General features: G+C 45.0%; 15 protein-coding genes and 2 long non-coding RNA genes across 39 annotated transcripts in view; 5 read left to right on the top strand and 12 right to left on the bottom strand.

Moving 5' to 3' along the window:
- Positions 1 to 11,316, top strand: part of LOC308580545 (uncharacterized protein) — a 16,455-nt gene extending 5,139 nt beyond the window's left edge. For both annotated transcript variants that reach the window (XM_081182356.1, XM_081182357.1), the window contains exons 3-4: positions 4,569 to 4,755; positions 8,766 to 11,316. In XM_081182356.1, the coding sequence (XP_081038482.1) occupies positions 4,569 to 4,755; positions 8,766 to 10,066 (1,488 nt within the window). In that variant the 3' untranslated portion in view covers positions 10,067 to 11,316. The remainder of the gene's footprint in view (positions 1 to 4,568; positions 4,756 to 8,765) is intronic.
- A 17,487-nt stretch (positions 11,317 to 28,803) lies between these two features.
- LOC308580791 (uncharacterized protein) lies at positions 28,804 to 42,031 on the top strand. Of its 3 annotated transcripts, XM_081182965.1 has the most exons (5): positions 28,920 to 28,980; positions 30,419 to 30,582; positions 35,783 to 35,852; positions 36,644 to 36,830; positions 38,713 to 42,031. In XM_081182965.1, exons 4-5 carry the CDS (start codon positions 36,731 to 36,733, stop codon positions 39,846 to 39,848), a joined length of 1,236 nt encoding a protein of 411 aa, XP_081039091.1. In that variant the 5' UTR covers positions 28,920 to 28,980; positions 30,419 to 30,582; positions 35,783 to 35,852; positions 36,644 to 36,730; the 3' UTR covers positions 39,849 to 42,031. The 3 variants fall into 3 exon arrangements, with proteins under 3 accessions (XP_081039089.1, XP_081039090.1, XP_081039091.1); XM_081182964.1 differs by lacking the exon at positions 30,419 to 30,582 and having other exon boundaries at positions 28,882 to 28,980; XM_081182963.1 differs by lacking the exons at positions 30,419 to 30,582; positions 35,783 to 35,852 and having other exon boundaries at positions 28,804 to 28,980.
- A 474-nt stretch (positions 42,032 to 42,505) lies between these two features.
- On the top strand, positions 42,506 to 54,280 carry LOC308580457 (uncharacterized protein). 2 transcript variants are annotated; one of them, XM_081182133.1, is made up of 4 exons: positions 42,506 to 43,139; positions 45,943 to 46,689; positions 47,633 to 47,756; positions 50,154 to 54,280. In XM_081182133.1, exons 1-4 carry the CDS (start codon positions 42,978 to 42,980, stop codon positions 51,428 to 51,430), a joined length of 2,310 nt encoding a protein of 769 aa, XP_081038259.1. In that variant the 5' UTR covers positions 42,506 to 42,977; the 3' UTR covers positions 51,431 to 54,280. The 2 variants fall into 2 exon arrangements, with proteins under 2 accessions (XP_081038259.1, XP_081038258.1); XM_081182132.1 differs by having other exon boundaries at positions 42,507 to 43,139; positions 45,940 to 46,689.
- A 1,493-nt stretch (positions 54,281 to 55,773) lies between these two features.
- On the bottom strand, positions 55,774 to 60,533 carry LOC308580578 (uncharacterized protein). 3 transcript variants are annotated; one of them, XM_081182431.1, is made up of 4 exons: positions 60,421 to 60,533; positions 59,550 to 60,025; positions 59,192 to 59,312; positions 55,774 to 58,848 (listed from the first exon to the last, which is right to left on the bottom strand). In XM_081182431.1, exons 2-4 carry the CDS (start codon positions 59,997 to 59,999, stop codon positions 57,476 to 57,478), a joined length of 1,944 nt encoding a protein of 647 aa, XP_081038557.1. In that variant the 5' UTR covers positions 60,000 to 60,025; positions 60,421 to 60,533; the 3' UTR covers positions 55,774 to 57,475. The 3 variants fall into 3 exon arrangements, with proteins under 3 accessions (XP_081038557.1, XP_081038559.1, XP_081038558.1); XM_081182433.1 differs by having other exon boundaries at positions 55,774 to 58,845; XM_081182432.1 differs by having other exon boundaries at positions 59,550 to 60,020; positions 60,421 to 60,523.
- A 1,144-nt stretch (positions 60,534 to 61,677) lies between these two features.
- Positions 61,678 to 73,303, top strand: LOC308580655 (uncharacterized protein). Of its 2 annotated transcripts, XM_081182620.1 has the most exons (4): positions 61,678 to 61,859; positions 64,166 to 64,707; positions 67,852 to 67,981; positions 69,026 to 73,303. In XM_081182620.1, the coding sequence occupies exons 1-4, from the start codon at positions 61,838 to 61,840 to the stop codon at positions 69,868 to 69,870; spliced, it is 1,539 nt and encodes a 512-aa protein (XP_081038746.1). In that variant the 5' UTR covers positions 61,678 to 61,837; the 3' UTR covers positions 69,871 to 73,303. The 2 variants fall into 2 exon arrangements, with proteins under 2 accessions (XP_081038746.1, XP_081038745.1); XM_081182619.1 differs by lacking the exon at positions 61,678 to 61,859 and having other exon boundaries at positions 64,025 to 64,707; positions 69,029 to 73,303.
- On the bottom strand, positions 72,508 to 83,315 carry LOC308580833 (tripartite motif-containing protein 10-like). 2 transcript variants are annotated; one of them, XM_081183048.1, is made up of 8 exons: positions 83,002 to 83,315; positions 82,164 to 82,606; positions 80,629 to 80,724; positions 78,781 to 79,011; positions 78,251 to 78,273; positions 76,932 to 77,050; positions 74,650 to 74,679; positions 72,508 to 74,025 (listed from the first exon to the last, which is right to left on the bottom strand). In XM_081183048.1, the coding sequence occupies exons 2-8, from the start codon at positions 82,563 to 82,565 to the stop codon at positions 73,508 to 73,510; spliced, it is 1,419 nt and encodes a 472-aa protein (XP_081039174.1). In that variant the 5' UTR covers positions 82,566 to 82,606; positions 83,002 to 83,315; the 3' UTR covers positions 72,508 to 73,507. The 2 variants fall into 2 exon arrangements, with proteins under 2 accessions (XP_081039174.1, XP_081039175.1); XM_081183049.1 differs by having other exon boundaries at positions 82,164 to 82,579.
- A 4,403-nt stretch (positions 83,316 to 87,718) lies between these two features.
- LOC308579624 (uncharacterized protein) lies at positions 87,719 to 108,164 on the bottom strand (the record flags this gene model as incomplete). Its single annotated transcript, XM_081180587.1, has 4 exons — positions 105,896 to 108,164; positions 102,977 to 103,163; positions 89,202 to 90,113; positions 87,719 to 87,783 (listed from the first exon to the last, which is right to left on the bottom strand). The coding sequence occupies exons 2-4, from the start codon at positions 103,074 to 103,076 to the stop codon at positions 87,719 to 87,721; spliced, it is 1,077 nt and encodes a 358-aa protein (XP_081036713.1). The 5' UTR covers positions 103,077 to 103,163; positions 105,896 to 108,164.
- Positions 108,165 to 112,531: 4,367 nt separating this feature from the next.
- On the top strand, positions 112,532 to 170,251 carry LOC308581344. The gene is made up of 2 exons (XR_014004992.1): positions 112,532 to 116,111; positions 170,203 to 170,251. It is a non-coding gene; the product is annotated as an uncharacterized lncRNA (long non-coding RNA).
- Positions 122,974 to 163,899, bottom strand: LOC308580376 (uncharacterized protein). Of its 6 annotated transcripts, none has more exons than XM_081181855.1 (4): positions 163,261 to 163,899; positions 131,642 to 132,022; positions 128,088 to 128,274; positions 122,974 to 125,282 (listed from the first exon to the last, which is right to left on the bottom strand). In XM_081181855.1, the coding sequence occupies exons 1-4, from the start codon at positions 163,264 to 163,266 to the stop codon at positions 123,064 to 123,066; spliced, it is 2,793 nt and encodes a 930-aa protein (XP_081037981.1). In that variant the 5' UTR covers positions 163,267 to 163,899; the 3' UTR covers positions 122,974 to 123,063. The 6 variants fall into 6 exon arrangements, with proteins under 6 accessions (XP_081037981.1, XP_081037980.1, XP_081037979.1 ...); XM_081181854.1 differs by lacking the exon at positions 163,261 to 163,899 and adding an exon at positions 135,718 to 136,407 and having other exon boundaries at positions 131,642 to 132,019; XM_081181853.1 differs by lacking the exon at positions 163,261 to 163,899 and adding an exon at positions 135,718 to 136,406.
- LOC308581131 (EPM2A-interacting protein 1-like) lies at positions 140,239 to 145,976 on the bottom strand. Of its 2 annotated transcripts, none has more exons than XM_081183629.1 (2): positions 145,937 to 145,976; positions 140,239 to 142,603 (listed from the first exon to the last, which is right to left on the bottom strand). In XM_081183629.1, exons 1-2 carry the CDS (start codon positions 145,953 to 145,955, stop codon positions 141,975 to 141,977), a joined length of 648 nt encoding a protein of 215 aa, XP_081039755.1. In that variant the 5' UTR covers positions 145,956 to 145,976; the 3' UTR covers positions 140,239 to 141,974. The 2 variants fall into 2 exon arrangements, with proteins under 2 accessions (XP_081039755.1, XP_081039754.1); XM_081183628.1 differs by lacking the exon at positions 145,937 to 145,976 and adding an exon at positions 143,152 to 144,795.
- LOC308580469 (uncharacterized protein) lies at positions 156,681 to 164,056 on the bottom strand. Its single transcript, XM_081182159.1, has 4 exons — positions 163,912 to 164,056; positions 161,678 to 162,058; positions 161,100 to 161,286; positions 156,681 to 159,459 (listed from the first exon to the last, which is right to left on the bottom strand). Exons 2-4 carry the CDS (start codon positions 162,041 to 162,043, stop codon positions 157,754 to 157,756), a joined length of 2,259 nt encoding a protein of 752 aa, XP_081038285.1. The 5' UTR covers positions 162,044 to 162,058; positions 163,912 to 164,056; the 3' UTR covers positions 156,681 to 157,753.
- On the bottom strand, positions 165,096 to 166,863 carry LOC308581285. Its single transcript, XR_014004928.1, has 2 exons — positions 166,610 to 166,863; positions 165,096 to 165,351 (listed from the first exon to the last, which is right to left on the bottom strand). It is a non-coding gene; the product is annotated as an uncharacterized lncRNA (long non-coding RNA).
- Positions 168,882 to 249,571, bottom strand: LOC308580430 (uncharacterized protein). Of its 8 annotated transcripts, none has more exons than XM_081182039.1 (4): positions 249,550 to 249,571; positions 205,778 to 206,158; positions 177,658 to 177,844; positions 168,882 to 171,955 (listed from the first exon to the last, which is right to left on the bottom strand). In XM_081182039.1, the coding sequence occupies exons 2-4, from the start codon at positions 206,141 to 206,143 to the stop codon at positions 170,232 to 170,234; spliced, it is 2,277 nt and encodes a 758-aa protein (XP_081038165.1). In that variant the 5' UTR covers positions 206,144 to 206,158; positions 249,550 to 249,571; the 3' UTR covers positions 168,882 to 170,231. The 8 variants fall into 8 exon arrangements, with proteins under 8 accessions (XP_081038165.1, XP_081038164.1, XP_081038163.1 ...); XM_081182038.1 differs by lacking the exon at positions 249,550 to 249,571 and adding an exon at positions 249,307 to 249,395; XM_081182037.1 differs by lacking the exon at positions 249,550 to 249,571 and adding an exon at positions 211,899 to 212,112 and having other exon boundaries at positions 205,778 to 206,155.
- LOC308581171 (uncharacterized protein) lies at positions 192,799 to 195,115 on the bottom strand. The gene has a single exon (XM_081183690.1). It carries the CDS (start codon positions 194,230 to 194,232, stop codon positions 193,705 to 193,707), a length of 528 nt encoding a protein of 175 aa, XP_081039816.1. The 5' UTR covers positions 194,233 to 195,115; the 3' UTR covers positions 192,799 to 193,704.
- LOC308580664 (uncharacterized protein) lies at positions 235,611 to 249,406 on the bottom strand. Its single transcript, XM_081182643.1, has 3 exons — positions 249,334 to 249,406; positions 243,806 to 243,992; positions 235,611 to 242,165 (listed from the first exon to the last, which is right to left on the bottom strand). Exons 2-3 carry the CDS (start codon positions 243,903 to 243,905, stop codon positions 240,544 to 240,546), a joined length of 1,722 nt encoding a protein of 573 aa, XP_081038769.1. The 5' UTR covers positions 243,906 to 243,992; positions 249,334 to 249,406; the 3' UTR covers positions 235,611 to 240,543.
- Positions 249,572 to 254,137: 4,566 nt separating the features above from the next.
- LOC308581025 (uncharacterized protein) lies at positions 254,138 to 256,649 on the bottom strand. The gene is made up of 2 exons (XM_081183461.1): positions 256,233 to 256,649; positions 254,138 to 255,710 (listed from the first exon to the last, which is right to left on the bottom strand). Exons 1-2 carry the CDS (start codon positions 256,549 to 256,551, stop codon positions 255,073 to 255,075), a joined length of 957 nt encoding a protein of 318 aa, XP_081039587.1. The 5' UTR covers positions 256,552 to 256,649; the 3' UTR covers positions 254,138 to 255,072.
- LOC308581015 (zinc finger and SCAN domain-containing protein 22-like) lies at positions 256,647 to 263,130 on the bottom strand (the record flags this gene model as incomplete). 2 transcript variants are annotated; one of them, XM_081183443.1, is made up of 4 exons in its annotated part: positions 262,997 to 263,130; positions 258,993 to 259,711; positions 258,619 to 258,745; positions 256,647 to 256,789 (listed from the first exon to the last, which is right to left on the bottom strand). In XM_081183443.1, exons 2-4 carry the CDS (start codon positions 259,698 to 259,700, stop codon positions 256,647 to 256,649), a joined length of 978 nt encoding a protein of 325 aa, XP_081039569.1. In that variant the 5' UTR covers positions 259,701 to 259,711; positions 262,997 to 263,130. The 2 variants fall into 2 exon arrangements, with proteins under 2 accessions (XP_081039569.1, XP_081039570.1); XM_081183444.1 differs by having other exon boundaries at positions 256,649 to 256,817.
- Between the last annotated feature and the right edge of the window lie 204 nt (positions 263,131 to 263,334).

Raw genomic sequence — 263,334 nt, 5'->3', positions numbered from 1 at the left:
AAAACAGACAATTAAAACAATGTTCAATGCTAAATTTAGAAACAATGTACAACAATAAACTGTCCCAGGGAGTTGTCTCAGAGTCACCCATGGAACCGTGTTTGGGGCTTTTCATGTCGGACTATTTTGAGTTGGGCGATGGTCTGCGCCTACAGAAATGTACACAGAATCTGGCGACCATCCAGGTCATCTTCTGATCTTTGCCTAACAGCAAAAGGTCAAATTTTTGCTTTTGCGGGAGTTCAGCTAGCCTCACCAGTAGGGGATCCTACTGTTTGATTGTTGTTAGCCGCCCTGAGCCCGGCTTCGGCTGGGGAGGGCGGGATATAAATAAAATTTATTATTATTATTATTATTATTATTATTATTATTATTATTATTATCCATGCTCTTACTACGTGCCTCTTCATAAAAGGGACATTTAAAGAATAAGTATTCTGTTTTGTTTTTTTTATAAATATTTTATTGCAAATTTTAAACAGAAAAAGAAATCACCAAACATATACACATACAATACTTTCACCAAAAAGAAACAGACAAAAGAAACATAAGTAAGCAAAAGCATATACATAGAATAAAAGAGGGGGGGGGAAATCACAGCCGTTAATACTTCATTTTTTCATAACTATTTGGACTTCCTCACATCTTCCTTTCCTGCGTTCTCCATAATAAAATTACAAACAGCAATTTATTACCTTATTTCAGTTCTTATTTTATAGTTCTCATATATTATGCCTCGAACTTTAAATATTTTTATCAAATACTTAACTGCTTAGTTTAAGCATAACATTACTTCAAATTTCATCTTTATCATTAAATTCCACTTATTCTCATATATCTTTCAACTAAATTGCTGATGCCATGTTACTTCCTTTCGTGCATTTTCTTAGCATTCATACAGCTTATAATGTTTTTGTAAATAGTCTTTAAACTTTTTCCAGTCCTCTTCCACTGTCTCTTCTCCCAGATCTCGGATTCTGCCAGTCATTTCAGCCAGCTCCATGTAATCTATCAGTTGCATCTGCCATTCTTCCAGTGTGGGCAAATCTTGTGTCTTCCAATATTTTGCGATGAGTATTCTTGCTGCTGTTGTTGCATACAAAAAGAAAGTTCTATCCTTCTTTAACACCTTCTGGCCAACAATGCCTAAGAGGAAGGCCTCTGGTTTCTTAGGGAAGGTATACCTAAATACCATTTTTAACTCATTATAGATCATTTCCCAGAAGGCCTTCACTCTCGGACAAGTCCACCAGAGGTGAAAGAATGTTCCTTCAGTCTCCTTACATTTCCAACATTTATTATCATGCAAATGATATATTTTTGCAAGCTTGAGTGGGGTCATGTACCACCTGTATATCATTTTCATAATATTTTCTTTCAAGGCATTACAAGCCGTGAACTTCACACCGGTGGTCCATAACCTTTCCCAGTCAGCAAACATAATGTTGTACCCAATGTTCTGCGCCCATTTTATCATGGCTGATTTAACCGTTTCATCTTGAGTATTCCATTTTAACAGCAAGTTGTACATTTTTGAAAGTACCTTAGTTTCTGTTTCTAATTTCGATTTTTCCACCTGGAAACCTCTTTTTTTATCCAAATTAAAAGTCTCCCTAATCTGAGCATAATGTAACCAATCTCGTACTTTGTCCTTTAATTTCTCCAAACTCTGCAACCTCCAAGTATCTCCAATTTTTTCTATTATTTCCCAATATTTCGGCCATTCGGCCTCCATATTGAGTCTTTTCCGAGCCTTGGCTTCCATTGGTGACAACCACCGTGGGGTCTTGTTTTCTAATAAGTCTTTGTATTTTATCCAGACATTAAATATTGCTTTCCTGACAATATGATTCCTGAAAGCTTTGTGAACTTTTACCTTGTCGTACCACAAATAAGCATGCCATCCAAAAGCATTGTTAAACCCTTCCAGATCCAGGACATCAGTGTTCTCAAGAAGTAACCAATCTTTCAGCCAGCAGAAAGCTGCAGCTTCATAATACAGCCTTAAGTCCGACAGGGCAAACCCCCCTCTTTCCTTTGCATCAGTTAATATTTTAAATTTTATTCTGGGCTTTTTGCCCTGCCAGACAAACTTAGAAATGTCTCTCTGCCACCTTCCAAAACATTCCACCCTGTCCACAATCTGTAGGGTTTGAAACAAAAACAACATCTTTGGCAACACATTCATCTTTATAGCAGCAATTCGGCCCAACAAGGAAATTTTCACTCTTGACCAAGTTTCCAAATCCTTTTTAATTTCTGACCAACATTTTTCATAATTGTCCTTAAATAAATTCAGATTTTTGGCAGTCATATTAACCCCTAGGTATTTCACCTTTTTAACGACATTTAGATCTGTCTCTTTCTGAAACCTTTCTGATTCCAAAGGTGTCAATTTTTTTCCCAAAACCTTGGTTTTTTGCTTGTTTAATTTAAATCCCGCCACCCGACCAAACTCATGAATCAATTCTAGAACTCTTTTCGTACTAGATTCTGGCTCCTGTAATGTCAAAACTAGGTCATCTGCAAAAGCTTTAAGTTTGTACTGTTTGGCTCCGACCTGAATCCCTTCAACCAACCGGTCCCCTCTAATCATATTCAAAAGCACCTCCAGGACCGAGATGAATAGCAAAGGGGAAATAGGGCAACCTTGTCGTGTTCCTTTTTCAATATTAAACTCTTCTGTCACCACATTGTTAACTATCAATTTAGCTTTTTGTTCTGAATAAATTGCATCTATACCATTTTCAAACCCCCGTCCCACTCCCATCCCTTCAAGATTTTTCTTCATGAACTTCCATGAGATGTTGTCAAAGGCCTTCTCCGCATCTATAAAAATTAACACTGCTTTTGTATTGATGTTTGTTTGCAAAAGTTCCAAAATATCAATAATATTCCTAGTGTTATCAAACAAGTGTCTGCCTGGGAGAAAACCTGCCTGGTCTTTATGAATTACTTCATTTAACACTTTTTTAAGTCTACTTGCCAAAATATCTGCAAAAATTTTGTAATCCACATTCAGGAGCGAGATGGGACGGTAGTTCTTAAGTTGTGTCTTTTCAGTTTCCAATTTAGGTATCAGTGTGATGAAAGCTTCTTTCCACGATTCCGGTGCCTTCTTCCCCTCCATAATCTCATTACATACCTCCATTAATGGTTGTGTCAAATAGTCTTTCAATGTCCTATAATACTTGGAGGTAAGTCCATCTGGCCCTGGAGACTTGCCTGGTTGCATATTCTGAATGGCACCTTCAATTTCTTGTTGTGTTATTTTATAGTTCAAAATTGTCCTCTTTTCCTGAGATAGTTTTGGTAGTCCATTTCTTTTTAAAAATTGGTCTATCTCAGTCTCTTTTTGCGGCCCTTGCGTATATAGTTGTTTAAAGTATCTCTGGAAGCACTTTCTGATTTCCTCGGGGTTCTGGATATTTCTCCCTTCAATCTCTAGGTTTGTGACCGTATTCAATTTTTGTCTCTTTTTCAACTGCCATGCTAGCAGTTTCCCACATTTATTTGCTGATTCAAATGTCCTTTGTTTCATTAACTTAATTTTCCACTCAACTTCTTGATTTATCAGTTTGACATATTGTGCTTGGTGAAATTTAATTTCTCTCAGAATCTCCTGTGACTTTGGTTTCAGTCTTAATTTTTTCTCACCTTCTCTTATTTTCTCCAAAATCTTGTCCTTTTTCTCATTCTGTGTTCTTTTCTTTATCATATTCTGTTGTATCAAAAAACCCCTCATTAAAGAATAAGTATGCTGGGCTTCCTATCTCTCCCAATGGACAGGTGCAAAGTCTCTGAGCATACGGGACCCTTCTAAAGGCTTCATCCAGGACCGGCGAGGGAAGAGCCGAGCTTCTGGCGAGTGTAAAGGCCCTTCTTGCATCCCTAGATACGAGAAAGAAGAGATATGCTGCTGGTGCGGCTATATATCTCTCGATTTCTCCAATTCTATAGTCGGGGCACCTTGCACAGTCCTGCTGTCTCTCAGTGTCTAATATTATTTGCCTGAACGTAGCTTTTGCCTGGCCCAAGCCCAGACTTAGAAGGGCTTGAGGGGCAAAACCCAGTTTCTGGAGGGTGTTCAGGACTGCAGTCTGCCAGCCCGACTGGAATTGGTCACAGAGGATCAATGGGGCTATCCCTCGGGGGAGCAGGTTCAATGTCAGCCATTTGTAGATTGCTATTACGCAGATGCTAGTCTCCACTCTCATCATCCCCGTTTCCAATCTAACCCATGTGTTTGAGACACATCTGGGGACTTGGAGGAGAGCTCTAAGAAGTCTAGATTGAACTCTCTCAAGGGGGGAGAAAGCAGAGGAAGGTGGGCCCAAAAAGGAACCATAGAGGAGTTGTGTCAAAGTTTTGGCCTTGTATAATTTTAGAGCTGCGGGAATGAAGAAACCCCCTTGTGCTCTGAAGAATTTAAGGATACAATTAGCAGTTTTTTCCGCTAGGGGGTGCCCAATTGGGGCTTCTCCAGGGGCAGCAGAATGTCTTGGGCAGGAGAATCCCTGCAGGGGCTCTCAGACTCCCTTGGCTTCTTCTTCTTCCCTCCCTCCCAGGAAGCTGCAACTTGCTCTGGATTCTGTGCTCCTCAGGAAGCTGAACCTGCAAACCTAGCTGAGACTGAACCTGCAACCCTGGCCAGGATGGAAGGAGGAAGATGGATGGTTGACCTGGTCAGGCTCTCTCCCGCATCCCTCCCCACAACCTCTGAGCATTCCCTCCCAGGACCCTTGGAGAAATCTGGTGAGTTCCAGGGGAGAGGAGATGGGGACAGGGACAGATGGATGGTGGAGGGAGAAAGAGGAAAAGATGGAGAGGAGACAAATGGAAGGAAGTTCCTGACAGGAAGAAGGAAGGGGAGAGGCCTTCTCCGAAGCAGCTCTTTGTTTCTTGAATCCTTTTCCTAAAGTAGTGGGGGCAGATTTTCTTCCTCCAGGCTTTGAAATCTTAGGTGTTATTTCCATGGCAAGAATAATTGATGGTAATGATGTTGCACACCAATCCTGAAAAATGGGTGAAGGGGAATGGAAATGCTTCCCATAACTATTTATAATTAATAATTAATTGATTGCATGGAGCCCGGAAGGCCCCGTGGTTTTCCACGGATCTGAGGGCAATGAAACAATCGTTGAGACGGCTAGAGCGCCGGTGGCGGATAACTCATTCCGAATCTGACCGGACACAGGTTAGAGCTCAACGTCGAGCCTACCAAGTGGCGATAGCGACGGCGAAGAAGAATTTCTTCACCGCCTCTATTGCATCTGCAGAAAATAGCAGCAGGAGACTTTTTCAGGTGGTTCACAATTTAGCGGAACCACCTGCAACATCGGGGCCCAGTACGGGCCACATGTTCTCCTGCAATGATTTTGCAAAGTTTTTTGCAGATAAAATCGCTCAGATTCGGGAAGAAGTAGACTCCACCGTGGGAGCAGGGCCGGGGCGGGAGAGTGCTAGAGTTCTGTCTAGTCAAGTTGAGTGGGATCAATTCCAATCTGTTACCTCCAAGGATGTGGACAGGCTGCTTGGGCGAGTGAAACCAACCACCTGTCTCCTGGATCCTTGCCCATCCTGGCTTATAAAAGCTAGCCGGGAAGGACTGGGCGATGGGCTTCATGGGGTGGTGAATGCTTCCCTCCGTGAGGGAGCCTTCCCAGACCCGCTGAAAGAGGCGGTTATTAAACCGCTTCTTAAAAAACCATCTTTAGATGCGGCCACGATGGCCAACTATCGCCCAGTCTCAAATCTTCCATTCCTGGGCAAGGTGATTGAGCGAGTGGTTGCCGAACAACTCCAGGCACGCCTGGAAGAAGCGGACCATTTGGATCCCTTCCAGTCGGGATTCAGGCCTCATCATGGGACTGAAACTGCCTTGGTCGCACTGGTTGATGATCTCCGGCGGGCTAGGGACAAAGGTGAGAGCTGTTTCCTAGTTCTGCTGGATCTCTCAGCGGCGTTTGATACCATCGACCATAGCATCCTTCTGGACCGTCTTGAGGGGCTGGGAGCTGGGGGCACTGTTATACAGTGGTTCCGCTCCTTCCTCCTGGGCCGTGTTCAGAAAGTGGTGGGGGGGGGATGAGTGTTCAGACCCCTGGGCTCTCACTTGTGGGGTGCCTCAGGGTTCTGTCCTCTCCCCCATGCTTTTCAACATTTACATGCGGCCGCTGGGAGAGATCATCAGGAGGTTTGGGCTGGGTGTTCATCAGTATGCAGATGATACCCAGCTCTACCTCTCTTTCAAATCAGAACCAGTGAAGGCGGTGAAGGTCCTGTGTGAGTGTCTGGAGGCGGTTGGAGGATGGATGGCGGCTAACAGATTGAGGTTGAATCCTGACAAGACAGAAGTACTGTTTTTGGGGGACAGGAGGCGGGCAGGTGTGGAGGATTCCCTGGTCCTGAATGGGGTAACTGTGCCCCTGAAGGACCAGGTGCGCAGCCTGGGAGTCATTCTGGACTCACAGCTGTCCATGGAGGCACAGGTTAAATCTGTGTCCAGGGCAGCTGTTTACCAGCTCCATCTGGTACGTAGGCTGAGACCCTATCTGCCTGCGGACTGTCTCGCCAGAGTGGTGCATGCTCTGGTTATCTCCCGCTTGGACTACTGCAATGCACTCTACGTGGGGCTACCTTTGAAGGTGACTCGGAAACTACAACTAATCCAGAATGCGGCAGCTAGACTGGTGACTGGGAGCGGCCGCCGAGACCATATAACACCGGTCTTGAAAGATCTGCATTGGCTCCCAGTACGTTTCCGAGCACAATTCAAAGTGTTGGTGCTGACCTTTAAAGCCCTAAACGACCTCGGTCCAGTATACCTGAAGGAGCGTCTCCACCCCCATCATTCTGCCCGGACGCTGAGGTCCAGCGCCCAGGGCCTTCTGGCAGTTCCCTCATTGCGAGAAGCAAAGCTACAGGGAACCAGGCAGAGGGCCTTCTCAGTAGTGGCGCCCGCCCTGTGGAACGCCCTTCCAGCAGATGTCAAAGCGATAAACAACTACCTGACATTCAGGAGACATCTTAAGGCAGCCCTGTTTAGGGAAGTTTTTAACGTTTGATATTTTATTGTATTTTTGTTTTCTGTGGAAGCCGCCCAGAGTGGCTGGGGAGGCCCAGCCAGATGGGCGGGGTATAAATAAATTATTATTATTATTATTATTATTATTATGCATTTAAATTGTTTCTGTTACTCTTATTTTTTATAGACAGGGTCAGAATGATACATTCCACCAGCACCAAAACACAATAAATGCATGCACCTTCCCAGTCTGGTGGGGTTCAGGGACAAAGGACCAGTTATCATGATACACGATTCCTGTGGCTGGAGGCTCTACACTTAGGATTGGGCATATAAAGTCAAAGAGCGGATGGTATTATAAGCAAATTGTGTAAACTTGCCAATCTTACAGACTGGGGTTGTGTGTGAGAGGGAGGGAGGGAGAGAGTGGGATTATAATTTATAGCGCCCCTGTGTAATGGCTTAGTTCTCCTGCACAGACGCGAGACAACTCCAGTAGTAATTATCTCACGTTTATTCCTCAAACTCACAAATCACTGTGGAGCTCAGTCTTCAGCCTGTTCATCCCAGCTTGCAGTTGCCGAGTCCTCCAGCAAAGAAGCCCCCACTTTCGCTTTCTTTTCCCCTCTTCTCGCAGATTCTCTTGAGCCTACAATTTTTTGGACACGCTATTTCCAGGGTCTCTGTGTCAGAGCTCAAACCGGAGATAACAGTCTGTGCCCCCCCCCGACACACCCTCTTCCTGCTCTTTGTTCTTTGCTCCTGCTGCAGCTTGGCTGCTCCTCCCCTGCTTCACATTCCAACTGAATCACATCTCTTGCGTTCTCAGGCTCTGTCAGCGGAGGCACGAGAGGCTTGAGATTCACGGAGCTGACACCCTGTAATTTTGTCCGTTCCTAAGCTTCCATGGAGATACTGTGGTACAACCTAGGTGCAAATTTCAACATAAGTACACAAAGCCAACAAAGAGACTCAGAGGTTTATAGTGGCACCAGCTTTCCTGGTCAAGAGTCCACTTTGTCAGACTGCAGCCCACACAAGCGTAGCCCATAATACATTTATCAGCCTTTACTTTAAGGGCTGCAAAAGATGAATAAACAGAAGCGTAGTTCATCTATGGAATCCATCCTACAGGAGACAGTGACGGCCAGCAACTTGGATAGCTTGAAGAAAAGGATAAGACTGACGTCTCTTCTCTGCCCTCGCTGTCCTAGGCAATAACGCTTCTTGATACTAGTTTCTGGAAAGCACAGGAAGGCAGAGAAGACTCTTGTGCTCCAATCCTGCTTGCCGGTTTCCCACAGGCATCTGGTTGGCCTCTGTGAGAAGAGGATGCTGGACTAGGTGGGCCTTTGCCTGATCCAGAAGGCTCTTCTTAGGTTCCAACATATTGCAATATTTTTACAGTTACATGTATCACTTAAGTTTTACTTATTTCACAAGGGAAATACTGTTACTTGAGCCTGAGATCATTTCCTCACTTCAGAAAGAAAAAATAGATGTGTCTAATTCCACCATAGATCTGTATTATAAAACGATGGTGCTTTATTAAGTTTGAATGGAGTGATCATGTGTTGCTCTTGCCACTATCTCTTCAGCTTTTCTAAAATTTGGAACATAGAGAGGATAGTGGAGAATGAAGGTGTTAAAATGAGAGAAGGTACAGATTGGGATTGACATGTGTTCAGTTCCCTTTTTGTCTTTCTTTAAAGTCTAACAGGATTCTCTTTCCTCCCAGACTCCCAAACAGGTGAGGAAGATGAAATTCAGAATTCTATGGAGCCACATGTGAATTTATGGGGTAAAGTAAAGAAATTGAGGATACAACAAAAAAGTCACAGAGAGAAACTATTTGAATGTACGGAATGTGGAAAGAGCTTCAGTCAAAATGATACACTTAGAAGACACCAACGAACTCACACAGGGGAGAAACCATTTAAATGTATTGAATGTGGAAAGAGCTTCTGTCAAAGTGGAGCACTTAGAAGACACCAACAAACTCATACAGGGGAGAAACTATTTGACTGTACGGCATGTGGAAAGAGCTTCAGTAAAAGTGTAGCACTTAGAATCCACCAAAGAACTCACACAGGGGAGAAACCATTTGAATGTTTTGAGTGTGGAAAGAGCTTCAGTGAAAGTGGAGCACTTAGGAGACACCAACAAACTCACACAGGGGAGAAACCATTTGAATGTTTTGAGTGTGGAAAGAGCTTCAGTGTTAGTGGATCACTTAGAATACACCAAAGAATTCACACAGGGGAGAAACCATTTAAATGTATGGAGTGTAGTAAGAGCTTCTGTGATAGTGGAAGTCTTAGAATACACAAAAGAATTCACACAGGGGAGAAACCATTTGAATGTTTTGAGTGTGGAAAGAGCTTCAGTCGAAATGATACACTTAGAAAACACCAACAAACTCATACAGGGGAGAAACAATTTAAATGTATTGAATGTGGAAAGAGCTTCAGTCGATATGAACACCTTAAAATACATCAACGAACTCACACAGGTGAGAAACCATTTAAATGTGTTGAATGTGGAAAGAGCTTCAGTGAAAGTGGAGACCTTAGAAAACACCAACGAACTCACACAGGGGAGAAACCATTTAGATGTATTGAATGTGGAAAGAGTTTTAGCATAAGCGGAGCACTTAGAATGCACCAACGAACTCATACAGGGGAGAAACCATTTAGATGTATTGAATGTGGAAAGAGTTTTAGCATAAGCGGAGCACTTAGAGTGCACCAACGAACTCATACAGGGGAGAAACCATTGAAATGTGTTGAATGTGGAAAGAGCTTCAGTCAAAGTGGATCACTTAGAAGACATCAACGATCTCACACGGGGGAGAAACCATTTAAATGTGTTGAATGTGGAAAGAGCTTCAGTGATAGTGGAAAACTTAGAGTACACCAACGAAATCACACGGGGGAGAAACCATTTAAATGTATTGAATGTGGAAAGAGCTTCAGTGAAAGTGGAGCACTTAGAAGACATCAACGAACTCACACAGAGGAAAAATCACAGATACTTTAATAAACCGTATAGGTGTTCTTTACCTTTCCTTCTATGCTTCCCTGCAATACTGATAAAATCAAACCACGCCAATGCTTTCAGCCCCAGAAGAGGAGCTCCCCTTGGTGTCAAGGGAGGGGTCCAAGGGAGCATCTGGAGCCCTGCCATTCCTTCTGTCCCTGGCCCCTTCCCCTCCTCTCTCTGCCATCCCAGGGCCACTCTTGACTGCACAGCAGGAGATTGGATCTGTCTGTGATGGTGAGATGTCCTGGCTGGTTGAAGGACCACTTCCTGTTTCCTGGAGCTCCATCCTGCCTTCTCATGCAAGGTGGAGTCATGAAGCAGGTGAAGGCTGAGTACACCTAAGGGTGGCGCGGGGGATGGGTGGGATTCAGCTTAACCATTCCCTGTCTGCTCCTTTTTTGGATCCAAATCCCCACACAAAAAGGGGCAGTGTGAGGGCGCAATCAGTGTTATGGAGCTGCACTGAAAATCATTTCTTTGTGACTGTAAGAGGCCCTTCTCAAAAAAAACAAGCATCAAGAGAATTTAAGCTATAGAATTTAAAACAAACAGATAATTACAAAAAAAGAAAGCAGTCTGGTGCCACAATGCGTAGGAGTTACTTTAGCACACTGTACCTGCGGCTTGCTTTGAAAAGAGCTCAGAAACTTCAATGGCTCAAAGAGCTGCAGACACTTTGCTGACCAGGGCTGGCTATAGGCAGCATAGGACTCCCATATTAGAACAGCTCCGTCTGCCTAATTGTCTGTTTCTGGACACAATCAATGTGTCCACAAGAAGAGGAAGATAGATTTGAGGAAGGCCAACCTGCAGAGGCACCACAGGACAAAAGCACATCCAGTACCAGGAGTTCCAAGGGCAGCTGCACCAGGAGAAGGTCAAGGCGCTGAAAACGGACCTGTTGGGTAACCTGTGGCCCCTCCAGATGATGTGAAATTGCAACTCACGTCTTCTTTAGCCATTGGCCACGCTGGCTGGGGCTCATGGGAGCTGGAGTCCAAGCATCTAGGTCCACAAATGCCAGGGACATTTCAAATCCCTCCTCAGTCGTGAAGCCGATTGGGCAACTTAAAGCTGGTCACCATCTTTATGTGAAACCTCCCTCGCAGGGTTGCTGTGTGCGTGAAAGCAATATATCTTGTGGTGGGCTTGATGAGGGGAGTGTGGAACAGAAATGTAATTCATAGGTAAGAAGACAGGAAATAGTTCTGAATCTGACTGAAAATAAAGGATTCTTTGTCTCCAAATTGCATATAGCAAGCACCTGTGTTGTTGAACTCCAGCTGAAGTTTCAGCATCTGGTTCCTCAGCACTCTGCACTCTCTCTCTGGAAACCTCCAGCTGTCAGGTGACAGGAACCAGCCAATGCCTCCCAGTTCAGAAACAGTCTACCAAGAGCTGAGATTGGAAGTGGACAACCAAGGAAACTTAGGGGAGCATTTTCATTTCCATGCTTATGAATATTGATTTGAATCAATTCATCTGGTGTGTTCAAAATAGTTGAGAAAAATTATGGTTGACACCACCTTGGGATAGTTTTGACAGGAATTCGGGGAACTAGGAATATTTTTAGTTCCATCAGGGTTGATGGATCAGCAAATAGCTAGAGAGGATTAAGGGGTGGGGGCGGGAATCAGGCCTTGTTTCTCATGTGACAGATAACCGATTCCACAGTTCTTAAATGTGACCATTTGCGACACAAGATCTGCCCACCAGGGAAGAATGGCAGATGAAGGTGATGGACTATATGGAACTGGCGGAAATGACTGGCAGGATCCGAGACCAGGGAGAAGAGTCGGTGGAAGAAGATTGGAAGAAATTTAAAGACTATTTACAGAAACATTGTAAAATTAATGAATGTTAGAAAGATATTGGAATGAACATATGTGGTTTTAGCAGAAATGTTATAAAGGATTAGGAAAAAATAGACTGTTAATTGGTGAAACGAGGGAAAGTAAAGTTATATCATATTAAGATAAATTACAGGACAAAAATTGTAAAAAGATGGAAAGGATTTGCTGAAATAGTTAACCGAACTAGAATACAAAAAAGGGAGGTGTGAGGAGGTCAAGAAAACAAGCTAACAAATGATAAGTTATGGGAAGATTCGATGTTTTATTTTTTTAATGGACTTTTTTCTGTTTTTGTATTTTCTTTTTTTTCTTTTCCTATTATGAGGTGTTGTTTTTGATGTTGTTTAATATGATATTATTATTTTTTCTTTTTGTAACCTTTAAAACCTTAATAAATATTATTAAAAATAAATAAATAAATGTGACCATTTGCTGCCTCCCAAAATTATGCTTAAGCCTTTCCCCTCCCCCCCAAAAAACAACAACAACTCAAACATGGTAGCTGGTCTTGTCAAACAGGCCAATATAAGGTTCATTTGGCAAGTTTGTTGTTGTTTAGTCGTTTATTTGTGTCCGACTCTTCATGACCCCATGGACCAGAGCACACCAGGCCCTCCTGTCTTCTACTGCCTCCTGCAGCTTGGTCAAACTCATGTTCGTAGCTTTGAGGACACTGTCCAACCATCTCGTCCTCTGTCGTCCCCTTCTCCGTGTGCCCTCCATCTTTCCCAACATCAGGGGGGTCTTTTCCAGGGAGCCTTCTCTTCTCATGAGGTGGGCAAAGTATTGAAACCTCAGCTTCAGTATGTGTCTTTCCAGTGAGCACTCAGGGCTGATCTCCTTCAGAATGGATAGGTTTGATCTTCTTGCAGTCCATGGGACTCTCAAGAGTCTCCTCCAGCACCATAATTCTTTTTTTTAAAAAATAAATAATATTTATTAAAGTTTCAAAGAATTACAAAAATAAAAAGAAAACAGAAAAAAACAAAGTACAGAAAAATAAAAACAATTAAAAACAAATCAATCTTTACATGTCTTGTCTTTCATTTACTTGTTTCCCTGACCTCCTCACACCTCCCTTTTTTGTATTCTAGTTCAATTAGTTACTTCAGCAAATCCTTTCCATTTTTGCTTTTATCTTAATGATTTATCTTAATATATTGTAACTTTACATTCTCACCTATTCATGATCTGTTGTCTTTTAAATGATATTTTATTAAGTTTTAAGAATAACAACAAACAGAAAAAAGAAAAAACACATACACAAAAATATAAAATTATAAAATACAAAAAATACAAAAGTTTAACTTAGAGAAGAAAAAAGAAAAAGAAAGAAAAAAGCACATTAAAAAACCCCCACAAAAATCCCTCTTTTTAATTCCTCATCTTTGATTCACTTATTTTCCTGACTTCCTCACGTCTCCCTTTTTTGTATCCCTTTTGAAAATTAGTTCAGCAAATTCATATCCAATTAATTTATCTATTATCAATCCAATCTTATTTTTTACCTTGTTGCTAGAACCCCTTCAGTTCATTTCAATGCCATTAACATTCAAAAATTTTACAATGTTTCTGTAAATAAATTTTAATTTTCCTCCAACTCTTCTCCCTGGTCTCGGATTCTGCCAGTCATTTCCGCCATTTCCATGTAGTCCATTACTTGCATCTGAATTTTACCTAATTCTATAACATTACTGCTAAAACTGCATAACTTCATTCCAGCATCCTTCTAACATTCCTTAATTTTACAATGTTTCTGTAGATAGTCTTTAAATTTCTTTCAATCTTCTTCTGCCGACTCTTCTCCCTGGTCTCGGATTCTGCCAGTCATTTCCGCCAGTTCCATGTACTCCATCACCTTCATCTGCCATTCTTCCCGGGTGGGTAGATCTTGTGTCTTCCAATACTTTGTGATAAGTATTCTTGCTGCTGTTGTAGCATACATTAAAAAATTTCTATCCTTCTTTAACACCAACTGGCCGACCATGCCCAGGAGAAAGGCCTCTGGTTTCTTCAGAAAGGTATATTTAAATACCTTTTTCATTTCATTATAGATCATCTCCCAGAAAGCCTTAATCCTTGGGCACGTCCACCAAAGGTGAAAGAATGTACCTTCAGTCTCATTACATTTCCAACATTTATTGTCAGGCAAATGATATATTTTTGCGTGCCTAACTGGTGTCATGTACCACCTGTATGTCATTTTCATAATATTCTCTCTTAAAGCATTAATTGAGCAACTATTACACGTGGATTTGGAGAAACCACTGAGGTTGGAGACAGACGCATCAGACAGAGCCATCGGGGCTGTTCTTTTGCAGTCAGGATTGGGCAAGCAAGAATGGAAACCGTGTGCCTTTTTCTCGAGGAAGCTGAGCAAGTCGGAACAAAACTACACCGTGTACGACCGAGAACTGCTCGCAATCTACGCTGCCTTTCGTCGGTGGCGCCATCTGCTGATAGGGCCCAGCGCAAGATCCAGGTTTGTACAGATCACAAGAACTTGGAATACTGGAGGACAGCACAAGTGCTCAGCCAGAGACAGATTCGCTGGGCGCAGGAATTCTCCAAGTTTTCTTTTGAAATCCGGTATGTGCCAGGAAAGCAAAACGTGAGAGCAGATGCTCTTTCGTGAAAACCAGAGTACTTCGAAGGAGAGGGGCCGCCGGAGACACGACACATCATACCTGAGGACCAATGGGTGTGTGGGGGAACTCTAGTGGGCACGAGGGAACTGGCAGGGCTCACTAGGAACGATGAATTCGCCCGAACAAAAATCAGGGAACTCCAAAATGGGAGGGGAGCACCAGAGGGGTTTGAAGAGAAGGAAGGGGTGTTGTACTATAGGGGGGCGATGTACGTACCGGGGGAAGTTCTAAGAAGAAGGGTACTCAAACAACTACATGACACCCCCACAGCGGGACACTTTGGACAACACAAAACTATGATGTTGGTGACCAGACAATTCTGGTGGCCAAGGGTGAGGGAAGATGTACGAGAATATGTACGAGGGTGCGACCGCTGCCAAAGGGCCAAAGGGGAACGCATGGTACCAGCGGGTTTACTGGAACCCTTACCCACACCAAACAAACCCTGGGAGGTGGTGTCTATTGATTTTATGATGGATTTGCCCAAATCAAGGGGAAAAACAGCAGTAATGGTAGTAGTCGACTTGCTAACCAAAATGTGCCTTTTCATAGCCTGCTCACACGTGGTGACGGCAGAAGAAACGGCACGGTTGTTTGTAGTGCACATTTTTAGGTTGCATGGCGCCCCCTTGAGGGTTCTTTCCGACCACGGAAAACAATTTACTTCCCGGTTCTGGAGGAAGCTCATGAGTCTGCTGCAAGTCGAGGTGAGTTTCTCGACAGTGAGACACCCAGAAACCAATGGGCAAGCGGAAAGGGCAAACAGCATACTCCAGCAATACGTGCGCTGCTACGTAAGCGAGAGGCAGAATGATTGGGTAGAGAAACTAGCGTTAGCGGAATTTGCGTACAATAACGCTGAACATGTGTCCACGGGAATGAGTCCGTTTATGGCCAACTATGGGTGTCATCCCAGGGCATTTCCGGGTAGCGAGGAACAAAGCTGGAGTGTGCCCGCTGCTGAACAGTTTGTGGAAGAAATGGAAGCTCTACACCAACAACTTAAGATGAACCTAGAGAGGGCCAAGGCGAATTACAAGAAGCAAGCAGATAAGCACCGCAGGGAAGGGGAAACCATACGGGTGGGGGATCGAGTGTGGCTATCCACTCAAGGGTTACCCTTTAAAGGAGGGTGCAAGAAGTTGCAGCCTAGATGGCTGGGGCCATTTGAAGTTACACAACAGATAAACCCCGTGGCATTCAAGCTCAGGTTGCCCGACAGTATGAAAATACATCCTGTGTTCCACAGATCCTTGCTCTCACCACACAGAGAGGGGCGGGAGTTCGTGGGGCGGGAAGTAGAAGTCATGCCACAACCACAGGTAGAAGAAAGGGAACACCAGAGCTCGGCCGCGGAAATAGTTGATTCAAGGTGGAGAGGTCGGCAAGTGGAGTACTTGGTGGCGTGGGAAGGAGAGCCCTTGTCGGAAAACACATGGGTGCCAGCGGAAGCAATTGGTGACGAGCATATGGTGGAAGTGTTCCACCGCCGGTTCCCGGATAAGCCCCAGCCCTTAGAGAGATTCTGGGAGGAACAATTTGGCACCACAGATGACGAAGAGAGTTTCGAAGGGTTTTCAGAATCCGAGGAAGAATCGGACTGGGAGGGTCACCCCATGGGTGGGAACCTTGGCAGGTGGGAAGAGGTTTCCGCACCCACGGAGGAGGAGGACAGCTCCTTCCGGGGTTTTCCTGTCTCACCGACCAGAGAAGAGGAAGAGATAGAGCCCACAGGTCGATCGGGGAGTGAAGGGGGCCCTGGGGGGGAGGTGGATGTCAGGGAACTGACATCAGAGACACGGGAGAAGGAGAGGGTCTCCGATTCTGCAGGTGAAGGTCCTAGCACTAGGGGGAGACTCAGCTTGGTGGAAGAGGAAGGAAATACGCATAACACCAAGAGTCCAGGAGAGCAATGGAAAGAGGAGGTGGAAGGGCTCCGGGATTCTTCCCTGGAAGTCAGTGAAGAGAGCCCAGGCACTCCGCTACCCACGCCCACCCTGCGCAGGAGACTCCCGCGCAATGAGAGGTGGAGACGATTGGGTGTCAAACAGCTTTTATGCTGGCAGAGGTTTAAGAAACGCCCACAGACAGATTCTGCCAGTGACTGAGGCAGCCACGCGGAGATGGGCTGTGCAGTCCGAAGGGTTTAACCAGGCAACCAAGCGCCCAAACGGGGTCGGCTTACGCACGAGTAACTCCAAACCATTACATTATCATACCACAAATATGCATGCCACCCAAATACATTATTGAAACCTTCTAAATCCAAAATGTCTGAGTTTTCAAGAGGAAGCCATTCTTTCAGCCAGCAAAAAGCAGCTGATTCATAGTAAAGTTTAAGGTCTGGCAGGGCAAATCCACCTCTTTCTTTTGCATCAGTTAGTATTTTAAATTTTATTCTGGGCTTCTTGCCCTGCCAGACAAATCTAGAAATATCTCTTTGCCACTTCTTGAAACAGTCAATTTTATCCAAAATTTGCAGTGTTTGAAACAAAAACAACATTCTTGGCAATACATTCATTTTTATCACAGCAATACGGCCTAGCAATGAAAGCTTCAGATTTGACCATATTTCTAAATCCTTTTTCACTTCCGTCCAGCATTTTTCATAATTATCTTTGAATAAATTCACATTCTTGGCAGTCATATTAACCCCCAGGTATTTCACTTTCTTAACCAATGTTAAACCTGTCTCCTTCTGAAACCTCTCCCTCTCAGTCACTGTTATTCTCTAAAACCTTAGTTTTTAACTTACTCAACTTGAATCCTGCAACCTGACCAAATTCTTGAATCAGTTCCAATACTCTTTTAGTACTAGATTCTGGCTCCTGTAATGTCAATACTAGATCACCAGCAAATGCTTTCAATTTGTACTGTTTGGCTCCGACTTGTATACCTTTAACCAATTGGTCCCTTCTAATCATATTTAAGAGAACCTCCAGGTCCGATCTAAAAAGCAATAGGGAAATTGGGCAACCTTGTCGCACTTTTTAATTTTGTGACTGCTGTCACCATCTGCAGTGATCATGGAGCCCAAGAAAGTAAAATCTCTCATTGCCTCCATTTCATCCCCTTCTATTTGCCAGGAGGTGATGGGACCAGTGGCCATCATCTTCGGTTTTTTGATGTTGAGCTTCAGACCATATTTTGTGGTCTCCTCTTTCACCCTCATTAATCATGGAACTTTGAAGTGTCAGGCATAGCCTAATGGCTTTAGCCCAAACGTAGCAGAGTTTTCCTGCACAGCGAAGAAGCTAGTTGAGGTGCTAATGACTAGTCAGCTAGACTCAGAATAACTATTTACAGGATTTATTAAAAGGAAAAAATAAAACCAGCAGAGTTTCTGCATACAAAACAAAGCAAAATAAATCCTTTCTTTCTCTCTCTCTCTCTCTCTCTCTCTCTCTAAACCATACACAGCACTTCTACTCCTTCAACACACCTAACACCAAACTGTGCTAGCATTTCTAGATAACAGAGTTGAGTGCTGGTCGTTAACCAATCAGAGTAAGTAGTTTCTAGGTCAAGCAGACCTTGGCTTTCTGCCAAGAGTAAATTGACACTGCCTTGAGTTAATTGTGTGAAGCCAGAATATGTAAGTTCCCATGAGAATCAATTAACAGAAACTGAACACCCCCTCACAGATTCTGCTGGACAATTAACATCAAATAACACCTATGTAGGAGATTATTTTTCCAGCAAACCTAAACCCTTGCACATTTGCTTGTTCTTTATCTTTGCCAATGGTTTAGTTAATACATCTGCTACATTTTCTTCACTTGATACATGAGTACATGTGATTATATTGTCTTGTACACAGCAACGTACATTTTGGTATTTTACAGAAATATGTTTGGAACTTGATTTGAAACCCTCTGTTTTACTTAAGGTTGTACAGGCTTGATTATCAATGTAAACTCGTACTGAAGGAATGGGTTTCCAAAACCCAAAACTGACTGTGCAGGCAGTTTTTAAACTGCACCAAAATCCCCATTTCTCCTTAGCTAAAATGCATAAACTTTAGCCGTTGAGCAAATGCAAAACAAGAACACAGCTCTCTCCCTTATCAGTTTGACGGCAAGACTGGCCTTGACTTTACCAGCAGAACAGACACAGACATATCTTATGTCCTGACCACAAATGACGCAGAGACCCAAGTCTGGGACTAACGCCAGAGCATGTTCTCGGAAGTAGTGACCTCTTGCTCCAAGATAGGAGTAGGAACAGGAATATCCTTTTATGGTCAGGAGTGCAGGAAGGAAATCCCTCTTATGGTTAAGAGTGCCGGAGCAGGAACATATGTGATGTCAACCTACGTATACAAGCTGACGTGGTTGGAAGGAGGGAGAGGGTGCCTGGAGGGTATATATACTGCATGAAACTTGTCATTTCTTTGGACTTGCTGTGGACTCACCACACAAGTGCCTTCTGCTATCCGGAGAGCAGAATAAACTCTTTCTTTGAACCAACTCGGTGTCATTTTGACTTCCTTCCTCCTGTCACGGAGCAACGCAGACCCAATCGGTGAACTCCAATAAGGCTACAGTACTGGTTCTCCACAATTTACATTTAAATCTGCTAACAAATGCTTGAAATAAATCACCTCGTTGCACAATTCATTTAATGCGGCATACTCAGATTCCGTTGATGACACACTTACAACGTCTTGCTTGCGTGACCGCCAGCTGATTAAAGCTCCACCAACCATTATGACTAGTCCTGTGACAGATTTTCTATCTGGCAAATTTCCCCAGTCACTATCACAGTAGCAACTCAACATTTCGTCCTCGGAAGAATTTAATTGCAACATATAGCCAATTGTCTGTTTGAGGTATCTCAGAACTTGTTTTACCCCTTTCCAGGCATTTAGTGTGGGTTTTGAGACCAATCTACTTAATATGCCTACTGCGTAGCTAATATCAGGTCTGGACCACTGTGCTAGATACAATAAACTTCCAATTACAGAGTGATATACATCAGGATGTTCAAATTCAGGACTCTCATCTATATGAAGTGTTTTTATGAAACCTGGATCCATAGGCACTGCTGCCCCTTTGCAATCCTGCATCCTGCATGTAGTCAGTAGTTGTTTAACTTTGTTCTGCTGACTAATTAGGCAGCTGCCATCTTGGGCCCAGCACACTTCCAACCCTAAATATGTCCTAACCGGGCCTAAGTCTTTCATTTTGAACTTACTGGACAATTGCTTGGCAAACCTTTTAGTTTGTTTATCTGTTTTACAGGCATACAATACATCATCTACATAAATCAGACAAAACTCTTGATCACTGCCTGTACCACGTACATAAACACAATTGTCAGCTGTACTCTGCTTGAAACCAAATGACACTAAGGCCTCATGGAAACATTTGTTCCAAGATCTTGCAGCCTGTTTGAGACCATATAGAGCTTTGTTTAATTTCAACACTCTATTGGAACCTGTCTCATAACCAGGCGGTTCGGCTAGATACAGGTCTTCTGATATTGATGCATGTAAATATGCAGTCTGGATATCAAAATGGTTTAACAGGAGTTTTCTCTTTGCTCCAAGCGTTAAAATCAGCCTTACACTGTCCCCCTTAGCAGTAGGGGAAAAAGTTTCGTCATAATCTTTTCCAGGCCTCTGAGAATATCCTTGAGCCACTAAACGAGCTTTGTATTTGTACTTTCTGGTCACCAGAGGTTTAAGTTTGTACACCCACCTGCAGCCTACAATCTTTGCCCCCTGAGGTGCTGCTACTGGTGTAAAGACCTTGTGCTCATTCAGAGAGGACATCTCTTCCTCCATTACCTGTTTCCAGAGCTCTGCCTCCTCTTTTAGTAACTTTAACACCTCCTGAAAACTCTTGGGTTCTGCAATTACACCAAACACATTTGCAGTATCTGTAGAAAAACGCACGGGAGGCACTCCTTTGTTTTGTCGTTTAGATCTTCTGGGAGAAATTTTTTCTTCTGACCCACTTTCCTCCTCAGAACTATGACCTCTCTTTTGTTGCTTAGCAACTGGTCTCTGGCTAATTCCACTTTCTTGAGAGCTCTTATCTGAACTTTCCTCCCCCTCAGACTCTGATTCTCTATGTTTACCTTCAGAGTCATGAAGCTCCTGGGAAGGTTCAAACCAAACCTCAGTATTGGCATGTAGTCTCTCCCAGCCACTATGTTCACAAAAACTGGCATTCCTGGAGATCACAATGCCATTTGTCCCTTCAGCAAAGCGAAAACCTTTTCCCAGCTCCTGGTAACCCACAAACACTAACTGTTTGGTCTTAGGATCTCCCTTCTTCCTCATTTGTTTTGGAATTAAAACCCAGTCTTTTGATCCAAACACATGCAAATGGTCAATTTTAGGTTTTTTCTGAAACAATTTAAAGTACGGGGTTGTACCTATTGTTTGATGAAAGAGCCTATTTTGGAGATAACACGCGGTGAGCATGCTCTCCCCCCAATAAGACATGGGCAAATCAGCATCATCAAGCATGGCAAACATCATATCTTGTAAAGATCTGTTTTTTCGCTCTGCAACGCCATTCTCCTCTGGGGGAAAAACGTTCGTTTTCCTATGCCCAATGCCACGCTTTAGTAACCAATCTCTAAAAGCATTTGACATAAATTCGCCACCTCTGTCCGTCTGAATCCTTTTGAGTTTAATAGACAGAAATATTTCCACAGATGCCACCCAGCCTTTAAACTTAGTGAACACGTCACCCTTATTTTTCATGGGAAAAACCCAAGAGTAACGCGTGGCGTCATCCACAATTGTTAGTGAAAAGCACGCTCCACCCCTGCTTACAGCAAATGGACCAATTACGTCCATGTGAACCAGCTGTAGCGGTGACTCACTAACTCTGTCACTTCTGGGGTAAGAGACTCTGTGGGTTTTAACCTTTTTACAAACATTACAATCAAGTTACAGATGGGTAGCCGTGTTGGTCTGCCATAGTCAAAATAAAAAAAATCCTTCCTGTAGCACCTTAAAGACCAACTAAGTTAGTTCTTGGTATAAGCTTTCGTGTGCATGCACACTTCTTCAGATACACTGAAACAGAAGTTGCCAGATCCTTCTATATATCAGCGGCACAGCAATGGGCACCCGCATGGCCCCACAGTATGCCAACATCTTCATGGCAGATTTAGAACAACGTTTCCTAAACTCCTACCCACTCAAACCTCTCTTGTACCTGCGATACATTGACGATATTTTTATCATCTGGACACATGGTCAACAGACCCTGGACACCTTTCACCAGAAATTCAATGATTTTCACCCCACAATCAACCTTACAATGAATCAATCTATGCAAGAAATACATTTTTTGGACACTACTATAAAAATACAGGATGGACGCATAGACACCACCTTATACCGTAAACCAACTGACCGACAAACATATCTACATGCCTCTAGCTACCATCCCAAACATACCAAACAGTCCATTGTATATAGCCAGGCACTACGTTACAGCCGCATCTGTTCCAACTCTACAGACAGAGACTCTCACCTAAGAGATCTACAGCAAACCTTTTCAGAACTAAAATACCCAGCAGATGAAGTTAGACAACAGATCAACAGAGCCAGACTGATACCCAGAGAGAACTTGCTGCAAGACAGACCCAAAAAAGAAAATAACAGAACACCACTAGTCATCACATACAGCTCCCAAGTTAAAACAGTTCAACGCATCATCAGAGATCTACAACCTCTCCTGGACAATGACAGTTCTCTTTCTCAAGCTCTGGGAGGAAGACCTTTCATTGCCTACAGACAGCCACCCAATCTTAAACAACTCCTAACCCACAATAATACTACAACCAGACTTAACACGGACACTGGCACCAGAGCCTGCAATAAACCCAGATGCCAACTTTGCTGCCACATACACCCGGACAACACCATTACTGGCCCCAACAACATCACACATACCATCTCGGGACTATTTAATTGCTCATCGTCTAACATTGTGTATGCCATCAAATGCCAACAGTGTCCTTCAGCTCTCTATATTGGACAAACAGGCCAAACCTTACGCCAAAGAATAAACGGACATAAATCTGACATCAAGAATCACAAAACAGAGAAACCAGTAGGAGAACACTTCAATCTCCCAGGACATTCTATACAAGATCTCAAAGTAGCTGTTTTACTACAAAGGAATTTCAGAAATAGACTGGAAAGAGAAGCTGCTGAATTGCAACTCATTACCAAACTTAAAACAATGGAGACACCTGGTCTGAACAGAGACATTGGATTCTTATCTCATTATACATGACTAAGCCACTTCTCACCTTCTCACCCCTTGCCTTTTCCTGTAAGACCTACTACAGTCGTTAAGAGTCGTCAACAGGCTCATCAGGCTCATCTCAGCTATCTGCCAATCTCCGATTCCCACCACCCTTCTGAGTAATACCCCTCCCCACCTTCTCTATATATAGAAGGATCTGGCAACTTCTGTTTCAGTGTATCTGAAGAAGTGTGCATGCACACGAAAGCTTATACCAAGAACTAACTTAGTTGGTCTTTAAGGTGCTACAGGAAGGATTTTTTTTATTATTACAATCAAGGTATTTGTTACAACTCTTTAAATCACCCCCATCAGCCAATTCAGACATTTTTAGTACACTTTTCCAGCAAGCACGCCCCATTTTCCTATGCAATAAGTGCACACAGTTGTCATGTATAGCTTTGTTATTCACTGCAGCCTGAGATTTACTGACTACTACTGCAACTTGAGATCCCGCTTTAAGCCAAAACAAGCCTCCCTCTGACTTAGCAGTGCCTAAAATCTCACCAGCCTTCTTAATAATGCAACTGTCTCCTTCAAAATACTCTTTAAACCCAGCTTTTAGCAAACAATCTACAGACATCAGATTGCTCCTTAATGAAGGCACACAAAGTACATTTTGCAGGCATTCACGAAGACAAGGAACAAAAACTGCACCCCCCGAAATCACTTCGGAAGTACTTCCGTCTGCTAGAGCCACCTGGCTGCGCTGTGCTGAGTTCTTGGAAACAAACAATTCATCTGAATTTACGATGTGCCGAGACGCTCCCGAATCAACCACCCAGACAGCTTGTTTCTCATCAGCAATCTTGACCTCGGCGGTCACCAGCTGAGCCGACTGTTTTTGTTTGAAGAATTTCTTTTTACGCTGCTGCTGATGATGATCTCGTCTCTGCTCCTGCACCAGCAACTGAGACTTGACCAACTCCGGACATTGTCGTTTTAGATGCGCCGAAGACCCACATCGGAAACAACGCCTAACAGCAAACGCTGACTCCTCACCAGTACGCTGCTTTTGCTTCACCTCTGGCACGGCATGAGAACTCCTTCCAAACCGCCCGCCAGTAGAAGTCTCTGCAGCCAACGACCTTTCTTGCCTCTTCTGCCATTCTTCAATCAAACACCTAGTAACGTAACTGACTGATAAATCATTCTCCTGTATGCCTTCTAGAGACAAAACTAAATTATCCCAGCTTTCCGGGAGAGAACTCAAATTAATAGCCACCTTCTCCTGCTGGTCTAATGCACAGTCTCTTTCCTGTAGCGCAGCAAACTTTAACTGTAAACTGTGTAGGTGTTCCTGCATTGTAACCCCAGGCTGTAACATTGCCTTGTACAATGCCTTGCGAATGAACAGCTTGGAAACCGCTGTCTCACGCACATGGAGTTCTTTAAGTGCTTGCCACACACCTCTAGCTGTCTTGATTCCCCTCACATATGGCAACTGGGAATCTTCCAGCCCCAAGACAATTGTGGCCCTTGCTCTTTGGTCTTTATCGAGGTCTTCATCATCAGGCTTCGTAGGAAACTTACTCACCACTTGCCAGAGACGATCCCTCTGCAGCACTGCCTGCATGCGTTCCGACCACAGCAAGTAATTGGAGTCATTCAGACGCTCAAAAGCCATCTGAACTTGTTGTGAGGCCATCTTGAGAGCGATGTCCCTGGAACCTGGAACCAGCTACTCACGACCACCGAGAGAGAAAACAGGAACCACAGCACCCAGCACACACACGCTGCAGCTGTTGTCCTTGTGTCCACTGCGTCACCAGCTCACAACAGTCAGGAACCAGCCAGTGTCCATCTGCTGCACCAACAGGAACAACAACTTCTGGAACTACTGGAACCAACACTGTTGATGCTGACACCACCACAACTCAGGCTGGCAGCACAATGCCCATAACCTCATGGAACTTTGAAGTGTCAGGCATAGCCCTAATGGCTTTAGCCCAAACGTAGCAGAGTTTTCCTGCACAGCGAAGAAGCTAGCTGAGGTGGTAATGACTAGTCAGCTAGACTCAGAATAACTATTTACAGGATTTATTAAAAGGAAAAAATAAAACCAGCAGAGTTTCTGCATACAAAACAAAGCAAAATAAATCCTTTCTTTCTCTAGATCAAGGGAAGTAACAGTGCCACTGTATTCTGCTCTGGTCAGACCACACCTGGAGTACTGTGTCCAGTTCTGGGCACCACAATTCAAGAAGGACACTGACAAACTGGAACGTGTCCAGAGGAGGGCAACCAAAATGGTCAAAGGCCTGGAAACGATGCCTTATGAGGAACGGCTAAGGGAGCTTGGCATGTTTAGCCTGGAGAAGAGGAGGTTAAGGGGTGATATGATAGCCATGTTCAAATATATAAAAGGATGTCACATAGAGGAGGGAGAAAGGTTGTTTTCTGCTGCTCCAGAGAAGCGGACACGGAGCAATGGATCCAAACTACAAGAAAGAAGATTCCACCTAAACATTAGGAAGAACTTCCTGACAGTAAGAGCTGTTCGACAGTGGAATTTGCTGCCAAGGAGTGTGGTGGAGTCTCCTACTTTGGAGGTCTTTAAGCAGAGGCTTGACAACCATATGTCAGGAGTGCTCTGATGGTGTTTCCTGCTTGGCAGGGGGTTGGACTCGATGGCCCTTGTGGTCTCTTCCAACTCTATGATTCTATGATTCTATTCTATGATTCTCTCTCTCTCTCTAAACCATACACAGCACTTCTACTCCTTCAACACACCTAACACCAAACTGTGCTAGCATTTCTAGATAACAGAGTTGAGTGCTGGTCGTTAACCAATCAGAGTAAGTAGTTTCTAGGTCAAGCAGACCTTGGCTTTCTGCCAAGAGTAAATTGACACTGCCTTGAGTTAATTGTGTGAAGCCAGAATCTGTAAGTTCCCATGAGAATCAATTAACAGAAACTGAACAATTAAGAGGTTAATTCCTCCTCGCTTTCTGCCATCAAGGTTGTGTCATCTGCATAACTGAGGTTGTTGATATTTCTTCCGGCAATCTTAATTCTGGCTTGGGATTCATCCACTCCAGCCTTTCGCATGTTGAATTCCGCATATAAGTTAAATAAGCGGGGAGCAATATACAGCCTTGTTGTACTCTTTCCCAATTTTGAACCAATCAGTTGTTCCATATCCTGTTCTAACTGTAGCTTCTTGTCCCACATATAGATTTGTTATGTTAAGGAAATTAGGGGGGGCACATCTTTAAAGTTATTAAATGTTACAGATATTATGCCTGAATGTATCCTTTCAACTTGACAGCTCAGGGAAGTTACCATATTTTTTGCTCTATAAGACTCATTTTTTTCCTCCTAAAAAGTAAGGGGAAATGTGTGTCGGTCTTATGGAGTGAATGCAGGCTGCACAGCTATCACAGAAGCAAGAACAGCAAGAGGGATTACTACTTTCACTGCGCAGTGATCCCTCTTGCTGTTCTGGCTTCTGAGATTCAGAATACTTTTTTTCTTGTTTTCCTCCTCCAAAAACTAGATGCGTCTTGTGGTCTGGTGCGTCTTATAGAGCGAAAAATACGGTACCTAGCTTTAAAAATAATATAAAATCAACACCTTTGCCAGTTTCCTCCATTCCAAAGCTATTTTCCCCTTGAAAAAGGACTCCAGGAAGTGTCCAGGGGTGACAATTGCTGAGCTGGACCAAGGAAAGCCTAATTCTATCACCAAACGTGCCAAGGGGCCAGACATGCAAAGGAAGTTCTATTGTACTTTGGGTGATGCGACTTAAGAGGTGTTTGCCTATGCTAATCTGATACCTGAGTCTTGCCCTGACATGGGCATGCTTATGCTAATCTTTTATCAAGGACTTGTCTGGACATGTTTGCCAAGGTTAGACTAGTGTAACCCCTGTCTACCCCTCTGCTATTGTGACATGTCAGTGATGTAACAATCATATAGCAATGATGCTCTACGAACTGTATTCTGGGATATGGTGGGAAAGTTTTAAAAGTCTTTGTCACCTCATGCTTGGGGTCCAAAATTCCTCTTTGAACCTGTTGCGCAATAAACTTTGGTCTACAGCTATTTGCTCCAGTTGGTGACTCGATTCCTTCCTTTATTACACAAGGGACCCGCGGGCTCTTCCCAACGAGCTGGTTTGCCTGAACAGCCTCACACCTAGATTTTATGTAGTCAGTGAAGTCTTTATGGAACTTTATGGAACCAAGAATTACAACAATCTCTTCCTCAAAATGGTTCAGCCTCCACCACCTTTACTGCAGTCAACTGAAGGCAACCAACTATGCCCTGCCCCCCCCCCCGATCTTTCTCACTGCCAATGAAAACTAATAAATGAAAAGGAAGAGAACCTAGCCATGTCACACTGACACAAACACCTTGCATATGAACTTTGTAAAATAATGAAAGTGTACTACCCCTCCCCCCCTCTTGCTCTCCCCACCTCTCAATTCCCCAACCTTACACTGTATACAACATTAAAGTCTGTCTGTCTGTGGGGTATAAATAATAAAGTATTATTATTATTATTATTATTATTATTATTATTATTATTATGTAATGATCTTCCTCTGTTTCACTTCAGATAATTCAGTGGGGCCTCTTCTCAGTTCATTCTCTTCTGGATCAGTGCCTTAATCCTTTGAAGATTTTGTATATCACAAAATAGTCATTGAGATGTCCGCAGATGTTGTTGTCAAGTTCCCATGAGCTTCAGCCAGCAGGGCAGACAGTCAAGGATGATAGAAACTCTAATCTGGACCCCAGCACCTTGGCTCTGCTGCCCTATATCCTTCCCATTGAAAGAAATGTGAAAATTAATTTTGTACGCTATAGATTTATCCTGGTCTGGTGCATGCAATGTCTTTTGTTTTGCAGCTGTGTGATTTGTGCTCATGTTGTATTGTGGTGGCCATTGGCTATAAACAATAAAATTTATAGATACAGTCGATTGAACTGCAAAAATAAGTAATAAAATAATAAAAAGATTTTTATATTTTTTTGGTCCTCCCTCCCAAATGGTGTGTGTGTTTTTGGTTATACTGGGGGTGGGGTGGGGGGTGGAGAAGTATGAAGGCCAAAACCGTTCCCCTCCTCTGCTAAATGGATGCAGGAGACCAGAGGCAGCGAAAGAAAAAGCAGGGAAATAGAAACCCTCCAAATGCCACTATTTTCCAGGGATGTCCCTGATTTAGAGAAGCTGTCCTGGTTTCTGATTTGATCCCAGAATATTCCGCTTTTCCTTAGGGTCTCCCTATTTTCATTGAAGAAATGCTGGAGGGAATGGAGTTATCCCACCCCCGGGCATCTGACAAGGCAGTCCTGTATAGGGACATTTGAAAATGTTTAATTATGTTTTATTATGTTTTTTATATATGTTGGAAATTTCCCAGAGTGGCTGGGGCAACGTAATAAGATGTGTGGTGTATAAATAGTAAAATTATAGTTATGGAATGGGATGTTCCTATTTTCATCAGAGAAATGTTGGAGGGTTTGGAAAGGTCGGTTGCTGGAGCTAAGTGACTGCATAATCCCAACCAGCAGAGCTGGGAACTGGACTGCCTCCTCCAGCTACCCATTCAGGGCTGCAGGCATAGCTGTCAACCTTCCCTTTTTTTGCGGGAAATTCCCTTATTCCAGTACCATTTCCCGCTGCTATCCTGGATTGTTAGATATCCTGTAGACTGTCCCTGGGACAGATGAGGCTGCTGATCCCTTATTTTCGAGTCTGCTGATCCCTTATTTTGAAATCTGAACATTGACAGCTATGGCTGCAGGGTGGCATCGTCCCAGCTTTCTGAAAATATTTAGTGATGAGGAAACCAGTGACTGCACATCTGATCACAAGGAGACTTATTTGTGCAACATTCTGGATATCTTATAAGATGCCAGGTAGATTCCAATGATACAATAAATTTTGAGGGACAGCGCAAGGGGGCGCATCCAGCCTCGCAGCCTCACAGGGCCCAACCCACAGCCAGCGAGCTCCGATGCTCAGAGAGGCAGGAAACGGGGCCAGCCAGGGGGACTCGAGAGCGGCTGCACTTTCCTGTCCCCCGCCGAGGAGAGCGGAGGAGCAGCGGCCCGTGGCCGGGCGAGTTTCCCCGGAGAGGAGCCGGATTCCGCTGCAGGGACGGAGCGAGGAGTCCGAGGTGCAGGAGGCGGGGGGGGGCAGGAGGGGGAGGAGAGCACGTGCGCCTGGCAGGATCAGGCCCCGAGCCCAGCCAGAGGCTGCAGGGCGCCCCCCCCCAACCGGGCAGGAAGGGGAAGGGGCGCAGCTGAGGGGCAGGGCATCTGCAGGAGGGCGCAGGGGCAAACATCTCTGGCTCAGGCTGGCACGGACCCTGCCGGAGACCCTGGGGAGCTGCTCCCTTCAGGCCTGAGCTCAAGGGGCAGAATGAGGGGTCCAAGGCAGCTGCTGCTTCGCGGTGGACGATGCATATAGTCGTCCGATGATCAGCGGCGTAGCTGGGGCTTTTGCCGCCCCTCTCCCTGTCCCTCATCAGGGAGCCCCGTCCTCTTCCACGGTCCTCCCCACGGCGGAGAGGGAAGGGGAGGCGGGGGGGGGGAGGAAGAGCAGTGCAGTTTGCCTGCCGCAAATCAAGGTACACTGTGCCTACACATGGAGGCTCTGTTGTTCTGTCACGGCTAATAAAACAGCTGATAGATCTTTTCCCCGGAGAATGCATCTGTTAGTGACCTCTTGTGTCTGCATGTGAATAAGTGAGACAAGCTTAAGCCTGTTTCATTAATTGTTTTATTTCCACCTTCCTCAGAGTTTACAGATGAAGGCTGAGGGTTGAAGTGGGTGACAGTTTTGAGAATGCAGAGAAAAGGAGGTTTCTTAAGAAGTGTGGCATATGGAAATGAATTAATGATGATAAAAACATTGAAGACAGTTTTGTTAAAGACTGAGGAAGGCGAAATTGAAATTAGCTATTCATGTTCAGATTATTACTCCTTTCATTTCAATACTGCTTCATATTTTTAAGAAAAAAATCTAATTAATAATTAGAAAGAGATCTCATTGCAATTTGTGTCCATAGGATGTTGAGAATATTAACTCTGTAGATCCAGGAGTTCTCTCCTCCTGATAGTCTCAGATTTGATTTTTCTTTCTGATAGAGCAGGAGGAACGAAACATTTATGGGCTTAAAGCTGCATTGATTCTGGAGGCCACATTCAAGTGAGCTTTGTGGCCAATGTATGTGCATGCATGTACACACTGAAAAGAGATGCAGACCATAAAGTCACGATCACACATGCCATAGGTGCTGCACACACTCACCAGAGATGCCATCTAGCATACATACAAGTCTTGCAAACACAAACAACATGTTTAGACCTTCCAACCCCAGTGCTGGGGTGGAGGAGAAATAAGAGCACAAGAAGACTCTGCTGAATTAGCAGTGAGATCTGTGGAAAAAAGACCCTTCAGATTGTTCTTTAGAAATCCTCTTTAAAGAGCAGCCAGAGGGATCATTTATTTACAGAGCAGGGCTTTTACCCCATTTCAGCACTGTGCTTGTTTGTGGTGAAATAGGAGATTAAAATATCTCTCTAAGGGCCCTTAGGCATCTTTCTCTCCAGGACAGACAGAGATCTTCATCCGATGATCAGATCAGGAGATGGAAACGGCAGGGACTAGCAGGACACACCCCGAGGCTTGGCAAGCCATATGCAGTAAATGGACTGCAAGTTAGAGTGTCTTCAGTCAAGAGAGCTTGTGACCATCAAATTTAAAATATTTTGGAGTGAGTTCTTTGATTTTGTTGGTCAATATTCCTTTTGTCAGTTTCTTAGGCTGTGCAGATACCATACATTTAAAGCACGTGGCTTCCCCCAGAGAACCACGGGACCTGTAGTTTATTGCTAGAGTTCTCAACACCCCTAACAAACTGCAGCTTGCAGGATTTCTTGGGTGAAGCCATGTACTTTCAATGTTAGGTGGGTCTGTCGCAGCCTTAATCATATACAAAGATCTGTTGCTGCCTTTCCAACATGCTAGAAGTTGCAGCCACGATCAGCATTCCCTGTCCACTGAACATGCTCAGTCCTCTCACTGGGTTATAGAATCATAGAATCATAGAGTTGGAAGAGATCACAAGGACCATCAGGTCCAACCCCATGCCAAGCAGGAAACACCATCAGAGCACTCCTGACATATGGTTGTCAAGCCTCTGCTTAAAGACCTCCAAAGAAGGAGACTCCACCACACTCCTTGGCAGCAAATTCCACTGTCGAACAGCTCTTACTGTCAGGAAGTTCTTCCTAATGTTTAGGTGGAATCTTCTTTCTTGTAGTATGGATCCAGTGCTCCGTGTCCGCTTCTCTGGAGCAGCAGAAAACAACCTTTCTCCCTCCTCTATGTGACATCCTTTTATATATTTGAACATGGCTATCATATCACCCCTTAACCTCCTCTTCTCCAGGCTAAACATGCCCAGCTCCCTTAGCCGTTCCTCATAAGGCATCGTTTCCAGGCCTTTGACCATTTTGGTTGCCCTCCTCTGGACACGTTCCAGTTTGTCAGTGTCCTTCTTGAACTGTGGTGCCCAGAACTGAACACAGTACTCCAGGTGAGGTCTGACCAGAGCAGAATACAGTGGCACTATTACTTCCCTTGGTCTAGATGCTATACTCCTATTGATGCAGCCCAGAATTGCATTGGCTTTTTTAGCTGCCGCGTCACACTGTTGGCTCATGTCAAGTTTGTGGTCAACCAAGACTCCTAGATCCTTTTCACATGTACTGCTCTCAAGCCAGGTGTCACCCATCTTGTATTTGTGCCTCTCATTTTTTTTGCTCAAGTGCAATACTTTACATTTCTCCCTGTTAAAATTCATCTTGTTTGTTTTGGCCCAGTTCTCTAATCTGTCAAAGTCGTTTTGAAGTGTGATCCTGTCCTCTGGGGTGTTAGCCACCCCTCCCAGTTTGGTGTCATCTGCAAATTTGATCAGGATGCCCTTGAGTCCATCATCCAAGTCGTTGATAAAGATGTTGAATAAGACCGGGCCCAAGACAGAACCCTGTGGCACCCCACTAGTCACTCTTCTCCAGGATGAAGAGGAACCATTGATGAGCACCCTTTGAGTTCGGTCAGTCAGCCAGTTACAAATCCACTGAGTGGTAGCATAGTGAAGACTGCATTTTACCAGCTTCTTTACAAGAATATCATGGGGCACCTTGTCAAATGCCTTGCTGAAATCAAGGTAGGCTACATCCACTGCGTTCCCGTCATCTACCAGGCTTGTAATTCTGTCAAAAAACGAGATCAGGTTAGTCTGACATGACTTATTTTTCAGAAATCCATGCTGACTATTGGTGATCACAGCATTCCTTTCTAGGTGCTCACAGACTGTTTGCTTAATGATCTGCTCCAGAATCTTCCCTGGTATTGATGTCAGACTGACTGGGCAGTAATTATTTGGGTCCTCTCTTTTCCCCTTTTTGAAAATAGGGACAACATTTGCCCTCCTCCAGTCTGCTGGGACTTTGCCTGTTCTCCAGGAATTTTCAAAGATGACTGCCAGTGGTTCTGAGATCACATCTGCCAGTTCTTTTAATAATAATAATAATAATAATAAATTTTATTTATATCCCGCCCTCCCCAGCCGAAGCCGGGCTCAGGGCGGCTAACAACAATAAAACAGTACAAAAGTACAACATAAACAACATTCTAAAATCATTCATTATAAAAATTAATTAATTAATTAATTAATTAATACTCTCGGATGCAGTTCATCTGGCCCTGGAGACTTGAATACATCTAAACTAGCCAAGTATTCTTGTACTATCTCCTTAGTTATTCTGGGCGGTGTTTCCTCTGCTGAATCATTTGCTCCAAATTCTTCAGGTCGGGCATTGTTTTCTTTATCGGAGAAGACTGAGGCAAAGAAGGCATTGAGGAGTTCAGCCCTTTCTGTGTCCCCTGTTTGCATTTCACCATCTTCTCCTCTGAGTGACCCCACTGTTTCTTTGTTCTTCCTTTTGCTACGGACATACCCATAAAAGCCTTTTTTGTTGCTTTTAACCTCTCTAGCAAGCCTGAGTTCATTCTGTGCTTTAGCTTTTCTGACTTTGTGCCTACATGTGCTGGCTATTTGTTTGAATTCCTCTTTGGTGGTTTCCCCCCTTTTCCATTTTTTGTACACATCTTTTTTTTAATCTTAATTCAGTTGTAAAAGTTCTTTAGATAGCCACCATGGCTTTCTTAGGCACCTTCCATTTTTCCGTCTCATTGGTATTGCCTGAAGTTGTGCTTTTACTATCTCCCTCTTAACAAACTCCCAGCCATCATGAACTCCCTTTCCTTTTAGTATTACTGTCCATGGGATCTCACCCAGCACTTCCCTAAGTTTTATGAAGTCGGCTTTCTTAAAGTCAAGAAATTGAGTCCTAGTATGCTTGGCTGCTCCTTTCCGCTGTATACTAAACTTCAGAAGAGCATGATCACTCACGCCTAATGATCCTTCCACTTCTACCCCACTAACCAGGCCATCAACATTGGTTAGGACCAGATCTAAAATGGCTGTTCCTCTTGTTGCTTCTCCCACTTTCTGGACAATGAAGTTGTCTGCAAGGCCAGTGGGGAATCTGTTTGACCTTATGCTCTTGGCTGAGTTTGACATCCAACAAATATCCGGGTAATTGAAGTCCCCCATTACTACTATCTCCCTTCCTTTTGCATGCTTGGCCATCTGTTCCAGGAAGCTATCATCTATGTCCTCCGTTTGGCTTGGGGATCTATAGTAAACTCCCACAATGAGGTCTCTGTTATTCTTCTCTCCCTTAATTTTGACCCAAATGCTCTCACTTTGGCTTTGAGGTTCTAAATCTTGGATCTCTTCACAGGTATACACATCCCTGACATATAACGCCACTCCTCCTCCTTTCTTGTCTGGTCTGTTTCTCTGAAATAGATTGTATCCCTCCATTATTACATTCCAATCGTGGGACTTATTCCACCAGGCTTGCTAGACCAAACTTTCTTATACATGGGAGTTTTGTGATCATATCTCCTTCTTTTCTTACTTTACCTAAACAGCTGCAGGGGACTCTGAATTTCATCAGAGCCGAAGCTACGTCAGAAGAGATGTCCTTCCACCAACCCCTGTTTTCCTCCTCTAAATTGCCTCCATTTCCAAAATGCTCTTTTCTCCCCACTGAGATAAAAATCTTGGCACGTCTTGCAGCCTCACCACTGCCATGTGCAGTGCAAATAGAATAACACTGGCCTACCTTGCAAGATTGTTCCAAGATTTATTAAGATAATGTCCATGTTCAGATGACTGAATCACAGCCTGAAAAGTTGGGTTACAAATAGGAACAGTTTTTAGTACATTGCTGTACTAATGTACATTTGGTACATTACGATAAAACCTAAGTTGACCCAAGTTCAAAACAAAAAACTCTAGCTGCCGCCACCACAGTCTCCTGGCCCCCACAAACAGAATGCATCACTCCAGGAAGGACCCCCACCCAACCTTTAGTGAGAGAGGGGAAAAGAGAAGGACTCTGCATGGGTAGTTGCACGAATCTACCAGCTGTGGTCCTGCACTGGCAGCAAGGCTAACAAACAGGGGAGCTGGGAACGTGCTGGTCCCGTATCTCCCTGCATCTGCCTCCTGACCTAATGGTCCCAGCTTACCTCATGATTTGGCCGGCCCTGAGGGTGAACCGTGATGAAACCAGGCAGTCTCTTATGAGCCATAACGAACAAACTTTCCATTTTGCCCAAACCAGGAAACTACGGCTGCCAGCTTTGGAACAAGCTGGGATATTAAGCTAACTTCAAACTGTGCTTGGTCAAAACAGGAAACTCTGGTTGATCAGTGGCTTCGTGGTTAGACTGATCCCACTGATAGCAGTAAAAATAGGAAGCCCTGTTGCGTTCCAAGGGGTTGTTTGGACAGAGTCTGTGATCAGCATGCCAATCAGGACAGGCTTAAAAACTAAAGGGACCCCTGACCATTAGGTCCAGTCGTGGCCGACTCTGGGGTTGAGGCGCTCATCTCGCTTTATTGGCTGAGGGAGCAGGCGTACAGCTTCCAGGTCATGTGGCCAGCATGACTAAGCCACTTCTTGCAAAGGAGAGCAGCGCACGGAAACGCCGTTTACCTTCCTGCCGGAGTGGTACCTATTTATCTACTTGCACTTTGACGTGCTTTCGAACTGCTAGGTTGGCAGGAGCAGGGACCGAGCAATGGGAACTGACCCCGTCGTGGGGAATCGAACCGTCGACCTTCTTTTTTTTTAATAAATATTTTATTAAGTTTCCACAATAAAAGACAAAGAAAGTACAAAATCACAAAAAAACAATACAATACAAAAACACAAACATTAAACACATCAAAAAAGGGGGAAAAAAGATAAAAACATATAATAACAAAAAACAAAAATTCCCTCTTTCTTAATTTCTCATCTTCAATTAGCTTATTTTCTGGACTTCCTCACATCTCCCGTTCTTGTTTTTTTTTAATAAAGATATTTATTAAAGTTTTTAACAATAAATCATCAAACACATAAAATACAATACAAACAATAAACGAAAGGGGGGAAAAAAGAAAAACAAAAAGATTACAACAAAATCAAATGTCCAAGAATCATGCTTCTATAACCTTTCGGACTTCCTCACGTCTCCCTTTCCTGCGTTCCCAATTATAAAATTGTAGTCAGCAATTTATCACCTTATTTCAACTCTTATTTTGTAGTTTTCCCATATTATATCTCCAACTTTAAATGTTTTAATCAAATACTTAAGTAGTTAATTTAGACATAAAATATATCTTTGTTCTTAAACATCACTTATTCTCTAATTTCTTTCAGCTAGGTTACTGCTGCCATGTTGTTTTCTATCCTGCATCTTCTTAGCATTCATTCATGCAGCTTACAATATTTTTGTAAATAGTCCTTAAATTTTTACAAATCCTCTTCCACTGTCTCTTCTCCCAGGTCTCGGATTCTGCCAGTCATTTCCGCCATCTCCATGTAGTCCATTAGTTGCATCTGCCAATCTTCCAAGGTGGGCAAGTCTTGGGTCTTCCAATGCTTTGCGATGAGTATTCTTGCTGCTGTCGTTGCATACATAAAAAAAATTCTATCCTTCTTTAGCACCGATTGGTCCACTATGCCCAGGAGGAAGGCCTCTGGTTTCTTCGGGAAAGTATATTTAAATACCTTTTTCAGTTCGTTATATATCATTTCCCAGAAGGCCTTGATCCTTGGGCACGTCCACCAAAGGTGAAAGAATGTACCTTCAATCTCTTTGCATTTCCAACATTTGTTATCGGGCAAATGATATATTTTTGCAAGCTTGACTGGGGTCATGTACCTTCTTATCGGCAAGTCCTAGGCTCTATGGTTTAACCCACAGCGCCACCGGCGTCCCAGGACAGGAAGCAATTATTATTATTATTATTATTATTATTATTATTATTATTATTTGCATCCTGCCTATCTGACTGGGTTGCCTCTGCCCATCTGGGTAGCTTCCAACAAAATAAAAACCATCAAAACTTTCCTTGTAAAAGGCTGTTTTTGGAAGTCTTCCATTTTGTAGAAATGGCCTTCGGTTTTAAAGAATTGCCCTCTTTAAGGGATCACGTGGTGTAAACAACTCTTGAGATCTACTCACAGGAAGGGAGGTGGGACAGGCAGGTGAAAGGAATTGCCAAAGGTGTTTGAAAATGTGTGGGGTCCCTTGGGAAGGGGGTGCCCAATTGGGGCTTCTCCAGGGGCAGCAGAATGTCTTGGGCAGGAGAATCCCTGCAGGGGCTCTCAGACTCCCTTGGCTTCTTCTTCCCTCCCTCCCAGGAAGCTGCAACTTGCTCTGGATTCTGCACTCCTCAGGAAGCTGAACCTTCAAACCTAGCTGAGACTGAACCTGCAACGCTGGCCAGGATGGAAAGAGGAAGATGGACGGTTGACCTCGTCAGGCTGTCTCCCGCATCCCTCCCCACAACCTCTGAGCATTCCCTCCCAAGACACTTGGAGAAATCTGGTGAGTTCCAGGGAAGAGGAGATGGGGACAGGGATAGATGGAAGGTGGCGGGAGAAAGAGGAAAAGATGGAGAGGAGACAAATGGAAGGAAGTTCCTGACAGGAAGAAGGAAGGGATGAGGCCTTCTGCAAAGCAGCTCTTTGTTTCTTGAATCCTTTTCCTAAAGTAGTGGGGGCAGATTTTCTTCCTCCAGGCTTTGAAATCTTAGGTGTTATTTCCACGGCAGGAATAATTGATGATAATGATGTTGCACACCAATCCTGAACAATGGGTGAAGGGGAATGGAAATGTTTCCCATAATTATTTATAATTAATGTACATAAATTGTTTCTATTACTCTTATTGTTTATAGACAGGGTCAGAATGATACATTCCACCAGCATCAAAACACAATAAATGCATGCAGCTCCCCAGTTTGGTGGGCTTAAGGGACAAAGGACCAGTTATCATGATACACAATTCCTGTGGCTGGAGGCTCTACACTTAGGATTGGGTATATTAAGTCCAAGAGTGTCTGGTATTATAAGCAAATTGTGTAAATCTTACAGACTGGGGTTGTTTGTGAGAGTCAGTGAGTGGGATAATAATTTATAGCGCCCCTGTGTAATGGCTTGGTTCTCCCGCACACACGTGAGACAACTCCAGTAGTAATTATCTCAAACTCATAAATCACTGTGGAGCTCAGTCTTCGGCCTGTTCAACCCAGCTTGCAGTTGCCGAGTCCTCCAGCAAAGAAGCCCCCACTTTCGCTCTCTTTTCCCCTCTTCTCTCAGATTCTCTCGAGCCTAAGAGTTTTTGGACAGGCTATTTCTGGGGTCCCTGTGTCAGAGCTCAAACTGGAGATAACAGTCTGTGCCCCGCCCCGGCACCCCCCCTTCCTCTTCTTTGTTCTTTGCTCCTGCTGCAGCTTGGCTGCTCCTCCCCTGCTTCACATTCCAACTGAATCACATCTATTGCGTTCTCAGGCTCTGTCAGCGGAGGCACAAGAGGCTTCAGATTCACGGAGCTGACACCCTGTAATTTTGTCCGTCCCTAAGCTTCCATGGAGATACTGTGGTACAACCTTGGTGCAAATTTGAAAATAAGTACACAAAGCCAACAAAGAGACTCAGAAGTTTATAGTGGCACCAGCTTTCCTGGTCAAGAGTCCACTTTGTCAGACTGCAGCCCACAAAAGCTTAGGCCATAATACATTTATCAGCTTTTAAGGGCTGCAAAGATGAATCAACAGAAGCATAGTTCATCTATGGAATCCATCCTACAGGACACAGTGACAGCCAGCAACTTGGATAGCTTGAAAAAAAGGATAAGACTGACGTCTCTGCTCTGCCCTCGCGGTCCTAGGCAATAATGCTTCTTAATACTAGTTTCTGGAAAGCACAGGAAGGCAGAGAAGACTCTTGTGCTCCAATCCTGCTTGCCGGTTTCCCACAGGCATCTGGTTGGCCTCTGTGAGAAGAGGATGCTGGACTAGGTGGGCCTTTGCCTGATCCAGAAGGCTCTTCTTAGGTTCCAATATATTGCAATATTTCTACAGTTACATGTAGCACTTAAGTTTTATTTATTTCACAAGGGAAATACTGTTACTTGAGCCTGAGATCATTTCCTCACTTGAAAAAGAAAAATACAGAGATGTGTTTAATAAGCCAATTCCACCATAGATCTGTATTATAAAATAATGGTGCTTTATTAAGTTTGAATGGAGTGATCACGTGTTGCTCTTGCCACTATCTCATCAGCTTTTCTAAAATTTGGAACATAGAGAGGATAGTGGAGAATGGAGACAGTGTTAAAATGAGAGAAGGTGCAGACTGGGATTGACATGTGTGCAGTTCCCTTTTTGTCTTTCTTGAAAGTCTAACAGGATTCTCTTTCCTCCCAGACTCCCAAACAGGTGAGGAAGATGAAGGTCAGAATTCTATGGAGCCACCTGTCAATTCATTGGGAAGAACAAAGAAACTGAGGATACAACAACAAACTCACAAAGGAGAGAAACTATTTGAATGTTTTGAATGTGGAAAGAGCTTCAGTGAAAGTGGAAAACTTAGAAGACACCAACGAACTCACACGGGGGAGAAACCATTTAAATGTACTGTATGTGGAAAGAGCTTCAGTGATAGTGGATCACTTAGAATACACCAACGAACTCACGCAGGGGAAAAACCATTTAAATGTATTGAATGTGGAAAGAGCTACAGTCAAAATGGATACCTTAGAATACATCAACGAATTCACACGGGGGAGAAACCATTTAAATGTATTGAATGTGGAAAGAGTTTCAGCAAAAGTGGAGTACTTAGAGTACACCAACAAACTCACACAGGGGAGAAACCATATAAATGTATTGAATGTGGAAAGAGCTACAGTCAAAATGGATACCTTAGAATACATCAACGAACTCACACCGGGGAGAAACCATTTAAATGTATTGAATGTGGAAAGAGTTTCAGCAAAAGTGGACACCTTAGAACACACCAACGGATTCATACAGGGGAGAGACCATTTAAATGTATTGAATGTGGAAAGAGTTTCAGTGAAAGTGGATCACTTAGAATACACCAACGAACTCACACAGGGGAGAAACCATTTCAATGTATGGATTGTGGAAAGAGCTACAGTCAAAATGGAGCACTTAGAAGACACCAACGAACTCACACGGGGGAGAAACCATTTGAATGTGTGGATTGTGGAAAGAGCTTCAGTCGAAGTGGGACACTTAGAAGACATCAGCGAACTCACACAGGGGAGAAACCATTTAAATGTATTGAATGTGGAAAGAGCTTTAGTTATAGTGGATCACTTAGAATACACCAACGAACTCACACAGGGGAGAAACCATTTAAATGTATGGAATGTGGAAAGTGTTTCAGTGAAAGTGGACATCTTAGAATACACCAACGAACTCATACAGGGGAGAAACCATTTAAATGTATGGAATGTGGAAACAGCTACCGTCAATCTGGAGCACTTAGAATACATCAACGAACTCACACAGGGGGAAAACCACAGATACTTTAATAAACTTTAATAAACCGCATAGGTGTTTTTTACCTTTCCTTCTATGCTTCCTTGCAATACTGATAAAATCAAAACACCCTAATGCTTTCAGCCCCAGAAGAGGAGCTCCCCTTGGTGTCAGGGGAAGGGTCCAAGGGAGCATCTGGAGCCCTGCCATTCCTTCTGTCCCTGGCCCCTTCCCCTCCTCTCTCTGCCATCCCTGGGCCACTCCTTACTCCATAGCAGGAGACTGGATCTGTCTGTGATGGTGAGATGTCCTGGCTGGTTGAAGGACCACTTCCTGTTTTCTGCAGCTCTATCCTGCCTTCTCGTGGAAGCTGGAGTCATGAAGCAGGCGAAGACTGAGCACACCTAAGGGTGGCGCAGGGGGTGGGTGGGATTCTGCTTAACCTTTCCCCGTCTGCTCCTTTTCTGGATCCAAATCCCCACACAAAAAGGGGCAGTGTGAGGGCACAATCAGTGTTATGGAGCTGCACTGAAAATCATTTCTTTGTGACTGTAAGAGGCCCTTCTCAAAAAAAGAAGCATCAAGAGAATTTAAGCTACAGAATTTAAAACAAACAGATAATTACAAAAAAAGAAAGCAGTCTGGTGCCACATTGCGTAGGAGTTAGTTTAACACACTCTTCTTGGGGCTGCCTTTGAAAAGAGCTCAGAAACTTCAATGGCTCAAAGAGCTGCAGACACATTACTGACCAGGGCTGGCTATAGGCAGCATAGGATTCCCATATTTGAACAACTCCGTCTGCCTAATTCTCTGTTTCAATCAATGTTTCCACAAGAAGAGGAAGATAGATTTGGAGTGCCGCATTTTCAAAAAAGGTGGACACACGACAAATTCTTTGTGGAGCTGAAAGGCATGCCCGTGTGTCTCATTTGTGGTGAGGCCCTCTCCGTCCTGAAGAAGGCCCACCTGCAGAGGCACTCCAGGACGAAGCACATTCAGTACGAGGAGTTCCAAGGGCAGCTGCACCAGGAGAAGGTCAAGGCGCTGAAAACGGACCTGTTGGGTAACCTGTGGCCCCTCCAGATGATGTCAAATTGCAACTCATGTCTTCTTCAAATTGCAACTCACGTCCTCAAAATGGTTCAGCCTCCACCACCTTTACTGCAGTCAACTGAAGGCAACCAACTGTGCCCTGGGCCCCCCAATCTTTCTCACTCCCAATGAAAACTAATAAATGAATAGGAAGAGAAGCTACCCATGTCACACTGACACAAACACCTTGCATATGAACTTTGTAAAATAATGAAAGTGTATTCTACCCCCCCCGCTTGCTCTCCCCACCTCTCAATTCCCCAGCCTTACACTGTATACAACATAAAAGTCTGTCTGTCTCTGAATTTTTATGATATCCAAAGTAACAGAGTAGCTTATAGTTAGGAAGCCAAATAGCTATTCTAGTTGATAGTTCCTTTTTACAGACTATACAGTGGCCAGACTCTTGCTATTCAAAAGAACTTTACTTTCATAATCATATAACTGAGAAGAATAGAAGAGGAGTCTGTAACCTGAAGTGTATGTAACACGAGGTACCACTGTACAATCTTCTGCTTATTCAAACACGCAGCCCTGTTTAGAGAAGTTTTTAATATTTAATGCTGTACTGTTTTTAACACTTGATTGGGAGCCGCCCAGAGTGGCTGGATAAACTCAGCCAGATGGGTGGGGTATAAATAATAAATTATTATTATTATATAGTGATCTGTTTCACTTCAGACAGATCACACTAACAAACTACAGTTACAGTTGCTCCAAGATAATTCAGTGGGGCCTCTTCTCAGTTCCTTGTCTTCTGGATCAGTGCCTTAATCCTTTGTCGATTCTGTAAATCACAGAATAACCATTGAGGTGTCCCCAGATGTTGTTGTCCAGTTCCCATCAGCTTCAGCCAGCAGGGCAGACAGTCAAGGATGATGGAAATTGTAATCTGGACCTCACCACCTTGGCTCTGCTGCCCTACATCCTTCCCATTGAAAGAAATGTGAGAATAAATTTTGGACACTATAGATTTATCCTGATCTGGTGCATGCAATGTCTTTTGTTTTGCAGCTGTGTGATTTGTACTCATATTGTATTGTGGTGGCCATTGGCTATAAACTATAAAATTTATAGATACGGTAGATTGAACTGCAAAAATAAGTAATAAAATAATAAAACGATTTTATTTTTTTGGTCCTCACTCCAAAATGGTGTGTGTGTGTCTCCTGGTGTTTTTGGTTATATTGGGGATGGGGTGGGGGGTGGAGAAGTATAAGGCCAAAACCGCTCCCCTCCTCTGCTAAATGGATGCAGGAGACCAGAGGCAGCGAATGAAAAAGCAGGGAAAGAGAAACCCTCCAAGTGCCACTGTTTAGAATTAGAGAAGCCGTCCTGGTTTCTAATTGGATCCCAGAATGTCACGCTTTTCCTTAGGGTGTCCCTATTTTCATTGAAGAAATGTTGGAGGGAATGGAGTTATCCAACCCCCGGCTCTCTGAAGGCAATTCTCTATAGGAACGTTTTTTAATGTTTAATGTTTTATTATGTTTTTTATATATGTTGGAAACTTCCCAGAGTGGCTGGGGCAGCGTAATAAGATATGCGGTGTATAAATAGGAAAATTATATTTATGGAATGGGATGTTCCTATTTTCATCAGAGAAATGTTGGAGGTTTGGAAAGGTCGGTTGCTGGAGCTAAGTGATTGCATGATCCCAACCAGCAGAGCTGGGAACTGGACTGCCTCCTCCAGCTACCCATTCGGGCTGCAGGCATAGCTGTCAACCTTCCCTTTTTTTGCGGGAAATTCCCTTATTCCAGAGCCATTTCCCGCTGCTATCCCGGATTGTTAGATATCCTGTAGACTGTCCCCGGGACAGGTGAGGCTGCTGATCCCTTATTTTCAAATCTGAAAGTTGACAGCTATGGCTGCAGGGTGGCATCGTCCCAGCTTTCTGAAAAGATTTACTGATGAGGAAACCAGTGACTGCACATCGGATCACAAGGAGACTTATTTGTGCAACATTCTGGATGGCATATAAGATGCCAGGTAGATTCCAATGATACAATAAATTTTGAGGGACAGCGCAAGGGGGCGCATCCAGCCTCGCAGCCTCCCAGGGCCCAACCCACAGCCAGCGAGCTCCGATGCCCAGAGAGGCAGGAAACGGGGCCAGCCAGGGGGACTCGAGAGCGGCTGCACTTTCCTGTCCCCCGCCGAGGAGAGCGGAGGAGCAGCGGCCCGTGGCCTGGCGAGTTTCCCCGGAGAGGAGCCGGATTCCGGTGCAGGGACGGAGCGAGGAGTCCGAGGTGCAGGAGGCGGGGGGGGGGGAGGAGGAGGGGGAGGAGAGCACGTGCGCCTGGCAGGATCAGGCCCCGAGTGGAGTCAGAGGCTGCAGGGCGCCCCCCCCCACCCGGGCAGGAAGGGGAAGGGGCGCAGCTGAGGGGCAGGGCATCTGCAGGAGGGCGCAGGGGCAAACATCTCTGGCTCAGGCTGGCACGGACCCTGCCGGAGACCCTGGGGAGCTGCTCCCTTCAGTCCTGAGCTCAAGGGGCAGAATGAGGGGTCCAAGGCAGCTGCTGCTTCCCGATGGACGATGCATATAGTCGCTCACGGATCAGCGGCGTACCTGGGGCTTTTGCCGCCCCTCTCCCTGTCCCTCAGCAGGGAGCCCAGCCCATTTCGACGGTCCTCCCCACGGGGGAGAGGGAAGGGGAGGCGGGGGGGGGGAGGAAGAGCAGTGCAGCGGGGGGGGGCTCTTACTGTGACACCCTTTGCAGACCACTACTCCTGCCCCCCTTCCTCTGCCAGTGCCATTGATAAACCTATCGCCCTCCTTCGTGAATTGGTCTGATCGCCTTGTAAAGCTCTCTTTGCCACCACCATCGTCGCATCTTGTGGCAATGATGTCCATCCGATTCATTTAGCAAGGAAATGGCTTCTTTTGCCTGCCCCAAATCAAGGTACACTGTGCCTTTATTAGTCAGGGCTAATAAAACAGCTGATAGATCCATTCCCTGGAGAACACGTCTGAACCTTTCCCCAAGCTATCAAAGCTAGTGTGTCTGCGTGTAGATAAGTGAGAGAGCCTTAAAGCATGTTTTGTTAAAGGTTTTATCTTCCACCTTCCCCAGTAATACGGCTGAGTTTTCAGACAAAGAGTTGAAGTGGGTGACGGTTTTGAGAATGCAGAGGAAAGGAGGATTCTTAAGAAGTGTAGCACATGTAAATGAATTAATGATAATAAAAACGTTGAAGACAGTATTGTAAAAGACTGAGGAAGGCAAAATTGAAATTAGCTATTCATGTTCAGATTATTACTCATTTCTATACTGTTTCATATTTTTCAGAAAAATATCTCAAAGCAATTAAAGGGAAATCTCATTGCAGTTTGTGTCCATAGGATCTTGAGAACATTAACTCTGTAGATCCAAGAGTTCTCTCCTCCTGATACTGTCAAATTTGATTGTTCTTTCCTATAGAGCAGGAGGAACGAAACATTTATGGTCTTAAAGCTGCATTGATTCTGGAGGCTACATTCCAGTGAGCTTTGTGGCCAACATATGCACATGCATGCACACACATAAAATAGATGCAGACAATAAAGTCACATGCACACACGCCAGAGGTGCTGCACACACTCACCAGACATGTCATCTAGCATACATACAAGTCTTGCAAACACAATCAGCATGTTTAGACCTTCCAACCCCAGATCTGGGGTGGGGGAAAATAAGAGCACAAGAAGACCCTGCTGAATTAGCAATGAGTTCTAAGAAAAAAGACCTCTTTAAAGAGCAGCCAGCAGGATCATTTATCTCCAGATCAGGGCTTCTATCCCATTTCAGCACTGTGCTGATTCCTGCTGAGATTGGAGTTTAAAGGATCTCTCTAAGTGCTCTTTAAGGGACGCGGGTGGTGCTGTGGTCAAAACCACAGAGCCTAGAGCTTACCGATCAGATGGTTGGCAGTTTGAATCCCCGCGACGTGGTGAGCTCCCATTGCTCAGTCCCTGCTCCTGCCAACCTAGCAGTTCGAAAGCACGTCAAAGTGCAAGTAGATAAATAGGTACTGCTCCAGCGGGAAGGTAAATGGCCTTTCTGTGTGCTGCTGTGGTTCTCCAGAAGTGGCTTAGTCATGCTGGCCACATGACTGTACACCGGCTCCCTCAGCCATAAAGCGAGATAAGCGCCGCAACCCCAGAGTCATCCGCAACTGGACCTAATGGTCAGGGGTCCCTTTACTTTTAAGGGCTCTTTAGACATCTCTCTCTCTCTCTCTGAGAGAGGTTCATCACATGATGAGACCAAGAGATGGAAACCACAGGGACTAGCAGGCCACATGAAGTGGGTTATTTGATTTTGTTGGTCAATATTCCTTCTCTTTGTTTGTTTCTTAGGCTGTGCAGACACCATACATTTAAAGCACGTGGCTTCCCCCAGAAAGTCATGGGAACTGTAGTTTATTGCTACAGTTCTCAGCACCCTTAAGAACTTGGGTTTCTTGGGTGAAGCCATGTACTTTAAATGTTAGGTGGGTCTGTCACAGCCTTAACCCTATAGAAAGATCTGTTGTTTCTTTTCCAACATGCTAGAAGTTGCAGCCAGGATCAGCATTCCCTGTCCACTGAACATGCTCAGTCCTCTCACTGGGTTATTTTTGGATTTCCCTCCCACTGCCTTGGTTCTCCCACCCCCAAATATTATTTGTACTTCCATAAACCTTGGGGTTTTCCCAGGTCTGGATAACTTCCTCTTGTGCATGGGTGGGGTCATTTGGGTGACATTGTCATTCACAGCCTGAACATAAGAATTAGAAGTAATAATATATTTCAAAAACTGACTACAGTGGAACCTCGGGTTGCAGACATAATCCAATCCGGAGGCTCATCTGCAAGCCGAATGTATGCATGCGGCTGTGTGGTTTAGCGCTTCTGCGTATGTGCGAGCGTCGAAACCAGGAAGTAACCCAAAGGTAAGCAGAAGTTTACGTAGCCCAAAGGCAATGTAACCCGAGGCACCACTGTAATGGTTAAAAAATATGCTTTTGTTTTTATTCTTGAGTTTTATTCTATACTGTTACTTTACTTTGTGTTGATTTCCTTTCCAGCAGGGCAGCGTACAAATGGAAGAGCAGAGGCCAAGGAGACCCATTCAAAGGGCGAGACTGGAATCCAAAGGGAAAAAATCTCCTGCGGACCAACTTGGGACCATCAGGGATCTTCTGCCTCGGGCAGATTTACATCAAATTAAGCAGGAGTCAAAGGAGGAGGAGCCGCAGCAGCACTGGGATGCCCAGTGGCAGGATTTCCTGAAGACGATGCAGCCCCCTTGTTCACGGTGGGAAACCCCACAAGCTCCCAGTCCTCCCCTCTCTGGGCATGGTGTCCTTCCGGCCTCCTTCAGGGGAGCTGCGGATGCCAGTCGGTGGCCCAGTGGGAGAGCAGGGGGGACCGACCAGACCCTGCCAGACCTGAGTGGGGAGGCACACGAGGAAGGAGGGGAGCAGATTTCCTCTGTGAAAGTGAAGGAGGAGATCCTGGACGAGGAGGAGGAAGACGCCAACATGAGGTCGGAGATGGAGCGGCAGAGCTTCCGGCGGTTCTGCTACCAGGAGGCCGAGGGGCCCCGAGAGGCCTGGCTTCGGCTCCAGGAACTTTGCTCCCGGTGGCTGAAGCCAGAGAGGCGCACCAAGGAAGAGATGGTGGAGCTGCTGGTCCTGGAGCAGTTCCTGACCATCCTGCCTGCGGAAATGCAGAGTTGGGTCAAGGGATGCAGGCCAGAGACCTGCGCCCAGGCGGTGGCCCTCGCTGAGGACTTCCTGCTGCAGCTGCAAGACACCGAGGGGCTTCCGGGAAAGGTAAGTGCCTTCCTCTCACCTGGGTCTCCAGCATCTCATGGTCTCAGGCCCAGTGCCTCTAGACATGGAGGTTCTGTTTAGCTATAGCAGGCACATCCAAAGCCCGTTTTAGGGGCCTAATCCGGCCCACCGGTCAGTTTAATCCAGCCCCCAGAGGCAGTTCCTTCTCTGGGTTCTAAAAAACGTTCAGCAAATTTGGGGTAAGATCCTAAAAAAAGCTCAACAACTTCAACCCTAAAAAAAGCTCAAGAACTCATGCATGTTCAATTCATCAAATCTGGCCCCCTTTGGAAAAAGATTGGGCACCCCTGAGCTATAGTGACAAAGATTCATTGACAGGCCCATCCTCCTCACTGCATTTCTCTCTAATCCTTAAAAAAAGGCTAATTAGAGCAAACATCTGGAGGCATTCAAAGCATCTTCAGGGGACTTTGGTTTTCATCAGCATAGCAGCTGTGGCGAAGGAGGTTTCCTTCCTATCACCACCGTCTTCCTGATCTAAATTGCTCCCCACCCTGTCCATAATGCTGTTTGCTCCCCAGTGAGGGGGGGGGGGAATCTAGATTTTTCTTGTGGTTTCAACGCTCCCATCTGCAGTGTAAGATTGTTGTAATGTTTGTTGAGATGATGCCCATGTTCAGGACAGGTGATTGTACCTTGGCTTATTAAACATGGAAAGGAATAAGCCATTTATTTATACAAGATCCGTGGGACTCACTTCCTGGTAGGTGTGTATAGGATTGTAGTCATTCAGATGCTGTTTATCGAAATATAGCAGCGTCTCTGCTAATCTGCCTTCCAATGTGTTGTGGGGGTTACTGGGTTGTTTTTATTTTGAATGTATTTTTTGTTTATATATATATATTGTAATTTTATCCTGGGACCTGCGGTATACAAATTTTAAATAAATAAATCTGGATTTGCCCCCGTGTTTCTGTTCCAGGTGTCTTGGCCTGCAGAAGATCTTGCCAATTCCCCAAAGTCTGAACAAGATCTGTTAGACACAGCAAACATTCATCTCTCTGCAGAGGCTGAGGAGGAGAGCGAAGAGGAGGCCAGCTTTCTGGGTAAGGAATAGGGGTCTGGGTCCTCTGGTCGTTTTGCAATTTCTATGGCAAAATTAGCAGGCTGCTTTTGATAGTGAAAGCTCTGAAAAAGCCACTTCCCAAACTAGCACCTTCGAAGGATTTTGAGCTGCAACTCCCACCATCTGCAGCCAGCATTACCTGAAGGGATGAATTTGGGAGAATGCTGTTGTGGGGGGAAAGCCCAACTTTCACCCTCCTTTTCTGAGACCCGGATGTGATATGCCGTGCCTCTTCGCATTTATTTACCGCGCATGGTTTTTTTGTTGTTAATGCAAATAACATTTTCAAGGGGCGGGTTGTTGTCAGCTCTCCTGCAGCTGCCGTTTGCATTGGGAGGAAAGCCTTGAGTAGCACCCAGGTCTCTGCCTTTTAGATCTCTCATTCCATTTCTAGAGCTTGATACAACATGGAGCAAGTGGCTGTTCTGGTTGCCTAGAATAGGCTGAGCATCATCTAGAAAAGGGAGAGCTTTTCTAGCTTCAGTTGCAAACTGAAAGGCCTTAAGATGCCCTTTGCCACGTTCCTTTTTAAAATTGATATATTTTATTTAATGTATTTTGTTTATTAAATTTCCTTCTAGAAGAATATAGTGTTATTAGTAGCAGCAGCAACACCACAGGAAGCTGTCTTTTATCAAAGTCCATTGAGCTCAATATTGTCTACTGTACGCTGACTGGTACCAAACCTTCAGGCTTTCTGTCAGCCCTACCTGGTGAGGTCAAGAAATTAGCTGTTATTGTTTCTTTGACCCTGCCATCCCTCTTGCGAGAGGCCAGGATGGCAAACAAAGCAAAGTTAAAACCACAATGCGAAATAAAATACATATAAAATTCAATATGCCAGTGAGCTGTAGATTATACAAATAGTACTACCTTCTTTGGAAGCCACAATACAGTTGTCCCATCGACAAAATAACAAAGTGACAATCTTTTAAAGTTTTCTTCTCCATAAACTTTACTGCCATCAACCAATTCATAAGCACAGTTTATGTAAATATGTGTCACATGCTTGCATGGAGAAAGAGGAAAGAGAAGTATTAAATTAAATTGCATGTTGTTAGGCTTAGTTACAGAAAGGAAACAAGGAAGGGCCATAGCTTAGTGGTAGAGCAGTTGTCTGGCATTCAGAAGGTTCCCAATTCCCAGCATCTCCAACTGAGGCTGAGAATGTCCCCTGTCCGGATAATTGTTTACAATGTTCTTTTAAGTAACTTGTACACTTCCCCTATTCTTTATTCTTTATTCTATTTGTTATCTTCTTGATCTCTGATCTTCCCAGTCATTTTAGCCATTTCAGCATAGTCCATCATCTCTGTCAGCCATTCTTCCTTTGTAGGTAGTTTATCTTCCTTCCATCTTTGAGCAAGTAGCATTTGCACAGCTGTTGTAGTGTCATTTTGGACTCACAGCTATCCATGGAGGCACAGGTCAAATCTGTGTCCAGGGCAGCTGTTTACCAGCTCCATCTGGTACGTAGGCTGAGACCCTATCTGCCTGCGGACTGTCTCGCCAGAGTGGTGCATGCTCTGGTTATCTCCCGCTTGGACTACTGCAATGCACTCTACGTGGGGCTACCTTTGAAGGTGACTCGGAAACTACAACTAATCCAGAATGCGGCAGCTAGACTGGTGACTGGGGGCGGCCGCCGAGACCATATAACACCGGTCTTGAAAGACCTGCATTGGCTCCCAGTACGTTTCCGAGCACAATTCAAAGTGTTGGTGCTGACCTTTAAAGCCCTAAACGGCCTCGGTCCAGTATACCTGAAGGAGCGTCTCCACCCCCATCATTCTGCCCGGACGCTGAGGTCCAGCGCCGAGGGCCTTCTGGCGGTTCCCTCATTGCGAGAAGCAAAGCTACAGGGAACCAGGCAGAGGGCCTTCTCGGTAGTGGCGCCTTCCCTGTGGAACGCCCTCCCACCAGATGTCAAAGATAACAACAACTACCAGGCTTTTAGAAGACATCTGAAGGCAGCCCTGTTTCGGGAAGCTTTTAATGTTTGATGTATTATAGTATTTTAATATTGTTTTGGAAGCCGCCCAGAGTGGCTGGGGAAGCCCAGCCAGATGGGCGGGGTATAAATAAATTATTATTATTATTATTATTATTATTATTATTATTATTATTATTATTATTATTATTATTACATAAAACAGTCTCTTCCGCTCCTTTGGTATTTCTGGACCTAAAATTCGTAGTATAAAAGCTTCTGTTTTTTCCACAAATATTCTGACTCATTATAAGGAAGCTTCCTGTGTTCCCAAATGACTGTGGCAGTATAAAATAGCTTTGATAATTGATCCAATTTGCAGCTTTGAGGGTTTTTCCTCCAGTGTGGAGTAGAGGTGAGTTTTTGATTCTCTCTTTGTTCCGGCAGGCAGCGACCAAGCGTATGAGAATGGGGGCGAGTCCTTCCCCTTCGAAAGGCACCCACAAGTGGGCATCAGTGGAGTGTCCTTGGCAAGACTCAACGGGAAATTTTTCCAGGTTTGTGGGTTGGGAGAGATGCCAGGCGATCAACAGAGTCAAGAAAGCCACCGGGAGAACTCAGCAGAGGTCCAAGCTTTTCTTTGTGATGAGAGCAACAGAGGAAGCACCTTCCCCGAGGGAAGCCAGAAGGCGAAGAGGAAAAGGACAGGCCCTGACTGGGGCAGCGTTTTACGCCGGAGCTTTGATTTCCCTCGGAATCAGAAGATGCAGAAGCTATACACGTGCACCTACTGCGGGAAGATCTCCAACAACAGTGCACACATGATTATCCACGAGAGGACCCACACCGGGGAAAAGCCGTACAAGTGCTCAGAGTGCGGCAAGTGCTTCAGCACCAACTGCAACCTTATGAAGCACACGAGGGTCCACACGGGCGAGAAGCCGTACAAATGCTCGGACTGCGGGCGGAGCTTCAGCGACAAGGCCTCCCTTATCGTACACGAGAGAACCCACACGGGAGAGAAGCCTTACGAGTGTCCGATGTGTGGGAAAAGCTTCACCTCCAGCTCCAACCTCATCACACACAAAAGGGTGCACACGGGGGAGAAGCCATATAAGTGCTCCGAGTGTGGCCAGAGCTTTGTCCACAGGCCCCAGCTTGTCATCCACATCCGGACACACACGGGAGAGAAGCCGTACGAGTGCCTGGAGTGCGGCAAGAGCTTCAATCAGAAAGCAGACCTCATTATACACGGGCGAACCCACACCGGGGAGAAGCCGTACGAGTGTGCGGAGTGCGGGAAAAGCTTCATCTCAAGCTCTTACCTCCGGAAACACGAAAGGCTTCACACGGGGAAGAAAACCCAAGCCGGGGAAGAAACCCACAAGTGCAGCTACTGCAGGAAGAGCTTCATCAGCCGGTCCAAGCTTCTCATCCACGAGAGAACGCACACGGGAGAGAAACCCTTTGAGTGCGCCGAGTGTGGGAAAAGCTTCAGCACGAGCTCCAACCTTGTCAATCACAAGAGGGTGCACACGGGAGAGAAGCCCTATCAGTGCACGGATTGTGGGCAGAAGTTCAGCACGAACTCCAACCTTGTCAACCACAGGAGGGTTCACACAGGCGAGAAGCCCTACGAGTGCTCGGATTGCGGGCAGAGCTTCGGCCACAAAGCATCCCTTAGACGACACAAGAGAATCCACTCGAGAGAGACCACCTCCTGAGTGCTTGCATTGAGGACAAAGGTTGAGACCTGCTCTTCTCACAGGCTCGTAGGAAGCTGCCTTATAGCAAGTCAGAGACCATGGGCCTGTCTAGCTTAGGAAGGGCTGTTGTAGAGCACCTGCCTCGCTCGCAGGTGGTCCTTGGTTCAATCCCCGGTGCTGCCAGGTAGGGCTCTGACCGTCTTGTCTGAAACCTTTGAGAACCACTGCCAGGTCACTGAGCTAAATGAACCAGTGGTCTGACTTGGTATAAGGCAAGTTCCTATTTCTAGCTCAGAATTGGGTGCTTCCAGATGGGTGCTTACGGTGGGATAAGTGCTCCTCACCTTATGCCAGCCCATATCCTCGCCCAACCCCCCATTAGTCCAGATTTACCCTTTTCAGGAACTTTAAAAAAGACCAAGCTGTTGTCAGTGACCCGTTTGCGATGGCTCTGAACCTGCAATATTAACACCCATCCTTGAATCACCCATTTTTCACACACACTAGCAGTGGCTCTGCAGGGATTCAGGCACCTTCCTGGCCCTGCCTGGAGATGTTGGGTATTGATCCTGGAACCTGCAGGCAAAGCAGTTGCTCTACCTCTGACCTTCCCAGCTAGAACAGGCCTAGACTGCCTGCAAATCTTGCAGGGTCAGATTTTGAGCTGGAACACCAGGGATTGACGATGGTGCTTTAAATGCTGGAAGAATTCATACTGGGGATCTCTTTTAACGGTTAAAGCAAATAAAGACAATTACTGACCTCTCTCATCGCTTAGACTCTAGGCCGGGGTGGGGAACCTCAGGCCAAATGTGAACCTTCAGGTTTTACTGCCTGGCCTTTAATAATAATAATAATAATAATTAATAATAATAATAATAATATATTATTTACACCCCACTCATCTGGCTGGGTTTCCCCAGCCACTCTGGGCGGCTTCCAACTGAACAATACAGCATCAGACATTAAAAACTTCCCTAAACAGGGCCACCTTCAGTTGTCTTTTAAAAGTAAAATAGTTGTTTATTGCCTTGACATCTGCTGGGAGGGCATTCCACAGGGCAGGCGCCACTACCGAGAAGGCCCTTTGCCTGGTTCCTGTAACCTCACTTCTCGCAGTGAGGGAACCACCAGAAGGCCCTCGGCGCTGGACCTCAGTGTCCAGGCTGAACGATGGAGGTGGAGACGTTCCTTCAGGTATGCAGGACCGAGGCTGTTTAGGGCTTTAAAGGTCAGCACCAACACTTTGAATTGTGCTCGGAAACGTACTGGGAACCAGTGAAGATCTTTCAGGAGCGGTGTTATGTGGTCCCGGCGGCCACTCTCAATCACCAGTCTAGCTGCTACATTCTGGATTAATTGCAGTTTCCGAGTCACCTTCAAAGGTAGTCCCACGTAGAGTGCATTGCAGTAGTCCAAGCGGGAGATAAATAGAGCATGCACCACTCTGGCGAGACAGTCTGTGGGCTGGTAAACAGCTGCCCTGGACACAGAATTGACCTTTGCCTCCATGGACAACTGTGAGTCCAAAATGACTCCCAGGCTGTGCACCTGGTCCTTCAGGGGCACAGTTACCCCATTCAGGAGCAGGGAGTCCTCCCTTCCAGCCTGCCCCCTGTCTTCCAAGAACAGTACTTCTGTCTTGTCATTATTCAACCTCAATCCGTTAGCTGCCATCCATCCTCCAACCGCCTCCAGACACTCACACAGGACCTTCACTGGTTCTGATTTAAAAGAGAGGTAGAACTTTCCCCAGGCCGCTCCCCTCACTGGCTCCTGCACCTTTCACCAGAAGCATCCAGATCTCACAGGCAGAACACGAGGATGTAAGAAGTAGCCTTATTCATCTAGACTGGTGTTATGCATTCTGACAGGCATGGGCTTTCCAAGCTTTCGGGTGGAGAGTGGGCCTTCCACATCACCTGCTGGAGATTAGCCTTATGTGGACAAATTGTGCTGTACAACTGAGCTATGGCACCTTTTGAAAAGGTCCCACATTGGGTTCCTGGAATCTCCCATTAAAAAAAAAATTTGAGAGCGCTGTAATTCTGGGACAATAGAACCAATGGCCTGACCTGGTCAGTATAAGTTGGTTTCACGTTTCCCCCATGGAAAAGGGGGGGGGGCATGAAGATGGTGCAGACAGGGCCTCTCCTGACCTGTGAGCATCTCCATCACATGTTGTTTAGCAGGTGTTGGTAGCCATCCGTCATGGATGCTTTGCATTGCAGGCAGTTGGACGAGAAGACCTTTGAGATCCAATTCTGCAATTCTGTGTGCCCCCTGTTCCCCCTCACTTGTGAATGGAGCCCTTTCTAGATAGGGTCGGGAAAGACTCTGTGCCTGAAACTATGGAGAGCTGCTCCCAGTCAGTGCAGACGATGGGGGGGGGGCAGTTGTAGCTTAGTTTGCATGCAGAAGGTTCCCACACCCCCATGAAGGACTGGGAGAGACCACTGTTTGAAACCCTGAGGAACCGCTACCAGTCAGTGCAAACTATTCTGAGCAACATGGACCAGTTTGTCTGGCTTGGTATAAGGTCATATCTAATGTTCCTAACTGAACTGGCTCTACATAACTACTAGCTAATGTTATTAGGGCGTACAAACAGCAAAGGCTGTTGAAGATGATTTAATTGCCCCTCTGTGGGACATCTTCCCTGGGTTAGGGAAACAACTCTAGCATTTAAAGAATTCACCAATAGTTAAGTGAGGTGATCATCTACTGAGGACATAGTGTAGTATTCCTAACCTATGACTTAGAATTATTTTGATTTAAATAACAACAGTAATGATAATTACTACATGAGGCTTGTCTGTGTTTTTTCCTCTTTCTGACTGTTTAAATAAACTTCGTTGATTTTGTAAAGCTGTTTATGTTTTGTTTATTGTTATAGTCCTATTGTTTTGGTGGGAAATTAATTGGGGATAAGTTAAGCAAAGAGGCTTATGTTAAATTGTTTTTATATATATATATATATAAAACAGCAAAACTGGAGTAAAATCCATGGTTTGGTGTTCAGGGCTTCGACCCCACCTCTTACATGTACACAATTTCTTAGGTAAAATACTGAATTATTTTCTTTCTTTCTTTTTGTAAATTTATTTATTTGAGTTTTTCAAATCAATCAACATGCAGCACTTTATGAAGCTGGAAAATGGGTGGCTCCTGTATAGAAATGCCACTGCCATTAGACATTTGACAGTGGAACAGAGTCTCTCAGGAGGTGAAGGACTCTTCTTCAATTGAGGTTTTGTCTGGGTTGGGGGGAAGGGGGCAGGGAGAGGGAGAGACAGCCCTACAGTAAGAAAGCGTAAAGGTGATTGCAGACAGTACTTTCTCATCACGTGAGTCATTCAGATCCAGTTTCTATGGATGCCTCTGTAATTGGTGAGTTCGGCTCCCACACATTCCATTTGGAAAATTGCAATGGCTCATCCATTTATTGCTCACAACAGGGCACAAAGCTTGACAAATGTTTTGGGGTTGGGCTGTTTTCTCTCAGTCATTTTATCCCCTTTTCCATTCTGAGCATGCGCACAGGTATTTTTATACCTATGTGCGCACATTGTTATTTAAAAAAAAACAACAAAATTTTTGAGAGAAGAGCAAATGTATTTTTCCTCTCCCATTCTCACAGTCCCAGGGAGGGTTAGTAGTTCAGGGGCAGCACACACACTTTTTATGCAGGTGGTCCCGGACCTCTGCTTTGGAATTGTAGCATGAACCGAAAACAAGAATTCAAGAAAGCTGATACAGTGGTACCTCGGGTTAAGAACTTAATTCGTTCTGGAGGTCTGTTCTTAACCTAAAACTGTTCTTAACCTAAAGCACCACTTTAGCTAATGGGGCCTCCCACTGCTGCTGTGCCACCGCCGCCGCACAATTTCTATTCTCATCCTGAAGCAAAGTTCTTAACCTGAAGCACTATTTCTGGGTTAGCGGAGTCTGTAACCTGAAGCGTCTGTAACCTGAAGCATCTGTAATCCGAGGTACCACTGTATTTTTCCTCACTATTCCGTGGTATGAAAAAACCACTCTGGATCATCTCAAAGACTCTTATATTGCAACATTTTGTGGCCAGGCAGGTAACTCTGGGAAGCCCATAAGCAAGGCACGACGACTATAGCATATTCCCATTGCGACTTCTTAGCAACTCGTACTTAAAGGCACGCTGCCTCTTAAGGCCGAAAGCTACATTTTCTTTGGAGTAAGACCAACTGAATTGAATGGGGCTTACCATTTATATGTTCAGTAGAATCGTACAGGATTGCACTGCAAACTTCTGACACATTAGTTCTGAGTGCAATATAGCTGTCATCCTTTTTCTTTTTTCTGTTGGAGGTCCTCCTCAAACAGCAGAGCAGCATGGCTATAGGTATGTTTTGTCCACAATTAATTTGTTGATCTGTAAGGCGGGTGGCACTGTGGGTTAAACCACAGAGCCTAGGGCTTACCAATCAGAAGGTCGTGGTTCGAATCCCCGCGACGGAGTGAGCTCCCATTGCTCGGTCCCTGCTCCTGCCAACCTAGCAGTTCGAAAGCACATCAAAGTGCAAGTAGATAAATAGGTACCGCTCCGGTGGAAAGGTAAACGGCGTTTCCGTGCGCTGCTCTGGCTTGCCAGAAGCGGCTTAGTCATGCTGGCCACATGACCCGGAGGCTGTACGCCGGCTCCCTCGGCCAATAAAGCAAGATGAGCCCCGCAACCCCAGAGTGGTCCATAACTGGACCTAATGGTCAGGGGTCCCTTTACTTTTACCTTTAAGGCAGGGGTGGCAGAACCTTTTTTTTGTTTGAGAGCCATTTTCCTTTCTGGGCAAACGTCCGTGGGCCAGGGATGAGTGAAGCTAGAAGTGAAAATGGGCAGATATTACTTTTCTACACTTATACCTCTTTTGTGTCTTCCATCCAGGGAAGCAAGAGGCATGATCAGAGTTCAAGGACACATTCCAGCCAGGCAAAAGCACTCGGGATGCCTGGAGAGAGTTCCCAGGGCTAGAGAAAGGTCTGCAGGGCCACATTCAGCCCCTGAGGTTCCCTGTCCATGTTTTAAGGTGACAGGACTTGTGGGTTTTTTGGTGCAAGTATATGGTGCTGAATTCCCCTGAGATTTGTATATATTGAACAGGATTGGGGGAAGATCTAGAATTTAATAAGAAAACTCTTTGCACACAATTCTTTCAGCCATTGCATGTGCATCAACTACATTTAGCATCACTGGAGTCTGAAGTGTGTATGAATTGACACACTCAAAACTTCCAGTCATCCAACTCCAGACAGAGGCTAACAATGGCTGAAAAGAAAACTATACAGAACAGGTATATTGAAAACCTTTAAAAAGAGAGGGAGAAACCAACAAACAAACTAATATCAAAATCACCCCAATGCAATACAAATTTTACTAGCTGCACACAATATTTCCAGGTGTTTTTTGTTTTTTTTTAGCAGCAGCTATTTTGCTTCTCTTGTTTGTAGGCACCAGAGCTCCAAAATAGGTGAATAAATATTTGGATCTTCTAAGGGGCCAACACCAACCTTTTGGATGCTCGGGCCCAGAGTCCATCAGATTTCTCTAGAGCAAGATAAAACGTTGGAACATTAGTTCAGCACCCATATGTTCAGCAGTGGAGAACGGTGCCCACTGTGACTGGTAGCGGGAAGGCAAGGAGGCCAACAGTAGATGGAGCCAGAGCCCATGATAGTTCTGGTTTTGTCCCTATCCTCCCTGTTGAGTTCTGGATAATCTTCTGGCTGTTGAAGAGTGAGGTTAGTGCTCCATCTGTCTCCAATGAATTTCAGCAACTAAACTAAATATTAATATGGTGGAATCTAGCAATGACTTAATTTCTATCAAGGAATTTCAAGAATCTATGAGGTCTGCTTTCCATGTGCAATTAATGGAATGTTGCCTAGAGATAAAAAAACCCTGTATAGTTTCACTTTTTTTTAATCTAGTAGCCATTGATCTCCAACATAAACTATTCACAGTCTAAATTTATGAAGCTTTCACTCCAAACTCTTCTTCACAGACATCCTAAAGGTTCACATGTAGATTTTCTGCTATGGAAACAGAGGGAATAGTGGACATTTCCTCCCGCGTTTGTATGGTTTCTCTCGTGTGTGTACCCTTTCGTGTTTCTTACAGTCAGAGCTAGAAATAAAGCTTTTCCCGCATTCATAGCACTCATAAGGCTTTTCTCCTGTGTGGGTCCTTATGTGCTTCGTAAGGGAGGATCTGTGACTTAAGCTTTTCCCACACTCAGGGCACGAATACGGTTTCTCTCCAGTATGGGTTCTCTGGTGTGTGATAAGGTTTGATTTCAAATTGAAACTTTGCCCACAATCAGAGCATTTGTAGGGTTTCTCCCCTGTGTGGGTTCTCAGGTGTTTAGTGAGGGAGGATTTATCGCTGAAACTTTTCCTACAGATGGAGCACACATATGGCTTCTCACCAGTATGGATTCTCCTGTGTGTAATAAGGTTTGACTTCCAATTAAAGCTCTGTCCACATTCTGAGCAAGTATAGGGTTTCTCCCCTGTATGTAACCTTTTATGGTTTATGAACTGATAGCCTGTGCTAAAGCTTTTCCCACACTCAGAGCATTCATATGGCTTTTGCCCAGTGTGCTTTCTCTTGTGGATAACAAGGTCTCCTTTCTGATTAAAGCTTTTCCCACAGTCTGAGCATTTATGAGGTTTTTCTCCTGTGTGGGTCCTTCTGTGCGTAAGAAGATGTGATGCCTGACTGAAGCTTTGCCCGCATTCTAAACACTTATACGGTTTCTCTCCTGTGTGAATCCTCTGGTGTTTACCAAGGATTTTCCTTTGACTGAAGCTTTGTCCGCACTCCCCACACTTATATGGTTTCTCCCCCGTGTGGATTCTGACATGTGAAACCAGATTCCCTTTCTGACAGAAGCTTTGCCCGCACTCTGAACATTTATACGGTTTCTCTCCCGTGTGTATTCTTTTGTGTTTTGTGAAGTAAGACGTGGTATTAAAGCTTTTCCCACAATCGGAGCACTTGTATGGTTTTTCTCCAGTGTGGGTTCTCTCGTGGACAAGAAGGTCTGCTCTCCTGTTAGCAATTTTCCCACAGAATGTGCATGTGTACAGCATTTTCTGATTCTTAGTTAGATCAATGTCCTGACAGAAGTTCTTTCCACACTCTGAGTCCTTCTGTATTGCCTCATGCCTCAAGAATTTATCTTGGAAACTTCCTTTGCACGAGTCACTGCTACCTTCCTCACAAAGTAACCTGTATTCTGGAATGGTCCACTGACGGTACTCCTGCTTGGATTCTTGAACTGCAGGGATCTCGTCCACCTCGCCACCCAGGAAAAACACCCCTTTAGCTCTTTCCAAGGAGATTCCACTGGTGTCAATTTGCTTAAGTGGAAAAGCCTCCTTTACGCTCTCCCACTCTTGGCCTACTGGAAGAAACAGAATAACGGCATGAGTTAAACCCTGTACTGGAGATAGAAAAGGTTTTCTCAAAGGAATAAAGTGAATTACCCAATCCTCCACTCTTAAGACTGAGGTTTTTTCTGTAAGTGATGTAGCCAAAAAGCTACCATCCACACATCAACAGGCTCAGGGAAACCCAAAGGTGTGCAGAAATACAAGCCTTACAAATGTGTCCTGAATCTTCCAGCATTCAGGTTGTTGAATGTCCCTGAGTCATAGTGTTGAAAGAGAGGGAGAAAAACTTCTGCCTATCAGAAGCATCTAGAAGTTTCCAAATAATACTAATACTTTCAGGATTCAAATCCTTACCCAGCAAGATGGCCTCTCCGCAACCCTCCTCCTTGACTTCCAGAGGAATTTGGCCCTTCACAGGATTTGAGATTAACTTGGGGTAATCAGCTGCCACGTCTTCAACGGATCCTGGTGGCATCTGAAATAGAAAGGGAGGTGGGGAGATACAAATTAGAAAGTCTGCATCAATGCCAATAATTCTGATTTCTCGCAATCACCACTCCACCCAGCACTGAGGGAACAACCATGCAGGACAAGCTTCGTGTGGCTGTGTCAAGTCCCTATAAAATTGAGATTTATTGCACAATATAGATGGGCAGAAGGGGAAGGTTGAATAAATCCTGGTTGCAAAGCTTCCCAGAGTAGGCTAAATTACCTCTGGGGCCTCCATGGCTCTTTGGCCAGTGAATTCCTTGAAGTAGCTGCTGACAGTGTCCTCGTCCTCCAGAATCTCTTCCTTCACTTTCACTGAAGAATCCAGGCTCTCTTGGCTGAGGCCTAGCCGGGTGCTAGACATGTCCCCTCCTCTGTGCTCCAGGCTGCCCTCAGCTCCTTCAAAGGAGACCTGGAATCCCTCAGCACCCTCTCCTGAGGTGGGCTCAAGCAGCCGTTGAGTTTTCCTCTGGGACTGAGGGGCCGGCAGGGTCTCCATGAATCCTGGCCACTGGCCTTCCCAGCCTTGCTCATTCGGTTCTTGCTTAACGGGCTGTGGAGCAGCCCCTGTCAGTAACTCCCTGGTGGCTCCCATTTGAGGGATGTGGGGTTTGCCTCTTCCTGCATCCAATCGCTCGCCTGGTCCAGGTCCTGGTGGTTCATGCACTTCCATTTTTTATTCTCACTGAAGCTCCTGGACTAGAAAAGAGAGTTTGCATTAAGAAATGCAGACGCTCGGTGGGGATTGAACCTGGAAACTTCTGCCTGCAAGGCAGGTGCTCTGAGTTGCTGTCCTCCCCCTACATCTAGAGAGCCACAGGTTCCCTTCCCCATAAGCTTAAGGCTGACACTTGGTTAGAGAAACCTTGTTTTCTCTCCAGTGTTTTTGCATCTCTTAGCCTTGCTCCTTTCCCAGTTCGAAAAGGGCGCATTGGTGCACAGACAACCCGCAAGATCTGGGTCCTTTGCATGTCTTCTCCCTGTTTGCAACCCTGACCGGCCAATTGCAATCCCGTCCCTTTTCTGCCGTTTCTCTCCCTCTTTCGCCTACCAGCTGATCTCTGCCTTTCCGCTTCATCCCCTACTCAACTTACCTCTCGCTACTGTTTCCAGTGCTGGGGATTCAGATCCCTGGAGCCAAAGTCTCCTAAGGCAAAATACCCCCCCCCCCCCGCCGCCAGCTATTTATTGCACCAAAGCTATGGGGATGGGCAGGAACAGGAAGTCAATGTCCCTCCAAGACGCACCCAGCCCTTGCCTATCTAGGAACGGGAGAGTTGTCAGTTTAACTCTTCCCTTCGACACAAAGATTATTCCTGGCATTGCACACCTTTTACTAATGTGTGGTGGGGAGCAGAAGTTTTAGACTAACCCCTTTTGATTCATAATAAATGTATCCTCTCCCTTAGCCTCCATCTCTCCCTATTTCTGTATCTGTAGGCGTATTGCTATTGTTTACTTATTTAATTTGCAGAGTTTTGTACAGCATCACCTATCCTAGCAAATACCAACTTAAAAAATACATCGCAGTGTGAGTGTCGCGTGTCCACATGTTGCATTCAAGTGATGCACAACCAGTGTACTTGTGAATACAAGAGGAGTGTTCACATGTTACATTCGATGAGTGCACAGTCTGTGCAGTATACCTCTCTGTACACAAGTATTTCACACGCGTACAGTTGCTGACGTGTAGCGTTTCACAAGTCGACAGCCTGGACACCTGTGTGCGCAGCAGCTGTGATATGCAGATCAACAAGGGTTCACTCTTTCGCAAGAGCACCTGCACATATGCAGAGACAGTGTGCACCAGTGTTCAGTGTAACGTGCGAACAAGCCTATCAGGGATACACCTGCTCCTTCTGTAAAGCTTTCACACTCTTTGTAAGGCTGTAATTTGGAGCGTGATGATAAGATACCAACCAGCGAGTTCAGTACTGGGTTTAAGTTTGTACGTAACCCGGGAGGCCGGGTGTTCTTAAAGGCTGCTTTGAATAATACTGAACAAAACAAGGAACCATAAATATATTGCACAGTCGGGGAACTCAGAAGAGACAATACCAATTTGTGGGTGTCTGCAGAGGGGCTTCAATGGGCATACACTTGCCTAGGAGTAAATCCCATTGAACTTAATGGGACTTAACGACTGTCTATTGCAATGCGGTCCTTTTGCTGGACAGGAAACACCTAATCAGGCAGATGGCGCTCATTCCCTCTTTTTTTGCAAAATTGCGAGTTCCCGAATGGAAACAGACTTTCCAACATTAATGATCTGGGGGCGGGGGATGCACCAATGAACTCCAGCGTTTGCTGCGAGGCACTGAAAGGGTTAAAGGGCACTGGACGAGGATGCCTAGAGTGGCCGGGTATGTGTGACAAATTGGGGGAGAACTCAGGAAAGCAAAGCCACTTTCCCCTCCTCCTTTCTTTTTTAATTGAAAAACAAATCCCCGCCCCCCTCTTTTGGGTTTCTTATCCTTGGAGCGATTAGGGGGCTGCTGCCAAGGGCGAGCAATGCAAAGCCTGCCTGAAGCAGGTGAGTTCAAGGAAGGAGGGGAGGGGAAGTGGATTGAGCGGAATCTAGCAGAAGGGGATCTGTTGGGAGAGCAAGCAGAGGGTGAGAGATGAGACGCTTCTCAGGCTCAGCAAGTGCCCTCGGGCTCAGTGGAGATCAGGGCTTCCGCCTCTCACCAAGGGCGTCAGATCAGCTAGGAAGGACCACTGATATTGGTTGTGAAGGAAGAATGGGTGCTGTGCTAATCACAAATTGTATTTATTTATTATCATAATCTTCATCATACCTTCAGGATCACCGCTCCGAATATGTGCTGGTTCAGTCACTTGGATCCGCAGAACTGGCAATGTTAACAGGTGCCACACATACTTCTTCTGCAGCTGTAAAATTTATCCTTTAGTGTGGCAGGGGCAACATTGGAGATCCCTGCCTGTCTGCCTGTTAATTATTATTATTATTATTATTATTATTATTATTATTATTATTATACCCCACCCATCTGGCTGGGTTTTCCCCAGCCACTCTGGGCGACTCTCAACAGAATTACCAAAAACACGATAAAACGTCAAACATTAAAAACTTCCCTAAACAGGACTGCCTTCAGATGTCTTCTAAAAGTCAGAAACTGTTGACATCAGGCAGGCCGCCTTCGCTGTGCTCTTTGCAGCACCTGCTTAAAAACATTTTTGTTTAGGCAAACCTATGCAGACACATAGATGCTGGCATGTTTTAATATCTTTCACTGTTGGTTTTTGTCTTTGTTTAAATGTTATTATCTGTTTTTATTGTTAATTTTAATATTTACTGTAAGCAGAGGTTTCATCCCAGCCTCTTGCTTGTAGAACAAGGTTTCCCAATCTTGAGTCTCCAACTGTTTTTGAACTTACAACTCCCATCATTCCTACCTAGCAGGACCAGTGGTCAGGGATGATAGGAATTGTAGTTCAAAAATAGCTGGAGGCCCAAGTTTGGGAAACACTTCTGTAGAGCAGTGTTTTTCAACCTTTTTTGGGCAAAGGCACACTTGTTTCATGAAAAAAATCACGAGGCACACCACCATTAGAAAATGTTAAAAAAATTAACTCTGTGCCTATATTGAATATATTCTCTTGAATAGGAATCAAATAAACACAAAGAAAGTATTTTATAATTACTTTATTATGAAATAGTAAGTAAACAGAAATATGAAAAATTGCAAAATACTTTATTCAGTGCGCAACATGGGCCTGTTTGGCTGAACACAAAGCTGATATTCTGGCTGGAATCGAAGAAAGACACACACGTAGCTCTTCGTCAACAGCTCTCAGTCTCTCTCTGTATTTAGTTTTTATAGCAATCATGCTTGAAAAGCTCATCTCACACAGATATGTAGTGGAAAATGGGAGCAATGTCAAAATAGCTTTGTTTGCCAGAAGGGGGAACTCCTTGGCAATATCCAACCAAAAACTGTCCAAAGGTAGATCAGCAAATCTTAGCTTGAAACCACGATTTTGTCTCAGTTCAGTTAGTTCCTCCTGCTCCTGTAAAGTCATGTCCTTTCCACCAACTGATGCTGAGCTATAAGGGTCCCTAACCCAGTCAAGGCATTCAGTGGAGACTGAAGAGAAATAAAATGACAACTTCTCCAGTTCTCCTGGTGAACTCGAGTCGCGACGTCTTCTTCTCTCCGCTGCTGCGCACACTGTGCTCGGGCGGGAAGGAAGTCGGAAGATGATGTCCTACTGTGATAGGTCCAGGCTGGAGTCTGGACCAATCACAGCCCGGACATCAGAAAAGTGGAGGGTGTCCCCCTGAGGAGCACCAATCGGCGCCCCTGCTGGCCGAGGGTGGGGTCAACCCCCCCCATACCCAGGACACAGTCCGGCGCCCGCCTAGTGGGCGAAAATTTGAATTTTTTAAAAAAAATCTTTCGAATTTTTCAATTTTTCCCACGGCACACCAGGCAACATCTCGCGGCACACTAGTGTGCCGCGGAACAGTGGTTGAAAAACACTGCTGTAGAGCATGAAACTCTTAATGCCTGGAACCCTGGAGAGCAGCTGACAGTCTGACTTGACATAAGGCAGCTTCCTGTATAAACCAGGGGCCCTTCAGACATTGTTGAATGCAGTTCCCATCAGGCCCCAGCCAGCAAGGCCAACAACCAAGGATGATGGGAATTGTAGTCCAGCAATATCTGCAGGGTCACATGTTCCCCATCCATGAGTCATGGATGGTTGATAGCACATATGCTATATTTTTTATTAATAAAATGTGTCTATTAGGGGAGAGTAAACATGCCCAGTTTTCATCGGCTGTTGCTTATTGGTATTGCTTTTCTTTTCCAGGAATAAAAATGAAGGAGCAAGACCTGAAAATGGAGGAGCAAGACCCGCAGGGCTGGGAATCTCACCGCCAGAAGGCTTTGCCACTGCAGATGCAGGCCCCATTTTCAGGGTGGAAAAGCTTGCAGGTGCCTCAACAGATGTCCATGGGAGTTCATAAGGATACCCAGGTCTCTTTCAGCAGGTGGCCTAGTAGAAGGGAAGATTCTCCTGTGGAAGTGAAGGAAGAGATTCTGGATGAGGATGCTGCCAGCTTGGAGATGCGGCGCCAAAGCTTCAGGCAGCTCTGCTACCTGGAGACTGATGGCCCTCGAGACGTGTGCAATCATCTCCAGGAACTCTGCTATCGGTGGCTGAAGCCAGACAGACACACCAAGGAGCAGATCGTGGACCTGGTGGTTCTGGAGCAGTTCCTGACCATCCTGCCCCAGGAGATGCAGAGCTGGGTCTGGGAACGGGGTCCGGGGAACTGCACGGAGGCTGTGGCTCAGGTGGAGGATTTCTTGATGAAGATCCACCGGGAGGCCATGAGAACAGAACAAGAGGTGAGGGTTTTGCATGCTGTTCACCTTAATGCACCTGTGAACGGCAGTGGCAGCATAAAAAGAGACCTGTGGCGTCAGGACAAAGGTCCATCCAATCTGCTTTGCATGCAAAAGGTCCCGGGTTCAGGCCTCGGCATCTGTAGGGCTGGAAGAGTCTCTCACTGAAAATCCTGAAGAGCTGTTGCCAGTCAGTGTCGTAGACGATAGAGCCAATAACCTAAAAACCCAATAACCTCCCTGTGGGGATGTTGAGGAAAGTAGAAGAGGATATGCTCTACATGGGGCTACCTTGAAGGTGACCCAGAAACTGCAATTAATCCAGAATGTGGCAGCTAGACTGGTGACTGGGAATGGCTGCCGGGACAACTTAACACCAGTCCTGAGAGATCTGCATTGGCTCCCAGTACGTTTCCGAGCACAATTCAAAGTGTTGGTGCTGACCTTTAAAGCCCTGAAGGGTCTTGGTCCAGTATACCTGAGGGAGCGTCTCCACCCCCATCGTTCAGCCCGGACACTGAGATCCAGTGCCGAGGGCCTTCTAGCAGTTCCCTCATTGCGAGAAGTGAGGTTACAGGGAACCAGACAGAGGGCCTTCTTGGTAGTGGCGCCTGCCTTGTGGAACGCCCTCCCTTCAGATGTGAAGGAAATAAGCAGCTATCTTATCTTTAAAAGACATCTGAAGGCATCCCTGTTTAGGGAAGTTTTTAATATTTAATGCTGTATTGTTTTTAAAACTCGATTGGAAGCCACCCAGAGTGGCTGGGGAAACTCAGCCAGATGGGTGGAGTATAAATAAATAAATTATTATTATTATTATTATTATTATTATTATTATTATTATTATTATTATTATTATTATTAAATATTATCCCTCCTCACTCATGCTAGTGAGCAAGCAGCACAGCACATTCCTTTGCACATTGCTGGAAGCAAGTTGATGGATTCGTTAGCATCATTTAAGTTGAGCAATCCAGTCTGACATGTCCAGTCTGGATTGTTCCTGGTAAGTTTCCCCCTTTTATTTCCCTCTTAAAATAATAATAACATGACAGTCGTGTTTAAAAGTAAGAGTCAAGTTTACTTACATTCACTTCACAGTATTGTCCTGAAGGCAGGCTTTATCTTGTGGTTACAGTTACATTTGTAGAGAGAAGAAGTCTGAGCTAGCCCTCAGACTTTCTACCTTGTGGCTTCTATCCTCTGTATGGGTGAGCCGTGTGCTGCTGGCTAAGAGCCAGAAGAGAGGAAGATGGCAAAAGAGCAGAAGAGGAAGATTGCTGCATGACTAGCCCTTTTTATAGGGTCACGCCCATCTATTTGGTCACACACACACACACACACACACACACACACACACACACACACACGGAGGATGCTCCAGAGCTGGTATGACAGGAAGTCCTCCCTGTCTGGAGCAACATTTCCCTGTGTGTCCACTCTAGGCAACAGGAAATGTTGTATTTGACTGCTTCAGTGATGATACATCTAACACGCCCACCTCCCCAACTCATTTTAAAAGAGCATTGGATGTCAAACAGCCCAAGCCCTGGTTAAATAGGAACATTTTTGCCTGGTGCCTACAGGTGTATAATGCAGGTGCCAGACAAACCTCCCTGGGGAGAGCATTCCACAGATGGGGAGCCACCGCAGAAAAGGCCCCTTCTTGTGTTGCCACCTTCCAGGCCTCACATGGAGGAGGCACACAAAGAAGGCCCTCAGAAGATGATCTTAAGGTCTAGGAATGTTCATATGGAAAGAGGCAGTCCTTGAGGTATTGTGGTTTGATTGCACCTTGTACCCAGAGGCGTCTTTCCCATAGCGCTTAGTGGTGTGTTGCGCCAGGGTGCCACCTCTTTGGGGTGCCCTAGCAAGTGGGGGAGCTGCACAGCTTTGCTGGCGGCCTCCACTTTCCCTGTATACCCGCCAGCTGCGCCCCGCCAACCATATGGCTGGCGGGCACGCAACTTCCCTCCCAAGCCTCTGCGGGGATCACTCTCCTCCCGAGGAGGCTTGGGAGGAAATAATAATAATAATAATTTATTATTTATACTCCGCCCATCTGGCTGGGCTTCCCCAGCCACTCGGGGCGGCTTCCAACAAAATATTAAAATACCGTAATACATCAAACATTAAAAGCTTCCCTAAACAGGGCTGCTTTCAGTTGTCTTCTAAAAGTCTGGTAGTTGTTGTTCTCTTTGACATCTGCTGGAAGGGCGTTCCACAGGGCGGGTGCCACTACCGAGAAGGCCCTCTGCCTGGTTCCCTGTAACTTGGCTTCTCGCAGCGAGGGAACCGCCAGAAGGCCCTCGGCGCTGGACCTCCGTGTCCGGGCAGAACGATGGGGGTGGAGACGCTCCTTCAGGTATACTGGGCTGAGGCCATTTAGGGCTTTAAAGGTCAGCACCAACGCTTTGAATTGTGCTCGGAAACATGCTGGGAGCCAATGTAGGTCTTTCAAGACTGGTGTTATGTGGTCTCGGCGGCCGCTCCCAAGCCTCTGCGGGGATCGCTGTCCCGCAGCGGCATGGGAGAGAGGTGCGCCCCCCCAATGGCTGGCAGTGTGCAGCTACGGCCATCCCAACACTATCCGTGGTAATTTGGGGGCGCTGGGTGAATATTTGCACCCCGGCGCCACATCTGCTACAGACGGCCCTGCTTGTACCTCTCCTTCCGGCAACTTCTGCAGCCAAGCTGGTGCCAGATGTATTGCTCTGCTTTCCTTTGGACCCCATCAGCAAGGTTGAGAGGGTTTTTTTGTCCTCTGGGTATCCCAGGACCTCCGTGTACACCACCCAGGCTTGTGCTCCAGGCATGTAGCTCTAGTGTCAATCATGCAGCAAAAACAACACGGGAGGCTGTGGTTTCACTGAATACGCCACTGTTTCTCGAGAAAGGCAGATGCCAACAACATCAGAGACTTCCGGAAAGGTCTAGCCCAAGATTCCTTTTAAGAAACTCTGTATAAAGGTTAGCAAATAAATATTTAGCACATTGTCACTTAGCTCAGGTCTGCCTACACAGATTGACAGTTGCTCTCCTGGCCCTTTGTGGAGGTAGGGTATTGAATTAGGGACCTTCTGCTCTGCCTCTGAGCTGTGACCCCTGACAAGAGGATCCTGAACTGTGTGCCTCTTCCTGTTCCAGGTCCCTGGCCTTTCAGAAGAAGGGCCTGTTAACTTGCCTATGTTGGAGCAGAATTCATCAACCACCACGGAAATCCATCTCTTGCTGGAAGCCAAGCAAGAGGGCGATAATGGGGAGACCAAGTTGGTGGGTAAGGATTTTATTATGGCTAAATGTTAACAAGTTTCTTTTCCTGAGGTTGTTTCTGTCATTCCCTTTCCAGCACTGCTCTTTGACGGAATTATTGGCTGTCCTGCACAGAAACCTCTTTCTGTGGGCCTGTTTAGGGAACAGCCCTGTATTGGGAACATTTTTAATGTTTTATTATTTTTTTATATATGTTGGCAGTGGCAACCCAGTCAGATGGATGGGTACTAATAAATTTGTTGTTGTTGTTGTTGTTGTTGTTGTTGTTGTTGTTGTTGTTGTTGTTGTTGTTGTTTGACCACTGGCTCCGTTCAGGTTTCATGCCACACAATAGTTTGCACTAACCGTGGCTTAGAACCCAAACCACATTTCAGCTGCCAGCAAGGAAACCATGGCTTAGAGCTGATTCTCCACCTTAGTTTTGGGACTACAAAACATGGACTTTTCAGCTCAGGACTACAACTCCCATCAGCCCCAGCCAACACAGCTGGTTAATGGGAGTTGTAGCCCACAACAGCTGGGAGTACCAGGTTGGTGAAGAACCCTGCCAGAGCAGAAAAAGGGTCAGGTAAATGGAGCCAGTTCCTCTGAGGAGCACTTGAGAGGGGCACGGAGGGCTGGGGAGGGGTCTGGGGGTAGGGGAAGAATGAGAAGAGCCATGAGAATCAGATAAAGAAGGCCCCAGGCCGGAGTCACTCCACTCCTCCTAAAACCAATACACCACATTAGCTATCCTGTACAGTGGTACCTCGGGTTACATACACTTCAGGTTACATACACTTCTGGTTACAGACTCTGCTAACCCAGAAATAGTACCTTGGGTTAAGAACTTTGCTTCAGGATGAGAACAGAAATTGTGCAGTGGCAGCGCGGCAGCAGCAGGAGACCCCATTAGCTAAAGTGGTGCTTCAGGTTAAGAACAATTTCAGGTTAAGAACGGACCTCCGGAACAAATTAAGTACTTAACACGAGGTACCACTGTATTATTATTGGAGGCAATATGTAAGGTAAGAAGAGGTAACTTGGGTTGTTTTTCGATGTCTTCCAGCAGGTGATATGCAAGTGAGGATGAAGGAGGAGGATCCTGAGCTGGAAAGACTTGACTGCATGAACGTTGATACAACATCCTTGAAAAGTGCTGAAAGCCTATCCCTCCAGGCCACTGAGGAGGAAGTGAGGGATATAGGTCAGCAAAGACCCATACATCACCAGGAAGTCCATCTGGGAACAGCAGCAGAAAACACTGTTCATCCCAAGGAATGTGATGAAAGGCCCTTCCAAGGGAGGGTTCATTGGTGTAAGAGAGAAAAGATGGCCTCTGACACTGGGAAAAGCCTCTCCCAGAACTTGGTCCTTCTCAATCGTCAGAGGATGCAGAAGGGAGAAAAGGCCTTCAAATGTTCATACTGTGGAAAAATCTCAAACGGAAGGACGAACCTGATGATACACGAGAGGACCCACACGGGGGAGAGGCCCTACGAGTGCTCAGAGTGCGGGAAAAGCTTCAGCACCACCTCAAACCTCATAAACCACAAGAGGGTTCACACGGGGGAGAAACCATACACGTGCTTGGTTTGTGGACAAAGCTTCAGCCATAATGCGTCCCTGATAAGACACAGGAGGACCCATACGGGGGAGAAGCCATACGAGTGCTCAGACTGCGGGAAAAGCTTCATTCAGAAAGGAGAACTGATTGCGCACAAGAGGACCCACACTGGAGAGAAACCGTACGAGTGTGCCGAGTGCGGAAGAAGCTTCAGCACCAGCTCTCACCTGATAAGGCATAAGAGAGTCCACATGGGTGTGAAGCGATGGAACTGCGTAGACTGCGGCAAAGGCTTCCATCAGAAACTCAGCCTTATGAAGCACAAGGGGACCTACACTGAGAAATAATAAAAGTACAGAGCAAGGATGAGGGAACCTGTGGTTCTCCAGATGTTTGGAACTCCCACTCCCACCAGTCTAAGCTAGCATGACCCAATGTTTGGGAATGATGGGAGTTGTAGTCCAGCAATATCTGGCGAGTCACAGCTTGTCCAAGAATATGAGTAGAGGGCTTCAGGTAGAAATCCATATTGTCTTGTTTCCACGATGGAGGTGGACAGAGAGATGCTGTGATCAGCAGCTCAGGAATAGCTTGGTCCTTACAGTTTCTAAAAACATACAAATAATGTGTGCAAACATAACTTTCCCAATCTAACCATGGTTGGAGATCAATATCATGCCACAGATTCGCTCCCCATCTCCTCTATAGTACACCCTGCTTCTTTCCCTCAGTGGACTTAACCATAGCTCAGGATTGTGTCTACCTGTAGCTCGTGTTAATCAGGATTTGCACACCTGCAGTAGTGGCAGCAAGATGCGTACACGTACAGTCAATTAAAAGTTGGTTTTATTCCAGAAAAAACATGCCGCTTGTCTGGAGCTCTCTGCCCCCGTGACTTATGGCTACCCTGATGATGACTCAACTAAATCCTCAGCGTTGTTCTTCTTCCTCCGGAAACAATGCGCAAAAACAAAGCTCTTCCGTTGCTTCAATATCCCCTTTTCTTGTACCCCTCCTCTTCTGCGTTCTTGCACGCTGAGAGGTTTGCAAACTGGTTCGGACAAGCTATCGTCTGCTAAGTCCTGTGTTTCTCTGGGCTGTGAACTCCCCCCTGCCCTTTCCTCTGATCTTCCCATGACAAACCTCCCTTCGTCTCCTGGGCTGCCGTCCAAGTCTGGCAGCTGCTGCTGTTCGCTTGCTGGCTCCAGCCTGACACCTGCTTAAGATTCTGGTTGCAGTCTTGTCTGAAGATAACCATGGTTAGAATTAGCGCTGTTGTCAATGTAACACTGCACCATGGTTTGCTCTAAAAAAAGAGGAGGGGGGACAAGAATTCTGGCGAAGGGGAAGAAGATTCGGGTGAATGGAGAGTCTGTGAGCACATATTTTGCATCCCAAACCATGGGAGAACGTTGCCGCTGGCACGGGCTGCTCTCTATACACACCCTCCTGGACAGACCTCAAATATTTATATTATTTATTTGCAATATTAACTGCCAATATAAAAAAATATGCCGTGATGGTGAACCATGTAAAATCAAGAATAAATTTGCCTTCGGAAATCCAAGTGCAAATGATAAATCACTACATCAGATCAAAAGAGATAGGCCAGCCATCAAGACCAGTTTATTGGCTCTCATCCAGCTGTGCCTTGGCACCAATCCAGTTGTTGCACAGCCACACCTGATTCACATGTTATGAAGCAGAATTGGGTGCCATCAGGACGCTCCAAATCCTGTCTTAGTTGCTCCCAATTGCTTTGTATAAATCAGGGGTAGGGTACCTCTCTCACCCTCGGAATCCCACCGCCAGGATGCACCCCTGCTTTGCTCCCCACTTGTTTTCTTGCCCAACTGGAATGTCTTCTTGAACTCATGATTCTATGATTCATGAGGTCTCTTGTGTCTCTGGAAAGCTGCAAAGGTAAAGTTTACATTAGTTGCTCCTCCCACTTTTGCCACTTGGACACTCCCGCTGTTGGCATGTGACCAGCGGAAGGTTGCTCAGAGGGGAATGCAGTTCTTCAGATCAAAAACGGTCCCCCATCCCTGCTATAGATGTCTAATAGCATTGGGATAAGTGCCCTGTGGAACCCAGATTCCAAGGGGCTGAAGAGCAGCTCCCCTGAAGCTGCTGCTTGCAACCAACCCTGGAGGTAACTGCTGTGAAACTGTGAGCGCATTCAGTACATGCCCCACAGGGCCGACCCCAGAGGATCCCCTGGCCAATGGCATCGAAAGGATATTGAGATCAGGCCCTGTTGGGCAGCAGGAGGGGCAAAACTCTGGGTGTGCAGAAAGTCTGAGAAATGGAGGCTAAGAGCAGGACAGAAGTGGAAAGAGCCAGGAGGGCTGGGAGAAAGCAACTGAGCATTTATTTCTAAAGACAGCTCTTCTGCGCAAGAGATGCTTTTTGAAATAAAAATACTGCAACCAGCTAGTAGCAGGGCCCAGTTCACCCGTGAGGCAGTTGCCTCAGAGGGCAGATTGGGGGACAGTAAGGGAGGGGCCGCAGGTCCAAGCTCCAGGGATGCTGCTTTCCTCACTGCCTCCTGTTGCCTGCCTCCTCCCCTGCTGCTCTCTAGCCTCCTTTTTTCACCCCCTCGGGCAGCAGCTTCAGTGGGTGATAACTTCAGCAGCAGTAGCAGGTGATCCCCATTTTCTGTTTTGCCTCAAGAGGCAGTGGACTCTGCAACACAAGAAGTGGTGGACTCTCCTTCTGGGATCAAATCAGAAATCTCTCTCATTCTGGGATCAAATCAGAAACCAGGACGGCGTCTCTAAATCAGGGACATCCCTGGAAAATAGTGGCACTTGGAGGGTCTGTCTTTCCCTGCTTTTTCATTCGCTGCCTCTGGTCTCCTGCTTCCATTTAGCAGAGAATGGGAGAGGTTTTGGCCATCATACTTCTCCTCCACCCCCACCCCCAATATAAACAAAAGCACAAGGAGACACACACATCATTTTGGAGTGAGGACCAAAAAATAAAATTGTTTTACTATTTTATTACTTTTTTTTGCAGTTCAATCTATCTATAAATTTTATTGTTTATAGCCAATGGCCACCACAATACAATATGAGCACAAATCACACAGCTGCAAAACAAAAGACATTGCATTCACCATACCAGGATAAATCTATAGCGTACAAAATTTATTTTCACGGTTGTTTCAATGGGAAGGATATAGGGCAGCAGAGTCCAGGTGGTGAGGTCCAGATTACAGCTTCCATCATCCTTGACTGTCAGCCCTGCTGGCTGAAGCTGATGGGAACTGGACACCAACATCTGGGGACACCTCAATGGCTATTCTGTGATATACAGAATCTACAATACTCTCCTGGTATGCCCCACGGAGGACCTTAAGATCCATAAATAGCAACACCCTAGTGGTCCCGGGTCCTAAGGAAGTTAGATTAGCCTCAACCAGAGCCAGGGCCTTCTCAACACTGGCTCCGGCCTGGTGGAGCGCTCTGCCTCGTGAGACTATGGCCCTGCAGGATCTGATATCTTTCCGTAGGGCCTGTAAGACAGAGTTGTTCCACCTGGCCTTTGGCTTAGAATCAGTTTGATTCCCTCCCCCTCTTTCTTTTTCCTTTCTCTTCCTGTGAAGAGGCTGCATCCTAATTTTTTTATGTTGTATTTTAATCTTGTTTTTTAAATTGTATTTTAATCAACTTGTTTTTATTATTGGTTGTTAGCCGCCCTGATCCCAGTCTTGGCTGGGCAGGGTGGGGTATAAATAAAATATTTATTTATTTATTTATTTATTTATTTATTTATTTATTTATTTTTTAAAAAAGGATTAAGACACTGATCCAGAAGACAATGAACTGCTGACTGTGGCTGGAATGAATCCTCTCCAAGGCCGTCTACAAAGATGTCAACATAGCTCTTTGCAAATAAACGTTCCCTTTTAGAGCAATCATTTTGCTCTGGAGAGAAGCGCCTTCTGGGCCTGAGAGGTAGATTTGGTTCCCTTAAGGCTTAAGCCATCCTGAGTTGGGTTTTGTTTCCTGACAGCCAAAAGAAAGGGAGGAGCATCTCTCCAGAGAACGAGGCTCCTAGGAAGGTGTAGAGATGGGCTCCTGTGTCGGCATCGAAGAAAGACACCTCCCTCCCATCATAGTTCAGAGTCACTCTTATCCGCTTGGGCTTGTTGCTCAGGGACAGTGGAGGGTTGTCAGGGGGGTTGAAGGCACTGTACCAACCTCCCTTCTTCCCCACAGCCCAGACGCCTCCTTCAGGACTTAAGGCTAAGCAGCCCTTTCTCCTCGCTGACTTCCTGGCAACCCCAAGAGCCCACATCTCCTCACTTCCCACAATGACTTCCCAGTAATGGCTGCCTTTGGTGAAGCCCTCACGTCCCAGCACAGCAGGATCGCTGTAGAACCTCTCAGAATTGTTGGGCAGGTGTTGATACTCGTCTCGCCATCTCACGCTTTTGCAGTCCTCAGACAGGACAAGCCGAGGATAAGCTGTGGCTGGATCCAGAGTGACATTTGCTGTTGGGGAGAGAGATGAGGCGTAAGGAAAAGAGGCAGAATCCGCGGAAAGAGAGGACACACCAATGCAAGACAAAACCCAAGAACCAGGTTCCCTCTCTCATGAAATAGGACTTCCTTGCATTGCATTCAGGATTGGGACCCTCCTCTCCTTCCTCCAGATGATAAATGCCCTTTTTGCTGTCTTTTTAAATTAGGCTCCCCCCCCCCCTATTCAATATATGTTGCTGGATGAACGTTTTGTATATTCTGTTCATTGTCTTACATTTTTCTGACTTTTTCTGACTTTTACATTGTGTATTTTATTTGCTCAAGTTGTTTTGAGATATTTTCTCTGTATAAAGAGATTGATAAATGTAATAAAGAAACAAAACAATAACATTATTTATGCTGTACCCCTCCTGTCGATACAGGTATCTCAAATGACCCAGAAAATGTTTACTTTCCTTTTTTGTGTGAGTGGATCCAGGAATCGGATGCTATGATGGCTGCAACATCACAACAGTGCAATTCACTCAAGTTAAGCTACTGATTGTTCCAAGGTCTGGGGGACGGGCTGTTTAAACCCAATAAAACAACATTTCCCATCCCCTCTGTGAATTTGGTCTTCCATTGGAAATTCACCTTTCTGAGCCAGTCTGAGGAATACAGTGTCTGAAGAAGGAAGAAGATAGAAAGTTTAAGCACAACAGTGTTGGACCTCTGGTAAATCTTGTCACAAGAATATGACTTAATAACATAATGCATATTGGTTATTTAAAGTTAAAGAAATTAAGTTGAACAAATATTTTTATAAAAAAAACTAATAATAATAATTGAAACAGAAATAGAAATTGAAATACTTTATTGTCACTTGTACAACTTGTATACAGTGAGATTATACAAGCACCCCCACTCAGCTCTCTTAGTCTTAATTCCCCTCGTTTACTGACACACACACACCAAACCCGAAAGTCAGTTGCCCTGTTGTTATCTTTTCATTCAGCAGCCTAACAGTCCATGGATAGAAGCTGTTCTTTACCCTGTTGGTGCAACTAATCACGCTTCTATATCTTCTGCCTGAGGGCAGGAGATCAAGAAACTGCTGGCCAGGGTGTGAATAATAATAATAACAATAACAATAACAATAATGTATATATACTGCCCTTTACCAGAATATATCAGGGTAGTTCATATGGGGAACAGATTAAGATAATTAAAAATGTAAAACACAGAAATAATAAATCATACTAGAAAAGATTGTCTATGAACCTCATAGTTCAAAGTAGGATCAATAGTGGTGCATAAGCTCTGCAATACCAGTCTTTGGCAGGAATACAAAGGGGAGCTGGCCACAGCCTCACATCTGCCCCAAGTACACTGGTGGTTCCAATGGTGGGGGTTATTAAAGCCGCAATTTTTTAACATAACAAGAAGCTAAACTTGCAGAGGCAGAATTGGCAAAGCTCTTAAGCAAAAGGAAGTCCCAGACCTTCTAAGTGTCCCTAGTTTCCAGGGACAGTCCCGGATTTACAGAAGCTGTCCAGGTTTCTGATTTGTCCTGCTTTTCCTTAGGACATCCCTATTTTCATCGGAGAAATGTTGGAGGGTATGAAGTCCTGCCTCACTGAATTTAATTTCCAGTAGCATTGCCCTGGAACTCTAGAGATGGTTTTTGCATCAAAGGCTGGTAGGATCATATATGGGACATTGCCCTCTCAGAGCACACGACACAGCTCTGTTGAGTGGTCAGATACGCAGGTTTGCCAAATGAGGTCAGTTTGGAAAGGTTATGGTTTCTCTTCCTTTGTTTTGCAAGCAGTAACACTTCCGTACTCAAATTTCTATATGGTCTATCTGGATCTCAATCACAGAAAGCAGAGAACTCAGTTAAATATAGACGTCACCTTCAGCACTGCTTGCACTGTGTTCTATTTTTATGGCCTTAATGTAGTCCACACTGTGGTTTTGGTTCTTGTTCGAAAGTGGATAAAAGCATTTTGGGGGTTTGGGATTCTTTCAAACCAACACTTAGGTAGAGGCTGTTTGGAATGTCCCCTTACTTCTCCAGTGAAATGTGGAATCTCTTGTGAGACCAAGATGGTTGCAGCACTAGATTTTTTCATTCTGTGATTTGCCCTGAGATCTAATAATGAAGGAGTGGTATAAAAATAATAGATAGATAGATAGATAGATAGATAGATAGATAGATAGATAGATAGATAATAGATGATTGATAGATAGATAGATAGATAGATAGATAGATAGATAGATGATAGATAGATAGATAGATAGATAGATAGATAGATGATAGATAGATAGATAGATAGATAGATAGATAGATAGATAGACGATAGATAGATATATAGATAGATAGATAGATAGATAGATAGATAGACGATAGATAGATAGATAGATAGATAGATAGATAGATGATAGATAGATAGATAGACGATAGATAGATGATAGATAGATGATAGATAGATAGAGATAGAGCAGATGCGGGTGTGAGTCTGAGGAAGAGGAGATGCCTCAGGAGGGTAATAGGCGCTTGTTGTGAAGCCCAAGCAAACTCTGAGAACCTCCCAAAGGACCACTCCTGATTGTGTAATTGGCAACAATACGCAAAGGAGATTCCATATAGTTATGAACAGAAACATGTTGGAACAAAAACTCAGGACTTTACAATACAATACACCCTGGTGCATTTGTGGCGGTTACCATTCCAGCCTCAGAGGACGAGAATGGCAATATAAATGGGGCAATGGGTAGTTGCAGGGGCGGGGGAATGATGACTAAGCTGAAAAGAAGGAAGCTCTGCTGGTGCCACTATTTGGCAAGAACAAAATATAATGAAGAGTCTGGCATGCTCATTTTCAGACTTATACAATACCTAGCATAAAATCCTCACCGTCATTATTCATTACCTTTGAACTGCTTCATGTCACCCTGCAGAAGGGGATTTGTAGCACAGAATTGCGAGATCCTTTTCTTCAGCTCTGGAGGGAGATCCACTGGATTCCCTAGTCTCTCTCTTTTCTCATATCTGGTGGAGAAAAACAATTTTAAACCACCCAACTCCAAGGAATGCAAAGGAATTGAGAGGAGGAAGGAACTGCTAGAAAGCCGAGAGGGAGAGGCAAGCACAGAGGGATTGAGGCCCAGAGGGTTGAAGGAGATTATGGACGCCAAAGCCAGACACCTGGGGGCCAGAACACAGTCTCTGAGTCTCTCCACTTACATCTATGCCAGTAAAAAGAAACGTCAAGTGATACCATTATGCTCAGAGTTTCTCTGTTTCTAGCTTTGCAGCATTGCCTATAACATGCAACGGGCATAGGGTTGCCATACGTCTGAAATTTTCCAGACATAGCTCAACAACATTGCCCAAAAAAAGCCCAACAACTTCTGCATCCGGATTTTAATTTTTTGAAACATTGCAACCCTAAAAGGGCATAAATTATCTGAGTGTACAGTGGTACCTCGGGTTACAGACGCTTCAGGTTACAGATGCTTCAGGTTACAGACTCTGCTAACCGGAAGGAGTATCTCAGGTTAAGAACTTTGCTTCAGGATGAGAACAGAAATTGTGCAGTGGTGGCATGGCGTCAGCGGGAGGCCCCATTAGCTAAAGTGGTACCTCAGGTTAAGAACAGTTTCAGGTTAAGAACGTACCTCCAGAATGAATTAAGTTCTCAACCCGAGGTACCACTGTATTGACAACACATTGCATATTTCATTCCATCACCCATTCCTTGGCACTGGGCCATTCTTGCCCTCTTTTCAACCCATTGCTCAGTTCATTTTTGCCTTGATTATGCCTTTCGGCTGCTCTAACCATTTGTTAAAATTCAACAAATGGAATCAAATGCAACTCGAAAAAGCACTTCGAGAAATAGCAGAGTGGGCTACAGAAGACAACTCCCACCATCTTAAAAGTACATGTAAGGGTATCTAAGAAGAAGTTTAAAAGTCTAGAAAAAACTGAAAGGATTTTGCCTGGCTCTTAAAAGATGTTTTCTATTCTTTGTCATTTTCTGACAAAGAGAACAAAGGAGCAGAAAAACAGGTTGGACCTGAGGGGTTCAAAAGAGGGCTCCTGTAGTTACCTGCGAAATGCTGCAGGTGTGGGGAGTCCCCCTCTCTCTCCCTTGGAGCCTGGAGGGGCAGGTTTTATGTACTGGGCTCCTGGACCCTTCCCAGCCTCATGAGGAGAAGCAACTGGAAATGAGAAGGACCCACTTACCTCTGCAAGGTGCTTCTCACATCCTAGAGAGAAAAAGAGGGAGAGAAGAAGGGAAATCAGTGCCTGCCACAAGATAGACCCAGGATAGGATTCGCTCTGGCCCTTTGGCGCTGTGGGTTTCCCATGGAGGAGATATTCACGAGACTATTGTCAACAGACAAAATGGCTCCATTTCGACGCAGTGAAAGGTGAACTATTAGATGCAAATGAATAGAACAAAGCTGCTCCCACTTTTTAAAATCTGCAGGGAAACTTCCCAGTTTTTCATGCAACATAAGAGAGAAAACCCACATTTGGAAAACAATGGAAAGAAGCTCCCATAGAATCGTAGAATTGTAGAGTTGAAGGGAACTCGAGGGTCACCCTGCTCCTCTATAGAACAGCCCTGGCAACCAAATATATATATTCCAACAGAATATATATATATATTTATATCTATAAATAAGGAAACATCAAATCTTTAAAAACTTCCCAAAATGATAATAATTCCCTTACAAACACACTTTCAGCTGCTTCTGCCACAGCCTTACCCGGAGGAGTTCACTTCCCGGCTGCTGGCGTTTCTCCTCCATCTCCTGGATGATCCTTTGAAGAGAGGAGAGTTCCTCAGAGAGCCGGTCCATGAGCTGATCCCTTTTCGCTGCAATCTCCTTCTCCACCTTCTCCATCTGATTCAGCAGGCGCTTTTCTTGCTTTTTGAGAAACTGGCGCAGTTGCCTGAACTCATTGGCTGCCTTTTGCCTCTCCGTTTCTGTTAATTTCTGCAATAAGCAGAATAAAAAAGAAGAGGAAAGGAATTCAGCATCTCTATTTGTGTCCAATCTTCGCAGAATAGAGGGGTGTTGTGAGAATTCCACAGGAAGGGCAACTCTGGCTTCTCAAAGCCTACGGGACCGCCTCTCTTGGTATGCCCCGCAGAGGACCTTACGGTCCACAAATGACAACACTTTGGAGGTCCCAAATCACAAGGTGGTTAGATTGGTCTCAACTAGGGCCAGGGCCTTTTCAGTCCTGGCCCCAACTTGGTGGAACGCTCTGTCACAAGAGACTAGGGCCCTGCGGGACTTGACATCTTTCCGCAGGGCCTGCAAGACAGAGCTGTTCCGCCTGGCCTTTGGTTTGGACTCAGTCTGGCCCTTATGTTTCCCTCCCCTTATGGGTTTGATCTATGGGCTACTTTTAAAATGAGGCTGCATTTTAAATTGTAATTTTACTGGTGTTAGCCACCCTGAGCCCGGCTTTGGCTGGGGAGGTCAGGGTATAAATAAAAATAAAATGTATTATTATAATTAAAGGCACGATGAGAAGAAGAAGAAGAAGAAGAAGAGTTTGGATTTGATATCCCGGCTTTCACTCCCTTTAAGGAGTCTCAAAGCGGCTAACAATCTCCTTTCCCTTCCTCCCCCACAACAAACACTCTGTGAGGTGAGTGGGGCTGAGAGACTTCAGAGAAGTGTGACTAGCCCAAGGTCACCCAGCAGCTGCATGTGGAGGAGCGGGGAAGCGAACCCAGTTCACCAGATTACGAGACTACCGCTCTTAACCACTACACCACACTGGCTGGAAGATGCTGACTCTGAGACTTCTAAACTGGGTGGGAAGCGTTGGCGGTAAAATGCCAAGGATTGTAACAAGTAATTTGACCCAGAAAGGGCTGGTGGTGTAAAGCAGTGTTCCCCCACCGGGGGCCCCATGATATTCTAAGGGGGCCACAGGTGTAAAATGCATAAATGGGGGGCCACAGCAAGAGACTAGGGGGGCACAGAGGGAAGTGAAAAGTGAAGGAAGAAAATCCTGATTGGCTGGCTATTCGCTTGGCCAATCCCAAGTGGGTAAGGGGGTGCCCACCAGGGCCTGGAACTCCTTTTTGCCATGTGCGTTTTCTTGGAGTAGTCCTGGTTTTTTCCTGGCAGGAGGGGGCGATGGCTGAGGCTCCCATTTCAACCAATAGAGCCCACAATCCAGAACCCCCATGTCAGGTAAATGTGATGGTGGGGTGGCAATGGGTAGGGCTGGGTGAGCCGGAGCTGCTTTTTTGCTGCCCCCTGGTGGCAGCCTGGGCCTGACTCTGCAATCCACCCCAGCGCCTAGTGGATTGGGGCCTTTGGATGTTGCCGAGGCGCTTTATAGGTTAAAACCAGCACTTTGAATTGGGCCCGGAAACTAATTCGTAGCCAGTGCAGTCAGAAGAAAGTCACACTGGGCTTTACTCCCAGCTAACAAATTTTAGGAGAGATGAGGCCTTTCCAAAAGGACAGATGTTCTGAGGACTTGGGCTGCCTCTTGGCTTTTTGTTTCTCTGCATTTTACATGAAGTTTCTCAATATGAGGGTGATGGTTTATGCCCTCCTTCCCTTCCCAGTGTCCAGGTCACTTACGAGAAGGTCTTCGCTTTCTCTTTTCACCGCTGCTTTTTTTACCAGAATTTTCTCTTTCTCCTCCAGCAGATTCTCCAGGCAACTATCCATCACATTCTGAAGAGAAAACAAAAACTCAGGATTGATTCGGAGAGAGTAGAGGTGGGCGATGTGCTTATTTTCCGCCATGCATTCAAGTGCCTGGGAACAAGGTCGGCCCTGCGCTTAGGAAGAGTGATAGGCTTGAAGCTGCTCTGTCTCCTTGCAGAGGATGCGATCCTAGTTTTTAAGTGAGTAGTTGCAAAGTGCTTTCTGTCATTTTTGAGTAAGACCCGTTTGTATAACTCCTGCTATTTCTATAAATGATATTTTTACTAGAGGCTTATGTGAATTGCTGAAACAGGCACAGAGCCTAAAAGGTAAATACAAATATATGTATAATTGCCATTTTTAGGGCAATTTCCTGTTTGCTTTCAGCCTTAATTCAAATTATGAAGTAATCTAAAGTTCAGTTCACATTGCTAAACATCATGTGAGAGGAGTTTTTCAAAACTAAAATTAATCAAGAGTTATCTTAGGTCCACTATGAGTCAAGCTCGGATCTCTGGCTTAGCCATCTTGTCAATTGAAAACAAAGTAGCGAAAGGAATTGATTTTGATGATGTGATTTCAAAATTTGCAGAGAACAAAGTTCGGAAAAAGGGGTTTTAAGTGCTTTTGCCTACAATGTTAAGTAAATAAACCAGAAAATAACACCTGCAACTATAAGTATCTTATTTTTCCTTCTTTTAATAATTTCAATGTGGGGGGGGGGGCGGGGCGGGGTGACAAGAAATTTTAGCACCGGGTCCCGCCTGATGTTACTACGCCACTGAGCATAAGTGTGGATGAACCCTAAGATTCTCCTGTCAGACTGCACAGCTGCTGTGTTTGCAATGAGGAGAAGGGTGTTACCTTGTTCTTCACCCCTTGGGATGGATGAAACTATCCTTTACAGAATGTTCCAGGAAATGTCAAAACAAAGAATCCCTTAATACAGAATTTTTTTTAGGGGAAAGATGGGAGCCCCCATTATTATTAATTATTTATACCCCGCCCATCTGGCTGGGATTCCCCAGCCACTCTGGGCAGCTTCCAACAAAACACTAAAATACAATAACCTATTAAACATTAAAAGCTTCCCTAAACAGGGCTGCCTTTAGATGTCTTCTAAAAGTTTGGTAGTTATTATTCTCTTTGACATTTGGTGGGAGGGCGTTCCACAGGGCGGGTGCCACTACCGAGAAGGCCCTCTGCCTGGTTCCCTGTAACTTGGCTTCTCACAGCAAGGGAACCGCCAGAGGGCCCTCGGCGCTGGACCTCAGTGTCCGGGCAGAACGATGGAGGTGGAGACGCTCCTTCAGGTATACTGGACCGAGGCCACTACCTACAGAAAACTAGAAGCTCCCTTGTATTGGGAGTTGCTTTCCAGACACATTGAGACAATATTCTGCAAAGAGAACGCATGGTGGGGAGGAGGAAGGAGTCAGTTACCAAGTGCAAAGATGACTTCGTACCTTGTATTCCTGGACAACTTCTTCCTTGAGGACCACAGTGTGCGATTCATGTTCCGGGGAACGTTCACAAAACATGCACACCAATTCTTTATCATCTCTGCAGAACAGGTGGAGTCTTTCCTTGTGTTTCTCACATAGCTCCTTTCCTCGGAGTTTAAACTTTTCTGATATATTTGCCAGGTCCCAATTGGGACGGAAATTCCCTTTCTGGATCTTGGCTCTGCAGACAGGACACGCCAAGTCCCCCGCACCCTTTTCTTCCCATTTATCGCTGCAGTTCTGGATGCAGCCCTGACAGAAGTTGTGGCCGCAGTCCAAGGTCACGGGGTCTGTCAGATAGTCCCTGCAGATGGGGCACTTAACTTCATCCTCCACATCTGTGGATGGAGAATAGGAGGCCATGGTGGGTGGAGAGTCTGCGGCTTTGTTGACAGAAGAGGCAGCTGTAAAAAAAAAAAAAAAAGCAAAATGAGAAGCAGCTAGAGGATAAAGGCCAGTTGGGGGGAAAACTATTGGTCAATAAGCATTTCCAAATCCTTCCAGTGAGGAGTGACCGTGCTTCCAGACTGTGTGTGTGTGAAATAGATTAAATAGCTCCACCATCCTAGTGGAACAAACAAAATTTAAAAACACTTGGCCTTTTTGTGGTCTGCAATAGAAGTTTCTTGCCTGGGGCGAACAGTTTCTGTATGGATGTCTTATTTTCCACAGGATTGTGAAGGCGAAGGCAAGAGTTAAAACACCCCTGCAGGTTCACTGAGAACTGAATGAAAACAGCCCTTTCTGAGCAACCAGCTGCCTGGGACCATAAATTGGGGTCTAGTGGTAAAATACTCACCCCTGGATTAGCTTTCTCTTGCTGCCAAGATGCTGGGCTGACTGATCAACGAGAAATTCTGAGGCTTCCTTTTTCCTCGGTCAGCTATTCCTGCTCTTGCTTCCTCGCCCTTTCTTTATGACAGGGCAGAGAAGTGCGCATGATGTAACTACAACCAGGAACTGTTGCCTTAAATGGTGCTTCTGGGAATGCTCATTTTCCTCCCTCTCTCCCTTCACTTCTCAAATATCACTGATTTTCTCTTCATCTTTGCTCCACCCTCAATATAGAAAGAAAGAAAGAAAGAAAGAAAGAAAGAAAGAAAGAAAGAAAGAAAACCACCCTTCTCCGTCGTTAAAAGAAAGAAAGAAAACCACCCTTCTCCGTCGTTATTGAATTGAGCATTTGTGTGAGACGTCTTTATACTAAAGAGAACAAAGACATAGTTTCTTTGGGGGAGGCATGGAAGGCTTTTTAAAATCAGAAATATTACAGTAAATGGTTAATGAGTAACTGCTTTGGCCTTTCTAGCATGAACTTTGCCTGACACTTCAGCCACACCCATATTGTTCCTGATGCAGATATAGACTGGCTGTTCCTCTGTGTGTTCTGGGAGATCAAGAGGAAGGGAACTGGTCACAGTAGGAGGAAGATTCCCTGGCTTCTCCAGCAGCCTGTCTGATCTCTTCTTCTCCCCCCCCCCCCCTGCTTCTGCCTCTGATTCTGGACTTCTCTCTGGTGCAGACTCTCCCTGCTCACTAAGCCCTGTTGCCCCTTCAGCTTCTGACACCTCCTCCTCCCTGTCTACTCCTTTTTCTCCCTCTGACCACCCATTGTCATCCCACCTCTACTCCTCTATCTCTGAGCTTTCTTCCCCTGGGGGTTCTCTTAGGGGTCCCCCAGCTCGTGTCTCCCACCACTCCTCATCCAGTCAGTCCATGGCAGTATGCCTTTCTTGTCTGCCTTCACTGCCACTCAGTAGGCTTGGTGGGGAGCCCTTTCCAATTTTTGATAACATTTGACAGGCTCTTTCCTCCAGTTGTGTTTGAGCTGTCTCCTAGCTTGCTTCTTTGCCCTAAGCTCTGGAGTAGACCAGGGAGCCAAGTGGGCTCCACAAAGTGGGAGAGCGCCATTCAGATGTTCCAGAGGTCAGTCAGGGCTTTCACAGGAGCACTTGTCACCAACTGCCTACGCCATGTGCTCCTTACCCAGCCTGCCCCATTTCCCCCATACAGTGGGACTTCGGGTTACATACGCTTCAGGTTACAGACTCCACTAACCCAGAAATAGTGCCTTGGGTTGAGAACTTTCCTTTGGATGAGAACAGAAATCGTGCGGTGACAGCAGGAGGCCCCATTAGCTAAAGTGGTGCTTCAAGTTACGAACAGTTTCAGGTTAAGAATAGACCTCCAGAACGAATTAAGTTCTTAACCCGAGGTACCACTGTATTTCCCCCTACTCTGAAGCACTGTAATTAGCCCCCCCCCTTCTCCCAAGCTCCTCTCTTCCCAGGCGCATCCTGCGCTCATTTAAAGCAAAACAACCAAAATTTACATGTTGTTGTTTAGTCGTGTCCGACTCTTCGTGACCCCATGGACCAGAGCACGCCAGGCACTCCTGTCTTCCACTGCCTCCCGCAGTTTGGTCAAACTCATGCTGGTAGCATCGAGAACTCTGTCCAACCATCTCGTCCTCTGTCGTCCCCTTCTCCTTGGGCCATCTTTCCCAACATCAAGGTCTTTTCCAGGGAGTCTTCTCTTCTCATAAGGTGGCCAAAGTATTGGCGCCACCTCCAATAAAATTTAAATACCCACAGATTAAAAGTCATTTTAAAGCATTTTAGACATTTGGGGCAGTAAATCCAATAACGGAGACCTGAAAAGGAGACCCTAAGCACTGCCCCAACCCAAGAGTTTGCTTCAGCATTATTTTTTAATATGGAGGCTAGATTCTGCCCTCCAGGTCAGGTGGAAAAGGCCTCCCAGCAGTGGATAAGTCCTCCAGCATGAGTTCTGGGGCCATGAGTTCTGTGAACTAGACTCTCCATGGCCAGAAGAGAGCTACCACAGTGAAGCAGATCTGATTCGCCTGAGAAATAGCTGGATTAGGGCTGTGGGAAGGCATATGGGAGCCCACCCCCAGCCAGAGGAAGTCAGGGCATCCATGCCCATTGCTCCCTGGGTCCTGAACCAGGAGAAGAGCTCCACCTTTTGGTTTTCTGGACTTGCAAACAGGTCCACTCTTGGGAGGACAAAGCGATCCCCTATTTGCTGCAAAACCTGTTGGCGAAGGCTCCATTCCGCCTGGGAGGTCTGCTATGTGGTCTGCTGATAGGGATTATAGATTCCATCACATCTCTCTCTCTCTTTTTAAAAATAATATTTATTGCTTTCCAACAAATTGAACATACATAGAAAAAGAAAATAAACAGTACAATACAAAAACAATACCTAACACTAAACTAACAAACACAATTTAAACTAGGAAATCAAAACAAAAGCAATTTAAACTAAGAAAACAATACAAAAACAATTTAAAACACATCAAATAATTTCAATTTTTCATTCACTTATTTCCATGACCTCCTCACACCTCCCTTTTTGTATTCCACTTCTATTTAGTTGTTTCAGCAATTCCTTTCCATCTTCCTCTGCTTTCCATCCTATAATTATCTTAACACATTTTAACCTTATTTTACCTTTAATTCCCTGTTAATCTATTTATACTTAATTCCTTATAACATTTCTACTGTAGCCGTATAACTTCATTCCAACATTTTTCTAACATTCATTAATTTTACAATATTTCTGTAAATAGTCTTTAAACTTTTCCCAATCTTCTTCCACCGACTCTTCTCCCTGGTCTCGGATTCTGCCAGTCATTTCCGCCAATTCCATGTAGTCCATCAACTTCATCTGCCATTCTTCCCGGGTGGGTAAATATTGTGTCTTCCAATACTTCGTGATGAGTATTCTTGCTGCTGTTGTAGCATACATAAAAAAAAGTTCTATCCTTCTTTGGCACCAATTGGCCAACCATGCCCAGGAGAAAGGCCTCTGGTTTCTTCAGAAAGGTATATTTAAATACCTTTTTCATTTCATTATAAATCATCTCCCAGAATGTCTTAATCTTTGGGCATGTCCACCAAAGGTGAAAGAATGTACCTTCAGTCTCATTACATTTCCAACATTTATTGTCGGGCAAATGATAAATTTTTGCAAGCTTGATTGGTGTCATGTACCACCTATAAATCATTTTCATTAAATTTTCTCTTAGGGCATTACATGCCGTAAATTTAATACCTGTGGTCCATGACTGTTCACAGTCAGCCATCATTATATTATGTCCGACATCTTGTGCCCATTTAATCATGGGTGATTTCACCGTTTCATCCTGGGTGTTCCATTTCAACAGCAAGTTATACATTTTTGACAAATTTTTAATTTTGGAATCTAACAGTTCTGTTTCCAATTTTGATTTTTCCACCGGGAAACCAACTTTTTTGTCCAAATTATATGCCTCCATTATTTGATAATAAGTTTTTCTAAAATATTAATTATATTCCTCATATTGTCAGACATATGTCTGCCCTGGAGAAAGCCCGCTTGATCTTTATGGATTTCTTCTACTAACACTTTTAGTCTTTTAGCCAAAATGTCTGCAAAAATTTTATAATCCACATTTAACAGCGATATGGGGCGGTAGTTTTTAAGCTGCATCTTTTCAGTCTCTGTTTTGGTATAAGTGTAATGTAAGCTTCCTTCCATGACTCTGGTGCCTTTCTTCCTTCCAGTATTTCATTACAGACTTCCTTCAATGGTTGTATTAACCAATCTTTCAAAGATCTGTAGTATCTTGAAGTCAAACCATCTGGTCCTGGAGATTTACCTAATTGCATGCTCTGGATAGCCCCTTCCACCTCCTGGTTTGTTATTTTATAATTCAACATTAGTTGTTTTTCCTGTGAGATTATGTGTAGTCCATTTATTTTCAAAAATTGATCAATGTCCATTTCTTTCTGCTTCTCCTGTGTATAGAGTTGTTTAAAATACCTCTGGAAACACTTCCTAATTTCCACTGGATTCTGTATATTTTTTCCTTCCACTTCCAAATTTGTGATAGTATTGAATTTTTGTCTTTTTTCAGTTGCCAGGCCAACAGTTTCCCACATTTATTTGCCAATTCAAATGTCTTTTGCCTCATCTGTTTAATCTTCCATTTTATTTCCTGGTTCATCAACTTCGCATATTGTACCTGGTATAACTTTATTTCTTTCAAAATCTCCTGTGACTTTGGTTTTGCTCTCAATTTCTTCTCTCCTTCTCCTATCTTTCCCAGGATTTTATCCTTTTTTTCATTCTGAATTCTCTTCTTAATCCATCACATCTCAAAGTGGAGGAGGGCCAGTCTGGCTGCTCTGAGCTCCAACCCCTTTATGGATTGGCTGGCTTCTTCCTCGGATCAGGTCCCTTGGGCATACTGGTATTCTGTGTGGGCTCCCCACCCCAAGAGACTTGTGCCCATGGCTATTTGCACCTGTTAGGGTGCTGTTAGATGGTAGCCCAGGAAAGTATAAAGACAAGGGAAAGTTTCTAACAGTCTTTTTATTTCAAACTTTAGAGAGAAGCTGCAGAACCCAGCCTCTTGGATAATGGCATTGTCCCGAGTGAATCTCCACCCCCCATCTCTCCCACCTCCTCATTCGCCGCCATCAGCATCAGCATCACCTGCTCTGCCACTAAGTGCTCTTTGTCTTCAAGCTCCTTGCTCTCCTACTTTTATGGCTCACTGGGTTCCCGAAGTCTGGGGAAAGTGTTAAGGATAATGGTTTAATTTCCATAAACCTGCCCTTCTGCATTCCTTGAATTTCATTGTCTGTCTGAGCTCACTTTTTTTCTTTCCACCCATGAACATATATATATGTGTGTGTGTGTGTGTGTAGAGATAAATATAACCGCAAGCTTACATTCATGCTTCATGCATCTGACAAAGGACATTTCCAAACCATCTCTGTTTTGGGGTGGGATTCAGTCACAGAGGAAAATTCAGGTTTCCTAATTAAAGCTGCTTTGGAGTTCTTGCGCAACAAACACACTTCCCCAAAAGACTGGGTGCTCTGCAATAAACAAAACGACTGGGGGGGGGGTGGCACAGACCAACCAAACTATACAGTGGAATACATGAGAATGAATCTCTTGAAAACCCATTTTGAACAACAACAAAAGTAGATTATTAGCAACTGGCCCAAAGGAATCCAAACCAGCTATATTCACAAACCGAGGAAGTATAGGTGGGAATGATGCACTGAAGCAGGAAATCCGGATCCAGCTCTCTGTTCTGACCAATAAGCAGCATTGTGGGAAAAGTCGAGAATGCCAGATTCCAAGCTATCCAGATCAACAGTTCAAATTTAAAAAGCAAGGGTCTCCAAACAGCATGGCCCCGAAGATAGAAAACAAACATTGCCAAATTATTTTCTGCACATCCAGAGACTTGACAGTCATCGTCACTTCCCAGGAAGTCTGGGAACCCTGAGTGGAAAACTCCATACATTTATATGGTTATCCGCCTGTGAGAATTTGCTTATGAATATTAAGGTCTCCACTTCCTCTGAAGCTCTTTCCAAATTGCATATATATATGGTTTCCCCCCTGTGTGAGTTAACTGATTTTTCCTAAGGTGTTCATTTTGAATGAAGCTCTTTCAACATTCAATACATTAAAATGGCTTCTTCCCTGTGTGAGTCCGTTGATGTTTTCTAAGGTGTCCATTTTGAATGAAGCTCTTTCCACATTCAATACATTTATATGGTTTCTCCCCTGTGTGAGTTTGTTGATGTTTTCTAAGTGTTCCATTTTCACTGAAGCTCTTTCCACACTCAAAACATTCAAATGGTTTCTCCCCCGTGTGAGTTCGTTGGTGTGTTCGAAGTGCTCCACTTCCACTGAAGCTCTTTCCACATTCAATACATTTAAATGGTTTCTCCCCTGTGTGAGTTCGTTGGTGTGTTCTAAGGTGTCCATTTTGACTGAAGCTCTTTCCACATTCAATACATTTAAATGGTTTCTCCCCCGTGTGAGTTCTTTGGTGTCCTCTAAGTGCTCCACTTTCACTGAAACTCTTTCCACATTCTATACATTTAAATGGTTTTGCCCCCGTGTGAATTCGTTGATGTATTCTAAGTGTTCCACTTTCACTGAAGCACTTTCCACATTCAATACATTTAAATGGTTTCTCCCCTGTGTGAGTTCGTTGATGATTTCTAAGGTTTCCAAGTTGACTGAAACTTGTTCCACACTCCATGCATTTAAATGGTTTCTCCCCTGTGTGAGTTTGTTGGTGTGTTCTAAGGTGTCCACTATAACTAAAGCTCTTTCCACATTCAATACATTTATATGGTTTCTCCCCTGTGTGAGTTCGTTGATGTTTTCTAAGTGCTCCACTTCCACTGAAGCTCTTTCCACACTCAAAACATTCAAATGGTTTCTCCCCCGTGTGAGTTCGTTGGTGTGTTCGAAGTGCTCCACTTCCACTGAAGCTCTTTCCACATTCAATACATTTATATGGTTTCTCCCCTGTGTGAGTTTGTTGATGTTTTCTAAGTGTTCCATTTTCACTGAAGCTCTTTCCACACTCAAAACATTCAAATGGTTTCTCCCCCGTGTGAGTTCGTTGGTGTGTTCGAAGTGCTCCACTTTCACAGAAGCTCTTTCCACATTCAATACATTTATATGGTTTCTCCACTGTGTGAGTTCGTTGATGTTTTCTAAGTGTTCCACTTTCACTGAAGCTCTTTCCACACTCAAAGCATTCAAATGGTTTCTCCCCCGTGTGAGTTCGTTGGTGTGTTCTAAGGTGTCCACTTTGACTGAAGCTCTTTCCACATTCAATACATTTAAATGGTTTCTCCCCTGTGTGAGTTCGTTGGTGTGTTCTAAGGTGTCCATTTTGACTGAAGCTCTTTCCACATTCAATACATTTAAATGTTTTCTCCCCTGTGTGAATTTGTTGGTGATTCCTCAGTCTTCCCCTGTGACTAAAGTACATCCCACGTTCCATGCATTTAAACTGTTTCTTTGTTCTTCCCAATGAATTCACAGGCTCCATAGAATTCTGGCCGTCATCTTCCTCATCTGTTTGGGAGTAGAGGTGAGAGAATCCTGTTAAGACTTTTAACTGTTTTTATTTTGTATGTTTATTTTTCATTTTTTGTTATATCTTAAAAGTCTTCAATAGATATCTTTTTTAAAAAAAGACTTTCAAGAAAGACAAAAAAGGGACTGAACACATTCCAATCCCAATGTCCACATTCTGTCATTTTAACACTGTCCCCATTCTCCACTGTCCTCTCTATGTTCCAATTTATAGCAATGCAGATGAGAAAATGGCAAGAGCAACACATGATCACTCCATTCACACTAAGTAACACAGCATCATTTTTTAATACAGATCTATGGTGGAACTGACTTATTAGACACATCTCTGTATTTTTCTTTTTCAAGTGAGGAAATCATCTCAGGCTCCAGTAGCAGTCTCTCCAAGGAGTAAGAAGTAAAACTTTAGTGTTACTATGCCACATGTAACTGCAAAAATATTGCAAAATATTAGAACCTAAGACCCTGCTGGATTGGGCAAAGGCCCACCTAGTCCAACATCCTGTTCTCACAGGGGCCAACTGTTAAGATTCCTGCTCTGTGCCTGCAGTCATGGGACTGATGTCTATCACATGACAGTGTATGTTTTGACTCCACAGTGTGAGAAGTGATGAAGACAGGATGTTTGTGTTACTGTGTTCCGTGAAGTGGGACTAATGTCCTTTGTTCTTTCTCTCTTTGCTGTCTGATGCTAGAGAGAGAGGGAGCCATGTTGCAGTGTTCCATGTGTGTTTATATGCAAATAAAGTAGATTAGCCAAAATGCTGAATTGCTGAGTTCTGTTATGCAAAGCTGAGAACACTCTGCGGATCCCTAAGTGTGCCGATGTCTGTTGGCATTGGTCGCTGTGATGTTCCGGCAGAAGAAAGCTTTTGAAGCTCCCGAACGACCAGAAGGGAGAGAACATGCCAGTCGGGCATGTGTCGCTGCCAGGGTCCTACTTGAGAGTAGGACAAGCTCCTGACAACAGTTATGGGCCCAGCACTCTTCGGCTGCAAACACTCTGTGGATCCCTAAGTGTGCCGGTGTCTGTTGGAATTGGTCGCTGTGGTGTTCAGAAAGTTGAAAGTTTTTGAAGCTCCCAAACGAATGACCAGGAGGGAGAGAACATGCCAGTTGGACATGTGTCTCTGCTAGGGTCCTACTCGAGAGTAGGACAAGCTCCTGTCACCAAGTAGATGCCTATGGGAAACCAGAAAGCAGGATTGGAGCACAAGAGCCTTCTCTACCTTCCTTGGCTTTCCAGAAACTAGTATTAAGAAGCATTATTGCCTAGGACCGCAAGGGCAGAGTAAAGGCATCAATTTAATCCTCTTTTTCAAGCTATCCAAGTTGTTGGCCATCACTGTCTCCTGTAGGATGGGTGTCCATAGATTAAAAAAGGAGAAATACAACCAAGAATGCTTTCGGACCACAACTCAATAATTCTTAGAATCATAGAATCATAGAGTTGGAAGAGACCACAAGAGCCATCGAGTCCAACCCCCTGCCAAGCAGGAAACACCATCAGAGCACTCCTGAGATATGGTAATCAAGCCTCTGCTTAAAGACCTCCAAAGAAGGAGACTCCACCACACTCCTTGGCAGCAAATTCCACTGTCAAACAGCTCTTACTGTCAGGAAGTTCTTCCTAATGAACTAAAAGGTCAGAAAAATACTCCAATTAGAGTATCGCTAACATTTTGGGCAATAGAATGAAAGGTGTTTTAGCAGAAATAATTCATCACAATCAGTCTTGCTTCTACCAGTATGTCAGATGAAGGATAACACAAGGAATATAATTGATATTATTGAATATTTGGAAGTAAGAAATGAGATAAAGTGCCCTCAATGTTTATAGATGCTGAAAAGGCTTTTGATAACGTCTCATGGGTTTTTATAGAAAAAAATTTGGGGGGAGCATTTGGGAGAGGAATTGATGCCATTTATTCTGAGCGACAGGCCATGCTGATTGTTAATAAGGTTATAACAGAAAAGTGTAAGATAACGAAAGGGACAGGACAATGATGTCCCCTATCACCATTCTTACTTAATTTGGTATTAGAGGCCCTGGAGAGAGAGATAAGAGCAAAGAAATTACCGTATTTTTCGCTCCATAAGATGCACTTTTTTCCTCCTGAAAAGTAAGGGGAAATGTGTGTGCGTCTTATGGGGTGAATGCAGGCTGCGCAGCTATCGCTGAAGCCAGTACAGCAAGAGGTAGAGCTGCACAGTACCTCTTGGTCTGCTGCCTTCCCAGCGAAGCAGGATGAGGGGCGGAAGGGAGCCCTTACAGAGCCCCTTCCATCCCTCATCCTGCTTCGCTGGGAAGCCAGCAGACCAAGAGGCGCTGCACAGCTCTCCCTGGCTTTTCAGGGAGGTGGGAGAAGGGACGGAGGGCAGCCCGTCAGTCCCTTCGCCCACCTCCCGGAAAAGCCAGCAAGAACCGCTCTATCTTTAAAGAGCCGCACCGAGCGAGTGTGTCTGCAGCTCTTGCTGGCTTTTCTTGTTTTCCTCTTCTAAAAACTAGGTGCATCTTATGGTTGGGTGCGTCTCCTAGAGAGAAAAATATGGTAATTAGAGGAATAACAGTAGGAAATAAAATATATCAATTAAAAGCTTTTGCAGTTGACCTTGTAATTAGAGTGGAGGATCTCAAAAATACTCTATCAAAGGTTAGAAAAGATACAGGACTTTGGGCAGGTCAAAGGCTTTAAACTAAACAAGAATAAGACTTAAGTTTTTGGTAAAAAACCTGACGGAGCAAGACAAATAGGAATTACAACAGAAAACAGAGTTACGGTAGTTATACATAAAAAAGTCAAATACTTGGTTTGGTTGACAGCTAAGAATATTAATATATATATTTTTTATAAATATTTATTGAGTTTTCACAAATTATAAAAAAACCCCACAGAATACACAATACAAACATACACACACAAAAACAAACATGTATAATTTCGAGTCCTTTTTTTCTTAAAACTTACTTCACCGACTTCCCCATACCTTCCCTTTCTGCATCCCAATTCTCAAATTATTTCAGCAAATCCTCCCCCTTAATTTTAACTAATTTTTCCTTATTCTTTTCTTTTACATAATCTTTTACCTCTGTAATCCCCTATTTTCTATAACCACAACATTTTAGCACTCATTAATTTTGCAATATTTCTTAAGATAAATATTAAATTTCCTCCAATCTTCTTCCGCCGTCTCTTTCCCCTGGTCTTGAATTCTGCCAGTCATTTCAACCAGTCCCATATAGTCTATCACCTTCGTCTGCCATTCTTCCAGAGTGGGTAGATCTTGTGTCTTCCAATACTTCGCGATGAGTATTCTTGCAGCTGTTGTAGCATACATAAAAAAAGTTCTGTCTTTGGCACCAATTGGCCGACAATGCTCAGGAGAAAAGCCTCTGGTTTCTTAGGTAAAGTACATTTAAGTACCTTTTTCATTTAATTATAAATCATTTCCCAGAAGACCTTAATCTTTGGGCACGTCCACCAAAGGTGAAAGAATGTACCTTCAGTTTCTTTACACTTCCAACACTTATCATCAGACAAATGGTAAATTTTTGCTAGCTTGACTGGGGTCATGTACCACCTATATATCATTTTCATAATATTCTCTCTTAAGGCATTACATGCTGTAAACCTTATGCCGGTGGTCCACAACTGTTCCCAGTCAACAAACATAATATTATGACCAATGTCTTGTGCCCATTTTATCATAGCTGATTTCACTATTTCATCTTGTGTGTTCCATTTCAGCAACAAGTTGTACATTCTTGATAGATTCTTAGTATTAGGTTCTAGCAGTTCTGTTTCTTATTTTTATTTCTCCACCTGGAAGCCAATTTTCCTGTCTTGTTTGTAAACCTCCATTATTTGATAATAATGGAGCCAGTCTCATACTTTAGCCTTCAATTTCTCAAAACTCTGTAATTTCAGTTTATCTCCCTCCTGTTCTAGAATTTCCCAATATTTTGGCCATTTGGCCTCCATATTGAGCTTTTTCGCAGCCTTTGCCTCCATCGGTGACAACCACCTTGGGGTTTTGTTTTCAAGTAAGTCTTTATATCTTGTCCAAACATTAAACAATGCTTTCCTGACAATATGGTTTTTAAAACCTTTATGTGCTTTAACCTTGTCATACCATAAATATGCATGCCACTCAAAAATGTTATTAAAACCTTCTAAATCCAGAATGTCTGTGTTCTCAAGAAGCAGCCAGTCTTTCAACCAGCAGAAAGCTGCTGATTCATAATAAAGTTTAAAGTCCGGCAGGGCAAATCCCCCTCTTTCCTTCACATCTGTTAAAATTTTTAATTTTATTCTGGGTTTTTTGCCCTGCCAGACAAATTTCGAAATGTCTTTCTGCCACCTCTTCAAACAGTCCATCTTGTCCACAATTTGCAATGCTTGAAATAAAAATAACATTCTAGGCAATACAGTCATCTTAATGACAGCAATTCGGCCTAACAAGGAAAGCTTCAAATTTGACCATATTTCTAAATCCTTTTTAACTTCTGTCCAGCATTTCTCAAAATTATCTTTAAATAGATTCACATTCATAGATGTCATGTTAATCCCCAAGTATTTCACTTTCTTAACCACAGTTAAACCCGTTTCATTCTGGAACCTCTCCCTTTCTATACCTGTTAAGTTTTTCTCCAATACCTTAGTTTTTTGTTTATTCAGTTTAAATCCTGCAACTTGACCAAATTCTTGAATTAGTTCTAAAACCCTTTTCGTACTAGTGTCTGGCTCTTGTAAAGTAAGTACCAAATCATCTGCAAAGGCCCTCAATTTGTACTGTTTAGCTCCGACCTGCACCCCTTTAACCAGCTGGTCCCTTCTAATCATATTTAACAAAACGTCCAGGACTGATATAAAAAGTAATGGGGAAATTGGGCACCCCTGTCGTGTCCCTTTTTCAATTTTAAATTCTTCCGTAACCACATTATTTACAATTAGTTTTGCCTTTTGTTCAGAATATATTGCACCCATACCATTCTCAAATCCTTGGCCTACCCCCATCCCATGTAGATTCTTCTTCATAAAACTCCAAGAAATGTCAAAAGCTTTCTCCGCATCCACAAATATCAATACTGCTTTAGTATTTATATTCACTTCTAATAATTCCAAAATGTCTATAATATTCCTCACATTATCTGACAAATGTCTTCCTGCAAGAAAGCCTGCTTGGTCCTTATGAATCTCTTCCATCAGTACTTTTTTCAATCTTTTTGCCAAAATGTCTGCAAAAATTTTGTAATCCACATTAAGTAATGATATAGGGCGGTAGTTCTTAAGCTGAGTCTTTTCAGTCTCTGTTTTCAGTATGAGAGTAATATAAGCTTCTTTCCACGATTCTGGTGCCTTTTCCCCCCTCTAGAATTTCGTTACAGACTTCCTTCAGAGGTTGTAGTAACCACTCCTTCAAAGCTTTGTAATATCTGGAAGTCAACCCATCTGGTCTTGGAGATTTGCCCAGTTGCATATTTTGAATGGCACCTTCTATCTCTTGTTCAGTTATTTTCTGGTTCAGATCTAATTTACTCTGATGTGAAATTTTTTGTAATCCATATTTCTTTAAAAACTCATCTATGTCCCCTTCTTTCTGCGGCCCTTGCGAATATAGTTTTTTAAAATAGTTCTGGAAACAATTTCTAATCTCATTTGGTTTATAAATATTCTTTCCTTCAACCTCTAGGTTTGTAACCGTATTAAATTTCTGTCTTTTCTTCAATTGCCAAGCCAGAAGTTTGCCACATTTATCTGCAGATTCAAATGTCCTTTGTCTCATTTGCTTAATCTTCCATTCAATTTCTTGATTCATCAATTCCATGTATTGCGTCTGATATAACTTAATTTCTCTCAAAATTTCTTGAGACTTCGGTTTAGATGTCAGTTTCTTTTCTCCTTCTTTTATCTTTTCCAAGATCCTATCCTTTTTCTCATTTTGGCTTCTCTTCTTTATTGTATTTTGCTGTATTAAGAATCCACGCATAACAGCTTTGCTTGCGTCCCAAATTACTCTTTTTTCGACATCTGTGTTTAGGTTTATTTCGAAATAGTCTCTCAAAGTTTTTTGGGCCTTTTTGTAGATCTCTTCATCTCTAAATAAGGTGTCATTCATCCTCCATCTGAAGGAGCCGGCTGTTGTTAACTTCATCTCCATCTTTACAGCATTGTGGTCGGAGCAAGTTTTGGGCAGATTTCCACTTTCCTTATCTTTGGAGCCATCCCACTAGTATCCCAAATTTGGTCGATTCTAGTCCATGTCATCATTGCTTCAGAAAAGAAAGTTCCCTCTCTCTCAAGAGGGTTCTTTGTTCTCCAAATATCAATCAAGTCCATGTTTTCCGTCATTGCAAAGAAAGTCTTTGGTAGTCTCCCATCTTTGGAGACTACCTGTCTTTGTGCTTTGTCCATATTTGTAGATACTACTCCATTCATGTCCCCCATCAAAATTAAATTGTAATCCAGGTAATGCAGTAAGGTCTCAAGCAACTTCTTGAAGAATTCAGATTTCCCCTCATTTGGTGCATAAATTCCCACAATCAGAAATTTTTCTCCTTGTACTTGAATTTCAATTGCCAAAAATCTCCCTTCTTCATCTTTAAACATCAATTTCGGTAGTAATTTTTCTTTTGCATAAATCACCACTCCTCTTTTCTTGACTTTATCAGATGAAATAAATTCTTGTCCTAATCTTTTGTTAATAAGTAGTTTTCTGTGTAGCCTTGTCACATGTGTTTCTTGTAAACAAATCAAGTCCAATTGTTCTTTTTTCAATATATGAAACACATTTTTCCTCTTTCGAGGAAGGTTCAAACCGTTACAATTCCAACTTAGAAGTTGCAGAGCCATCTTGCCGTTATTTACTTTCCCCTCCTACTGCTCCGAGTAGCTGTTCGTCGTCTGTCAGTGATTTCAGTCCAAATGTTAGATTTAAAATGTCTGTTATTTCCTTTACTGCGGGGGTTGGTTCCACTTCAACCACTTCTTTCAGAAGATCTTCCTCGTTCTCTCGCAAAAATTGATCTTTATCACTCACTGATTTTATTCTTGTTTTCCTTCCCTTATATTTGAAAGATAGGCCTTGAGGAAATTCCCACCTGAAGGGTATTTTATTCTTTCTCAATAGATCAACCAGGTCTTTGTAGTAAGTTCTTACGTCCAAAATATGCTTAGGTATATCCTTAAAGATCTCCACAAAGGAATTTTCAATTTCCAAGGTTCTTTGAAAATGCAGATTCAATATTTTGTCTCTTTCTTCTTTAGATCTTAAAGTTATCAAACAATCCCTTGGCTTCTTTCTGTTTTGTCTTCTGCCCAATCTAAAAGCAGCCACAATCTTAAATTCTTCCTTCTCTAATTCCTGTTGCCAAAAATCCAAAAATTCTTTTGTGAGGAAGTCCACCAAATTATCTTTCTCACTTTCAGGCACTGCTCTTATTCTCAATTTTCTCTCTTTTCTTTGCAATTCAAGCATCGACAAAGCCAACTCATGATCTTCTAACTTTTTATAGACTGGTGTTATCTTTTCCTGTGTAGCATCTGCAGTGGCCTTAGCTTCTTCTGCAATCTTTCGAGTTGTAACTGAATCTTCTAAAAGTTTTTCTATAGTCTGAATGTTTGAGTTCACCTTCTTCCCCAGTTCATTGATACTTTGGGTATTCAAATCAAGCTTTGCTGAGACCTCTGCCAATTGTTTACTAGATTCCGCACCTTGTTTTGTCAGGAATTCCAAAGACTCATTTATTTTACAGAGAGCATGTGCCACAGGATCAGATGACATAGTTTTTGCTTTTGTCTGTCCAGCTGCAGCTGTTACTATGCCTGAAACCGAAGACCTTCGCTGGTGTGAAGTGCTAGTCATATATTGTTTACCAGATCTAGTAGTTCTATCATAAGCCATAACACTCTCACATCCAGCCAAGGTCGTTCCCACACTTGTAGATTGTTTTCAAGTGGAAATTTCCAGTACTTAACTATTATAGTCCAATTTGCAACTGTTTCAACTGTTTCAACAGAATCCTCTAGGGGGAGAGATCCCCAGGGCTTTGCAACAAACTGTCTTTTTAAGAAAGTCCCCAACGTCTCCACAAAGATTTACTGTAACAGTTCCAAATTTTTTCCACTTAACAGTCCAGAAATTCTATATCGTTCACAGAGTCAAATTAAATGTCAAACCAAGGAAGTTTCTTTTGGCAAAGTGACAGTTCTCTATTCAGCTTCCCTATCCAGGCAGTCCGTTCCCAGGATTTTAAGACAGCGGATGAAATTTTCCAATAATTCCTTTCATACAGGTATCAAAAGTCCACCTTCCACCCCCTCTGCTCCTGCATGCAAGAGGGGGGTTTCAATTCTAATGTCGAGTTTACTCGTTTCCAAATAATCTTCTTCAAATTACAGCTTTGCACTTTCTTTGCTTTGAACTTTCTACAGTCCGGAAAGGCAGACTTCCTTATTTTATGCCTTTCCCGTTTCCGGCCAAATCATCTTTAAATTAGTTATAAATCCAATAGATCTTTAAGACCTACTCACGGGTAGTTATTTTCAGTCCCAATTTCAAGAATATTAATATTTTTAAACACAATCTTTAGAATGTGTGGAAAGAAATAAGAGATTTAGATATATGGGGAAGAATGAATTTATCATTTTGGGGAAGAATCTCAGTAATAAAATAAAAAAAAACCGTATTTATATGTTATTTTTATTCCAATCAGTCATGGCGATAGGCAACGTAGGATGTGTTGAAAAATGGCAAAAAGACATCTAGGTTTATCTGGCAAGGGAAGAAACCAAGGATAAAATAGAAATTATTTACAGTTGTAAGAGAGACAGGAGCTTTAACCCTGCTGGATTTGAAACTTTAGTATGAAGCATCCTATATCTGCTGGAACTGGGAATGGATTACATTGGAAAACACAGATATTTTAGATCTGGGATGACATGAATTATACATACATATTTATGGTATGAAAAGGCCAAGGTGCATAGAGCTTTTCAGAATCATATACAGTCGTACCTCGGGTTACAGATGCTTCAGGTTACAGACTCCGCTAACCCAGAAATATTACCTCGGGTTAAGAACTTGGCTTCAGGATGAGAACAGAACTTGTGCTCCGGTGGCGCGGCGCCAGCAGGAGGCCCCATTAGCTAAAGTGGTGCTTCAGGTTAAGAACAGTTTCAGGTTAAGAACAGACCTCCAGAACGAATTAACACTTAACTCGAGGTACCACTGTAGTAAGAAAATCAATTTTCAGGGTATGGGAGAAGTATAAAAATTTGCTTAAGCAAATAAAAATTTGCTGGTGGCTTTCCCCCTTGAAGCAATATCTCTGAAAAAACTGAATATGAGAAGTAATTGGCCAATTTACAGAGAGCTGTTAACTGAAGTTGAAAACCAACTGAAATTAAAAGATTTTGAACAGATAAGGGAAGCTGTAAATGGTTACAGTACCATCAACTAAACAATATCTTTAAGACAGACAAAAAGAAAGATTTTAGTTATGAGATATCACAGTTTCAAAAAGAACTCTTAGGAAGTAACAACAAAAATCTGTCTAAAATGTATAACTTGCTCCTAGAATGGTTAACAAAGGATGAACAAGTCAAATCAGTTATGATTAAATGGGCAAAGGACTAAGGACATAATATACAAATGGGAGAGATTGGGAGAGGCTTTGGAAAACAGATCTGGAATTTACAGCTTGTTGTACACTGAAATAAAACTATATGAAAACGATGTATCAGTGGTATTTGACTCCTAGCAAGTTATCTAAAATGTATAGAACAAATTCAAATACCTGCTGGAAATGTAAAGAAGACGTGGGTACCTTTTACTATATGTGTAAATGATTCTTCAACATCAACTTTGATGGACTGGTCATGTTGTGCGGATGCCTGATTATCATCTTCCAAAGCAACTACTCTACCTCAAACTTAAAAAGGGGAAACGTAATGCTGGTAGTCAACAAAAGTGGTTTAAAGACTGTCTCAAGACAAATATTTAAAAATGTAATATAAATACCAACAACTGGGAAAAGCTTGCCTGCGAGCGCTCCAATTGGAGAACGTGTCATGGGCTTTGAGGACACTCAAACTCGGGATGCAAGGGAGAAACATGCTAAGAGGAAGGCACGCTTGGCAAATCCACACTGTGATCAACTCCCGCCCGGAAACCAATGTCCCCTCTGTGGAAAGGCATGTGGATCCAGAATTGGCCTCCACAGTCACTTACGGACTCATTGTTAAAATCGCGTTTGTGGAAGATACTCAGCTATGAGTGATTGCCAGAGAGGAAGAGAAAAGAAAAGAGAAAAGAGATGTGGTGGTCATGTAAGACAACAAAATTATTTTGGGAAATGATATATAATGAATTGAAAAAATGTTTAAAACAACTTTTGTTAAGAAACTAGAAGCCTTTTATTAGGAATTACAGGTACCAAGATCCCAAAAGACCAGGAAAGACTATGTATGCAACAACAGCTGTACAGATGTTATTATCCCAAAAATGGAAATATGCAACAATCCTGATTAGGGAAGAATGGCAAGTCAAACTGCTGGACTATTCCAAAATGGCAAAATTAACCACGAGACTCTGCAATCAAGAAGATAAGGAATTTAAAAAAGAATGGGGGAAATTTATAATTTTGCCTAAGAATTACTGCAAGCAAATCAAAACGTTAGCTGGACTTTAAGAATCACTTGTAAAGTAAAGACGTTTATGGACAATTTAGGTAAATGAAAATTGTGGGAAATGTATCAATATTTAGTTGGCCTATATATAGAGATTTGTTAAAGGATCAATAAGGAAAATGGAAATTAAAAGATTATGAGGAAATAAAAGATCATTTTCAGAGCTGGTTACACTACAGACAATTACAAGAGATGTACAAGGAAGACAACAAGAAGGGATTTAGTTATACAACTTCTAGATTTCAAAGGGAAGTTATAGAAGAAGTGAAGTTGCTGAACAAAGCATATAGTATCCTGCTAGAATGGGAAATAAAAGATGAGGAGGTCAAATCAAATGGGCACAAGATATAGGACACAATATACAATTTGAGCACTGGGAAAAAGCGTGGAAAATATTTTTAAAATTTACAGACTGTTCTCTTTTGAAAGAAAACTATATGAAAATGATGTATAGATGGTATATAACACTAGTACAGATAACAAAAATGTATAAAACCTGGTTAAACACATGTTGGAAATGTAAAGAAAAAGAAGGGACTTTTTATCATATGTTGTGGGAATGTAGAGAAGTAAAAAAAAAACGGGAAATGATATATAATGAATGGAAAAAAATGTTTAAATTAACATATGTTAAAAAAACCAGAAGCATTTTTGTTAGGGATTGTAGGGCAAGACCTGCCAAAAAAAATAAAGAACTTATTTATGTATGCTACAAAACGGCAAGAGTCTTGTTAGCACAAGGATGGAAGAATGAGGAAATCCCAACGAAAGAACAATGGCAAGAAAAATTGATGAGCTATGCGGCATTTGTAGCGTTCGCACCCCGAAAATCTACAACCCGAACCTAATGCAAGTAGAGATATTATGGCCTAAGCTTTTGTGGGCTGCAGTCTGACAAAGTGGACTCTTGTCCAGGAAAGCTGGTGCCACTATAAACTTATGAGTCTCTTTGTTGGCTTTGTGTACCAAAGTTGTACCACAGTTTCTCCATGTAAGCTTATGGGTGGACAAAATTGCAGGGGTGCTCTAAATTATTATCCCTCCCACTCACTCACTCACTCACTTTCACACACAACCCCAGTCTGTAAGATTGGCAAGTTTACACAATTTGCTTATAATACTAGCCACCTTTGGTCTTCCTCTGCCCAATCCCATGTATAGAGCCTCCAGCCACAGGAATTGTGTATCATGATAATTGGTCCTTTGTCCCTAAACAAATCAAACTGGGGAGGTGCATGCATTTATTGTTTGGATGCTGGTGGAATGTACCACTCTGACCCTGTCTATAAAAAATAAAAGCAATAGAAGCAATTTAAATATATGAAGTATAAATAATTATACCTGGAGTACTGTGTCCAGTTCTGGGCATCACAGTTCAAGAAGGACACTGACAAACTGGAACGTGTCCAGAGGAGGGCAACCAAAATGGTCAAAGGCCTGGAAATGATGCCTTATGAGGAACGGCTAAGGGAGCTGGGCATGTTTAGCCTGGAGAAGAGGAGGTTAAGGGGTGATATGATAGCCATGTTCAAATATATAAAAGGATGTCACATAGAGGAGGGAGAAAGGTTGTTTTCTGCTGCTCCAGAGAAGCGGACATGGAGCAATGGATCCAAACTACAAGAAAGAAGATTCCACCTAAACATTAGGAAGAACTTCCTGACAGTAAGAGCTGTTCGACAGTGGAATTTGCTGCCAAGGAGTGTGGTGGAGTCTCCTACTTTGGAGGTCTTTAAGCAGAGGCTTGACAACCATATGTCAGGAGTGCTCTGATGGTGTTTCCTGCTTGGCAGGGGGTTGGACTCAATGGCCCTTGTGGTCTCTTCCAACTCTATGATTCTATGATAATTACAGGAAAGCATTTCCATAGCCCTCTTCACCCATTTTTCTGGATTGGTGTGCAACATCATTATCATCAATTAATCCCGCAGTGGAAATAAAATGAGAGATTTAAAAGCCTGGAGGAAGAAAATCTGCTCCCACTACTTTATGAAAGGGATTCCAAAAACAAAGAGCTGCTTTGGAGAAGGCCTCACCCCTTCCTTCTTACTGCCAGGAACTCTCGGCCTTTTGTCTCCTCTCCATCTTTTCCTCTTTCTCCCTCCACCATCCATCTGTCCCTGTCCCCATCTCCTCTCCCCTGGAACTCACCAGATTTCTCCAAGGGTCTTGGGAGGAAATGCTCAGAGGTTGTGGGGAGGGATGCGGGAGACAGCCTGACCAGGTCAACCGTCCATCTTCCTCCTTCCATCCTGGCCAGGGTTGCAGGTTCAGTCTCAGCTAGGTTTGCAGGTTCAGCTTCCTGAGGAGCCCAGAAGCCAGAGCAAGTTGCAGCTTCCTGGGAGGGAGGGAAGAAGAAGAAAAGGGAGTTTCAGAGCCCCTGCAGGGATTCTCCTGCCCATGGGGCTTCCGGTTCTGGTCTGCCTTAATGGAGGCAACTCCTACAACAGCGGGAGATCATTATCGAAGAAAAAACAAGTATGATTGAGGGTAATCACCATTGCAAATCCCCCCAGGGATGGGGAAACGGGCTTCACTCACAGATTGTCTTGGTACCTGGCTCTTGCTCTGGAATGGAATGCGAGAGGCAGGGAGGCACTGAGTACAAAAGCACTTTGCCTGCCAACTCTCCTAAGCTGCCATGAAGAAGCAGAGGTATTTCTGTTCATTAGATTTTAATTTGGACTAATCTACAGAGGCGTGCTGGGAAAGGTGAGATCATGAACTACATAATCGAAAAGTTGCAAGCTCGTTAAGGTTTTAACTTGGAAAAACAACATCATTCCATGTAAAAGTCGGAGTGGGGTGGAAGCCTTTGGCTTCTTTATACTAAGTTTGATTTTTTATATTTATGATTCGGCAACTCTCCCCTGAAATACTTGTTAAAATCATGGATGTATTGGCGATGACGGTGAAAAATGGATTGCAGATGTGGAATATAACATCAAATGGAACTGTGTGTGTAAAGAAAAAATGGGGGGGGGAGGGAGAGAAACTATATTTTCCAAAGGTTTATGAGAGACACCATTCCCTACTTTTTATCCTCAGGCTGAACTGAATAATGCTAAAGACTTCAAATTTAGTTTAATTGGATCTAACTTCTTATCGGCTGAATGGAGAAATAACAGTGGGCTGGAAGCTTGCCAGAGAAGGTTCATTACTAGCTAGCTAGCTAGCTTTCCTCTCCTCGCCAGGCTGAGAGGAAATGGTGTATACTTATTTTGATAGTATGATTTCTGCAGCTGCTGCTTAAGGTGCAAAATAATGAAGCTTGGAATGGTGCAATGGAGAACTTATAAAACAGCTGTGGAATACTAGCTCCACCCAAGACATGATGTAGAACAGCGACAACTAACAAAAGATAGACATAATACAGTACAAGGACAGGAAGAAACATTATGGACACAATAATAGCCACACACAAGAACAAAGAGAGTTTGAATGTTTCACCCCTAGGACTGTAAATTATTTGATGTGTTAACGCGAATAGAAGTCGTTAAAATTGCAGATGTGGTATAAGGGTTTGTTATTCTGACTTGTGTGTAATTGGAATTAGTAAGATTTTGGAATGAAGATAAAGTAAATCATCCAGCCATCAATTCACGTGGGGACCAACAAAATTGTATCATTTGGCGTCTGAACAATTGGCATTATTAATTGTATTATAATTTGGTGTTGTGTCAATGAGGCTTTTATTGGATTATTGTAATTGAAAATCTGTGTGTGTGTGTGCATGCATATATATATCCCATGGAACTTAAGAGTTCATCTGCAAAGGACTGCTCTGAATACATGGGTGGCCCTTGCACGGAGAAGAAGGAAGCCCCTTGCTTGCATCAGGCCCCCTGGGAGAGGCGGGGGATCCGCCCACTGCTCCCTCTGCCCTTGCTACCTCCTCCTCTGTCCTCCTGTCCTGCAAACACCCTTTGCTCTTGTTTCTCAGGGGAGAGAGGCAGGAAGAGCCTTCAAACCTATCCCTTTCCTCCTCTGCTGCCCAGTGAGAGGGGAAGGAGCTGCAGCGCCTGGTTCACTTCAGATACACACATGGTTTACTGGGATGTGCATGAACACGGCCTCTGCCTTCCATGCGGTGGGAGTGGGGGGGTTAAAAGTGGTGAGGAGACCCCCCCCCCCAGTCCTTTTGGGAAACAGGAGATTTGGTCAGGAGTAAACAACTTAGATGGCAAGTTCACAAGAGAAGCACTTTGGAGCACTGCTTGCTCATACATGTGCGTTCTGTGTGTGTTTGGACCTAGAAGACAACATACATGTTTATACCACATGATTCCTTAAAGAGGGCACTTCTTTAAAGGCAGCTCTGTACAGGGAAGCTTTTGGTGTTTTTTATTTTGTTGGAAGCCACCCAGTGTGGCTGAGGCAACCCAGTCAGATAGGCTGAGTGCAAGTATTATTATTATTATTATTATTATTATTATTATTATTATTATTATTATTATTATTATTATTCCCTCCTAAGCCCGTCCTGCTATACATGCTGGTCAGAGACTCTGTCCCAACCTCCCCCTTGAACACAACAGGGCTTCCTGTTTTTCCTGCTATTCTTTACATTTCTATACTGCCCTTCCTCCGAAGATCACAGGGCAGCTTACAAGAGAAAAACACAGAGATGCATAACAGAGTAAGAAATAAAAAGGACAACGTCCCTTCCTCTGCAGTTGTGAAGGCCATAGATAGTTTCATGAGCCAAATGCCTGAGAGAAGAGGAATGCTTTGGCCTGGTACCTAAAGATAAGGAAGGAAGGAAGCCGGGACACTGAGGTCCTCCTACGAGGGGTCTTCTGCTGGGGTATAAATATTAAAATTAATACTATTATTAAGGCGATCCTGGCCAGCAATGCCCACCCCTCTCCCTTTCCCGCCTCCTTCCCTGCAACTCCCTTTGCACCAGATCCCTGCAGGAGGAAGCTTCTCCCCCCCCCCCCCTTCAAGGCTCCCTTTAAGAAAACAGCTCCCTTTCCTCCCTTCTCTTCTCCCCGTCCCGGGGCTTCTCATCCTGGACCCCCTCGCAAAGCCCCTTCCCTCCTTCCCCGCCACTGGCTTTGCACTCACCCGAAATCCCGGGCAGCGGGGGCGGGAATGGGAGCCCCCGCGTGGGAGGCAGGGAGTGAGGGCGCTTAATTAGGAGGCTTGATTAGGAAGCAGCCCCCTCCTCCGCCTCCGCACAATGCAGCCCCGCTTCCCGCCTCCTCCCCTCCCTCCTTCCTTTGCAAACCTCAATTTTATCTCTGCTGGTGAAGCCGGAAGTGGAGGCAACTCTGAGGAGGAAGGAGACGTTTCTCTCCACGCTCAGCCTCTTGTCTGTTATTTGATAATTGGGGGAAGGAAAACCTTGCAGCACCCAAGCAATGGGGAGACGAGGGAGGGAACGTGTGCATAGGGAATATAAGCTCATTCTTTGCCCCAGCTGGACTGTGCCTGCTTTGGCTCTCAGCTCTTGCAATAATATATCGTCCTCACTGCTTCACCAGTTTTGTTCAGATTGCATTATAAGGAGCAAGTTCAAGGGTCTTGTTATAGGAAAATCCTTGGGCTCACCTGGATTACCAAACAAAGACACCAGCCAGGAATATAGGAACAAAACAGCAGCCAGGAGGCCTGATCTTTATTTTTTTAAAAACTTGCAACAGGACTTCCACCCGCCACCAGGAAGGAAGGCCAGAACAAAGGATGACTCCCACTCTGATCAGTTTTACAGAGATACCCACAACACCCCTAAAATTACATCAAGTGATGCAAAAGAGGTATTTACATGTCCCTGTTTCCCAGCCCAAGTTAATCACACCCTTTTGTCTTGATCTGGGTTTCCTATTGTTTCTGGAATGGCTACCTGTCCCACACTCAGGTATCAGGATGCGAGAGATTATATCACTCAGGCAGAGGGGCTGCTGAGTACATGGGCTCACACTTTAGAGATTATGGCTGCCTTCACTCATGTCCCAAGCTCCTCCCTTGGCAGCCATTTCCTTCCTGAACAGAACAACGTTGGAATGGTGTAAATCCAACACTCGAGTGATTCTATATGAATTTCTGAAGATTTTCCAGTGAGCCAGGACATAGATACAGTGGTACCTCGGGTTACATACGCTTCAGGTTACATACGCTTCAGGTTACATACACTTCAGGTTACAGACTCCGCTAACCCAGAAATAGTACCTCGGGTTAAGAACTTGGCTTCAGGATGAGAACAGAAATTGCGGTGTGGCGGCAGCAGGAGGCCCCATTAGCTAAAGTGGTGCTTCAGGTTAAGAACAGTTTCAGGTTAAGAACGAACCTCTGGAACGGATTAACACTTAACTCGAGGTACCACTGTACATTTATCAGTGAATTGTTATGTGCAGCACAGTTCCTTTTGAATGGTTAGGAAAAACTGTAATGATGTGTTTTGTGGGGACATTTGCAGAAGTGATTGTGTTGATTTTGGTAGTCGGTGTGTGTGTCTTTGTGTATGATGTCTGCTGAAGGGGCAACCCCCCCCCCCCATCTCCTGGACAGAAGTCTCCCTGTTTACATTATAGGGAGGGAACACTATCTCTGGCTTATTGCACATTCATTACACACAGTGTCTTTTGCAGTGTCCTGTATTCTCCTCACAGACAGAGAGACACAGGAACATTGAACAGGCACTTGCAGCAGCAACAGCTGCCGGACAGACTAACCGCAAAAGAATTCTTCACATGCAACCCCTCCCATGAATCTTTTGGGGGGAACCATGTATTTTCGATACGTGCTGAATGTACACTACAGATGTGAAATAAACACTCTTCATGGGAAGTACTGAGAAAAAGTGGAGGGAAATTTTAATTTGTAAGGACAGAGGGGGAGTTCTTTGCTTCATTTTCTGTCGTGAAAAATAAAGCAATAAATTTTAAAAGCAACCCCTTTTTTCAGTGCTTGCTTTTAAAGCAATAAAGGTGCAGGTACTCACCATGGAATTGTTATAGTAAGTACATACCTTGAACAGTTGGGGAATGTTGTGGATGTTGGAGTACTCACAGAAAAAAGCCCCACTTTTTTTTTAAGCACCATAATTGCACGGGGGGTGGAAGACGATTGGCTCTGTCCAGTAATACCTGTATACAGCTATTATAATAAAAATACTGCTCCCTTTACCTTAAGGGAAAGGGAAAGGGACCCCTGACCGTTAGGTCCAGTTGTGACCGACTGGAGTTGCGGCGCTCATCTTGTTTTATTGGCCGAGGAAGCTGGCGTACAGCTTCTGGGTCATGTGGCCAGCATGACTAAGCCGCTTCTGGTGAACCAGAGCAGCGCACGGAAACGCTGATTACCTTCCTGCCAGAGCGGTACCTATTTATCTACTTGCGCTGGCGTGCTTTCGAACTGCTAGGTTGTCAGAAGCAGGGACCGAGCAACGGGAGCTCACCCTGTCGTGGGGATTTGAACTGCCGACCTTTTTTTGAAACTAATATTTATTACTTTTCCAACAATTTAAACACAACACTACAAAAAAGTACAATACAATACAAAAACACTACATAACACTGACACATTAAACTAACATAACCAAACAAAAACAGTTTAAAACACATCAAACAATTTCAGTATCTTATCTTTCATTCACTTATTTCAACGACCTCCTCATACCTCCCTTTTTGTATTCCACTTCTGTTAATTGTTTCAGCAATTCCTTTCCATCTTCCTCTGTTTTCTATCCTATAATTATCTTAACATATTCTAACCTTATTTTTTCCTTTAATATTCTATTAATCTATTTATACTTAATTCCTTATAACATTTCTACTAAAGCCATCTAACTTCATTCCAACATTCTTCTAACATTCATTAATTTTACAGTATTTCTGTAAATAGTCTTTAAACTTTTTCCAGTCTTCTTCCACCGAATCTTCTCCCTGGTCTCGGATTCTACCAGTCATTTCCACCAGTTCCATATAGTCCATCAACTTCATCTGCCATTCTGAAGTGCCAACCTTCTGATCGGCAAGTCCTAGGCTCTGTGGTTTAACCCATAGCGCCACCCACGTCCCCTTTCCCTTATGGGGTATCTAAAAGCCCATATAGAGTCCTTAAGTACAGTGGTGCCCCACAAGACGAAAGCATCGCAAGACGAAAAACTTGCTAGACGAAAGAGTTTTCCGTTTTTTGAGTCGTTCCGCAAGACGAATTTCCCTATGGGCTTGCTTCGCAAGACGAAACGTCTTGCGAGTTCTTGCGAGTTTGTTTCCTTTTTCTTAAAGCCGCTAAGCCGTTAATAGCCGCTAAGCCGTTAATAGCTGCTAAGCCGCTAATAGCTGCTAATAGCCGTGCTTCACAAGACGAAAAAACTGCAAGACGAAGAGACTCGCAGAACGGATTAATTTCGTCTTGCGAGGCACCATTGTAGGTTCTCAGTAGGAGAAAATAACAGAGGCTGTTATGAGAATTATAAGGTCTTAGATATAAAATAAATGCTCGTAAATGTACCAGGCAAACACATACATAAATATATATAACAGACATTTAATTCCAGCAAGCTGGTCTATGACCGTAATAATAAATTATTATTATTATTATTCTTAAAAACAGAGGCCAACCAGAGAATATTGAGAAGCAAAGCAGCTAGTAAGCATGATCTTTATTTAACTGTTGCAACAGGGTCCCCCACTCCCCACATGAAGGGAGGGAGGAGAGGAACCTAGAACAATGGTGTGCAAGCTGTTATGTAGACATTTGAAAATTGCCTCCTCTGTAGCTCAAGACCACCCCCCAAAACATCATACATACATCACAGAAGGGGTGGTCTACAACAGAAAACCTTTCTGCCAGGATATCTGATAATGGTCACTGATTGCTTTTACCTGGGCATCCTGGCCATTTTTTGTGACGGTTAATACTTTAGTTCCTGAATCCAGGTCACAGGCTCACCCTGTTCATACACAGATACGCTTTTAAGACAGGATTTGTGAGCAAAGAGACAATGGGGAGGCTTTCCCATTTCCTTCCTCCTTGCAGAGAAACATTTGAAGTCAATTTGGAAGAGACAAAATGGTTTTAGGATTGTTCTCCTGTACTATTTCAGACACTTCATTTATGTACTTATGTATGTGTTTGGCCTTGTAAATTTATGAACATATTATATAGATATAGAGATATAGAGATATAGATATAGAGATATAGATATAGATATGACCTTAGAATTCCTATAACACAACCATGTACACAAGAACTCTGTAGCAATGATCCCACTAGCACATGGGGTCTCCCAGGGATCTTCCCCAGAGGGAGTCAATTGCTCTGTAAAAAAAAGGAATCTGTCACCAAGATCAGGTAAAACCACAAGTTGTTTTCAAAACACGGCTGCACAGCCAACTTCCCAGCTCTTGCTATAAAGAGGGAGGGCCCTGCTCTGTTTACAGCATAGATACTTTATACCCTAAGCCTGTCCAAATTTCCCTCCTCCAAATTGTCCCCGCCATTTCTGGACCTCGATCCTTGGACTCCAGCTCCCATGAGCCCCAGCCAGCGTGGCCAATGGCTAAAGAAGACGTGAGTTGCAATTTGACATCAATCTGGAGGGGCCACAGGTTACCCAACAGGTCCGTTTTCAGCGCCTTCACCTTCTCCTGGCGCAGCTGCCCTTGGAACTCCTCGTACTGGATGTGCTTTGTCCTGTAGTGCCTCTGCAGGTTGGCCTTCTTCAGGACGGAGAGGGCCTCACCACAAATGAGGCACACGGGCATGCCTTTCAGCTCCACAAATAAATAGTCGTGTGTCCATCTTTTTTGAAAATGCGGCACTCCAAATCTATCTTCCTCTTCTTGTGTGACGGCATTGCAACCAAATGATCTAACAACAAAGAAACAGGTGGAGCAGTTAACTGGATTTATTCCAGGGTGACGGGGGTGATAATATAATTATTATCAAGACCGATCAAAAGAAAATACTGGAAACGAAGGCTCCACAACCACCATCTTGTGCTTCAGTCCCCTTCAGCCTTATTAATGGGAGAGGAAGCCCTGCCGATGGCATCCTTCCATGGTAGGATTAAAAACTCAGATATCTATCAGTTAATTGCTAAATGTCTCCTTAAACCTAGGCTACGGTCGCCACAATGGAATGTTGAAGTGCCGTTTCTTATTTTTGGCAATGAAATTATCATTATCATTATTTATTTCATTTCTATACCGCTTTATATTTTAAAGAAAAAGCCTCAAAGCGCTTCACAACACATCAAATAAAACAAATAAAAAAATAAGAACCAATTCAAGCTTCAAGGAAAATATTTCAGATCCTTCTTCTCCCCCTCTTCTCGTGTGGGTTCTCCCGTGTGTCAGGAGAGAGGGGCTACCTGGCTGAAGCTCTAACTGCAGTCAGGGCAATGGGAAGGTTTCTCTCACCTGTGTGGATTCTGACCCCCAAGCTCTTCCTGCACTCAGAGCACCTGTATGGCTTCTTCCCCATGTGGATCCTTTTGTGTGAAGTGAGCAACGATTTCCAGCCAAAGCTCTTCCTGCCCTCGGAGCACCAGTGCAGCTTCTCTCCTGGGAAAGCCCCCTTGCACACAGTGAGCTCCTCAAGGCTTTCCCACACAGGCTGCAGTGATTGGGGTCAGGGCCATAGTTAGGGGACAGCGAGGAAAGCCCCCACTAGGGGCACAGGTGAGGAGGGCCCCCCAAAAACAGCTTAAAAATATGTCAGTAATATGTCTATAAATAAAAATTTCGATGATCGCCTGATAAGAAAAAGTTTTAAATAGAGGGTCTTTATATGATACCCGGGGGCCCTGCAACACAGCCGCTCGGAACAGAAAAGGGATGTGGTGTGGAGGGGGGTGTTGCCCAGAAGAGAAGCGGCTCTGGCCCAGCAGAAGCCCCCCTCCCCCCCTCTTGGCAGCCTGACCAAGAGGGCAAGTTGAGCTTGGGGGCAGTGCGCAACGTGAGGGAAGGCAAGAGGGTGCATGAGTCTCTCTCTGTGTGTGTGAGTGGGTATCCAAGTGGAGGGATGGTGGAGGGAGGCAGGCCAGCACCAGGCTTCAGAGGTTCCTTTCGTTAGTGGAATGAGAGGGTTGCTGCCTCTGCCGCTGCTGCCGCCATCACAACACACGAAGGCAGCAAAGGCAGCAGCTGGCAATTTATTGTATATAGGCTCTACCACTCGAGCTGTGGGGGTTCGTATTGGTGAACACCGATCACGTATTAATAATGCTAATTTGGGGGCACCTAGAATCATAGAATCATAGAATCATAGAGTTGGAAGAGACCACAAGGGCCATCGAGTCCAACCCCCTGCCAAGCAGGAAACCTCTGGTAGAACATTTTGTTTCTCATAATTATTCAGATACAGATCTATTATTTACAGTTTTATGGGTGAATCAGAAGGCAATTAGCATCAGAAAAGATTATGAGCGACAGTTACGGCAGCAAGAAACACGGTTTCTTTTTATGTTTCAAACCATTTATCCAGGGGGTCTCAACTCTGAGTTAGACTTCAATTGTTTCAAATTTCATTTCACTGGTCAACAGCAGTTTTGTTGTCTGTGTTTTTTTCAGTTGATTTAGGACAAATCTGATGCGCTGAATCCAAAAATCACATTGGTTTTGCTCAATCAGGTCAAGTTTTTGAGCTATGGCCACATGTCGTTTTTTTTACGTTTTTGTTCACATGTATGCTTGTGTGGAGCATTTTAGAAGAAGTTGGTGGGGGTAAAATGCCATGTCAAATAATTGTTTTGATTGGAAATGATTGTTTTAATGACAAGAAGTATTCAGGTCCGATAGTTCTGAGTGATTATGTCGAAAAGGGATCAGTTGGAAGTCATAAAACCTCAAAATCTTTCATAAATTGGTGCGGCAAAGCATAAAGTTGGGGGATCAAAACTAAGTTAATGGGGCAGCCGCCCCATAAAGTATCCTGATCTTCAATCCGCACGTCGTCCTGTAGCTCATTGTGATGAAATTCCAGTGCCTATCTTCGGAGAACTTCCTGACATTAGTGACGAAGATGCCTCCAGTGTTGAAGGACATGAAGAAGCAGTGGTTATTGAAGATGATGCTCCACATCTATTTTCCCAAAAGGAGCTGAATTATCTAGTTCGCGACTTCAGCTTGTCAAAAGACTCTGCCGAACTGTTGGCATCCAGATTGAAGGGAAAAAACCTCCTCTCTGACAGTGCTCGCATCAGCTTCTTCCGCAACAGGCATCAAGAGTACCTGTTTTTTCTCGGAAGAGAAGGATTTGGTGTACTGTGCAGATATTGCACAGCTTCTGCTCAAGCTTGGAGTGCCACAGTACGAACCCAAAGATTGGAGACTGTTCATTGACAGCAGCAAGCGATCACTGAAATGTGTTCTGCTACACAATGGCAACCAGTTTGCCTCTATACCCCTGGCTCACTCGAATACACTGAAGGAGAACTATGAAGCGGTGAAGTATGTGCTGGAGAAAATTGGTTATGATCAGCATAAGTGGTTTATTTGTGTTGACCTGAAGATGGTGAACTTTTTGTTGGGACAACAGTCTGGCTTCACCAAGTACCCATGTTTTCTGTGCATGTGGGATAGTAGGGACCGTGCTCAGCATTACACGGCCTGTGCGGGAGGAATTGGTGCCTTGCAAAGAAAGGAACGTCATCAATGACCCTCTGGTGGACAGAGACAGAATACTCTTCCCACCGCTGCACATCAAGCTCGGCTTAATCAAGCAGTTCACCAAGGCTCTGGACAAGGATGGTGACTGCTTCACTTACTTGTGCCAGGCTTTTCCAGGATTGACCATGGAGAAGTTGAAAGCTGACATCTTTGATGGTCCTCAGATCCATCAGCTCATCCGAGATCCAGAGTTCGGAAACTCAATGAACAAAGTGGAACTGGAAGCGTGGAAGGCATTTGTTCTGGTAGTGATGAACTTTTTTTGGCAACAATAAGGCCAGAAACTACGCAGAACTTGTCAACAACATGCTGACTGCTTTCAGAAACCTGGGCTGCAACATGAACGTCAAGATGCACTACCTATTTTCACATATGGACCGGTTTCCTGAGAACCTGGGTTCAATGAGTGACGAGCAGGGGGAGAGACTCCATCAGGACATGAAAGAGATGGAGACCAGGTATCAGGGTCGCTGGGACGCAGTCATGATGGCTGACTACTGTTGGACTCTGAAGAGAGACCTCCCTGCCGCTGAGCATTCCTGGAGTTCCAAGAAACGGAAGTTCAAGCCCTGAAGTTTGAAAAATGGTGAAGCAACGTGCAATTTACGTGAACTTACCTTTATCAATGCCCACCATTGTTTACAGTAAACCTGACCTGATGGAGAAAAACGGATGCCATTTCCTGATTCAGCAGTGCAAAAATACCCTAAATCAGTTGTAGAAATCTAGACAACATTCAAAAAGTATTTTGTCTGTAACTTTACACTGCTCCTTTAATCCCAGACTCCTTGTATTTGTATTGTTACTTTGCACTGTACCTTTAAACTCAACCTCCTTGTTATTAGCACCACCTGGAGTTGGCTTTATATGCTTTTCAAAAAAATATTGTTAGTAGCAGTGACAACAGTATTACATGTGCACTGTTCCATAGCATTTGGTATTTTCATTTACATACATTCCTTCGAAATAAGATGGGGTATGTACTCTTTTTCATTACTGTTTGTATTCTAGTTTATAATTTTTGTAAAGTGGTATGTCATGCAGCTCATCGTCTGCAAAACTTTATTTTCAGTTTATGAAGCAATTCTATATCCTCCCACCACGCTGACGAAGAATTCTACAAAACAGTAGTCAATATCCGGAATCACTGTTCAGTGTTGGACATCATATTTGCTGAATACACAAAGCTTCACAGCTTGTCTTTCATCCTACAAAGTCTGGTTCCTCACTTCATTGAAAGATTTCCAGAGACTTTGAGACTAAAGATTTCATTTTGTACTTGTTATGGTTTGAAGGAATTCTGTAAAGCTTGTCCATTGCGTATATACATGGTCATTGTGCTGCCTCGACATTGCTGACGTGAGCTTAAGGGCGACAGCGGCCACAGTGCTGAAAAGTCCAAATAAATGGGCAGTCGCAGATCATGAATCTGACTTTCCTCCAACTTCCAAACCAAAACGGGAGGAAAAAAGATTTCAGGTTTGAAAGTGGCATGTTAGTCAGGTTTGCTAAACCAAAACTAAGCCAAAATTTAGCTTAGTAAGTGTGAGGCAAAATACAGGGCAGTAAAGCAAGGAACAGGGTGGTGAATCCAGGGCAGGGCAGGGAGGGGGGTTGGTGGACAGTTGGTTTTCTTTTTCCACCTGGTACTGAAGTGACTTCAAAACAATCCATTCCAATCTCCCGCAGCCTCACAGGATGCCCCCCCCCCTGGAATTAGTCACACATGCATGCACGCACCCAGATACTCATGAATCTGTCAGTCTGTCTGTGCTTGGCTACCCAGAGTTTAAATGCAGGACTTTTCACATTCACACACACACACAGGTCCTTGGAGGGGATCCCTAACTTGGCGGGGGGGGGGGAGAGATAGATCTGAAATACTGGACAAAACTATCAATACAGGACATGGCATTTTTGAATTAGGCAAAGCAGGACTTTATAGGTGATAACCAGCACATTGTGTCCAGAAACAGACAATTAGGCAGACGGAGCTGTTCTAATATGGGAGTCCTATGCTGCCTATAGCCAGGCCTGGTCAGCAGTGTGTCTGCAGCTCTTTCAGCCAGTTGAACTTTCTGAGCGCTTTTCAAAGGCAGCCCCATGTAGAGTGTGTTACAGTGACCCCTACACAATGTGGCACCAGACTGCTTTCTTTTTTTGTAATTATCTGTTTGTTTTAAATTCTGTACCTTAAATTCTCTTGATGCTTGTTTCTTTGAGAAGGGCCTCTTACGGTCACAAAGCAATGATTTTCAGGGCAGCTCCATAACACTGATTGTGCCCTCACACTGCCCCTTTTTGTGTGGGGATTTGGATCCAGAAAAGGAGCAGACAGGAAAAGGTTAAGCAGAATCCCACCCACCCCCCGCGCCACCCTTAGGTGTGCTCAGCCTTCGAATGCTTCATGACTCCACCTTGCATGAGAAGGCAGGATGGAGCTCCAGGAAACAGGAAGTGGTCCTTCAACCACCCAGGACATCTCACCATCACAGACAGATCCAGTCTCATGCTGGGGAGTCAGGAGTGGCCCTGGGATGGCAGAGAGAGGAGGGGAAGGGCCCAGCGACAGAAGGGAAGGCAGGGCTCCAGATGCTCCCTTGGACCCCTTCCTTGACACCAAGGGGAGCTCCTCTTCTGGGGCTGAAAGCATTGCCGTGCAGGTTTCATTTTTGTCATGATTGCAAGGGAAGAAGGGAAGGTAACCCCCCCCCCCAACACAAAGAACTGAATGAAAAAAGCCCTGTTCTGAGCGATTAGCTGCTGGAGAGCATAATGTGGGGTTTAGCTGTGATGCTCACCTGCCTCCCTGGAGGAGTCTTTTCTTGGGGTCAGGGAGCTGGGGAGCAACATGAAGTTCCCAGGTTACATTTCCTTCTGGTCAGCTATTCCAGCTCTTGTCTGCTCCCCATTTCTTTATGGAGGGGCAAAGGCTATGCACTTTGTATAGATGCAACTATAACCAACAACTGGTGTCTTCTGGGTGCACTGGGCTCCCCCCCCCTTCCGCCTTCTCTCCTCCAGTTATAATACAGATTCCCTCAGCATCGTGCCCCACCTTCCAGAAGGCAAATATATATGGTTGTTTATTTAGGACATATTTATCAGCAGTGATAAATATGACATTAATTGGTTACTGAACAACAGCTTCAATGCTGTCAACATGAGCTTTGTCTGAGGTTTCAGACATATACATTTCGCTCAAGAAAGATGCAGACAATACTTTTCCTTTTTGATTCTGGGCACTTGACTTCTCCCATCCTGCTACCATCATGGCAGACATTTGGGGGTGAGATCCAGGGCCCCCTCAGCAGCAACAACAGGTGGAGCCCCCACAAACATTTGTCACATTTTGAAGGGTTTTTTTTATTAAAAACAAACAAAAGGCTTTTCCTTAGGCTCTCATAGCCCTGACATTAGCTCTTGAAAAAGAGAGGGTTGCCAAATAGCATGGCCCCCAAGAATGAAAACAAACACTTCCAAATTCTTTTTGGCACCCCCAGAGACAGGGCTCAGCAACCTTTTAAAGTCGAGGGCCAGATCACTGTCCTCAAACCTCGCCGCGGGACGGAGTATGAGTGCGCATTCTTTCGTTACTACACGATCCAAAGATTAAACAAAAAAACAATAAAGTTCTGAAGGTCCCAGTTCTGCACTGCAGCATATCTATTCCGTTCTGAGACACCCTCCCAGGGTTCTGGGGTGTATGAAGCCTTGATTCCCTGTTTTTAACTGGGCTACCGAATGCAGCGAGCGGTTCCTTCTGCAAGACGCGTGTTCTCCGCTCTCCTGTCCTGGAGGGGGAGACGCTTTCGGTAGCGGAGTTAAAAACAGGTAAACAAGGCTTCATACACCCCAGAACCTGGGGAGGGTGTCTCAGAACAGAACCACTCGCTGCAGCGGCAGGAGCAGTGAGCCAGTTGAGGACCGGAGAGGGGCTGCCTTAAATGGCGGCTGTCGAGCAACCATGCTGGCACAAACAAAGCCCAGGCCCTCGGCTCTAGGAGGAGGGAGGGAGGAGGAAAGAACTCTGCAACCAATCAGAGGGAAACAATGCTGCTGGCACCAATCATAGGCTAGCCCCCTTCCTCCGCAGGGCAGGGAGAAGCCAGAAGGGAGGGAGGAGGCGCCGCCATCAGGAAGAGAAAAAGAGAGAGAAGAATGGTGCAGCCCAAACTATATGAATCAGAACCATGATGTGATTTCTGGACCTTCCGTGGGCCGGATCCAGAACCCATTTGGGTCAAAACCAGCCCATGGCCCTTAGGTTGCTGACCCCTGTCCAGAGACTTCACAGCCATCTTCACTTCCTAGGAACTCTGGGAACTGTAGTTCTGGGAGGAACCTCTCAGAAGTTTCTGAGCCTCCTCAGCCAACTACAATTGGACACCCTGAGACTACAATTCCCAGAAAAGCTGGACCAAGGCCTTTAGCCACAGCCCTGACCAAATAACGGACCTCTCTTTTCTCTCCCTCTCCACCTCCCACATTCACAACAAATCAGTCTCCCACTCCTCAGTCCCTTTCACTAACCTCCCTTAGCCCTAATTCTTCCACATTCCTTTAAAACATTTCTGTGAACTAAGGAACACAAAAAACACCCTCACTGGTCACCTTCCACAGGTCAAAAGCCAATGCAGAAAATATTTAATAAAAACAGCTCTACACAGGTATACAAGAGCACAGAAAAAAGGAGATGAGTTTCAAAAGCAATACCAAATGAACATTTAACACAGGGACCTTTCATTCAGCTGGAAAATGCTATCAGTAAAAAGGTCTTCAATGGGTTATGCAAAGTTCAAGTAATGAGCGCCTGGAATACTGATCTACAAGACAAAGGCAGCCCATCATTTTGGCAGTGAAAGGCAGACCTGAAAACTAAACAGATTCAACACACACCTTGAGCATTCCAGATTCACACTCCCTCCCTGTTTATCTAGCAAAAAGTTGCCACTTATTTTGTACATTTAGTATATATGACCTTCATTACTTTAATACATACATATGTGTATACAAATTTAAGTACAAAAACTAAAACATCATTCCATGCATTTACATCTGATTTCCCCCTTTATGAGTTTCTTGGTGTAAGTAGTGCAGTGTTTCCCAACCTTTTTTGGGCAAAGGCACAGTTGTTTCATGAAAAAAATCTCGAGGCACACCACCATGCCAGATGGGGAAAGGTCACTTTTTACTTATGTAAAAAAAAATAAAAAATAGAAACAGCATAGAAGGTAATGGTTAGGCTAGCATCCCTCTTCCAAATATGCTACGTTTTTATTTGCAGGGACTGTTCTACGTGGGAAGGGGAAAGGAACGTTAATAGAAGGAAAGGCGGGTGGGAGAGAAAGAGAAAGAAAGAGGGAAGGAAGGGGGGGAAGAGAAGTGGAAAGGAGGGAGACCGAGGCGGGGGAGAAGCGTCTGGAGAGTTGCTCCGAAGTTTGGGGGGCCGCGGGGGTGGGCGCGCGTCCCAGGAGGCGGAGGCCAGCCCGGGCTGGGAGCCGCGGCCCGGGGGCGGAAGGCGGACCGCGGCTCCTAGGATGTGGAAAGGGGATGGCGGTGCAGGGGGAGGAGACCCGCACGGCTAGGGCAGCGCGCAGGGGGAGGGGAGCGGGCCGGAGGCGGGCGAGGGGGGCCGTGATCCCGCGCGCCGCGAACACATTGTGTGTGAGTTAGCTGATGTCTTCTAAGGTGTCCACTTTGACTGAAGCTCTTACCGCACTCCATACATTTAAATGGTTTCTCTCCTGTATGACTTCGCTGATGACTTTTAAGTGTGCCACTTCGACTGAAGCTCTTTCCACAATCCACACATTTAAATGGTTTCTCTCCCGTGTGAGTTCGTTGGTGTATTCTAAGTGTTCTACTTTCACTGAAGCTCTTTCCACATTCAATACATTTAAATGGTTTCTCCCCAGTGTGAGTTCTTTGATGTATTCTAAGGATTTCATATCGACTGAAGCACTTTCCACATTCAATACATTTAAATGGTTTCTCCCCCGTGTTAATTTGTTCATGTACTTTATGTGCTCCGTTATGACTGAAGCTCTTTCCACACTGCATACATTTAAGCAGTGATCTGTGGGCCTGACAAGATGTCTCGGGAAGTGTGCTGTCTCCCTGGGGCTAAGATCCAAGATGTAACTGAACGACTGCAAGGAATCATAAAACCCACTGACAAATACCCCTTCCTCTTGGTTCATGTGGGAACCAATGACACTGCAAGCAATAGCCTCCAGAAGATCAAGAGAGACTACGAGGCTCTCGGCAGGAAATTGAAGCAACAAATGCACAAATTATCATCTCATCTGTCCTCCCAGTTGAACGACGTGGCCCAGGGAGAGAGGGGGAAATAGTGGAAGTGAACAGCTGGCTTCGCAAATGGTGTAAACAGGAACAGTTTGGATTCTTAGATCACGGACTGCAGTTTCTTGAAGATGGACTTCTGGCAAGCGATGGGTTGCACCTCACAACGGTTGGGAGAAATGTTTTTGCCAAAAATCTCCGAAACCTCATCAGGAGGGCTTTAAACTGACTAATGTGGGGGAGGGGGACAGTGCTCCTGAAGGTAGGAGTCTATCAATCGATGAAGATGATCATCCAAATGTCATAGACCAAATGGAGCAAACAGCACGCAGACCTAGTGGTGGGAGGAAAAAATCCTTAAATAAGAGACACGGGGGAATGATTAATGGACTTCAGTGTCTGTACACTAATGCACAAAGCATGGGAAATAAACAAGATGAGCTTGAGCTCTTGGTACAGCAAACTAAATATGACATAATAGGCATCACTGAAACCTGGTGGGATAAGCCCCACGATTGGAATGTAATAATGGGGGGATACAATCTATTTCAGAGAAACAGACCAGACAAGAAAGGAGGAGGAGTGGCGTTATATGTCAGGGATGTGTATATCTGTGAAGAGATCCAAGATTTAGAAGCTCAAAGCCAAAGTGAGAGCATTTGGGTCAAAATTAAGGGAGAGAAGAATAACAGAGATCTCATTGTGGGAGTTTACTATAGATCCCCAAGCCAAACGGAGGACATAGATGATGCCTTCCTGGAACAGATGGCCAAGCATGCAAAAGGAAGGGAGATAGTAGTAATGGGGGACTTCAATTACCCGGATATTTGTTGGATGTCAAACTCAGCCAAGAGCTTAAGGTCAAACAGATTCCTCACTGGCCTTGCAGACAACTTCATTGTCCAGAAAGTGGGAGAAGCAACAAGAGGAACATCCATTTTAGATCTGGTCCTAACCAATGTTGATGACCTGGTTAGTGGGGTAGAAGTGGAAGGATCATTAGGCGCGAGTGATCATGCTCTTCTGAAGTTTACTATACAGTGGAAAGGAGCAGCCAAGCATTCTAGGACTCAATTTCTTGACTTTAAGAAAACCGACTTCATAAAACTTAGGGAAGTGCTGGGTGAGATCCCATGGACAGTAATACTAAAAGGAAAGGGAGTTCATGATGGCTGGGAGTTTGTTAAGAGGGAGATAGTAAAAGCACAACGTCAGGCAATACCAATGAGACGGAAACATGGAAGGTGCTTAAAGAAGCCAGGGTGGCTATCTAAAGAACTTTTAACTGAGTTAAGATTAAAAAAGGATGTGTACAAAAAATGGAAAAGGGGGGAAACCACCAAAGAGGAATTCAAACAAGTAGCCAGCACGTGTAGACACAAAGTCAGAAAAGCTAAAGCACAGAATGAACTCAGGCTTGCTAGAGAGGTTAAAAGCAACAAAAAAGGCTTTTATGGGTATGTTCGTAGCAAAAGGAAAAACAAAGAAACAGTGGGGTCACTCAGAGGAGAAGATGGTGAAATGCAAACAGGGGACACAGAAAGGGCTGAACTCCTCAATGCCTTCTTTGCCTCAGTCTTCTCCGATAAAGAAAACAATGCCCGACCTGAAGAATTTGGAGCAAATGATTCAGCAAAGGAAACACAGCCCAGAATAACTAAGGAGATAGTACAAGAATACTTGGCTAGTTTAGATGTATTCAAGTCTCCAGGGCCAGATGAACTGCATCCAAGAGTATTAAAAGAACTGGCAAATGTGATCTCAGAACCACTGGCAGTCATCTTTGAGAATTCCTGGAGAACAGGCGAAGTCCCGGCAGACTGGAGGAGGGCAAATGTTGTCCCTATTTTCAAAAAGGGGAAAAGAGAGGACCCAAATAATTACCGCCCAGTCAGTCTGACATCAATAGCAGGGAAGATTCTGGAGCAGATCATTAAGCAAACAGTCTGTGAGCACCTAGAAAGGAATGCTGTGATTACCAATAGTCAGCATGGATTTCTGAAAAATAAGTCATGTCAGACTAACCTGATCTCGTTTTTTGACAGAATTACAAGCCTGGTAGATGAAGGGAACGCAGTGGATGTAGCCTACCTTGATTTCAGCAAGGCATTTGACAAGGTGCCCCATGATATTCTTGTAAAGAAGCTGGTAAGATGCGGTCTTGACTATGCTACCACTCAGTGGATTTGTAACTGGCTGACTGACCGAACCCAAAGGGTGCTCATCAATGGTTCCTCTTCATCCTGGAGAAGAGTGACTAGTGGGGTGCCACAGGGTTCTGTCTTGGGCCCGGTCTTATTCAACATCTTTATCAACGACTTGGATGATGGACTCAAGGGCATTCTGATCAAATTTGCAGATGACACCAAACTGGGAGGGGTGGCTAACACCCCAGAGGACAGGATCACACTTCAAAACGACCTTGACAAATTAGAGAACTGGGCAAAAACAAACAAGATGAATTTTAACAGGGAAAAATGTAAAGTATTGCACTTGGGCAAAAAAATTGAGAGGCACAAATACAAGATGGGGGAAACCTGGCTTGAGAGCAGTACATGTGAAAAGGATCTAGGAGTCTTGGTTGACCACAATCTTGACATGAGCCAACAGTGTGACGCGGCAGCTAAAAAAGCCAATGCAATTCTGGGATGCATCAATAGGAGTATAGCATCTAGATCAAGGGAAGTAATAGTGCCACTGTATTCTGCTCTGGTCAGACCTCACCTGGAGTACTGTGTCCAGTTCTGGGCACCACAATTCAAGAAGGACACTGACAAACTGGAACGTGTCCAGAGGAGGGCAACCAAAATGGTCAAAGGCCTGGAAACGATGCCTTATGAGGAACGGCTAAGGGAGCTGGGCATGTTTAGCCTGGAGAAGAGGAGGTTAAGGGGTGATATGATAGCCATGTTCAAATATATAAAAGGATGTCACATAGAGGAGGGAGAAAGGTTGTTTTCTGCTGCTCCAGAGAAGCGGACACGGAGCAATGGAGCCAAAATACAAGAAAGAAGATTTCACCTAAACATTAGAAAGAACTTCCTGACAGTAAGAGCTGTTCGACAGTGGAATTTGCTGCCAAGGAGTGTGGTGGAGTCTCCTTCTTTGGAGGTCTTTAAGCAGAGGCTTGACAACCATATGTCAGGAGTGCTCTGATGGTGTTTCCTGCTTGGCAGGGGGTTGGACTCGATGGCCCTTGTGGTCTCTTCCAACTCTATGATTCTATGAAATGGTTTCTCTCCCGTGTGAGTTCGTTGATGTATTCTAAGTGTTTCAGTACGACTGAAGCTATTTCCACATTCAATACATTTAAATGGTTTCTCCCGTGTGAGTTCGTTGATGTCTTCTAAGTGTTTCACTATGACTGAAGCTCTTTCCACATTCAATACATTTAAATGGTTTTTCTCCTGTGTGAGTTCGTTGATGTATTCTAAGATCTCCACTTTGACTGAAGCTCTTTCCACATTCAATACATTTAAATGGTTTCTCTTCCATGTGCGTTCGTTGATGTCTTCTAAGTTTCCCACTTTCACTGAAGCTCTTTCCACATTCAATACATTTAAATGGTTTCTCCCCCGTATGAATTTGTTCATGTACTTTAAGTGCTCCGTTATGACTGAAGCTCTTTCCACACTGCATACATTTAAATGGTTTTTCTCCTGTGTGAGTTCGTTGATGTATTCTAAGGTGTCCATTCTGAATGAAGCTCTTTCCACATTCAATACATTTAAATCGTTTCTCTCCCGTATGAATTAGCTGATGCCTTCTAAGGTGTCTACTTTGACTGAAGCTCTTAACGCACTCCACACATTTAAATGGTTTCTCTCCTGTATGACTTCGCTGATGACTTTTAAGTGTGCCACTTCGACTGAAGCTCTTTCCACAGTCCACACATTTAAATGGTTTTTCTCCTGTGTGAGTTCGTTGATGTATTCTAAGATCTCCACTTTGACTGAAGCACTTTCCACATTCAATACATTTAAATGGTTTCTCCCCCGTATGAGTTCGTTGATGTATTCTAAATGCTCCACTTTCACTGAAGCTATTTCCACATTCAATACATTTAAATGGTTTCTCCCCTGTGTGAGTTCGTTGATGTCTTCTAAGTGTTTCACTACGACTGAAGCTCTTTCCACATTCAATACATTTAAATGGTTTCTCCCCCGTATGAGTTCGTTGATGTATTCTAAATGCTCCACTTTCACTGAAGCTATTTCCACATTCAATACATTTAAATGGTTTCTCCCCAGTGTGAGTTCTTTGATGTATTCTAAGGATTTCATATCGACTGAAGCACTTTCCACATTCAATACATTTAAATGGTGTCTCCCCCGTGTGAATTTGTTCATGTACTTTAAGTGCTCTGTTATGACTGAAGCTCTTTCCACACTGCATACATTTAAATGGTTTCTCTCCCGTGTGAGTTCGTTGATGTATTCTAAGTGTTTCACTACGACTGAAGCCATTTCCACATTCAATACATTTAAATGGTTTCTCCCCCATGTGAGTTCGTTGATGTCTTCTAAGTGTTTCACTACGACTGAAGCTCTTTCCACATTCAATACATTTAAATGGTTTTTCTCCTGTGTGAGTTCGTTGATGTATTCTAAGATCTCCACTTTGACTGAAGCTCTTTCCACATTCAATACATTTAAATGGTTTCTCTTCCATGTGAGTTCGTTGATGTCTTCTAAGTGCTCCACTTTCACCGAAGCTCTTTCCACATTCAATACATTTAAATGGTTTCTCCCCCGTGTGAATTTGTTCATGTACTTTAAGTGCTCCGTTATGACTGAAGCTCTTTCCACACTGCATACATTTAAATGGTTTTTCTCCTGTGTGAGTTCGTTGATGTATTCTAAGGTGTCCATTCTGAATGAAGCTCTTTCCACATTCAATACATTTAAATCGTTTCTCTCCCGTATGAATTAGCTGATGCCTTCTAAGGAGTCTACTTTGACTGAAGCTCTTAACGCACTCCATACATTTAAATGGTTTCTCTCCTGTATGACTTCGCTGATGACTTTTAAGTGTGCCACTTCGACTGAAGCTCTTTCCACAGTCCACACATTTAAATGGTTTTTCTCCTGTGTGAGTTCGTTGATGTATTCTAAGATCTCCACTTTGACTGAAGCACTTTCCACATTCAATACATTTAAATGGTTTCTCCCCCGTATGAGTTCGTTGATGTATTCTAAGTGTTCCACTTTTGCTGAAATTCTTCCCACATTCAATACATTTAAAAGGTTTCTTCCCCGTGTGAGTTCGTTGGTGTATTCTTAGTGCATCATTTCGACTGAAGCTCTTTCCACATTCAATACATTTAAATGTTTTCTCCCCTGTGTGAGTTTGTTGGTGTATTCTAAGTTTTCCACTTCGACTGAAGCTCTTTCCACATTCCGTACATTCAAATCGTTTCTTTCCTTTGTGAGTTTGTTGTTGTATCCTCAATTTCTTTGTTCTTTCGCATAAATTCACAGGTGGCTCCATAGAATTCTGACTTTCATCTTCCTCACCTGTTTGGGAGTCTGGGAGGAAAGAGAATCCTGTTAGACTTTCAAGAAAGACAAAAATGGAACTGAACAACTGTCAATCCCAGTCTGCACCTTCTCTCATTGTAACACCTTCATTCTCCACTATCCTCTAGAGGTTCCAAATTTTACGAAAGCTAATAATGGCAAGATAATGGCAAGAGCAATACATGATCACTCCATTCACACTTACTAAGGCATCTTCATTTTATAATACAGATCTATGCTGGAACTGGTTTATTAGACACATCTCTATTTCTCTTTCTCAAGTGAATGATCACAGACTAAAGTAACAGTGTCTCCATTGTGAAATCAGTAAAACTGAAGTGCTATATGTAACTGTAAAAATATTGCACTATATTGGAACCTAAGAAGAGCCTTCTGGATCAGGCAAAGGCCCACCTAGTCCAGCATCCTCTTCTCACAGAGGCCAACCAGATGCCTGTGGGAAACCGGCAAGCAGGATTGGAGCACAAGAGTCTTCTCTGCCTTCCTGTGCTTTCCAGAAACTAGTATTAAGAAGCATTATTGCCTAGGACCGCGAGGGCAGAGCAGAGACGTCAGTCTTATCCTTTTTTTCAAGCTATCCAAGTTGCTGGCCATCACTGTCTCCTGTAGGATGGAAGTCCATAGATGAACTATGCTTCTGTTGATTCATCTTTGCAGCCCTTAAAGGCTGATAAATGTATTATTGCCTAAGCTTCTGTGGGACTTAGTGGACTCTTGACCAGGAAAGCTGGTGCCACTATAAACCTCTGAGTCTCTTTGTTGGCTTTGTGTACTTATTTTCAAATTTGCACCAAGGTTGTACCACAGTATCTCCATGGAAGCTTAGGGACGGACAAAATTACAGGGTGTCAGCTCCGTGAATCTCAAGCCTCTCGTGCCTCTGCTGACAGAGCCTGAGAACGCAAGAGATGTGATTCAGTTGGAATGTGAAGCAGGGGAGGAGCAGCCAAGCTGCAGCAGGAGCAAAGAACAAAGAGCAGGAAGAGGGGGTGCCGGGGCGGGGCATAGACTGTTAGCTCCAGTTTGAGGTCTGACATAGAGACCCTGGAAATAGCCTGTCCAAAAAATCGTAGGCTCGAGAGAATCTGCAAGAAGAGGGGAAAAGAAAGTGAAAGTGGGGGCTTCTTTGCTGGAGGACTCGGCAACTGCAAGCTGGGATGAACAGGCCGAAGACTGAGCTCCACAGTGATTTGTGAGTTTGAGGAATAAACCTGAGATAATTACTACTGGAGTTGTCTCGTGTCTGTGCGGGAGAACCAAGGGGCGCTAAAATTATTATCCCACTCACTCACTCTCACAAACAACCCCAGTCTGTAAGATTGGCAAGTTTACACAATTTGCTTATAATACCAGACACTCTTGGACTTTATATGCCCAATCCTAAGTGTAGAGCCTCCAGCCACAGGAATCGTGTATCATGATAACTGGTCCTTTGTCCCTTAAGCCCACCAAACTGGGGAGGTGCATGCATTTATTGTGTTTTGATGCTGGTGGAATGTATCATTCTGACTCTGTCTATAAAAAATAAAGGTAATAGAAACCATTTAAATACATTAATTATAAATAATTATGGGAAACATTTCCATTCCCCTTCACCCATTGTTCAGGATTGGTGTGCAACATCATTATCATCAATTATTCCTGCCATGGAAATAACACCTAAGGTTTCAAAGCCTGGAGGAAGAAAATCTGCCCCCACTACTTTAGGAAAAGGATTCAAGAAACAAAAAGCTGCTCCGGAGTTAATTTGCTGCTGAGATGGAATACACAAGATGAAACAGTTAAATCGGCTATGATTAAGTGGGCACAGGACATTGGTCATAACATTATGTTTGCTGACTGGGAATGGTTGTGGAACACCGGTATTAAATTCACGGCATGTAATGCCTTAAAGGAAAACATTATGAAAATGATATACAGGTGGTACATGACCCCAGTCAAGCTAGCAAAAATCTATCATTTGCCTGATAATAAGTGTTGGAAATGTAAAGAAACTGAAGGTACTTTCTATCACCTTTGGTGGACATGCCCGAAGATTAAGGCTTTCTGGGAAATGATATACAATGAAATGAAAAAGATACTTAAATGTACTTTCTCTAAAAAACCAGAGGCCTTTCTCTTGGGCATTGTCGGCCAATTGGTGTCAAAGAAGGACAGAACTTTCTTTATGTATGCTACAACAGCAGCAAGAATACTCATCGCAAAGTATTGGAAGACACAAGATTTACCCACCCTGGAAGAATGGCAGATGAAAGTGATGGACTATATGACATTAGCTGAGATGACTGGCAGAATCCGCGATCAGGGAAAGGAGACGGCGGAAGAAGAATGGAAGAAATTCAAAATCTACCTTAAGGACTATTATAAACTTGATGAATGTTAGAATGTCGAGGTTTGAGTAAGAAAGGGTTACAGCGATATAAGACTAGGTTGAAGGAAAGACTAAGAGGACAGAGGATTGACAGATATATTTAGAGTTGCTAAAAACTTTTGGACATTGGGATGCAGAAAGGGGAGGTATGGGGAAGTCTGAGAAACACGGTTTATGAAAAAAAAGGTTATGAAATTATACGTGTTTGTATGTCTTTTTATATGTTTGTATTGTCTTAAAAAAATTTTGTAAAACCAATAAAAAATTTATAAAAAAAAAAAAAGAGCTGCTCCGGAGAAGGCCTCACCCGTTCCTTCTTCCTGTCAGGAACTTCCTTCCATTTGTCTCCTCTCCATCTATTCCGCTTTCTCCCTCCACCATCCCTCTATCCCTGTCCCCATCTCCTCTCCCCTGGAACTCACCAGATTTCTCCAAGGGTCCTGGGAGGGAATGCTCAGAGGTTGTGGGGAGGGATGCGGGAGACAGCCTGACCAGGTCAACCGTCCATCTTCCTCCTTCCATCCTGGCCAGGGTTGCAGGTTCAGTCTCAGCTAGGTTTGCAGGTTCAGCTTTCCGAGGAGCGCAGAATTCAGAGCAAGTTGCAGCTTCCTGGGAGGGAGGGAAGAAGAAGAAGCCAAGGGAGTCTGAGAGCCCCTGCAGGGATTCTCCTGCCCAAGACATTCTGCTGCCCCTGAAGAAGCCCCAATTGGGCATCCCCTTCCCAAGAGCCCCCACCCATTTTCAAACACCTTTGGCAATTCCTTTCACCTGCCTGTCCCACCACCCTTCCTAAGGCTGGCATGGTATGCACATTAGTGGCCTGAGAGTAGATCCCTTGGAAGTTAAGAGTTAATCTGCAAAGGACTGCTCTGAATACATGGGTGGCCCTTGCATGGAGAAGAAGGAAGCCCCTTGCTTGCATCTGGACCCCCTGGGAGAGGCGGTGGATCCGCCCACTGCTCTCTCTGCCCTCACTGCCTCCTCCGATGTCCTCCTGCCCTGCAAAAACCCTTTGCTCTTGTTTCTCAGGGGAGAGAGGCAGAAAGAGCCTTCAAACCCATCCGTTTCCTCCTCTGCTCCCCCTCCTGTCCTTTTGGGAAACAGGAACTTTGGTCAGGAGTAAACAACTTAAATGGCGAGTTTGCAAGATAAGCACTTTGGAGCACTGCTTGTTCCTACTATGTGTGAGTCTCTGTGTGTTTGGACCTAGAGGACAACATACATGTTTACACCACATGATTCCGAAAAGAGGGCAATTCTTTAAAACCGAAGGCCATTTCTACAAAATGAAAGACTTCCGAAGGCAGCCTTTTACAAGGAAATTTTTGACGGTTTTTATTTTGTTGGAAGCTACCCAGATGGGCTGAGGCAACCCAGTCAGATAGGCAGGATGCAAATAATAATAATAATAATAATAATAGCTTCCTAAGCCTGTCCTGGGACGCAGGTGGCGCTGTGGGTTAAACCACACAGCCTAGGACTTGCCAATAAGAAGGTTGGCGGTTCGAATCCCCGCGACCGGGTGAGGTGAGCTTCCGTTGCTCGGTCCCTGCTCCTGCCAACCTAGCAGTTCAAAAGCACGTCAAAGTGCAAGTAGATAAATAGGTACCGCTCCGGCGGGAAGGTAAACGGCATTCCCGTGCGCTGCTACGGTTTGCCAGAAGTGGCTTAGTCATGCTGGCCACATGACCCGGAAGGTGTATGCCGGCTCCCTCGGCCAATAAAGTGAGATGAGTACCACAACCCCAGAGTCGGTGACAACTAGACCTAATGGTCAGGGGTCCTTTACCTTTTTAAGCCTGTCCTGCTACGCATGCTGATCAGAGACTCTGTCCAAACAGCCCCTTTGAACGCAACAGGGCTTCCTATTTTTACTATTTTTACAGTGGGAACAGTCAAACCACAAAGCCACTGATCAGCCAGAGTTTCCTGTTTTCACCAAGCACAGTTTGAATTTAGCTTAATATCCCAGCTTGTTCCAAAGCTGGCAGCTGTAGTTCCCTGGTTTGGGCAAATGGAAAGTTTGTTAGTTATGGCTCATAAGAGAGTGTCTGGTTTCATCACAGTTCACCCTCAGGGCCAGCCAAATCATGAGGTAGGCTGGGACAATTAGGTCAGGAGGCAGATGCAGGGAGATATGGGACAAGCACGTTCCCAGCTCCCCTGTTTGTTAGCCTTGCTGCCAGTGCAGGACCACAGTTGGTAAATTTGTGCAACTACCCATTTAGAGTCCTTCTCTTTTCCCCTCTCTCACTAAAGGTTGGGTGGGAGTCCTTCCTGGAGTGATGCATTCTGGTTGTGGGGGCCAGGAGAATGCGGTGGCAGCTATAGTTTTTTGTTTTAATCTTGGGTCAACTTAGATTTTAGCGTAACTTTGCTGCAGCAATGCATTAAAAACTGTTCCTATTTTTAACCCAGCTTTTCAGGCTGTGATTCAGTCATCTGAACCTGGCCATTATCTTAATAAATCTTGCAACAACCTTGCAAGATGGGCCAGGCTTATTTAATGCGACTACACATGGGATTGCTGAGGCTGCAAGACGTGCCAAGATTTTTACCTCAGTGGGGAGAAAAGAGCATTTTGGAAATGGAGGCAATTTAGAGGAGGAAAACGGGGGTTGGTGGAAGGTCACCTCTTCTGACACAGCTTCTGCTCTGATAAAACTCAGAGTCACCTGCAGCTGTTTAGGTAAAGTAAGAATAGCAGGAGATATGATTGCAAACCTGCCATGTAAGGTTTGGTCTAGGAAACCTTTTTAAAGTGGATTAGAGAGAAAGTGCAGGGAGGAGGAATATTCACCACCAAAGCTAAGCAGAACCTCCATGTCTAGAGGCAGTGGACCTGTGACCATGAGATGCTGGAGACCCAGGTGAGAGGGATCATAGAATCATAGAATCATAGAGTTGGAAGAGACCACAAGGGCCATTGAGTCCAACCCCCTGCCAAGCAGGAAACACCATCAGAGCACTCCTGCTTAAAGACCTCCAAAGTAGGAGACTCCACCACACTCCTTGGCAGCAAATTCCACTTTCGAACAGCTCTTACTGTCAGGAAGTTCTTCCTAATGTTTAGGTGGAATCTTCTTTCCTGCAGTTTGGATCCATTGCTCCGTGTCCGCTTCTCTGGAGCAGCAGAAAACAACCTTTCTCCCTCCTCTATGTGACATCCTTTTATATATTTGAACATGGCTATCATATCACCCCTTAACCTCCTCTTCTCCGGGCTAAACATGCCCAGCTCCCTTAGCCGTTCCTCATAAGGCATCGTTTCCAGGCCTTTGACCATTTTGGTTGCCCTCCTCTGGACACGTTCCAGTTTGTCAGTGTCCTTCTTGAACTGTGGCGCCCAGAACTGGACACAGTACTCCAGGTGAGGTCTGACCAGAGCAGAATACAGTGGCACTATTACTTCCCTTGATCTAGATGCTATACTCCTATTGATGCAGCCCAGAATTGCATTGGCTTTTTTAGCTGCCGCGTCACACTGTTGGCTCATGTCAAGTTTGTGGTCAACCAAGACTCCTAGATCCTTTTCACATGTACTGCTCTCAAGCCAGGTGTCACCCATCTTGTATTTGTGCCTCTCATTTTTTTTGCCCAAGTGCAATACTTTACATTTCTCCCTGTTAAAATTCATCTTGTTTGTTTTGGCCCAGTTCTCCAATCTGTCAAGGTCGTTTTGAAGTGTGATTCTGTCCTCTGGGGTGTTAGCCACCCCTCCCAGTTTGGTGTCATCTGCAAATTTGATCAGGATGCCCTTGAGTCCATCATCCAAGTCGTTGATAAAGATGTTGAATAAGACCGGGCCCAAGACAGAACCCTGTGGCACCCCACTAGTCACTCTTCTCCAGGATGAAGAGGAACCATTGATGAGCACCCTTTGGGTTCGGTCAGTCAGCCAGTTACAAATCCACTGAGTGGTAGCATAGTCAAGACCGCATTTTACCAGCTTCTTTACAAGAAGGAGGGCACTTACCTTTCCCAGAAGCCCCTCAGTGTCTGGGAGCAGGGTCTGGTCTGCTCCCCCTACTCTCCCACTTGGCCACCGACTGGCATCTGCAGCTCCCCTGAAGGAGAGGACACCTTCCCCGGAGTGGGGAGAACTGGGAGCCTGTGGGGTTTCCCACCCTGAACGAGGGGGCTGCATCGTCTTCAGGAAATCCTGCTTCTGGGCCTCCCAGTGCTGCTGCGGCTGCCCCTCCTCTGGCTCCTGCTTAATCTGACATAAATTCGCCCGAGGCAGAAGATCCCTGATGGTCCCAACTTGGCCGGCAGGAGGTTTCCTTCCTTTGCACTCCAGTCTCTCCCTTTGAATGGGTCTCCTGGGTCCCTGCTCTTCCATTTTTACGCCACCCTGCTGGAAAAGAATTAGACACAAAGTAAAATAAAACCCAAGAATAAAAACAAAAGCACAGTTTAACCATTAGCCAGTTTTTGAAATATATTATTACTCTTTCTATTTCTGATGTTCAGGCTGTGAATGACAATCATTATGTCACCCAAATGACTCCACCCAGGGACGAGGGGAAGTTATTCAAAGACTGGGGGAAACATCAAGGTTTATGGAAGTACAAATAATATTTGGGGGTGGGGGAACCAAGGCAGAGGGAGGGAAATCCAAAAACAACCCATTGAGAGGACTGAGCATGTTAAGTGGACAGGGAATGCTGATCCTGGCTGCAACTTCTAGCATGTTGGAAAGGCAGCAACAGATCTTTGTATATGATTAAGGCTGCGACAGACCCACCTAACACTTAAAGTACATGACTTCACCCAAGAAATCCTGCCAGCTGCAGTTTGTTAGGGGTGTTGAGAACTCTAGCAATAAACTAGAGGTCCTGTGGTTCTCTGGGGGAAGCCACATGCTTTAAATGTATGGTATCTGCACAGTCTAAGAAACAAACAAACAGACAAAAGGAACATTGGCCAACAAAATCAAACAACCCACTCCAAAATATTTTATATTTGATGGTCACAAACTCTCTTTACTGAAGATATTCTAACTTGCAGTCCATTGGCTGCATATGGCTTGCCAAGCCTCGGGGTGTGTCCTGCTAGTCCCGGCCATTTCCATCTCCTGATCTGATCATAGGATGAAGATCTCTGTCTGTCCTGGAGAGAAAGATGCCTAAGGGGCCCTTACAGAGATCTTTTCAACTCCAATTTCAGCACAAACCAGCACAGTGCTGAAATGGGGCAAAAGGAAAATAAATGATCCCTCTGGCTGCTCTTTAAAGAGGATTTCTAAAGAACAATCAGAAGGGTCTTTTCCCCACAGATCTCCTTGCTAATTCAGAAGGGTCTTCTTGTGCTCTTATTTCTCCTCCAGCCCAGCACTGGGGTTGGAAGGTCTAAACATGCTGATTGTGTTTGCAAGACTTGTATGTATGCTAGATGGCATGTCTGGTGAGTGTGTGCAGCACCTCTGGTGAGTGTGTGCATGTGACTTTATGGTCTGCATATCTTTTCTGTGTGCGCATGCATGTGCATACATTGGCCTCAAAGCTCACTGGAATGTGGCCTCCAGAATTAATGCAGCTTTAAGCCCATAAATGTTTCGTTCCTCCTGTTCTATCGGAAAGAATAATCAAATCTAAGACTATCAAGAGGAGAGAACTCCTGGATCTACAGAGTTAATGTTCTCAACATCCTATGGACACAAACTGCAATGAGATTTCTCTCTAATTACTAATTAGATTTTTTCCCTTAAAAATATGAAGCAGATAACAGATTTGGGTGGCATGCGTATCTATGGCAAGAGAAGAAAAAAGGTTATAAATCGTTTGAAAACCATATCTTCCGGAAATCGTTAATTGAAGTATGGGACAGATATAAAAATCTATTAGAAATGGGGGTTCCACATTGGTTATCCCCATTAGAGGTTATGGGAGTCAAGAAAATTAATATGAGGAGTAATTGGATTACTTACGGAGATTTAGTGGTAAAAGAAGGAGAGAAATGGAGATTGAAGCCATACAAGCAAGTAAAAGAACATGTATTTGATTGGCTGCACTACTACCAGATAAATGATATGTTTAAAAAGGGTGTGAAAGAAAAAGGGTATAAAGAAAAAGATTCGAAATTTCAAACGGAAATTGTTAACAATGATTGTAAGATAATCTCAAAAATGTATAAAATATTATTGGAATGGCACACGATGGATGAGGAAGTTAAATCTGTAATGATTCACTGGGCCAGAGATTTAGGGTATAGTATTGATATGGAAGACTGGCAAAAAATATGGAATGAAAATCTGAAGTTTACAGCATGTACTATGTTAAAAGAAAATGGTATAAAAATGGTATACAGATGGTATATAACACCAGTTAAATTGGCAAAAATGTATAAAACCTGTAACAAATGTTGGAAATGTAAAGAGAAAGAGGGTACTTTTATTCATATGTGGTGGGAGTGTAAGAAAGTGAAGGGGTTCTGGGAAATGATATATAATGAGTTAAAGAAAATGCTGAAATATAGCTTTGTAAAGAAACCAAAAACCTTCCTACTGGGAATAACTAGAAATGAAATAAATAAGAGGGACTGTAAACTCTTTCAGTACGCAATAACAGCAGCGAGAACATTGATGGCCCAAAAATGGAAACAAGAAGAATTACCGACTTTGGAAGAATGGAGAAAAAAACTAACAGATTACGCAGAACTAGATAAATTAACTGGAAAAATCAGACTTCAAAGAGACCACAAGTTCCTAGAGGACTGGGGAAAATTCAGAGAATATTTGAAGAGTGTATGTGAGGAACAAACAACGCTAGTGTGTTTTAAAGAAGCTTTGTGAAAAAAATAAGGAATATTGCAAGAATGTAAACGAGGATAGAAAGATTTTACTTGAAGGCGATACTATAATTAAGGAATGTGAAGGTAGAAATTTAATTACGGATGATTGTCAGAGGAGCTGAGGGAGGTTCAAAAAGTCAAAATATGTGATTTGGAAAATTGTATGATTGGAGATATTGTGAAAATTTTAATAAAATTTATTATAAAAAATTAGAAATATGAAGCAGTATAGAAATGAAATGAGTAATAATCTGAACATGAATAGCTAATTTTAATTTTGCCTTCCTCAGTCTTTTACAATACTGTCTTCAACGTTTTTATTATCATTAATTCATTTCCATATGCCACACATCTTAAGAATCCTCCTTTCTTCTGCATTCTCTAAACTGTCACCCACTTCAACCCTCAGCCTTCATCTCAAAACTCTGCTGCCTTACTGAGGAAGGTGGAAATAAAACAATTAATGAAACAGGTTTAAGCCTGTCTCACTGATTTACACGCAGACACAAGAGGTCACTAGCTTTGACAGCTTGGGAAAAGATCAGGTGCCTTCTCCGGGAAATAGATCTATTAGCTGTTTTATTAGCCGTGACAGATCAACAGAGCCTCCATGTGTAGGCACAGTGTACCTTGATTTGGGGAAGACAAAAGAAGCCATTTCCTTGCTAAATGAACCTGATGGACATCATTACTACAAGAGAAAAGAGAGCTTTCAAAGGCGATCAGACCAATTCACAAATGAGGGCGTTAGGTTTATCAATGGCAGTGGCAGAGGAGGGGGGGCAGGAGTAGTGGCCTGCAATGGGTGTCAGGGGGCTGCAGAGTGAGAGGGACACCTCCCTGTTGCACTTTCCCCCCTGCCTCCCCTTCCCTCTCCCCCGTGGGGAGGACCGTGGAAGAGGACGGGGCTCCCTGATGAGGGACAGGGAGAGGGGAGGCAAAAGCCCCAGGTACGCAGCTGATCATCGGACGACTATATGCATCGTCCATCGGGAAGCAGCAGCTGCCTTGGACCCCTCATTCTGCCCCTTGAGCTCAGGACTGAAGGGAGCAGCTCCCCAGGGTCTCCGGCAGGGTCCGTGCCAGCCTGAGCCAGAGATGTTTGCCCCTGCGCCCTCCTGCAGATGCCCTGCCCCTCAGCTGCGCCCCTTCCCCTTCCTGCCCGGGTGGGGGGGGGGCGCCCTGCAGCCTCTGACTCCACTCGGGGCCCGATCCTGCCAGGCCCACGTGCTCTCCTCCCCCCCCTCCCGCCTCCTGCACCTCGGACTCCTCGCTCCGTCCCTGCACCGGAATCCGGCTCCTCTCCGGGGAAACTCGCCAGGCCACGGGCCGCTGCTCCTCCGCTCTCCTCGGCGGGGGACAGGAAAGTGCAGCCGCTCTCGAGTCCCCCTGGCTGGCCCCGTTTCCTGCCTCTCTGGGCATCGGAGCTCGCTGGCTGTGGGTTGGGCCCTGGGGGGCTGCGAGGCTGGATGCGCCCCCTTGCGCTGTCCCTCAAAATTTATTGTATCATTGGAATCTACCTGGCATCTTATATGCTATCCAGAATGTTGCACAAATAAGTCTCCTTGTGATCCGATGTGCAGTCACTGGTTTCCTCATCAGCAAATATTTCCAGAAAGCTGGGACGATGCCACCCTGCAGCCACAGCTGTCAATTTTCAGATTTGAAAATAAGGGATCAGCAGACTCGAAAATAAGGGATCAGCAGCCTCACCTGTCCCGGGGACAGTCTACGGGATATCTAACAATCCGGGATAGCAGCGGGAAATTGCATTGGAATAAGGGAATTTCCGGCAAAAAAGGGAAGGTTGACAGCTATGCCTGCAGCCCGAATGGGTAGCTGGAGGAGGCAGTCCAGTTCCCAGCTCTGCTGGTTGGGATCCTGCAATCACTTAGCTCCAGGAACCGACCCAATCTGATGAAAATAGGGACATCCCATATAATTTTCCTATTTATACACCGCACATCTTATTACGTTGCCCCAGCCACTCTGGGAAGTTTCCAACATATATAAAAAACATAATAAACCATTAAACATTAAAAAACTTTCCTTTTTTAAAAAAATAATTTTTATTAATTTTTCAACACGAATATACAATCTTATCCTAATTTTCTCTAATTTAACTCTGTTTAGACTTCCTTCCTAAAAAACTTTCCTATACAGGATTGCCTTCAGAGGGCCCGTGGGTTGGATAACTCCATTCCCTCCAGCATTTCTTCAATGAAAATAGGGAGACCCAAGGAAAAGCGAGACATTCTGGGATCAAATCAGAAACCAGGACGGCTTCTCTAAATCAGGGACATCCCTGGAAAATAGTGGCACTTGGAGGGTTTCTCTTTCCCTGCTTTTTCATTCGCTGCCTCTGGTCTCCTGCATCCATTTAGCAGAGGAGGGGAGCGGTTTTGGCCTTCATACTTCTCCACCCCCCACCCCCAATATAACCAAAAGCACAATATAACAAAAACCACACACACCATTTGGGAGTGAGGACCAAAAATAATAATAATCGTTTTATTATTTTATTACTTATTTTTTGCAGTTCAATCTACTGTATCTATGAATTTTATTGTTTATAGCCAATGGCCACCACTATACAAGCACAAATCACGCAGCTGCAAAACAAAAGACATTGCATGCACCAGACCAGGATAAATCTATAGCGTCCAAAATTTATTTCCACGGTTGTTTCAATGGGAAGGATATAGGGCAGCAGAGTCCAGGTGGTGAGGTCCAGATTACAGCTTCCATCATCCTTGACTGTCTGCCCTGCTGGCTGAAGCTGATGGGAACTGGACAACAACATCTGGGGACACCTCAATGGCTATGCTCTGATATACAGAATCTACAAAAGATTAAGGCACTGATCCAGAAGACAATGAACTGCGAATAGCAAGTGTAGCTAGGAGGAGAATGCATTGGCAGCAGGGTTTGGAAGCTGTTCCCTGACACAAATCCCCTTATTTCATCCTCTGGAGATCTGAGGTCTACAAAGCAATGGGTTGTTTTATTCAGAATAAGCTCACTGACATCATAATCATCTCCTCTATGGGTGCCGCTAAGTGCCCTCTATCTTTGAGCTTTTTGCTCTCCTAGTTTTAAGGCTCGCTGGTTTCTCTAAGTCTGGGGAAAGTGCTAAGGATGGTGGTTTAATTTCCATAAATGAGAATGTTTTAAGATGGAGTTTCCTTTGACAGTAGTCCTCATTTGTGTTAGTCACATGAGGGAGGCATTCCATTCTGTTGAGACTGTTATTCCAGTAACTGTTGTTTTTAACTGCTTTTCTGTTCTTTTCTCTCTCTGTGCATGAGGGAGAAGTGCTGCTGAGAGAGATGTCTCAGGATACTATTGTGTTTCAGTGTGATCTGTCTGAAGTGAAACAGTGGAAGATCACTAAATGCTGATCAAAATTACTGTTGTGTATTGAGTCAAAGGATTTTATATCTGTATTATTATTGTCTGTATTTGCATTAGGGTATAGTAACTGCCTTTTGGTTTCAGAGGGTACAGCTACTATTGGTTCATTTAAGCTGCTGTATTTGGATCCTCTGTCTTATTGGTTCCCTCCAAAAGGCAGGACTGTGATTGCCTGATATTGTTCCCTCCAAAATGTATCCTTTCTTGCTATTCCCCTGTCCCTATAAATGTAGCTTTCCCCTCCTCAGTCTTCAGTCTTGTTGCTTAAATAAAGAAGTGTTACTAGAGAACTGTCTCCAGCATAGTAGGTCAAGAGAGCTGAAATCACAAACCCCACGTCACAACAATTACTGCTCAAAAGTTCAAAAACAGAATTACTGCTGAGGTGAAAGTAAAAACCTTTTGTAAGAAACTGTAAAACAATTCAAGTGAGAACATGCCCGTGTTTGAATAAGCATGAGATTGTAAATATATTTTTCTCAGTTATACGTTTATGAAAGTAAGGTTCTTTTGAATACCAAGAGTCTGGACATTGTAGTCTGTAAAAAGGAACTATCACCTAGAACAGCTATTTTGCTTCTTAGCTATAAGCTACTCTGTCACTTTGGATATCATCAAAATTCACACACAGACAGACTATAATGTTGCATACAGTATAAGGTTGGGGAGTTGAGAAGTGGGGATAGAGGGGGGGAGGGGGAAGTAAACTTCCATTATTTTACAGAGTGCATATCCAAAGTTTTTGTGTCGGTGACACATGCATAGGTTCTCCTTCTATTCATTTATTTTCATTGGCAGTGAGAAAGATCGGGCCCCCAGGGCATAGTTGGTTGCCTTCAGTTGACTGCAGTGAAGGGAGAACCAATTGGAGGAACAGATTGTTGCAATTCTTGGAAAGGGATGGAAAAGAGCACGGCTACATCGCGGTTTGGTCTTTCAAGTACTTGTTGTTAAATACAGTGGTACCTCTGGTTACGTACTTAATTTGTTCCAGATGTCCGTTCTTAACCTGAAACTGTTCTTAACCTGAAGCACCACTTTGGCTAATGGGGCCTCCCGCTGCTACTGTGCCGCCTTCACACGATTTCTGTTCTCATCCTGAAGCAAAGTTCTTAACCCGAGGTACTATTTCTGGGTTAGCAGAGTCTGTAACCTGAAGCGTATGTAACCTGAAGCGTATGTACCACTGTACTCTGTGAGTTGAGTGAGGCTGAGAGACTCCAGAGAAGTGTGACTAGCCCAAGGTCACCCAGCAGCTGCATGTGGAGGAGCAGAGACACGAACCTGGTTCACCACATTACAAGACTATCACTCTTAACCACTACACCACACTGGCTGGAAAAAGGGGAAGTTCTTTTCTTTGTATTAAGTTGTGAAAAATAAAGCAATAAATTTTAAAAACAACCCTTCTTTCAATGCTTTCTTTTTAAAGCAAAAAAAGATGTAGTGCCATAGTTTGAACAGTTTTGCCTTGTATGGGAAGGATATATCTGAGATACAAATGCACACACAACGCTCTCCCCTCCATCCAGGCGAGGAGGAGGCATTGTCAGGAGTTTAAAGGCACATCCCGGCTGGCTAAGGTGCGAAGCAGAGCCATGGAAGGGGGTGGGGTGGATTCTGAGGACCACAGACCACATGTGCAATTGGCTCCCAGTACGTTTCCGAGCACAATTCAATGTGTTGGCGCTGACCTTTAGAAACGCCTCGGTCCAGTATACCTGAAGGAGCATCTCCACCCCCATTGTTCTGCCCAAACACTGAGGTCCACGCTGAGGGCATTCTGGCGATTCCCTCCCTGTGAGAAGCCAAGTTACAGGGAACCAGGCAGAGGGCCTTCTCGGTAGTGGCACCTGCCCTGTGGAACACCCTCCCACCAGATGTCAAAGAGAAAAACAACTAACAGACTTTTAGAAGACATCTGAAGGCAGCCATGTTTAGGATGCTTTTAATGTTTAACAGGCTATTGTATTTTAATATTTTGTTGGAAGCTGCCCAGAGTGGCTGGGGAAACCCAGCCAGATGGGTGGGGTATAAATAATAAATTATTATGATAAATTATTAAGTGGAAATCAGGTAAGTGTAAAGAGAACTGTTTCAACCCAACTGTAGTGCATATGTAATACAGCCATACCTTGAATGCCAAACGCCTTGCTCCTCAAATGTTTCAGAAGCCGTATGTCCGACACAGCTTCTGATTGAGTGCAGGAAGCTCCTGCAGTCAATCGGAAGCCGCGCCGTGGTTCTCATACGGTTCCAGGAATCGAACGGACTCCCAGAACGGATTAAATTCGAGAACCAAGGTACGACTGTACAGGGATCAGGATCAGTGTGTTTGCAACTTCAGCTGTAAGTATTTTTCACAACTTTTTTTAACAGTAAAAACTTTTAATCAGTTCTATTTGACAAGAACATTGACAGCCACCAACAATTATGTAGATTTGTTTGCTAAAAAGGACAGATGTAAACAAAGCTCAGAGCTAAACAGGTAACTTCACAAATGAACCTTATATTTTCCTGCTTGACTAGACCAGCTGCCATGTTTGGGTTGCTTTGTTTTGGTTTTTTGAAAGGAAAAAAAAAGGCTCAAGCATCATTTTGACAGGCAGCAAACTTTCACCCTTAAGAACTATGGAATCTCTTATCTGCCACACAAGAAACAAGGCCTAATTCCACCCCCACCCCACCAACACACACCTTAATCCTCTCTAGCTATTTACTGGTCCATCAACCCTGATGGACCTAGAAATATTCCCAGTTCCCCGAATTGCTGTCAAAACTATCCCAAGGTGGTGTCAAGCAGATATTTCCCCTAATATTTCCACACCTCAGACGATCTGATCCAAATCAACATTCATAAGCATGGAAACCGAATATGTTGATGCTTGCCTAAATTTCCCAGATTGGGAACTTGCAATCCCAGTTCCTGGCAGTCTGTTTCTGAACTATAAGGCATTGGCTGGTTCCTGTCACCTGGCAGCTGGAGGTTTCCAGAGAGAGAGTGCAGAGGGCTGAGGAACCAGATGCTGGGACTTCAACTGGAGTTCAACAACACATGGGCCCCAGCCCTGCTATATGCTATATGGAGACAAGGAATGCTTTTTTCCCAATCAGATTCAGAACTATTTCCTGTCTTTTTACCTAGGAAGTACGTTTCTGTTCCACACTTCCCTCATCAAGGCCGCTGCAAGATATATTGCTTTCACGCACACAGCAACCCTGTGAGGGAGGTTTCACATAAAGATGGTGACCAGCTTTAAGTCACCCAATCAGCTTCACGACTGGGGAGGGATTTGAATTGTCCCCGGCATTTGTGGACCTAGACGCAAGGAAACCTGTGGTCCTTCAGAGATCATTGGACTCCAGCTCCCATGAGTCCCAGCCAGGATGGCCAATGGCCAGGGAAGACGTGAGTTGAAATCTAACAACATCTGAAGGGGCCACAGGATGCCAGCCTTTCGCCAGGTAAATATTCTGTAACCATTTTGTCGTGCTGGCTCACTTTTATTTTTCATGTTTGAACGTACAAAGGAACAAACTGTGCCTCAAAGAGGAAAGATCACCCAATCTCTGCCTCACCACCAGGTCGATTTCTTAAAGGTCCGTCACAGAAGAAAAAAATGAATATAACCAAGCAATATAGGTTAATACATTGCAACCATTTGCCTCTACCTTTGGCACCAGCCTACACTTAAACACTCTGCTGTGGGGAACCTTTCGTTATTTGTTAAATGAAAGGCCAGTGACCCATTGGAAAAATCTATTTTGTGGGGAATGGGGTCCAAACAGAAGCAGTGGGGATTGATGCCCATTGCTTGGCAGAGCAAGAGGAAGTGTTAGGCAAAGCCAACCAATTCCAGAACCATCTTCTATAATCTGCAAGATAAAAAAATGTAAAAATTATATAACTTCACAGCTGAAGATTTTACTGTTTGAGGGCTCTTGTGTTTCAAATTTTTTGTTGGAAGCCACCCAGAGTAGTAGGGCAACGCAGTTAGATGGGTGGCGTACAAATGATAAAATTCTGATGATGAAGAACTTAAGAAAAAAATAAAGAAGTGAATATATATAAAATAATGATAAACATTCAACACAGCAGCTTTTCAGTGTGACACTTGTGGCTGTGTTTCTTTTTCAAGCTCACTTTTGCCTGGCGGCATCAACAATGTGGCCGCTAGCAGCTGGCTTTCCAAGTTCACCTCTGGTAATCGGGGGTCCCTTGCAAGAGACCCCTCCATTCCCCGAGCCGAGTTCTTGCTGTGAGCTGGGCCCCTCCTGCGAGAGAAGCTCACGCTCTCAAAGAGCTTCAGCTTCTCTGGGGCCAAGAGAGCGGCGGTGGCCACAATGCACTCCTTCACCAGCTCGCCTCTGGAGAGCGGGCGAAGCTTTTTGGAGACCAGCTCGCTCACCACGAAGCTGGCTTGCTCCACGCTGTCCATTTCCTTCCTTGGTTCCGGGGCGATGCCTTGCTGGGCGTGCAGGTCCATTTTCAGCGCCTTCACCTTCTCCTGGCGCAGCTGCCCTTGGAACTCCTCGTACTGGATGTGCTTCGTCCTGTAGTGCCTCTGCAGGTTGGCCTTCTTCAGGATGGAGAGGGCCTCACCACAAATGAGGCACACAGGCATGCCTTTCAGCTCCACAAAGAAATAGTCATGTGTCCATTTCTTATTGAAAATGCGGCACTCCAAATCTATCTTCCTCTTCTTGTGCGACGGCATTGCAACCAAATGATCTAACAACAAAGAAACAGGTGGAGCGGTTAACTGGATTTATTCCAGGGTGACGGGAGTGATAATATAATTATTATCAAGAGCGATCAAAAGAAAATACTGGAAACGAAGGCTCCACAACCACCATCTTGTGCTTCAGCCCCCTTCAGCCTTATTAGTGGGAGAGGAAGCCCTGCTGATGGCATCCTTCCATGGCAGAATTAAAAACTCAGATATCTATCAGTTAATTGCTAAATGGCACCTTAAACCTAGGCTACGGTCGCCACAATGGAATGCCGAGGTGCCATTTTTTACTTTTGGCAATGAAATTATCCTTATTATTCATTTCATTTCTATACCGCTTTCTATTTTAAAGAAAAAGCCTCAAAGCGCTTCACAACACATCAAATAAAACAAATAAAAAAATAAAAACCAATTCAAGCTTCAAGGAAAATATTTCAGATCCTTCTTCTCCCCCTCTTCTTGTGTGGGTTCTCCCGTGTGTCAGGAGAGAGGGGCTACCTGGCTGAAGCTCTAACTGCAGTCAGGGCAATGGGAAGGTTTCTCTCACCTGTGTGGATTCTGACCCCCAAGCTCTTCCTGCACTCAGAGCACCTGTATGGCTTCTTCCCCATGTGGATCCTTTTGTGTGAAGTGAGCAACGATTTCCAGCCAAAGCTCTTCCTGCCCTCGGAGCACCGGTACAGCTTCTCTCCTGGGAAAGCCCCCTTGCACACAGTGAGCTCCTCAAGGCTTTCCCACACAGGCTGCAGTGATTGGGGTCAGGGCCATAGTTAGGGGACAGCGAGGAAAGCCCCCACTAGGGGCGCAGGTGAGGAGGGCCTCCCAAAAGCAGCTAAAAAATAAGTCAGTAATATGTCTATAAATAAAAATTTCGATGATCGCCTGATAAGAAAAAGTTTTAAATAGAGGGTATTTATATGTTACCCGGGGGCCCTGAAACACAGCCGCTCGGAACAGAAAAGGGATGTGGTGTGGAGGGGGGTGTTGCCCAGAAGAGAAGCGGCTCTGGCCCAGCAGAAGCCCCCCTCCCCTCCCTCTCGGCAGCCTGACCAAGAGGGCAAGTTGAGGTTGAGGGCATTGCGCAACGTGAGGGAAGGCAAGAGGGTGCATGGGTCTCTCTCTGTGTGTGTGAGTGGGTATCCAAGTGGAGGGATGGTGAAGGGAGGCAGGCCAGCACCAGGCTTCAGAGGTTCCTTTCGTTAGTGGAATGAGAGGGTTGCTGCCTCTGCCGCTGCTGCCGCCATCACAACACACGAAGGCAGCAAAGGCAGCAGCTGGCAATTTATTGTATATAGGCTCTACCACTCGAGCTGTGGGGATTCGGATTGGTGAACACCGATCACGTATTAATAATGCTAATTTGGAGGCACCTCTGGTAGAACATTTTGTTTCTCATAATCATTCAGATACAGATCTATTATTTACAGTTTTATGGGTGAATCAGAAGGCAATTAGCATCAGAAAAGATTATGAGCGACAGTTACGGCAGCAAGAAACACGGTTTCTTTTCATGTTTCAAACCATTTATCCAGGGGGTCTCAACTCTGAGTTAGACTTCAATTGTTTCAAATTTCATTTCACTGGTCAACAGCAGTTTTGTTGTCTGTGTTTTTTTCAGTTGATTTAGGACAAATCTGATGCGCTGAATCCAAAAATCACATTGGTTTTGCTCAATCAGGTCAAGTTTTTGAGCTATGGCCACATGTCGTTTTTTTACGTTTTTGTTCACATGTATGCTTGTGTGGAGCATTTTAGAAGAAGTTGGTGGGGGTAAAATGCCATGTCGAATAATTGTTTTGATTGGAAATGATTGTTTTAATGACAAGAAGTATTCAGGTCCGATAGTTCTGGGTGATTATGTCGAAAAGGGATCAGTTGGAAGTCATAAAACCTCAAAATCTTTCATAAATTGGTGCGGCAAAGCATAAAGTTGGGGGATCAAAACTAAGTTAATGGGGCAGCCGCCCCACAAAGTATCCTGATCTTCAATCCGCACATCGTCCTGTAGCTCATTGTGATGAAATTCCAGTGCCTATCTTCGGAGAACTTCCTGACATTAGTGACGAAGATGCCTCCAGTGTTGAAGGACATGAAGAAGCAGTGGTTATTGAAGATGATGCTCCACATCTATTTTCCCAAAAGGAGCTGAATTATCTAGTTCACGACTTCAGCTTGTCAAAAGACTCTGCCGAACTGTTGGCATCCAGATTGAAGGAAAAAAACCTCCTCTCTGACAGTGCTCGCATCAGCTTCTTCCGCAACAGGCATCAAGAGTACCTGTTTTTTCTCGGAAGAGAAGGATTTGGTGTACTGTGCAGATATTGCACAGCTTCTGCTCAAGCTTGGAGTGCCACAGTACAAACCCAAAGATTGGAGACTGTTCATTGACAGCAGCAAGCGATCACTGAAATGTGTTCTGCTACACAATGGCAACCAGTTTGCCTCTATACCCCTGGCTCACTCGAATACACTGAAGGAGAACTATGAAGCGGTGAAGTATGTGCTGGAGAAAATTGGTTATGATCAGCATAAGTGGTTTATTTGTGTTGACCTGAAGATGGTGAACTTTTTGTTGGGACAACAGTCTGGCTTCACCAAGTACCCATGTTTTCTGTGCATGTGGGATAGTAGGGACCGTGCTCAGCATTACACGGCCTGTGCGGGAGGAATTGGTGCCTTGCAAAGAAAGGAACGTCATCAATGACCCTCTGGTGGACAGAGACAGAATACTCTTCCCAACGCTGCACATCAAGCTCGGCTTAATCAAGCAGTTCACCAAGGCTCTGGACAAGGATGGTGACTGCTTCACTTACTTGTGCCAGGCTTTTCCAGGATTGACCATGGAGAAGTTGAAAGCTGACATCTTTGACGGTCCTCAGATCCATCAGCTCGTCCGAGATCCAGAGTTCGGAAACTCAATGAACAAAGTGGAACTGGAAGCGTGGAAGGCATTTGTTCTGGTAGTGATGAACTTTTTTTGGCAACAATAAGGCCAGAAACTACGCAGAACTTGTCAACAACATGCTGACTGCTTTCAGAAACCTGGGCTGCAACATGAACGTCAAGATGCACTACCTATTTTCACATATGGACCGGTTTCCTGAGAACCTGGGTTCAATGAGTGACGAGCAGGGGGAGAGACTCCATCAGGACATGAAAGAGATGGAGACCAGGTATCAGGGTCGCTGGGACGCAGTCATGATGGCTGACTACTGTTGGACTCTGAAGAGAGACCTCCCTGCCGCTGAGCATTCCTGGAGTTCCAAGAAACGGAAGTTCAAGCCCTGAAGTTTGAAAAATGGTGAAGCAACGTGCAATTTACGTGAACTTACCTTTATCAATGCCCACCATTGTTTACAGTAAACCTGACCTGATGGAGAAAAACGGATGCCATTTCCTGATTCAGCAGTGCAAAAATACCCTAAATCAGTTGTAGAAATCTAGACAACATTCAAAAAGTATTTTGTCTGTAACTTTACACTGCTCCTTTAATCCCAGACTCCTTGTATTTGTATTGTTACTTTGCACTGTACCTTTAAACTCAACCTCCTTGTTATTAGCACCACCTGGAGTTGGCTTTATATGCTTTTCAAAAAAATATTGTTAGTAGCAGTGACAACAGTATTACATGTGCACTGTTCCATAGCATTTGGTATTTTCATTTACATACATTCCTTCGAAATAAGATGGGGTATGTACTCTTTTTCATTACTGTTTGTATTCTAGTTTATAATTTTTGTAAAGTGGTATGTCATGCAGCTCATCGTCTGCAAAACTTTATTTTCAGTTTATGAAGCAATTCTATATCCTCCCACCACGCTGACGAAGAATTCTACAAAACAGTAGTCAATATCCGGAATCACTGAAAAGTCCAAATAAATAGGCAGTCGCAGATCATGAATCTGACTTTCCTCCAACTTCCAAACCAAAACAGGAGGAAATAGCTTTCAGGTTTGAAAGTGGCATGTTAGTCTGGTTTGCTAAACCAAAACTAAGCCAAAATTTAGCTTAGAAAGTGTGAGGCAAAATACAGGGCAGTAAAACAAGGAACAGGGTGGTGAATCCAGGGCAGGGCAGGGGGGGGGGTTGGTGGACAGTTGGTTTTCTTTTTCCACCTGGTACTGAAGTGACTTCAAAACAATCCATTCCAATCTCCCGCAGCCTCACAGGATGCCCCCCCCCCTGGAATTTGTCACACATGCATGCACACACCCAGATACTCATGAATCTGTCAGTCTGTCTGTGCTTGGCTACCCAGAGTTTAAATGCAGGACTTTTCACATTCACACACCATTTCAAACACAGGTCCTTGGAGAGGATCCCTAATTTGCCAGGGGGGGGGAAGGGAGATAGATCTGAAATACTGGACAAAACTATCAATACAGGACATGGCATTGTTGAATTAGGCAAAGCAGGACTTTATAGGTGATAACCAGCACATTGTGTCCAGAAACAGACAATTAGGCAGACGGAGCTGTTCTAATAAGGGAGTCCTATGCTGCCTATAGCCAGCCCTGGTCAGTAATGTGTCTGCAGCTCTTTCAGCCAGTTGAACTTTCTGAGCGCTTTTCAAAGGCAGCCCCATGTAGAGTGTGTTACAGTGACCCCTACACAATGTGGCACCAGACTGCTTTCTTTTTTTGTAATTATCTGTTTGTTTTAAATTCTGTAGCTTAAATTCTCTTGATGCTTGTTTTTTTGAGAAGGGCCTCTTACGGTCACAAAGCAATGATTTTCAGGGCAGCTCCATAACACTGATTGTGCCCTCACACTGCCCCTTTTTGTGTGGGGATTTGGATCCAGAAAAGGAGCAGACAGGGAAAGGTTAAGCAGAATCCCACCCACCCCCCCGCGCCACCCTTAGGTGTGCTGAGCCTTCGCCTGCTTCATGACTCCACCTTGCATGAGAAAGAAGGATGGAGCTGCAGGAATCAGGAAGTGGTCCTTCAACCAGCCAGGACATCTCACCATCACAGACAGATCCAGTCTCATGCTGTGGAGTCAAGAGTGGCCCTGGGATGGCAGAGAGAGGAGGGGAAGGGCCCAGCGACAGAAGGGAAGGCAGGGCTCCAGATGCTCCCTTGGACCCCTTCCTTGACACCAAGGGGAGCATTGCCGTGCAGGTTTCATTTTTGTCATGATTGCAAGGGAAGAAGGGAAGGTAACCCCCCCCAACACAAAGAACTGAATGAAAAAAGCCCTGTTCTGAGCGATTAGCTGCTGGAGAGCATAATGTGGGGTTTAGCTGTGATGCTCACCTGCCTCCCTGGAGGAGTCTTTTTTGTTGGGGTCAGGGAGCTGGGGAGCAACATGAAGTTCCCAGGTTACATTTCCTTCTGGTCAGCTATTCCAGCTCTTGTCTGCTCCCCATTTCTTTATGGAGGGGCAAAGGCTATGCACTTTGTATAGATGCAACTATAACCAACAACTGGCGTCTTCTGGGTGCACTGAGCTCCCCCCCCTTCCGCCTTCTCTCCTCCAGATATAATACAGATTCCCTCAGCATCGTGCCCCACCTTCCAGAAGGCAAATATATATGGTTGTTTATTTAGGACATATTTATCAGCAGTGATAAATATGACATTACTTGGTTACTGAACAACAGCTTCTATGCTGTCAACATGAGCTTTGTCTGAGGTTTCAGACATATACATTTCGCTCAAGAAAGATGCAGACAATACTTTTCCTTTTTGATTCTGGGCACTTGACTTCTCCCATCCTGCTACCATCATGGCAGACATTTGGGGGTGAGATCCAGGGCCCCCTCAGCAGCAACAACAGGTGGAGCCCCCACAAACATTTGTCACATTTGGAAGGGTTTTTTTATTAAAAACAAACAAAAGGCTTTTCCTTAGGCTCTCATAGCCCTGAAATTAGCTCTTGAAAAAGAGAGGGTTGCCAAATAGCATGGCCCCCAAGAATGAAAACAAACACTTCCAAATTCTTTTTTGCACCCCCAGAGACAGGGCTCAGCAACCTTTTAAAGTCGAGGGCCAGATCACTGTCCTCAAACCTCGCCGCGGGACGGAGTATGAGTGCGCATTCTTTCGTTACTACACGATCCAAAGATTAAACAAAAAAAAATAAAGTTCTGAAGGTCCCAGTTCTGCACTGCAGCATATCTGTTCCGTTCTGAGACACCCTCCCAGGGTTCTGGGGTGTATGAAGCCTTGATTCCCTGTTTAAACTCCGCTACCGAATGCAGCGAGCGGTTCCTTCTGCAAGACGCGTGTTCTCCGCTCTCCCGTCCTGGAGGGGGAAGACGGTTTCGGTAGCAGAGTTAAAAACAGGTAAACAAGGCTTCATACACCCCAGAACCCGGGGAGGGTGTCTCAGAACGGAACCACTCGCTGCAGCGGCAGGAGCAGTGAGCCAGTTGAGGACCGGAGAAGGGCTGCCTTAAATGGCGGCTGTCGAGCAACCATGCTGGCACAAACAAAGCCCAGGCCCTTTCCTCTCGGCTCTAGGAGGAGGGAGGGAGGAGGAAAGAACTCTGCAACCAATCAGAGGGAAACAATGCTGCTGGCACCAATCAAAGGCTGGCCCACTTCCCCTGCAGGGCGGGGGAGAAGCCAGAAGGGAGGGAGGAGGCGCCGCCGTCAGGAAGAGAAAAAGAGAGAGAATGGTGCAGCCCAAACTATATGAATCAGAACCATGATGCGATTTCTGGACCTTCTGTGGATCCAGAACCCATTCGGGCCGGAACCAGCCCGTGGCCCTTAGGTTGCTGACCCTTGTCCAGAGACTTCACAGCCATCTTCACTTCCTAGGAACTCTGGGAACTGTAGTTCTGGGAGGAACCTCTCAGAAGTTTCTGAGCCTCCTCAGCCAACTACAATTGGACATCCTGAGACTACAATTCCCAGAAAAGCTGGACCAAGGCCTTTAGCCACAGCCCTGACCAAATAACGGAGCTCTCTCTTCTCTCCCTCTCCACCTCCCACATTCACAACAAATCAGTCTCCCACTCCTCAGTCCCTTTCACTAACCTCCCTTAGCCCTAATTCTTCCACATTCCTTTAAAACATTTCTGTGAACTAAGAAACACAAAAAACACCCTCACTGGTCACCTTCCACAGGTCAAAAGCCAATGCAGAAAATATTTAATAAAAACAGCTCTACACAGGTACACAAGAGCACAGAAAAAAGGAGATGAGTTTCAAAAGGAATACCAAATGAATATTTAACACAGGGACCTTTCATTCAGCTGGAAAATGCTATCAGTAAAAAGGTCTTCAATGGGTTATGCAAAGTTCAAGTAATGAGCGCCTGGAATACTGATCTACAAGACAAGGGCAGCCCATCATTTTGGCAGTGAAAGGCAGACCTGAAAACTAAACAGATTCAACACACACCTTGAGCATTCCAGATTCACACTCCCTCCCTGTTTATCTTTTTTTTTAAAATATTTTTTATTGCGTTTCTTTCCATAGGTTCACAAATTCAGAAGCATACAAGAGTTAAAAACAAGAAACAGATTATAAAGATAAAGGAAAATAAAAAAGAGTATATACGTGTCAGATCGTCTTTCCATAATTTATCACTGCCAATTGGACCTCCTCACATCTTCCAGGCCCTGCGTTCTTTGCAATATCAATGTCAGCAATTTGTTACCTTATTTCGCAACTTACTGTAACTTTCAATTATTATGTTTCCAAATTCAAAAGGTTGTAATTCAATTTTAGTAGCTTTTAAAATAAACATAATATATTTGTTTCAAATTGTCTCTTTTTTTTGTTATAGCTTACTTTACCATTTACCTAATCAAATTGCTAAAGCATAACATTTCCTAATCGTGCACAGTCTTAACATTCAAACAACTTATGATATTTTTGCAGATAGTCTTTAAATTTTTTCCAGTCCTCCTCTATTGTTTCCTCGCTCAGATCTCGGATTCTGCCAGTCATTTCAGCCAATTCCATATAGTCCATCAACTGCGTCTGCCAGTCCTCCAGTGTGGGTAAATCTTGTGTCTTCCAGTGCTTTGCGATGAGAATTCTTGCTGCTGTGGTTGCATACATAAACAAAGTTCTGTCCTTCTTTGACACCTTCCGGTCCACCATGCCCAGAAGGAAGGCCTCCGGTTTCTTAGGAAAGGTATATCTAAATACCTTTTTCAGTTCATTATAAATCGTTTCCCAGAAGGCCTTCACTTTTGGGCAGGTCCACCAGAGGTGAAAGAATGTCCCTTCTGCCTCTTTGCATTTCCAACATTTATTATCAGACAGGTGATATATCTTAGCTAACTTGACTGGGGTCATGTACCACCGGTATACCATTTTCATAATGTTTTCTTTCAAGGCACTACATGCCGTGAACTTCATTCCGGTGTTCCATAACCTTTCCCAGTCCTCCGACATGATGTTATGCCCAACATCCTGTGCCCATTTTATCATGGCAGATTTAACTGTCTCATCCTGTGTGTTCCATTTAAGCAGCAAGTTATACATTCTCGAAAGTACCTTACTCTTTGGTTCTAACAGTTCCATCTCCAATTTCGATTTTTCCACCTGGAAACCAACTTTTTTATCCATTTTAAAAACCTCTTGAATTTGAGCATAATGTAGCCAGTCTCGCACCTTACTTTTTAATTTATCCTGGCTCTGCAACTTCCAATTATCTCCAATTCTTTCAATTATTTCCCAATATTTTGGCCAATAGGCCTCCATATTGGGTCTTTTTCGAGCCTTGGCCTCCACCGGTGATAGCCACCTCGGGGTCTTACCTTCTAGTAAGTCTTTGTATTTCATCCAGACGGCAAAAATTGCTTTTCTGACAATATGGTTTTTAAACAATTTATGAACTTTCACCTTGTCGTACCATAAATATGCATGCCAACCAAAGGCATTGTCGAACCCTTCCAGATCTAGGACATCAGTGTTCTCCAACAGAAACCAATCCTTCAACCAGCAGAAGGCTGCAGCTTCATAATACAACCTCAAGTCCGGCAGGGCAAACCCCCCTCTTTCTTTCGAATCAGTTAGTATTTTAAATTTTATTCGGGGCTTTTTGCCCTGCCAGACAAACCTAGATATATCCTTCTTCCATTTTCCAAAACATTCCACTCTGTCCACGATCTGTAGGGTTTGAAACAGAAATAACATTTTTGGCAATACATTCATCTTTATAGCTGCGATTCGGCCCGACAAGGTAAGTTTCAATCTTGACCAAATTTCCAAGTCCTTTTTAATTTCCGACCAACATTTTTCATAATTGTCTTTAAATAAATTCAAATTTTTAGAAGACAAAAGGTATTTCACTTTTTTAACCACACTTAATTCTGTTTCTTTCTGGTACCCATCTGTTTCTGTAAGTGTCAAATTTTTAGCCAAAACCTTAGTTTTCTGCTTGTTCAACTTGAATCCCGCCACCCGACCAAACTCAGAAATAAGCTCTAAAACTCTTTTTGTACTAGATTCTGGCTCCTGTAATGTTAAAACTAGGTCATCTGCAAAAGCTTTCAGTTTGTATTGTTTCACTCCGACCTCTATTCCTCGTACCAGCCGGTCCTCCCTAATCATGTTTAACAGCACCTCCAGGACTGAAATAAATAAAAGGGGAGATAGAGGGCACCCCTGTCGTGTCCCTTTTTCAATTTTAAATTCCTCCGTCACCACATTGTTCACTATCAGTTTGGCTTTTTGCTCTGAATAGATTGCTTCTATTCCATTTTCAAACCCCCCCCCCACTCCCATCCCTTCCAAATTTTTCTTCATAAACATCCAAGAAATGTTGTCAAATGCTTTCTCTGCATCAATAAAAATTAACACCGCCCTTGTGTTCCTCTTAGTCTGCAAGAGCTCCAAAATGTCAATAATATTCCTGGTGTTGTCAAACATATGTCTACCTGGGAGAAAGCCTGCTTGGTCTTTATGAATTACTTCATTAAGAACCTTTTTGAGTCTATTTGCCAAAATGTTCGCAAATATTTTGTAATCCACATTTAGGAGTGAGATGGGACGGTAGTTCTTAAGTTGAGTCTTTTCAGATTCCACCTTAGGTATCAATGTGATGAAAGCTTCTTTCCACGTTTCTGGTGCCCTCTTCCCTTCCATAATCTGGTTGCATACCTCCATCAAAGGTTGTATCAAATAGTCCTTCAAAGTCTTATAATATTTGGAGGTAAGCCCATCCGGGCCTGGAGATTTGCCAAGTTGCATATTCTGAATAGCACCTTCAATTTCCTGTTGAGTTATTTTACAGTTCAAGATTGATCTTTTATCTTGAGTTATTTTTGGTAATCCATTTGTCTTTAAAAATTGGTCTATCTCAAACTCTTTCTGAGGCCCCTGTGCATAAAGTTCTTTAAAGCAGTGTTTCCCAACCGGTGTGCCGCGGCACAGTAGTGTGCCGCGAGATGTTGCCTGGTGTGCCGCGGCGGCGGCGGCTGCTACTGCAAAGCAGGGAGAGAAGGAGGCGGCGGCGGGGAGCCGGGCAGGGAAGTTGCTGCTGGGGATGAAGAGGCGGCGGCGGCGGGAGACGGACTTCTCTCCCTCTCTGGTGCTGCTGGCGTGAGGCGCTTGCCAGCCCACCGGCCCCTCCTGAGCGGGATATGGGTGGGCGGACGGGGTGGGTGGGGGAGAGGCGCCGGGCCCGCCTCGTGCCCTGACAGGAGCTGCCGCTGCGCCCGCCGGCGCCCTTGACGCGGCGCCCCTCATGCCGCCTCGAGAGGCGTTGGGGGGCAGCGAGACTCTGCCGGGCCCCGCCCCTCACTCTGCGCTCGGCTTCAGGGCTGTCTTGCGAGGGGGCGGCGGGAAAAGGCTCTGAGGAGAACCTCGCTCGCTGTCCCGCGTCGCTTTTCCTCACGTTGTTTTCCCTTTCCCTTGAGGGGACGGGGAGGTGAAGGGAGCCCGCCTTCCTCCTCGCACGTGGCGAGTCGTCGGTGGAGGTAGAGAAACCACGCACATTGGATCCTCCTTTCCCACACTGGATTCCGTCTTTCCCGTTTCTCTGCATGTGGCAAACACCTCCTAAATGCCGACCGCTGTGCAAAACTACACACAGTGATCAGGACGAGACATTAAAAAAGAACCAAGTCGCTTCTTTCTAACCAGATGTTCTTCCACTTCACACGTCCTTTTAAACCCATATTTATAAAATAACAAGGCGGCTGTTCAAAGCATATGTTTGATTGAATTAGGCTACTCATCTGGTGCCTTTGAAAGGCTGGCTGCTGATGAAATATTTATTTCATTTTCCTCATTTCCCCCCTCACAGCTCCCCCAAACTGTCCCCCCTCCCACTCGCCGAGAACTGTTTTCAAAAACTGCCGAAGTGGAGCAAAGAGAATGATGCCTTTTTAAGGGGGCGGGGAGATGCTATTATAACCAGAGCTACAGAATCATTTGGGGGCATGAATATTCTTCAAGGCACAGAGCACCTAGAGTCCTTTTAAATATTTCTAACTTTCACTCTCTCTGCTACCCCGTGGTGCTACATTAGCAACACGGATATCTCATCAGCAAAAATGTAGCTTCCTCTGGGGGAGAGGAAAGCTGTTGATTGGCGCCTCTCTCTCTCTCTCTCTCTCTCTCTCTCTCTCTCTCTCTCTTAAAGCAAAATTCGAATACATAGTTAAAGGATACCTTTAATAGGACAACCAAAGCTCACAGTGTGATATGTGAACTTCCTGACCACTCAAGACTGTTTCCCAAGTTGATGCTCAAAACATATTTTTTTTAAGTTACACTAGCTTGTCTGCAGGAGTTGCTGAAAGGAGGCATCCCTCCAAGTGCTGTAAGGACTCCACTCCAGATTTATGTGGAGTTTACTCCTCTTTCTTTTCTTCTCCAGAAGATGCCGCACAAGGCAGTGGGTAAGGATTTTTGCTCGGGTTTACTCCCACAGCTTTTCTCAAGAATCAGTAGAGCTGCAAGGCAGCAGAAGTTTAGGATCAGAGTTTTCCTTCTCCTAGATATTCATAATAATAATAATGGTTTGAAATTTAAGACTCCCCCCCCCCAAGGAAAAGGCACTTTCTTGCCCTGCCCGTGGACCAGGAGGTCGCGGCGGGCGAGGCCTTCAGCAGCGGGGCCCTTATTTGCGCTGCCAGCCTGACCTTCACCCTCTTACATATAGAGAGGAAAGGAGACGCGGAGGTGCAAAGGCTTGCGGGGCAGAAGTAAGCCCCGCTGAGTTCATCAGGGGTTCCAACGTGAATACAGTATGATATGGGGGGGTGGAGGCAAGTAAACCCCGCCCTACATAGTTGATCACATTGGCAATGCCCATCAACTGGGGGACTGGCCCCCTCAAATGTTTTATTGGGGGACCTGAAGCAGTGGCGTAGCGTGGGGGTGCAGGGGGGCCGGGCGCAACATCTTGAGGGGGCGCGCTCGCACTCGAGTGCTAAAATCCACGGGTTAGGGGGCACAAATTATTTGCCTTGCCCAGGTGCTGACAACCCACGCTACGCCACTGGTCATCGGCTCCGGTTGTTGCCTTTCTCCACCGAGGTCAGTGGACCTTGCGCCCGGTGGACATGAGCCAACAGTGTGACGCGGCAGCTAAAAAAGCCAATGCAATTCTGGGCTGCATCAATAGGAGTATAGCATCTAGATCAAGGGAAGTAATAGCGTCACTGTATTCTGCTCTGGTCAGACCTCACCTGGAGTACTGTGTCCAGTTCTGGGCACCACAGTTCAAGAAGGACACTGACAAACTGGAACGTGTCCAGAGGAGGGCAACCCAAATGGTCAAAGGCCTGGAAACGATGCCTTATGAGGAACGGCTAAGGGAGCTGGGCATGTTTAGCCTGGAGAAGAGGAGGTTAAGGGGTGATATGATAGCCATGTTCAAATATGTAAAAGGATGTCACATAGAGGAGGGAGAAAGGTTGTTTTCTGCTGCTCCAGAGAAGCGGACACGGAGCAATGGATCCAAACTACAAGAAAGAAGATTCCACCTAAACATTAGGAAGAACTTCCTGACAGTAAGAGCTGTTTGACAGTGGAATTTGCTGCCAAGGAGTGTGGTGGAGTCTCCTACTTTGGAGGTCTTTAAGCAGAGGCTTGACAACCATATGTCAGGAGTGCTCTGATGGTGTTTCCTGCTTGGCAGGGGGTTGGACTCGATGGCCCTTGTGGTCTCTTCCAACTCTATGATTCTATGATTCTATGACCCCGAGCCTAGGCTTCCTTCCCGCACCCCGCTTTCCGAAGACCGCACACCAGTTGGGCCAGTACATATTCCCCTCCCGTGACTGGAGCGGAATAGCCCTTTCTCTTCTTCCCCAACCCTTGTCGTTGGAGGAGTCCCTCAGTCCCTCGCTTTGCTGCCTCCTCCCCCCCCACCCCCAAAGCTTGGAGGTTCCCCGGCAAGGGGGAGGGAAAAAAATTGAAAGTTACACTTTCGTGCGTCCCTCCCGGCGTGACGCTGCGCGCTGACGTCACGGGGCTGTAATGGTGGTGTGCCTCGAGATTTTTTTCATCAAACAAGTGTGCCTTTGCCCAAAAAAGGTTGGGAAACACTGCTTTAAAGTATCTGTGGAAGCACTTCCTAATTTCTTCTGGTTTCTGAACCATTCTTCCTTCAATCTCTAGATTTGTAACCGTATTTAACTTTTGTCTTTTTTTCAGCTGCCATGCTAGTAGCTTTCCACATTTATTTGCTGATTCAAACGATCTCTGCTTCATTTGTTTGATTTTCCATTCAATCTCTTGATTAATCAATTTCGAATATTGTGCTTGATGGAATTTGATTTCTCTCAGCACCTCCTTTGACTTTGGTTTAGTTCTCAATTTTTTCTCTCCTTCACTTATTTTCTCCAAGATTTTCTCCTTTTTTCCATTCCAGAGTTTTTTCTTAATTGTATTTTGTTGTATCAGAAACCCTCTCATAACTGCTTTACTGGCATCCCAGATCGTTCTTTTTTCTACCATAGTATTCAAATTTATTTCGAAGTAGTCCTTTAACGTTTTTTGGGCCTTCTTCACAATCTCTTGATCTCTTAGTAAGGTGTCATTCATTCTCCATCTGAAGGATCCGGTTGGAATAAGTCTCAGTTCCATTTTCAGAGCGTTATGGTCGGAGCAGGTTTTTGGGCAGATTTCCACCTTTCTGGTCTTAGGTGCCAACCCTCTAGATGTCCATATTTGGTCGATTCGTGTCCATGACAGGTGGGCCTCAGAAAAGAAAGTTCCTTCTTTACCTAAGGGGTTCTTTGTCCTCCATATGTCAATCAAATCCATATTGTCAGTCATTTCGAAGAAAGTTTTGGGGAGTCTGCCGTCTGTTGTTAAGTTTTGGTTTTGAGATTTGTCCATATTTGTTGATACCACCCCATTCATGTCTCCCATCATAATGATGTTAGAATAGTCCATATAGTCCAGCATGGTCTCGTGCAGCTTCTTGAAAAATTCTGATTTCCCATCATTTGGTGCATAAATTCCTAATATCAAAATTTTCTCTCCTTGTGTTTGAATTTCAATTGCCAATATTCTTCCTTGATCGTCCTTGAATAAAAATTTTGGTGACAGGTTCTCCTTTGCATATATCACCACTCCTCTTTTCTTGACCTTGTCCGAAGAAATAAATTCTTGGCCTACTCTTTTGTTAATTAACACTTTCCTGTGGAGCCTGGTCACATGTGTTTCTTGTAAGCAAATAATATCCAATTGTTCTTTCTTCAAGATATGAAATATCCTCCTTCTTTTTTCCGGGGAATTCCCGCCATTTATATTTCAACTAAGTAGCTGCAGAGACATCCTGTTCTGTTTTGTTGTTCCTAAAGTGGGGTGTCTTCCTTTTCCTCAGATCCCGAGGGTGTAGGCGTTGGTCCGCCTCCAGGCGGTGCTGGTCTAGATGACGGTAGTGGCCAAGATGCTGCTGCTCCTTTTTGGAGATCTTCCCCGTGGTCATACACTCCCTCCCTGTTTATCTAGCAAAAAGTTGCCACTTATTTTGTACATTTAGTATATATGACCTTCATTACTTTTATACATACATATGTGTATACAAATTTAAGTACAAACACTAAAACATCATTCCATGCATTTACATCTGATTTTCCCCTTTATGAGTTTCTTGGTGTAAGTAGTGAACCCTGAGTGGATAACATTTATATCATTTCCCTAGTGTGAATTTGCTAATGAATATTAAGGTCTCCACTCCCTCTGAAGTCCTTTCCACATTCAATACGCCTGTAGTTTTCATTGTGTGTGAGTTAGCTGATGTCTTCTAAGGTGTCCACTTTGACTGAAGCTCTTAACACACTCCATACATTTAAATGGTTTCTCTCCTGTGTGAGTTCGTTGATGTATTCTAAGTGTTTCACTACGACTGAAGCTATTTCCACATTCAATACATTTAAATGGTTTCTCCCCAGTGTGAGTTCGTTGATGTCTTCTAAGGATTTCATATTGACTGAAGCACTTTCCACATTCAATACATTTAAATGGTTTCTCCCCCGTGTGAATTTGTTCATGTACTTTAAGTGCTCCGTTACGACTGAAGCTCTTTCCACACTGCATACATTTAAATGGTTTCTCTCCTGTGTGAGTTTGTTGATGTATTCTAAGTGTTTCACTACGACTGAAGCTATTTCCACATTCAATACATTTAAATGGTTTCTCCCCAGTGTGAGTTCTTTGATGTATTCTAAGGATTTCATATCGACTGAAGCACTTTCTACATTCAATACATTTAAATAGTTTCTCCCCCGTGTGAATTTGTTCATGTACTTTAAGTGCTCCGTTATGACTGAAGCTCTTTCCACACTGCATACATTTAAATGGTTTCTCTCCCGTGTGAGTTCGTTGATGTATTCTAAGTGTTTCAATACGACTAAAGCTATTTCCACATTCAATACATTCAAATGGTTTTTCTCCTGTGTGAGTTCGTTGATGTATTCTAAGGATTTCATATCGACTGAAGCTCTTTCCACATTCAATACATTTAAATGGTTTCTCCCCCGTGTGAGTTCGTTGGTGTACTTTAAGTGCTCCGTTACGACTGAAGCTCTTTCCACACTGCATACATTTAAATGGTTTCTCCCCCGTGTGAATTTGTTCATGTAGTTTAAGTGCTCCGTTATGACTGAAGCTCTTTCCACACTGCATACATTTAAATGGTTTCTCTCCCGTGTGAGTTCGTTGGTGTATTCTAAGATCTCCACTTTGACTGAAGCTCTTTCCACATTCAATACATTTAAATGGTTTCTCCCCCGTGTGAGTTCGTTGGTGTACTTTAAGTGTTCCGTTACGACTGAAGCTCTTTCCACACTGCATACATTTAAATGGTTTCTCCCCCGTGTGAATTTGTTCATGTAGTTTAAGTGCTCCGTTATGACTGAAGCTCTTTCCACATTCAATACATTTAAATGGTTTCTCTCCTATATGACTTCGCTGATGACTTTTAAGTGCGCCACTTCGACTGAAGCTCTTTCCACAGTCCACACATTTAAATGGTTTCTCCCCCGTGTGAGTTAGTTGATGTATTCTAAATGCTCCACTTTCACTGAAGCTCTTTCCACATTCAATACATTTAAATGGTTTCTCCCCCGTGTGTGTTCGTTGATGTCTTCTAAGATTTTCACTTCTACTGAAGCACTTTCCACATTCAATACATTTAAAAGGTTTCTTCCCCGTGTGAGTTCGTTGGTGTTTTCTTAGTGCATCATTTCGACTGAAGCACTTTCCACATTCAATACATTTAAATGGTTTCTCCCCTGTGTGAGTTTGTTGGTGTATTCTAAGTTTTCCACTTTGACTGAAGCTCTTTCCACATTCCGTGCATTCAAATAGTTTCTCTCCTTTGTGAGTTTGTTGTTGTATCCTCAATTTCTTTGTTTTCCCCCATAAATTCTCATGTGGCTTCATAGAATTCTGACTTTCATCTTCCTCACCTGTTTGGGAGTCTGGGAGGAAAGAGAATCCTGTTAGACTTTCAAGAAAGACAAAAAGGGAACTGAACACATGTCAATCCCAATCTGTACCTTCTCTCATTTTTAACACCTTCATTCTCCACTATCCTCTCTAGGTTCCAATTTTATGAAAGCTGATGAGATAGTGCAAAGAGCAACACATGATCACTCCATTCACAACCGGCAAGCAGGAAACCGGCAAGCAGGATTGGAGCACAAGAGTCTTCTCTGCCTTCCTGTGCTTTCCAGAAACTAGTATTAAGAAGCATTATTGCCTAGGACCACGAGGGCAGAGAAGAGACGTCAGTCTTATCCTTTTCTTCAAGCTATCCAAGTTGCTGGCCATCACTGTCTCCTGTAGGATAGATTCCATAAATGAACTACGCTTCTGTTTATTCATCTTTTGCAGCCCTTAAAGGCTGATAAATGTATTATTGCCTAAGCTTTTGTGGGCTGCAGTCTGACAAAGTGGACTCTTGACCAGGAAAGCTGGTGCCACTATAAACTTCTGAGTCTCTTTGTTGGCTTTGTGTACTTATTTTCAAATTTGCACCAAGGTTATACCACAGTATCTCCATGGAAGCTTAGGGACGGACAAAATTACAGGGTGTCAGCTCCGTGAATCTCAAGCCTCTCGTGCCTCCGCTGACAGAGCCTGAGAACGCAAGAGATGTGATTCAGTTGGAATGTGAAGCAGGGGAGGAGCAGCCAAGCTGCAGCAGGAGGAAAGAACAAAGAGCAGGAAGAGGGGGTGCCAGGGGGGGGGCACAGACTGTTATTTCCAGTTTGAGCTCTGACACAGAGACCCTGGAAATAGCCTGTCCAAAAAATCGTAGGCTCAAGAGAATATGCGAGAAGAGGAGAAAAGAAAGTGAAAGTGGGGGCTTCTTTGCTGGAGGACTCGGCAACTGCAAGCTGGGATGAACAGGCTGAAGACTGAGCTCCACAGTGATTTGTGAGTTTGAGCAATAAACCTGAGATAATTACTACTGGAGTTGTCTCGCGTCTGTGCGGGAGAACCAAGGGGCGCTAAAATTATTATCCCACTCCCTCCCTCCCTCTCACAAACAACCCCAGTCTGTAAGATTGGCAAGTTTACACAATTTGCTTATAATACCAGACACTCTTGGACTTTATATGCCCAATCCTAAGTGTAGAGCCTCCAGCCACAGGAATCGTGTATCATTATAACTGGTCCTTTGTCCCTTAAGCCCACCAAACTGGGGAGGTGCATGCATCTATTGTGTTTTGATGCTGGTGGAATGTATCATTCTGACTCTGTCTATAAAAAATAAAGGTAATAGAAACCATTTAAATACATTAATTATAAATAATTATGGGAAGCATTTCCATTCCCCTTCACCCATTGTTCAGGATTGGTGTGCAACATCATTATCATCAATTATTCCTGCCGTGGAAATAACACCTAACATTTCAAAGCCTGGAGGAAGAAAATCTGCCCCCACTACTTTAGGAAAAGGATTCAAGAAACAAAGAGCTGCTCCGAAGAAGGCCTCACTCCTTCCTTCTTCCTGTCAGGAACTTCCTTCCATTTGTCTCCTCTCCATCTTTTCCTCTTTCTCCCTCCACCTTCCACCTATCCCTGTCCCCATCTCCTCTCCTCTGGAACTCACCAGATTTCTCCAAGGGTCCTGGGAGGGAATGCTCAGAGGTTCTGTGGAGGGATGCGGGAGACAGCCTGACCAGGTCAACCGTCCATCTTCCTCCTTCCATCCTGGCCAGGCTTGCAGGTTCAGTCTCAGCTAGGTTTGCAGGTTCAGCTTCCTGAGGAGCGCAGAATCCAGAGCAAGTTGCAGCTTCCTGGGAGGGAGGGAAGAAGAAGCCAAGGGAGTCTGAGAGCCCCTGCAGGGATTCTCCTGCCCAAGACATTCTGCTGCCCCTGGAGAAGCCCCAATTGGGCACCCCCTTCCCAAAAGCCCCCTCCCATTTTCAAACACCTTTGGCAATCCCTTTCACCTGCCTGTCCCACCTCCCTTCCTAAGGCTGGCATGGTATGCACATTAGTGGCCTGAGAGGAGATCCCTTGGAACTTAAGAGTTAATCTGCAAAGGACTGCTTTGAATACATGGGTGGCCCTTGCATGGAGAAGAAAGAATATTCACCACCATAGCTAAACAGAACCTCCATGTCTAGAGGCAGTGGACCTGTGACCTCCAGGTCCTGGAAACCCAGGTGAGAGGAGGGCACTTACCTTTCCCAGAAGCCCCTCAGTGTCTGGGAGCAGGGTCTGGTCTGCTCCCCCTGCTCTCCCACTGGGCCTCCGACTGGCATCTGCAGCTCCCCTGAAGGAGAGGACACCATCCCCGGAGTGGGGAGGACTGGGAGCCTGTGGGGCTTCCCACTTTGAACGAGGGGGCTGCATCGTCTTCAGGAAATCCTGCTTTTGGGCCTCCCAGTGCTGCTGCGGCTGCCCCTCCTCTGCCTCCTGCTGAATTTGACGTAAATCGGCTTGAGGTAGAAGATCCCTGATGGTCCCAACTTGGCCGGCAGGAGGTTTCCTTCCTTTGCACTCTAGTCTCTCCCTTTGAATGGGTCTCCTGGGTCTCTGCTCTTCCATTTTTATGCCACCCTGCTGGAAAAGAAATAAACACATCTCCTGATCTGATCATAGGATGAAGATCTCTGTCTGTCCTGGAGAGAAAGATGCCTAAAGGGCCCTTAGAGAGAACTTTTAAACTCCAATCTCAGCAGGAATCAGCACAGTGCTAAAATGGGATAGAAGCCCTGATCTGGAAATAAATGATCCCTCTGGCTGCTCTTTAAAGAGGATTTCTAAAGAACAATCTGATGGGTCTTTTCCCCACAGATCTCCTTGCTAATTCAGCAGGGTCTTCTTGTGCTCTTATTTCCCCTCCAGCCCAACACTGGGGTTGGAAGGTCTAAACATGCTGATTGTGTTTGCAAGACTTGTATGTATGCTAGATGGCATATCTGGTGAGTGTGTGCAGCACCTCTGGCGTGTGTGCATGTGACTTTATGGTCTGCATCTCTTTTCTGTGTGCGCATGCATGTGCGTACATTGGCCACAAAGCTCACTGGAATGTGGCCTCCAGAATCAATGCAGCTTTAAGCCCATAAATGTTTCGTTCCTCCTGCTCTATAGGAAAGAACAATCAAATCGGAGACTATCAAGAGGAGAGAACTCCTGGATCTACAGGGTTAATGTTCTCAACATCCTATGGACACAAACAGCAATGAGATTTTCCTTTAATTGCTTTGAGATATTTTTCTGTCTTTTTTCTATTTTTTATGTTTTGTATTGCATTTTTCTGTTTTAATTTGATTGTGATAATGTTTTTTCCTTCCTTTCTTTTTTTTGGTTTTGATTGTGAAGTTTGTTCTATTGTTCAAAATTGCAATAAACATCTTTTTAAAAAAAGAGATATTTTTCTGAAAAATATATAGAAATGAGTAATAATCTGTACATGAATAGCTAATGTCAATCTCGCCTTCCTCAGTCTTTTACAATACTGTCTTCAACGTTTTTATTATCAGTAATTCATTTCCATATGCCACACATCTTAATAATCCTCCTTTCCTCTGCACTTCAACCCTCAGCCTTCATCTCAAAACTCTGCTGCCTTACTAAGGTGGAAATAAAACCTTTAATGAAACAGGCTTAAGTCTGTCTCACTTATTTACACGCAGACACAAGAGGTCACTAACTTTGATAGCTTGGGAAAAGATCAGATGCGTTCTCCGGGAAATAGATCTATTAGATGTTTTATTAGTCTTGACAGAACAACAGAACCTCCATGTGTAGGCACAGTGTACCTTCATTTGGGGCAGGCAAAAGAAGCCATTTCCTTGCTAGATGAATCTGATGGACATCATTGCCACAAGATGCGGTGATGGTGGTGGCAAAGAGAGCTTTCAAAGGCGAACAGATTAATTCACCAAGGAGGGCGGTAGGTTTATCAATGGCACTGGCAGAGGTGGGGGGGCAGGAGTAGTGGCCTGCAAAGGGTGTCAGGGGGCTGCAGAGTGAGAGGGGCACCTCCCTGCTGCACTGCTCTTCCATTCCCCCCCGCCTCCCCTTCCCTCTCCCCCGTGGGGAGGACCGTGGAAGAGGACGGGGCTCCCTGCTGAGGGACAGGGAGAGGGGCGGCAAAAGCCCCAGGTACGCCGCTGATCATGGGACGACTGTATGCATCGTCCACCGCGAAGCAGCAGCTGCCTTGGAGCCCTCATTCTGCCCCTTGAGCTCAGGACTGAAGGGAGCAGCTCCCCAGGGTCTCCGGCAGGGTCCGTGCCAGCCTGAGCCAGAGATGTTTGCCCCTGCGCCCTCCTGCAGATGCCCTGCCCCTCAGCTGCGCCCCTTCCCCTTCCTGCCCGGGTGGGGGGGGCGCCTCTGGCTCCACTCGGGGCCTGATCCTGCCAGGCCCACGTGCTCTCCTCCTCCTCCCCCCCCCCCGCCTCCTGCACCTCGGACTCCTCGCTCCGTCCCTGCAGCGGAATCCGGCTCCTCTCCGGGGAAACTCGCCAGGCCACGGGCCGCTGCTCCTCCGCTCTCCTCGGCGGGGGACAGGAAAGTGCAGCCGCTCTCGAGTCCCCCTGGCTGGCCCCGTTTCCTGCCTCTCTGGCTGTGGGTTGGGCCCTGGGAGGCTGCGAGGCTGGATGCGCCCCCTTGCGCTGTCCCTCAAAATTTATTGTATCGTTGGAATCTACCTGGCATCTTATATGCCATCCAGAATGTTGCACAAATAAGTCTCCTTGTGATCCGATGTGCAGTCACTGGTTTCCTCATCACTAAATATTTTCAGTAAGCTGGGACTATGCCACCCTGCAGCCATAGCTGTCAATTTTCAGATTTGAAAATAAGGGATCAGCAGACTCACCTGTCCCGGGGACAGTCTACTCTACAGGATACCTAACAATCCGAGATAGCAGCGGGAAATGGCGCTGGAATAAAGGAATTTCCCGCAAAAAAAGGGAAGGTTGACAGCTATGCCTGCAGCCCGAATGGGTAGCTGGAGGAGGCAGTCCAGTTCCCAGCTCTGCTGGTTGGGATCATGCAATCACTTAGCTCCAGCCACCGACCTTTCCAAACCCTCCAACATTTCTCTCATGAAAATAGGAACATCCCTTCCCATAAATATAATTTTCCTATTTATACACTGCACATCTTATTGCGTTGCCCCAGCCACTCTGGGAAGTTTCGAACATATATAAAAAACATAATAAAACATTAAACATTAAAAAACTTTCCTATAGAGGATTGCCTTCAGGGGGCCGGGGGTTGGATAACTCCATTCTCTAATTCTAAACAGTGGCACTTGGAGGGTTTCTCTTTCCCTGCTTTTTCTTTCGCTGCCTCTGGTCTCCTGCATCCATTTAGCAGAGGAGGGGAGTGGTTTTGGCCTTATACTTCTCCACCCTCCACCCCACCCCACCCCCAATATAACCAAAAACACCAGGAGACACACACACACACCATTTTGGGGTGAGGACCAAAAAAAAAAAAAAATCGTTTTATTATTTTATTACTTATTTTTGCAGTTCAATATACCGTATCTTTAAATTTTATTGTTTATAGTCTGTGGCCACCACAATACGAGCACAAATCACACAGCTGCAAAACAAAAGACATTGCATGCACCAGACCAGGATAAATCTATAGCGTCCAAAATTTATTTTCACGGTTGTTTCAATGGGAAGGATATAGGGCAGCAGAGTCCAGGTGGTGAGGTCCAGATTAGAGTTTCTATCTTCCTTGACTGTCTGCCCTGCTGGCTGAAGCTGATGGGAACTGGACAACAACATCTGGGGACACCTCAATGGTTATTTTGTGTTATACAGAATCTACAAAGGATTAAGGCACTGATCCAGAAGAGAATGAACTGAGAAGAGGCCCCACTGAATTATCTTGGAGCAACTGTAACCGTAGTCACAGTGTGTCAGTGTGATCTGTCTGAAGTGAAACAGAGGAAGACCACTATATAATAATAACTATTTATTATTTATATCCTGCCCATCTGGCTGAGTTTCCCCAGCCACTCTGGGCGGCTCCCAATCAAGTGTTGTACAGCATTAATATTAAAAACACCAACACTTTGAAGTGTGCTCGGAAACGTACTGGGAGCCAATGCAGATCTCTCAGGACCGGTGTTAATGTGGTCCTGGCGGGCACTAAATGTTAATAAGCAGAAACCTGTGCAGAAACAGAGACAATACTGCTCATGTGAAAGAAAAACTATAAGAGAATTCAAGTGAGAACGTGCCCGTGTTTGAATAAGCAGAAGATTGTACAGTGGTACCTCGTGTTTCATACACTTCAGGTTACAGACTCCTCTTCTACTCTTCTCAGTTATATGATTATGAAAGTAAAGCTCTTTTGAATAGCAAGAGTCTGGCCGCTGTATAGTCTGTAAAAAGGAACTATCACCTAGAATAGCTATTTGGCTTCCTAGCTATAAGCTACTCTGTTACTTTGGATATCATAAAAATTCAAAGACAGACTGACTTTAATGTTGTATACAGTGTAAGGCTGGGGAATTGAGAGGTGGGGAGAGCGAGCGGGGGGGGAGGGGTAGTACACTTTCATTATTTTACGAAGTTCATATGCAAGCTGTTTGTGTCAGTGTGACATGGGTAGCTTCTCTTCCTTTTCATTTATTAGTTTTCTTTGGCAGTGAGAAAGATCGGGGCCCCCAGGGCATAGTTGGTCCTAAGCTTCTTCAAAATTGCATGACTTATTAATCAGTGTTTCCCAACCTTGGGCCTCCAGCTGTTTTTGAACTACAATTCCCATCATCCCTGGCCACTGGTCTTGCTAGCTAGGGCTGATGGGAGTTGTAGTCCAAAAACAGCTGGAGGCCCAAGGTTGGGAAACACTGAATTTGCAACTGCTGCTGCTGCTTCTCCTAGCCATCTCCAGCAAGAACACACTGGCTTCTCAAGTTTAAGCTTCCTTCCGTGAGAGCTCTGCAGCTTATGCCTCCAGTGATGAGTTATGAGGAAAGATCCAGCCTCCTCTGATGCTTTTGTCAGAGTGGAACCTCTTGCCTAAGTCTAAGAGAAACTTACCTTTATAGTTTTTTTTTTTACAATGCATTCAAGCACAGCATTATATGTACATTAAACTTATAGCACTTGTTCCCTTCCAAGTAACAATGACACTTACAAGCAGGTTGTCACTTTCTTTTTCTATGTTTGCTTCGTATGCCCCAATGTTCTCTCTCTTTCCCCTCAAATGCTCCAGGCGACCACAGATGAATGTCTAAAGAGAAACCAAAAGCTCAGAGTTTGGGGGTGGGGTGAAGCCTTGAACATCAGGTTGCCTCCTAGTGCCTGGGGGACAAGCTATTAGATTTCTATTTGGTAAGTGTTGTAGGAGTTTTAAGGTTTTTTAGCTGTATATATAAAAAACAAGACTCTTGTCAGTCTACATCCCAATCCCAAAGAAGGGCAATGCCAAAGAATGTTCCAACTTCCGCACAATTGCACTCATTTCACACGCTTGCAAGGTTATGCTTAAAATTCTACAAGGCAGGCTTAAGCAGTATGTGGACTGAGAACTCCCAGAAGTGCAAGTTGGATTTCGAAGGGCCAGAGGAACCAGAAACCAAATTGCAAACATGCTGGATTATGGAGAAAGATAGAGAGTTGATGAAAAACATCTACTTCTGCTTCATTGACTACACAAAAGCATTTGACTGTGTCGACCTCAGCAAACTATGGCAAGTTCTTAAAGAAATGGGAGTGCCTGATCACCTCATCTGTCTCCTGTGTGTTACGGAAAAATCTAGATGTGAGGCTGCTCAGTCACCCAGCTCGTCGGGCGGAGCCTGCGGGTCCCTTGAGGAATAAAGGAAGGAATCCAGCCACCAACTGGAGCAAATAGCTGTAAACCAAAGTTTATTGCGCAACAGGTTGAAAGAGGAATTTTGAGCATGGGGTGACAAAGACTTTTAAAACTTCCCCACGATATCCCAGAATACCGTTTCTAGAGCATCATTGCTATATCATTGTTACAACACTGACATGTCTCAAAAGGGGAGGGGTAGACAGGGGTTACACTAGTCTAACCTTGGCAAACATGTCCAGACAAGTCCTTGGTACAAGATTAGCATAAGCATGCCCATGTCAGGGCAAGACTCAGGTATAAGATTAGCATAGGCAAACACCTCTGAAGTCCCATCACCCAAAGTACAATAGAACTTCCTTTGCATGTCTGGCCCCTTGGCACGTTTGGTGATAGGATTAGGCTTTCCTTGGCCCAGCTCAGCAATTCTCACCCCTGGACACTTCCTGGAGTCCTTTTTCAAGGGGAAAATAGCTTTGGAATGGAGGAAACTGGCAAAGGTGCCTGCTTCTCGGGAGAAAAGCAATGACAAACCTAGACAGCATCTTAAAAGGCAGAGACATCACCTTGCCAACAAAGGTCCATATAGTAAAAGCTATGGTTTTCCCAGTAGTGATGTATGGAAGTGAGAGCCGGACCATAAAGAAGGCTGATCACTGAAGAATTGATTCTTTTGAATTATGGTGCTGGAGGAGACTCTTGAGAGTCCCATGGACTGCAAGAAGATCAAACCTCTCCATTCTGAAGGAAATCAGGCCTGAGTGCTCAGTGGAAGGACAGATCGTGAAGCTGAGGCTCCAATACTTTGGCCACCTCATGAGAAGAGAAGACTCCCTGGAAAAAACCCTGATGCTGGGAAAGATGGAGGGCACAAGGAGAAGGGGAACGCAGAGGACTAGATGGTTGGACAGTGTTCTCAAAGCCACCAGCATGAGTTTGACCAAGCTGCGGGAGGCAGTGGAAGATAGGAGTGCCTGGCGTGCTCTGGTCCATGGGGTCACGAAGAGTCGTAAATGACTAAATAACTAAACAACAACAAACTTGCCAAATGAACCTTATATTGGCCCGTTTGACAAGACCAGCTGCCATGTTTGAGTTGTTATTTTTTGGGAGGGAGACTTAAGCATCATTTTGGGAGGCAGCAAACGGTGAGCTTTAAGAACTGTGGAGTCTGTTATCTGTCACATGAGAAACAAGGCCTGATTCCCGCCCCCACCCCTTAATCCTCTCTAGCTATTTGCTGATCCATCAACCCAGATGGAACTAAAAATATTCCTAGTTCCCCGAATTCCTGTCAAAACTGTCCCAAGGTGGTGTCAACCATAAATTTTCCCTACTATTTTGATCACATCTGACAAATTGATTCAAATAAATATTCATAAGCATGGAAATGAAAATGCTCCCCTAAGTTTCCTTGGTTGTCCACTTCCAATCTCAGCTCTTGGCAGACTGTTTCTGAACTGGGAGGCATTGGCTGGTTCCTGTCACCTGACAGCTGAAGGTTTCCAGAGAGAGAGAGTGCAGAGTGCTGAGGAACCAGATGCTGAAACTTCAGCTAGAGTTCAACAACACAGGTGCTTGCTATATGCAATTTGGAGACAAAGAATCCTTTATTTTCAGTCAGATTCAGAACTATTTCCTGTCTTCTTACCTATGAATTACATTTCTGTTCCACACTCCCCTCATCAAGCCCACCACAAGATATATTGCTTTCACGCACACAGCAACCCTCCGAGGGAGGTTTCGCATAAAGATGGTGACCAGCTTTAAGTCGCCCAATCAGCTTCATGACTGAGGAGGGATTTGAAATGTCCCCGGCATGTGTGGACCTAGATCCTTGGACTCCAGCTCCCATGAGCCCTAGCCAGCGTGGCCAACGGCTAATGAAGACGTGAGTTGCAATATCACATCATCTGGAGGGGCCACAGGTTACCCAATAGGTCCGTTTTCAGCGCCTTGACCTTCTCCTGGCGCAGCTGCCCTTGGAACTCCCTTGTACTGGATGTGCTTCGTCCTGTAGTGCCTCTGCAGGTGGGCCTTCTTCAGGACGGAGAGGGCCTCACCACAAATGAGGCACACGGGCATGCCTTTCAGCTAAAAAAAAAAATAGTCGTGTGTCCATCTTTTTTGAAAATGCGGCACTCCAAATCTATCTTCCTCTTCTTGTGGACACATTGATAGTGCCCAGAAACAGACAATTAGGCAGATGGAGCTGTTCTAATATGGGAGTCCTATGCTGCCTATAGCCAGCCCTGGTCAGCAAAGTGTCTGCAGCTCTCTGAGCCATTGAAGTTTCTGAGCTCTTTTCAAAGCAAGCCGCAGGTACAGTGTGTTAAAGTAACTCCTACGCAATGTGGCGCCAGACTGCTTTCTTTTTTTGTAATTATCTGTTTGTTTTAAATTCTGTAGCTTAAATTCTCTTGATGCTTGTTTTTTTGAGAAGGGCCTCTTACGGTCACAAAGCAATGATTTTCAGTGCAGCTCCGTAACACTGATTGTGCCCTTACACTTCCCCTTTTTGTGTGGGGATTTGGATCCAGAAAAGGAGCAGACGGGGAAAGGTTAAGCAGAATCCCACCCACCCCCCACACCACCCTTAGGTGTGCTCAGCCTTCGCCTGCTTCATGACTCCACCTTGCATGAGAAGGCAGGATGGAGCTCCAGGAAACAGGAAGTGGTCCTTCAACCACCCAGGACATCTCACCATCACAGACAGATCCAGCCTCCTGCTGTGGAGTCAAGAGTGGCCCTGGGATGGCAGAGAGGGGAGGGGAAGGGGCCAGGGACAGAAGGAATGGCAGGGCTTCAGATGCTCCCTTGGACCCCTCCCTTGACACCAAGGGGAGCTCCTCTTCTGGGGCTGAAAGCATTGGCGTGGTTTGATTTTATCAGCATTGCAAGGAAGCATAGAGGGAAAGGTAAAGAACACCTATACGGTTTATTAAAGTATCTGTGATTTTTCCCCTGTGTGAGTTCGTTGATGTCTTCTAAATGCTCCATAGTGACTGTAGCTCTTTCCACATTCAATACATTTTAATGGTTTCTCCCCTGTATGAGTTCGGTGGTGTATTCTAAGTGATCCACTTGTACTGAAGCTCTTTCCACATTCCATACATTGAAGCGGTTTCTCCCCTGTGTGAGTTCGCTGATGTATTCTAAGTTTCCCAGTGGTCCTGAAGCTCTTTTCACATTCCATACATTGAAATGGTTTCTCCCCTGTGTGAGTTCGTTGGTGTATTCTAAGTGATCCGCTATCACTGAAGCTCTTTCCACATTCAATACATTTAAATGGTTTTTCCCCTGTGTGAGTTCGTTCGTGTATTCTAAGTGCTCCGCTTATGCTAAAACTCTTTCCACATTCAATACATCTAAATGGTTTCTCCCCTGTGTGAGTTCGTTGGTGTGTTCTAAGTGCTCCATTTTGACGGCAGCTCTTTCCACATTCCATACATTGAAACGGTTTCTCCCCTGTGTGAGTTCGCTGATGACATTTAAGTGTTTCACTTCGACTGAAGCTCTTTCCACATTCAACACATATAAATGGTTTCTCCCCTGTATGAGTTTGTTGGTGTTTTCTAAGTGTATCATTTCGAGTGAAGCTCTTTCCACATTCAATACATCTAAATGGTTTCTCGCCCGTGTGAGTTTGTTGGTGTATTCTAAGTGCTCTGCTTATGCTAAAACTCTTTCCACATTCAATACATCTAAATGGTTTCTCCCCTGTGTGAGTTCGTTGGTGTACTCTAAGTGCTCCGCTTATGCTAAAACTCTTTCCACATTCAATACATTTAAATGGTTTCTCCCCTGTGTGAGTTCGTTGGTGTATTCTAAGTTTCACAGTTGTACTGAAGCTCTTTCCACATTCAATACATTTAAATGGTTTCTCCCCTGTGTGAATTCTTTGGTGTATTCTAAGGTTTCCATACTGACTAAAGCTATTTCCACATTCAATACATTTAAATTGTTTCTCCCTTGTATGAGTTCGTTGGTGTATTCTAAGTGTATCATTTCGACTGAAGCTCTTTCCACATTCAATACATTTAAATGGTTTCTCCCCTGTGTGAGCTCGTTGGTGTATTCTAAGTGTTCCACTTCGACTGAAGCTCTTTCCACAATCCACACATTCAAATGGTTTCTCCCCTGTGTGAGTTCGTTGGTGTACTCTAAGTGTTTGACTTTCATTGAAGCTCTTTTCACATTCAATGCATTTAAATGGTTTCTCCCCTGTGTGAGTTCGTTGGTGTATTCTAAGTTTCCCAGTTGTACTGAAGCTCTTTCCACATTCAATACATTTAAATGGTTTCTCCCCTGTATGAGTTTGTTGGTGTATTCTAAGTGTATCATTTCGACTGAATCTCTTTCCACAATCCACACATTCAAATGGTTTTTCCCCGGTGTGAGTTTGTTGATGTAATCTAAGTGCCCCACTTCGACTGAAGCTCTTATCGCACTCCCTACATTCAAATGTTTTCTCCCCTGTGTGAGTTCGTTGGTGTATTCTAAGTTTTCCACTTTCACTGAAGCTCTTTCCACATGCTGTACATTCAAATAGTTTCTCTCCTTTGTGACTTTTTTGTTGTATCCTCAATTTCTTTGCTTTCCCCCATAAATTCACATGTGGCTTCATAGAATTCTGACTTTCATCTTCCTCACCTGTTTGGGAGTCTGGGAGGAAAGAGAATCCTGTTAGACTTTCAAGAAAGACAAAAAGGGAACTGAACACATGTCAATTCCAATCTGCACCTTCTCTCATTGTAACACCTTCATTCTCCACTATCCTCTCTAGGTTCCAAATTTTTTGCAAAGCAGATGAGATAGTGGAAAGAGCAACACATGATCAGTCCATTCACAGTTAATAAAGCACCATCGTTTTATAATACAGATCTATGGTGGAATTGGCTTATTAGACACAACTCCCATGTGAAATAAATAAAACTTAAGTGCTACATGTAACTGTAAAAATACTGCAATATATTGGAACCTAAGAAGAGCCTTCTGGATCAGGCAAAGGCCCACCTAGTCCAGCATCCTCTTCTCACAGAGGCCAACCAGATGCTTGTGGGAAACCGGCAAGCAGGATTGGAGCACAAGAGTCTTCTCTGCCTTCCTGTGCTTTCCAGACACTAGTATCAAGAAGGATTATTGCCTAGGACCGCGAGGGCAGAGCAGAGACGTCAGTGGACTTTTGACCAGGAAAGCTGGTGCCACTATAAACCTCTGAGTCTCTTTGTTGGCTTTGTGTACTTATTTTGAAATTTGCACCAAGGTTGTACCACAGTATCTCCATGGAGGCTTAGGGACAGACAAAATTACAGGTTGTCAGCTCCGTGAATCTCAAGCCTCTTGTGCCTCCGCTGACAAAGCCTGAGAACGCAAGAGATGTGATTCAGTTGGAAGGTGAAGCAGGGGAGGAGCAGCCAAGCTGCAGCAGGAGCAAAGAACAAAGAGCAGGAAGAGGGGGTGACGGGGGTGGGGACACAGACTGTTAGCTCCAGTTTCAGCTCCAGTTTAAGCTCTGACACAGAGCCCCCGGAATAGCCTGTCCAAAAAATCGTAGGCTCGTGAGAATGTGCGAGAAGAGGGGAAAAGAAAGTGAAAGTGGGGCCTTCCTTGCTGGAGGACTCGGGAACTGCAAGCTGGGATGAACAGGCCAAAGACTGAGCTCCACAGTGATTTATGAGTTTGAGCAATAAACCTGAGATAATTACTACTGGAGTTGTCTTGCCTCTGTGCAGGAGAACCAAGCCATTACACAGGGGCGCTATAAATTATTATCCCACTCCCTCCCTCTCACAAACAACCCCAGTCTCTAAAATTTACACAACTTGCTTATAATACCAGACGCTCTTGGACTTTATATGCCCAATCCTAAGTGTAGACCCTCCAGTCACAGGAATTGTGTATCATGATAACGGGTCCTTTGTCCCTTAAGCCCACCAACCTGGGGAGGTGCATGCATTTATTGTGTTTTGATGCTGGTGGAATGTATCATTCTGACCCTGTCTATAAAAAATAAGAGTAATAGAAACAATTTAAATACATTAATTATAAATAATTATGGGAAGCATTTCCATTCCCCTTCACCCATTTTTCAGGATTGGTGTGCAACATCATTATCATCAATTATTCCTGCCGTGGAAATAACACCTAAGATTTCAAAGCCTGGAGGAAGAAAATCTGCCCCCACTACTTTAGGAAAAGTATTCAAGAAACAAAGAGCTGCTTTGCAGAAGGCTGTGGGAAAATGATTGCTTGTATATGAGAGCATGAGCAAAGTTCTTATTGTTGCAGGGTGATCTCACAGCTAGAAGCATCCTTGGAGCATGAATAGCGCGTGAACAGCTCGTGCTGTCCTATATGATTGGCTAACGTAGCATGGCCTGATGCTCACATAGTCTTGTGCGAAGGTCTTTATCTGCTGGCTAGAACAAATTGCTTGGCTTGTATTTTGTATCTTTCCTTGGCTTGTATCTTTCTATTTCACACAATAAAAGCTGTGCTGCATTAGCCCTAGGAGCTGCCATATTATTAGCCCTAGGAGCAGCCATATTTCGGAACCTATCATGGTGTGAGACTGATTTTTCTTTGGATGCCGAGCTGCAACTCGACATTTGGTGCCCCGTGTGACTGCCTTCGGACTTCACGTTGTTTTTCATTATTCAGCACTCACCAACACGTCGTTCATCCACGTAGTGGATCCCTGGTGAGTGCTCCCGTGTGACTGCCTGTTTTTCATTATTCAGCACTCACCAACACGTCGTTCATCCACGTAGTGGATCCCTGGTGAGTGCTCCCGTGTGATTTCTTTCGGATTTCATGCTGTTTTACAACGTTCAGCTCTCACCTCGCCCCGCAAGGGCTGCAGACGCGTCGTTCATCCACGTAGTGGATCCCTGGTGAGAGCTCCCGTGTGAATGTGATTCTGGACTACGTTACGGACTTATCAGCACTTATCTCCGCCCGGACAGGGCAAAAAGGCGCCTCCCTCATCCTCCTAAGGATCCCTCGGTAAGTGCTCCCTGCTCTTTTTGCAACTTTGCAATCATGGGAAAATCTCTCTCTGCACCACAGAAAATTTTTTATAAAGACCTTAAATTCCTTTTGGCCAGTAACAACCTTGCTGTTCGGAAAGCTGACCTTAAGTCCCTTATAATAGCCCTGGACACTCACTGTCCGTGGTTTCCCCAGGACGGAAATTGGCAATTAGATGATTGGAAAAAAATTGGACACTTCTTTCAAAATCATCCCCAAATTGATGTCAAGGTTTTGCATGCCTGGAGTAACGTATACAAAGCTATGTCGTGTTTAACTCCTTCAAACATTCTTCTGGCTGCTGCGACAGCTTCTTCGCCCGCCCTCCAGGCTAAAGTTTTGCCTGCCTCAAACCTACCTCCTAAACCACCGGACATTTTCCCTTCGGCTCCTCCTGTCGTCCCTTCCCTGCATTCTCCGCATTCTTCACTTCCTGCACCTCCCGTTACTACTCCTCTCCAAGAATCTTCGCATTCAGCACCCCCCACCCTTCCAACTCCTACGCCCAAGGCCTCTGGCACCGCTAATACTACTCCTCTCCAAGAATCTCTCCGTGCCGCTGCCCCATTGTTGGGTTTTGACTGTACAACTCCTAATCTCTTCCCTGTGATTGCTCCTGCCGCGCCAGGGGGAGGCCCAGCCCGGCACGAACAGTTTGATTTGAGATTCATAAAGGAACTGCATTCCTCTGTCAAGGACAATGGTTTACAATCTCCTTACACCCTGGGCTTGTTTGGCACTATTTTTCAACAAAATTTGATACCAGAGGATGTTAAGCTGTTGGCCCGCACTGTAATGCAGCCTCATCAAATGATTTTGTTTATACAAGCTTGGCACTGGGCCTGCCAACGTCGTGTTGATGGGATTCGGAATAATCTTAATAATGTTGCATTGGCTAATCATCAGGCTGCTTTGGCCGCTGCCGCTGCTGGTGCCGCCCCACCCCCAGCCCCCGTCATGTTAACCCAAGCTGATGTCCTCGATGGGTTAACGGGAGGAGGCAATTTTCTTACTATTGCCCAACAGCTAACTCTCGATCCTCAATATTGGGAGGCCACCACGGCTGCTGCCCAAGAGGCTTTGGCCTCTGTCCCTGACGACAAGAATGAGCGAAATGGCCTATTGGGAAGCATCAGACAGGGCCTTGCAAAGCCCTATGGACAATTTGTTGATCGCTTGTACAATACCTTCAAGCGGCAAGTTCAGGACCTGGCAGCACAAGAACTGACTGTACGCCAGCTTGCAAATGAGGACCGTAAGCAAGCGCTGCGCCTTCTAATGGCAACATCAAATATAGCCGTTGCTGATATGCTTAAAGCCTGCCAGTCAGTGGGCACTGCTAGCCACAGCCTGCTAGCCACGGCCTTGTCCTCCGCCGTGTCCCAAAATCCTGCAAAGGCTACAACCTGTTGGATTGACAGTGGCTAAAGAAAAAATCCAGCGGACCTTACCTATTACGTACCTGGGACACAAGCTGACAGCATCTGCAGCCATTCCAGCTACGCCTCAACTACAGTTTCCTGATTATCTTAAACTGGTGGATTTACAACAAATCCTTGGACAGCTGAATCGGATAAAGAGTTATTTGGACCTGCCCACCTCCACTTTGTCTCCACTATTTTCTGCCCTTAAAGGACATAAGGATCCAGCAGGCAAGATCACAATCACCTCTGCAATGGAAGAGGCTATTCCACAGCTGTTCCAGTGTTTCCTGGCACGCTGAAAGGCCATCTTCACCCCTACTGCATTGGCCCCCCTTTTTCCCTGGGAAGCCACTTCAACCACCAAACATCATTACAGTTTTGCTGCCTCTTGTTTGGGAAATGAGCCTGGCTTTGAAGGATGTCCTCGCTGGATTGGCATCACTTGGATTTTACCCCCCAGATTATTTTTTCTCTTCTCCTCCCTCAGGAGTCCTGCCTTATGATGTGTTCCTCTGAGCATGTACAGAGGGCTGTCTTGGAACTATTGTGGACTCTTGGCAAGGGAGGGGGTGAGGGATTTCGGTGTGTTCCAGTTGTTTCATTCTTGTGCTTTGGCATGGTTCCCGGACAGAAAGCAAGTTGCAATATGACCTGCGAGAACAATGGGTTCTGTTCTCGACCTTGTTGCAATCTTTTTAGTTACAGCAAGTGGAATATGCTTGAAGCGAAAAAAATATTCTTGGCTAGTGCCTTTAGCTGCTGAGAAAAATGATTTTAAAAAGCTTTTCAAAGCTTTGAATTTTTTTTGGTGATGGTCCCTTTTTCCCTCTTTAGGTGTAGGGAGGAATTACTGTGATTTGCATAGATTGGCAAATTCGACCGAAGCCTTGTTTAATTCTACTATCTTGGCTTTAAAAATGATTAACACAGAAATGTCAGAAATAAGAGAAGTTGTTTTAAAAAATTTTTTATGCTTTAAATGTAATCTTTGCTTCTAAAGGTGGAATTTGTGCCTTAATTCATTCTCATTGCTGCATGTATATAACTGATCAATCGACCAATATCTCTGCTACTATTGATTATATGGAACAAATGATAGCTCATAATCCTTTGAATCCACCTGAAGGTTTTGATCCATGGGAGTGGTTGTTTTCTTGGTTGCCTAATGGATTATGGTTAAGGAAAGTATTATTGATTATAATTGCATGTATTGCTGGCTTCATTATGGTGTGTTGTTGCATTCAATGCATACCCTCTTTGATTTCCCAATGCACTGCATGGTGGTACCGACCACGGCCCACCACAGGGGTTACAAGAGGAATTTATGTTGCACAGTGTAGACGCTTAGGCAATGAAATGTACTAATGGTCCCTCTTTTTCCCTCTAACAATATAATAAGAAAAGAGGACATGTGGGAAAATGATTGCTTGTATATGAGAGCATGAGCAAAGTTCTTATTGTTGCAGGGTGATCTCACAGCTAGAAGCATCCTTGGAGCATGAATAGCGCGTGAACAGCTCGTGCTGTCCTATATGATTGGCTAACGTAGCATGGCCTGATGCTCACATAGTCTTGTGCGAAGGTCTTTATCTGCTGGCTAGAACAAATTGCTTGGCTTGTATTTTGTATCTTTCCTTGGCTTGTATCTTTCTATTTCACACAATAAAAGCTGTGCTGCATTAGCCCTAGGAGCTGCCATATTATTAGCCCTAGGAGCAGCCATATTTCGGAACCTATCATGGTGTGAGACTGATTTTTCTTTGGATGCCGAGCTGCAACTCGACAGAAGGCCTCACCCCTTCCTTCTTCCTGTCAGAAACTTCCTTCCATTTGTCTCCTCTCCATCTTTTCCGCTTTCTCCCTCCACCATCCATCTATCCCTGTCCCCATCTCCTCTCCCCTGGAACTCACCAGATTTCTCCAAGGGTCCTGGGAGGGAATGCTCAGAGTTAGTGGGGAGGGATGCGGGAGACAGCCTGACCAGGTCACCCATCCATCTTCCTCCTTCCATCCTGGCCAGGGTTGCAGGTTCAGTCTCAGCTATGTTTGCAGGTTCAGCTTCCTGAGGAGCGCAGAATCCAGAGCAAGTTGCAGCTTCCTGGGAGGGAGGGAAGAAGAAGCCAAGGGAGTCTGAGAACCCCTGCAGGGATTCTCCTGCCCAAGACATTCCGCTGCCCCTGAAGAAGCCCCAATTGGGCACCCTCTTCCCAAAAGCCGCCACTCATTTTCAAACACTTTTGGCAATTCCTTTCACCTGCTTGTCCCGCCTCCCTTCCTAAGGCTGGCATGGTATGCACATTAGTGGCCTGAGAGTAGACCCCATAGAACTTAAGAGTTAATCTGCAAAGGACTGCTCTGAATACATGGGTGGCCCTTGCATGGAGAAGAAGGAAGCCCCTTGCTTGCATCTGGACCCCCTGGGAGAGGCGGTGGATCCGCCCACTGCTCCCTCTGCCCTCGCTGCCTCCTCCTCTGTCCTCCTGTCCTGCAAACACCCTTTGCTCTTGTTCCTCAGGGGAGAGAGGCAGAAAGAGCCTTCAAACCCATCCGTTTCCTCCTCTGCAGCCCAGTGAGAGGGGAAGGAGCTGCAGTGCCTGGTTCATTGCAGATACACACATGGTAAACACTGGGATTGTGAATGAACACGTCCTCCGTCTTCCATGCGGTGGGAGTGGGGGGGGGGTTAAAAGCAGTGAGGAGACCTCCCCCTCCAGTCCTTTTGGAAAACAGGAGTTTTGGTCAGGAGTAAACAACCTATATGGCAAGTTCACAAGAGAAGCACTTTGGAGCACTGCTTGCTCCTACTGTGGGTGTTCTGTGTGTGTTTGAACCTAGAGGACAACATACACGTTTACACAACGTGATTTCTTAAAGGGGGCACTTCTTTAAAACCTATTTTTACTGCTATTCTTTCCAATTCTATACTGCCCTTCCTCCAAAGATCACAAGGCAGCTTACAATAGAAAAACACAGATGCATAGCAGAGTAGGAAATAAAAACGCCACCCCCCCATGCAGTTGTGCAGTCCATAGATTGTTTAATGAGCCAAACCCCTGGGAGAAGAGCAATGCTTTCACTTGGTGCCTAAGGAAGGAAGGAAGCCGGACACCGAGGCTGGGGTATAAATATTAAAATTAAAATTAATACTATTATTAAGGCGATCCCGGCCAGCAATGCCCACCCCTCTCCCCTTGCCCGCCTCCTTCCCTGCAACTCCCTTTCCATCAGATCCCTGCAGATGGAAGCTTCTCCCCCCCCCCTCAAGGCCCCCTTTAAGGAAACAGCTCCCTTTCCTCCCTTCTCTTCTCCCCGTCCCAGGGCTTCTCATCCTGGACCCCCTCGCAAAGCCCCTTCCCTCCTTCTCCGCCACTGGCTTTGGACTCACCCGAAATCCTGGGCAGCGGGGCGGGAATGGGAGCCCCCGCGTGGGAGGCAGGGAGTGAGGGCGCTTAATTAGGAGGCTTAATTAGGAAGAAGCCCCCTCCTCCGCACAATGCAGCCCCGCTTCCCGCCTCCTCCCCTCCCTCCTTTGCCAGCTCCAATTTTATCTCTGCTGGTGAAGCCGGAAGTGGAAGCAACTCAGAGGAGGAAGGAGAAGTTCTCTCCACGCTCAGCCTCTTGTCTGTTATTTGATAACTGGGGGAAGGAAAACCTTGTAGCACCCAACCAATGGGGAGACGAGGGAGGGAACGTGTGCATAGGGAATAGAAGCTCATTCTTTGCCCCAGCTGGACTGTGCCTGCTTTGGCTCTCAGCGCTTGAAAGAATATATTGTCCTCACTGCTTCACCAGTTTTGTTCAGATTGCATTTTGAGGAGCAAGTTCAAGGGTCTTGTTATAGGAAAATCCTGGGGCCCGGGATTACCAAACAAACACACCAGCCAGGAATATAGGAACAAAACAGCAGCCAGGAGGCTTGATCTTTATTTTTAAAAAACTATTGCAACAGGACTTCCACCCGCCCCCAGGAAGGAAGCCCAGAACAAAGGATGGCTCCCACTCTGATCAGTTTTACAGAGATACCCACAACACCCCTAAAATTACATCAAGTGATGCAAAAGAGGTATTTACATGTCCCTGTTTCCCAGCCAAGTTAATCACACCCCTTTGCGTGGCGAGTTCCCGCCCCCCACCAGGATAAATAAAGACACGAGACACCATAGTTTAAGGTTAAATGGGCAAATTAGGCCACAACTTTATTGAATTCAGGAATGAGAGGCATTGGCTTAGGCCAGGGGTCTGCAACCTGCGGCTCTGGAGCCGCATGTGGCTCTTTTACACCTTTGCCGCGGCTCCGGGGCAGATACTAGCGAGGGGAGGAGGCGCATTGTACGCCCCGACACTCCCCACTGTGGCGGGCGCTGTACTGGCTGTGATGTCGCATGTACTGGCACGCACCGTCCCGACGTCACCTTCCCGCTCGCTGTCAGATCGCGGCTCCGGAGATATATTTGTTTTAAATGTCGCAATGGTTTTGCGGCTCCCAGTTTTTTTTTTCCTTCGAAAACGGGTCCAAGTGGCTCTTTTTGTCTTAAAGGTTGCAGACCCCTGGCTTAGGCATTGGTACTAACAACTATCCGGCTCCAGCCCATTTGCTGGAGACACGGGGAAGGGTTAACACTATATCGGGGGAGTCTCCTGCAGTTAGGAGCTCCCCCGGGTCACTGCTCTGGGGCGTGCCTTTGGCCCACACCTCCATAGGCTTCGGACAGGGCCACGCCCCCCCCCGGAGTCCTTTAATGGACCACCCTTCGCTCACTGGGGGGAGGTGATGGCGTTCCTCCCACACACACATCCTCTTAACCCCTTCTTACCAATGCCTACCGCCAATGCCGAAGAGTTGTGACGAGTTACTACGAGGTAGGCGAAAAACCAAATGGCTGTAAATTGCCAATTGGGAAAAATTCCTACTATGCCCCATGCGGCGACAGACCGAAGTCCATAGCAAAGTCAGAGACCTACCTAAAGCCTACCTAAAGTGAGGGAGGGTGGGAAAACGTGGGGGCTAGCCGGCAAAAAGAGGGCGAGCCCCCTCTGCACCGGCCCTAAATAGGGCAGACCCCCTGCTCACGCGGGGGGTGGGCGTGAAGCCCACAACCCCACCTCCTGGGCAGGCCGGAAGTGGCTTTGTCTTGATCTGGGCTTGCTATTGTTTCTGGAATGGCTTACCTGTCCCGCACTCAGGTATCAGGATGCGAGAGATTATATCACTCAGGCAGAGGGGCTGCTGAGTACATGGACTCACACTTTAGAGATTATGGCTGCCTTCACTCATGTCCCAAGCTCCTCCCTTGGCAGCCATTTCCTTCCTGAACAGAACAACGTTGGAATGGTGTAAATCCAACACTCAAGTGATTCCATATGAATTTCTGAAGTTTTCCCAGTGAGCCAGGACATAGATACAGTGGTACCTCGGGTTACATACGCTTCAGGTTACATACGCTTCAGGTTACAGACTCCGCTAACCCAGAAATAGTACCTCGGGTTAAGAACTTGGCTTCAGGATGAGAACAGAAATTGCGCTCCGGCGGTGTGGCGGCAGCAGGAGGCCCCATTAGCTGAAGTGGTGCTTCAGGTTAAGAACAGTTTCAGTTTAAGAACGAACCTCCGGAACGAAATAACACTTAACTCGAGGTACCACTGTACATTTATCAGTGAATTGTTATGTGCAGCAGAGGCCCTTTGAATAGATAGGAAAAACTGTAATGATGTGTTTTGTGGGGACATTAGCAGAAGTGATTGTGTTGATTTTGGTAGTCGGTGTGTGTGCGTTTGTGTATGATGTCTGCTGACCCCCCCCCCCCATCTCCTGGACAGAAGTCTCCCTGTTTATATTATAGGGAGGGAACACTATCTCTGGCTTATTGCACATCCATTACACACAGTGTCTTTTGCAGTGTCCTGTATACTCCTCACAGACACAGAGACGCAGGAACATTGAACAGGGACTTGCAGCAGCAGCAGCTGCCGGACAGACTAACTGCCAAAGAATTCCTCACATGCAACCCCTCCCATGAATCTTTTTTTTATAATAATTTTTTATTACATTTTTCCAATTACAGATAAAACAAAAAAAGAAAGAACAGAAAAGATAAAAGAGAGAAGAAAGAAAAACAAACCATTTCAATAACTTATTTCAACTTTCTATCGGACTTCCCCACATCTCCCGCACAGTGCATTCTTAACAATAAATTTGTCAGCAAATTATGACCTTGTTTCGTGTGTTTCTTTTGTACTTTCAATTACAATTTAAGTTTAAATCCCTTATTTTCCATTTACTCTAGAGACATAACATATTGTCATTTTTGACCATTTAAACTTTGATTCTTTCACTAATATTATCCAATTTCATATGTAATCCACTCTCATTGCTGGGGCTAACCTTCCAAGTCATGCAGCATCTTATAATTCATATAACTTATAATACTTTTGCAGATAGTCTTTAAACTTTTTCCAGTCCTCCTCCATTGCTTCTTCTCCCAAATCTCGGATCCTGGCAGTCATCTCAGCTAACTCCATGTAGTTCATCAATTGCGTCTGCCAATCTTCCAGTGTGGGCAAATCTTGAGTCTTCCAATGCTTAGCGATGAGGATTCTTGCTGCTGTGGTAACATACATAAAAAGGGTTCTATCCTTCTTTAACACCTTCTGGCCGATAATGCCCAGAAGGAAGGCCTCCGGTTTCTTGGGGAAGGTGTACTTAAACACCTTTTTTAACTCGTTGTAGATCATTTCCCAGAAGGCCTTCACTCTTGGACAAGTCTACCAAAGGTGAAAGAATGTCCCCTCAGCCTCCTTGCATTTCCAACATTTATTGTCAGACAAATGGTATATCTTTGCAAGCTTGACTGGGGTCATGTACCACCTGTATACCATTTTCATAATGTTTTCTTTCAAGGCATTACATGCCGTAAACTTCATACCGGTGGTCCATAACCTTTCCCAGTCCTCAAACATGATATTATAACCAATGTCTTGAGCCCATTTTATCATGGCTGATTTGACTGTCTCATCCTGAGTGTTCCATTTAAGCAGCAAGTTATACATTCTCGATAATAGCTTGGTCTTAGGTTCTAACAACTCTGTCTCAAGTTTCGATTTTTCCACCTGGAATCCTGTTTTTTTATCTAACTTAAAAACCTCGTTGATTTGGGCATAATGAAACCAATCTTGCACCTTACCCTTTAATTTCTCAAAGCTCTGCAACCTCCAATTATCTCCAATGTTTTCTATTATTTCCCAATATTTCGGCCAGACGGCCTCCATATTAGGTTTTTTTCCGAGCCTTGGCCTCTATTGGTGATAACCACCTCGGAGTTTTACTTTCCAATAAGTCTTTATATTTTTTCCAGACCATAAATATTGCTTTTCTGACAATATGGTTTTTAAACGTTCCATGTGTTTTTGCCTTGTCATACCACAAATATGCATGCCAACCTAACGAATTATTAAAGCCTTCCAGATCTAGGACATCAGTGTTTTCTAACAGAATCCAATCTTTCATCCAGCAGAAGGCGGCAGCTTCATAGTATAACCTTAAGTCTGGCAGGGCAAACCCCCCCCCCCTTTCCTTTGCATCAGTTAATATTTTAAACTTTATTCGGGGCTTTTTGCCCTGCCACACAAATTTCGAAATGTCCTTCTGCCACTTTCCAAAGCATTCCACTCTGTCCACAATCTGCAAGGCTTGAAACAAAAACAGCATTTTTGGCAAAACGTTCATTTTTATAGCTGCAATTCGGCCTAACAAGGATAGTTTCAATCTTGACCAGATTTCTAGATCTTTTTTTACTTCTGACCAACATTTCTCGTAGTTGTCTTTAAATAAGTTCAAGTTTTTAGAAGACAGATTAACCCCCAGGTATTTCACTTTTTTAACAATGTTTAGTTCTGTTTCCTTCTGAAACCCCTCTGTTTCAGAAGATGTCAAATTTTTTCCTAATACCTTAGTTTTTTGTTTATTCAACTTAAAACCCGCCACCCGACCAAATTTCTGAATCAATTCTAAAACTCTTTTTGTACTAGATTCTGGCTCCTGTAGTGTTAAAACCAAGTCATCTGCAAATGCTTTCAGTTTATATTGTTTCCCTCCCATGAATCTTTTTGGGGGAACCGGAAACTTTCAATACGTGCTGAATGTACACTACAGATGTGAAATAAATACTCTTAATTGCTTTATTGGCCGAGGGAGCTGGCGTACAGCTTCTGGGTCATGTGGCCAGCATGACTAAGCCACTTCTGGTGAACCAGAGCAGCGCACGGAAACGCTGATTACCTTCCTGCCAGAGCGGTACCTATTTATCTACTTGCGCTGGCGTGCTTTCGAACTGCTAGGTTGGCAGGAGCAGGGACCGAGCAACGGGAGCTCACTCCGTCGCGGGGATACGAACCACGACCTTCTGATCGGTAAGCCCTAGGCTCTGTGGTTTAACCCACAGTGCCACCCGCCTTACAGATCAACAAATTAATTGTGGACAAAACATACCTATAACCATGCTGCTCTGCTGTTTGAGGAGGACCTCCAACAGAAAAAAGAAAAAGGATGACAGCTATATTGCACTCAGAACTAATGTGTCAGAAGTTTGCAGTGCAATCCTGTACGATTCTACTGAACATAGAAATGGTAAGCCCCATTCAATTCAGTTGGTCTTACTCCAAGGAAAATGTAGCTTTCGGCCTTAAGAGGCAGCGTGCCTTTAAGTACGAGTTGCTAAGAAGTCGCAATGGGAATATGCTATAGTCGTCGTGCCTTGCTTCTGGGTCATGTGGCCAGCATGACTAAGCCGCTTCTGGTGAACCAGAGCAGCGCACGGAAACGCTGATTACCTTCCTGCCAGAGCGGTACCTATTTATCTACTTGCGCTGGCGTGCTTTCGAACTGCTAGGTTGTCAGAAGCAGGGACCGAGCAACGGGAGCTCACCCCGTCGTGGGGATTTGAACTGCCGACCTTCTTTTTTTGAAAATAATATTTATTACTTTTCCAACAATTTAAACACAACACTACAAAAAAGAACAATACAATACAATACAAAAACACTACATAACACTGACACATTAAACTAACATAACCAAACAAAAACAGTTTAAAACACATCAAACAATTTCAGTATCTTATCTTTCATTCACTTATTTCAACGACCTCCTCATACCTCCCTTTTTGTATTCCACTTCTGTTAATTGTTTCAGCAATTCCTTTCCATCTTCCTCTGTTTTCTATCCTATAATTATCTTAACACATTCTAACCTTATTTTTTCCTTTAATATTCTATTAATCTATTTATACTTAATTCATTATAACATTTCTACTAAAGCCATATAACTTCATTCCAACATTCTTCTAACATTCATTAATTTTACAGTATTTCTGTAAATAGTCTTTAAACTTTTTCCAGTCTTCTTCCACCGAATCTTCTCCCTGGTCTCGGATTCTGCCAGTCATTTCCGCCAGTTCCATATAGTCCATCAACTTCATCTGCCATTCTGAACTGCCGACCTTCTGATCGGCAAGTCCTAGGCTCTGTGGTTTAACCCATAGCGCCATCCGCATCCCCTTTCCCTTATGGGGTATCTAAAAGCCCATATAGAGTCCTTAAGTACAGTGGTGCCCCACAAGACGAACGCTGAACGTTGTCTCTAACAACGCCACGCAAGACGAAAAACTTGGTAGACGAAAGAGTTTTCCATTTTTTGAGTCGTTCCACAAGACGAATTTCCCTATGGGCTTGCTTCGCAAGACAAAACGTCTTGCGAGTTCTTGCGAGTTTGTTTCCTTTTTCTTAAAGCCGCTAAGCCGTTAATAGCCGCTAAGCCGCTAAGCCGTTAATAGCTGCTAAGCCGCTAATAGCTGCTAATAGCCATGCTTCGCAAGACAAAAAAACCACAAGACGAAGAGACTCGCAGAACGGATTAATTTCGTCTTGCGAGGCACCACTGTAGGTTCTCTATCAGTAGGAGAAAATAACAGAGGCTGTTATGAGAATTATAAGGTCTTAGATATAAAATAAATGCTCGTAAATGTACCAGGCAAACACATACATAAATATATATAACAGACATTTAATTCCAGCAAGCTGGTCTATGACCGTAATAATAAATTATTATTATTATTCTTAAAAACAGAGGCCAACCAGAGAATATTGAGAAGCAAAGCAGCTAGTAAGCATGATCTTTATTTAACTGTTGCAACAGGGTCCCCCACTCCCCACATGAAGGGAGGGAGGAGAGGAACCTAGAACAATGGTGTGCAAGCTGTTATGTAGACATTTGAAAATTGCCTCCTCTGTAGCTCAAGACCACCCCCCAAAACATCATACATACATCACAGAAGGGGTGGTCTACAACAGAAAACCTTTCTGCCAGGATATCTGATAATGGTCACTGATTGCTTTTACCTGGGCATCCTGGCCATTTTTTGCGACGGTTAATACTTTAGTTCCTGAATCCAGGTCACAGGCTCACCCTGTTCATACACAGATATGCTCTTAAGACAGGATTTGTGAGCAAAGAGACAATGGGGAGGCTTTCCCATTTCCTTCCTCCTTGCAGAGAAACATTTGAAGTCAATTTGGAAGAGACAAAATAGTTTCAGGATTGTTCTCCTGTACTATTTCAGACACTTCATTTATGTACTTATGTATGTGTTTGGCCTTGTAAATTTATGAACATATTATATAGATATATAGATATAGATATATAGAGATATAGATATAGATATAGATATATAGATATAGATATAGATATAGATATAGATATAGATATAGATATAGATATAGATATAGATATAGATATAGATATGACCTTAGAATTCCTATAACACAACCATGTACACAAGAACTCTGTAGCAATGATCCCACTAGCACATGGGGTCTCCCAGGGATCTTCCCCAGAGGGAGTCAATTGCTCTGTAAAAAAAAGGAATCTGTCACCAAGATCAGGTAAAACCACAAGTTGTTTTCAAAACACGGCTGCACAGCCAACTTCCCAGCTCTTGCTATAAAGAGGGAGGGCACTGCTTTGTTTACAGCATAGATACTTTATACCCTAAGCCTGTCCGAATTTCCCTCCTCCAAATTGTCCCCGCCATTTCTGGACCTAGATCCTTGGACTCCAGCTCCCATGAGCCCCAGCCAGCGTGGCCAACGGCTAAAGAAGACGTGAGTTGCAATATCACATCATCTGGAGGGGCCACAGGTTACCCAACAGGTCCGTTTTCAGCGCCTTGACCTTCTCCTGGCGCAGCTGCCCTTGGAACTCCTCGTACTGGATGTGCTTCGTCCTGTGGTGCCTCTGCAGGTTGGCCTTCTTCAGGACGGAGAGGGCCTCACCACAAATGAGGCACACGGGCATGCCTTTCAGCTCCACAAAGAAATAGTCGTGTGTCCATCTTTTTTGAAAATGCGGCACTCCAAATCGATCTTCCTCTTCTTGTGTGACGGCATTGCAACCAAATGATCTAACAACACAGGAACAGGTGGAGCGGTTAACTGGATTTATTCCAGGGTGACGGGAGTGATAATATAATTATTATCAAGACCGATCAAAAGAAAATACTGGAAACGAAGGCTCCACAACCACCATCTTGTGCTTCAGTCCCCTTCAGCCTTATTAATGGGAGAGGAAGTCCTGCCTTCCATGGTAGGATTAAAAACTCATATATCTATCAGTTAATTGCTAAATGTCTCCTTAAACCTAGGCTACGGTCGCCACAATGGAATGTTGAAGTGCCGTTTCTTATTTTTGGCAATGAAATTATCATTATCATTATTTATTTCATTTCTATACCGCTTTATATTTTAAAGAAAAAGCCTCAAAGCGCTTCACAACACATCAAATAAAACAAATAAAAAAATAAAAACCAATTCAAGCTTCAAGGAAAATATTTCAGATCCTTCTTCTCCCCCTCTCCTCGTGTGGGTTCTCCCGTGTGTCAGGAGAGAGGGGCTACCTGGCTGAAGCTCTAACTGCAGTCAGGGCAATGGGAAGGTTTCTCTCACCTGTGTGGATTCTGACCCCCAAGCTCTTCCTGCACTCAGAGCACCTGCATGGCTTCTTCCCCATGTGGATCCTTTTGTGTGAAGTGAGCAACGATTTCCAGCCAAAGCTCTTCCTGCCCTCGGAGCACCAGTGCAGCTTCTCTCCTGGGAAAGCCCCCTTGCACACAGTGAGCTCCTCAAGGCTTTCCCACACAGGCTGCAGTGATTGGGGTCAGGGCCATAGTTAGGGGACAGCGAGGAAAGCCCCCACTAGGGGCACAGGTGAGGAGGGCCCCCCCAAAGCAGCTAAAAAATATGTCAGTAATATGTCTATAAATAAAAATTTTGATGATCGCCTGATAAGAAAAAGTTTTAAATAGAGGGTATTTATATGTTACCCGGGGGCCCTGAAACACAGCCGCTCGGAACAGAAAAGGGATGTGGTGTGGAGGGGGGTGTCGCCCAGAAGAGAAGCGGCTCTGGCCCAGCAGAAGCCCCCCCTCTTGGCAGCCTGACCAAGAGGGCAAGTTGAGCTTGGGGGCAGTGCGCAACGTGAGGGAAGGCAAGAGGGTGCATGAGTCTCTCTCTGTGTGAGTGGGTATCCAAGTGGAGGGATGGTGAAGGGAGGCAGGCCAGCACCAGGCTTCAGAGGTTCCTTTCGTTAGTGGAATAAGAGGGTTGCTGCCTCTGCCGCTGCTGCCGCCATCACAACACACGAAGGCAGCAAAGGCAGCAGCTGGCAATTTATTGTATATAGGCTCTACCACTCGAGCTGTGGGGGTTCGGATTGGTGAACACCGATCACGTATTAATAATGCTAATTTGGAGGCACCTCTGGTAGAACATTTTGCTTCTCATAATCATTCAGATACAGATCTATTATTTACAGTTTTATGGGTGAATCAGAAGGCAATTAGCATCAGAAAAGATTATGAGCGACAGTTACGGCAGCAAGAAACACGGTTTCTTTTCATGTTTCAAACCATTTATCCAGGGGGGGTCTCAACTCTAAGTTAGACTTTAATTGTTTCAAATTTCATTTCACTGGTCAACAACAATTTTGTTGTCTGTGTTTTTTCAGTTGATTTAGGACGAATCTGATGCGCTGAATCCCAAAATCACATTGGTTTTGCTCAATCAGGTCAAGTTTTTGAGCTATGGCCACATGTCGTTTTTTTATGTTTTTGTTCACATGTATGCTTGTGTGGAGCATTTTAGAAGAAGTTGGTGGGGGTAAAATGCCATGTCGAATAATTGTTTTGATTGGAAATGATTGTTTTAATGACAAGAAGTATTCAGGTCCGATAGTTCTGGGTGATTATGTCGAAAAGGGATCAGTTGGAAGTCATAAAACCTCAAAATCTTTCATAAATTGGTGCGGCAAAGCATAAAGTTGGGGGATCAAAACTAAGTTAATGGGGCAGACGCCCCACAAAGTATCCTGATCTTCAATCCGCACGTCGTCCTGTAGCTCATTGTGATGAAATTCCAGTGCCTATCTTCGGAGAACTTCCTGACATTAGTGACGAAGATGCCTCCAGTGTTGAAGGACATGAAGAAGCAGTGGTTATTGAAGATGATGCTCCACATCTATTTTCCCAAAAGGAGCTGAATTATCTAGTTCGCGACTTCAGCTTGTCAAAAGACTCTGCCGAACTGTTGGCATCCAGATTGAAGGAAAAAAACCTCCTCTCTGACAGTGCTCGCATCAGCTTCTTCTGCAACAGGCATCAAGAGTACCTGTTTTTTCTCGGAAGAGAAGGATTTGGTGTACTGTGCAGATATTGCACAGCTTCTGCTCAAGCTTGGAGTGCCACAGTACGAACCCAAAGATTGGAGACTGTTCATTGACAGCAGCAAGCGATCACTGAAATGTGTTCTGCTACACAATGGCAACCAGTTTGCCTCTATACCCCCTGGCTCACTTGGATACACTGAAGGAGAACTATGAAGCGGTGAAGTATGTGCTGGAGAAAATTGGTTATGATCAGCATAAGTGGCAGTAAAACGAGGAACAGGGTGGTGAATCCAGGGCAGGGCAGGGAGGGGGGTTGGTGGACAGTTGGTTTTCTTTTTCCACCTGGTACTGAAGTGACTTCAAAACAATCCATTCCAATCTCCCGCAGCCTCACAGGATGCCCCCCCCCCGGAATTTGTCACACATGCATGCACACACCCAGATACTCATGAATCTGTCAGTCTGTCTGTGCTTGGCTACCCAGAGTTTAAATGCAGGACTTTTCACATTCACACACCTTTTCAAACACAGGTCCTTGGAGAGGATCCCTAATTTGCCGGGGGGGGGGGGGAGATAGATCTGAAATACTGGACAAAACTATCAATACAGGACATGGCATTTTTGAATTAGGCAAAGCAGGACTTTATAAGTGATAACCAGCACATTGTGTCCAGAAACAGACAATTAGGCAGACGGAGCTGTTCTAATATGGGAGTCCTATGCTGCCTATAGCCAGCCCTGGTCAGCAGTGTGTCTGCAGCTCTTTCAGCCAGTTGAACTTTCTGAGCTCTTTTCAAAGGCAGCTCCATGTAGAGTGTGTTAAACTAACTCCTATGCAATGTGGCGCCAGACTGCTTTCTTTTTTTGTAATTATCTGTTTGTTTTAAATTCTGTAGCTTAAATTCTCTTGATGCTTGTTTCTTTGAGAAGGGCCTCTTACGGTCACAAAGCAATGATTTTCAGGGCAGCTCCATAACACTGATTGTGCCCTCACACTGCCCCTTTTTGTGTGGGGATTTGGATCCAGAAAAGGAGCAGACAGGGAAAGGTTAAGCAGAATCCCACCCACCCCCCGCGCCACCCTTAGGTGTGCTGAGCCTTCATCTGCTTCATGACTCCACCTTGCATGAGAAAGAAGGATGGAGCTCCAGGAAACAGGAAGTGGTCCTTCAACCAGCCAGGACATCTCACCATCACAGACAGATCCAGTCTCCTGCTGGGGAGTCAAGAGTGGCCCTGGGATGGCAGAGAGAGGAGGGGAAGGGCCCAGCGACAGAAGGGAAGGCAGGGCTCCAGATGCTCCCTTGGACCCCTTCCTTGACACCAAGGGGAGCTCCTCTTCTGGGGCTGAAAGCATTGCCGTGCAGGTTTCATTTTTGTCATGATTGCAAGGGAAGAAGGGAAGGTAACCGCCCCCCAACACAAAGAACTGAATGAAAAAAGCCCTGTTCTGAGCGATTAGCTGCTGGAGAGCATAATGTGGGGTTTAGCTGTGATGCTCACCTGCCTCCCTGGAGGAGTCTTTTCTTGGGGTCAGGGAGCTGGGGAGCAACATGAAGTTCCCAGGTTACATTTCCTTCTGGTCAGCTATTCCAGCTCTTGTCTGCTCCCCATTTCTTTATGGAGGGGCAAAGGCTATGCACTTTGTATAGATGCAACTATAACCAACAACTGGCGTCTTCTGGGTGCACTGGGCTCCCCCCCCCCCTTCCGCCTTCTCTCCTCCAGATATAATACAGATTCCCTCAGCATCGTGCCCCACCTTCCAGAAGGCAAATATATATGGTTGTTTATTTAGGACATATTTATCAGCAGTGATAAATATGACATTACTTGGTTACTGAACAACAGCTTCTATGCTGTCAACATGAGCTTTGTCTGAGGTTTCAGACATATACATTTCGTTCAAGAAAGATGCAGAAAATACTTTTCCTTTTTGATTCTGGGCACTTGACTTCTCCCATCCTGCTACCATCATGGCAGACATTTGGGGGTGAGATCCAGGGCCCCCTCAGCAGCAACAACAGATGGAGCCCCCACAAACATTTGTCACATTTTGAAGGGTTTTTTTTATTAAAAACAAACAAAAGGCTTTTCCTTAGGCTCTCATAGCCCTGAAGTTAGCTCTTGAAAAAGAGAGGGTTGCCAAATAGCATGGCCCCCAAGAATGAAAACAAACACTTCCAAATTCTTTTTTGCACCCCCAGAGACAGGGCTCAGCAACCTTTTAAAGTCGAGGGCCAGATCACTGTCCTCAAACCTCGCCGCGGGACGGAGTATGAGTGCACATTCTTTCGTTACTACACGATCCAAAGATTAAACAAAAAAACAATAAAGTTCTGAAGGTCCCAGTTCTGCACTGCAGCATATCTATTCCGTTCTGAGACACCCTCCCGGGGTTCTGGGGTGTGCGAAGCCTTGATTCCCTGTTTATAACTCCGCTACCGAATGCAGCGAGCGGTTCCTTCTGCAAGACGCGTGTTCTCCGCTCTCCTGTCCTGGAGGGGGAGACGCTTTCGGTAGCGGAGTTAAAAACAGGTAAACAAGGCTTCATACACCCCAGAACCCGGGGAGGGTGTCTCAGAACGGAACCACTCGCTGCGGCGGCAGGAGCAGTGAGCCAGTTGAGGGCTGGAGAGGGGCTGCCTTAAATGGCGGCTGTCGAGCAACCATGCTGGCACAAACAAAGCCCAGGCCCTTTCCTCTCGGCTCTAGGAGGAGGGAGGGAGGAGGAAAGAACTCTGCAACCAATCAGAGGGAAACAATGCTGCTGGCACCAATCATAGGCTAGCCCCCTTCCTCCGCAGGGCAGGGAGAAGCCAGAAGGGAGGGAGGAGGCGCCGCCGTCAGGAAGAGAAAAAGAGAGAGAAGAATGGTGCAGCCCAAACTATATGAATCAGAACCATGATGCAATTTCTGGACCTTCCATGGGCCGGATCCAGAACCCATTCGGGCCGGAACCAGCCCGTGGCCCTTAGGTTGCTGACCCCTGTCCAGAGACTTCACAGCCATCTTCACTTCCTAGGAACTCTGGGAACTGTAGTTCTGGGAGGAACCTCTCAGAAGTTTCTGAGCCTCCTCAGCCAACTACAATTGGACATCCTGAGACTACAATTCCCAGAAAAGCTGGACCAAGGCCTTTAGCCACAGCCCTGACCAAATAACGGAGCTTTCTCTTCTCTCCCTCTCCACCTCCCACATTCACAACAAATCAGTCTCCCACTCCTCAGTCCCTTTCACTAACCTCCCTTAGCCCTAATTCTTTCACATTCCTTTAAAACATTTCTGTGAACTAAGGAACACAAAAAACACCCTCACTGGTCACCTTCCACAGGTCAAAAGCCAATGCAGAAAATATTTAATAAAAACAGCTCTACACAGGTATACAAGAGCACAGAAAAAAGGAGATGAGTTTCAAAAGCAATACCAAATGAACATTTAACACAGGGACCTTTCATTCAGCTGGAAAATGCTATCAGTAAAAAGGTCTTCAATGGGTTATGCAAAGTTCAAGTAATGAGCGCCTGGAATACTGATCTACAAGACAAAGGCAGCCCATCATTTTGGCAGTGAAAGGCAGACCTGAAAACTAAACAGATTCAACACACACCTTGAGCATTCCAGATTCACACTCCCTCCCTGTTTATCTAGCAAAAAGTTGCCACTTATTTTGTACATTTAGTATATATGACCTTCATTACTTTAATACATACATATGTGTATACAAATTTAAGTACAAAAACTAAAACATCATTCCATGCATTTACATCTGATTTCCCCCTTTATGAGTTTCTTGGTGTAAGTAGTGCAGTGTTTCCCAACCTTTTTTGGGCAAAGGCACAGTTGTTTCATGAAAAAAATCTCGAGGCACACCACCATGCCAGATGGGGAAAGGTCACTTTTTACTTATGTAAAAAAAAAAAAAAAAAATAGTAACAGCATAGAAGGTAATGGTTAGGCTAGCATCCCTCTTCCAAATATGCTAGGTTTTTATTTGCAGGGACTGTTCTACGTGGGAAGGGGAAAGGAACGTTAATAGAAGGAAAGGCGGGTGGGAGAGAAAGAGAAAGAAAGAGGGAAGGAAGGGGGGAAGAGAAGTGGAAAGGAGGGAGACCGAGGCGGGGGAGAAGCGTCTGGAGAGTTGCTCCGAAGTTTGGGGGGCCGCGGGGGTGGGCGCGCGTCCCAGGAGGCGGAGGCCAGCCCGGGCTGGGAGCCGCGGCCCGGGGGCGGAAGGCGGACTGCGGCTCCTAGGATGTGGAAAGGGGATGGCGGCGCAGGGGGAGGAGACCCGCACGGCTAGGGCAGCGCGCAGGGGGAGGGGAGCGGGCCGGAGGCGGGCGAGGGGGGCCGTGATCCCACGTGCCGCGAACACATTGTGTGTGAGTTAGCTGATGTCTTCTAAGGTGTCCACTTTGACTGAAGCTCTTACCGCACTCCATACATTTAAATGGTTTCTCTCCTGTATGACTTCGCTGATGACTTTTAAGTGTGCCACTTCGACTGAAGCTCTTTCCACAATCCACACATTTAAATGGTTTCTCTCCCGTGTGAGTTCGTTGGTGTATTCTAAGTGTTCTACTTTCACTGAAGCTCTTTCCACATTCAATACATTTAAATGGTTTCTCCCCAGTGTGAGTTCTTTGATGTATTCTAAGGATTTCATATCGACTGAAGCACTTTCCACATTCAATACATTTAAATGGTTTCTCCCCCGTGTTAATTTGTTCATGTACTTTATGTGCTCCGTTATGACTGAAGCTCTTTCCACACTGCATACATTTAAGCAGTGATCTGTGGGCCTGACAAGATGTCTCGGGAAGTGTGCTGTCTCCCCGGGGCTAAGATCCAAGATGTAACTGAACGACTGCAAGGAATCATAAAACCCACTGACAAATACCCCTTCCTCTTGGTTCATGTGGGAACCAATGACACTGCAAGCAATAGCCTCCAGAAGATCAAAAGAGACTACGAGGCTCTCGGCAGGAAATTGAAGCAACTAAATGCACAAATTGTCATCTCGTCTGTCCTCCCAGTTGAACGACGTGGCCCAGGGAGAGAGGGGGAAATAGTGGAAGTGAACAGCTGGCTTCGCAAATGGTGTAAACAGGAACAGTTTGGATTCTTAGATCACGGACTGCAGTTTCTTGAAGATGGACTTCTGGCAAGCGATGGGTTGCACCTCACAACGGTTGGGAGAAATGTTTTTGCCAAAAATCTCAGAAACCTCATCAGGAGGGCTTTAAACTGACTAATGTGGGGGAGGGGGACAGTGCTCCTGAAGGTAGGAGTCTATCAATCGATGAAGATGATCATCCAAATGTCATAGACCAAATGGAGCAAACAGCACGCAGACCTAGTGGTGGGAGGAAAAAATCCTTAAATAAGAGACACGGGGGAATGATTAATGGACTTCAGTGTCTGTACACTAATGCACAAAGCATGGGAAATAAACAAGATGAGCTTGAGCTCTTGGTACAGCAAACTAAATATGACATAATAGGCATCACTGAAACCTGGTGGGATAAGTCCCACGATTGGAATGTAATAATGGGGGGATGCAATCTATTTCAGAGAAACAGACCAGACAAGAAAGGAGGAGGAGTGGCGTTATATGTCAGGGATGTGTATACCTGTGAAGAGATCCAAGATTTAGAAGCTCAAAGCCAAAGTGAGAACATTTGGGTCAAAATTAAGGGAGAGAAGAATAACAGAGATCTCATTGTGGGAGTTTACTATAGATCCCCAAGCCAAACGGAGGACATAGATGATGCCTTCCTGGAACAGATGGCCAAGCATGCAAAAGGAAGGGAGATAGTAGTAATGGGGGACTTCAATTACCCGGATATTTGTTGGATGTCAAACTCAGCCAAGAGCTTAAGGTCAAACAGATTCCTCACTGGCCTTGCAGACAACTTCATTGTCCAGAAAGTGGGAGAAGCAACAAGAGGAACATCCATTTTAGATCTGGTCCTAACCAATGTTGATGACCTGGTTAGTGGGGTAGAAGTGGAAGGATCATTAGGCGCGAGTGATCATGCTCTTCTGAAGTTTACTATACAGTGGAAAGGAGCAGCCAAGCAGCATTCTAGGACTCAATTTCTTGACTTTAAGAAAACCGACTTCATAAAACTTAGGGAAGTGCTGGGTGAGATCCCATGGACAGTAATACTAAAAGGAAAGGGAGTTCATGATGGCTGGGAGTTTGTTAAGAGGGAGATAGTAAAAGCACAACGTCAGGCAATACCAATGAGACGGAAACATGGAAGGTGCTTAAAGAAGCCAGGGTGGCTATCTAAAGAACTTTTAACTGAATTAAGATTAAAAAAGGATGTGTACAAAAAATGGAAAAGGGGGGAAACCACCAAAGAGGAATTCAAACAAATAGCCAGCACGTGTAGACACAAAGTCAGAAAAGCTAAAGCACAGAATGAACTCAGGTTTGCTAGAGAGGTTAAAAGCAACAAAAAAGGCTTTTATGGGTATGTTCGTAGCAAATGGAAAAACAAAGAAACAGTGGGGTCACTCAGAGGAGAAGATGGTGAAATGCAAACAGGGGACACAGAAAGGGCTGAACTCCTCAATGCCTTCTTTGCCTCAGTCTTCTCCGATAAAGAAAACAATGCCCGACCTGAAGAATTTGGAGCAAATGATTCAGCAAAGGAAACACAGCCCAGAATAACTAAGGAGATAGTACAAGAATACTTGGCTAGTTTAGATGTATTCAAGTCTCCAGGGCCAGATGAACTGCATCCAAGAGTATTAAAAGAACTGGCAAATGTGATCTCAGAACCACTGGCAGTCATCTTTGAGAATTCCTGGAGAACAGGCGAAGTCCCGGCAGACTGGAGGAGGGCAAATGTTGTCCCTATTTTCAAAAAGGGGAAAAGAGAGGACCCAAATAATTACCGCCCAGTCAGTCTGACATCAATAGCAGGGAAGATTCTGGAGCAGATCATTAAGCAAACAGTCTGTGAGCACCTAGAAAGGAATGCTGTGATTACCAATAGTCAGCATGGATTTCTGAAAAATAAGTCATGTCAGACTAACCTGATCTCGTTTTTTGACAGAATTACAAGCCTGGTAGATGAAGGGAACGCAGTGGATGTAGCCTACCTTGATTTCAGCAAGGCATTTGACAAGGTGCCCCATGATATTCTTGTAAAGAAGCTGGTAAGATGCGGTCTTGACTATGCTACCACTCAGTGGATTTGTAACTGCCTGACTGACCGAACCCAAAGGGTGCTCATCAATGGTTCCTCTTCATCCTGGAGAAGAGTGACTAGTGGGGTGCCACAGGGTTCTGTCTTGGGCCTGGTCTTATTCAACATCTTTATCAACGACTTGGATGATGGACTCAAGGGCATTCTGATCAAATTTGCAGATGACACCAAACTGGGAGGGGTGGCTAACACCCCAGAGGACAGGATCACACTTCAAAACGACCTTGACAAATTAGAGAACTGGGCAAAAACAAACAAGATGAATTTTAACAGGGAAAAATGTAAAGTATTGCACTTGAGCAAAAAAAATGAGAGGCACAAATACAAGATGGGTGACACCCGGCTTGAGAGCAGTACATGTGAAAAGGATCTAGGAGTCTTGGTTGACCACAATCTTGACATGAGCCAACAGTGTGACGCGGCAGCTAAAAAAGCCAATGCAATTCTGGGATGCATCAATAGGAGTATAGCATCTAGATCAAGGGAAGTAATAGTGCCACTGTATTCTGCTCTGGTCAGACCTCACCTGGAGTACTGTGTCCAGTTCTGGGCACCACAATTCAAGAAGGACACTGACAAACTGGAACGTGTCCAGAGGAGGGCAACCAAAATGGTCAAAGGCCTGGAAACGATGCCTTATGAGGAACGGCTAAGGGAGCTGGGCATGTTTAGCCTGGAAAAGAGGAGGTTAAGGGGTGATATGATAGCCATGTTCAAATATATAAAAGGATGTCACATAGAGGAGGGAGAAAGGTTGTTTTCTGCTGCTCCAGAGAAGCGGACACGGAGCAATGGAGCCAAACTACAAGAAAGAAGATTTCACCTAAACATTAGGAAGAACTTCCTGACAGTAAGAGCTGTTCGACAGTGGAATTTGCTGCCAAGGAGTGTGGTGGAGTCTCCTTCTTTGGAGGTCTTTAAGCAGAGGCTTGACAACCATATGTCAGGAGTGCTCTGATGGTGTTTCCTGCTTGGCAGGGCGTTGGACTCGATGGCCCTTGTGGTCTCTTCCACCTCTATGATTCTATGATTCTATGAAATGAGTTCGTTGATGTATTCTAAGTGTTTCAGTACGACTGAAGCTATTTCCACATTCAATACATTTAAATGGTTTCTCCCCCGTGTGAGTTCGTTGATGTCTTCTAACTGTTTCACTACGACTGAAGCTCTTTCCACATTCAATACATTTAAATGGTTTTTCTCCTGTGTGAGTTCGTTGATGTATTCTAAGATCTCCACTTTGACTGAAGCTCTTTCCACATTCAATACATTTAAATGGTTTCTCTTCCATGTGCGTTCGTTGATGTCTTCTAAGTTTCCCACTTTCACCGAAGCTCTTTCCACATTCAATACATTTAAATGGTTTCTCCCCCGTATGAATTTGTTCATGTACTTTAAGTGCTCCGTTATGACTGAAGCTCTTTCCACACTGCATACATTTAAATGGTTTTTCTCCTGTGTGAGTTCGTTGATGTATTCTAAGGTGTCCATTCTGAATGAAGCTCTTTCCACATTCAATACATTTAAATCGTTTCTCTCCCGTATGAATTAGCTGATGCCTTCTAAGGAGTCTACTTTGACTGAAGCTCTTTCCACAGTCCACACATTTAAATGGTTTTTCTCCTGTGTGAGTTCGTTGATGTATTCTAAGATCTCCACTTTGACTGAAGCTCTTTCCACATTCAATACATTTAAATGGTTTCTCTTCCATGTGCGTTCGTTGATGTCTTCTAAGTTTCCCACTTTGACTGAAGCACTTTCCACATTCAATACATTTAAATGGTTTCTCCCCCGTATGAGTTCGTTGATGTATTCTAAATGCTCCACTTTCACTGAAGCTATTTCCACATTCAATACATTTAAATGGTTTCTCCCCAGTGTGAATTTGTTCATGTACTTTAAGTGCTCCGTTATGACTGAAGCTCTTTCCACACTGCATACATTTAAATGGTTTTTCTCCTGTGTGAGTTCGTTGATGTATTCTAAGGTGTCCATTCTGAATGAAGCTCTTTCCACATTCAATACATTTAAATGGTTTCTCCCCCGTGTGAGTTTGTTGATGTATTCTAAGGTGTCCATTCTGAATGAAGCTCTTTCCACATTCAATACATTTAAATCGTTTCTCTCCCGTATGAATTAGCTGATGCCTTCTAAGGAGTCTACTTTGACTGAAGCTCTTAACGCACTCCATACATTTAAATGGTTTCTCTCCTGTATGACTTCGCTGATGACTTTTAAGTGTGCCACTTCGACTGAAGCTCTTTCCACAGTCCACACATTTAAATGGTTTTTCTCCTGTGTGAGTTCGTTGATGTATTCTAAGATCTCCACTTTGACTGAAGCACTTTCCACATTCAATACATTTAAATGGTTTCTCCCCCGTATGAGTTCGTTGATGTATTCTAAGGTGTCCATTCTGAATGAAGCTCTTTCCACATTCAATACATTTAAATCGTTTCTCTCCCGTGTGAGTTCGTTGGTGTATTCTTAGTGCATCATTTCGACTGAAGCTCTTTCCACATTCAATACATTTAAATGTTTTCTCCCCTGTGTGAGTTTGTTGGTGTATTCTAAGTTTTCCACTTCGACTGAAGCTCTTTCCACATTCCGTACATTCAAATCGTTTCTTTCCTTTGTGAGTTTGTTGTTGTATCCTCAATTTCTTTGTTCTTTCGCATAAATTCACAGGTGGCTCCATAGAATTCTGACTTTCATCTTCCTCACCTGTTTGGGAGTCTGGGAGGAAAGAGAATCCTGTTAGACTTTCAAGAAAGACAAAAATGGAACTGAACAACTGTCAATCCCAGTCTGCACCTTCTCTCATTGTAACACCTTCATTCTCCACTATCCTCTAGAGGTTCCAAATTTTACGAAAGCTAATAATGGCAAGATAATGGCAAGAGCAATACATGATCACTCCATTCACACTTACTAAGGCATCTTCATTTTATAATACAGATCTATGCTGGAACTGGTTTATTAGACACATCTCTATTTCTCTTTCTCAAGTGAATGATCACAGACTAAAGTAACAGTGTCTCCATTGTGAAATCAGTAAAACTGAAGTGCTATATGTAACTGTAAAAATATTGCACTATATTGGAACCTAAGAAGAGCCTTCTGGATCAGGCAAAGGCCCACCTAGTCCAGCATCCTCTTCTCACAGAGGCCAACCAGATGCCTGTGGGAAACCGGCAAGCAGGATTGGAGCACAAGAGTTTTCTCTGCCTTCCTGTGCTTTCCAGAAACTAGTATTAAGAAGCATTATTGCCTAGGACCGCGAGGGCAGAGCAGAGACGTCAGTCTTATCCTTTTTTTCAAGCTATCCAAGTTGCTGGCCATCACTGTCTCCTGTAGGATGGAAGTCCATAGATGAACTATGCTTCTGTTGATTCATCTTTGCAGCCCTTAAAGGCTGATAAATGTATTATTGCCTAAGCTTCTGTGGGACTTAGTGGACTCTTGACCAGGAAAGCTGGTGCCACTATAAACCTCTGAGTCTCTTTGTTGGCTTTGTGTACTTATTTTCAAATTTGCACCAAGGTTGTACCACAGTATCTCCATGCAAGCTTAGGGACGGACAAAATTACAGGGTGTCAGCTCCGTGAATCTCAAGCCTCTCGTGCCTCTGCTGACAGAGCCTGAGAACGCAAGAGATGTGATTCAGTTGGAATGAGAAGCAGGGGAGGAGCAGCCAAGCTGCAGCAGGAGCAAAGAACAAAGAGCAGGAAGAGGGGGTGCCGGGGCGGGGCATAGACTGTTAGCTCCAGTTTGAGGTCTGACACAGAGACCCTGGAAATAGCCTGTCCAAAAAATCGTAGGCTCGAGAGAATCTGCAAGAAGAGGGGAAAAGAAAGTGAAAGTGGGGGCTTCTTTGCTGGAGGACTCGGCAACTGCAAGCTGGGATGAAGAGGCCGAAGACTGAGCTCCACAGTGATTTGTGAGTTTGAGGAATAAACCTGAGATAATTACTACTGGAGTTGTCTCGTGTCTGTGCGGGAGAACCAAGGGGCGCTAAAATTATTATCCCACTCACTCACTCTCACAAACAACCCCAGTCTGTAAGATTGGCAAGTTTACACAATTTGCTTATAATACCAGACACTCTTGGACTTTATATGCCCAATCCTAAGTGTAGAGCCTCCAGCCACAGGAATCGTGTATCATGATAACTGGTCCTTTGTCCCTTAAGCCCACCAAACTGGGGAGGTGCATGCATTTATTGTGTTTTGATGCTGGTGGAATGTATCATTCTGACTCTGTCTATAAAAAATAAAGGTAATAGAAACCATTTAAATACATTAATTATAAATAATTATGGGAAACATTTCCATTCCCCTTCACCCATTGTTCAGGATTGGTGTGCAACATCATTATCATCAATTATTCCTGCCATGGAAATAACACCTAAGGTTTCAAAGCCTGGAGGAAGAAAATCTGTCCCCACTACTTTAGGAAAAGGATTCAAGAAACAAAGAGCTGCTCCGGAGTTAATTTGCTGCTGAAATGGAATACACAAGATGAAACAGTTAAATCGGCTATGATTAAGTGGGCACAGGACATTGGTCATAACATTATGTTTGCTGACTGGGAATGGTTGTGGAACACCGGTATTAAATTCACGGCATGTAATGCCTTAAAGGAAAACATTATGAAAATGATATACAGGTGGTACATGACCCCAGTCAAGCTAGCAAAAATCTATCATTTGCCTGATAATAAGTGTTGGAAATGTAAAGAAACTGAAGGTACTTTCTATCACCTTTGGTGGACATGCCCGAAGATTAAGGCTTTCTGGGAAATGATATACAATGAAATGAAAAAGATACTTAAATGTACTTTCTCTAAAAAACCAGAGGCCTTTCTCTTGGGCATTGTCGGCCAATTGGTGTCAAAGAAGGACAGAACTTTCTTTATGTATGCTACAACAGCAGCAAGAATACTCATCGCAAAGTATTGGAAGACACAAGATTTACCCACCCTGGAAGAATGGCAGATGAAAGTGATGGACTATATGACATTAGCTGAGATGACTGGCAGAATCCGCGATCAGGGAAAGGAGACGGCGGAAGAAGAATGGAAGAAATTCAAAATCTACCTTAAGGACTATTATAAACTTGATGAATGTTAGAATGTCGAGGTTTGAGTAAGAAAGGGTTACAGCGATATAAGACTAGGTTGAAGGAAAGACTAAGAGGACAGAGGATTGACAGATATATTTAGAGTTGCTAAAAACTTTTGGACATTGGGATGCAGAAAGGGGAGGTATGGGGAAGTCTGAGAAACACGGTTTATGAAAAAAAAGGTTATGAAATTATACGTGTTTGTATGTCTTTTTATATGTTTGTATTGTCTTAAAATTTTTTTGTAAAACCAATAAAAAATTTATAAAAAAAAAAGAGCTGCTCCGGAGAAGGCCTCACCCGTTCCTTCTTCCTGTCAGGAACTTCCTTCCATTTGTCTCCTCTCCATCTATTCCGCTTTCTCCCGCCACCATCCCTCTATCCCTGTCCCCATCTCCTCTCCCCTGGAACTCACCAGATTTCTCCAAGGGTCCTGGGAGGGAATGCTCAGAGGTTGTGGGGAGGGATGCGGGAGACAGCCTGACCAGGTCAACCGTCCATCTTCCTCCTTCCATCCTGGCCAGGGTTGCAGGTTCAGTCTCAGCTAGGTTTGCAGGTTCAGCTTTCCGAGGAGCGCAGAATTCAGAGCAAGTTGCAGCTTCCTGGGAGGGAGGGAAGAAGAAGAAGCCAAGGGAGTCTGAGAGCCCCTGCAGGGATTCTCCTGCCCAAGACATTCTGCTGCCCCTGAAGAAGCCCCAATTGGGCATCCCCTTCCCAAGAGCCCCCACCCATTTTCAAACACCTTTGGCAATTCCTTTCACCTGCCTGTCCCACCACCCTTCCTAAGGCTGGCATGGTATGCACATTAGTGGCCTGAGAGTAGATCCCTTGGAAGTTAAGAGTTAATCTGCAAAGGACTGCTCTGAATACATGGGTGGCCCTTGCATGGAGAAGAAGGAAGCCCCTTGCTTGCATCTGGACCCCCTGGGAGAGGCGGTGGATCCGCCCACTGCTCCCTCTGCCCTCACTGCCTCCTCCGATGTCCTCCTGCGCTGCAAAAACCCTTTGCTCTTGTTTCTCAGGGGAGAGAGGCAGAAAGAGCCTTCAAACCCATCCGTTTCCTCCTCTGCTCCCCCTCCTGTCCTTTTGGGAAACAGGAACTTCGGTCAGGAGTAAACAACTTAAATGGCGAGTTTGCAAGATAAGCACTTTAAAGCACTGCTTGTTCCTACTATGTGTGAGTCTCTGTGTGTTTGGACCTAGAGGACAACATACATGTTTACACCACATGATTCCGAAAAGAGGGCAATTCTTTAAAACCGAAGGCCATTTCTACAAAATGGAAGACTTCCGAAGGCAGCCTTTTACAAGGAAATTTTTGATGGTTTTTATTTTGTTGGAAGCTACCCAGATGGGCAGAGGCAACCCAGTCAGATAGGCAGGATGCAAATAATAATAATAATAATAATAATAGCTTCCTAAGCCTGTCCTGGGACGCGGGTGGCGCTGTGGGTTAAACCACACAGCCTAGGACTTGCCAATAAGAAGGTTGGCGGTTCGAATCCCCGCGACCGGGTGAGGTGAGCTTCCGTTGCTCGGTCCCTGCTCCTGCCAACCTAGCAGTTCAAAAGCACGTCAAAGTGCAAGTAGATAAATAGGTACCGCTCCGGCGGGAAGGTAAACGGCATTCCCGTGCGCTGCTATGGTTTGCCAGAAGTGGCTTAGTCATGCTGGCCACATGACCCGGAAGGTGTATGCCGGCTCCCTCGGCCAATAAAGTGAGATGAGTACCACAACCCCAGAGTCGGTGACAACTAGACCTAATGGTCAGGGGTCCTTTACCTTTTTAAGCCTGTCCTGCTACGCATGCTGATCAGAGACTCTGTCCAAACAGCCCCTTTGAACGCAACAGGGCTTCCTATTTTTACTATTTTTACAGTGGGAACAGTCAAACCACAAAGCCACTGATCAGCCAGAGTTTCCTGTTTTCACCAAGCACAGTTTGAATTTAGCTTAATATCCCAGCTTGTTCCAAAGCTGGCAGCTGTAGTTCCCTGGTTTGGGCAAATGGAAAGTTTGTTAGTTATGGCTCATAAGAGAGTGTCTGGTTTCATCACAGTTCACCCTCAGGGCCAGCCAAATCATGAGATAAGCTGGGACAATTAGGTCAGGAGGCAGATGCAGGGAGATATGGGACAAGCACGTTCCCAGCTCCCGTTTGTTAGCCTTGCTGCCAGTGCAGGACCACAGTTGGTAAATTTGTGCAACTACCCATTTAGAGTCCTTCTCTTTTCCCCTCTCTCACTAAAGGTTGGGTGGGAGTCCTTCCTGGAGTGATGCATTCTGGTTGTGGGGGCCAGGAGAATGCGGTGGCGGCTATAGTTTTTTGTTTTAATCTTGGGTCAACTTAGATTTTAGCGTAACTTTGCTGCAGCAATGCATTAAAAACTGTTCCTATTTTTAACCCAGCTTTTCAGGCTGTGATTCAGTCATCTGAACCTGGCCATTATCTTAATAGATCTTGCAACAACCTTGCAAGATGGGCCAGTCTTATTTAATGCGACTACACGTGGGATTGCTGAGGCTGCAAGACGTGCCAAGATTTTTACCTCAGTGGGGAGAAAAGAGCATTTTGGAAATGGAGGCAATTTAGAGGAGGAAAACGGGGGTTGGTGGAAGGTCACCTCTTCTGACACAGCTTCTGCTCTGATAAAACTCAGAGTCACCTGCAGCTGTTTAGATAAAGTAAGAATAGCAGGAGATATGATCGCAAACCTGCCATGTAAGGTTTGATCTAGGAAACCTTTTTAAAGTGGATTAGAGAGAAAGTGCAGGGAGGAGGAATATTCACCACCAAAGCTAAGCAGAACCTCCATGTCTAGAGGCACTGGACCTGTGACCTCCAGGTGCCGGAAACCCAGGTGAGAGGAATCATAGAATCATAGAGTTGGAAGAGACCACAAGGGCCATTGAGTCCAACCCCCTGCCAAGCAGGAAAACCATCAGAGCACTCGTGACATATGGTTGTCAAGCCTCTGCTTAAAGACCTCCAAAGTAGGAGACTCCACCACACTCCTTGGCAGCAAATTCCACTGTCGAACAGCTCTTACTGTCAGGAAGTTCTTCCTAATGTTTAGGTGGAATCTTCTTTCCTGCAGTTTGGATCCATTGCTCCGTGTCCGCTTCTCTGGAGCAGCAGAAAACAACCTTTCTCCCTCCTCTATCTGACATCCTTTTATATATTTGAACATGGCTATCATATCACCCCTTAACCTCCTCTTCTCCAGGCTAAACATGCCCAGCTCCCTTAGCCGTTCCTCATAAGGCATCGTTTCCAGGCCTTTGACCATTTTGGTTGCCCTCCTCTGGACATGTTCCAGTTTGTCAGTGTCCTTCTTGAACTGTGGCGCCCAGAACTGGACACAGTACTCCAGGTGAGGTCTGACCAGAGCAGAATACAGTGGCACTATTACTTCCCTTGATCTAGATGCTATACTCCTATTGATGCAGCCCAGAATTGCATTGGCTTTTTTAGCTGCCACGTCACACTGTTGGCTCATGTCAAGTTTGTGGTCAACCAAGACTCCTAGATCCTTTTCACATGTACTGCTCTCAAGCCAGGTGTCACCCATCTTGTATTTGTGCCTCTCATTTTTTTTGCCCAAGTGCAATACTTTACATTTCTCCCTGTTAAAATTCATCTTTGTTTTGGCCCAGTTCTCCAATCTGTCAAGGTCGTTTTGAAGTGTGATCCTGTCCTCTGGGGTGTTAGCCACCCCTCCCAGTTTGGTGTCATCTGCAAATTTGATCAGGATGCCCTTGAGTCCATCATCTAAGTCGTTGATAAAGATGTTGAATAAGACCAGGCCCAAGACAGAACCCTGTGGCACCCCACTAGTCACTCTTCTCCAGGATGAAGAGGAACCATTGATGAGCACCCTTTGGGTTCGGTCAGTCAGCCAGTTACAAATCCACTGAGTGGTAGCAAAGTCAAGACCGCATTTTACCAGCTTCTTTACAAGAAGGAGGGCACTTACCTTTCCCAGAAGCCCCTCAGTGTCTGGGAGCAGGGTCTGGTCTGCTCCCCCTACTCTCCCACTTGGCCACCGACTGGCATCCGCAGCTCCCCTGAAGGAGAGGACACCATCCCCGGAGTGGGGAGGACTGGGAGCCTGTGGGGTTTCCCACCCTGAACGAGGGGGCTGCATCGTCTTCAGGAAATCCTGCTTCTGGGCCTCCCAGTGCTGCTGCGGCTGCCCCTCCTCTGGCTCCTGCTTAATCTGACATAAATCTGCCCGAGGCAGAAGATCCCTGATGGTCCCAACTTGGCCGGCAGGAGGTTTCCTTCCTTTGCACTCCAGTCTTTCCCTTTGAATGGGTCTCCTGGGTCCCTGCTCTTCCATTTTTACACCACCCTGCTGGAAAAGAATTAGACACAAAGTAAAATAAAACCCAAGAATAAAAACAAAAGCCCATTTTTTAACCATTAGCCAGTTTTTGAAATATATTATTACTCTTTCTATTTCTGATGTTCAGGCTGTGAATGACAATCATTATGTCACCCAAATGACTCCACCCAGGGATGAGGGGAAGTTATTCAAAGACTGGGGGAAACATCAAGGTTTATGGAAGTACAAATAATATTTTTTGGGGGGGGGGACCAAGGCAGTGGAAGGAAATCCAAAAACAACCCAGTGAGAGGACTGAGCATGTTCAGTGGACAGGGAATGCTGATCCTGGCTGCAACTTCTAGCATGTTGGAAAGGCAGCAACAGATCTTTGTATATGATTAAGGCTGCAACAGACCCACCTAACATTTAAAGTACATGGCTTCACCCAAGAAATCCTGCCAGCTGCAGTTTGTTAGGGGTGTTGAGAAGTCTAGCAATAAACTACAGGTCCTGTGGTTCTCTGGGGGAAGCCACATGCTTTAAATGTATGGTATCTGCACAGTCTAAGAAACAAGCAAACAGACAAAAGGAACATTGGCCAACAAAATCAAACAACCCACTCCAAAATATTTTATATTTGATGGTCACAGACTCTCTTGACTGAAGACATTCTAACTGGCATTCCATTGGCTGCATATGGTTTGCCAAGCCTCAGGGTGTGTCCTGCTAGTCCCTGCCGTTTCCATCTCCTGATCTGATCATAGGATGAAGATCTCTGTCTGTCCTGGAGAGAAAGATGCCTAAGGGGCCCTTAAAGAGATCTTTTCAACTCCAATTTCAGCACAAACCAGCACAGTGCTGAAATGGGGCAAAAGGAAAATAAATGATCCCTCTGGCTGCTCTTTAAAGAGGATTTCTAAAGAACAATCAGAAGGGACTTTTTTCACAGATCTCCTTGCTAATTCAGCAGAGTCTTCTTGTGCTCTTATTTCTCCTCCACCCCAGCACTGGGGTTGGAAGGTCTAAACATGTTGTTTGTGTTTGCAAGACTTGTATGTATGCTAGATGGCATGTCTGGTGAGTGTGTGCAGCACCTCTGGCGTATGTGCATGTGACTTTATGGTCTGCATATCTTTTCTGTGTGCGCATGCATGTGCATACATTGGCCACAAAGCTCACTGGAATGTGGCCTCCAGAATCAATGCAGCTTTAAGCCCATAAATGTTTCGTTCCTCCTGCTCTATCAGAAAGAAGAATCAAATCTGAGACTATCAGGAGGAGAGAACTCCTGGATCTACAGAGTTAATGTTCTCAACATCCTATGGACACAAACTGCAATGAGATTTCTCTCTAATTACTAATTAGATTTTTTTTCTTAAAAATATGAAGCAGATAACAGATTTGGGTGGCATGCGTATCTATGGCAAGAGAAGAAAAAAGGTTATAAATCGTTTGAAAACCATATCTTCCGGAAATCGTTAATTGAAGTATGGGACAGATATAAAAATCTATTAGAAATGGGGGTTCCACACTGGTTACCCCCATTAGAGGTTATGGGAGTCAAGAAAATTAATCTGAGGAGTAATTGGATTACTTACGGAGATTTAGTGGTAAAAGGAGAGAAATGGAGATTGAAGCCATACGAGCAAGTAAAAGAACATGTATTTGATTGGCTGCACTACTACCAGATAAATGATATGTTTAAAAAGGATGTGAAAGAAAAAGGGTATAAAGAAAAGGATTCGAAATTTCAAACGGAAACTGTTAACAATGATTGTAAGATAATCTCAAAAATGTATAAAATATTATTGGAATGGCACACGATGGATGAGGAAGTTAAATCTGTAATGATTCACTGGGCCAGAGATTTAGGGTATAGTATTGATATGGAAGACTGGCAAAAAATATGGAATGAAAATCTGAAGTTTACAGCATGTACTATGTTAAAAGAAAATGGTATGAAAATGGTATACAGATGGTATATAACACCAGTTAAATTGGCAAAAATGTATAAAACCTGTAACAAATGTTGGAAATGTAAAGAGAAAGAGGGTACTTTTATTCATATGTGGTGGGAGTGTAAGAAAGTGAAGGGGCTCTGGGAAATGATATATAATGAGTTAAAGAAAATGCTGAAATATAGCTTTGTAAAGAAACCAGAAACCTTCCTACTGGGAATAACTAGAAATGAAATAAATAAGAGGGACTGTAAACTCTTTCAGTATGCAATAACAGCAGCGAGAACATTGATGGCCCAAAAATGGAAACAAGAAGAATTACCGACTTTGGAAGAATGGAGAAAAAAACTAACAGATTACGCAGAACTAGATAAATTAACTGGAAAAATCAGACTTCAAAGAGACCACAAGTTCCTAGAGGACTGGGGAAAATTCAGAGAATATTTGAAGAGTGTATGTGAGGAACAAACAAGACTAGTGTGTTTTAAAGAAGCTTTGTGAAAAAAATAAGGAATATTGCAAGAATGTAAACGAGGATAGAAAGATTTTACTTGAAGGCGATACTATAATTAAGGAATGTGAAGGTAGAAATTTAATTATGGATGATTGTCAGAGGAGCTGAGGGAGGTTCAAAAAGTCAAAATATATGATTTGGAAAATTGTATGATTGGAGATATTGTGAAAATTTTAATAAAATTTATTATAAAAAATTTAGAAATATGAAGCAGTATAGAAATGAAATGAGTAATAATCTGAACATGAATAGCTAATTTCAATTTCGCCTTCCTCAGTCTTTTACAATACTGTCTTCAACGTTTTTATTATCATTAATTCATTTCCATATGCCACACATCTTAAGAATCCTCCTTTCCTCTGCATTCTCTAAACTGTCACCCACTTCAACCCTCAGCCTTCATCTGAAAACTCTGCAGCCTTACTGAGGAAGGTGGAAATAAAACAATGAATGAAACAGGCTTAAGCCTGTCTCACTGATTTACACGCAGGCACAAGAGGTCACTAGCTTTGACAGCTTCGGAAAAGATCAGGTGCCTTCTCCGGGAAATAGATCTATTAGCTGTTTTATTAGCCGTGACAGATCAACAGAGCCTCCATGTGTAGGCATGTGTACCCACAGTGCCGGACTTCCGGGTTGGCGCCATCGCCGAATGGTGGATTCTCTCCGAGTTCCGGAGGGAATCTGCTCAGCGGGGATCGGGTCCTGCCGCGCCGGCGACGCGGGGACCCTCAAAAAACACGGGCGCAGAAGCCCGTGAACCTGGTGACTCGGCGGGCACCATTTGCGTCCCCCCGACCCGTGAAGGAGCCTTTTTAAAGGCTGCGGAGCGGGGGACGGGGAGCGGCGCGGCGCGGTGCTGTGCTGTGAGTCTTCTGCTTCCCCTGCCGAGCGAAGCCGCATGCCATTCGTCGGAGAGCGCTGACTTCTTTTTCTGAAAATTTGGACTAAAACTAAAAGCAACAACCCGTGAGTAAATTTGGAAATTGGACTAAAAATTTTTTTTGGATTAGACACGAGCGGGGGAGGTGCAAAGAGGAAGTCTGTCTCCCCCCCCCCCATTGTAAACGATTTAAAGCAAGGATTTGACAACTAAGGTCGAGAGAAGAGCCTTTTCCTTATTGGATGAAAGTTATTAATTCCACGGATTGATTCTATAAGTAATTGTGCTGGAGGATAGGAGCTATTTTTTTGAGTTAAAGTGCCATCCCTCCCGGGACCGGGAGTGATCCACGAGAGGAGCCTGCTGAGGAGACACAGAAGATTTAGACAGCTGTCAAACCAGCTGTCAAAGTCGGAAAAAATAGAGAACTTTGTTTCTGATGTTCTTGCCTTTTATATTAGATACAATATAGTTACAAGTTGTTGAAAACAAAGAAGATCTGAAATAAATTAACTGGACTTTTGGGTTGAAAGTGAAAGGAATACTGAACAACCAGAATCCCTCTAGAGGGGGGTTCAGGGACATTACAAGAATGGAAATAGGTCGGAAAATACTAGCTGACCTGGATGAGGTTGCCTTTCTCTTGGGAAAGCTGCGAAAGTTGCATGAGCAAGGTCATGTTTTGTCTACAGCCGCTATAACTTTGAAGTCAACAGCAAATGTATCTATGGAGCTGGAAAAGGACTGGAGGTACAAAACCCAGGCAGCTGAACAAGAAAAGAAATTTGAGAAAATTGAGGAAGTGGAGAAAGAGATATCTGCTGAACAGGAGGAGCGGGAAGGAGGGGCTGCAATGTTGCAGAAAGCAAAGGAGAGTCGGAGGCCGGTCAAGATGGATATAAAAGAAGATAAGGACTGGATGAGGAAAATTTGGTATGAACTTAAAAATGAGGAACGGAAAGATCTCCTTTTGTGGGGATCTGAAGATTTATGGACCACTAATTTGATCAAGGTGAAAGTTGGAGCTTTTGGACTATCTGGACTTAAAAAGATTAAGAAATAGAATTTGAGCTCCACCTTTAAATATAGAGGCCTGGCTGGAAGGAACATGGGCATTATAGGGATAGTGCCACTCCGAGACTTGGTGTTAAATATAAAGGACTTACAAAGAAACCGGCAGAGAGGGACTGAGAGAGATTTAAGGGCCTCAGACGTGAGGTTGCCAGGCTGACAGTAGATATTAATGGACTAAGATCTGGGGATCGAATCCGGGGAAGGGAGGATGGGGTTTGGAAATCCAAAGGGCGTTGGACTTTTTTACTTTCTTTTTTTATTTTTGTGTTGTTATTAGTATAAAAATGGGGAATTCGTGGAAGGGGAATTGGGTCAACCTTAGAAAAAGTTTTTTAAGCATAAATGATTGAGGTAAATAAGTTAAAGTTGTTATGTAAATTGAATTAAATATAATAACAAAGTAAGGTAAAAATTTAGGGATAAGAACTTGTTGAACAAATATTTGGGCATGGAATACAAGAAGGGGAGGCGAGGGGAAGTTCTGGAAAAAGGTTATTGAAAATCTGGATGGTAAAGGTTGAATTTTTTCTTTTTTTCTTTTTACTCTTTTTTGTTTTTTGTATTATCTGAAACTCTAATAAATATTATTTTTTTAAAAAAAGGAAAAGATCAGGTGCCTTCTCCGGGAAATAGATCTATTAGCTGTTTTATTAGCCGTGACAGATCAACAGAACCTCCATGTGTAGGCACAGTGTATCTTGATTTGGGGAAGACAAAAGAAGCCATTTCCTTGCTAAATAAATCTGATTGACATCATTGCCAGAAGATGCGGTGATGGTGGTGGCAAAGAGAGCTTTCAAAGGCGATCAGACCAATTCACAAATAAGGGCGATAGATTTATCAATGGCACTGGCAGAGGAAGGGGGGCAGTAGTGGAGGCTTGCAAAGGGTGTCAGGGGGCTGCAGGGTGAGAGGGACACCTCCCTGCTGCACTGCTCTTCCTTCTCCCCCCCTGCCTCCCCTTCCCTCTCCCCCGTGGGGAGGACCGTGGAAGAGGACGGGGCTCCCTGATGAGGGACAGGGAGAGGGGCGGCAAAAGCCCCAGGTACGCCGCTGATCCGTGAGCGACTATATGCATCGTCCACCGCGAAGCAGCAGCTGCCTTGGACCCCTCATTCTGCCCCTTGAGCTCAGGACTGAAGGGAGCAGCTCCCCAGGGTCTCCGGCAGGGTCCGTGCCAGCCTGAGCCAGAGATGTTTGCCCCTGCGCCCTCCTGCAGATGCCCTGCCCCTCAGCTGCGCCCCTTCCCCTTCCTGCCCGGGTGGGGGGCGCCCTGCAGCCTCTGGCTCCACTCGGGGCCTGATCCTGCCAGGCGCACGTGCTCTCCCCCTCCTGCACCTCGGACTCCTCGCTCCGTCCCTGCACCGGAATCCGGCTCCTCTCCGGGGAAACTCGCCCGGCCACGGGCCGCTGCTCCTCCGGTCTCCTCGGCGGGGGACAGGAAAGTGCAGCCGCTCTCGAGTCCCCCTGGCTGGCCCCGTTTCCTGCCTCTCTGAGCATCGGAGCTCGCTGGCTGTGGGTTGGGCCCTGGGAGGCTGCGAGGCTGGATGCGCCCCCTTGCGCTGTCCCTCAAAATTTATTGTATCGTTGGAATCTACCTGGCATCTTATATGCCATCCAGAATGTTGCACAAATAAGTCTCCTTGTGATCCGATGTGCAGTCACTGGTTTCCTTATCAGCAAACATTTCCAGAAAGCTGGGACGATGCCACCCTGCAGCCATAGCCGTCAATGTTCAGATTTCAAAATAAGGGATCAGCAGACTCGGAAAAAAAGGACCAGCAGCCTCTCCTGTCCCGGGGACAGTCTACAGGATATCTAACAATCCGGGATAGCAGCGGGAAATGGCTCTGGAATAAGGGAATTTCCCGCAAAAAAAAGGGAAGGTTGACAGCTATGCCTGCAGCCCGAATGGAGGAGGCAGTCCAGTTCCCAGCTCTGCTGGTTGGGATCATGCAATCACTTAGCTCCAGCAACCGACCTTTCCAAACCCTCCAACATTTCTCTGATGAAAATAGGGACATCCCATTCCATAACTATAATTTTACTATTTATACACCACACATCTTATTACGTTGCCCCAGCCACTCTGGGAAGTTTCCAACATGTATAAAAACATAATAAAACATTAAACATTTAAAAAAAACTTTCCTTTTTAAAAAAATATTTTTTATTAATTTTTCAACACGAATATACAATTTTATCCTAATTTTCACAAATTTAACTCTGTTTAGACTTCCTTCCTAAAAAACTTTCCTATACAGGATTGCCTTCAGAGGGCCCGTGGGTTGGATAACTCCATTCCCTCCAGCATTTCTTCAATGAAAATAGGGAGACCCTAAGGAAAAGCGAGACATTCTGGGATCAAATCAGAAACCAGGACAGCTTCTCTAAATCAGGGACATCCCTGGAAAATAGTGGCACTTGGAGGGTTTGTCTTTCCCTGCTTTTTCATTCATTGCCTCTGGTCTCCTGCATCCATTTAGCAGAGGAGGGGAGCGGTTTTGGCCTTCATACTTCTCCACCCCCCACCCCCAATATAACCAAAAGCACAATATAACCAAAAGCACACACACCATTTGGGAGTGAGGACCAAAAAAAATAATAATAATCGTTTTATTATTTTATTACTTATTTTTTGCAGTTCAATCTACTGTATCTATAAATTTTATTGTTTATAGCCAATGGCCACCACTATACAAGCACAAATCATGCAGCTGCAAAACAAAAGACATTGCATGCACCAGACCAGGATAAATCTATAGCATACAAAATTTATTTTCTCGGTTGTTTCAATGGGAAGGATATAGGGCAGCAGAGTCCAGGTGATGAGGTCCAGATTACAGCTTCCATCATCCTTGACTGTCATCCCTGCTGGCTGAAGCTGATGGGAACTGGACACCAACATCTGGGGACACCTCAGTGGCTATGCTCTGATATACAGAATCTACAAAAGATTAAGGCACTGATCCAGAAGCCAATGAACTGCGAATAGCAAGTGTAGCTAGGAGGAGAATGCATTGGCAGCAGGGTTTGGAAGCTGTTCCCTGACACAAATCCCCTTATTTCCTCCTCTGGAGATCTGAGGTCTACAAAGCAATGGGTTGTTTTATACAGAATAAGCTCACTGACATCAATGGAGCTATCATCATAATCATCTCCTCTATGGGTGCCGCTAAGTGCCCTCTGTCTTTGAGCTTTTTGCTCTCCTAGTTTTAAGGCTCGCTGGTTTCTCTAAGTCTGGGGAAAGTGCTAAGGATGATGGTTTAATTTCCATAAATGAGAATGTTTTAAGATGGAGTTTTACCTTTTCTTCGCTGCGGATTCCCTTCCCTGGCCAGTCTTTTCTCCCTCGACCGAGGTCCCTACTCAGGAGCGGTGTGGCCGGTTTCCCCCACGAATTGGTAGGGTGCGCGCTGAAGCCTGCAGACTCCGGTCTGAGCTGTCCACCTGGTCGAGCCTGGCTCTCCCCGGCCCCCTGGGGTGGGTCAATTTCCCGGCCAACGCACCGGGAGGCTTATGCCTTTTACTTGCCAGGGAATTGCTTACCCGCGTCCCCAGGACCGAGGAAAGAACAAAAAAAAGTTCCAGGAAAGTTTCTTCTTTGGAGAAAAGAGTTTTATTGCAAATCTGTGCACAGAGACAGTCAGCAGAATAGTTTCTGAAATCTGACTGTACCTTTACCATGTTCAGCAAGCATTTTTATACCTGAAAGCATTCACCCTCCTCCCATACCTCCCCCCAAAACTTCCCCAATCAGCTGGCAAGTTTTCAACTTATTCCCTTTTAGGGCATATCTATATTGCAGGCTAAGGCTGCTAGCTAAGCACTTCCTCTGCTGGCTAAGCACTTCCTCTGCTTGCCAAGCACCCCCTCCCACCTCCTTCGTACACGTGTCTCTTTTGCTAGCTAAGCATTCCCTTCGTGTCTTTTCTTATCTTGCATTACTAAAGCAGAAGCAAAGCAGGAAACAGCTTGCTAGTGGTTTTCAGTTAACAGCAGTTTCTGGCTAGGCAGGAAACGACCTCTTGACCTGTCTGATTTAGACTTTGCAAGTAACTGCATTTTTGAGCTGTGTAACCACCACAGCAGAGTGCAGGAATTTACTATGTGTAGATAATATTAATGATTAACTGTTCCCCTCTCCCTTCACTTTGACAGTAGCCCTCATGTGTGTTAGTCACATGAGGGAGGCATTCCATTCTGTTGAGACTGTTATTCCAGTAACTGTTGTTTCTAACTGCTTTTCTGTTCTTTTCTCTCTCTGTGCATGAGGGAGAAGTGCTGCTGAGAGAGATGTCTCAGGATACTATCGTGTGTCAGTGTGATCTGTCTGAAGTGGAACAGTGGAAGATCACGAAATGCTGATCAAAATTACTGCTCAAAAGTTCAAAAACAGAATTACTGCTGAGGTGGAAGTAAAAACCTTTTGTAAGAAACTGTAAGACAATTCAAGAGAGAACATGCCTGTGTTTGAATAAGCATGAGATTGTAAATATATTTTTCTCGGTTATATGTTTATGAAAGTAAAGTTCTTTTGAATACCAAGAGTCTGGACATTGTAGTCTGTAAAAAGGAACTATCACCTAGAACAGCTATTTTGCTTCTTAGCTATAAGCTACTCTGTTACTTTGGAGATCATCAAAATTCACACACAGACTGACTATAATGTTGCATACAGTATAAGGTTGGGGAGTTGAGAAGTGGGGATAGAGGGGGGGGGGAAGTAAAGTTTCATTATTTTACAGAGTGCATATCCAAAGTTTTTGTGTCGGTGACACATGCATAGGTTCTCCTTCTATTCATTCATTTTCATTGGCAGTGAGAGCTGGTTGCCTTCAGTTGACTGCAGTGAAGGGAGAACCAATTGGAGGAACAGATTGTTGCAATTCTTAGAAAGGGATGGAAAAGAGCACAGCTGCATCGCGGTTTGGTCTTTCAAGTACTTGTTGTTAAATACAGTGGTACCTCTGGTTACGTACTTAATTTGTTCCAGAGGTCCGTTCTTAACCTGAAGCACCACTTTGGCTAATGGGGCCTCCCGCTGCTACTGTGCCGCCACCACACAATTTCTGTTCTCATCCTGAAGCAAAGTTCTTAACCCGAGGTACTATTTCTGGGTTAGCGGAGTCTGTAACCTGAAGCGTATGTAACCTGAAGCGTATGTACCACTGTACTCTGTGAGTTGAGTGAGGCTGAGAGACTCCAGAGAAGTGTGACTAGCCCAAGGTCGCCCAGCAGCTGCATGTGGAGGAGCGGGGACACGAACCACATTACCAGACTACCACTCTTAACCACTACACCACACTGGCTGGAAAAAGGGGAAGTTCTTTTCTTTGCATTAAGTTGTGAAAAATAAAGCAATAAATTTTAAAAACAACCCTTCTTTCAATACTTTCTTTTTAAAGCAAAAAAAGATGTAGTGCCATAGCTTGAACAGTTTTGCCTTGTATGGGAAGGATATATCTGAGATACAAATGCACACACAACTCTCTCCCCTCCATCCAGGCGAGGAGGAGGCATTGTCAGGAGTTTAAAGGCACATCCCGGCTGGCTAAGGTGCGAAGCAGAGCCATGGAAGGGGGTGGGGTGGATTCTGAGGACCACAGACCACATGTGCAATTGGCTCCCAGTACGTTTCCGAGCACAATTCAATGTGCTGGCGCTGACCTTTAGAAAGGCCTCGGTCCAGTATACCTGAAGGAGCATCTCCACCCCCATTGTTCTGCCCAAACACTGAGGTCCACGCTGAGGGCATTCTGGCGATTCCCTCCCTGTGAGAAGCCAAGTTACAGGGAACCAGGCAGAGGGCCTTCTCGGTAGTGGCACCTGCCCTGTGGAACGCCCTCCCACCAGATGTCAAAGAGAAAAACAACTAACAGACTTTTAGAAGACATCTGAAGCCAGCCGTGTTTAGGATGCTTTTAATGTTTAACAGGCTATTGTATTTTAATATTTTGTTGGAAGCTGCCCAGAGTGGCTGGGGAAACCCAGCCAGATGGGCGGGGTATAAATAATAAATTATTATGATAAATTATTAAGTGCAAATCAGGTAAGTGTAAAGAGAACTGTTTCAACCCAACTGTAGTATATATGTAATACAGCCATACCTTGAATGCCAAACGCCTTGCAACTCAAATGTTTCAGAAGCCGTATGTCCGACACAGCTTCTGATTGAGTGCAGGAAGCTCCTGCAGTCAATCGGAAGCCGCGCCTTGGTTCTCATACGGTTCCAGGAATCGAACGGACTCCCAGAACGGATTAAATTCGAGAACCAAGGTACGACTGTACAGGGATCAGGATCAGTGTGTTTGCAACTTCAGCTGTAAGTATTTTTCACAACTTTTTTTAACAGTAAAAACTTTTAATCAGTTCTATTTGACAAGAACATTGACAGCCACCAACAATTATGTGGATTTGTTTGCTAAAAAGGACCGATGTAAACAAAGCTTGGAGCTAAATAGGTAACTTCACAAATGAACCTTATATTTTCCTGCTTGACTAGACCAGCTGCCATGTTTGGGTTGTTTTGTTTTGGTTTTTTGAAAGGAAAAAAAAAGGCTCAAGCATCATTTTGACAGGCAGCAAACTTTCACCCTTAAGAACTATGGAATCTCTTATCTGCCACACAAGAAACAAGGCCTAATTCCACCCCCACCCCACCAACACACACCTTAATCCTCTCTAGCTATTTGCTGGTCCTTCAACCCTGATGGACCTAGAAATATTCCCAGTTCCCCTAATTGCTGTCAAAACTATCCCAAGGTGGTGTCAAGCAGATATTTCCCCTAATATTTCCACACCTCAGACGATCTGATCCAAATCAACATTCATAAGCATGGAAACCGAATATGTTGATGCTTGCCTAAGTTTCCCAGATTGGCAACTTGCAATCCCAGTTCCTGGCAGTCTGTTTCTGAACTATAAGGCATTGGCTGGTTCCTGTTACCTGGCAGCTGGAGGTTTCCAGAGAGAGAGTGCAGAGGGCTGAGGAACCAGATGCTGGGACTTCAACTGGAGTTCAACAACACATGGGCCCCAGCCCTGCTATATGCTATATGGAGACAAGGAATGCTTTTTCCCCAATCAGATTCAAAACTATTTCCTGTATTTTTACCTAGGAAGTACGTTTCTGTTCCACACTTCCCTCATCAAGGCCGCTGCAAGATATATTGCTTTCACGCACACAGCAACCCTGTGAGGGAGGTTTCACATAAAGATGGTGACCAGCTTTAAGTCACCCAATCAGCTTCACGACTGGGGAGGGATTTGAATTGTCCCCGGCATTTGTGGACCTAGACGCAAGGAAACCTGTGGTCCTTCAGAGATCATTGGACTCCAGCTCCCATGAGTCCCAGCCAGGATGGCCAATGGCCAGGGAAGACGTGAGTTGAAATCTAACAACATCTGAAGGGGCCACAGGATGCCAGCCTTTCGCCAGGTAAATATTCTGTAACCATTTTGTCGTGCTGGCTCACTTTTATTTTTCATGTTTGAACGTACAAAGGAACAAACTGTGCCTCAAAGAGGAAAGATCACCCAATCTCTGCCTCACCACCAGGTCGATTTCTTGAAAGTCCGTCACGGAAGAAAAAAAGGAAAATAGCCAAGCAATATAGGTTAATACATTGCAGCCATTTGCCTCTACCTTTGGCACCAGCCTACACTTAAACACTCTGCTGTGGGGAACCTTTCGTTATTTGTTAAATGAAAGGCCAGTGACCCATTGGAAAAATCTATTTTGTGGGGAGTGGGGTCCAAACAGAAGCAGTGGGGACTGATGCCCATTGCTTGGCAGAGCAAGAGGAAGTGTTAGGCGGAGCCAACCAATTCCAGAACCATCTTCTATAATCTGCAAGATAAAAAAATGTAAAAATTATATAACTTCACAGCTGAAGATTTTACTGTTTGAGGGCTCTTGTGTTTCTAATATTTTGTTGGAAGCCACCCAGAGTAGTAGGGCAACGCAGTTAGATGGGTGGCGTACGAATGATAAAATTCTGATGATGAAGAACTTAAGAAAAAAATTAAGACGTGAATACATATAAAATAATGATAAACATTCAACTCAGCAGCTTTTCAGTGTGACAATTGTGGCTGTGTTTCTTTTTCAAGCTCACTTTTGCCTGGCGGCATCAACAATGTGGCCGCTAGCAGCTGGCTTTCCAAGTTCACCACTGGTAATCGGGGGTCCCTTGCAAGAGACCCCTCCATTCCCCGAGCCGAGTTCTTGCTGTGAGCTGAGCCCCTCCTGCGAGAGAAGCTCACGCTCTCAAAGAGCTTCAGCTTCTCTGGGGCCAAGAGAGCGGCGGTGGCCACAATGCACTCCTTCACCAGCTCGCCTCTAGAGAGCGGGCGAAGCTTTTTGGAGACCAGCTCGCTCACCACGAAGCTGGCTTGCTCCACGCTGTCCATTTCCTTCCTTGGTTCCGGGGCGATGCCTTGCTGGGCGTGCAGGTCCATTTTCAGCGCCTTGACCTTCTCCTCGCGCAGTTGCCCTTGGAACTCCCTTGTACTGGATGTGCTTCGTCCTGTGGTGCCTCTGCAGGTTGGCCTTCTTCAGGACGGAGAGGGCCTCACCACAAATGAGGCACACGGGCATGCCTTTCAGCTCCACAAAGAATTTGTCGTGTGTCCATTTCTTATTGAAAATGCGGCACTCCAAATCTATCTTCCTCTTCTTGTGCGACGGCATTGCAACCAAATGATCTAACAACACAGGAATAGGTGGAGCGGTTAACTGGATTTATTCCAGGGTAACGGGAGTGATAATATAATTATTATCAAGACCGATCAAAAGAAAATACTGGAAACGAAGGCTCCACAACCACCATCTTGTGCTTCAGCCCCCTTCAGCCTTATTAATGGGAGAGGAAGTCCTGCCTTCCATGGTAGGATTAAAAACTCAGATATCTATCAGTTAATTGCTAAATGTCTCCTTAAACCTAGGCTACAGTCGCCACAATGGAATGTTGAAGTGCCGTTTCTTATTTTTGGCAATGAAATCATCATTATCATTATTTATTTCATTTCTATACCGCTTTATATTTTAAAGAAAAAGCCTCAAAGCGCTTCACAACACATCAAATAAAACAAATAAAAAAATAAAAACCAATTCAAGCTTCAAGGAAAATATTTCAGATCCTTCTTCTCCCCCTCCTCTCGTGTGGGTTCTCCCGTGTGTCAGGAGAGAGGGGCTACCTGGCTGAAGCTCTAACTGCAGTCAGGGCAATGGGAAGGTTTCTCACCTGTGTGGATTCTGACCCCCAAGCTCTTCCTGCACTCAGAGCACCTGTATGGCTTCTTCCCCATGTGGATCCTTTTGTGTGAAGTGAACAACGATTTCCAGCCAAAGCTCTTCCTGCCCTCGGAGCACCAGTACAGCTTCTCTCCTGGTTAAGCCCCCTTGCACACAGTGAGCTCCTCAAGGCTTTCCCACACAGGCTGCAGTGATTGGGGTCAGGGCCATAGTTAGGGGACAGCGAGGAAAGCCCCCACTAGGGGCGCAGGTGAGGAGGGTCCCCCCAAAATAGCTAAAAAATATGTCAGTAATATGTCTATAAATAAAAATTTCGATGATCGCCTGATAAGAAAAAGTTTTAAATAGAGGGTCTTTATATGATACCCGGGGGCCCTGAAACACAGCCGCTCGGAACAGAAAAGGGATTGGGGTGTGGAGGGGGGTGTCGCCCAGAAGAGAAGCGGCTCTGGCCCAGCAGAAGCCCCCCCCCCCTCCGGCAGCCTGACCAAGAGGGCAAGTTGAGCTTGGGGGCAGTGCGCAACGTGAGGGAAGGCAAGAGGGTGCATGGGTCTCTCTCTCTGTGTGAGTGGGTATCCAAGTGGAGGGATGGTGGAGGGAGGCAGGCCAGCACCAGGCTTCAGAGGTTCCTTTCGTTAGTGGAATAAGAGGGTTGCTGCCTCTGCCGCTGCTGCCGCCATCACATCACGCGAAGGCAGCAAAGGCAGCAGCTGGCAATTTATTGCATATAGGCTCTACCACTCGAGCTGTGGGGGTTCGGATTGGTGAACACCGATCACGTATTAATAATGCTAATTTGGAGGCACCTCTGGTAGAACATTTTGCTTCTCATAATCATTCAGATACAGATCTATTATTTACAGTTTTATGGGTGAATCAGAAGGCAATTAGCATCAGAAAAGATTATGAGCGACAGTTACGGCAGCAAGAAACACGGTTTCTTTTCATGTTTCAAACCATTTATCCAGGGGGGTCTCAACTCTAAGTTAGACTTTAATTGTTTCAAATTTCATTTCACTGGTCAACAACAATTTTGTTGTCTGTGTTTTTTCAGTTGATTTAGGACGAATCTGATGCACTGAATCCAAAAATCACATTGGTTTTGCTCAATCAGGTCAAGTTTTTGAGCTATGGCCACATGTCTTTTTTTACGTTTTTGTTCACATGTACGCTTGTGTGGGGGACGCGGGTGGCGCTGTGGGTAAAAGCCTCAGCGCCTAGGGCTTGCCGATCGAAAGGTCGGCGGTTCGAATCCCTGCGGCGGGGTGCGCTCCCGCTGTTCGGTCCCAGCGCCTGCCAACCTAGCAGTTCGAAAGCACCCCCGGGTGCAAGTAGATAAATAGGGACCGCTTACTGGCGGGAAGGCAAGCGGCGTTTCTGTTTGCTGCACTGGCTTGCCAGATGCAGCTTTGTCACGCTGGCCACGTGACCCGGAAGTGTCTCCGGACAGCGCTGGCCCCCGGCCTCTTGAGTGAGATGGGCGCACAACCCCAGAGTCTGTCAAGACTGGCCCATACGGGCAGGGGTACCTTTACCTTACGCTTGTGTGGAGCATTTTAGAAGAAGTTGGTGGGAGTAAAATGCCATGTCGAATAATTGTTTTGATTGGAAATGATTGTTTTAATGACAAGAAGTATTCAGGTCCGATAGTTCTGGGTGATTATGTCGAAAAGGGATCAGTTTGAAGTCATAAAACCTCGAAATCTTTCATAAATTGGTGCGTCAAAGCATAAAGTTGGGGGATCAAAACTAAGTTAATGGGGCAGCCGCCCCATGAAGTATCCTGATCTTCAATCAGCACGTCATCCTGTAGCTCATTGTGATGAAATTCCAGTGTCTATCTTCTGAGAACTTCCTGACATTAGTGACGAAGATGCCTCCAGTGTTGAAGGACATGAAGAAGAAGAAGTGGTTATTGAAGATGATGCTCCACATCCATTTTCCCAAAAGGAGCTGAATTATCTAGTTCGCGACTTCAGCTTGTCAAAAGACTCTGCCGAACTGTTGGCATCCAGATTGAAGGAAAAAAACCTCCTCTCTGACAGTGCTCGCATCAGCTTCTTCTGCAACAGGCATCAAGAGTACCTCCGTTTTTTCTCGGAAGAGGAGGATTTGGTGTACTGTGCAGATATTGCACAGCTTCTGCTCAAGCTTGGAGTGCCACAGTACGAACCCAAAGATTGGAGACTGTTCATTGACAGCAGCAAGCGATCACTGAAATGTGTTCTGCTACACAATGGTAACCAGTTTGCCTCTATACCCCTGGCTCACTCGAATACACTGAAGGAGAACTATGAAGCGGTGAAGTATGTGCTGGAGAAAATTGGTTATGATCAGCATAAGTGGTTTATTTGTGTTGACCTGAAGATGGTGAACTTTTTGTTGGGACAACAGTCTGGCTTCACCAAGTACCCATGTTTTCTGTGCATGTGGGATAGTAGGGACCGTGCTCAGCATTACACGGCCTGTGCGGGAGGAATTGGTGCCTTGCAAAGAAAGGAACGTCATCAATGACCCTCTGGTGGACAGAGACAGAATACTCTTCCCACCGCTGCACATCAAGCTCGGCTTAATCAAGCAGTTCACCAAGGCTCTGGACAAGGATGGTGACTGCTTCACTTACTTGTGCCAGGCTTTTCCAGGATTGACCATGGAGAAGTTGAAAGCTGACATCTTTGACGGTCCTCAGATCCATCAGCTCATCCGAGATCCAGAGTTCGGAAACTCAATGAACAAAGTGGAACTGGAAGTGTGGAAGGCATTTGTTCTGGTAGTGATGAACTTTATTGGCAACAATAAGGCCAGAAACTACGCAGAACTTGTCAACAAGATGCTGACTGCTTTCAGAAACCTGGGCTGCAACATGAACGTCAAGATGCACTACCTATTTTCACATATGGACCGGTTTCCTGAGAACCTGGGTTCAATGAGTGACGAGCAGGGGGAGAGACTCCATCAGGACATGAAAGAGATGGAGACCAGGTATCAGGGTCGCTGGGACGCAGTCATGATGGCTGACTACTGTTGGACTCTGAAGAGAGACCTCCCTGCCGCTGAGCATTCCTGGAGTTCCAAGAAACGGAAGTTCAAGCCCTGAAGTTTGAAAAATGGTGAAGCAACATGCAATTTACGTGAACTTACCTTTATCAATGCCCACCATTGTTTACAGTAAACCTGACCTGATGGAGAAAAACGGATGCCATTTCCTGATTCAGCAGTGCAAAAATACCCTAAATCAGTTGTAGAAATCTAGACAACATTCAAAAAGTATTTTGTCTGTAACTTTACACTGCTCCTTTAATCCCAGACTCCTTGTATTTGTATTGTTACTTTGCACTCTACCTTTAAACTCAACCTCCTTGTTATTAGCACCACCTGGAGTTGGCTTAATGTTTTTCAAAAAATATTGTTAGTAGCAGTGACATTATTACATGTGCACTGTTCCATAGCATTTGGTATTTTCATTTACATACATTCCTTCGAAATAAGATGGGGTATGTACTCTTTTTCATTACTGTTTGTATTCTAGTTTATAATTTTTGTAAAGTGGTATGTCATGCAGCTCATCGTCTGCAAAACTTTATTTTCAGTTTATGAAGCAATTCTATATCCTCCCACCACGCTGACAAGAATTCCACAAAACAGTAGTCAATATCCGGAATCACTGTTCAGTGTTGGACATCATATTTGCTGAATACACAAAGCTTCACATCTTGTCTTTCATCCTACAAAGTCTGGTACCTCACTTCATTTAAAGATTTCCAGAGACCTTGAGACTAAAGATTTCATTTTGTACTTGGGAGGCTTTGAAGGAATTCTATCAAGATTGTTCATTGCGTATATACATGGTCATCGTGTTGCCTAGACATTGCTGACGTGAGCTCAAGGGTGACAGTGGCCAGTGCTGAAAAGTCCAAATAAATGGGCAGTCGCAGATCATGAATCTGACTTTCCTCCAACTTCCAAACCAAAACAGGAGGAAAAAAGATTTCAGGTTTGAAAGTGGCATGCTAGTCAGGTTTGCTAAACCAAAACTAAGCCAAAATTTAGCTTGGTAAGTGTGAGGCAAAATGTTGTTGTTGTTTAGTCGTTTAGTCGTGTCCGACTCATCGTGACCCCATGGAACAGAGCACGCCAGGCACCTCTGTCCTCCACTACCTCCCGCAGTTTGGTCAAACTCATGCTGGTAACCCCGAAAACACTATCCAGCCATCTCGTCCTCTGTCTCCCCCTTCTCCTTGTGCCCTCCATCTTTCCCAGCATCAGTGTCTTCTCCAGGGAGTCTTCTCTTCTCATGAGGTGGCCAAAGTACTGGAGCCTCAGCTTCACAATCTGTCCTTCCAGTGAGCACTCAGGGCTGATTTCCTTTAGAATGGATGCGTTTGATCTTCTTGCAGTCCATGGGACTCTCAAGAGTCTTCTCCAGCACCATAATTCAAAAGCATCAATTCTTCGGCGATCAGCCTTCTTTATGGTCCAGCTCTCACTTCCATACATCACTACTGGGAAAACCATGGCTTTAACTATACGGACCTTTGTTGGCAAGGTGACGTCTCTACTTCTCAAGATGCTGTCTAGGCCTGTCATTGCCCTTCTCCCATGAAGCAGGCGTCTTTTAATTTCGTGGCTGCTGTCACCATCTGCAGTGATCATGGAGCCCAAGAAAGTAAAATCTCTCACTGCCTCCATTTCTTCCCCTTCTATTTGCCAGGAGGTGATGGGACCAGTGGCCATGATCTTCGTTTTTTTGATGTTGAGCTTCAGACCATATTTTGCACTCTCCTCTTTCACCCTCATTAAAAGGTTCTTTAATTCCTCCTCACTTTCTGCCATCAAGGTTGTGTCATCTGCATATCTGAGGTTGTTGATATTTCTTCCGGCAATCTTAATTCCAGCTTGGGATTCATCCAGCCCAGCCTTTCGCATGATGTATTCTGCATATAAATTAAATAAGCAGGGAGACAAAATACAGCCTTGTCGTACTCCTTTCCCAATTTTGAACCAATCAGTTGTTCCATATCCAGTTCTAACTGTAGCTTCTTGTCCCACATAGAGATTTCTCAGGAGACAGATGAGGTGATCAGGCACTCCCATTTCTTTAAGAACTTGCCATAGTTTGCTGTGGTTGACACAGTCAAAGGCTTTTGCATAGTCAATGAAGCAGAAGTAGATGTCTTTCTGGAACTCTCTAGCTTTCTCCATAATCCAGCGCATGTTTGCAATTTGGTCTCTGGTTCCTCTGCCTCTTCTAAATCCAGCTTGCACTTCTGGGAGTTCTCGATCCACATACTGCTTGAGCCTTCCTTGTAGAATTTTAAGCATAACCTTGCTAGCATGTGAAATGAGTGCAATTGTGCGGTAGTTGGAGCATTCTTTGGCACTTCCCTTCTTTGGGATTGGGATGTAGACTGATCTTCTCCAATCTTCTGGCCACTGCTGAGTTTTCCAAATTTGCTGGCATATTGAGTGTAGCACCTTAACAGCATCATCTTTTAAAATTTTAAACAGTTCAGCTGGAATACCATCACTTCCACTGGCCTTGTTATTTGCAGTGCTTTCTAAGGCCCATTTGACTTCACTTTCCAGGATGTCTGGCTCAAGGTCAGCAACCACACTACCTGGGGTGTACGAGACATCCATATCTTTCTGGTATAATTCCTCTGTGTATTCTTGCCACCTCTTCTTGATGTCTTCTGCTTCTGTTAGGTCCTTACCACTTTTGTCCTTTATTATGGTAATCTTTGTACGAAATGTTCCTTTCATATCTCCAATTTTCTTGAACAGATCTCTGGTTCTTCCCATTCTGTTGTTTTCCTCCATTTGTTTGCATTGCTCGTTTAAGAAGGCCTTCTTGTCTCTCCTTGCTATTCTTTGGAAATCTGCATTCAATTTCCTGTATCTTTCACTATCTCCCTCGCATTTTGCTTGCCTTCTCTCCTCCGCTATTTGTAATACAATGTTACGAGCCTCCATCCATAGTTCTTCAGGCACTCTGTCCACCAAATCTAAATCCTTAAACCTGTTCCTCACTTCCACTGTGTATTCATAAAGGATTTGACTTAGATTGTATCTTACCGGCCCAGTGGTTTTTCCTACTTTCTTCAGTTTAATCTTGAATTTTGCTATAAGAAGCTGATGATCTGAGCCACAGTCAGCTCCAGGTCTTGTTTTTGCTGACTGTATAGAGCTTCTCCATCTTTGGCTGCAGAGAATATAATCAATCTGATTTCGATGCTGCCCATCTGGTGATGTCCGTGTGTAGAGTCGTCTCTTGTGTTGTTGGAAAAGCGTGTTTGTGATGACCAGCTTGTTCTCTTGACAGAACTCTATTAGCCTTTGCCCTGCTTCGTTTTGATCTCCAAGGCCAAACTTGCCAGTTGTTCCTTTTATCTCTTGCCTCCCTACTTTAGCATTCCAATCCCCTATAATGAAAAGAACATCCTTCTTTGGTGTCACTTCTATAAGGTGTTGTAAATCTTCATAGAATTGGTCAATTTCAGTTTCTTCAGCACCAGTAGTTGGTGCATAAACTTGGATTACTGTGATGTTAAAAGGTCTGCCTTGGATTCGTATCGAGATCATTCTATCATTTTTGAGATTGCATCCTGTCAGGGAACTGCCATCGGAGCATCAGGTGGTGGAGGGTCTCAGGGAGGATGAAAGAGACTCAACAGCTGAAGCAGGAACCAGCAGGGGGAGGAGTGGATCTCTGAGGGAATGCGAGCAGGAGGGAGGGCTCAGAGACGCTTCCAGCGAGAACAGTGGGGAGGTATCTGAGTCTCCCATAGGGAGACCCACACCTCGCCGGAAACTGTCACGTCGTGAGTCCAGGAGACGCGTTTCCGTTAAGGAGCTTCTTTGCTGGAAACGCTTCCGCAGACAGCCACTGTCAGACTCTACGAGTGACTAGAGCAGACATGTTTGAGGAGCTCCGTCACACACAGAGGTTTGTGGAGTCGCACAAACTCTGAGGGAGCACGATTTTACGCACAAGCAGCTAATCATCCCCTCACAGCAGTCTGACAGTCTCTGTACGCTGCCTGTGCAGGAGAAGGCATCATGAGTGAACCAGCCGGAACCGGAGGAGCAGGAGTTGGAGCTGGTCCAAGCTTGGAAGAGAGATACCGAGCGTTGGAAGTCCAACTGGCGCTGCAGACGGCGAGGCTTGAGGAGAGAAGGGCTCAGGATGCAGACAAGAAGGGGAGAGCCACTCAGTTCCCCAGAAAGGTACCAGGATTGGTGCAGAAGTTTGGGGGGGACCCCAAGGATTACCATGCCTTTAGGACAGAGATGCAATATGCCATTAATGTGCAGTTCGATGAGTTCCCTGATGAGGAATCGCGAGTTGCTTTCGTAATTGGGCATCTTGAGAAAGGGGCACGGGACTGGGTTCGACCCCTAATGGCAACGCACAATGACGTCCTAAAGGACACGATGAAGTTCTTTCGTGCAATGGATATCATGTTTTCCAGCGATATTGAGGAAGGGGTGGTGCGCAGACAGCTAATGGCTTGCAAGCAGGGAAGCCGATCTGTCCGTGAGTACTGGACTGAGTTTACCATGCTGATTCACAGATTGGGTTGGGATTTATCGGCTGCACCCATTCAGATGCTATTTGAAGAAGGTCTTTCTTCGGCTGTGAAAGACGAGCTGTCCCGGAGCCCCAGGGCGGTGTCTATGGATCAGCTGACCAAATCTGCGCTGACCATAGGAGCGCGTCAGGAGGCAAGAGCCTTGGAAAGGCGGGAAGGGAGAGGGGAACGTTGGAAGGAGTTCCGCATTCCAGACATTCCTGAGCCAGCTTTCCCGCCGGCAGAGCCGATGGAAATCGGAACAGCGCGCGCGCGCGCATTTTCAAAACCCAGTGAGGGGGCTAAGAAGGAGGGAAAGGGCGCCCGGAAATGCTATCTCTGCCAACAGCCAGGCCACTTTGCAAGAGTCTGCCCCCAGAGGAAGGAATGGCAAGGGATGGTGGGAGCTGTTGAGGGAGGAGAGCAGGGAGAAACGGAGCAGGTAAAAGCCAACGCCTGGTTGCCACAGTCGGGGCACTGCAGCCAGGCCAAAGAGCAGTGAAAGTGCCCGTGCCAGAAGCTCCTCAACCTGCTCTAGTGATTGAAGTGTCGCTAGAGCTGCAAAATGGACACCCCCTAAAAATAAAGGCGCTGTTGGACTCAGGCAGCTCCTGCAATTTTATGAGCAAGGAGTTTGCTGCTGAACACCAGATACAGACGATCCCTTTAAGCAACCCCCTGCAGGTGACCACGATCGATGGCAGGGAGTTGTTGGGAGGAGGAGTCAGCTTGCAAACCGTCCCAATGATAATGAGGGTGGCAAGGCACATAGAACTGATAGCGTTTAATGTGGCCACCTTGGGAGGCACTCCCATTATTTTGGGAATGAGCTGGCTAGCGCTACATGATCCGCTGGTGGGCTGGCATCAAAGAGTGGTTTCCTTTGGTTCAGCACATTGCTTAGAACACTGCAAAGGGGAAAAGGGTTCAGCAGGGGCCCAAGCTACCCTAGCAGGGACTGAAGTAATGGAGAAGGTGAAGGTACCACCGCAGTATGCAGATCTCAGCGACGTGTTCAGCGAGAAGGAAGCTGACCAACTACCCCCTCATAGGCCCTTTGATTGCCAGATCAATTTACTCCCTGGAGCACAGCTTCCTGTGGGCAAGTTGTATGCCATGTCAGACAGAGAAATGCAGGAGTTGCGAGAGTTTATTGACAAGAACTTGAAGAGGGGCTTCATCAGAGAGTCCAAAGCAGCGGGGGGTAGCCCAGTGTTTTTTGTGGATAAAAAGCACACGGACAAGCCGAGACTTGTATGTGATTTTAGGAGGTTAAATGCAGTAACGGAACCAGTGGCTTTCCCTATGCCCAGAATTGATGATATTTTGACCAGGGTGAGGAAGGGAAAGATTTTTACAAAGCTGGATCTAAGGGGGGCGTACAACCTGATACGTATAAGGAAAGGGGATGAATGGAAAACCACCATGTTTACCCCTTTGGGGGCATTTGAATATCTCGTTATGCCTTTTGGATTACAAGCAGGCTCAGCGTGTTTTCAATCTTTTATGAACCACGTACTGGGTCCTTTGCTCTACAAGAATTGCGTTGCCTTCCTAGATGATGTGTTGGTGTATTCGGAGAATGAGGAGCAACATGTGAGAGACGTCAGAGAAGTGTTGAGCAGGCTGCAAGCCAACAGGCTGTGGGTGAAACTGGAGAAGTGTCAGTTTCATACCAAGGAGGTGGAATTCCTGGGGTACCGCCTGTCAGACAAGGGATTGGCCATGGATCCCGGCAAGGTGCAGGCAGTGCTGGACTGGAAAACACCCAAAACCAAGAAGGATGTGCAGAGGTTCCTAGGGTTTGGGAACTTTTATCGTAAGTTCATCCGAAACTTCGCCCACCTGACGGCGCCCATTACAGACTGTCTCAGCAGTAAAAAGAAGTTTGTATGGACGGCGGAGGCGGAGCGAGCGTTTGAGGAACTGAAAAGGGCCTTCGCCTCGGAAGAACAACTTCTGCATGTGGACTTACAAAAGAAGCTGAGGGTCGAAACAGACGCATCTGACAGAGCCATAGGGGCGGTGCTTCTTCTGCAGTCGGGGAAGGAGGAGTCAGAGTGGCGACCGTGTGCCTTCTTTTCGCGAAAGCTGAACAAATCCGAGAGGAACTACACGGTGTACGACCGGGAACTTCTTGCTATTCATGAGGCTTTCCGGAAATGGAGGCACCTGCTAATTGGTGCACAACATAAGGTGCAAGTGTGCACGGACCATAAGAATCTAGAGTATTGGAGAACTGCGCGAGTGCTCAACCAACGGCAGTTGAGATGGGCCCAGGAGTTCTCCAAATTTAACTTTGAGATTTGTTACGTGCCAGGCCCAGAGAACGTTAGGGCGGACGCTCTCTCACGCAAACCTGAATATTTGGAGGGGGAGGGAGCACCTGAAGAGACCCATGTCATTCCAGAGGACCGCTGGGTGTGTGGGGCGGCATTGGTGGGGCAAAGGGAATTGGTAGAGGGTACGGTGCATGATGAATATACCCAGGACAAACTCAGGGGTCTCAGGAGGGAGGGAGACAAACCTGGGGGTTTTGAGGAGAGAAACGGGGCATTGTACTACAAGGGAGCGTTATATATACCCGAAGGGGAATTGAGGGAGAAGGTACTCAAGCAACTGCACGATAGCCCCACAGCAGGGCATTTTGGGCAACACAAAACCATGTGGCTGGTCACCAGGGAATTTTGGTGGCCCAAGGTCAGGGAAGATGTGCGGGAGTATGTGAGAGGGTGTGAAGAATGCCAACGAGCCAAGGGGGAGAGGCGGGCACCGGCAGGTTTATTAGAACCACTACCCACACCTGAAAGACCGTGGGAAGCAGTGGCAATAGATTTCATGACTGATCTGCCAAGGTCTAGAGGGAAAACAGCCATCATGGTGGTGGTAGACCTGTTAACTAAAATGGCCCACTTTATAGCCTGCTCACATGCGGTCACAGCAGAAGAAACAGCCAAATTGTTTGTAGAAAATGTGTTTAGGTTGCATGGCGCCCCCTTGAGGGTGGTTTCAGACCGAGGGAAACAATTTACTTCCAGGTTCTGGAGGAAGCTCATGAGCTTACTGCATGTAGAGGTTAATTTCTCAACGGCCCGTCATCCAGAAACCAACGGGCAGGCGGAAAGAGCTAATGGTGTTCTCCAGCAATATTTGAGGTGTTATGTGAATGACAGAGAGAATGATTGGGTGGAGAAGCTGGCGTTGGCAGAATTTGCCTACAACAATGCAGAGAACGTGTCCACGGGGATGAGCCCCTTTTTGGCTAATCACGGGTGCCATCCCAGAGCCTTCCCAGGGGGGGAAGGGGAGAACTGGAGCGTTCCAGCTGCAGAACAGTTCGTTGAAGAAATGGAAGCGATCCATCGCCAGCTCCAACTCAACTTAAACAGGGCTAAGGAGGAATATAAGAGGCAGGCAGACAAAAACAGAAGGGAAGGTGAAAGCATCAGGGTGGGGGACCAGGTGTGGCTGTCAACCCAAGGGTTGCCATTCAAAGGGGGTTGTAAAAAGTTAAGACCCAAAAGGCTGGGCCCATTTGAAGTCATGCAGCAGGTCAACCCAGTGGCTTTCAGACTCCGGTTACCGAACCACATGAAGCTGCACCCAGTTTTCCACAGGTCGTTGCTGTCACTGTATAAAGGGGGCAGTGAAGGGAGGGTCACTAGGGGACCAGCTATGGAGGAGAAGGAACACAGCTACCATGTAGCGGAGATCCTCGATTCCAGGTGGAAGGGAGATCAAGTTGAGTATTTGGTAATGTGGGAAGGGGAACCGGAGTCGGAAAACACCTGGGTTAGGGCAGAGGATGTCAATGACGAAGTTTTAATAGAAACTTTTCATCAGAGGTTCCCACGTAAACCTCAGCCTGTAGCGAGGTTCCGAAGGCAATACTTTGCCACCACCGACGAGGAAGAGGAGTTGGAGGGGTTCACAGATTCCGAAGAGGAGGAGGATTCAGCGAGCCAGGACGGTGATCGATGGAGGGAATTGTTCGAGACGTCTGAAGATGAAGAAGATTCTTTTCGGGGTTTTAACCCTTCACCTCCCAGGGAAGAGGAAATGGGAGGGGGTGAGGGGGGCCCTGGAGGGGAGGTGGATGTCAGGGAACTGCCATCGGAGCATCAGGTGGTGGAGGGTCTCAGGGAGGATGAAAGAGACTCAACAGCTGAAGCAGGAACCAGCAGGGGGAGGAGTGGATCTCTGAGGGAATGCGAGCAGGAGGGAGGGCTCAGAGACGCTTCCAGCGAGAACAGTGGGGAGGTATCTGAGTCTCCCATAGGGAGACCCACACCTCGCCGGAAACTGTCACGTCGTGAGTCCAGGAGACGCGTTTCCGTTAAGGAGCTTCTTTGCTGGAAACGCTTCCGCAGACAGCCACTGTCAGACTCTACGAGTGACTAGAGCAGACATGTTTGAGGAGCTCCGTCACACACAGAGGTTTGTGGAGTCGCACAAACTCTGAGGGAGCACGATTTTACGCACAAGCAGCTAATCATCCCCTCACACATCCCATTACAGCTTTCGCCACTCTTTTATTGACTATGAGGGACACTCCATTTCTTTTACGGGTTTCTTGCCCACAGTAGTAGATGTGATGGTCATCCGAACTGAATTCACCCATTCCCGTCCATTTTAGTTCACTGATGCCCAGGATGTCAATATTTATTCTTGCCATCTCATTTTTGACCACCTCCAACTTACCCAGGTTCATGGTTCTTACATTCCAGGTTCCTATGCAATATTTTTCTTTACAGCATTGGACTTTCCTTTCGCTTCCAGGCATATCCGCAACTGAGCGTCCTTTCGGCTTTGGCCCAGCCGCTTCATCAGCTCTGGATCTACTTGTACTTGCCCTCCGCTCTTCCCCAGTAGCATGTTGGACGCCTTCCGACCTGAGGGGCTCATCTTCCAGCGTCATAACTTTTATATGCCTGATTTCTTTGTCCATGGAGTTTTCTTGGCAAGGATACTGGAGAAGCTTGCCGGTTCCTCCTCCAGGTGGATCACGTTTGGTCAAAACTCTCCACTATGACCTGTTCATCTTGTGTGCCCTACTCGGCGTAGTTCATAGCTTCTCTGAGTTCTTCAAGCCCCTTCGCCACGGCAAGGCAGTGATCCATGAAGGGGCAAAATACAGGGCAGTAAATACAGGCAGTAAATACAGGGCAGTAAAACAAGGAACAGGGTGATGAATCCAGGGCAGGGCAGGGAGGGGGGTTGGTGGACAGTTGGTTTTCTTTTTCCACCTGGTACTGAAGTGACTTCAAAACAATCCATTCCAATCTCCTGCAGCCTCACAGGATGGCCCCCTGGAATTTGTCACACATGCATGCTCACACCCAGATACTCATGAATCTGTCAGTCTGTCTGTGCTTGGCTGCCCAGAGTTTAAATGCAGGACTTTTCACATTCACACACCCTTTCAAACACAGGTCCTTGGAGAGGATCCCTAATTTGGCAGAGGGGGGGGGGGAGAGATAGATCTGAAATACTGGACAAAACTATCAATACAGGACATGGCATTTTTGAATTAGGCAAAGCAGGACTTTATAGGTGATAACCAGCACATTGTGTCCAGAAACAGACAATTAGGCAGACGGAGCTGTTCTAATAAGGGAGTCCTATGCTGTGCCTATAGCCAGCCCTGGTCAGCAGTGTGTCTGCAGCTCTTTCAGCCAGTTGAACTTTCTGAGCTCTTTTCAAAGGCAGCCCCATGTAGAGTGTATTAAACTAACTCCTACGCAATGTGGCACCAGACTGCTTTCTTTTTTTGTAATTATCTGTTTGTTTTAAATTCTGTAGCTTAAATTCTCTTGATGCTTGTTTTTTTGAGAAGGGCCTCTTACGGTCACAAAGCAATGATTTTCAGGGCAGCTCCATAACACTGATTGTGCCCTCACACTGCCCCTTTTTGTGTGGGGATTTTGATCCAGAAAAGGAGCAGACAGGGAAAGGTTAAGCAGAACCCCCCCCCCATGTCGCCCTTAGGTGTGCTCAGTCGTCACCTGCTCCATGACTCCACCTTGCATGAGAAAGAAGGATGGAGCTGCAGGAAACAGGAAGTGGACCTTCCACCAGCCAGGTCATCTCATCATCACAGACAGATCTAGTCTCCTGCTGGGGAGTCAAGAGTGGCCCTGGGATGGCAGAGAGAGGAGGGGAAGGGCCCAGCAACAGAAGGGAAGGCAGGGCTCCAGATGCTCCCTTGGACCCCTTCCTTGAAACCAAGGGGAGCTCCTCTTCTGGGGCTGAAAGCATTGCCGTGGAGGTTTCGTTTTTGTCATGATTGCAAGGGAAGAAGGGAAGGTAACCCCCCCCAACACAAAGAACTGAATGAAAAAAGCCCTGTTCTGAGCGATTAGCTACTGTAGAGCATAATGGGGGGTTTAGCTGTGATGCTCACCTGCCTCCCTGGATGAGTCTTTTCTTGGGGTCAGGGAGCTGAGGAGCAACATGAAGTTCCCAGGTTACATTTCCTTCTGGTCAGCTATTCCAGCTCTTGTCTCCTCCCCATTTCTTTATGGAGGGCAAAGGCTATGCACTTTGTATAGATGCAACTATAACCAACAACTGGCGTCTTCTGGGTGCACTGAGCTCCCCCCCCTTCCGCCTTCTCTCCTCCAGATATAATACAGATTCCCTCAGCATCGTGCCCCACCTTCCAGAAGGCAAATATATATGGTTGTTTATTTAGGACATATTTATCAGCAGTGATAAATATGACATTAATTGGTTACTGAACAACAGCTTCAATGCTGTCAACATGAGCTTTGTCTGAGGTTTCAGACATATACATTTCGTTCAAGAAAGATGCAGAAAATACTTTTCCTTTTTGATTCTGGGCACTTGACTTCTCCCATCCTGCTACCATCATGGCAGACATTTGGGGGTGAGATCCAGGGCCCCCTCAGCAGCAGCAACAACAACAGGTGGAGCCCCCACAAACATTTGTCACATTTTGAAGGGTTTTTTTTATTAAAAACAAACAAAAGGCTTTTCCTTAGGCTCTCATAGCCCTGAAATTAGCTCTTGAAAAAGAGAGGGTTGCCAAATAGCATGGCCCCCAAGAATGAAAACAAACACTTCCAAATTCTTTTTTGCACCCCCAGAGACAGGGGTCAGCAACCTTTTAAAGTCGAGGGCCAGATCACTGTCCTCAAACCTCGCCGCGGGACAGAGTATGCGTGTGCATTCTTTTGTTACTACACGATCCAAAGATTAAACAAGAAAATAATAAAGTTCTGAAGGTCCCAGTTCTGCACCGCAGCATATCTGTTCCGTTCTGAGAGACCCTCCCAGGGTTCTGGGGTGTATGAAGCCTTGATTCCCTGTTTATAACTCCGCTACCGAATGCAGCGAGCGGTTCCTTCTGCAAGACGCGTGTTCTCCGCTCTCCTGTCCTGGAGGGGGAAGACGATTTCGGTAGCAGAGTTAAAAACAGGTAAACAAGGCTTCATACACCCAAGAACCCTGGGAGGGTGTCTCAGAACGGAACCACTCGCTGCGGCGGCAGGAGCAGTGAGCCAGTTGAGGGCTGGAGAGGGGCTGCCTTAAATGGCGGCTGTCGAGCAACCATGCTGGCACAAACAAAGCCCAGGCCCTTTCCTCTCGGCTCTAGGAGGAGGGAGGGAGGAGGAAAGAACTCTGCAACCAATCAGAGGGAAACAATGCTGCTGGCACCAATCAAAGGCTGGCCCACTTCCCCTGCAGGGCGGGGGAGAAGCCAGAAGGGAGGGAGGAGGCGCTGCCGTCAGGAAGAGAAAAAGAGAGAGAAGAATGGTGCAGCCCAAACTATATGAATCAGAACCATGATGCGATTTCTGGACCTTCTGTGGATCCAGAACCCATTCGGGCCGGAACCAGCCCGTGGCCCTTAGGTTGCTGACCCCTGTCCAGAGACTTCACAGCCATCTTCACTTCCTAGGAACTCTGGGAACTGTAGTTCTGGGAGGAACCTCTCAGAAGTTTCTGAGCCTCCTCAGCCAACTACAATTGGACATCCTGAGACTACAATTCCCAGAAAAGCTGGACCAAGGCCTTTAGCCACAGCCCTGACCAAATAACGGAGCTCTCTCTTCTCTTCCTCTCCACCTCCCACATTCACAACAAATCAGTCTCCCACTCCTCAGTCCCTTTCACTAACCTCCCCTAGCCCTAATTCTTTCACATTCCTTTAAAACATTTCTGTGAACTAAGAAACACAAAAAACACCCTCACTGGTCACCTTCCACAGGTCAAAAGCCAATGCAGAAAATATTTAATAAAAACAGCTCTACACAGGTACACAAGAGCACAGAAAAAAGGAGATGAGTTTCAAAAGGAATACCAAATGAACATTTAACACAGGGACCTTTCATTCAGCTGGAAAATGCTATCAGTAAAAAGGTCTTCAATGGGTTATGCAAAGTTCAAGTAATGAGCGCCTGGAATACTGATCTACAAGACAAGGGCAGCCCATCATTTTGGCAGTGAAAGGCAGACCTGAAAACTAAACAGATTCAACACACACCTTGAGCATTCCAGATTCACACTCCCTCCCTGTTTATCTTTTTTTTTAAAATATTTTTTATTGCGTTTCTTTCCATAGGTTCACAAATTCAGAAGCATACAAGAGTTAAAAACAAGAAACAGATTATAAAGATAAAGGAAAATAAAAAAGAGTATATACGTGTCAGATCGTCTTTCCATAATTTATCACTGCCAATTGGACCTCCTCACATCTTCCAGGCCCTGCGTTCTTTGCAATATCAATGTCAGCAATTTGTTACCTTATTTCGCAACTTACTGTAACTTTCAATTATTATGTTTCCAAATTCAAAAGGTTGTAATTCAATTTTAGTACCTTTTAAAATAAACATAATATATTTGTTTCAAATTATCTCCTCTTTTTTTTTGTTATAGCTTACTTTACCATTTACCTAATCAAATTGCTAAAGCATAACATTTCCTAATCGTGCAAAGTCTTAACATTCAAACAACTTATGATATTTTTCCAGATAGTCTTTAAATTTTTTCCAGTCCTCCTCTATTGTTTCCTCGCTCAGATCTCGGATTCTGCCAGTCATTTCAGCCAATTCCATATAGTCCATCAACTGCGTCTGCCAGTCCTCCAGTGTGGGTAAATCTTGTGTCTTCCAGTGCTTTGCGATGAGAATTCTTGCTGCTGTGGTTGCATACATAAACAAAGTTCTGTCCTTCTTTGACACCTTCCAGTCCACCATGCCCAGAAGGAAGGCCTCCGGTTTCTTAGGAAAGGTATATCTAAATACCTTTTTCAGTTCATTATAAATCATTTCCCAGAAGGCCTTCACTTTTGGGCAGGTCCACCAGAGGTGAAAGAATGTCCCTTCTGCCTCTTTGCATTTCCAACATTTATTATCAGACAGGTGATATATCTTAGCTAACTTGACTGGGGTCATGTACCACCGGTATACCATTTTCATAATGTTTTCTTTCAAGGCACTACATGCCGTGAACTTCATTCCGGTGTTCCATAACCTTTCCCAGTCCTCCGACATGATGTTATGCCCAACATCCTGTGCCCATTTTATCATGGCAGATTTAACTGTCTCATCCTGTGTGTTCCATTTAAGCAGCAAGTTATACATTCTCGAAAGTACCTTACTCTTTGGTTCTAACAGTTCCATCTCCAATTTCGATTTTTCCACCTGGAAACCAACTTTTTTATCCATTTTAAAAACCTCTTGAATTTGAGCATAATGTAGCCAGTCTCGCACCTTAGTTTTTAATTTATCCTGGCTCTGCAACTTCCAATTATCTCCAATTCTTTCAATTATTTCCCAATATTTTGGCCAATAGGCCTCCATATTGGGTCTTTTTCGAGCCTTGGCCTCCACCAGTGATAGCCACCTCGGGGTCTTACCTTCTAGTAAGTCTTTGTATTTCATCCAGACGGCAAAAATTGCTTTTCTGACAATATGGTTTTTAAACAATTTATGAACTTTCACCTTGTCATACCATAAATATGCATGCCAACCAAAGGCATTGTCGAACCCTTCCAGATCTAGGACATCAGTGTTCTCCAACAGAAACCAATCCTTCAACCAGCAGAAGGCTGCAGCTTCATAATACAACCTCAAGTCCGGCAGGGCAAACCCCCCTCTTTCTTTCGAATCAGTTAGTATTTTAAATTTTATTCGGGGCTTTTTGCCCTGCCAGACAAACCTAGATATATCCTTCTTCCATTTTCCAAAACATTCCACTCTGTCCACGATCTGTAGGGTTTGAAACAGAAATAACATTTTTGGCAATACATTCATCTTTATAGCTGCGATTCGGCCCGACAAGGTAAGTTTCAATCTTGTCCAAATTTCCAAGTCCTTTTTAATTTCCGACCAACATTTTTCATAATTGTCTATAAATAAATTCAAATTTTTAGAAGACAAATATACCCCTAGGTATTTCACTTTTTTAACCACACTTAATTCTGTTTCTTTCTGGTACCCTTCTGTTTCTGTAAGTGTCAAATTTTTAGCCAAAACCTTAGTTTTCTGCTTGTTCAACTTGAATCCCGCCACCCGACCAAACTCAGAAATAAGCTCTAAAACTCTTTTTGTACTAGATTCTGGCTCCTGTAATGTTAAAACTAGGTCATCTGCAAAAGCTTTCAGTTTGTATTGTTTCACTCCGACCTCTATTCCTCGTACCAGCCGGTCCTCCCTAATCATGTTTAACAGCACCTCCAGGACTGAAATAAATAAAAGGGGAGATAGAGGGCACCCCTGTCGTGTCCCTTTTTCAATTTTAAATTCCTCCGTCACCACATTGTTCACTATCAGTTTGGCTTTTTGCTCTGAATAGATTGCTTCTATTCCATTTTCAACCCCCCCCCACTCCCATCCCTTCCAAATTTTTCTTCATAAACATCCAAGAAATGTTGTCAAATGCTTTCTCTGCATCAATAAAAATTAACACCGCCCTTGTGTTCCTCTTAGTCTGCAAGAGCTCCAAAATGTCAATAATATTCCTGGTGTTGTCAAACATATGTCTACCTGGGAGAAAGCCTGCTTGGTCTTTATGAATTACTTCATTAAGAACCTTTTTGAGTCTATTTGCCAAAATGTTCGCAAATATTTTGTAATCCACATTTAGGAGTGAGATGGGACGGTAGTTCTTAAGTTGAGTCTTTTCAGATTCCAGCTTAGGTATCAATGTGATGAAAGCTTCTTTCCACGTTTCTGGTGCCCTCTTCCCTTCCATAATCTGGTTGCATACCTCCATCAAAGGTTGTATCAAATAGTCCTTCAAAGTCTTATAATATTTGGAGGTAAGCCCATCTGGGCCTGGAGATTTGCCAAGTTGCATATTCTGAATAGCACCTTCAATTTCCTGTTGAGTTATTTTACAGTTCAAGATTGATCTTTTATCTTGAGTTATTTTTGGTAATCCATTTGTCTTTAAAAATTGGTCTATCTCAAACTCTTTCTGAGGCCCCTGTGCATAAAGTTCTTTAAAGTATCTGTGGAAGCACTTCCTAATTTCTTCTGGTTTCTGAACCATTCTTCCTTCAATCTCTAGATTTGTAACCGTATTTAACTTTTGTCTTTTTTTCAGCTGCCATGCTAGTAGCTTTCCACATTTATTTGCTGATTCAAACGATCTCTGCTTCATTTGTTTGATTTTCCATTCAATCTCTTGATTAATCAATTTCGAATATTGTGCTTGATGGAATTTGATTTCTCTCAGCACCTCCTTTGACTTTGGTTTAGTTCTCAATTTTTTCTCTCCTTCACTTATTTTCTCCAAGATTTTCTCCTTTTTTCCATTCCAGAGTTTTTTCTTAATTGTATTTTGTTGTATCAGAAACCCTCTCATAACTGCTTTACTGGCATCCCAGATCGTTCTTTTTTCTACCATAGTATTCAAATTTATTTCGAAGTAGTCCTTTAACGTTTTTTGGGCCTTCTTCACAATCTCTTGATCTCTTAGTAAGGTGTCATTCATTCTCCATCTGAAGGATCCGGTTGGAATAAGTCTCAGTTCCATTTTCAGAGCGTTATGGTCGGAGCAGGTTTTTGGGCAGATTTCCACCTTTCTGGTCTTAGGTGCCAGCCCTCTAGATGTCCATATTTGGTCGATTCGTGTCCATGACAGGTGGGCCTCAGAAAAGAAAGTTCCTTCTTTACCTAAGGGGTTCTTTGTCCTCCATATGTCAATCAAATCCATATTGTCAGTCATTTTGAAGAAAGTTTTGGGGAGTCTGCCGTCTGTTGTTAAGTTTTGGTTTTGAGATTTGTCCATATTTGTTGATACCACCCCATTCATGTCTCCCATCATAATGATGTTAGAATAGTCCATATAGTCCAGCATGGTCTCGTGCAGCTTCTTGAAAAAATCTGATTTCCCATCATTTGGTGCATAAATTCCTAATATCAAAATTTTCTCTCCTTGTGTTTGAATTTCAATTGCCAATATTCTTCCTTGATCGTCCTTGAATAAAAATTTTGGTGACAGGTTCTCCTTTGCATATATCACCACTCCTCTTTTCTTGACCTTGTCCGAAGAAATAAATTCTTGGCCTAGTCTTTTGTTAATTAACACTTTCCTGTGGAGCCTGGTCACATGTGTTTCTTGTAAGCAAATAATATCCAATTGTTCTTTCTTCAAGATATGAAATATCCTCCTTCTTTTTTCCGGGGAATTCCCGCCATTTATATTTCAACTAAGTAGCTGCAGAGACATCCTGTTCTGTTTTGTTGTTCCTAAAGTGGGGTGTCTTCCTTTTCCTCAGATCCCGAGGGTGTAGGCGTTGGTCCGCCTCCAGGCGGTGCTGGTCTAGATGACGGTAGTGGCCAAGATGCTGCTGCTCCTTTTTGGAGATCTTCCCCGTGCTCGTACACTCCCTCCCTGTTTATCTAGCAAAAAGTTGCCACTTATTTTGTACATTTAGTATATACGACCTTCATTACTTTTATACATACATATGTGTATACAAATTTAAGTACAAACACTAAAACATCATTCCATGCATTTACATCTGTTTTTCCCCTTTATGAGTTTCTTGGTGTAAGTAGTGAACCCTGAGTGGATAACTCCATACATTTATATCATTTCCCTAGTGTGAATTTGCTAATGAATATTAAGGTCTCCACTCCCTCTGAAGTCCTTTCCACATTCAATACGCCTGTAGTTTTCATTGTGTGTGAGTTAGCTGATGTCTTCTAAGGTGTCCACTTTGACTGAAGCTCTTAACACACTCCATACATTTAAATGGCTTCTCTCCTGTGTGAGTTCGTTGATGTATTCTAAGTGTTTCACTACGACTGAAGCTATTTCCACATTCAATACATTTAAATGGTTTCTCCCCAGTGTGAGTTCGTTGATGTCTTCTAAGGATTTCATATTGACTGAAGCACTTTCCACATTCAATACATTTAAATGGTTTCTCCCCCGTGTGAATTTGTTCATGTACTTTAAGTGCTCCGTTACGACTGAAGCTCTTTCCACACTGCATACATTTAAATGGTTTCTCTCCTGTGTGAGTTTGTTGATGTATTCTAAGTGTTTCACTACGACTGAAGCTATTTCCACATTCAATACATTTAAATGGTTTCTCCCCAGTGTGAGTTCTTTGATGTATTCTAAGGATTTCATATCGACTGAAGCACTTTCTACATTCAATACATTTAAATAGTTTCTCCCCCGTGTGAATTTGTTCATGTACTTTAAGTGCTCCGTTATGACTGAAGCTCTTTCCACACTGCATACATTTAAATGGTTTCTCTCCCGTGTGAGTTCGTTGATGTATTCTAAGTGTTTCAATACGACTAAAGCTATTTCCACATTCAATACATTCAAATGGTTTTTCTCCTGTGTGAGTTCGTTGATGTATTCTAAGGATTTCATATCGACTGAAGCTCTTTCCACATTCAATACATTTAAATGGTTTCTCCCCCGTGTGAGTTCGTTGGTGTACTTTAAGTGCTCCGTTACGACTGAAGCTCTTTCCACACTGCATACATTTAAATGGTTTCTCCCCCGTGTGAATTTGTTCATGTAGTTTAAGTGCTCCGTTATGACTGAAGCTCTTTCCACACTGCATACATTTAAATGGTTTCTCTCCCGTGTGAGTTCGTTGGTGTATTCTAAGATCTCCACTTTGACTGAAGCTCTTTCCACATTCAATACATTTAAATGGTTTCTCCCCCGTGTGAGTTCGTTGGTGTACTTTAAGTGTTCCGTTACGACTGAAGCTCTTTCCACACTGCATACATTTAAATGGTTTCTCCCCCGTGTGAATTTGTTCATGTAGTTTAAGTGCTCCGTTATGACTGAAGCTCTTTCCACATTCAATACATTTAAATGGTTTCTCTCCTATATGACTTCGCTGATGACTTTTAAGTGTGCCACTTCGACTGAAGCTCTTTCCACAGTCCACACATTTAAATGGTTTCTCCCCCGTGTGAGTTCGTTGATGTATTCTAAATGCTCCACTTTCACTGAAGCTCTTTCCACATTCAATACATTTAAATGGTTTCTCCCCCGTGTGAGTTCGTTGATGTCTTCTAAGATTTTCACTTCTACTGAAGCACTTTCCACATTCAATACATTTAAAAGGTTTCTTCCCCGTGTGAGTTCGTTGGTGTTTTCTTAGTGCATCATTTCGACTGAAGCTCTTTCCACATTCCGTGCATTCAAATAGTTTCTCTCCTTTGTGAGTTTGTTGTTGTATCCTCAATTTCTTTGTTTTCCCCCATAAATTCTCATGTGGCTTCATAGAATTCTGACTTTCATCTTCCTCACCTGTTTGGGAGTCTGGGAGGAAAGAGAATCCTGTTAGACTTTCAAGAAAGACAAAAAGGGAACTGAACACATGTCAATCCCAATCTGTACCTTCTCTCATTTTTAACACCTTCATTCTCCACTATCCTCTCTAGGTTCCAATTTTATGAAAGCTGATGAGATAGTGGCAAGAGCAACACATGATCACTCCATTCACAACCGGCAAGCAGGAAACCGGCAAGCAGGATTGGAGCACAAGAGTCTTCTCTGCCTTCCTGTGCTTTCCAGAAACTAGTATTAAGAAGCATTATTGCCTAGGACCACGAGGGCAGAGAAGAGACGTCAGTCTTATCCTTTTCTTCAAGCTATCCAAGTTGCTGGCCATCACTGTCTCCTGTAGGATAGATTCCATAAATGAACTACGCTTCTGTTTATTCATCTTTTGCAGCCCTTAAAGGCTGATAAATGTATTATTGCCTAAGCTTTTGTGGGCTGCAGTCTGACAAAGTGGACTCTTGACCAGGAAAGCTGGTGCCACTATAAACTTCTGAGTCTCTTTGTTGGCTTTGTGTACTTATTTTCAAATTTGCACCAAGGTTATACCACAGTATCTCCATGGAAGCTTAGGGACGGACAAAATTACAGGGTGTCAGCTCCGTGAATCTCAAGCCTCTCGTGCCTCCGCTGACAGAGCCTGAGAACGCAAGAGATGTGATTCAGTTGGAATGTGAAGCAGGGGAGGAGCAGCCAAGCTGCAGCAGGAGGAAAGAACAAAGAGCAGGAAGAGGGGGTGCCAGGGGGGGGGCACAGACTGTTATCTCCAGTTTGAGCTCTGACACAGAGACCCTGGAAATAGCCTGTCCAAAAAATCGTAGGCTCAAGAGAATATGCGAGAAGAGGAGAAAAGAAAGTGAAAGTGGGGGCTTCTTTGCTGGAGGATTCGGCAACTGCAAGCTGGGATGAACAGGCTGAAGACTGAGCTCCACAGTGATTTGTGAGTTTGAGCAATAAACCTAAGATAATTACTACTGGAGTTGTCTCGCGTCTGTGCGGGAGAACCAAGGGGCGCTAAAATTATTATCCCACTCCCTCCCTCCCTCTCACAAACAACCCCAGTCTGTAAGATTGGCAAGTTTACACAATTTGCTTATAATACCAGACACTCTTGGACTTTATATGCCCAATCCTAAGTGTAGAGCCTCCAGCCACAGGAATCGTGTATCATGATAACTGGTCCTTTGTCCCTTAAGCCCACCAAACTGGGGAGGTGCATGCATCTATTGTGTTTTGATGCTGGTGGAATGTATCATTCTGACTCTGTCTATAAAAAATAAAGGTAATAGAAACCATTTAAATACATTAATTATAAATAATTATGGGAAGCATTTCCATTCCCCTTCACCCATTGTTCAGGATTGGTGTGCAACATCATTATCATCAATTATTCCTGCCATGGAAATAACACCTAAGGTTTCAAAGCCTGGAGGAAGAAAATCTGCCCCCACTACTTTAGGAAAAGGATTCAAGAAACAAAGAGCTGCTCCGAAGAAGGCCTCACTCCTTCCTTCTTCCTGTCAGGAACTTCCTTCCATTTGTCTCCTCTCCATCTTTTCCTCTTTCTCCCTCCACCTTCCACCTATCCCTGTCCCCATCTCCTCTCCCCTGGAACTCACCAGATTTCTCCAAGGGTCCTGGGAGGGAATGCTCAGAGGTTGTGGGGAGGGATGCGGGAGACAGCCTGACCAGGTCAACCGTCCATCTTCCTCCTTCCATCCTGGCCAGGCTTGCAGGTTCAGTCTCAGCTAGGTTTGCAGGTTCAGCTTCCTGAGGAGCGCAGAATCCAGAGCAAGTTGCAGCTTCCTGGGAGGGAGGGAATAAGAAGCCAAGGGAGTCTGAGAGCCCCTGCAGGGATTCTCCTGCCCAAGACATTCTGCTGCCCCTGGAGAAGCCCCAATTGGGCACCCCATTCCCAAAAGCCCCCTCCCATTTTCAAACACCTTTGGCAATACCTTTAACCTGCCTGTCCCACCTCCTTCCTAAGGCTGGCATGGTATGCACATTAGTGGCCTGAGAGGAGATCCCTTGGAATTTAAGAGTTAATCTGCAAAGGACTGCTCTGAATACATGGGTGGCCCTTGCATGGAGAAGAAGGAAGCCCCTTGCTTGCATCTGGACCCCTTGGGAGAGGCGGTGGATCCGCCCACTGCTCCCTCTGCCCTCGCTGCCGCCTCCTCTGTCCTCCTGCCCTGCAAACACCCTTTGCTCTTGTTCCTCAGGGGAGAGAGGCGGCTGGTGGAAAGAGCCTTCAAACCCATCCGTTTCCTCCTCTGCTCCCCCTCCTGTCCTTTTGGGAAACAGGAACTTTGGTCAGGAGTAAACAACTTAGATGGCAAGTTTGCAAGATAAGCACTTTAAAGCACTGCTTGTTCCTACTATGTGTGAGTCTCTGTGTGTTTGGACCTAGAGGACAGCATACATGATTCCGAAAAGAGGGCAATTCTTTGAAACCGAAGGCCATTTCTACAAAATGGAAGACTTCCAAAGGCAGCCTTTTACAAGGAAATTTTTGAAGGTTATTAGTTTGTTGGAAGCTACCCAGATGGGCAGAGGCAACCCAGGATGCAAATAATAATAATAATAATAATAATAATAATAATAATAATAATAGCTTCCTAAGCCTATCCTGAGATGCGGGTGGCGCTGTGGGTTAAACCACACAGCCTAGGACTTGCCAATAAGAAGGTTGGCGGTTCGAATCCCCGCGACTGGGTGAGGTGAGCTCCCGTTGCTTGTTCCCTGCTCCTGCCAACCTAGCAGTTCAAAAGCACGTCAAAGTGCAAGTAGATAAATAGTTACCGCTCCGGCGGGAAGGTAAACGGCGTTTCTGTGCGCTGCTATGGTTTGCCAGAAGTGGCTTAGTCATGCTGGCCACATGACCCGGAAGGTGTATGCTGGCTCCCTCGGCCAATAAAGCGAGATGAGTACCACAACCCCAGAGTCGGTGACAACTAGACCTAATGGTCAGGGGTCCTTTACCTTTTTAAGCCTGTCCTGCTACGCATGCTGATCAGAGACTCTGTCCAAACAACCCCTTTGAACGCAACAGGGCTTCCTATTTTTACTGCTATCAGTGGGATCAGTCAAACCACGAAGCCACTGATCAGCCAGAGTTTCCTGTTTTCACCAAGCACAGTTTGAAGTTAGCTTAATATCCCAGCTTGTTCCAAAGCTGGCAGCCGTAGTTTCCTGGTTTGGGCAAAATGGAAAGTTTGCTAGTTATGGCTCATAAGAGACTGCCTGGTTTCATCACAGTTCACCCTCAGGGTAAGCTGGGACAATTAGGTCAGGAGGCAGATGCAGGGAGATATGGGACCAGCACGTTCCCAGCTCCCATGTAGAGTCCTTTTCTTTTCCCCTCTCTCACTAAAGGTTGGGTGGGAGTCCTTCCTGGAGTGATGCATTCTGGTTGTGGGGGCCAGGAGAATGCGGTGGCGGCTAGAGTTTTTTGTTTTAAACTTGGGTCAACTTAGGTTTTAGCGTAACTTTGCTGCAGCAATGCATTAAAAACTGTTCCTATTTTTAACCCAGCTTTTCAGGCTGTGATTCAGTCATCTGAACCTGGCCATTATCCTAATAAATCTTGCAGCAACCTTGCAAGGTAGGCCAGTCATATTTAATGCGACTACACATGGGATTGCTGAGGCTGCGAGACGTGCCAAGATTTTTACCTCAGTGGGGAGAAAAGAGCATTTTGGAAATGGAGGCAATTTAGAGGAGGAAAGTGGGGGTTGGTGGAAGGTCACCTCTTCTGACACAGCTTCTGCTCTGATAAAACTCAGAGTCACCTGCAGCTGTTTAGGTAAAGTAAGAATAGCAGGAGATATGATCGCAAACCTGCCATGTAAGGTTTGGTCTAGCACAGTGTTTCCCAACCGGTGTTCCGCGGCACACTAGTGTGCCGTGAGACACCGGCTGGTGTGCCGTGGGAGGGAGGCGGGCGAGTCGGGCGGCGAGAGGCGGCGGCGGCGAGGATCCGCGTCGAGCCAGGGGCGGCTCCGCGGTGGTGGTGCCGAGCGGCGGGGCAGCGCGCGCAAAAGGGAGGAGCGCGAGACAGCGGAGGAGGAGGAGGCCGGCATGTCCGGGCAGCAGCAGCAACAGCAGCAGCAGCAACTCCCGGCGACGGCTCCTCCTCCGCCCGCTATCGCCGCCACCACCACAACAGCCGCCGCCGCCTCAGCTGCCGCCGTCCCTCAGTCCCTTGCTCTGCTGCCTCCTCCCACCCCGGCAAGGGGAAGGGAACTTTCACTTTTGTGCGTCCCTCCCGGCGTGACGCTGCGCGCTGACGTCACGGGGCGGGGCTTTAATGGTGGTGTGCCACGAGATTTTTTTCCGGTAAACAGGTGTGCCGTTGCCCAAAAACGTTTGGGAAACACTGGTCTAGCAAACCTTTTTAAAGTGGATTAGAGAGAAAGTGCAGGGAGGAGGAATATTCACCACCAAAGCTAAGCAGAACCTCCATGTCTAGAGGCACTGTACCTGTGACCTCCAGGTGCTGGAAACCCAGGTGTGTTCATGTGACTTTATGGTCTGCATCTCTTTTCTGTGTGCGCATGCATGTGCATACATTGGCCTCAAAGCTCACTGGAATGTGGCCTCCAGAATCAATGCAGCTTTAAGCCCATAAATGTTTCGTTCCTCCTGTTCTATCGGAAAGAACAATCAAATCTAAGACTTTCATGAGGAGAGAACTCCTGGATCTACAGTTAATGTTCTCAACATCCTATGGACACAAACTGCAAAGAGATTTCTCTCTAATTACTAATTAGATTTTTTTCTTAAAAAATTGAAGCAAATAACAGATTTGGGTGGCATGCGTATCTATGGCAAGAGAAGAAAAAAGGTTATAAATTGTTTGAAAACCATATCTTCCGGAAATCGTTAATTGAAGTATGGGACAGATATAAAAATCTATTAGAAATGGGGGTTCCACATTGGTTATCCCCATTAGAGGTTATGGGAGTCAAGAAAATTAATATGAGGAGTAATTGGATTACTTACGGAGATTTAGTGGCAAAAGAAGGAGAGAAATGGAGATTGAAGCCATACGAGCAAGTAAAAGAACATGTATTTGATTGGCTGCACTACTACCAGATAAATGATATGTTTAAAAAGGATGTGAAAGAAAAAGGGTATAAAGAAAAAGATTCGAAATTTGAAACGGAAATTGTTAACAATGATTGTAAGATAATCTCAAAAATGTATAAAATATTATTGGAATGGCACACGATGGATGAGGAAGTTAAATCGGTAATGATTCACTGGGCCAGAGATTTAGGGTATAGTATTGATATGGAAGACTGGCAAAAAATATGGAATGAAAATCTGAAGTTTACAGCATGTACTATGTTAAAAGAAAATGGTATGAAAATGGTATACAGATGGTATATAACACCAGTTAAATTGGCAAAAATGTATAAAACCCGTAACTCATGTTGGAAATGTAAAGAGAAAGAGGGTACTTTTATTCATATGTGGTGGGAGTGTAAGAAAGTGAAGGGGTTCTGGGAAATGATATATAATGAGTTAAAGAAAATGCTGAAATATAGCTCTGTAAAGAAACCAGAAACCTTCCTACTGGGAATAACTAGAAATGAAATAAATAAGAGGGACTGTAAACTCTTTCAGTACGCAATAACAGCAGCGAGAACATTGATGGCCCAAAAATGGAAACAAGAAGAATTACCAACTTTGGAAGAATGGAGAACAAAACTAACAGATTACGCAGAAGTAGATAAATTAACTGGAAAAATCAGACTTCAAAGAGACCACAAGTTCCTAGAGGACTGGGGAAAATTCAGAGAATATTTGAAGAGTGTATGTGAGGTACAAACAACGCTAGTGTGTTTTAAAGAAGCTTTGTGAAAAAAATAAGGAATATTGCAAGAATGTAAACGAGGATAGAAAGATTTTACTTGAAGGTGATACTATAATTAAGGAATGTGAAGGTAGAAATTTAATTACGGATGATTGTCAGAGGAGCTGAGGGAGGTTCAAAAAGTTAAAATATGTGATTTGGAAAATTGTATGATTGGAGATATTGTGAAAATTTTAATAAAATTTATTATAAAAAATTAGAAATATGAAGCAGTATAGAAATGAAATGAGTAATAATCTGAACATGAATAGCTAATTTCAATTTTGCCTTCCTCAGTCTTTTACAATACTGTCTTCAACATTTTATTATCATTAATTCATTTCCATATGCCACACATCTTAAGAATCCTCCTTTCCTCTGCATTCTCTAAACTGTCACCCACTTCAACCCTCAGCCTTCATCTCAAAACTCTGCAGCCTTACTGAGGAAGGTGGAAATAAAACATTTAATGAGACAGGCTTACACGCAGACACAAGAGGTCACTAGCTTTGACAGCTTCGGAAAAGATCAAGTGCCTTCTCCGGGAAATAGATCTATTAGCTGTTTTATTATCCTTGACAGAACAACAGAACCTCCATGTGTAGGCACAGTGTACCTTGATTTGGGGAAGACCAAAGAAGCCATTTCCTTGCTAAATGAATCTGATGGACATCATTACTACAAGAGAAAAGAGAGCTTTCAAAGGCGATCAGACCAATTCACAAATGAGGGCGATAGGTTTATCAATGGCAGTGGCAGAGGAAGGGGGGCAGGAGTAGTGGCCTGCAAAGGGTGTCGGGGGGGCTGCACAGGAAGAGCCCCCCCCCGTGCTGCACTGCTCTTCCATTCCCCCTCCTGCCTCCCCTTCCCTCTCCGCCGTGGGGAGGACCGTCGAAATGGGCTGGGCTCCCTGCTGAGGGACAGGGAGAGGGGCGGCAAAAGCCCCAGGGACGCCGCTGATCCGTGAGCGACTATATGCATCGTCCACCGCGAAGCAGCAGCTGCCTTGGACCCCTCATTCTGCCCCTTGAGCTCAGGACTGAAGGGAGCAGCTCCCCAGGGTCTCCGGCAGGGTCCGTGCCAGCCTGAGCCAGAGATGTTTGCCCCTGCGCCCTCCTGCAGATGCCCTGCCCCTCAGCTGCGCCCCTTCCCCTTCCTGCCCGGGTGGGGGGGGGCGCCCTGCAGCCTCTGACTCCACTCGGGGCCTGATCCTGCCAGGCCCACGTGCTCTCCTCCTCCCCCTCCCCCCGCCTCCTGCACCTCGGACTCCTAGCTCCGTCCCTGCACCGGAATCCGGCTCCTCTCCGGGGAAACTCGCCCGGCCACGGGCCGCTGCTCCTCCGCTCTCCTCGGCGGGGGACAGGAAAGTGCAGCCGCTCTCGAGTCCCCCTGGCTGGCCCCGTTTCCTGCCTCTCTGGCTGTGGGTTGGGCCCTGGGAGGCTGCGAGGCTGGATGCGCCCCCTTGCGCTGTCCCTCAAAATTTATTGTATCGTTGGAATCTACCTGGCATCTTATATGCTATCCAGAATGTTGCACAAATAAGTCTCCTTGTGATCCGATGTGCAGTCACTGGTTTCCTCATCAGCAAATATTCCCAGAAAGCTGGGACGATGCCACCCTGCAGCCATAGCTGTCAATTTTCAGATTTGAAAATAAGGGATCAGCAGCCTCACCTGCCCCGGGGACAGTCTACAGGATATCTAACAATCCGGGATAGCAGCGGGAAATGGCACTGGAATAAGGGAATTTCCGGCAAAAAAGGGAAGGTTGACAGCTATGCCTGCAGCCCGAATGGAGGAGGCAGTCCAGTTCCCAGCTCTGCTGGTTGGGATCATGCAATCACTTAGCTCCAGCAACCGACCTTTCCAAATCCTCCAACATTTCTCTGATGAAAATAGGGACATCCCATTCCATAACTATAATTTTCCTATTTATACACCACACATCTTATTACGTTGCCCCAGCCACTCTGGGAAGTTTCCAACATATATAAAAAACATAATAAACCATTAAACATTAAAAAACTTTCCTTTTTTAAAAAAATAATTTTTATTAATTTTTCAACACGAATATACAATCTTATCCTAATTTTCTCAAATTTAACTCTGTTTAGACTTCCTTCCTAAAAAACTTTCCTATACAGGATTGCCTTCAGAGGGCCCGTGGGTTGGATAACTCCATTCCCTCCAGCATTTCTTCAATGAAAATAGGGAGACCCTAAGGAAAAGCGAGACATTCTGGGATCAAATCAGAAACCAGGATGGCTTCTCTAAATCAGGGACATCCCTGGAAAATAGTGGCACTTGGAGGGTTTGTCTTTCCCTGCTTTTTCATTCGCTGCATCTGGTCTCCTGCATCCATTTAGCAGAGGAGGGGAGCGGTTTTGGCCTTCATACTTCTCCACCCCCCACCCCCAATATAACCAAAAGCACAATATAACAAAAACCACACACACCATTTGGGAGTGAGGACCAAAAATAATAATAATCGTTTTATTATTTTATTACTTATTTTTTGCAGTTCAATCTACTGTATCTATGAATTTTATTGTTTATAGCCAATGGCCACCACTATACAAGCACAAATCATGCAGCTGCAAAACAAAAGACATTGCATGCACCAGACCAGGATAAATCTATAGCGTCCAAAATTAATTTTCACATTTCTTTCAATGGGAAGGATATAGGGCAGCAGAGTCCAGGTGGTGAGGTCCAGATTACAGCTTCCATCATCCTTGACTGTCATTCCTGCTGGCTGAAACTGATGGGAACTGGACACCAACATCTGGGGACACCTCAATGGCTATGCTCTGATATACAGAATCTACAAAAGATTAAGGCACTGATCCAGAAGACAATGAACTGCGAATAGCAAGTGCAGCTAGGAGGAGAATGCATTGGCAGCAGGGTTTGGAAGCTGTTCCCTGACACAAATCCCCTTATTTCCTCCTCTGGAGATCTGAGGTCTACAAAGCAATGGGTTGTTTTATTCAGAATAAGCTCACTGACATCATAATCATCTCCTCTATGGGTGCCGCTAAGCGCCCTCTGTCTTTGAGCTTTTTGCTCTCCTAGTTTTAAGGCTCGCTGGTTTCTCTAAGTCTGGGGAAAGTGCTAAGGATGATGGTTTAATTTCCATAAATGAGAATGTTTTAAGATGGAGTTTCCTTTGACAGTAGCCCTCATGTGTGTTAGTCACATGAGGGAGGCATTCCATTCTGTTGAGACTGTTATTCCAGTAACTGTTGTTTCTAACTGCTTTTCTGTTCTTTTCTCTCTCTGTGCATGAGGGAGAAGTGCTGCTGAGAGAGATGTCTCAGGATACTATCGTGTGTCAGTGTGATCTGTCTGAAGTGGAACAGTGGAAGATCACGAAATGCTGATCAAAATTACTGCTCAAAAGTTCAAAAACAGAATTACTGCTGAGGTGAAAGTAAAAACCTTTTGTAAGAAACTGTAAGACAATTCAAGAGAGAACATGCCTGTGTTTGAATAAGCATGAGATTGTAAATATATTTTTCTCGGTTATATGTTTATGAAAGTAAAGTTCTTTTGAATACCAAGAGTCTGGACATTGTAGTCTGTAAAAAGGAACTATCACCTAGAACAGCTATTTTGCTTCTTAGCTATAAGCTACTCTGTTACTTTGGAGATCATCAAAATTCACACACAGACAGACTATAATGTTGCATACAGTATAAGGTTGGGGAGTTGAGAAGTGGGGATAGAGGGGGGGAGGGGGAAGTAAACTTTCATTATTTTACAGAGTGCATATCCAAAGTTTTTGTGTCGGTGACACATGCATAGGTTCTCCTTCTATTCATTCATTTTCATTGGCAGTGAGAGCTGGTTGCCTTCAGTTGACTGCAGTGAAGGGAGAACCAATTGGAGGAACAGATTGTTGCAATTCTTGGAAAGGGATGGAAAAGAGCACGGCTGTTTGGTCTTTCAAGTACTTGTTGTTAAATACAGTGGTACCTCTGGTTACGTACTTAATTTGTTCCAGAGGTCCATTCTTAACCTGAAGCACCACTTTGGCTAATGGGGCCTCCCGCTGCTACTGTGCCGCCGCCACACGATTTCTGTTCTCATCCTGAAGCAAAGTTCTTAACCCGAGGTACTATTTCTGGGTTAGCGGAGTCTGTAACCTGAAGCGTATGTAACCTGAAGCGTATGTACCACTGTACTCTGTGAGTTGAGTGAGGCTGAGAGACTCCAGAGAAGTGTGACTAGCCCAAGGTCGCCCAGCAGCTGCATGTGGAGGAGCGGGGACACGAACCACATTACCAGACTACCACTCTTAACCACTACACCACACTGGCTGGAAAAAGGGGAAGTTCTTTTCTTTGCATTAAGTTGTGAAAAATAAAGCAATAAATTTTAAAAACAACCCTTCTTTCAATGCTTTCTTTTTAAAGCAAAAAAAGATGTAGTGCCATAGTTTGAAAAGTTTTGCCTTGTATGGGAAGGATATATCTGAGATACAAATGCACACACAACGCTCTCCCCTCCATCCAGGCGAGGAGGAGGCATTGTCAGGAGTTTAAAGGCACATCCCGGCTGGCTAAGGTGCGAAGCAGAGCCATGGAAGGGGGTGGGGTGGATTCTGAGGACCACAGACCACATGTGCAATTGGCTCCCAGTACGTTTCCGAGCACAATTCAATGTGTTCGCGCTGACCTTTAGAAAGGCCTCGGTCCAGTATACCTGAAGGAGCATCTCCACCCCCATTGTTCTGCCCAAACACTGAGGTCCACGCTGAGGGCATTCTGGTGATTCCCTCCCTGTGAGAAGCCAAGTTACAGGGAACCAGGCAGAGGGCCTTCTCGGTAGTGGCACCCGCCCTGTGGAACGCCCTCCCACCAGATGTCAAAGAGAAAAACAACTAACAGACTTTTAGAAGACATCTGAAGGCAGCCCTGTTTAGGATGCCTTTAATGTTTAACAGACTATTGTATTTTAATATTTTGTTGGAAGCTGCCCAGAGTGGCTGGGGAAACCCAGCCAGATGGGTGGGGTATAAATAATAAATTATTATGATAAATTATTAAGTGCAAATCAGGTAAGTGTAAAGAGAACTGTTTCAACCCAACTGTAGTGCATATGTAATACAGCCATACCTTGAATGTCAAACGCCTTGCAACTCAAATGTTTCAGAAGTCGTATGTCCGACACAGCTTCTGATTGAGTGCAGGAAGCTCCTGCAGTCAATCGGAAGCCGTGCCTTGGTTCTCGAACGGTTCCAGGAATCAAACGGACTCCCAGAACGGATTAAATTCGAGAACTAAGGTACGACTGTACAGGGATCGGGATCAGTGTGTTTGCAACTTCAGCTGAAAGTATTTTTCACAACTTTTTTTAACAGTAAAAACTTTTAATTAGTTCTATTTGACAAGAACATTAACAGCCACCAACAATTACGTGGATTGTTTGCTAAAAAGGACAGGTGTAAACAAAGCTCAGAGCTACACAGGTAACTTCACAAATGAACCTTATATTTTCCTGCTTGACTAGACCAGCTGCCATGTTTGGGTTGTTTTGTTTTGGTTTTTTGAAAGGAAAAAAAAAGGCTCAAGCATCATTTTGACAGGCAGCAAACTTTCACCCTTAAGAACTATGGAATCTCTTATCTGCCACACAAGAAACAAGGCCTAATTCCACCCCCACCCCACCAACACACACCTTAATCCTCTCTAGCTATTTGCTGGTCCATCAACCCTGATGGACCTAGAAATATTCCCAGTTCCCCTAATTGCTGTCAAAACTATCCCAAGGTGGTGTCAAGCAGATATTTCCCCTAATATTTCCACACCTCAGACGATCTGATCCAAATCAACATTCATAAGCATGGAAACCGAATATGTTGATGCTTGCCTAAGTTTCCAGGATTGGCGACTTGCAATCCCAGTTCCTGGCAGTCTGTTTCTGAACTGGGAGGCATTGGCTGGTTCCTGTCACCTGGCAGCTGGAGGTTTCCAGAGAGAGAGTGCAGAGGGCTGAGGAACCAGATGCTGGGACTTCAACTGGAGTTCAACAACACATGGGCCCCAGCCCTGCTATATGCTATATGGGGACAAGGAATGCTTTTTCCCCAATCAGATTCAGAACTATTTCCTGTCTTTTTACCTAGGAAGTACGTTTCTGTTCCACACTTCCCTCATCAAGGCCACTGCAAGATATATTGCTTTCACGCACACAGCAACCCTGCGAGGGAGGTTTCACATGAAGATGGTGACCAGCTTTAAGTCACCCAATCAGCTTCACAACTGGGGAGGGATTTGAATTGTCCCCGGCATTTGTGGACCTAGATGCAAGGAAACCTGTGGTCCTTCAGAGATCATTGGACTCCAGCTCCCATGAGTCCCAGCCAGGATGGCCAATGGCCAGGGAAGACGTGAGTTTAAATCTAACAACATCTGAAGGGGCCACAGGATGCCAGCCTTTTGCCAGGTAAATATTCTGTAACCATTTTTTCGTGCTGGCTCACTTTTATTTTTCATGTTTGAACGTACAAAGGAACAAACTGTGCCTCAAAGAGGAAAGATCACCCAATCTCTGCCTCACCACCAGGTCGATTTCTTAAAGGTCCGTCACAGAAGAAAAAAATGAATATAACCAAGCAATATAGGTTAATACATTGCAACCATTTGCCTCTACCTTTGGCACCAGCCTACACTTAAACACTCTGCTGTGGGGAACCTTTCGTTATTTGTTAAATGAAAGGCCAGTGACCCATTGGAAAAATCTATTTTGTGGGGAATGGGGTCCAAACAGAAGCAGTGGGGACTCATCTTCTATAATCTGCAAGATAAAAAATGTAAAAATTATATAACTTCACAGCTGAAGATTTTACTCTTTGAGGGCTCTTGTGTTTCTAATATTTTGTTGGAAGCCACCCAGAGTAGTAGGGCAACGCAGTTAGATGGGTGGCGTACAAATGATAAAATTCTGATGATGAAGAACTTAAGAAAAAAATAAAGACGTGAATATATATAAAATAATGATAAACATTCAACACAGCAGCTTTTCAGTGTGACACTTGCGGCTGTGTTTCTTTTTCAAGCTCACTTTTGCCTGGCGGCATCAACAATGTGGCCGCTAGCAGCTGGCTGCCCAAGTTCACCTCTGGTAATCGGGGGCCCCGGGGGTCCCTTGCAAGAGACCCCTCCATTCCCCGAGCCGAGTTCTTGCTGTGAGCTGGGCCCCTCCTGCGAGAGAAGCTCACGCTCTCAAAGAGCTTCAGCTTCTCTGGGGCCAAGAGAGCGGCGGTGGCCACAATGCACTCCTTCACCAGCTCGCCTCTGGAGAGCGGGCGAAGCTTTTTGGAGACCAGCTCGCTCACCACGAAGCTGGCTTGCTCCACGCTGTCCATTTCCTTCCTTGGTTCCGGGGCGATGCCTTGCTGGGCGTGCAGGTCCATTTTCAGCGCCTTGACCTTCTCCTCGCGCAACTGCCCTTGGAACTCCTCATACTGGATGTGCTTCGTCCTGTAGTGCCTCTGCAGGTTGGCCTTCTTCAGGATGGAGAGGGCCTCACCACAAATGAGGCACACGGGCATGCCTTTCAGCTCCACAAAGAAATAGTCGTGTGTCCATTTCTTATTGAAAATGCGGCACTCCAAATCTATCTTCCTCTTCTTGTGCGACGGCATTGCAACCAAATGATCTAACAACAAAGAAACAGGTGGAGCGGTTAACTGGATTTCTTCCAGAGTGAGGGGAGTGATAATATAATTATAATCAAGAGAAAATACTGGAAACCAAGGCTCCACAACCGCCATCTTGTGCTTCAGCCCCTTTCAGCCTTATTAGTGGGAGAGGAAGCCCTGCTGATAGCATCCTTCCATGGCAGAATTAAAAAACTCAGGTATGTAAGTTAATCGCCAAATGGCACCTTAAACCTAGGCTACGGTCGCCACAATGGAATGCCGAGGTGCTTTACTTTTGGCAATGAAATTATCCTTATTATTCATTTCATTTCTATACCACTTTATATTTCAAAGAAAAAGCCTCAAAGTGCTTTACAACACATCAAATAAAACAATCCACAATAAAACCAATTCAAACTATGATATTTCAGATCATTCTCTCCCCCCCCCCCCGTGGCGGTTCTCCCGTGTGTCAGGAGAGAGAGGCTACCTGTCTGAAGCTCTTAGCGCAGTCGGGGCAATGGAAAAGTTTCTCTCACCTGTGTGGATTCTCTTGTGCCTCACCAGCTGGGAGCTGATCCCAAAGCTCTTCCCGCACTCGGAGCACCTGTATGGCTTCTCCCCCGTGTGGATCCTTTTGTGTGAAGTGAGCGACGATTTCCAGCCAAAGCTCTTCCCGCACTCAGAGCACCGGTACGGTTTCTCTCCGGGGAAAGCCCCCTTGCGCGCGGCGAGGGAGGGGCCGCTCCTCAAGGCTTTCCCGCACAGACTGCAGTGGTCGGGGTCCTCTCCCATTTGCATCCTCTGACTCTTCGGAAAGTTGAAGCTATGGCACAGATTTTCACAGTCCACGCACATATTTCTTCTTTCGCCCTCAGCGAGTCCCTGTTTCACAGGGCTGTCACATACGATGGTGTCCACTTCCTCACAAGGCACTGATTGCTGGAATGTTTCTAGTCCCTGTTGAGCCAGGCTCGATTGTCATGACGGAGCAAGTCGTCCTCTCTGGCTTTCCCCAAAGGTATTGAGTTGAATTCTGCTTGCTTCGATCTTTGCAATGGAAGATTTCCTTCCTTCGCCTTTGTTTCTGCATTGCCTGTGGGGTAAAGAACGATCTGAGGAATCTGTGGGGAGAATGTTGAATTTTTACCCTGCCCTCTCACACCCCGAGACACGTGCTTTCAGAGCCGACCCTATTCCTGTGATGGTAATCTTTAACTTTTATTCCTTTTGAAGTTTAAATAGTGGTAACTAGCCCTGGGACCTGCTGGTGAAGGCCAGGTAATAAATTGAAGAATAATGATCATTTCCAGTTCTACAATTTATTTTCTGAGACAGGACAATCAGAACTATACACAGTATTCAAAGTATGGTTGCGCTATAGGTTTCTAATAAGTCTGGCAGTTTTACATTTGCTAACTTTCCAATGATTGGCCAACATGGGATTTGCCTTTTTTCAAAGCTGCTGCAAACTGGATGGACATCTTCATCAATCTATCCACAAAATGAGCCCAAGATCCTTCTCCTGTTCAGTACTGTGGTACCTCGGGTTAAGTACTTAATTCGTTCCGAAGGTCCGTACTTAACCTGAAACTGTTCTTAACCTGAAGCACCACTTTAGCTAATGGGGCCTCCTGCTGCTGTCGCGCTGCTGGAGCACGATTTCTGTTCTCATCCTGAAGCAAAGTTCTTAACCCGAGGTACTATTTCTGGGTTAGAGGAGTCTGTAACCTGAAGCGTATGTAACCTGAAGCTTATGTAACCCAAGGTAACACTGTATCTACAGTCTCAGACCACTCAGCATGTTATGTACTGAAGTTCTCACCCTGGGCCAGCAGGGGGATACTGTAGATAGTTATGCAAATAAGGGATCGAAAGTGACGTTCAGTGATTGGATAGTTTTAGAAAGTTGTTACAGTAACGAGGTACTGGAGCTCTATATAAGCAGGTTGACTGAGCCCTTCAGTTCAGTTCAGTTCTGGCCTCTGAATAAAGAAGAGCTGTTTGAAGAATCGCTGTGTCGTCTGATATGTTCACCCACAACTTAACACAGCACATACGTGAAGCTAGGATTTCTTGCCCCGACATGCATCACTTTCATACTTACACCAAACAGCACTTGCCATTTCATTGGCCGTTCGCCCACTTTGGAGAGATCCTTTTGGGGCTCATCACAACTTTTCCATATTTACCACCCTCCATAATTTGGTACCACTGGCAAACCTGGCCAAACGTCAAGGCTCCTTGCAAACTTCAGGTTGTTTATAATCTAGTTTAAAAGCACAGGGTCAAAGACAGATCTTTGGGAGACCACACGTCTTACTCTGTGGCAGCGCTGGGGAACGTGCAGGCCTCAAGACATGGCCAGACTACAACTCCCATCATGCCTGATCACTGGCTCTGCTAACTGGGGAAGTCTCCAGGTGCATGTGTGAAGCCTATCAGAGAATGGTACATAAACTGGTGGAGGTATTGTGGTCTCTTGTTGTTGCAACTGCTCCATAAAGCACAGGTCTGGGAATAGCTGTCTAGACACTAGGCTGGTGTGTGTGGTATTTTTTGGAGCCATGGAAACTACTATAAGTGTCAGCTTGGACAATAAAGAACTAACTCTCTGCTGGGTACATTCCCTGGCAGCACCCTTGGCACCCAGCAACATGCGGAGGGTCGCAGGTTTCCTCGTCTGCTGGAGCACTACTCCCCCCTAATTTGAAGGAAGCCCTGTTTAGGGAAGCTTTTAACGTTTGATGTATTTTAATATTTTGTGGGAAGCCGCCCAGAGTGGCTGGGGAAGCCCAGCCAGATGGGCGGGAAATAAATAAATAAAATCCTGGCCTGCACACCATGGGAGCTGTAGTCCCACAGCGCAGGAATCATCCCCACAGAGGCTATCCAACAGTGAGATTTGGACATGGGGATCCTCACCCAGCAACCTGGCAAGCTCCTCATTCTCCCGGGCCACCTCCGCAGGGAAAAGCAGCTCCACAGCATCTGAGGGATCCTCCTCTGATTTGGGGGACTTAACAGTCACTATATGAAAAGGCTCCGGGAGCTGAAACAGGAAGAGAGACGCAGCCGGTGAGATGAAATCGCTTATGCAAGTTAAATGGCACCATCCACACAGAAGACGGAGGTGTCAGCAGGCTCAGAGGGAAACCTTGGGTGGCAGCCAATGTTAGCCTTACTCAGAGTAGACCCATTGACGTCAATGGACACAACCGACTTAGGTTCATGACCTGGAGTACAACTTAGCTGCATACACTCCCCATAGTTTATGAAATTACAAAAATATCTCAGACCTTTCTCCCCACTTGCTCCGCCTCTTGCAGCCTCAGCAAGAACTCGTCCGCCAGGGCCAAAGCCTGGGCACAAGTCTCCGGGTTGCGCTCCCGGACCCAGCACTGCATCTCCAGGGGCAGGATGGTCAGGAACTGCTCCAGGGTCACCAGCTCCAGGATCTGCTCCTTGCTGTGCCTCTCAGGTGTCAGCCACTGACAGCAGAGCTCCCAGAGCTGCCTCAAGACCTCCCAGGGCCTTTCAGCCTCCCGGTAGCCAAAATGGCGGAAGCGTAGGCAGCGCATCTCCAAGCTGAGAGTTTGCTTCTCCGGAAGCTCTTCCTTCACTTTCACGGAAAGGTCCAGAGTTTGATGGGCGTCCTGGACTTCTCCCGGGAGGCCTGGCAGGGCTTGGGCCACACACTCCCTTGTAGGCCACTGGTTGCCCATGGCGACGGCCTTCCCCGAGGCCTGGGAGTCCTTCAAATCCTCCTCTGGTGTGAACTTGGATATCTGCGGAGTTCTCCAGACTGACTGAGGGCTCTTCATCGTCTTCAGGAACTGCTGCCATTGGGCATCCCAGCACTGCTCCTCCGGCTCTGGCTTAATTTGCCGCAGAGTCGCCCCTGCCTGAAACTCTCTCAAGGCCCCAATGGGGGTAAGCTGGGGGTCTTCCCCTCCTGCCTCCAATCTCTTCTTTTGGAAGGATCCTGTCAAGTTCTGGTCTTCCATTGTTATTCTGGCTGCAGAATGGAGAATGGAAAGCAAACAACCATCAATACTTGTGAACAGAGGAAACTCCTTTGTTTGGTTACATCAGAGATGGGGGGAGCTTGTAGCCCTCCTGTTGTATGTATGTATGTATGAAGGTAAAGGTAAAGGGACCCCTGACCATTAGGTCCAGTTGCGGACGACTCTGGGGTTGCAGCACTCATCTCGCATTACTGGCCAAGGGAGCCAGCATATAGCTTCTGGGTCATGTGGCCAGCAGGACTAAGTCGCTTCTGGCGAACCAGAGCAGCGCACGGAAACGCCGTTTACCTTCCCCGCCAGAGCAGTACCTATTTATCTACTTGCACTTTGACGTGCTTTCGAACTGCTAGGTTGGCAGGAGCAGGGACCGAGCAACGGGAGCTCACCCCATCACGGGGATTATTATTATTGTTGTTGTTGTTGTTATTACCAGCCTTTATGGTTTTAAAACTTGCAGTTAAAAAATACAAAAAATAAAAACCCCTGTCCATGTTCCACAGCCTCAGCCAGGGTGACCAATGACATACATTCTACAGACATACAATATAGTATGTATATTTTTGTAAATGGGTTAGAGGTGGTTTTTCAGTCAAAAGGCATGTCAATTTTGTTAAGTAAATAGAAATGATCCAACCATGTCTGGAGAGGCACCAGTTCCTCCATCCGTGGCCTCAAGGGAAGAGGCATGAACTGTGCACAAGCATTGCACATCTGCGGGGAAAGACCACAGCTCAGTAGTTCAGGAAAACGCTTTGCATGCAGTTGGATTAGATGACCCAAGAGGCAGGGCAACAGCCCCCCCACCCTCTCCCATTACTGCAGTCATTGGCACATGCTCCTTCTGAACCAGGAAATTAGCGCATGGGTGGGGATTCTGAAGGCCGCATTCCCTACTGGGACACATGTCAGAGGTGGGTGGGACCAGAGGCAAACATGAGCAAAGCAATGAGCAAAATTTTTACCTTTGTACAGCAAGATAAATTCACACACACACACCCTTCTCTATCCTCCCTGCAGGCAAGCAAGAAGCATTCTCAGAGTTCAATGACCCGTCCCAGAAAGCAAAAACATGGAGGGAGCAAAGCAGAGCGGGAGAGGAGTAAACAAGGCAAGTGGGAAATTTGCTGAATAAGAGCGAAGCTGACTCCAAGAACAGCCGAAAATCATTGTGATCGCGAGTGGAGGAGCTGTGAGCTCCCAGAAGTTGTTGGACTCCAATGCCCATGAGCACCAGCTGGTCTGGGCAGCGATCACAGAATCCAGCAGCATCTGGGGACACCTGCAGGCGCCCCATCCCTGGGGTTGACCAGATGGACCAAAGGTCTGATTCAATAGAATGTGATCATGTTGAAAGTCAGATATTGGCACAGAAGATCCCTTCCCATAAATCAGAGCACGGGCTATGTTTGTTTTCATATATATATGTTTTCAAACATACAGTGGTACCTTGGGTTACAGAGGCTTCAGGTTACAAACACTTCAGGTTACAGACTCCACTAACCCAGAAATAGTACCTTGGGTTAAGAACTTTGCTTCAGGATGAGAACAGAAATCGTGCGGCGGCGGCGGGAGGCACCACTAGCTAAAGTGGTCTTCAGGTTAAGAACAGTTTCAGGTTAAGAACGGACCTCCAGAACGAATTAAGTTCTTAACCTGAGGTACCACTGTATATACGGTGTATGCAATATGGTTTACACGCCCGAGTGGACTTGCCGTATTTTTCGCTCTATAGGACGCACTGGACTATAGGACGCACCTTGTTTTAGAGGGGGAGAACAAGAAAAAAAAATTCTCTTCCTCTCTGTTCAGCACCCCTTCAGCGAAGTGGCAGGAGAAACGGAGCCCCTTCCATTTCTCCTGCCGCTTGGCTGAAGGGGCGCTGCACAGCGCTCCCTCTCTGCTGAAGCCAGGAGAGTCTTGCTCTCTTGGGTTCAGCGAAAGGAACCTGAAGCCTGCAGAGCGCAGCGGGAACTTGCGCTGCGCTCCGCAGGCTTCAGGCGGCTATCCCTGAAGCCCGGAGAGCGCTCCCTCTGCGCTTCGGAGGCTTCGCGTTGCTATCGCTGAAGCCAAGGAGCCTGCATTCGCTCCATAAGATGCAGACACATTTCCCCTTAATTTTTGGAGAGGAAAAAGTGCGTCCTATAGAACGAAAAATACGGTAGGTATTTATAAGGCACTTAAAACAGTTCAGTGAAGGAACCTGCCTGATATTAATAGGCAGGGAGTTCCGGAGATTAACTTCTCGTGCATGAAAGGATCAATTCTTTGCCATTGCATAAACTATGGAACTTACTGCCACAGGAGGCAGTAATGCCCACCAGCTTGGAGAGCTTTAAAAGAGGAGTGGACAGATTCAAGGAGGAAAAGGCTCTCAAGGGCTACTAGCCAGGATGCCTATTGCTCCGCCTCCACACTTGGGAGGCTGAGATGCTTCTGAATTCTAGTTGCTGGAAACCACAGGAGGGGACAGGGCTCTCCTGCTCAGGTCCTGCTTATGGGTTTTCCATCTGGGCGCCTGCTTGGCCACAGTGAGAACAAGATGCTGGACTAGATGGGCTACTGGCCTGATCCAGCACAGCTCTGAGATAGCCCATTCTTGGCTTTGATGTCAAAGAGCCATGGGCAACCCTCTTCTCCTGCTGCAGTGGGTTTCTCAGCCACCTGGTCCTTGATGCGAGTTGCGGATGTACTTATTTGGAGTGTTTATTTCCCTGACCACCCTGGAAAAATTCCTTTCTTTTCTTTTTTTTCTGCAGGCTTTAAAGTTTTGCCTGATGTACATTTTTGTAACTGTTGTAGAGGTTGGATGGCCACTGGTCAGGGGTTATTTAGGTTTGAATTCTGCGTTGCAAGGGGATAGGACTAGTCCCTTCCAACAGTTCTATGAATCTAATGTGCAGAACGAAAATTATGTGGCACACACTTGCAAGAGATTGGGATACTTATTCTACAGCTATCTCACATTTCATCCAGGAAGTTCAAATCAGCATACGACCAATCACTTCCACATCCATATTTTTTAATAAAAAAGCTAACAAGGAAGGTTAGGTTGAGATAGTGTCCCAAGTTCACCAAGGCAGCGTCGTGGCTGGGTGACGATTTGAACCCAGGTCCCCCGCCTGCCCCAGTTGTAGCTCAGTCCCTTAACCACTGAACCACACGGCTCCGCATTAAGCAACCGTCTTTTGCTTAGACTTTCCTGCAGGAGATACTTCTCTGCCTTTTCCTTCCCAATTCACAACTTTTCTCCCCAAAACAATCCCCTCTTCGCTCACCTTTTTCTATTGCTATTGTTCCACTTGCAGGATCCCTTGCAGCCCCTCGGATGTTGCAATCCAAAATGGCCAAAAATTTGAGAAGGCAAAAAAAAAGAGAGAAAAAGTAAGCGGAACGGAGAGAAAAGAGCCTCTCCCACCTGGCCAAGGAGAAACAGGAAAAAGAATTGAGCACACCTTGGGGGTGGGGGAGAGTGCCCGTCTAGGAAACGCCTCTCTCTATCAGTTTAACCCCTAAGAGTCCGGGTGGCTCATGGCATAAAAGCAGGAAAGGAACAAGGCAGCCCGGCCCCTATATACATGAAATGGATGCAAAAGCGATCAAACGCGGGTGGAGT

Source organism: Podarcis bocagei (genome assembly GCF_964188305.1).
Source record: "Podarcis bocagei genome assembly, chromosome: 2".
Classification (NCBI taxonomy): domain Eukaryota; kingdom Metazoa; phylum Chordata; class Lepidosauria; order Squamata; family Lacertidae; genus Podarcis; species Podarcis bocagei.
This window is presented reverse-complemented; position numbering and strand designations above follow the sequence as displayed.

Excerpts from the sequence above, each read along its gene's own strand:
- LOC308580791 (XM_081182963.1), top strand. The coding sequence starts at position 28,819 with ATGCTCAGAGAGGCAGGAAACGGGGCCAGCCAGGGGGACTCGAGAGCG. Across the intron at positions 28,981-36,643 it reads GACGGAGCGAGGAGTCCGAG|GAAGCTGCAACTTGCTCTGG; the intron begins GTGCAGGAGGCG and ends CCTCCCTCCCAG. Across the intron at positions 36,831-38,712 it reads AAGACACTTGGAGAAATCTG|ACTCCCAAACAGGTGAGGAA; the intron begins GTGAGTTCCAGG and ends CTTTCCTCCCAG.
- LOC308580457 (XM_081182132.1), top strand. The coding sequence starts at position 42,978 with ATGCCCAGAGAGGCAGGAAACGGGGCCAGCCAGGGGGACTCGAGAGCG. Across the intron at positions 46,690-47,632 it reads CCGAGGGGCTTCCGGGAAAG|GTGTCTTGGCCTGCAGAAGA; the intron begins GTAAGTGCCTTC and ends TTTCTGTTCCAG. Across the intron at positions 47,757-50,153 it reads AGAGGAGGCCAGCTTTCTGG|GCAGCGACCAAGCGTATGAG; the intron begins GTAAGGAATAGG and ends TTGTTCCGGCAG.
- LOC308580578 (XM_081182431.1), bottom strand. The coding sequence starts at position 59,999 with ATGGAAGTGCATGAACCACCAGGACCTGGACCAGGCGAGCGATTGGAT. Across the intron at positions 59,313-59,549 it reads GAGCCATGGAGGCCCCAGAG|ATGCCACCAGGATCCGTTGA; the intron begins GTAATTTAGCCT and ends TTTCTATTTCAG. Across the intron at positions 58,849-59,191 it reads CGGAGAGGCCATCTTGCTGG|TAGGCCAAGAGTGGGAGAGC; the intron begins GTAAGGATTTGA and ends TGTTTCTTCCAG.
- LOC308580655 (XM_081182619.1), top strand. The coding sequence starts at position 64,027 with ATGTTCCCCATCCATGAGTCATGGATGGTTGATAGCACATATGCTATA. Across the intron at positions 64,708-67,851 it reads CCATGAGAACAGAACAAGAG|GTCCCTGGCCTTTCAGAAGA; the intron begins GTGAGGGTTTTG and ends TTCCTGTTCCAG. Across the intron at positions 67,982-69,028 it reads TGGGGAGACCAAGTTGGTGG|GTGATATGCAAGTGAGGATG; the intron begins GTAAGGATTTTA and ends GTCTTCCAGCAG.
- LOC308580833 (XM_081183048.1), bottom strand. The coding sequence starts at position 82,565 with ATGGCCTCCTATTCTCCATCCACAGATGTGGAGGATGAAGTTAAGTGC. Across the intron at positions 80,725-82,163 it reads AAGTTGTCCAGGAATACAAG|AATGTGATGGATAGTTGCCT; the intron begins GTACGAAGTCAT and ends TTTTCTCTTCAG. Across the intron at positions 74,680-76,931 it reads TGACATGAAGCAGTTCAAAG|ACACTGTATTCCTCAGACTG; the intron begins GTAATGAATAAT and ends TTCCTTCTTCAG.
- LOC308580376 (XM_081181853.1), bottom strand. The coding sequence starts at position 135,879 with ATGCCCAGAGAGGCAGGAAACGGGGCCAGCCAGGGGGACTCGAGAGCG. Across the intron at positions 132,023-135,717 it reads GACGGAGCGAGGAGTCCGAG|CAGGGTGGCGTAAAAATGGA; the intron begins GTGCAGGAGGCG and ends ATTCTTTTCCAG. Across the intron at positions 128,275-131,641 it reads CTGAGGGGCTTCTGGGAAAG|GAAGCTGCAACTTGCTCTGA; the intron begins GTAAGTGCCCTC and ends CCTCCCTCCCAG.
- LOC308581131 (XM_081183628.1), bottom strand. The coding sequence starts at position 143,215 with ATGGGGAAGAAGCCATACAGGTGCTCTGAGTGCAGGAAGAGCTTGGGG. Across the intron at positions 142,604-143,151 it reads GGGGGTCAGAATCCACACAG|ATCATTTGGTTGCAATGCCG; the intron begins GTGAGAGAAACC and ends CTTTGTTGTTAG.
- LOC308580469 (XM_081182159.1), bottom strand. The coding sequence starts at position 162,043 with ATGGAAGAGCAGAGACCCAGGAGACCCATTCAAAGGGAGAGACTAGAG. Across the intron at positions 161,287-161,677 it reads CTGAGGGGCTTCTGGGAAAG|GAAGCTGCAACTTGCTCTGG; the intron begins GTAAGTGCCCTC and ends CCTCCCTCCCAG. Across the intron at positions 159,460-161,099 it reads AGGACCCTTGGAGAAATCTG|ACTCCCAAACAGGTGAGGAA; the intron begins GTGAGTTCCAGA and ends CTTTCCTCCCAG.
- LOC308581171 (XM_081183690.1), bottom strand. The coding sequence starts at position 194,232 with ATGCAGTGTGGAAAGAGCTTCAGTCATAACGGAGCACATAAAGTACAT.
- LOC308580430 (XM_081182036.1), bottom strand. The coding sequence starts at position 212,060 with ATGCTCAGAGAGGCAGGAAACGGGGCCAGCCAGGGGGACTCGAGAGCG. Across the intron at positions 206,159-211,898 it reads GACGGAGCGAGGAGTCCGAG|CAGGGTGGTGTAAAAATGGA; the intron begins GTGCAGGAGGGG and ends ATTCTTTTCCAG. Across the intron at positions 202,403-205,777 it reads CTGAGGGGCTTCTGGGAAAG|GAAGCTGCAACTTGCTCTGA; the intron begins GTAAGTGCCCTC and ends CCTCCCTCCCAG.
- LOC308580664 (XM_081182643.1), bottom strand. The coding sequence starts at position 243,905 with ATGGAAGGAGGAAGATGGACGGTTGACCTGGTCAGGCTGTCTCCCGCA. Across the intron at positions 242,166-243,805 it reads AGGACCCTTGGAGAAATCTG|ACTCCCAAACAGGTGAGGAA; the intron begins GTGAGTTCCAGG and ends CTTTCCTCCCAG.
- LOC308581025 (XM_081183461.1), bottom strand. The coding sequence starts at position 256,551 with ATGTGCGTGGACTGTGAAAATCTGTGCCATAGCTTCAACTTTCCGAAG. Across the intron at positions 255,711-256,232 it reads GCACAAGAGAATCCACACAG|ATCATTTGGTTGCAATGCCG; the intron begins GTGAGAGAAACT and ends CTTTGTTGTTAG.